The sequence below is a fragment of the Lonchura striata genome, chromosome Z, assembly GCF_046129695.1.
Source record: "Lonchura striata isolate bLonStr1 chromosome Z, bLonStr1.mat, whole genome shotgun sequence".
NCBI lineage: Eukaryota > Metazoa > Chordata > Aves > Passeriformes > Estrildidae > Lonchura > Lonchura striata.
This window is the reverse complement of record NC_134642.1, coordinates 26,813,152-27,042,560: the sequence shown is the minus strand read 5'-3', so window position 1 is coordinate 27,042,560 and position 229,409 is coordinate 26,813,152. Positions and strand designations below refer to the sequence as shown.

Here is a 229,409-nt window from a genome sequence, read left to right as displayed (position 1 = left end):
GAGGAAGCAGGAACAGAGTTCAAAATTAAAGGATAAACTTATGTTGAAGATTTTTCTATCCAACAAAAAAAATCAGGCCAGATCCTGAAGATTTGTGAATAACTGAAGGTTTTGATTATAACTGTTATATAGATGTGGTGCAAAAACTACTTGCTCTTTGCTCTACCCAGTGAGATTTCTAGTCCTGAACTTATATCCTTAGACAACCAGTGAAATGTGGCACACTTTGTAATGCTGCAATGAAGAAGACTTCGGAAAACTTGTTTTGTAGCTGGCATGCATAGGATTACCATGGTTGGATGGGACTTCAATCACACACTCCTTGTCCAGCTCTACATTACACAGAGCCAAACTGCTGCATTGTCTCAGGACTGCATCTGAGCCTACATGAAGAGGTGTTGATCAGTGAGGTTATAGACATTTCAGCCTCTGTCCACCAACAGGTTATCACTTCTCTACCAGCACTGCCCTGGGTTCTGATTTGCAGTGAGCCTGTTGATTTAGTCCTCTCAGGGAAGAGATGCTGAGCACCTACTGATCCTTTTAACTTCTTGGGATTCAAAGACTTTTGTTACCACTAGGAATTACACAACATCTGGCAAGGTCTAAAAGAAGAAATGCTGAATATTTCTCTGTTACACCTCTGCTAAGAGCTGCACATAATGTTAGACCACGTACAGGTTTAATGTACAATTGGTGATTCAAAACCATGGCTAGTTTTCAGAAACCCTTCACTACACATTTGTCAGCTCTCTGCTCACTCACTGCACTCAGAAATTATCATCCTCAACACAGATGCTTCCACTTGACATTTCTTCTCAAAGAAGGAAAAACTTGTCTTTATTAGACACTTCAAAGCTGTAACTCCTTGAGGTTGTTTCCCATTATATCTAGAATAATGTGGACGAAGAAAGAGATTATGAAAGCTGCTTCTCTGTTATGACCAATCTATTCTACAGGCCTCATTAGGCCTTGGGTGTACTGATCCTCACTAAAACATCAAGCTTAAAATAATTTCTAACTGTAGACCATTACTCTGCAACTGTGCAGACAAGATTGTTTTGCACTCTCAGCTTTCTCTTGCCCCATCCAGACACCACCTTGACCCCATGGGAATAACAGTACATAGCTACACAGAAATGAAAGACCGAGAGACACTTCTAACAACTTTTTAATGCAAGATCTTAATTATTTTTTTTAATGGAAAAGAGCTGTAATCCTACTGTTCATTACATAATTTCCCTATCCCTTGGAAGTCTTAAACAATAGACAGACACTCGATAGCCTGCCTTATCTCCTGGAAATCTGGAGAGAACCAACACCTCCTCATGGACAGTTTGGAGATTATTAAATGCTTCTTCAGTAGAATAATAAAATAATAATTCTTCCCTTCATCTTCAGTTTCAGAAATGGCCTCAAAGGCAATAAGCAGTAAGCATTAATCCTTAAAATATCCTCTCAATGAAGGCAATAGTGTAAATATTGCTCTCTCCTATATTACCACCCTGCCTCCACTGATCCTCATCCAGTGAGGAAATCATCTGAAGGGCTGAGACGGGTACTGGGGCAACCAGCTCACTGAGGACATGATTTAGGCTCAAAGATTAGGAGCAGAAAAGCCTTCAGAAATGCTGAAGATTTTTTCTATGTACATTTTCACATGACTATACTTAGCTCATTTCCCACCTTCCAATGTTCTCTTTAACACACCCTGGCAACTTGTACACTTGATTTCTTTACTTTGTAGCTGTATCAGATCTGAAAGGCCTAGTTCCTTCAGGCAGGAAAAATCACTGGGTATCTCAGTGCCATTTCTGATCTGTACTCTTTATTTCAAGTTCCTTAAGACTTCAAGCCTTTCAAGCCTCTTAACTGCTCCTATAGAGGATACTTGACATTCCTAGGGAGCCTCTTGCTCTGTACTAGACATGGGACTAGGCTGCGCACTTGAAGGCTATGTACTTATGGCTTAACTTCTAATTGGTAATGGGACCACCAGAAATGGGACAAACCCAGAGCTCTTAGAAGCAACAGAAAAAATTTTAGCCTTCTGGCGTGTAAAATTTGTAAATGGGAAAGCTGGAATCTGCTAAGATTGAGCTAATGGAAAGTCAGAAAGATCATGTTTGATTTACTTAGAAAGACATATATACTTTAAACTAGGTCTTTCTATACTAATTTGTCTTCATTAATCTTCAGGAGTGTCCCACAACTCTGAGTTTTTAACTTTCTTGACCATATAAATCTGTGAGAAAGTAAAACAGGATGAAATACATTCAAAAATTAAAGTTCAGCTCTTAAAGACATTTTATGCATATGGGTTAACTAAGTGCAATGAACTCTCTTTTGAATACATGTAAATATTTGTCAAAATCAGATGTAGACTTGTAAGACTATGATCTCATTTCTCTACTGTAGTATAAACATGGTCACTACATCAGCAAATCTCCTTTATGTAGTTTCACCAGACTGCAATGTGACAGAATCTGGACTCCTTCTTAAAAGAACCAAGAGGGTTATAAATCTCTGAAATTGAGTTAGCTGCCAGTAGAACTGTCTATGCCATGTAGGATACTCTTCATGCTGGTGATCCTGATCATCTTTTCTCCTTTGATGTGGTGGTATCAATGTCTTAATTTGCTGTTTAGAGGAAAGATGGAAATTCACAGACCAGACTCCAGAATGAGACAGTCAGAACTGGAAAGTCAAACATTAAGTGAAACAGTAAACATTTGTAAGTACAGGGAGTCCACACACACCAGACATCCCAGTTCTGAAACACTCTCTTCCTGTTTAGATTGCATAGAAAGACAACTCAGTGCAAATTAACACTTCTTTTAGATAAGATAACCCTCCTCCGAGAGCAGAGATATTGTGTCAAGAGTTAGATGTTCAGAGTTCAAATGTTCATCCCAAAACTTACCACAGTTTTCAATCTCCAAATTTGTTTGCACCATATATATGGATTTCATTAGCCTTTGCTTACTCTGCTGAAAATAAAATGCTACTCAGAGAAAAGCTAGTTTTACCATCAGTTGAGATCATTACCTGGCACATCCCTGAGATTTGTTACTATCCAGTCCATGGGTTTCATCATTGTCAGGGGTTCTGTTATGGCTCATTCCTACACCACAGCACCACTTCAAACACTGATCTCACAACCATTAGTTAAAGCTGAAGTGTAGAGCCTGAAAAAGCCCCATACAGCCTGATAGGTGTTACACACAGAGATGTAAAAGAACAAGAACTCAGAGAAACCTGCATTTGTCCTGTCATGTGGATAGCAGCTGTGAGATATAACCTAGACCAGCCAAAAATTGTGATACTGGACATTACCTTGAACTCCAAGAAATTAAAATACTCCTTCTTATGTACCTCTCCTTTTTAGCTGAATGCTTTCATTCAGTACGTTTAGAAAACTTGCCTCAGAAATAACCTAACAAAACCTTTGTTTCTTGTTCTGCTGCTCAGTTAAAGTAGCAGCAAAATCTCCAAAGTCTTCAAGGTGAGGCTTTTTAGTCCCTACCTTTGCTGTCTAACTGCAATGTTTGTTGCAAACTTTCAGATGCAGGATGGGCTACAGTTGAAGGGCTTTGTCACCCATTTGGCCAAACAGCTTTTCTAATAACTGGTTTCACTTGGATAGTAAAAGCTAAGATAAAAAGTAGCATTTATAGCTCATTGCATCACCAACCACAGCAAGAGACCCCATTAACAGCCACCTAGCTCAAAGAGAGCTGCAGTCACAAATGTAAATCAGTTAAATGGCATCTAATGGTAGATAAAACTATTTGACACTGACAAGGTCACAATTGCCTGTCTGTTTTTAAAAGATATGAAATTTAGAAGATGTAAAAGGTCAAGTGTACCATTTTAGGAAATACAAGGTTAAGGGAAGAACCAGAGAAGAAGATTTAGCTGCATGATCCTTATATATTATTCTTCCATTAACTACAGATCAGATGAGAAAGGACACTTGTTTGGTTTTTTCTTGCAACTGTCTTTCTGTACTGCAAAGACTCCACAAGCTACAATCCAGATTCAAGTAGAGAAACTTGTCCTACTTTTGATGGGATCAGAATTATATAGACACAGTAAACTCCTGGTTACTGGGAGCAAAGTTTAGAGATTTCTCACTGTGGGTGGGTCAGCTGTGGAAATCTTTTTGCCTTGATACCTTGAAGTTTGGTTCGAACCATTATTAGACAACAATACCTGTGTCATATTTCAAGTGCAAAACTCCACTGGCCTCTTAACAGGGAATTAAAGCAGTTGCCAAAAACAGTCAAACTGGAGTGGGGCACCAGAAAATTATTCCCTTACATATTCCACTTTTCAGTGTGAAATGGGAAGCTTAAAATGTGTCTATAGATATATCTCCTTTGGATTAGATAAAAATTTAAGGTGTTTTTCATTGAGTCTCACAAATACGGTTTCCAACACAGGATTTAATTTGTGATCTTTTATTTTGTTTCATTGATATGAAGATTCAAAATTGTCCATGCAGTTCATGTTTGTTCTGTTCAAGTCATGAACAAGGAAACAATGTAGCTGTACCTGTGAATTAATTAGGCCATCAGTGGAAGAAAAACTGTTGCCTTTTCAGACATATGTTAGGGACAGTCTGATCACCTGATTAACAATCCTGTCCTAAGCATTTTTTCTTTTAGCTTGCTAGCATGTTGGATAGCTATCTGGCTGGGTCTCTGCTAAGAAACTGATGGGCTGAAGATGGAGACTGTTGTCTGCCTCAGCACTGTCCATTAGGGTCAGGCTGCTGGGCAATCAGACAGCTTCTGACAAACCTGTGAGCCCAGCCCAGTCCTCAATGGTGCCTTGAATCCATTCCCACTAGTGTTGGACATTAGGTCTTTATAAAATGGTAGCTGTTCTCAGAACAACGCTGGTTGCAGCCTGCATCAATTTGCTGGAGATGATTTGTATTTTCACAGTTGAGTGGGAACAAGCTGTCAGAGCACACTAAGCAAAATAATCAGCAGGACAGAGTTTAGACACTTTCAAAAGACCCTGTTCCAAAACATCTGGCCCTTCTTTTTAACTAGAATCCCTCAATCAAAACAGCTAAGTAAAAAATAATATTTAAAAAATCATGTTAAAACAGGTAAAAGAAAACTATTTCTAAAAATGCGGGGTCAGCCGGACTGCAGAGGCCGGGAGCCAGGTAGACTTACCTGAGGACAAAGAGGAGAGTTTGGCAGAGGCTCAATGGACTGAGCTCGAAGAGTGGCCTGTCAGGGGATGGCATTTGAATGGAGACCAGAGGCTGACAATGGCCAAACCCAGAGATTCAGGGGCGAGCTCAGGGTTAACGGGAACACCCAGGCTTCTGGGAGAGCCAAACAATGAAAGAATACGTCCTCAGTTCAGCACGATGTTCCACCGCCGAGGAGAGAGATAGAGATTTCACTGCCCGAGCCCGGAGGGTAAGTTGGGTCAGAGCAGGGTGGGACCCTGGCAGGTGGCTGAGCTACCTTTTTTTCTTTTGAGTTTTAACCACCGTCCGCATCCAGACGGGGGCTGTAGGCTTGCATGTCCCTGGCAGACGGGAGGCTTTTTCTTTTCCAAGGAGGATGCAACCTCGCTCGGTCTTTTCTGGGGTAACTCATACTGGAAAGCTCCTTCTCTTTCTCGGAAAGCTGCCTTTTCTACCCTCTCCTCCCTATTCTGGGCTATGGGGGCAGGGGGGGTCGAAAGGACACCAATGGGACAGAATTGTAAATGGCAACACGTCAGCTATGGGAGAATTGTTAACATCCTAAGAGAGGCCCTACACATCCATGCATTTTGTCGGCTTCCAGCCGCGTTGGGCTCCTCTCCTGTAGTATTCCCCTTCAGCTTCTGCGAAGCTTCCCATTCCCTTTTCCCCATGGACTTCCCTAAACCTTCTCCCTTGGGGATGGCAGCAGCCGAGCCGCCCCAAGCGCCCTGCCGGACACTGTTATCCTCCCTTAGGGGCGGCACTGGCCGTGCCTCCCCGGGTGAGATGCACCCAGCACCCCCTCCCAAGATGGCACTGGCCATGCTATAGGGATCCCATTTTCCTGCCTTGACCCTTCTCTTCCACCCCAAGTTTTCCTGCCAGCCCCACCCCTCCCCAAATGGCCTGCACCATCCTGCAGTGGGCCAGCCCCTATTGGGGGGAGGTGAGGTTGGATTAATCCCTCAGTTCTTCTTCTGGCCCCCCTCTGATGGGAGGGATCACCGGAGGGGTCCCTCTGTTAGAGGACTTCCCTTTGTAAGAGAGCTTGCCCCTTTGCTGTGGGAAAGGGGGGGGGGGGGGGGAGTTCAAAGGGAGTGGAGCTGGAAACCCGGACCAGAGCTCCACTGATTTTTTTCCCCTGAAACAGTGATGCCCAGGTTCTCCCCTCTATCCCTCTATCCCATATCCTAAATGTACCTTGCCCAAAGTTCCCTTATTATTTCAATACAAGTTTTCCCCATTGCTTGTAATAATTTGGAAATAACTTTTTGGATTGAGTTATAGAAGAAAAGATCATCCTCTCTAATTACTGCCCACAATGATATGCCCACTTCGCAATCAAATAATCAAATTGGAGAAACATCGCTCTTCACTGCCTGCCTCTGCTCTGCTAGAATTTGAAAAACCACAAGCATCACGTCATGAATCCTGCTTTTATCCTCGATACAGAATGTGTTTTTGATAATTTTGTACTCTTTGTCTTAAATTGTAATGTGGAAAAGATTTTTGCCCCATTCATTGTAACTATGATTGGTGTATGACTTTCTGATGTCTCTTTGTAACATTGCTAATTTGTTTTTACCTCAGAACTCCCTTTCCTTTATGTAAATTCAAAAGAGTGAGCTGCGGGGTTTGTAATTTTCTCTTCTTCCCCCCACCCCCTTTCCCCTCCCCACTTCTCACGCATTCCTCCTTTTGTCCTGCATTCCCTTGTCCTTCCCCCTCACCACGCGGTCTGTCCCTGCCCCCCGGCCTTTCCCATCGCTGTCCCCGTGGTTTCCCTGCCCCTTTCCTCTGTCCCCATTGGCCCCATTGGCCACAGCTCAGGTTCCCCCCCGCCCCAGCACGGGGTATAACCAACCCCCGGTCAATGTCCCGGGGTCTCGGGGACACGCTCCCACAATAAACACGTGTCTGCCCCCGAGCCCTGTGTCGTCCTTTCCTCTGTTCCCACACTAAAACTGAGCCTCACAGAGCCGAAGGGGAAAAAACAGCCGCCTCCTCTCCTCTCCTCCCGCCGGCGTCCGCCCGGAGCCAGTCTCGCACAGCAACATTAAAAATCTACACACAAAGTAGAAAGTAAATAGTTTTACCAATAAAAGAGAAATATATGTGAGTCTGCAGTGTAACACAATTGCCATTGATTTTACATGCAAGGTTTTCAGGAACTTTGCTAATGGTCATCTACAGAAAATCCTGAGACAAAGAGTTGTGGATGTATCTCTCAGTGGAAGAGTTGCTTTGTCTTGAAGTCTTGCATTGTCTCTGCATAAAAAAACCTGCAGAATATGAAATTACCAGACTTGTAGATATCTGTAGTCTCATAAAGTGGGCACAGCTTCTCTTAGGTACACTGCCTTGAACCAGAAATGTCTCCATGAAGTACAACAAGGAGACTCCTGTCTTGGATTTAACTTGATAACAGGAGAAAAATAATTTTTAATTAGGAAAAAACCCTTAGTATTTCATATTACTTCTAAATTAATCTAGGTAATAATTAAAATACTGTAAGACACCATTTTTTCTTTGGAATTTACTTAATCAGAATCTTGGTTTTGTAAACAAGTGTCTTTTCAGCTTATACAGTCTTCAGCAGTTCTTCACTGCAGAAGTGTAAATGTCTCTCCAGACCTTCCAAAAACCTGGTATGAGGGAGGAACTGTTCCACCTTTTTATCTCCTTAATGTCCAGAGATTACATTGTGCGGCTCAGGTCCTCACTTGTGCAGAATAACGTCTGCTTGAGCAACAGATCTGAACAGCTAGTGAAAATGGTGCAAATAAAAAGCAGGGGGACAGCAGGAGTCTTGTAGGTGTTGAGATGGGAGTGATCCGAGAACATTAAGGCTGCATGTTGAAAATCCAGAGGTCATCTTGATGTGGACAGTTGTACCCACATGCCTGTCACCAATTGCTGTAGATGTAGGATTGTACCTACATTTTGGTTCTTCTCTCTGCTCCTTTTCCCATGGCAAAGGAAAGAATAAAAATGAAGAAATAACATTTCATCTGCTTTATGTAGTGCTCAGGAACAGAAGGTCAGAATTACTTATAGTCTAATAGTAAATACTTGAATTTTGGTTACATATCCTCTTTTGATGTAAAGACACTATTTCCTTCAACAACAGACAACTGTTGCACACAGTTATTTTATATAGTGATTCAGGAATTAGTACTAATACACTGGTGAAGTGCTTCTGCAGTGATACAACTCTTTCACTCTTGCTAAACAAAAACATAGAGTTCATGTGACATTGTTGCATTACATCTAAAACTCCAAGCTAAGGGCATTTCTTCAGATTGCATTTCTCTGCCTCTTGCTAGAGATAAGACTTTGAATGTGGTAACACTGGTGGTTGCTAAGAATGCTGGTACTTACTCATTTAACTTGTTTTGGGGTGGAGAGTATGGGTTTGAGTTTTATTTTAGACCTACCTTGCATGTAATCCTTTTTGAGTGTTTGTGTATGCCTTGAATGAAAGTTTGCACTTTTGTACTCCCATGAAGTAATGATCTTGTCACCTTAGTAAGACAGCTAATGCACGGTGTGTTAAACTTCTGCTAAAGTGCTACTTACAATTGCATACAAACTGTATAGTTTTGTTGATTGGTCCATTATAATTTTGTGCAACAATGTATGTAGAGTCCTCAATTATAATAAATATAGCCTGTTGGCAACCATGAAATATTCCTATCTTGAATTATTTTTTTCAATTAAAAAAGCACTGGGGAAGAGAACAGGTATTTGTGATGGGGTTACAAAGTAGACGCAATGCTACTGCTACCCGACGTAGTATTTCCCCCAAATATTAAACATTTCAAGATATTAACACCATTGAAATGGCATAGAAACATATGGCAGAAAAATTAATTAACTATTTACATAAGACATTTATGCATCTGGGATAGTGTGCTGTTAATGCATAGCCTTTTATTAAAATTCATGACACACTATTCTCAAGGTAAAAATTCTAGAAGACAAGATGAATATATTTTGAAAGCTTTCACATACCAAAAATCATTATGGTATGTTTCAATGCAGGATAATGATTTTGATCAAAGTAACTGCTGAAATAAAAGGCTTTTGAAACTGGCTAGGGGTTTCCAGGATGAGAGTCAAAGGGAATTCATCATTCCATTTCAGTGCTGTATCATGGCACTCATATTCTATAGTGTATAATATCTGTGACACATTTAGGGTGTTCTCTTAGATACAGTCTCTGCACCTCTAAAGGTTCCTTTTGCTGTTAGATGAAGATTCTGAACAATAGAAAGTGAAGTAATGAATTCCGGAAAAATGTGAGAGGTTGTTGATACAACTGCATATTGATGATTCTACAGAAAGAGTTCTTACAGAACTTGTAAAAAACCCTTTGCTTGCTCAACCAGGTTGGTATCCCTGTTCAACCAAGTTTTATGGCTCTTTTTGGATGGCTCAAGAAGAGGAAAAAATTGACTAGCTCAATATGCAAGTCAACTGGACATGAGATGATAGAACAAAATTAATAGAAGCTACAAAATAAAAAAGATTCAGGGACTGACTTTTTCATGCAAAAGAAGCTTACCTTTTTTTTTGTTTTAACTTAATTCCTATATGCTGTATGTTGCTTCTATTGGTTTTGTTGAGAATTTTTTGTTGGTTATTTTTGTTGTTTTTGTACTTGGAATTAATTTTTGCCCTTTCTTTAAATGAGCACCTTCCCTGGTGCAAAAAATCTTTACCTATACCACTATTGTGCTTAACACTGGCTGCTTGGCTGTTCATGACACAAATTTTTATGATGCTAGCATTTTGCAGTTTCTTCTTACAGAAGAATTCCATAGTTGTCTGATGTGTCAGAGTGTGTGCCTCTGTCTTCAACCCAAAATAACCCTCAAAAGAGTGCTTAAATTTTAAAATAAAAGCATACTTTGAAATTACTTTTTCTCATGACCCATGCAGCTTTTTTCTGTGAAGTAATCTGCTAGACAGTGAGCAGTGTGGGCTGCTGTGTACGTTACTGCTACTTTTAACACCTAAGAAATGTCCTGCTTCAACATGTCAGGAAAGTGTACGTACTTAGTGCAATTCCACATGCATTTGGGCTTGAATAGCATTTGAATAGCAACATTTTTATGCAATGTCGCATTTTTCTTAAAGAGAGATACAGCAAGGGAAAGTTAACCACTCAGTTTTAGCAGAGTGTTTACTGTCACCTTTTATGATCCCTTTCAGTGGGCTACGCCTCAGTCTGCCTGTGCCTTAGCCAGCAGCTGTGCACCCCAAGTTCCTCACATGAGAACCCAGGGGTCCCAGACCCTGTCTGTCTAGGGACAGGGTGGAATTACATCGGCTAGTTCATGGGAAGAGATATTTACTGACACTGGGTGGCAGCAAGTTTCCAGTCCACACGTTTCAAAAGGCAAATCGCCTATTTCCTATGTTCCAAGTTTCCTACTGGATTTCCCAAATACCAGAGTACTTCTGCCTACACAGGTGGAAAACATTGCTCAGCTCTGCTGTTTGTCTTTCTCGCATTCTGTTCTTTGCTATATATCTGTTCCTGACACCTGGCAAATGATCACAGAAACCCAAATTGCCAAACCATTTCCAAGATGGAAAGAAAGCAGAGGAGCTTTCTGACAAGTTTTATCTTTTGAAGCATTGGGGTTTTTCACCCTTCATCCTCATTTTCACATCTTCCTACTAAGAGACAGGTTGGCATTGGCTGACTTTGGGTTCTGGACGTAAATTCAGCAGAAATATGCACACTGTTACAGCTTCCTAAAGCTCACTTGCTTCTTCTTAGTGATCTGTTTTATACATATACCATAACACACTGTTCCAGACAAACTACATTTTTAAGCTCCTTTTGAGCAATATTATTAACCAAGGCATAATGCAGAAAATGACAGAATTTTTTTTCACAGAGCTGTTGACATCTGCAGTCTATTACAAATATTTTAAGATATGCATATTACATATGAGTTAAAAGGAAATGTATTCATCATTATTGTGGACTGTTTGGGAACATAATTCTCTGTCTCTTCTGTGGTTTATTTTTATACTCAGCTGTGATTATTTTTTTATACTCTGTTTAGATTTTACATGTTTTTTTACAAAGATGATTTGTTTGCATTGTGTGATGATCAATTGCTACCGAACTGCAACTTTTATCAAAATTTCTATTCTTCAAAAAACTTAAGCAATAACAGAAAAATTCAGAGTTATACAAGTAAAATATTTTTACAGTCCTGCACAATAAGAATCCCACACAGTTCCATATCTGAAGATGTCAATCAGTTCTCTAAATCAAAGTCAAAAGTTCCTGTTGCTGGAGGACACAGAGAGATTGGTCTGTGAGCCATTGAAAAGCTTCTACTTCATTATGTGTTATTGCCAGTTTCTTTGATCCAAGACAAGTATTTCAGGGGGAGAGGGGAAAGAAATGTTGTGTAAAATAAAACACTTTAGGAAACAGAAAAGGCTCCAGTCAACATTCAAGACTTCATCCATGTCTACATTACACAATACTTATGGTGAGGAGTCTGTAGTGATAATTATTTGTAGATATTTCAGAGTACTACAAATCAAATTATTCAGGAACCACAGAATGAAAATTAAAAGAAGGAAAAGTCTGAATTTCAAGAGCCAGATTGTGGATATAGGAATTCAGACATTAGACTCTGAAACAATTTTTAAGTAATAGAAGGGGATATGAAAACAGATATTTGTCAAAGCAAAAGTAGTCTAACAATCTGCTACATTTATTTAAAGAAAACAAGATTTTTTCCACAAAATCATGACAAATATTAAAAACATACACAAGCCCTACAGGCATTTGGGAGCACTTTCAGATCCATGTGCATAGAGGTAGTTGATTCCTACAAAAAAAAGCTTGTTACAAGCTTGTTAGTTGCTCCTGATGTTGAATTCAGTGGGAAACTTGTCCTGGATTTTGGTAGGACCTGGATTAACCTACACAATTTTCTCCTTTTAAAATCATGACACAATACATCTAATCTGAAATGTATTTACAGGCTGTTTTTTTATGAATCTGCTATAGATAATGGCTTGAATATACTGTGACCATTTTGCGCAAAGAGGCGCATCTTTAGTTTCATTTGAACAACAAAGGGAGAATCTGAGCCAAAGCAATACTTTCCATGTAAATTCCCTCCTCTCCACCTTCATTACTACAAACTACTTCAGGGTTACATATGAATTTTTCATCTATTACCTTCTGTTTGGGTGTGTATGTATGTGTGCATGCACATCTAAGCAAAATACTATAGCTCTGTGTGGCCTTCCTGCATAGCTTGGGAAAAACTAAACCAAATACTTTAGCTCTTGGTTTCTCAGATACAGCACCAAATCTTCAAGGAATGATTCGGGGAGGTGTATATTTTCCACTGTTGCAATATGTTTGGGTAAGCGAGTCATCACCTGAAGACTGCCACAGCATCCACTTCCTCACATCTCCCAAGGAGCTGACAACTGCTCATGCAGCTGATTTCAGTTGGTTCTCACAGTGTCTCTGCCTAGATGCTCTTCAGCAACAAGAAGATTGCCAACAGCAACAAAATCAATACCTAGATGACAAATAAGGCTTTAACATAGGGACAGAATGAAACAAGCTGAAATAAGGTCTGTTTTTTGCTTCAAATGGCAGGTACAACATGGACAGTGTCACTTCAAACCTGTCTTATTGGACCTGCCAGCAACACATTCTTGTAAGAGTGTGCAGACGTCAAGTGCTGACATCTAGCCACTGGCTTAGTGACTGAGACTGGCAAAATGAGTGCCAAGCAGGGATCATATATGAATTATTTTACCTCATGGCTTTATGATCAGTAAAATAACTCTATTCATCCCAGAGAAGGCAGAAGTAGGACTGATTTTTCTTTTTTTCTGCTTTGTTTCTTTTTTCTTTGTTTTTTTTTTTCCTTCTAAGAAATAACAAAACAGACAATGTAGGCATTTATCAAGTGTAGATATCTCACTGAAAGTGTTGAATCCTAACCACTGGTTTAATTTACAATATACAGAGGACAGTGTTCTTTCTTGTTACAATGTAGTCCCATTTATTCTAGGGAAAATGTTGTATTATATGTATGTATTAAAATAATACATATTTTTTGCCAATGTCAGAAATACCTATGTGATCTTCCACAGTCTGAGGAGATTCAAAAATTTTTGCTGTTTATCCTTCATATCCTGTTCTGCATCATGAATTTAAATGGAAAATACTGCAGTTCAGCACAGAAAGCAAATAAAGCTGAAGTGCTGTAGGCAGTTTATAAAGTTACCATTATTTTTAGTTATTCTTCAGACTGTAGTAGTAGCTCGAAATTGAGTGGGAAGCATGACCTTCTCATGCTCTACAAACACCAGAATAATACGACTCTCCCAAGTGTTTTAGTGTTCCTCAATGTGGAGCAGCTGGAGGGAAATATAAACATTCAGAAAAACAATATGCTTATATTTCTTTGTCTCTGCTGGAACACAGTATAAATAAAATGTAGTTTGTCTTTTTCTGTTCAATGTAATTCCTAGTTTAGAGATACTAGCTCAGTTAACTGCTGCCTGAGATATCCCTGAGTCAGATGTGGTCCTGAGAGTAGGGATGTTCTACAATAACTAAGGCACTTAATTAACCAGGTTGTGCCCTGCCCTGCCCAGACTAAGGAACTCAAGTCTGCTGCCCTTCCTCTTCTCTTATCCTTTAGTTTCTCTCTCTCTCTCTCTCTCTCTCTCTTTTCGGTGGGTTTTTTTTTTTTTTTTTTTTTTTTTTTTTTTTTTTTTTTTTGTATTCAACTCTCTCTATGTATTCATCCATTGTCTTCTACCTTTTTTACAGACAATGTCTTAGTATTTTTTTGATCACTTTTCCTGTCAGTCTACTCTTACTGGTCATTAAGAAGTCCTTGCATCCAGTGCCCAGGAAACAGTCTTTCTCTTTTTTCAGGAGTACATATCCCAGTTGTATTCCTCCTTTCTCTTCAATTCTCCTTTAACTCATCAGACTCTCCTGTTTTATGACAGAATTCTCTCAGTCCTGATTACAAAGGAGGTCTCTTTGCCTGATTTACAATATGTCTCCAAGTGTTAGCAAGAACTTTTGATTTCCTGGTTGCCATGGATAACCAATTTATACAGTGGTGTTGCCTCAGCAGAGACTTTCTTCTTGCTAGGTACCCAGAAACAACTTTAGACTACTGGGAAGTTGATCAATTGCTGGGAGCTTCCTGGTAATTGTGCTCTTTATCTCTCTATACCATGCAAACAAATTATTCCTTGGAGATATATATGACTGTTCAGCACAGTGATGAAAACAGTTATTTCAGCAAGCATGTTCCTGCTGGTGTTTATGGAGATACCTGAGGAAAGAATGCTGAGCTGCCTTAGCTGCCATCACTAGCTATTCTCTCAGAAATCCCACTGAGTGAGAGCTGTGTAGGAACTTTTCCAGAGAATTGCTCTAAAGCTGTAAAGCATTCTTCTCAGATGTATAAGTGGTGCAGTACAAAGCAGAGTGAAAACCTCAGCCCGTTCTACTTTGCTTAGCTTTAATTGTATCCCCACACAGAGGCTGGCAGCTAGGTGGAGAAGTGTTGCTTTGAGATTTTACTTGGTTTAAGTTTTTTTTTTTTCTTTTTAATTATCAGATCTGAGACCCCCTCAAAGTTGATGAAAGCCCCCAAGCTTCAGTAAACTTTTGGATTATGATAATGAAGTGTGGAATTGATTCTGACCAAGGAAAGATAACTATTCAATGAGTATTCTGGCTGTTTTCTGTTAATAGCTGTTCTTGCTTTAGAATTATAGTTTGTAAAGACATATAGCTTGATTTCCAAGATATGTGTCCTCCCCAGACGCAAGAAGGAGCTTCCTGCAAAAAAATAAATGTACAAAAGAGTTCTAGCTTCAAGACAATTATATACATTTGCTGTAGAAAATACTTATTTTAAAGAAGGAGGTATTTTATTGGAGCCCAAAGGAAAGCCTTAGCTTTCCTTTGTCTGTGTCTTAGCTCCTGCAGACTTGCTTCTCTCCCTGATATTGGTGTAACACTGGAGAGTACTTCCCTTGCAAAGTGATCTAGTGAATATAAAGAAGAAAACTTCTGATTCCTTCTGTACATAAAGCCACACTCAAAACATGAATCTTACATCTCTTTAGATGGGTTCATATTACTGGACTGAAATATGTAACACAAATTAAAACCTATGTAAATCTTTGAGCAAATGCTTATAAAACAAAAGAAAACCAGTGCTTGTGTTTTGGTAGTAGCACTCTCACACTTCATCACAGTCTGTAATTTGTAGGAAAGACTTCCTAGTATAAAACAGAGATTGTGTAACTTCCAGGAGATCAGCTTAAACTGTCTTTATTAACTATGTTTAAAATTCACAGACCAGCTAAACCAAATAAAATTATTCTAGAGCCCTTGGAGAAGGCTCTTTTTTTTTTTCCTGGAGGGAAAAACACACTCTAACCTGTGTTTTTTATGAATGTTTTCATTCATGTTGTAGTTATTATAGTAAATAATTTAATACAAATTATTATAACATCTTTGCTGAAACGGCGTAACTAAAATTATGTAGGAGAAATACAGTGTATTTTTTCAATTTTTTCAATATCTATGACAGGAACAGTAAGCTACTCACCTCAGCTACCTTTGTTTCCAGACATGAGACTTCAACTTTCAGTGATGGCTGTGATGTTCAATGTCTAATTCTGAAGTGCTTTATTCCACACAGGGTGCTGGAGCTGGCTGACTGCACTCTGCCTGTTCACTGCAGGGGAAACCTTTCTGTCTAATGTGAGTCTGAATTCTGCTACGCAGCAAGATGATTAAAGATGGTATCTTAAACCTTTCCCCTCTGTTCCCTCTCCTCCCCCAGCTAGCTCCAGTCAGGTTTTCTTTAGCTCTACAATATTTTAGACTTATAAGTGTGGATTCTTGTGAAACAAATAGAATCCATAAAAAAAAGGTGGGGGTGGTTTCTGTCCTTTTATGTCTGCCACTATCTCTCCAACAATGCAGTCACACCAGCTTTATTTGCTTTGTGATCGGTACTGTAATAGCTTGAGTTACTAGAAATTGCTGGATTTCAGTGGGTTGTTTTTTCTCTCATCTGAAGCTCAGCTTTACTGCGCAATTACCATGAAGTGAACAGAAGAGGCTCTTTTGGGAATTATATATAAAACACGAAGAACCAGGGCTATTTCTTACATTGGAAAGAAGTGGTCTATCCCCATCAGGAGTTTATAATCCTCACTGATGTCTTTCTTTATCATTATGTTTTAAGAGTAAGGCGTAGCAATATGTGATGCAGCTGGAGTTTCATTCTACACAGAGCAGAGCAATGGATCTGGTGAAGGGTCTGAAGCACAAGTCTGATGAGGTGCAGGCAAGGGAACTGTGGTTGTTTAGCCTGGAAAAAAAGAAGGCTTAGGGATGACTTTATGACTTTTTATAACCACCTAAAGAGGGTGTAGCCAAGTGGGGATTGGCCTCTTCTTCCAAGCAGCAAGTGACAGGACATGAAGAAATAGCCTCAATCTGGACCAGGAGAGGTACAGGCTGAATATCAGGAGGAATTTCTTCATAAATGAGATTATTAAGCATTGGAATTGGCTGCTCAGGGAGGTCGTGGAGTCACCAACCCTGGAGATGTACAAGAAATGAGTGGACATTGCACTTAGTGCCATGGCCTAGTTGACAAGGTGCTGATCAAAGGTATGATAACCTCAGAGGCCTTTTCCAACTTAAAAGATTCTGCAATTCTATGGTTTTTAAGCAGTAGAATAATTACTTGCCCAGTACAGATTTACTACAATGTCTATCAAGTTACAGTATTCAACAATTTATCCTAACATGATAAATTTCTACTGTGGGTTAGTTTGTGTGCCTAGGTCTAAGGTAAGGCTTACTGTGGCAGTACCTGACAATGTTCCCATACATTCATGAATGGGTGAGTGGGTGGTTCATTGGCTATCCCAAGCTCTTGAAAAAAGACACTTGGTGACTCAAGCTGTGATCATAAAAAGGGCAGAGTAAGATAAAGTTTCAAAAAATTTTACAGGCTAATATTGTTTTGTTGTTGCTATTGTTGTTGTTGTCTTTATTTTCCCACTGTGAAAGTCAACATTCCTGTCCTGTTCATTTAAGCCTGTAAATATGCATTTTCTTCTATGATGTAGCTTGTTGTGTTATATGTTTGGTGAACATACACACACTGGACTGTGGGAATACCACGCTCCAGCACGGTGTTGATGAATGGAGGCAGAGATCTCTGAAGTTTGCTCTTGGGGAAAGAGGTTTATTGGGGGTGCAGGAGGGTCCTGCTTCGTGCTTCCAGGTGCAGCACGTGGCTGGGCCTGAGAGGGTGGGGAAGGGGAGAGACAAAAGGAGGGTTTAGGAGAGGGGAAGCTCCAAGGGAGGGGAGGAAGTTGCAGGAGGGGGGAAGAGGTTCCAAGAGACCACGTGGCCCCTCAAAGCCCCTTTATCAGGGGCTTCTAGGGGGGTTGGGATAAGGCATATCCAATGGGGTTACAGACACTAATATTTTAGGGGAGGGTACAGAGGTGTGGGACGAGCCATACATCTTTTGGGGGTGGGATGGAACAGCCCATTTCACCCCAGGACTCATCTGAAGGCAGGGGTGTCATCCGGCTAGCTGGGAGAACTGTTCTCATCCTAGCTGTATTATTTATGAACAATCATATTTATCTATCATCTGCAACACTGGACATCTACCAGTTTAAAAGGATTAGAGCCACTGTAAGGAACAAATACATGTATGGAAGCTCAAATATAGATACTGCTATCCTGAAGTCACATAGATGAATTAACAGAGCTAGAAATAATATTCAAGACCTATTACCTTTTAGTCTCTTTATTTGTGCCTTGTAAATAAATCATGCTTCCAAAGGAAGCACAAATTTTCCTTCTCTTGCATTCTTGATTTTGAAGTCCCTGTGCATTACCAAAGTAGCATGAGCAGAACTATATGTAAATGAATGTAAGATTTCACAGTAGTAAACCTTATGAAATGCAGGTGCAAGACCTTGACTGCCATTTCCAAAGCACTATAGAGAACAGACTGAGAGGGTGCAGCCTGTTGAAAAAAGTATGAAGAAAAAGTCAGGAGTTGGAGATGTGATATAAACCACAGCAGATACTGAGATGTGACGAAGCACAACTGTGGTAGTGTCTCTTTCTGTTGTAAATTTAATGTGTTTCTTATTGCAAATTTTAAGTGGTTTATTCCATGTAGCCTGTTCAGCTTTCCCTATGGTCTTGCCCGGAAGCTGTTTACTCCTATTTTCTGGCCAGTCCCTATGTCAATCCCCATGCCAATCTCCCTTTTACCTCCCTTGTTTCCAGACCCTTCCCTGCCAGTCCTGGAAGTACTGCCCCCTCCCTGGTCTATCATATATATCCTCACCTTTTTCCCCTTTGTCCATCTCCCTCTATTCAAAGGACCATTGATACATTAGTCTGATCTCCTCCCATGTGATTCCCCATTGGGAATAGAGGAAATCCCTGCCTTGTGCTTCTCCCCTGTTATCCTGTTATTGGTTGAGCTTTGTCTCCTCCCCTAGTACCATTCCCTATACTTAAAGTCGTTGTAAGGCTGTGTGCTTGTTGCTTGTTCCTGCACCCTCTTGGAGATTAAAGCCTCTTGAGAACCCATACAAGTGACCTCTCTTGTGTCCTTTATTCTGGATCCTTCGACTTGGAGTGACTTCTATCAGTTGTACAGAGCAGCCTGCTGCTGCTGAGAGCTAAGCAGCCCTGCTCACACCACCACCCAGAACAGCCCAAGGGGCAGACGGGGGGTGGCCTCCCTTGGCATGGGCCAGGGGATTGGGCTAACCAGCTCCACACAGCTGCCCATGTCACACAGATGCTAGGCAAGCGTTTCAAGTAGCTTCATGGGGTTTATATAGAGGGGACTGACTAGATTTGAATCAAAGCACTTCAAGACAGTCTGGATTTTCCTTTCTATATCAAATGGCAATCTCTCTTGTGATAGATGAGTAATGCAATGATTGACTCTCACAATTATCATGTATATAGGTTAAGAAAAGTTTTATAGATTTATAGTTATGTTTCACCCACTCACATTGTTATCAAGAGACAGCCAGGGCTGAGACATCTGGGAGGGTCAGCTTGTCACTTGGGCAACATCTGACTTCCAATCAGGATTTGAGGAAGTAAACTCTACCACTAGACAGCAAAGAAGGGGTCGATGGGCAGAACCTTGGGAGGGGTTAAAGGGTTAAAAGGTGAAACCTCCATTATGTGGTCAAGCACATGGGCAGGGGGGGGTGGGAGGGTGGGGGGGTGGAATCCATTGCTCCTGGCCTAATGTTTTCTCTATTCAGTCTTCTGTTATGGTTTAATAAACCTTCCTAAAATTATGAAAAATGAGTAGCCATTTCTCACACTCAGAAAGCAGACACAGAAAAATGTTATAGGTCTGCCTAGGAAATCCCTATTTTCTCTAAAGTTTGGGAGATTATTTTTTCCTGACAAGGTCTTTTTGTTACAAGAGAAGATTGTGCAAATTTTCTTCTTTCTGTGATGGCAGTGTAATATTGGCAGCGTGAATAGCACACAGATTAGGCTCAGCAGTAAGACTGAAGGCTTGGAGTACTGCTGAGCAGCCATTGTGGGGGGGGGGGGGGAAAAAATGAGAACCTGTTTGAGATCCCCCTTTGTTCCAGAGTATATTGGAATAGGCAAAGTTCTGTTGGCAGCAACAGCTTGGGAAATGGTTCTCAAATCTGTAATTGCTTTTACATGCAGCTGATACCAGGGTCTTAAAAACCAAATTCACACCACTAAGGAAGAGAAAAAATCAAGGCAATTAGTTCCTGCTTACTGTTCCTCAGGCAGCAAAAGAAACGGTCTGTACTGAGCTATGCTCCAGTGGGTTGTCACAGTCTTAGTTGAACTATATAATTCCAAACACACTATTTTTAGACCCTTCAAGTCTATAAAGACCTATGGATGTTGTCCCAGAGCCAAGTCTTTCTGCACTTCTAAAAGTGGTATCCACAAAGAGCTATTCAGGGTAGCACAGTAGGTGCAGGTCTGATGCCGATCTAGTCTATTTTGGGCCAGCTGTGCTTTTCTGTGCTGCAGAGCTGCTATCTCATGAAAAGTGCTTGTTTATTGCTGGACCTAAGGCAGTCCATGGCTGTGCAGAGGACTGTGAATTTGCTTCAGGAATTATGCCATAAACAGGCAAAAGTTTACAGATCTGGTACACATAATTATGTTTCAAAAGTTGCACAGATTCCTCTTCCAAGATACAGCAGCAGGATTGCATCACTGTGCCATAGGTGATAAATTTATGACTGCTGCTCCAGATAGTCTCTTGCTGTTTCCTATATAAATTCAATAATGGGATTAGCGCTGCTAACATTACACTTTGCACTACTGCTATTGTCTGTATAATTAGTCCCCATTAAATAATTGAATCTTCTAGAGACATGATGGAACATAATACTAAACAGTACCTCTTCTCAAGGAAAACTGCATCTACCAGTTAAGAGGACAGGTGCAGATACATGTTCATTTCTGTCATCACAAGGAAGGTGGTAGAAGCAGGAGCAAAGGATTATCTATAAAAAATTACATCTTTCCAGCTGTCACAAAACAACAAAGCAATCCAGACAGAACATTGTTTAATGTAGAAGCTTTAATGAGATCTTGTCATGCTGGATGCATACTTGCCCAACAGCTCTGCTGGCTGCCTCTAGAGTATCAAGGGAAGGGGTACAAAAAAGAGATCCAAAAAAGCATAAAGGCCAAAAAGAACTTTGAGACAGTAATTTTGCAACAATTTATCCATATATATAGAATCGCAACAGTTGTTTTCACATGTTTTAAAACCAAAGGCTCCAAAATCATATCCCGTGGTTCTGATACAAAGTTTTTTAGAGGCCTGAGACACCTGGAAAACAAAGTAGCATTAACATCCTTTGTCCGGAGATGGCAATGATATTGCGAGCTCTCCAAAAGCTGTCATCCTCTTTCCTGTCAATACCTAAATTCTTGAATCAGAGAGTTCTACAAACAAAATAGCAGTAATTTTTTCGTGGTGATGGCATAGACCAGAGTGCTGGCTTTTGGGATGAATTGGCGTTTTCCTGTTTGCTTTGTTTTTTGTTTGTTGGTTTGGATTTTTTGCTTTGGTTTTCTTGTGTGTTCACATCTGATGGTGATAACTCCTGCAGATATAAGCTATGGCACTTCCCCCAGAAACAAAGGGTAAAGGAAGCTCCCAGAAGGCCTGATGCAGTCTTCCTGATACATACACTCAGCTTTGGAAAGACTTGTTTCCTAAATGTTGTGTTGTTTTGATGTCTAGGTCTTTGATGGTCTTTGATGACCACAGATGTATCATGCAGTCCTTGTCACTGTGTCATTCAGGGTCAGCAGAAATGTAATGAACTACTGGTTTTGATTAGGAGGTCAGTGTTTATTTTTTCTATGAGAAAGGGTAAATTTTTATATTTGTCTAGAACAGTCTAGAGCTTAGAGTCTTACTGCTGCTTTGTTGAACAGATGGTATTAGCATAGAGTCATGTTTGAAGATCCTGAAAAGTTTTTTTTTCACTGTACATTATTCACTTCTACAATCTTTATGCAGAAGTTGTTAGGCAGTTTATTATGCACTGGAGTCTTCTTGACTTAGACTGAGGACAAAATTTGACAATTCAACAACCAGTTGTCTGAAGACTACTGTCAGTTATTGTGCTGAATTCTGCAATCTTTAATCTCACTTTCCTTTTGACAAAGTGTTCCTTTGTCAAAAGGAACACTAAGGATATTCTGCTAACAGTAGCAAAGTAACCAGTGAAGGATATAACTAAATGGTGGGGTTTGATGTAGAAAATTTAGAGCAGTTGCTCAAAATTTCATTAGTATTTTTATAGATCAGCTTGTTGAGCTCACATGTTTAAAAATATATGTGAGTGTTTTCTCTTTCAAGAAATCCAGTATAATTGAGAAAATCTGACAGACATGTACACTACGTGTTTGCTACCATCTGGTGGCTATCTCCACACACTGTATTATTATTTCAGTCTCTTCAGGTAACAGTGGTGCAAAATTTATTTTTAGTGTGCCTGTTGTACAGTAATACTTGCAGGTAGGGAGTTAATGTTGGCAGCAGTCTCAGCCCAAGAGCAAACAATTCGCTAGCAGCCCTAGTGGAAATATTTTACTTTGTCTTAATGCTATTACTGGTAAGGCTGTCACTCTGTAGTGTCACAATCTCCCTGTTGTGACCCATGAGGTGACAAATCTCTTTCACACAAAGACACTTGTGCCTCTCAGGCACCAGTCCCAGAAAATGCAGCACTACCTTCACATAAACAAATACCACTGTATGAAAATTATGCTTTGAGCCTCTGTAAAGTAAACAGAATATACTTTTCCCTTCGTCTTACTACTACTGAATTTATAGGTAGACTGCCTTGCTGGATACTTCTCAGTTTCCCACACGTACTTCTAGCAATTCCCACATAACCTTTATAATTGTTTTCCTTTCTGCCCTGTACCTGTGTATGTAGCACATGTGTTGTGTACAAGGTAGTGCAGAATTGATGTAAAGAGGTGTAAATCAGCCTGTGCTTTATAGACACACCTGTAGTGGTGCATTCCCCTTTTCCCCCCTTCCAGGCTGCACTGTGATCTAAGAAATGCTCATTACACCTCAGCCTAGGAAACAGCACCTGGCCTCAGCTCTTCCTGAGCTTACCAGAAACATGGTCTGCTCCCAGGAACTGTTGTCTAAGGAGCTCCTTTTGTTCTTATGAATAACCTTGGAAAGTATTTTTCTTGCCTCAATGGCACAACATCCCTGCTCTCGCACATTCAAAGAAAGAGCTGATCCAAACTGTGGCCAGGATGAAACAATGCGGTGGTGTGTTTTTCTTTCATTTTGCCGCACCACAACAAAACATTATGACTAAAGCCCACTGTCTTGAGACCCTATAAATAGCAATCCAAATGAGACCCTTTGAGCTTTTCTAGACCTCCGTGGGCTGTGAGCAGCACTCTCCCTCTGAGAGGGACACCCCTCTGAGACAGTAAACTCTCAAGTTTGCTATACTTGGAGGATCACCAAACAGCAACAAGTCTTGGTCTGATGCCCCCACTCCTTGAGGCCTGATCCTTCACCTGTCAGGAAATGCAAAAGCGTCCAAAGTTAGTTTTTCACTGACCTCTAAGGGGAATTTCTCACAGGTACCTTGCCTGCATTGACTCTTTTTGTCTGTGTTGCATGCATGTGCTATAGCACATCTGAGAGAAATGCTGCTTTCTGAGATGTTTAAGTGCCTTTTAAGTTATGCCTGTAAGTCAGCTTGTGACTTAACCTTACTTAAGTGCTGCTAAGTAAGATAAGTAGAAAATAATTTGTTCACTGTGATATACTCGTTTACCTTGGTTTGCATAAGAATGTACTAGTGTGTCTTTGAAATGCTTATTTGCTTACAAGGTGATAAGGAGGTTGAGATTAAAGTCCTGGGTGTGTATATCTGGTCTGCTTGCTGTATCTCAAAAAAAGAGACTTAGAAGCTATCACAACGACCAGACTCAAACTACATCTGGAGAGTCACGCCTGCAAAGAGAAGGGGGGGGGGATAAAAGGAAAGTTAGGACAGAACATTTTTGCGCGCCGTTAGTAGAGCAGGAGACTCCCTGGCCGCCCAGCGCTAGATTTTGCCTGCCTTACTCGCTTGCTAATTTTAAATAAAATTGCTTTATTAAATTAAAACACTTCAAATTGCCGTGTCACAATTTATAACACTAAGTGTTGTTCTTTCACTAAGTTGCTATGTGTAACTTTGAAGTTATAAATTAGGTTAAATGCTGCTAAGACTTATTCCTCTGTTAAATTGTTACTTTGTTAAATTATTAAGTTTAAGGTGTAAGTTAAGTTAAATTACTGTTAAGTATGAGTACTGTTAAGGTTTTTGGCTGTGTTCCTTTTTATCCTTGCCCTCACTGTCCTTTGTCACATAGATCTAAACACACTCACACACCCACCCACACTCCCCTGCCCACGTACACACCCTTAGACAGTTCTCTGACTCCGTGCCCTGATCTCCAGAGAAGGGGTGATCTTCCAGCTAGCTCGACCCCCTTGCTCAGGCAGGCATCGCAAATGGCTGCTCTCCGCCTCTCGCCACAAGCAGACAGAAGGGTAGCGGTTCGGCCACAAGCTGGGACCCCTTTTCGCCAGGAGGGACCGATAAGAACAGGCTCCACGCCGACTGGATTGAGGTAAAGAAAGGAGGGAAGAACTCCTGCTTGCTGTTCCGAGTGGTTTTATTCCTCCCCCGGGAGAGAGTGAGCAGATGTAACAAAGGAGCACTCACGAAGAAAAGAGTGAAGAGCAAGGGAGTGCAGCAATTTATAAAGGGTGGGCTGTCTCCGGGCAGGGGGGAGACAGCCTAACAACCAACGAGACAGCTTAAGGGGGGAACTGAGGTGGCACTGTATTAACATACAACTAATAAGGTACATGGGGGCAGGGGAGCATACATGTACAACTCAATGGAAGGCTATGGATTGCATAAATGATAGGGAACATTCTAGATAAAAAGCAGGTGTTACAATGATTGATGGATAGCAGGGGCAGGACTACATAGACTGACATAGAAGGGACTGGAAAAGGGGGCAGGTACAAGGATTGATGGAAGTGTTATAAGTAAAAATAAATAAAGCCAAAATAAAAACTAAAAATTGTTTTTATTTAATAATCAAATTCTATCTGAGACAGCCACAAAGAAAAGGACAGTGCTGAGCCCAGGATCAGTGCTGGGTGAGACATAGATATGACCTCTACAGAAGAGGGTCCCCTATGTTTCACACCAACCTTCCTGCTCAAGCAGTTTTTATACAGTGGATTTTGCTTGAGGCAGAGATGTTGGTGATTGGGCCTTTCTTTCATTCCAAGTCCCACATATTCATAGAGTCTCTTTTCTCTGTACTGAGTTGAACAAACCAGTGTCTGGGAAGCAATGTACATCCTTGGGAAATGACCCATCTCCTGACGAGCTACATGTATTAGCTTGTAAATAAAGTTTTATCAGTGATAGTTTCAACATAGGGGGTGAGACAACCCCCTAGCTCAGGCTCGTATGCTTTATGACAATATTTTGTAGTAATACAAAACATTACATATATATCACCCTATAGGTGCAAATTACCCATATTACACATAACAGAAGGGTGCAGGGGAAGGGCTTAACATAAGGCTAGACCACTTTAACAGAAGGTAGGGGTACATAGGAATAAACCATTATAAACCTTTGGAATAAAACATTAACAACTTAAACAGTTACAGCTGAAAAACACACTACCACAGTTCTCCATTCATTTCTGTTTTGATTTTGGATTTTGTATGGTTTTATTGTTGCTTGTTTCTCCTTGCTGTGCCTTAACTGTCCTGTAAGTAGTAGAGTGAATCTCACCAATGAACTTTGTCGTGGTCACTTAATATTAAATCTGGCTCTTTTGATTTATACCCTTGCCAATGATTTTTAAAGTGATCTCAAACATTTTTCAGTAACAACACCAGAGCCCTGTACCAAGGTACACCACTGGAATTGGAATACTGTGGTGCTCATGTAATTTCACATAGTCTATCTTTACATTACTACATCCTCTTACATAATGTGAACTATGGCCCTAAGAAGTGAAAAAAATGATCCTTGTATGTTTTATCTTCCTATAAGCTAAGTGAGGCAAGTTAGCGAAAACTGCATTCAGTTACCATGTCAGTTAACACTGCCCTTTGCTGCAGAATTGCAGTTTCATATCACTGACAGTTTTTAAAGAAAATACCACTGTTTCCTGGGTAGACATTCAAGACCCAGAGAGAATTTTTTCAGTCTTTTAGATGCTGTTTTATGTATTGGACTAGCCATGTGCTATCCCTAATAAGTTAAGCCTCTCAGTGCCCTCATTAGGTAAAAACAGCATTATTGTTCTGACTCACTGAAGAACAGAGAAGACTGATTTGCTCTGTAAGTGCACAGCAGAGCTCAGGCTATATCTTTCACCTTATGAATTCCAATCAAATAGTCCTAAGTTTTACAAATATCAACCCATGTTCTAGGGAAACCAGGTGCTGCCTGTAACCTGTGCATAGGACTATACACATATACACAATGTTGTAGCAAATGCTTGCAAATCTGGCATCCTTCATTGCAAACGCAACTGATATATATAGAAAGCTGTCCATCAATATGAAAACCAGAGAAAATAATGTGTTCCATTCCTCTTACTGGCTTACACATATGGAAGCCAAAAGAGGTTGAAGATAAGGGTCTTACTCTTTTATTTATCATTTTTTAAGAGAAAAGGATTACTTAATTATGACTCCTTAGGCATCCAAAGTGAACCAACGAGAGTGAATACAGCCGTTGCCTGCAGGTAATACTTCTCCCAAGAAAATGGCATCAACCAATACAGAAGATTAAAATCAGTCAATAAACCACCTAAAGCAACACTTAGAGGCATCTCATGAATAAAAGACCTACTTTCCAGAAGAGGACAAGTTAGCTGCCAAAATACCAAAGACACAGAGAAGAAAAAGAAGAAAAAGAAGTCAATCAGTGAAGCTGACAGGTCATCTGGTAAAGATCCAGCTCTCCAAGTCAACATGTTCTTTTCTAAGGAGGTGTTTTACTGCTCTTACAGTAGATGTTTATTTTGTCCTATTAAGACCAGCCTGCCTAACTATAATTCCTACAGCTCGTCTGAATTTTCCATGAAGCTTTTTGTTTGCATATCAGAGCACATTGGGCATTTTCTCTGAATAAGGCAGTGGAATTAAGACAACTGACACTTTGAGGCAACTTCTGCAGACCTGAAGGAGCCAGAAAAATTGTGCCATTTGCAAAAGTTAAGCCCAGGGGCACCATTCAGTATTGCTCAGAGAAAACACACAGAATTTGTGACAGGAAAAGAAAACCCCTTATCATTGTCTGTGCTTCAGTAATGCACAACTGCGATAAGATTCCATTTGACAGCTTTTTATTCAGTGTTTCAGCCTGCACTCATTTTACTTCAAGATTTTTTGAATATGTATTTTCAAGGCCAAATGACATCACTAAGGTGTACAACCTGAAAAATATAGGCCATTATTTGACTTCCAGTAGGTGGGTGGCCTATAAAGATTTTGATGATAGGTCAGTCCCTGAATGTGCACAGAAGTCATCACACACTTACTAAAAATATGTATGCACGCATGCTGTGCAGAAGAAAAATCCCACATACTACTTTTTGTCTGCTATTGAGAAAGCTGTTGCAGACATGATCTTTCAGATCTTGTAATATGCTCGGTACCTCTGAAGACTGTAACATGGATTTCAAAGTCCACCTTTGAAAGTAGAAGACAAGAGGCAGAGGGCATCATCTATCTTTCAGCTGTTCTCTTCAGCATCTCAGCCCACTTTGGTTTTGGCATTTAGCTCTGACTTAGTGAAATTTGAAAAAAAACCAAAACAACAAAAAAACTCCACTGTCATTCTTTCATGGCAATTCAAAGGCAGGATCCTCAAACTCTACAATGCAGAGATTGCATGAATAAAGCAGGTCAACAGTAGACAAAGACGTCTGGCAATTTAAGTTAATGGTATGTAGAAAAAAGAGAATGTGTTAAACACTGAACTTCATTTTACACTGTGGGAAGTTAGACTCCTCTTTCTTGGGATATTTAGAAGTAATAGAATAGTAAAGCACTTGACTTTACTATCACCAACACATGACTAATGTCTTTCTTGAATAATTTGAATTTTCGTTCCTCTGCTATCTGAAAATCATTTTCTGAAATTAACTTTTATATGGGTGTCCAGAGGGTAATCTCACAACTGAAGAAGGCAGAAGCAGAGGCATAGTGCAGATCAATGTCTGGCTTTATGGCTGGTGCCATGAAGGCTTTGGCTTTTTTAGCAATGGATCGCACTTCACTGACTGTAGCCTGTTAGGGAGAGATGGGATCCACTTGTCTAAAAAGGGAGAGAAAATCATTGGCAGCAGACTGGCCAATTTGGTGAGATGAGCTTTATACCGAATGGCTTGTGGGGTCCAAGGTGGCAATTCTCCTGCCTTTGCTTCTTCCTGGAGAGCAGGCCATGCCAACCAGTGCTATCTTGGCCTCCTCTCAAGATGAGAATCATAGGGTTATCCACATCAAGGGTGTGTATTGTTATGGGGAATCCTGTTACACCTCTTCTAAGGAACCTGGATAATGATTACCTTCCTGATGTGTCTGTACACAAATGCGGATAGCATGGGGAATAAGCAAGATCTAGAAATCTCTGGGCATGTGCCAATGTAGGGCCATTATATCATTATTGCATTTACAGAGATATGGTGGGATAGCTCATGTGACTGGAATGTTGCTTGGATGCCTGTGTACTTTTTAGAAAGGAGAGGTCAGCAAGATGAGGTAGTGGAGTTGTTCTTTGTGAGAGAGAGAAACTGGAATGTATTGAGCTCGACTCAGGGACATACAAACTATTTGAGAGCTTAAGGATAAGATTTAAGGGACTAAGGCTAAAATGGATGACACAAGTATTATCAGCAGCAAAATGAAGATTGGGAAAATGTGGAGGCACTGCTGAATCAGATGGGTGTCCTGGTGATGGAAGACACATAGAAGGCAGAACTACTGAATGCCTTCATTGTCTCAGTCTTTACTGGTGAGGCCAGCCCTGAGGAGTCCCAGGCCTCAGAGGTGGAAGAGGAAGGCTACAGAAAGGAAGACTTCACCCTGGTCACAGAGGGTTGGGTTAGAGATCAGCTAGAGAAACTTAACACCCATAAATCCATGGGTGTCGCTGTTGAGGCAGGACGGGAATAAGGAATGAGAAGACTCTGACTCAGAAGGCTGCTGAGAGTAAAACGCCGGTTTTATTCAAAATACCCTGCTCTTTTATAGAGCTTTGCGAGGACCAACTCCATTGGTCCTGAAGTGAAAACAACCCACACCATTGGTGCAAAGTGCTTGACGCACAGTGATAGAACTTGACTATAAACAATGTGAATAACAAGAAAGATAAAGAATTATTTACATTCTTCTCCAGCTCTTTCCCAGGCTTCTGCCTGGCTAGAAACTCTCCATTTCTCTCTTTGACAGAATCTGAGACCCACACATGGGCTCTGATGGGATCAGCACCATCAGGGAGCTGGCAGATGTTGATAAGCCAACCTCCATTATCGGTATAAAAGCATGGAGAACAGGAGAGGAGCCTGATGGCTGGAGGAAAGTCAACATTACTGCCATCTCCAAAAAGGACAAGAAGGAGGACCTGGGAAGATACGTCCTGTCAGCCTCACCTCCATACCTGAAAAGGGAATGGAACAGCCCATTCAGGAGATCATGCCCAGGCATGTAGAGGTCATAAGGTCATTGGGAGTAGTCTTACTTAATACCTTAAAGGTGGATGTCGAGGGGATGGTGCCAGACTCTTTTCAGTGGTGCCTAGAGACAGGAGTAGAAGTAATGGCCATAAACTAAAACACAAGAAGTTCCACCTTCCACGAGAAGTTGAGGAACTCCTTCTACACTGAGTGTGGCAGAGCACTGGAACAGGCTGCCCAGGGATGTAATGGATTCTCCCCCTCTGAACGCACACAAAACCCACTTGGATGAGCTCCTTTGTAACCTGCTCCAGGTGATCCTGTCTTGTGCAGAGTTTGGGTTCAACTGGATGATATCCAGAGCTCTCACGATTCTGTGGTTCTGTGAACTGTTTTGACAATTATATTCTACCAGAAAGACATTAGTAGTTTTGAGGGGGAAAAAAAAGAAGTACTGGATTTTCTAGTTAGATATACTTTTTCAGTAAAAGAATAACAAAAATTTGATTTGTTTAGCTTACCATTTAGCAAAAAACCCCAAAACAACAACAACAAAACAAACCAAAAAAACCACAACAAAAAAACCAGAATTCTATTAAATAAAATATAGTTCAAGGTAATCTTTTTTTTTTCACAAACTTTTGAGGGTTTCCCCTTCTCTTTTGGATATAAATTACTCAGGAGATACATCTCCAGAAGACTTCTGCAAATTGCTTTAGTTCTAGACTTTTCAGGCACAGTAGTACATAGCTTCTAGTACCGGTCCCAAGAGATCATGCTAAGATCCTTAATTTTTCTGCAGGGCAACATATGTACGTGTGCCCTTGTGTTTTTGTTAGTTCTTTGTTCAAATACATGGCTAATTATTTTTTAAGATATAATAATACCTTTTTTATTAATATTGCAGATCCCACTTGGAAATCAATTCCCTAACTAGTGGGAATGTGATCCATTGTGTACTTTTAAGAAAATTTTCTGATTCTGGTCTAGAAAAATCTATCGTATGAGTTGTTTTAAAAAATAAATATATAATAACAAAATCTATGTTCTCTCCCATGAAAAGATTAAAGTGCAGGTGTTACACTGATCAACTTTTAAACAGTCTTCAAAGATGGGAAAAAAACCTCATATTTAGCATTATGTTTTGACATGTAGAAGGTTGCTTTTGTTACGTTTATGGTCTTTGTTCAGGTAGAAATTTACATATATATATACACATATATACATATATATATATATATATATATGCAAATAAATTATTTTTTTTTTCAGCACCTACAATTGCTACTCCACTAGTTTTTCCATACTGTTTTGATTCTGTTTTTTCAACTTCCACTTGCAAAAGCTAAAATGAAGAAATGACATGCAGGCTGGGTTGAAAAAGTTGAGGCTGTTCAGCCTGCAAAAGAGAAGATTGTGTAGATGTCATAGCAGCCTTCCAGAATCTGAAGGAGGGCTACAGGGAAGCTGCAGAGGGTCTCTTCTTTAGAAACTACATTGATGTGACGAAGAAGAATGTTTTCAAACTGAAAGAGGGGATATTTAGAAAGGAAATCCTTACAAATCATAAAATTATGAAAAAAAAATACTTACTGCAAGAGTGCTGAGGCACTGGAACAGGCTGCCCAAAGAAGTTGTGGATGAACCCCTGTCAGTGTTCAAGGCAGGTTTGGAACATGGCTTCATGCAACCTGGCCTAATGAAAGACGTCTAGATCATCGTTAGGGCCCCTTCCAAACAAAACAATTTTATGATTCTATCTAGATTGTGGAAACTTCAGCTGAGTTAATGACAACCATGGAATAATCACGTTGGCAAACTTCTTTTAAAATGAAGAAAATACCAGTATCATGCATTTGGCTGTCAAAAATAGGTATTGAAACAGTCTTCCTGAGTTTTCTGTCGCTCCGTCTCTGATTTCGGACACTCAGCTTTGCCTGCGTGCCGCTTTCCAGAAAATGAAGCGCCTGCGGTCAAGACAGGAAATCTGCGACTGGGCAGAAGCGCTGGCGAAGGAAGGGCTGTGCCGGAGCCACTCGGGCGCCGGGGCACAGGCCAGGACACACTCAGCTCTGCCCAGCGCAGGGCCGCCGGCGGGCGAGGGGCTGGGTGGGGCGGGGTGGGACCGTGCTGCGCCCGCGCCGCCCGCCTCCTGCCGCCGCTCCGGCCGCGGGGGCCACGCCAGGCGGCGCGGCGTCCCTCGCCCTTCTGCTGGGGCGCTGCAGCCGGCGGCACGCCGAGGTGAGGCCGCCGGGCGGGGCGCGACGGTCGCCAGGCCGCGACTCTGCCGGCTGTGCCCCGCCGGGCGGGCCGGGCTGGGCTCGGCCGGCGGCGGTGGGGGACGAGCGGCGGCCCCGGCCCGGGGCGTGCGGGCGGCAGCCGGCCGGGGGGCGGTGAGGGGCGGTGAGGAGCATTGAGGAGCGGCAGCCGGCCGAGGGGCGGTGAGGAGCGGTGAGGAGCGGTGAGGAGCATTGAGGAGCAGTGAGGAGCGGCAGCCGGCCGCGGGGCGGTGAGGAGCATTGAGGAGCGGCAGCCGGCCGAGGGGCGGTGAGGAGCGGTGAGGAGCGGCAGCCGGCCGAGGGGCGGTGAGGAGCGGTGAGGAGCGGCAGCCGGCCGAGGGGCGGTGGGGAGCATTGAGGAGCAGTGAGGAGCGGCAGCCGGCCGAGGAGCATTGAGGAGCGGCAGCCGGCCGGGGGGCGGTGAGGAGCGGTGAGGAGCGGTGAGGAGCGGCAGCCGGCCGAGGGGCGGTGAGGGGCGGTGAGGAGCGGTGAGGAGCGGCAGCCGGCCGAGGAGCATTGAGGAGCGGCAGCCGGCCGGGGGACGGTGAGGAGCATTGAGGAGCGGTGAGGAGCGGCAGCCGGCCGAGGGGCGGTGAGGGGCGGTGAGGAGCGGTGAGGAGCGGCAGCCGGCCGAGGGGCGGTGAGGAGCAGTGAGGAGCGGCAGCCGGCCGAGGGGCGGTGAGGGGCGGTGAGGAGCGGTGAGGAGCGGCAGCCGGCCGAGGGGCGGTGAGGAGCAGTGAGGAGCGGCAGCCGGCCGGGGGGCGGTGAGGAGCATTGAGGAGCATTGAGGAGCGGCAGCCGGCCGAGGGGCGGTGAGGAGCAGTGAGGAGCGGCAGCCGGCCGAGGGGCGGTGAGGAGCAGTGAGGAGCGGCAGCCGGCCGAGGGGCGGTGAGGAGCAGTGAGGAGCGGCAGCCGGCCGAGGGGCGGCCCCGCGGGCTCCGTGCCGCGGGCACTTCCCGCTCGCCGCCGGCAGTGCTCGCAGAGGTACCGCGGCTTAGCTGGCGTGCTTGCCGGACGCTGATAGCGTTTTATTCTTTCTTCAGTTAGCCTTCCCTCTTAAGGGTCTTGAGCCGGAAACATTTGAATAATCGCAGCGGAGGTAGAAATAATAATATTAGAAATCAGTGCAGGTGTGAGATACCTCCTCCCGGCTACCTTTCGCGGGGAGGGCCGGACTCGGTGGCCTTCCGTGGTCTGTCGCAGCCAGGGCGGCGACCTGAGGTTGTTGAGTATCCTCCTCCCTCCCGAGCTAGCCCTGGCAGCCTGCTCCCTGCTGCTGCTCCCCGCGGGAAGGGCTCCCGCAGCTCAGGGCTCTGACTGACGGCTTTTGAACAGTTCCTGCCTCCAGAGGCCTTCCTGCCTCTGCCTGGAAAAGTGTTACCCCCGCCTCTTCAGAAATTTTGGTTCCGATGTTGGGTGCACAGTGGGCATTGTGTTTATCGCCCGCACGGGGAAAGTTTGCCTTATTTTACTCATTGATTCCCCTGTCAGCATGAAGATAGAAAAAGTTGATCAGGTTTTTAGAAAATCTTGTTCTTGAATTGACTTTTTTTTGAATGGCCTTCCATCTTACATCTTAAGAGCACTTTGCTTTTAGAGAACTATTTATATAGTTGAAATTTTTTTTCACTCCTAGTGGAAGGTCTGCATGTTTTGCAGTCAAACCATATGTGTAGTTCAGTAGTGGTAGGGAAATGGTAGCAACTTACTGAGTTTTTCATCACATATCTAAACTTACTGTACTCTGTTTCATAATCTTCATTAATGATAAGTGGGTGCCCTATTAATTGTGAACTTAAGCTAGTTTATGTTGTATGGGAAAAATACCAGCAACAAAATACATGCATAAAAACAAGCAAGTACTTTGACTAACTCTTGAGGTAGTTCAAGTGTATAAGCTTGCTTGTTTAATTTTGTTTTTGTACACATTATTTTCAGTGGTAATACTATTATCTGAAAGTACACCTAGGCAACATGTCCAGGTATTCTAGAACATTTTGTCAGGATTCTGTTGGAATAGATAACTGTTTTAAACCTTTAGCTTCTGTTTTGCCCCATACCTGTTTTGGGATTTTTTTTAATCAGATAAAGGGCATTAAGGGTATTTGGTTATTAGCTTCTTGTAAAGTAGTAATTTGAAAGATGAGAGACTTCTTGAGCTGAAATATGATTAGTGAACAAGTTGTAACAGTGACTGTATCCTTGGACAGATAGTGCATTTTCAGGATTTTCGTAGTTTTCTGATCTGTTACTTCTATTTTAAAATGTGTTAGAAAAGGAAGACCTGACACCTGAATTGACTGTCAAATGGTTATTCCTGAGCAGGATAAGAGTGGAGTTGCTGAATGTGTTGTGGTGAAAATGCCCTTCCCTTCCTGTAAAAAATGTAGCTTGATAATTTTGGTGAATAGTGACTCTGTGACATTCATCCAAAGTATAGAAATTTGAGTAGCAGCTGTTGCTGAATGTTTCAGAGTGTTTTTTCTTTTATTTTTTTCCTGCAGTTTGTAAATCCCTGTGTAAGGCATATAGGAAGTTTGTGGTCAGCAGGTTTGAGTTCAGTGCACAAACTTTAAATCTCCAATGGAAAAATGTTTGCTTGACCTTTTTTGACTTGCAAATTTGAAAGGAAAAACCACCCTCAGACCGTGTTGCTGCAGAGGATGATAGGAAATCTGTATGCTCTGTTTTGAGACAGTGTACAGTTCCTTGAGCCCTGTGTACAGTCTGTGCAAGCAGAAAGCATAAAAGTTGCTGCTGGCTATAGCTGGTTCTCACCCTGGGGCTGTGAATAGTGGTACTTGTAAGTAACATCCTGCTGTGAGTAAGAACCAGCTGGATTTATCTTTCAAAGATAATCACTACTGTGTATTAACCATTTATAAAATGAAAACTGAAAGGTTTTGACTCCTTTTTTTCTGCACTCCATTTCCACCCACACAAAAAAATATTTATTTTTGGAAGACCAGACACAGAAATGTTTGATCTCTGATTCACTATTTTAAGAATTACTTATTTTTCCAATTTCATTTAATTATTTTTTAAAATAAAACTCAAGTTCTAGTACCTTTTGGCATCTGATTTAGTTTGCTTTAGTTTTATCTGGGTATACCTAAGTAGCTTGTCAATGGAGGTAGTTTTGATTAACTTGGTTGGTTAATACAATATGCTTTAATTCAAGCAATCAGACATAGGAATTGAATGACAGTATCTGAAAAAAACGCCAGTGATTTCCTTCAGAAGCTCACTGGGAGGTTGGAAAGGAATTTGCAATAGGTGGGGAAAGCACCACTGTGGTAGGGACTCCCTTGACGGAGGAGGTCTCCCCATTCTGGTCCAGTCTGGCTGGGATGGGATTGTGATACCTCTGTGCTGTGCATTAGCCCTTAGGTCCTTGTTGAGGCTTTTTATTTTTCCTTTTTATGTCTCTTATCTCTGGTTTATGCAGGGGTTTTAGTGAGGCTTTGTACTTACTCAGAGTTGCAGGCACTCAGACCTCCAAGGAGCTGTGCCTTCACTTTTCAGTGGCTGCTTCAGCTGTGGCCTGTCTCTAGATGCGGCTCTGGCTTATACTGGCTTTGTACCATGCAGTATCTGGGTGATAGAGGAGGTGGTTGGTAGGCAGGTATGCTGGCAAGGGATAAGGGAACATTTTTCCTACACTGTATGCTGTGTGTCTATTGAATTTTTCACCTTTTCTAGGTATTTCTGCTCTTACAGAAGTACACAGAGCTGAATCCTGTGAGCAGAGAGACTTGGCTTTCTTTCTGGGAGTCTGAAATGCACCATTTTGTTTTGTCTTTACAACTAGAGTATTGGTCTTGAGGTTTGGTTGGCAACGTTGCTGCTTATCTGTAGTGGAAGATTGCTGGATACTAGATATCCTACTTCAGCTGAGTACAGTAAAAAGAAAGAATTGCTTACTGTGGGAAGTAAAAGTATGCTGTATGTTAATTTGCTTGAGTATCTCAGAGTCTAAAACATCTTCTCAATGAAGCTCCACTAGGCTGGAAAAACAGAAGGATGAAATCTTCTGTTCAGAAGCCAGGAATTTTACGAATATGCTTATTTTTACGTCTGCCATGGAGATGGTTGAATTTCATCTTCAGTAAAATTACTCTTTACCCATAAAATCAGAAACTTATTTTCAATCCAACTCGAATAACTGTGCCAGACCAGATGTTTCCTGGAAAACAGCACGTGCAAACAGATTTTCATGTAAATGTACTTATTGAGCTGATTTGCTTATCTGTCCTCCAAAATGCATGAGTATGCATATCCATGGCAGCAAGTTAAACAGTTTTTATTTTTTAAACTAATGAGAGAGGTAATATCAATATTGCAGGTGAGGTAAAGTTTTGGGTCTGCAGTACACGAACGGAAGATCCTTCTGTGTCTTTCATGCCTTTCCTCTTCCTTTTGCTTTTCCTTCTCTTGAGCATAAAAATATATTGCCAATTATATGAATGATTTAAGGATAAACAGCACTGCTCTTTTGTAGACAGAGCAGTGTACTGAAGTCACACATGCTTTAGTGAAATCAACAATTATTTGCATGTTTGTTTTTTAACAGCTCAAAACAGCAGAAAAGGTGCTGATGCTGCCAGATTTGTCTACTATCCAGGTGTATTAGCATTTTTAGCTTAGTTTAAAGCACATATCTGTGCTTTAAGCTGCATGGTGAACTAATAATTATTTCTTTGAACAATATAGTTGCTTTATGTCTGAAAATTTTTTAGCTAGACATCTAGTCCCATATACTTATCTAGTAGATTACAGTGCAAGCTGTTACTGCTGATAATGTGAACTGTTTTCTCTATTTCTGACAGCTATGAGGAAAATACCAGTTATTTTATTCAAGTCACACTTAGAATGAATCACTGCATCTTGCAGTGCTACGTTTGTGGCTTTTCCATGAATTAATCACTGCATCTTGCAGTGCTACGTTTGTGGTTTTTCCATGTGTCAGGTGTACCTGCTAATACTCTTACAGCAAAGAACACGATACAGATGACTTCATAACGGGTTCTGACAGATCTTTTTTGAAATACAGTATTGTATTCTGGTATGCAAAAGTAAAATATATTCTCTTGTTCTTTGCAGAGATGGCAGTGCTAATTGTGCCCTTTGTCCTCTAATTTTTGCTACTTTAGAGATCTGGGGTTATTGTTTTTCAGGGATCATGTGTAAGACATGGTGGCTCTGTACTTCTGAGGTGCTTCTTTTAGGATGACACAGGAGGAAAATAGTCTGTGCAAGATGTGTGTGTTTCTGCAACTCATAGCTTTCTATGGGAAATTTGTGCATGTCTGTGTGTGTGTTTTAATTTATTGCATGTTAATTTTTTGCATTATAAGGAAAAAAAAAAACAACTTGATTCCTTTATTTGCCTTTGCTTCTTAGTGTTGATCTAACTTATCTGTGGGTGTCCACTGGAGCAGTGCTGCATGTGTCCCTTTGTGCCTTAACTGAGGTTTCCTTTAGGCAAGAAACTCAAGTTTCAGATAGAAGACTTCTTTGGATTGTTTTGTGGTGTGTGTATGTGTTTATGAAGAGGCAACGTTTTCAGGAAGCTACATTTTACTCTTATATCCTCTGTATGTTCCAACCCCAAATACAAATTAGGAAACTTTTCAAATAAGGATTTGAAACCTTCGTGAATCTGGCAGTATTGTGCACTGTCTACTAAGAAATTAGAAGATATAATCTATCTTGACTGCAGAGAGGGAATTTTGCAGAGAATGCATGTGGACACTTGAGGTATAGGTGAGCTGTTGAAGGACTTAAGTGCTGGACATACAGTAGAATTTGTATTTCTGGTATCTGCGAAGTGTTGGCATCACATTCTGCCCCTGTGTTTACAGTGTATGTTCACATGTAAGTCCTTTGAGAGTTGCTAACATTTATTAATTTGTAAAACATTGCCACCTGTGCATTGCAACAGTAGGGAAGAGGTTGCTTTGCTTAAAAGCATGTTCCTTGAGAGCTTGTAAAATACATTGCTAGTAAATGTACCCATTTGAGATTTAACTAGTGTCTTGTGATGCATGTGTATTTGCTGTCTACCTGGCCTTCTGTGCTTATTTTTGCTGTCTTTTGTCTGCAGGAGTGCAGAAGGAAAAAAAGTTAATCTCAGTTTACAAGGGAGCAATCTTCTACAAACTGAAGCCAAGATTCCCTGGAGTTTGAGGATTCATGAAGCTAGGTGCCATTTGGCTTATTAAGACAGATTTCACCACATCATAAAATCAGTGTAGCCTATTTCAAAGAGAGTTGCAACTATCCTTTGCCCTGCCTATCTTTTAAGATGGTCTGTTTCAGAGAAATAACACAAATCTCAATAACAACTAGTAGTATTCCTGGTACTGCTAATTCATTATTTATTTTTTTGTAGGAGAAGAGAAAGCAGCTGAGGATCAAAATGGAGAACACCTAATGCAATGTAGCATTGAAATCATTTGAGTTTCTGCTCATGTTTGTATTAATTGTTATTTTTAGATTCTCCTTTAAATAATTTGGTTCAGTCTTATTTACATATTTATTTACAAGCTTGGGAACAAGAAGTTAGAATAGTGGTATCAGATGGAATAAGTTGAAACTGTCCAGTTTTAGAAAGTAAAGTGTGAGTTAGTCCTCAAACAGCAAGACTAAATTAATTTTCTTAGTAAATTAGTTTAAAAGCAGTCTATTCTCTAGCCCAGTGTTGTCTGTGTAGATTTTTGGGTAGATGTATGGTAAAAGGATGGCTGGTTTGGTTTATTGCAGATTTTCATTATATTGTTAGGAGAATTCAAGACATCCCCCTCAAGAGGATGAAGCTTTATGTACAAGCTAATAGTGTGCGATGACCTTTCCTTGTCTTTTCCTTCAGATGGAAATATCTAGACAGGTCAACACTAATAATTTACCTTCCTTGCTGAGTGTAAACCTGTCAGCTCACAGCTGTTGTATTACTGCAAAGGAAGTTTCATCATGTGTATAAAATAGCTGTAGTTGGGGATGCAGTATAATGTGCCCTTTTTAATTTGCAGGTTTCCATACTTGCTGTGGTTCTCCGGATTTGTTCTTTTCTTGAAATGATAGGACTAGGAAACACCTGTCGTGGGATGAAGTCTCCACCACTCCTCATGGCTGCACTTATGGCGTGCATAATTGTTTTGGGTTTCAATTACTGGGTTGCAAGTTCTCGCAGCATGGATCTGCAGGTAATGTTCCTTTTGCTCTGCATGTCACTTTGTACTTGTGCAAGTAGTAAACATAGTTCACAGAAGGATGATTCTCCCTCATGTGGCAAGTCAGGAACTTCAGCTTCTTGTTGGAATTCCACAGATTTTACAGTCGTTGCTTATCAGTAGTGGGGGAATAGATTGAATGCCTATTTGTACATGAGAGGAACCCAAAACTTGAATGCACCTGCATGTGTGACACTTGTTACTTCTGCTCTCACAAAACATTCAGGTATCTTGTGCTGTTTCACATTAAAGATGTGACAAATGCCGTCTTCTGTTTTTTGTCCCCTCTCAACCTCCCAAATACCTCCAACTTCCTTGCCATCATGGCAGTACTCAAAGCAGAAAAGGCCTTGGCTTTTGCAAGCCCTACTCAGCAATAACAAAAATATCTTTGCTATCAACCCTGTGTTCATCACAAATCCAAAACAGTGCTCCATATCAGTCACTGTGAAGAAAATTAATTCTATCCCAGTCAAAACTAACAGACGGATATTCCTAGATTTGTCTTTGTACATGACCTATAACATTGTATGCATAACGTACAAAGAAATCTGGGTTGTTCAGAAACAAAATCTGAATTTGTGTTTCTTAGTGACCTTTCTGAAGAAGGACATACAAGTCACATGTAATAATTACCTTATCTGATGATAATGATATTTTTCTGATGATAATTATATTTTTGTGGCCATTGAGCTTGGGTTTTAATCCTTTCTGTACCATTTGTTCTAATGTAGGGTATGTGAGTCAAGTTTCTGGTTTGTGACAATCTCTGCAGGACAGTCCTTTTTTTTTCACTCTTTTTTTTTTTTTTAGATTTTCTTTTGTTATTCTTTTAACAAACTGACCTAAAAACTAACATGTTTATTAAACGTGGCTCATGAGAGATCCTTTCCAGTTTATCTAGTGAATTTGCACGCTCTTCGTAACTGAGCCAAATTTTCATACCGAGTGGACAGCTGAAGGAGTGGAATTCCTGTTTCCCCCCAGAACAGGCACTGTTCAAACAGGGCACTTTTATCTGGCTGTGCAGTAAAGCATATGTCTTATGACTTCTGCGACCCTGGTCATCCCTTGCTTTCCCTTCAGTCAGTGGCCTTAGCATGGTGGCTACCAGTGTGTAGTAACTGTCAGCATTGGTGAAGTGTTGCTGCACAGCCATGAAGCAGCTGATAGTGAGAAAAATATGCCACCATCCCAGTTTTTCTTGGTCTCAGTAACCTAGAGACATGAGGTCCTATGCCATCTTATACATTTCTCCTAAAGTTAGCCTGAAAATTACTTCACTTTGGCATGGTCACACACTCTGAATGGATGAAAAGCATAGCTGAACATGGATGGAGCTTCTAAAGCACTTTGTAGGCCCATTTGTTTGTTGGCAAGACTTTGCAGCTGTTATAACTGAAATGGAAGGAGTGTTTTTCCTTGCTATTCCAGCTAAACTGCAAGTAATTTTCCTGGTTTTTTTTCCTCTGGCTCCTCTGCCTTTTCTTTCTTTCTGTGGCAGAGAGGCAGGGTGGGTGGGACATGGCATGCTACATACTGTGGTGTAAGAAGATTTGGTACATTTTCTTGGAGTCTTGGAAAATGCACAGTTTTTATTATATCTAATTTTTAGTCCACCTGGAATCACCAGATTTTTTTTCATGTAGGTGGATTCTGTTGATATCCCCAGTCCCCTGCGTGTTTTTGTATTCTTAGTTGCTGCTGAAGAACAATTTTAATCCAAAATGTTTAGAAACAATGTCCTGCAAAACTAAATTGGTACTTACAAAAAAGAAGTCGCGGTGGAGGAGAAAAGAATGTGGAAGCATCAGGCTTGATTCCTTAGCTTATGTCTCTGTCTATGTATGTACAGGATGTGATGGTGTTGAATTTTCTTCTGACTGTAGCTGCTCTTTGAACAGTCAAGAGGAATGATGATTTTCTGTTTATGAATGAATTTTTCTCATGTATGTCTTTGTATAATAGCCATATGTGAATTGTTCATGGAAAAGTTGGGCAGTGTTGTCCTCCCTCTATCTTTTCTAGCTCTTCCAGGAAATTAGATTGATTTGAGAGCTGAATTTTCACACTGAGTTAGTTTGGGGTCAACACTGAGAAGTGTAGAGCTGTCAGACTGGTTGGGCTAAATTGAAAAAATTGTTTGTCCTTGTACTTCAGAAAGATGGTAGTCTCTAATCTTTTTTATGTTTATGTTTTGGGGTTCTTTTTAAGCTCAAGTACTGAGCTTTTCATTTTTCTAATCTTTAACAGAAATTTTACAGTCTCTTCTGCACACTCCTGTTAATTTACGTAAAACTAGAGAGGTGTGTGTATGTATGTATGAGTAGTATCCCTGGCTGATGCAGGACTTCCATGATATCCGCATTGTTAGCGCTGTAAAATTTACTATTCCTTGAATATACTGGACAAGAGTCTGGCAAGGGGGAAGCATCTCTGCTTGCTTTGGCTAATCTGCTCTTTTTCAGGGTCGAGTCATGGATCTGGAAGTCAAAGTCCGCAGGGCGGCAGCAGAGAGGGGTGCTGTGGAGCAAAAAAAGAATGAATTCCAAGGGGAGCTAGAGAAGCAGCAACAGCAGATTGACAAAATCCAGTCCTTGCACAACTTTCAGATGGAAAATGCCAACAGAGTACATCAGGAAGAGAAGGTAGGGCTTTTCCGAGCCACGGTTTTCTGTGAGACTGTGGTTTACAAAGACACACTCTGCAATGGGAAGTGCTAATCACATGTTGCAGCTTATAGTCAATGCTGGTGTGGCAAAACATTTTATATTGTGTAATATTGAGTAAATGGACCTTGAATGGACATTTTAGCATTTGTTTTATATTTTTGAAATAATAGAAGCTGCAAGTTGCAAGTTTATTCAGAAGTTCTGAATAAAACTGTTATCTCTTATAAATCATTACCATACTTGAATTGTACCTTCACTTTTTTCCTGTATACTAATGTTTTAATAATTAAGAAAAAGAAGATGCACCAAGAGATATATTCCCAAGTATATTTGTAAGCATAAGTGTTTGGCGTTTATTTCTAAATGCATTACAAATTTTATGGCATCTTGGGTTTCTGCCTCCAAAACTCAATGGTATTGGGAAGATACGAGAATTTGAGACTTCCATGGCAGTGCTCCTGACAGTTCAACTTCACCAGGGGGATGATATTCCTTTGTGAAGAATGTGAACAAAGCTACTTAAAATAGCAGTGTGTATGATTTCTGCTGTGTAATATTTTGCAAAATGGTTTGCTGTGTATTTTCCTTGTGTTGCTGATACTGCTTTGATTGCAGTTGTTAGTAATATCACTTTTCTCCCTATTAGCAGAAGTATTTAGTTGAGACTATTCAAATGCTCCTCCCATAGTCTCTATACTGAAGTTTATAAATCAGCTTTCCGGCACTATTACATTCAACAGTCTGAACAGTCACGTCTTGATGGTAATATGTACTCTTCAGGTAGCAGGTTTGCTGTGCAGGAATGGTTTGCTCCTCAAAATGTGTTGCCTGAGAAAAATATCACCAGATTAATCTTTGAAGAACTTAGAGGAACAAAAATTGAGTAAAAATGGAAGGTAGTAGGTGCACATCAATGTCATATATCATTAGTTTATTTTGAAATAATCTTTACCCCTGGTCTTCAGGGAAATAGTAAATCAATTCTTTCTGTGTCTTTTGAGACAAACACGTATCCTTGATAATTTCTCTCTTTCTGTTCATTCTTTGCATATACTTTAAAAAATATGAGGTATGGTTTGTCTGTTTATTTTTTAATGTGTGCATTTTTTAAAAAGATATCTCAGAATATTCAGATAGGATTCAAGTGAGTAATCAATCCTGTCACTTCTGCCTTCTATTATTGGATGTTGCTACTGAATGCTGTTGCATTTTCTTGCTTTCTGCTTCAGTCCTACAGGGAGTGAAAATACATGCATGAGCAGAAAAAATAAAATTCAAAGGTAAGAAAAGGGCAAATGTAATGGAGTATTATGCTTCCTTTCTATAAATAGACATTGCCAGAGTTACTAAAAGGCACTGAAAGGGCTGGCCAGAGAGTTTTCAGCACAGGCTAGCAAGAGGGGCAGATGTTGAGAGATGGTGACAGGACCTCATCCAGGAGTTTTAAGGGAGCTTAATGAATTAAATATTGCTTCTGCCAAGCATGATATGCCATCTTTTCGATTCAAAAAGACATTAATTGAGTGGTAGGTGGCAGCACACAATCTACTTTCCTTGTGGTGTTTTTGAGTCTAGTGGACATATAGGAACTGTTCATAAAATGTGGCATCCATGCCCAGAGAAGTAGTGCTAAGTATTTTACAGAACTAGAACTGTTGGACATGGGGTGGAATATGGTGTCTGGGGAAGAGTCAGTGTGGCTTCTGAAAAAGAAAGTCTTTCTTCTGAAGTATCTTGAAGCTTTCTCCTGAAAGAGTTGGTGATAAAGATGAGGGAGACAAGTGAACACATTCAATACTCCTGAAGTTGAAGCGGCTTGTAGAGATATTATACAGCCATGTGGTAAGAGTGGTATTGCAAGGGTGAATGACAAGGCAAAAGTTACAAAGCAGCTTAGAAATACACTTGGTTAATTGTTGTACTGTGGGAGAATCACCAGTGGAGTTTTGAAGTGCTGCAAAAGATAACAGAGAAGAGAACAAAGGTCACCAAAGCTGTGCAGTAGTTTCTCTACAGGAATCCAGAGTGTGGTTTACAGGCTGGACAAGAGTCAGCAGAGGAGAGCCATCACAGTCATCTCCAGGATTCCAAATGGTACAGATAATGTTTGTGGCTGGGAGAGGGAAGGTAGGGTTGTCCTGCATTCACTGATGTGCTTCAAATGACATCATCAAGTTGTATTTCAGACTGAGCAGAAGGTAGTGCTCTTCAGGCAATAGGTGGTGAAGCTTCAAGTGCATGGCAACCATAATACCAATAATACTAGTTACAGTGGGTCTATGTAGGTTAAGGAGCAACTGAATGACCTTGGGCAAACGCCTAAGCCACTACCTAGGTGTTTTTCTATTTCCACATGTTCCTCAGACAGAAGAAGCTGCTGCTTGGAAAATACTGTGTTTTATGGCTGCCTTCGAATTCATTTGGCATTTCAGTGTTAGAGGTGGGATGCTGGGAAAGGTGGCTTTTGAGGCCAATGAATTTGAAATTCCTGCCTCCTTAATGCTCTTTCCTCTGTCACCCTAAAATAGAGTTGTTCAGTTTGTTTCAAAGCTTGCTTTGAAATCATGGGAAGTGATACCCTAGGGAAGTGGTGCATTGGACTAATTTCCTGAATTCTGCATTTTGTGGCTGAAGAAGAGCATGTGTCTCACTCAGGAGCCTGAAGTGGTAGGGTGAACATGTATGTGCCTGTGCACCATTTTGCATCAAATTCAAAATTTGATTTTCTTGTGACACACAAGCAAATACCCTGCAGAGATGCTGTTTGTTTTCCAGCTCTAGTTTAAGAGTAGGGAGAGCTGTTTTGCTGGAAAGCCATGCATTTGTCAAAAGAAGACATCAGCCAAACTGGTATGGATTCGTCCACTATAATGATGTGGTGGCAGGGAAGAGAGGGAAAGCTTAATTCTCCTCACTAATGACCTTTATTGGAAGAAGCTGTCTGGGATCAGAGGTTATTTTACAGAGGAATGTCAAATATAAGGTGTAACCATGTATAGATGTGTTTTGTATGATCATATCTTGTGTATACAAGTTATGAAGGTATATACAGGATAGATACATATAAATCCCGGGTGTCTGCAGGCTCTCTGTCTCTTTTCCCTCTAGGTTGGGGGCGGGGGGGACACAAAGACATCTCAGACATTCTCCACCCTTCCGTCCGCAGGAACTGGCCCAGCTTGGTTCCCGATCCTTCACCCCCTGGCCTACCTTCTCAGGCCACATGGCTTTTCCCCTCCCCCACCCAGCTCATGGCTGGGCAGGGGAGGTTTGCACTCTCCACTGACCGGAACCAAAAAAAAGTGAGATCTCCTGGGAATTCTGCTTTTAACCCCTCTGTGTTCTCAGAGACATGTCCACCTTCAATTGGTCACCCCAAGTGTCAGTATCCAAACCTGACCCCTGACTGGACTGACCCCTGACTGGACTGACCTCTTCCTTCTAAGAAAATTCTTTTCCTATGTCAAACCACGACAGTAGGAAGGAAAAAAAAAAAAAGGATGGTCTGAGGCTGGCTGAACTAGAGAGAAGGAATATAGAGTATAGTTTGAAGTTAATACCTCTTCACAGCTAAATGAATGTACGAAAAGTCAGAAGGTGCATTAGATACACCTGTGGAAGTTTTATATTAATATTCTCATATCATATGATTTTGCTTTGCTTACATTGGGTTACTGAAGGTGATAATCCTGAAACGACCTGACTAGATTGTCCTCACATTAGCTGTTTGGGTTTTAGTTAAATGTAAAGTGAAGGAAAGTGAGTAAAGTGAAGTGAAAGTCCTGTCATTTTACGGGGCTTTTTTTCTCCGGTCTACTTGCTGTTGCCTAGTACCTGTAAAAGTAATTTTGTGTTCATGTGTGTCAAATACCATCCTCTTGTGCTTAAACTTTAAGAAACTAACTTGGCAATTTTGGTGGTTTTGAAGACAGCGCTGCATCATGTGATATGTCCTTGTGTCCTCCGTGACAAAACAGAATCTAGATTGCTTTGAGCACAGGCTGTGAAGCAAGATCTTTGGCAGAACCACTCTGTAGAAACAGGTTGTTTTTTTTTGGTCTGAGTTTTATTGGATGCATGGGGTGTTCGTTTGTTTGGTTGGGTGGTTTTTGTTTGGGGGTTCCTTTGTTGTTTGGGTAGGTTTTTTATGTTTATTGAGGAAAAGTGCAGTTTCAGAATGGAATTCCATTTATTGAGAAATAGATTTCAATTAATAATATCTCCTCCATTTTGAGCTTGAAATTTGTTGTAAGGCTTAATTGATGTGCCTCCACTGAACTATACATGAGTGTGCAACACAATGATCAACCTTAAAGAGAAATACTTCCTTAAAAACCTTATTTATGAACTTTTCCCCTGCACACTATTATGTATTTTAGCTGTTAGTCTCTTGGCCTGGAAGCAAAAAACCTTTTTGTGGCAAGTTCTCATGTTTTAACACCAGCTGGTGTCTAAATATCATGCAGACTTTTAGTCACTTCCCACATCTTATGCTAGATTTTTGAAGAAAACTCTGTGTTGAGATAAGAACACTTTGATAACTGAGATGAATAAAACCCAAGAGAAACAAGACGTACACAATCCAATTGCTCAGCATCTGCTGTCTGATGCCCAACTGTTGTGATGCACTAAATAGCTTATTTAGTTGTTGTTTTGCACTGGGTGATCGGGAATTTGCACTGAGTAGTTTTTATATTGCACCATGGAGTTTATGTCACATTGGTCTATTCCACACACCTTTCCCCTCCCCGCTAAGCCTCAGGTGTGGTGGTCTCTCCCTGACCTGCTCTCCATCCCCCTCTCCTCACCTGTGTCCCATTGGATGTGGCTTCCTGGTTTTGCCCTACCCCTTTTCCCTGGGCTCAAAACCCCCCTGGACTTCGGTCTCTTTCTTTCTACCTGATGCCACCAAACACCTCGGTCTGTTACCCCCTGAGGCATCACCTGGATCCAAGGTGGCTTCTAATAATAAACAGGCTTTGAGTCCCAAAGAGGAGAGGATTCCTACAGTCCCCCAGCAGCTATTGATGCCTCCTGGCCAGCTCCCCGACTTTATGTCCCAGTGTTCTGTGGTAAGGAATGTCCCTTTGGCCAGTTTGGGATACCTGACAGAGCTTCCTTCAGATTTCTTGTGCACCTGCTGGCTGGCAGGGCATAGAAAATGGGCAAATCCTTGCCTTAGTGTAAGCACCACCGAGCAGTAACTAAAACATCAATGTGTTGCCAGCATTATTCTCATATTAATGCCAGAGTAGTGGTGGGGAGTTGCGGGAGCATGCAAGACAGAACCACTCTTTCTCTTTGCTGGAAGGACTTAAATCAGTTTGAATTAATAATGAAATGAGTGCCCTGCTTTTCCCTGATGGATTATAAAGTCTGTTTTTGCATGTATGAATCTTGCCTTCCCATCTTGCTTTATTCACAGTTTGTGGTATTCTTACCAGATGAGTTACTGATCCTGTGGCTTATCATTGTCTCCTTTGTGCTATATTTGTGTATGCAAAGCCCCTTTTTTCTTAAGTTTTAGTGTTTATGCTTATCAAACTATTTGCTTTCTTTCTTTTGTTGCAATTATGCTTTTATATACATGCTCATTATGCTTTTACATACACCACATACAGTGAGTGTTAGAAAGGATGTATGTCACTTCAGTGTGCTTGGGTTAGCTTGGTTCTTGATAGTAGCAAATGCTGGAGAAGTTATTGTAGTAATTCCTCCAGGGAATATGTGTATGGAAAATACTGTTTGACATTATTCAGATCAAATGCATTTACATAGTCCAAAGTATGTGCTCAAAACAAATACTTCAAATAATTTATCTCAAAGCTTCCTCATGCATATTTCTCCATTTTGTTTTATTATTTTTAAACAGTAACTTTATGTTTCATAAGTGGAATAATACTTATGTAGACATGTACTGTGGTGAATAATAAACAAGTCTTTGGCTGTATCATTTAAAAATTTGCTGAACAGCTGGAACAATTTGTTTCCCACACTACTGGTGAAAATGTGACTTCTGAGTTTTGATGTCTGAAGCATTGTCTGTCCACAGCATTGTCTCCAGTCAAAAGACTTGGTTTTTTCCTCTTTGGTAGTCATAAGGACTTCTGTGCAAACATGTTTACAAATAGAATAAGCTGGTTCAGTATTACAGATTTAATATATCACAGAATATCAGATTTTGATACAGTGACAGGTTGATTTTAAAAGTTGGTTTTTTTGCTCCTGGGGATTAAAGCTATTGTTTAGTGGGCTAAATGAAGTTTAAAATGTGAGTTTCTTTCTAGAACTGAATATTGGCATGTGTCTTTTGAGTACTTCCCAGCAGTTTTCATTCTTGATCTGCATAAAACCCCAAAAGTAAGTAATGTTTGCTTAATTTACAGCCACAAGGTGAAAATTAGTTAACACTTGAATGATAGGAGGAAGAATGGAAGACTTCATGTTATTGACTTAGTCAGATTGTAAGCTGGCAGTTGCAGTACTGTGCTGTAAATTATTAAAGAGTAGATCCTGCTCAAGTTAAACAGCTAACTAGGATTTAACAGGCTTTTTCCTGGACTGTTGCCCACACATTCAAGGAGATAGGTGTGGCATTGCCAAAAGACAGTTTTATATGCAAGCCATAAAGACCAAGGCAGATTTCTTTTTTTTCCCTGTTGTGATTCAAAGAGACTTTTTTTAATGTGGGAAGTATTTTTTTTTTACATCAGCTAATCACAATTATTATTGTCCTAATGTACAAAACATGTAACACTTTTATATTTTACTGTCACATAAATGACACCTGGCATTTAGGTGTCTCAGGATGCTCCCACCCCATTCTTTCCCACTCTTCCCCCTTCCCCCCCCCCAGTAAATAGAACCAAAACCAACAAAGCCCCACAAAAAACTGTAATAACATACAATTATAAATTGCTCTATCATACTGATTTTTCTAATCCACTGACAGTTTCTGATAATGGCCAATGCTGTGTTATCTTGAAGGTGACAATCCTGAAACAACCTGACTACATTGTCCACACATTAGTCTAACTTGGAGTTTCCAGTAAAACATTAATTTCCTTTCCCCAATAAATCAGTGAAAACAAATTAATTTCTTATTTACCTATTCTATGAGAAAGGGGAGGGAGAGATGTTAAACAATCTTACATATAAGTTGTTACTGTTTTTTGAGTTTCTTTTTACTTGAGCATGATGAGTTCTTTTCGCGAGGTTTCACAGTGGTGTTCAGAAAACAGCTGTACATATAGAATGGTGTAGAAAGACTTAGCAACAGCTGAACGACCACTTCTGTGAAGTATGACTCTTTTAAATGGTCATTCAAAGACAAATTACTACTTCGCCGGGTGCTATTCTGCTCAGATTTATTGAACACTACACTCACATAATCAGCTGGCCCTTATTACTGTAGTCTTGGGAACAACAACAACAATGCTGTCAGTGTTTCAGGGTGACTTGGGCAGACAGAGTGGATGCTGTTTCTTTTTTGGGTGTGGACATACACACACAACAGTACTAGAACATAAACTTTGGGAAACAGGGGAGTTGATTTTCTGGGACCCTTGAAGAACCCTGAAGTTTCCCAGGACAAGGATAATAAGGGAACTGACAATGAAACCTGAGAAATAGCTTCCTAAGATTGGACTGGATAATTTCTGAAGAGTCAGTGGATGTCTTTTTTGTATTCTTAAGAACTTTTCTGCATCAGACTTGCTAAATTTATGTCAGGAGTTATCCCGACATCTGTCTCAAAAGAATAATTTTACTTAGCTGTGACTTGATGCAGTTTTCAGGAGTTCTGAAAATGTGTGTATATGAAATGGTAGATGGAGATTGATTAAAGAATCGATAAAATGTGTTACATTCTTCTTTATTCTTATGGGATAACAAAGGAGTGGAAGAAGGCCACTCCAACATGAAAGCAATCAAGAAGATAGGTAGAAAAGGGATACAATGCAAGGTTTTCACATTGCCTTCATGGAGTTGCTTTATACTGAATGATTAATGCTTCTGTAGCTTATCTTTGCATGCCTGAATGCAGGTGCATTGATTCCTGAGTGAGAAGGTAGTTGATAGTGAGCTGTGATGTTGTATTCTTCCTTTAAGAGAGATAAATACAGCAAGTCTGACTCCAGTTGTGAGATGCAGTTAGAATAAAGTGACAGCCAATTTTAGTATCTATAAATTCCTTTAAATTCTTCATATTTTCATATCTTTCCCCACTCTCCTATACTGGAAAATCTGGGTTAAAATGAGTATTTGTTGTTGTCAATAGGAGATCTCTAAAGCAGCTAAAAGGTGTTGTTCAACTGTGACACTGTCACAACTGTGACACACAAAAAGTAGATCGTGTTACAAGTGCTTTGATAGGTGTTGTTTATAATGGTAATGCAGGTCCTTTGCAATTAAAACACTTTGTTCTGCTTCTTTCAGGCAATGCTGATGAGTAACATCACTGTAAATGATCGATTGATTCAGAGTTTACGAGGTATGTTTTGGTACCTCTGTGACTCTCTTGTATTGATTTTTAGGCCCCTGTTTTTATGACTTGAATTTTTCTGCCGCCTTTTGAGAATGCTGCCTTTCTTCAAGTCAGCAGTTACATGAGCTGCCATGACTTAGATACCTCATCTGCATAGCTCCAGTTAAGTGTCAGACTAATCTGCCTCAATAGTAGGAGGATTTGTCCATGTTGTGCTTGATGTAGTACTCTTGATATAATATGAATAGAACTAAGTTAATACATTTTTTCTTCATTTTACCTGGCGACATACTCTTGCATTCTTCCCTGAGGCGTGGGGTTATGCATTTTAGCACCAGAGTAGTTCACAAATCCTATATTAAATAAAAAAAGTAAGTCTAATTAATTACTATTCATGTTAGTGTTTCAAAATTGTTAGTAATGTATTCTGAAGGTACTTGGGAATGAATCCTATAAAGAAGTAAGTATGTCGTGGTATTGTCTTCTGGTGCCCTCCCACAGAGGTTTCTCTCAGAAATAAAACTAAATCATAAATGCCTCTGTTGCTAAGAAACGTGGGTATAAATTGCATATTATTCAGGGAAGTGTTCCAAGCTTGTCTGTATATGACTGATAAATGTGAATGCTATTTCATATTGTGTTCTGATTATGATTTCACAGACATAAAGATTTTCCAGACTGCAACCTAGCAGGGTTTGCAAATCAGTTCTGTGTATTCTATAGGAGGAAAAGTAGGTAAAAATATGTATTATACTGTTTTGCCAATATATTATGCTGAGAGGTTATTCTTACCAGATCCCATGCACCCTTGTTGAATAAATTCAACAATTATATATGCATTTGTGTATGAAATGCAGTTTGCATGACAGATGAATTAATTTAGCATTGTTGTTATAGATTTGTTTCTTGATGTTTCTGGTTTAGAATCTGTACATATATCTGTATTTTAATCCTGCTTTGACCAGAACACTTGAAAGAGTTACAGACGGAGTATGGAAAGCTACAGCTGGATGTTTACTGGTTTCAGAAGAATCAGACTAACCTTCAGAGGAAGTTCTCATATGATCTGTAAGTATGTTCTTTAGGAAAGATGATTTCCCAAATTATAGGTGACTTGGTTATAACCCTTGTGTTAGCTCTGTTAGTAAATACACATTTTTAAAGAGAAGGTAACATCTGACTCACCTAAAATTGCTCACAGTTGATCTTGGAGAGGAGCATTAACTTTCCAGCGTTTTTTATCTCTGTGCCCAGATACTTCTTGATGTTCCTTCTATTGCAAGAGGATAAAGGTAGCAATATTATCACATAAGAATTGTGTGGGGGAAATTGAAACATGAAGAGGGTAAACTGTGAAGTTTGAATTAAGATAGGGGAATACCTGATGAGAAGAATATGTACCTTATTGATCTGACAGAGGTCTTGGGAATTTCTTGTACCATCAGACTCATGTGTTCTGCTTTGCATGACATACCTAGTCATGGCTTTTTCTTGAGATTTCCCACTGAATTTTAAAGCATGGATAACTGAACAAAAGTACTTACAGTACTTTTAGTATCCTTACACTAAATACACATTTCTGGTATTTCTATTCTTCCCATTTCTTTCTGCTCAGTAATATTCTTGTTTCTTCTACCTCCCTTCACAATATGTAGTATCTTCCCCTTGTGCATAGGTATAAAAAAGCAATAGAATTTTCTGTTTGCATGTTCTCATAATTATGTTCCATCAAGAATGTAATTATTGTAGTGATAGGTATTCTTTCAGCAGCCTTTTTTTTCCCACCTTAGAATTAAAGATTAATGTTAGTGATACTTCCTGATTACAAGTTCGTTCTGACCTTTTGTTTTTGATTATTACTCATGTAATAAAAATGACCTAGATATATTATATTATTGGAGAATTTAGGATTTCTAATGGAAAAGTAGAAGGAAGTTGGAAACTTTAGTTTGTACCTGCCTTTCAATAAAAGAGTTTCTTGTGTGTTAAGTGGCCTTTTCCCCGTCTGTGTTTGTAGTGTACCATGGTTGTTAAGCAGTCTGTTGGCTGTTTAGTTAAATGACAGACCAGAGACTCTGTTGATAGTTCTGCACTAATGGGTGAATATGTTTTCCAGTGTCTTCTTCTAAGTGTGAGATCAGCAGGAACAAATAGACCTGTATATAGCACAAATATATCTATCTGCTGGACGGTAATGCTCCACATGAGAGGTGTACCTGTTAAGCAGTGGTTTGATATACACATGCAGGGAAGTGAAACATGACAAATGTATTTAGTCTGGCTTAGGAAAACTTAGAGGTTTATCAGCCATGTCTGGTGACGTGTTTACAAGCATGGTTCTGTTGAGGAAATCCCTGACAGAGCACCCCTGCTTGTGGTACCATAAAGAATCCCTCTTTGTTTAACAGAGGAAGGTTGTTGTCAGACAACAAAGTCTGTACTGGCTCAAGGTGAAGAGCTAAGCATGACACAGTGGTAAAGATGGGTTTACTTTTATAAGGCTAAGTGTAGAGATAGGTGTGGTAAATCAGCCACGTGGTAGTTGAACTGGGACTCAGCTGATCTCCTTGTGGTTGGTCTTGAGGCAGGTGCACCATTTCCTGCAGAGCCTCCATGTAAAGGCAGTTATCTCAGCCAAGGAGCAGCACTGTCTTCATTAGCTTTGCTGCAAAATATTTAAAGGTTCATTTTCTATTTCTAGACTCTTTTCCTAAGAGTACAAGTGAGGAAAACAAACTTGGACTTAAATTTTCATAAATTAATCTATAGCTTTGGTACTGTGCAGTGTTCACACAGTTCTAGCAGGAACATGTATTTTTAAAACATTGCTTCTTGTGTACCTTTAGGGAGGATCTTGGAATGTTAATATTTCTCTGCTAAACTAATTTACACAACTAACATTATATTGTGTTTAGGTAATTGCAGAAATGGATATTTGATGGTGCTTGGCTACATATATTCCTCTTTGCTATATGCTCACTTAATACTGTCACTTTAAATGCTTACAAACAGCCTTTCCCCAGTGTGATTGTGGACTTGGAAAAATAAGAATTATTAGAAAGACTCCAAATGTTATTTTTAATCTGTCTTCCTTCCTCCCCTCCCAAATAGGAATAAATTACTGTGTTGCCACTCTGTTCATCTGTCTTGCCAGGAAGGGGCATTAGACCTGATTATGTGCTTCTTCCTTTTACCTGGATTTGCATAGATGAAGGTTTTGCATCTTAGGTATCAAGTATACTATGCCCAGTGCAAAATAGACCATATAATTTGTATAAAATGAATTAAAATGTTATAAAAATATGACAGAAGTCAAAAGTCTTTTTCAAATGGCACATTGTAAATCACTCTTTTTAAACATTCTGTTACTATTCTGCAGAAGACAGTGGTAAAAGCAGTTGTGCATATGCAATGCATAAGAACAAAGTCTGTGATCTAGAAGAAAAAAAATATCATTGTTTCTTCTTGTACACGAGCCTTGAAGTTTCATCTTAGCATTGTTTTGGAATAAGCTTAGTGTTTTCCATGCAGAAGTCAGCAGGAGCTATCTGGCCTTACTGGTGTTGTGTGCAAAAGGAGTGTGCATTCCTCAGCAGTTGACTTCACAATGTAACCTTGGTGTACACTGTGCCCAGTGCTGTCTGGTCATGGTTAGAGCTTCTTCAGCAAAGGCTTACTGGCACACTGACCCTTCTCTTCTGCAGCAGCCAGAGGGAAACAGAAGCTTCTGGACTCATCTTTTGAAATTGTTATTGAATATATTCCAGTATTCGAATCCATTTTTGTTCCTAAGAGCTTTGTTTGTTACATAACTGCGTCTTTAGAAATCTCACTGTGTGTAAAAATCTGAAAATTAGTGTGGTATTTGCAGGTCTGACAAGTGCAATAGTAATCTCTTTTGGTAGAGTTGAAAGGAAGATGGTAGATGCTTCTGGAGAACAAAGGTACTCTGTTTTCCCATGCTGAGAATATGCAAATCCAGCAGCCTGGAGAGGGAGAGGCTGCACATCTGTTCCTGTGCATGTAGAGCACATCTGTACATGGCTGAGTATGCAGAACACAGAGCACATGAAGCATGAGCACACACAACATTCTCCTGAAAGTGAGTGTCTGCTAGTGCAAAACATGTTCTTGTGTTGGTCTAGATGGGCTGTCCCTCCTTACGAATTTGTAGTTTGGGCTTTTCTCCACCTTTGTGCCTCTGTGCTCCTTTAGGCTTTTGGAGATGATCCTTGGATGGGCTGGTGGCTCCCTTGATGAGCCTTGGAGCAGTTGGGGAGGGTGTTATTTGCACTCCTTGGTGTGTGCACAAGTGAGCTCTGTGTCATGGAATTAAGCTGTGTAGTGAAGGAGAAAATGTACCACAGAGACTGAATTTAAGAACATTAGTTTTGCACATTTGAAATGTCATGGTGATGGGATGAGGTGGAGAAACTAAGGCTGTCCCTGTACTCTAGAAGTTGTTGTAAACATGAGTAGAGTATTAAGCTTAAAATAAGCTTAAAATGGTGAGGGGTTGTCCTAGATGTTAAATGAACTTTATTTTCATGTGCATTATGGGATCAAAGTCTAAGCTTTCTCAAATGCTCTGTTTCTGACTTCAGGTTGTCTGTGTACTGCATCTTTTTGAAACTTGTAAACTGTTACACAATTAATATGTCCTTTTATTTCTTAGAAAATAGTGAATGTGAGTATAACTCAAGCCTGTGCTGTTTTACTGTCTCTGATGTTCACATGTTTAAAGCACGGCTTATTTTGGTGACTCTTCCATGTAGTAGCATTGTCAAATCAGACTTCAGAATAATGTCTGGTCTACAAGAAAACATAATAAAGGTAATAAGTCAGTTAGCAGACAGATAGGTATGAACTACAGAAGAGATTTTTTACTTTTGAAAGGCAGGACTGGAGAAGGGTGAAAGTGCAAAAAAAATGAGTCACTTGCTGTGGTAGAGTGCACGTAGCCTGGAAACTCCTTTGGATTATGTAGTAGTTTGTTTTCAGCTTGAGAAAATGTAGCATACCTGTCTGAAACAGCTGTTGTTGCATGGAAGGTATTGACAGAATAACACTTGGTCAGAGCCAGAATAAGGAGAAATTCAACCCCCTTCTTAGTCTTAGTGATGGGTATGATAAACTTGTAGTATGTTGTCTATGCAGTTGTACAGAGGTTGCTGGAAAAGATTTTGAATGCACAAGGATGTGTTTGCAAGGTCTGTAGCTGATTGGATATGTATAAACTGGAAGTTACCTTTGAGTGGAAAAACAAAGGAGAGAGAGAAAGGAGAAAAGGGTTAAAAAAGCCCATCAAACTTCTTTGTTGCTAGACCAGTGTGGAAAAGAAAATGTGTTCCCCAGCCAGGAACCTGCTCTTCCTTGGGCGGGCTCTCCAGGGTACTGACAATGATAGTGATTTTTCACTGTATTTTCCCCTAGTGTGAAAACACTTGTCATTGGCATCCACTCAAACTGTTCTTCATAGTGTGGTCAGAGCATACTTGGGGTCATATGATGACTAGTTTCTAAGATGTGTATATTATGGGGTAATGCTTATCTTGGTTTGCTATTCACTAGTCTTGTTCTTCCTCTGATATAAACTGAAAGCTGTAAAATAACTTATGAAGAGAGTGGCAGAGAAAAGATGATCTTGCCCTGACTGCACACTTACCCTGAGAAACAGATTGACAAAACTCCTGGGCTTTCCACAGGATCCCCAGCACATGCACAGAAGGGGAGAACGCTGCCCTGGCAGCTTTAGGAAAAACACTGCTGCAAACAGCAGACCTTACCTAGGAGTTAGGGAGCTGTGAGGAAAAGGCAGGCTGCACGGATGCAGATAGAACACTGCTGTCACAAAGGCTGAGATCCTAATGGTGCTGTGTAACTATTAAAAGTATGTAAAAGATCTACAGTGCATGTATCTTTAGGATATATTCCTTCCGGAACTTAGAGTATCTATTAGTGAACTCCATTTCTGTAACATATGTTTTGTTGCATCTTGCAGCATTGCACTTTGTTGAAATATTGAGGAAGTGCATTCTGTTTGCTAATGGTAGATTACATCTGTTTTCTATTTCAACTGGTACTTTTCTGTTTTCTGGCTAAAATCAAAATATGAATTTCTGGATCGTACTGAAAAAAACCCTGATTTTACCTTATCTGCACTTAACAGAATGACACAAAGACACAATGGAAAAATCACGTAGCTTGCTAAGCTGGTCAGACAAAAGTAGTTTAAATTAATTTCTTCCAATAGAACTTGCCTGCACTATGAATTTGTCCTTAGGACTTAGGTCAATGCCTCATTTTTTCCTAGTGACTTATCAAATATAAAACCAGGTAGTAGGATTAAGACAAAGAAAAAAATAGATATAATGAAGGAAAAAAAATTAGATAATTTTACAAAACTACATTATAGAAGAGTTTAGATGAGAGTTAATTGTCTTGTTCATGTTTTTTCCAGGTCACAGTGCATCAACCAGATGAAAGAATTAAAAGAACAATGTGAAGAAAGGATAGATGAGTTTAGAAAAAAGAGTAGTGATGTATCACAAATCAAAGAAAACAAAGACTTCACAGAAGATAGCCAGGTATGATTTGGATAATTTCTTGAAAATACTTTTTTTGTAATTCCTAGGTGTTTCTTCATCTTTCTGCTACCTCCTATTAGCATTACCCTATCTAATTAGATTTGTCACTACTTCAGTATTTGTTGAATGTTTCTGATCTCTGGGAAATGGGGTGATTTCAAGGACAGAACAAGGAGCTATCCTGCAGGAGATTTCAAATCACTGTGTCTCTGAGATGCACCAGATTTGAGAGGTGATGCCAAAAGTGGTGTGGGATCCATTGAGGAGTATTTACATGACTGAACTTTAACAAACTCAAAAGGTATTATTAATTAAAGTACTTAGTTGTTTTTTATGTTGAGGATGAGGATGAATTGTGAATTACTTGAGAGAAGCATCAAACCTTGAATATTGTAGTCCAACGTTCATCAGCTATGAATTTTCACAGAAGTCCTTTATGTCTGAATTTTACTATAGGAATGAAGGGATAATCAAATGTCTTAATAAAATGTCAGATATTCTGAGCCAAAGAATTACAAATTCATTGCTGAACCTATTGAATGCTCACTAGGGTGGGGCAGGCTTGGCAAATCTGTTGGATGTATGTCAGCTGGCTTTTTCTCCTGGGGTGCAGAGGGTAGCAGAAAATCCTGAGAAAAGGTAATTTCAGTTCATCCTATTGTCTTGGCATGTAATTTATTGATGCTCCTTCATTGATGCGAGATTTGGTCAGGAATGGGATTTGATTGTTTAAACTTGATATGAATGGCTCTGGAAAGAGGCAGTCAGGCTCTTGGGTGAGAAGGCACACAGTTTATTTCTGTACCAAAATAGCCCTTTCTTCAGGATTATTGAAGAAACAGAGGTTTCAGAAGTTAGATTTTTTACTGTGACTGCAGTGGAGCCTTTCCCTCTACCTGAGTGGCAGTGGAGGTTTAGTGGAATGTACCATTTTACAAAGGCAGTGGAGATTTAGTGGAATATACCCTTTTCTCTTTGGCTGGGACAAGGCTAAATTTGATGGCTTCAGAAGTGGAAAGGGTAAGGCACTGAGGAATGAATCTTAGTTTTACCAAAAGGTGAAAAAGCGTGTGAGAAAACAGCTAAAACAGTCTGTCCAGAGATTCCCATAGGTTTCAGTCTGTGTCCAGTCCTTTATGTAAAATAGGAGAGACAGAACTACTGAAGTGTAGTACTGAAGTTACCTTTTATCCTGGTAACACGCACTATGTGACAGCTGCAACATGAATGAAGCTTTACAAACAAGAAGTGCTATCCAGTTATGCTTTAAAATAAAAGTTATAGCACTTGTCAATAGTTTTTATCAACTGTATCAAATAAGTAGATAAAAAGTAAATAATAAATGCATCATTGTAAGTAAATAGAACCTGCAACATTTGGAGATGTTAGTTTGTCAAATATATCTTGTTTAAGAAAGTTGACCTAGGAAAGACCCTAATAAAGAAGTGGTCAACTTAATTTTAGTGTGGCCTTACAACAGGTTTTAACTACAGTTACTTGCACTAGATTCCTTTCCTTTGTTTATTTGCATGTATGTGATTGGTTTTTGCATTTTTGGGGTTTTTTTTACCATTTCCAGTTTGGAAGGTAAATTATCTGAGAAGGAACCTGAGGAGTTTGACTGAAGCCCTTCTGCAGGACAATTTCAGTCTCCTGCACAAAAGTGCATAGCTGGAGGCAATCTTCACTCAAAGCAGATTATCTGTAAGGCAGGGCAGGTTATCTCTTATCCTTTTATATATAAATGGGGTGATCTCAGAGGAGCTAACGGGTAATATAGCTACTGACTAAATAATTTCTGTCTATGTTCCCTAGTATCTGTGTCAGTGTTTCTTTGGCCAAGTTGTAACTTTCTCGGTTGTTTGCTTGCCCAAGAATTTCAGCCTTTTGCTTTTATAAAAGTATACTTAGTGCAAGATTACCCTGACAGATCTATGTATGTTTTTGTCCAGTGTTTTAAGCTGGAGTAATTCCTATTTTTAACATCTATGTGCTTATGTAATAGAAAAGTCTGTCTTAAAACTAAAAGAAAATGAAGTGTTGGTTGGTTAATAACTAAACAGCTTTACTTAGGACTCTGTAATTTGGAGAATACTGTATACTTCTTGGCTGAAGAAAATACGTTAAATTACTATATTTTTATCCAGCCACTTAATTATTTTTAAAAATCAGCATATCCCCTTTGAATCTATTTGACATTAAGAATTACTTAGCTAGAAATTTAAGGTAAATAAAAGGATTTTGCATGTATAATTAAGAGGTAACTTCTTGCTTTTAAGTCCAGGCTCAGTATTTTTGCAGAAGAATTCATGCCCAATAAAAAGTGAAAAATGGTCTTATGTTCAGTTTCTGATGATGTTCAGTTTCTTCTGCTGTGAGAGTAATCTTAAGGAGCTGAATTATTTATAGAACAGAACCATGTTTAAATACAGCATTTTTGTTTTATTGATTGAAGGAAGATGGAGTTCTTCTGAATGTCTTTACTGCAATAACCAAATATTCTGCAGTAACATTTGCTTATCAAGCGTTTGTAAGATTTAATGCTAGATTAGTTGCTGATACTGGGCTTCATGGTGCTGATATGAAAAGATGTTCTGTCTGGCTTTGATGGAAATTAAATGCTTTTCAATACAGCCAAGTAGTCATGCTGCAACTCCGGCTTCTTGATGACTTAGTTACTTCTTTCTGTAGTCATTTTTCCAAAAGACTGAATGAACATTTGACAACATAGTATTTTACTGCCCTCCTTAGATAAATGGGAAGCTAGAGTCTTGAGAGTACCAATGACAATTGGTAACAGATATCCAATCTACTGTTGCACTCTTCTGGTGCAACTTGGGGCCATTTCCCATTGTCCTGTCTGTTATTACCTGGGAGAAGCTGACCCCACCTTGATATAACTACCTCCTTTGGGGTGGTTCTGGAGAGCAGTGATGGTAATGCAGTGAGTTGATGATAACTGGGAGAGCATTCTGGTTTCCAGGGACCTTGGAAGTAAGCAGACATTTATTTGGAGCCAACAGCTTCTTTGTCCCATTGAAGTCCCTGATGCAGGGCTGCCAGGCAGGTAATCCCATATCTGAGCTTATTTTTTTGGGTTTTTTCCCCTTCTTTTTCCTCTCAAGTCTTTATCTTTGATCATTCTCATAAATTCATCCACAAACAGCTCAGCTCTGCTCTTTCCCCACTGGCCCTGGCTTTGCACCCTCATTTAGTGTTTCTAAGGTGACAGGAGGGAAAGAATAACTCCATCTATCAGGGCAAGCAGGGTCGTTACTGCTCGAGCAATGACCATGAAGAGAAGAGCCTGAGTGCTACAAGGCATACCATATGAACCATAGCGCCATGCTACGGGAAGCATGGCCACCTCATCTTTTCAAACCTCTTCTACCTCATCTCAACTCCAGAAACATGCTGTAGCTGGAGAATCACATTCTCTACAGGCAGCTCCAGATTCCCCTCCCTAGAATATGGGTTTCTTAATTTCACCTGTGTGAAAGCCCCTGGGTATATCCCTCAGTTCACTGACCATCTTTAATTTTCACCTAGAATTAATGGTGAATCATAAGGTGAGTCCTGTGTCTTGCAAGAGGTACGGTACAAACCTGCACACCCAAATACTCAATTCATATAGTCTGGGAGTAATTTATGGAGAGGTGGTGGCAGGTCATTCCTGAGCTCCCTGTTCCCCATGGTATAGATAAGGGGATTCACTGACCAGGACAGCACCAAGCACAGGACTGCCAGCCACTAGATACAGAGATGGGGAGGAGATGGAAGGGGACCTCAGGTAGGCAAACATGCCAACTCTGATATACAGGGAGACCATGGCCATGTGAGGGAGCCAATGCCAATGTAAGTAAAAGTCATATATAAAATTTTAATTGCCCAATTGGAAGATCTTCATGACAGTGTACATCTTAGGCTTAATATCTTAGTGGGTCAGATGCTTATAGCAGTCTAGCACCAGTATTTAGTATATTCTTAAATAAGCTCTGTCATGTTAAACAGGTATTATTTTCTAGAGTAGGTTGATTTACGCTTTTCTTAATCCTGCATTTAATACAGTTACAGACCAGTTCTATGCAAGCCTTACTCAGCTAAAGTCTAATGATGACCAGATTCAGTTTCCTTGACTAGTAAATGGCATCTGTTTATTTGCTCTACTCATCCTGACACAGTAGCACAACAGTGGATAAATGTGTGGTGTTATATGTGTGTTCTGTAACACTCTGAGAATAACCAAGGACCATAATCTCATCATTAGCTGCAGTTAAATAAGGTATGTTAAAAATCTCCTGATGTGCTATGCTGTTACACAGAAACATTACTACATATTCAGAATTGTACAGTACCATCTATCACAAATAAATATTTAGTCCAAATATTTCTGAGTGTTTTGGGATATTTTCCCATGCAGAATTCTTACCTAAATTCTACTTCCCTTTCCAAATCCAGGTGCAGTTATATAGACCAGTGTTTATCTACTACATTCACTTTATAGGTTGATACTCAACTACCAGCTTTGAAGCAAACAGGGTTCCAGCAGGCTGACTTGGAACAGCAGAAAACCAGTGAAGATGTTCCTAAAGCAGTACCTACAGTAAGAAAGACAGACCTGATGCAGGCTAAAGGTGAGATGGAAATCCTTATCTCACTAACAACTGGTTAAGAACAGTTGTTTTTTAATGGAACATTTAGAAACATTTTTGTACACCAGATAAGAATTAAAAAAGTGACACCAACAGTCTGAATATCAATCAGGTTTCCAACTGAAGGAAAACTTGCTTGGATTTGTTGGTTCAGTTTTGTTGTAGTAGGTATATTGCACACAAGAGAAAATAGAAATATTTACAATTCTGGAGTCAACTTCCTTATTTAATATGGAGAAAATACCCAACTTTTGGAAGGAATAATTTTCAAGCATACTTAAAATTTGCTTTCTTAGTAAGTTGGATATATTCAGCCTGGAACCCTTCCTCTGTGTGGAATAGCTGAAAGTTAGGCTTAGAAAAAACACACATCCATACTTCCCATGTGTTGTCATTGAGCAAAATACAAGTGTGAGAAATGATACACATGGGTTTAGGTAAGTTAGCCTAAGGGTTCTTTTTGGCACTAAACTTCAGAAACTATTAATTTGAATGGACTTATCCTTGTGTGTCTGTTTTGCACAGTGGTGTGTGTGATAGAAATTCTATTCTTAAATTTAATTACTGTTATATGCTATCTTTAATTACAATCTTGTAAACATGCAACTCATTTTAGAGAGCTAGCAGTTGAAGACAGTGTCTATATATAGCTTAATTGAGAAAATTCAATTTTAAATTTAAATTAATTTTTAAATTATGTTTTAAATTAAAAATGAAGTTATGTGAGGACAGATATATGTTAATACCAACTAAATATTATAGCACTTGTACTCTTAAACAAGTACAGGCTTGGATACTTGCAAATCTGCCAGTGTGATGCTTTGTCCTGGGCTACTTTTGAACACCAAATCAATTTTATTGTTCATAAAAAGATGTAACACACAGAACCCTGATGCTTATATAGGACACCACAATTTTTATTTAAACTGCTCTGGTTCACTTGCCCAATTTATTAACCACACATACCAAAATTTTAAGGATATAGAAGCATGAATCTGTTGACAGTAAATAAAATTCCCTTCTTTAGCTGTTTCTAGTAGGAAAAATACAATTTGTATTATTCTTATCTCTGGTACTGGTGTGATTGGAAGAAATTCTTTCAGAGGAAAACCAATACTTTAGCAAGAAATATAAAGCATTATTTATTAAAAGCTTTTAACTTGTGCCACACTGGAAGGCATTATTTTTTAAACTCAGAATCATTTTTGTTGTTTTCAGAAAGAACAGACAGCCTAACTGACATCAGAGACCAGGAGCCTAAGGCAGAAGAGGAGCAGCTTTCTAGTCAGTTGGAAAATCCTCAAGAGTCGCTCAAGGCTGCTGCAGGTCACAAGGAGATGCACCCTGTGTCAGAGAAGGAGCCAAATCCACCTGAGGATGAGAAACATGTAGCTGGGCAAGATATGTCAGAGCCAGCAGCAGAGCAGGCTGCCAGTGAGGAAGCTGAGAGGGAACAGTTCCTAAATTACAATGATAAGCAGGATGACTTGTCCCCTGGAAAGGCTGGTTTGTAGCATGTCATGTATTGTTCAAAACAGTAACAAAATGAAAAGTAAAGAAAGGAAAGGGTGGAATAGGGCATGACTTCTAGAACAGTGGTAGAAGCTGGCCAGACTTACTAAGTTCTTAAGGTCAGTGTGATGTGGAAGGTGTCCCAAGCAGTCACTTACAATCCATGAGTTAAAGATGGAGGCTTCTGATTGTGCAACATGAAGCTGCAAGGCTGTGTTCCTCTGCATCACCATAACAGTCCTACTGTCTTTTCATTGGCTCCAAAGTGTTTAGGGAAATTCACCCCAAAACATTTTGTTACTGGGGCTTTAAAAGAATATGGTGCATCTGAAAAGAATGAGATGTTCATCATTTTGTAGTTAGTCTTTTTACAATGTCAGTGTGTGAATACTAGTTATTCCTATTTCAAAATAAGCTGCCATGAGTAAAACTGGTAACTCAGACTTCAGGTATCTGAAGTTTACTGTTGTGAGTCTTGAAAAACATGGATCAGATGTTTAGATGGAAAACATGGTGGAAAACATGGATAGGTGCCATCAAGTGTCCCTGAGCTATACATCCGAACAGCACCAAGCAGCAGAGTATTGATGCTTTTGCTTGACCAATGTCTAAATGTTCCTCTGTCTTAAGGGATTTGGACTCAGTACCCAAAGTAATCAAAAAGAAGCCTTATGGCAGTCAGAGCAGGAAATGATGCCCACAAAAATGTTGTTTATACTTTTCTAGAAAACACATCCTTAGAATTTTAAGTTTCAGTGTTAATATTGTTGCTAACTTGACAGGGATAAATAATCTCATCTGCATTGCTAAAGCGATGTTTTTCTAACTGGTCCAAAAAGATGCTGGCCAGAGCAGGCTATACTCCAAAGGGATGTAATTACAAGTTATCTGAACTGTTTTCAATTTAATGGAAGTAAATAGCAGAAAGATTGAGATTGAAAAAAATCATCCAACAATTAGGGCAAGGAAAGATATCTGCCATGCAGCTCTTGAAATCTCAGTTTCAAAGGTCTGCATTTCTGTGAGCTAAAAAGGCTTGGGAGGATGTTCTTCAGGCTTTATTGTTCAACTTTACTGCACAGGTTCCTTGTAGCCAAAAGATCTTAAGGTAGACATACTTCTTTGGTAGTCTATGGGCATTCTCTTTCAAGAAGAACTGCTTCTGAAATTAGACCTTTAGGTCCATAACTAAAAAAAATCGATTGCATGTGGTGGTCTGAACATGAATGACATAAGGCTTGAAATTTTCGAGCCTCTTTCTTGGCCACTTATTAACTAGAAGGTTTGTATTAAGAACATTTAGAACAGAGAATGTGATCCATCTTAAGTGAGGTTTGCTTACACCTCTCTGCTGTTACCTTTTTTTCTGGTTGATTATTTGAAAAATGATGATACTAGTTTGGCAATCAGAAATGTTTCCATTTATGTCTGAGTCCTCTATCTAACGAAATCTGATAGTCAATAAATGTTGCTTGAGAGGAGTTAGTAACTGGGTAAAGAAAATCTTCTAGGAGAGAAGTACTTTTGTGACAACTTGGCATGTCATAAAATACTTTACGCTATAGGTATACCATTCCGCTTGCTGGAAAAGCTAAAACAAGAAGGGGTTTTCAGCAATTACTTCAGGTTTTGCCCTCCCTTAGGCTGTCCTTTAATGTATTCTGAAATTGTGTAATGCTCTTTATATTTATCAGAGTGCTAGCTGATTTTGCTGTGCTTTCCAAATCCCAGAAGATTGTCTTTTATCTAGTTCTGACACGATTTACAGCCAAAGTTGCTCTAAAAAGTAACACTTCAAAGGAAAAATAGTACAAAAACCTATTCAGAAAAGTAGTTCATTCAGCAGCAACATAATTCTGTGGAAGATGTTTACAGTCACTCTTCTTGTGTGCAGATGGTATAGCATAAAATGACTTAATCTTCCAGACAAACAGGAACGTGAAGCAGTGAACCAGGACAAGGATGTCGATTACAATTTAGATGTGAATGAAGCTGAATCAGAAACTGACAAGCAAGCAGCACTTGCTGGGATTGAAAATGGTAAAAAAGAAAAAAAGCCAGTTTTAACCTAAATATCACATGCTTAAAATGTTAAGATCATATTTTGTATGGTTCCTAGCTGATTTCTGTTTGTTTTTTGAACTTTCCTTCATGTTTATAGTGTGACCTATTTTCTGTTTAGCACCACTGAACCTACTCCTTAATGGGGGGTGTGGTATCTATAACTTTACTTGTACTACATAGTATTTAAGAATCCTTACAAAATTTCTTGTTGGTTTCTAGATAGAACATTATATATTAAGAACTTCTGCCTCTTAGAAGAGATTTCTATACCACTTCCTTTTTTTCCCCTCTTTAGTTCAAAACCATGAAGATATGCAGAACCACTTACCTGACAACAGTGAAGGACGACAGAAGTTGTGAACAAAGGAAGTTCATGATACAACTGAGTCACCTCTTCCTCCAAATGCAATAATGATCCAAGCAAAGTGATCTTAGAAGGTTTTGATTATCTTCTAAAGGCTTGACTAAGGGCACAAATTAAGTAGTATTTTCTTGTGAAGTTTTAGTACTGTTGCAGTGAGGAAAAGCGGTAAATCTCTGGAGGCCTGTTTCAAAGCAGTTTGGCCTCTGCAATGACTTTCTCCTTCCTATAAATTACAAAATTGCAGTCAGGTAGCAATGAAGTTAGTAACTTTGAAGTTGGCTACCTTGTATATCATACTGCAGTAAGCACATGTGTGGATTAGTGGCAGTCCTCTGCCAAGGATGGATCTCTGCTGAGCAATGCGTAGTAGAGAAATCCCCAGCTCAGTTTTAAGAATTTAAGAAGGGGCTGTGTTACTGTAACAAAACAAAGGATGAAAACCAGTCCATGCTGCAGTCTACCCTTGTGTCTGTTCTGGCACTTTTTTACTGCAGCACAGACTGAGAAAGCACAACTAGTCTCAGATACTATGCAGAATGATATATGTACCTGGGCCTCTAAATTAAACTCCTAGATTACACTGTTGAGATGTGTTCTTAGTTTCAAAGTTAAAAAAAAAACAAACCCAAAAAGGATTCTGACAATAGAAGCTTCTTGCTAAGAGATTAGCCAGGAAGATTTTTCTGAAAGCTTTGTTGGATTCCACAAGGTCAGTACTACAGTGTGTTTTGGTTACCACTACCTGGCACGAGTTTAGTGTAAAAATTCAAATTCATAAACTTCAGCAGATTTCTGAAATGCTGTACTACAACTATCCTTTATGTCACCCAGCTCCTGTCTTTTGCAAAAACAGAGGAATGCAAATGCTTGCCTTGTACAACAGCAGTCTCATCTGAAGAGGTAACCAGACTATGCATTTAGAAGACAAGGACGTGTCTTCTACAGGTGAAGCTGTGTTAATCACAATGTATCATCTTGCTAATCCATCTGCAGTCTTTCCCGTAACTTGTTAAATGTAAACTAAAAACTATTTTACTTCCTGTGAGCTAGAAATACCCTCTGATTACACAAAGGCACCCTTACCTGCAGTCCAGCCACCATGTATAGCCTGCTGTTTTGAAGAAATGTTTACATTTGTGTCTCTGGTCCCAAGACCCAACACCCATGTTTGGAGCATTGTTTGTGAGTATGAACCAACCTCTGTTGCAACAACATAGCAGTCAGACAGCTGTGATTAACTTGCCAACCAGCATTCCACTTAAGAAAACACAAATTTGTCTTTGCTTTCTGTTAAAGCACTTCACTTTGTAACTCCTTTTCTGGTGTGTTGTTCTTCAGTGTACTACTTAAGAGCTCCTGTACTGTAAGATAAGGCTGGCTCTTTTGCGTATGAAAAGGGTATTAGTTTTCATCAAGTGAAGGTCAGAGTTTAAGTCAAAAGATGTCTTTTAAGCCTAAACACAGAAACAGTTCACTAAGAGTTTTTCACCATTTAAGTAAGAACTAACTGGCCTGGGCTACTACAGTCAACACAGCAGGGAAAACATGCTTGTAAACAGGAGGGAAGAGGAATGAGCATCTGTTCTAACAAGTATTGGGAAACTCAGGTTATTGGGACTTTTTTTGCAAATAATGACATGTTTCAACATCAAAGTGTTTACCTATAATTTGGATAAAAATACTAAAAATACTTATCCATAATTTGGATTAAAATGCCCATCTTCTAAGCATTTTCCTAGGACTTAATTAGTAAACAATTATGCAGCTGAGATTTAAGTTGATTAGGAATTGAATATTGATTGCTAAAAAGCATGTATTCTAACAGTAAAAAACAGACGGTGAAACACTATATTCAGGTTGAATGAATAGCTTTACCAGTATCAAGTTAAAAATTCCAAAGAATCAAGCACTTAAGGGTAATTAATATATTTCCAGAGGATTATTTTAAAACTAATTGTTTTGGCTACACTTCTGTTTGCCAACTGGATGCTGTCCTCCATAGATATGACCACCTCTGTACAAAGCACACTTGTAAACCTCTGAGGGCAAAGGGTCCAAAAACATGCAAAAGAGCAATGTTCAAAATGAAGGACTACAGTTTTATTCCCAATGACTTCCAGTGCTTCAATCTAACTTGGGTGGTAGATTTCTAGTATACAAGAAGCCTGTACGTTTAGTGTACAGAATTTTAGAATGTAAAGACCTTTAGTTGAACAAGAGATTTATCTGGAACTGTGGCATACATAGTGTTGTCTCTCACTAATTTTTTTAGTTGTGTGAGGCATTACTAGTTTTCTCTAATTATCTTGGTGTTATATTAGCACTTTGGTTTGGTTTTCTTTACAACTAAACTTGATCCATTTTAGGTAAGCATTTAAAAGTAAAAGTATTTAGAAGAATCTCTAGTGTGCTGATGTTATTTTGTACAACTCATCCAGTTCTAATTGTAATGAAAAGGGGAAATAATAATATTTTCTTGGTTCTGCAAATCACATGTAATTTACTTTCTCTTTTACTTGCTGCTTGCTTTGAAGAAATAAAAAAGGCTGTCCTTGAGCTACTGTCATGTAGTTCAGGATTTTTAAGATGGGAAAGATTTTGTGACTTTACAGGAAGCCAGATGAATGCTCTGTGCCATTTTACCTCTACATATTCCAGGTTTTTTATTTCTTTGGCAGCTATATAGAAGCATTCAAGTATATTGATCATGATGATAAGCAAACATGTAATGTGATATGCCATCTCTTTAGCAGAAAATTTGGAAAAAACATGTCTTCAGGACAGTACTTCTGCTTATTTCAGGAAGCTGCAAATTGCTAGAAGACAAGTGAGTGTTCTACTTCAGGGGTTACCCATGGTTTTCAAGCTCTAGCTCGGGAGTGCTGCTGCTCAGGGGATGAAGCTGAAGTGATATTAATCCACAATAAAATCAGGTGATAGGACTAACACCAAAAAATGCCTTATAGTGAAACACAGAAGAAAAATCAAAACTCCACAATTCTAATATAAATTTGTAGGGGCAGTATGTTTATTGTAGTGCTGGACGCACACTGGGATTTCTCACGCAGCAGGGATTTTCTTTCAAAGCATATGTGCACCTCTGAGAACTCCCAATCCTTTTTTATTACTTTTACTAATTTCTGTATGCATAGAATTTCACAATAGGTCTATGCATATTCATTATGCTGATTTCATGTTACACTTACAGCTAGTTACACTTGTACTTAGTTTTTGTCAGAAAATACAGAAAGAAGTCTTGGGTTACTCTGCCCTGTCTGTTTCAAGGTCTGAGGAGTCTTTCTTAGCTCTTTTTAGTGTGGAAATTTGCATTTTTTCCTTAGCTGCGACAACTTTGTTAGTGCTAGAGTTACTAGACTAAACAACATATTTCACTTGTGTTAGTAAGCTTAAAGTGACACATTTTACTTAAATCTAAATGGATTTCTACCCTGTTAAATTTTGACTCCATCTCATTAGGTCAATATGGAGTTACAAGCTCATCCCTACAGTGGAAGTCACTGTACACCAAAATGAAGAATTGCCATGTCCAACAAAGGATTTGCTTGTATGGCCTAGGTATGACTTGGCCAGGGCAGGTCTGCTTTTTGTACATTTTTTCCTTGCTTGCTCTTTTGCTATAACACAACAGCTTACCTCTATTTCACATCTGAAAGCTTGGAAGGCATAACTGTTCCAGGAAGGCAGGGATAGGTTTGGAGCTTCTCCTGTTTTGGTAATCTACCTGAAAATTACTACAGAAGACAATAGGATGCAGCAGCCCCATTGCAGTAAAAAATGGAGACTAAAGATCATGCAAAAGTAGCAATTCCTTGTTTGCAGGAGCAAACATTTAAGATTGTTACCAAGTTGCAGAGTTGGTAAAATAGAGGCCTCAGTGTCTGGTGCTATTGCTAGTGACTATTGGGAGTGTCTGCTGTGCAGGTTCTCCAGCATTTGGAGAACAAAGACAAAGGAACAATTCCAACTAGGAATCACTCACTCAATAGTTCAATGACTAATTTTCATCTGCTCTTGATATCTATAAAGATCCTTTTAGCTTGGAGGATGTGGTGAGAAAAAAACCCCAGCATTTCTCTATTTACGAACTGAGCAACTCTGATGCAATTAAACAAAAATACAGAAATTCAAAATTTCTCCAAGTGACTTTGTTAAATGCAGAATTGCATCAGCTTAGCTGTGCACATCATCAGACATGAGGCTCTATTGCAATGATTTTTATTCAGTCCCCACTTAGTCAGAACACAGTAGTAAAAATTATTTGATTAAAATCTGTAATAATATGAACTAAGATACACCGTTTGTTAGTAATAGAATTGATTAAAATCAGCTTCACACATAAAATCCAATAAACTTTATACAAACCACTTAAAATCAGCAGTTGTCATTCAAATCACATAAAGGCAGCAGGATACAGATACTTCGTGTGACAGTACTTTTATCCTGAACGGCCCTCATAGTCCGAGTGCAGCACTAGTTATTCCCTCTCCTAGAGCTGGTATCTGCTACACAGATATTCTTCGAGTATCCTAAGAAAATCTCTTGTACTTCAAACAAGCTTCACAACTGGGAAGTATTTGTGAGGAGAGAAGTCAAATTCTGGAGGAACCTATGAAGAAAAGATTTAAGATCAGATATTAGATAGCAGTACTACTGCACTTAATACTCATTATGAAAACAACCTGCACACAGAAAAAAAACTAAACAGCAACAGGTTGAAAAAACATAGTCATTGTGGCAGCCAGCACTCTCATGACTTTGTTCACACAAGCTGCTGTTTCACTTGCTTGTTCTTGCTATTGAAGAATACCCTTATAGTCTATATTGTCCAATATGTATTTCCCAATTTTTTTTCTCAAAACATTTATTTATAGGTTAGACTTCTCTATATTTAGTTAACTACAACAAACTATTTCCAGGGGAAAAATAAATTGAGTTACTTGCCCTGTTCTTAGAGTAACTACAGCTTGAATATGCTCATTTGGCTCTTAAGAAATCTGTGGTGGCTTTACATAGAATTAGATGAACCATATACAACCTTAATGTATGTATTATTGCATTCTATGTTCAATTGAGCTAGCATTTCCTTACCTTAGAGTCTTTCTTGTGGCCTCCTGCCAGCAGTTTCATGACCACAATATTGGGTTTTGCAACTTTTAGAATTCGATTGACCTAAACATAAAACAGAAGTCTTCAAGTCAAAGCATTTGACCTCACAGTTATTTAAAAGATAATACTGTCATGTTGATATACTATTAGCAATACAGCAGTTCTCTTACAGGATCAGTGTAACAGACATCAGACTGTTTTCGATTTGGTTTTAAATACAACAGCTGAATGGTTTAAATTTAATGAAGGATGCATTTATTTTAATAGTTATTTTTTAAAAAAATTCAACAGGCCACAAAAACCACAGCTTTAATAATTCTTGAACAAAAACATGGGAACTTCGGCAAATTCTGTGGCACTCACACAAATAAGGGTATAGATAAACTCTAGGCATCTAATCTTCAACTTTACAACACAACGGTAAGAGGATCTCATGTATGAAACTGGTGGCTTTTTGTATGGAAGTGTTCTGAATGCGCTCAAAACTTAACTATCTTGGCCTCAAATAGATAGCTCTTATGTAGTACCACCATGATCCAGAGAGGAGAAAGTGAGTCCTAAATTCTCAGGAGGACCTAATCCTGAAACTATTCTTAATTGGCTTAATGTGACAAAAAAAGCATCCTCCTTGCTCCAAAATATAGTCAGAGACACTTAAGGATTTGGACTGTGGACAAAGAGGGAGAAATTCCTACCCATGTTTTCAGCTCAGCGCTGAGAAAATGGCTCCAGGGAACAAGTGCCAAACTGAATCCTCTTCATCCTAATGATACTCAAACCTACTTTCTCCACCTCTCAGGAGTCCATCTGAATTACTAGATGCCAACTAAGCGTGACAGGCATGTTATCACTGTCTGGTTAAAAGTGCTGTGCTTTTAGAAAGGGGCTAGAAGGCAACATGCAAGGAAATAAGCTGCTATCCAGCATCTCAGGTCCTCAGCAGAGAGAGCTTTTTTTTAACAGTGAGCACAACTTTATGCTAGCTGATATACTGAAACAGACGACTGTGCAAGATGCCACCACTCTCCACTGTCTCCTCCTTAATCAAAGCACTCTACTCAGCATTTTGATGAAGTACATTTTGGATCTCAAGGAGATCCAGCTAAAAAAAGACCACTATTTTGAGCAAATACTCATTTTCCTATTATTTCAGTCTTACCTCATTGTCTGGATTCGGAATATTCTCAAGAATCATTTTAGCTTGCTGGTAGTGCTTGCTAGCTGCCATGTAGAGATCTGATGACTGAGGAGGTGGGCTATACTTATTTAAATCAGACATTTCCTAGTTTGTTCAGAAATGCATAAATACATATTAAAATACATAAAATTGAAATTAAAAATTGCCAGGAGATTGTTTTTATCACATTGCTGTATTCAAGAAAAGAGTTATGTCAGCTAAATACCACTTTCAAAATTCAAACGGAAGTTGAAAATATTTACTTCAAATGGCAAATCCCAAGCAACAGCACAGTGCTCAACTATTACAGTGTCACACAACGTAATTAAGTTCTCATAATTTTTATAAAACAGTCTGTTTCTTGAACAAGTTGCCATTCATTTGCTTTAATAGTGGTATGCAACAGGGTATGAAATGACAGGAAAAAGATTTTTTTAAAAAGTATATTTTTTTAACCAAAGCTACAGCAATTCAAATGCTGAAACTGTACAAAACTTCATTTTATATAATTTTGCTTCTTGAATTTTTTTTGTTCTTGATTACAAATTTTAAAAAACTGTTCATTACAAGACCGTGATAATTTCTTAATTTCCACTACAGTGGAAATAACATTCAACAGTTAATAAAATTCAACTGGGGAGAGTAACTGAAATATAAAATACCACTGTTTCAGTTCAGACTAACCCCACAGGCAAGACTAATTGTTGGGTGAGCAGCCAGGGGTACTGCAAACACCTAGCTGAATATGAGCCAACAAACATGCTCTTACTATTAATCAGACAAGCCTCATATGGGATTACACAAGCAGGAGTATGGTCAGCATATCAATAAGATTATCATCCTGAACTCAGTATTCTTGTTCTGTTATCTAAAATACTGCATACAGGGCTGGATCCACTCAGTTCTAGAAAGATGTTGAGATGTGGAGATGGTTGGGGGCCTAGTGAGTATATAAGCCACAAGGAGAAGTCAGTGGAGCTGGACTTTTTCAGTTTCATGGGAAGGATGCTAATGGGTAATTTTAATAGCAGCCTACAACTACTTGAAAGACAGTTACAAAACTGTCAGAAGATAAAGCATCCAAACAATGTAACATGAGAGGCCACAGGTTGTGGCTTGGTAATTCAGTCTGGACATTAGGAAAAAAAAAGTAATACAGCCCTCAATCAGTTATCCTATGATTTAAAGGACCAGAAGAAAGTAACTGAATCAGGTTTAACCAAAGATGTTGGGAAATCTCCAACCTTGACTTTTTTCAGATTTGGCTAGATAAAGACAGAGGTAATGTGATTTTATAATGCTACTTCAAGGAGGAGGCTGGACAAGACAAGCCTTCAGTGGTCCCTTCTAAATATCACTCAATTTTTTTGTTTACTTTGTTTGCCTGCTGCACTAATAAAAAACATGCTGCTATAATTAACCACAGCCAAGAAGTCTGTTAATAGACTTCCAAGAGATTTTATTTTCATGCATATAAACAGAAACATCTTAAACTGCCGTATCAGACCAATTCTTAAACATCTAACTTTACAAAGACTTCAGTCCAATATATCTTGCACAAAACTGAAGCCAGAAGTCCTTGCCATTGTGACATAGCTTCAATGTGAACTTTGAGGTTCTTTTTACTATGACAGTGATATTTAAAGCAGGTGAGTAAATGACTTCTATAAAAGCATGGGCAGCAGCACGTTTGAAGATTACTCACTTTAAATTGCAGGTAGTGCACTGGAGGTGGTGTTATAACACTGTTGAATGGAGCAAATCTGTGCTCATATCGAACTTGTTCACTATCCAGTTCAAACTTAGGTTTTCTTACTTTGCCATCCATGTCAAAGGCAATCATTGTCTAAAAGAAAATGATAAATATGAAGTACTAGCTTTATGTCATATTTTGCTGTGAGGGAGATCAGAATTATGGTATAGGTATAACTGGAAGGATAGAAAAACTGTAGAGAATTTACCATAGAAAATTATAAATTTGAACTTAAATTTCCAGCACCACTACAAAAAAAGAAGGTATGCAAGGTATGCAGGATCCCTATTACAAAAAGATTTGAAACAAATAGAACATAAATTAAGTTACCTTGTACATCCCAGCACACATATTTTGGTATGCTTGACTCATGGTGATCTCTCTGCTGAGAGGGCGAACTGCAAATTTTACATAAAAATACATTTTCTTACTTCAGTGTAAGTACATGCATTAATTTCAGATCAGAGGAGTTCTTCCAAATTTCCACAGAGTCACATAACTCTAAATTATAGTTTAAAATAACTAAAGTACAAAGCCTAGACATGCATTTCAGTTCACCTGACTCCTGGTTACATAAAATACCTCAGGACACACCTACCAGTCACATAACACAATTCTACTCTCAATGGAATAAATTGGTCAGTGGTATTGCTATGACGTTATAAACCACTGAACAACAGCCTCAAACACTCAGTCTGTACATAAGAGACCTAGTTCAGGGATCTTTTTGACTTCTAGGGCTAAGAAGTTGAAACACTTTTTATCCTAATAATCCTGACAGCATTCTTTCAAGTTTCCCTTTAGTTTCCAGTGTTTAATTAATGCCAAACTGCCCAACACTTGGCATCTCAAGTATTTTAGTAATTTTCTGAACTTCTAGATGATTTATTAAAAAAATATGGATATTGATCTAGTACTGATATCCAACTGTGATGGATAGAAACTCTCTAACAGTATAAAGTTAGAAACTGTATGTTTATTCGATGTTGGGCAGCGTGCGGGATAGCTCCCAAATACCGCAGCTTCCAAGTGATTACAGAGTCCTTTTATCCATACAAGTATTGAACACCCAAAATACAAATACATAATTTTGGTACATCCCATTCCTTGCTTCATATGCTAATAATTTCAAAGCTATTAAGCATGCATAGTTTGTTCCTTGAAATGGGTCAGTGGTTCCTTTCATGGGGAGGGGTCCCAAAATGAGGAAGTAAATGAAGTCTTCCTCATTCTGATCTTTCTGCCTTTTCAATGCAAATATGACAAATGAACTCTCCCATTCCTTGTCTTCAGTTGGTTTCAGAACAGAGGAGGCCCACAATTGTCTTACATTCCCAAAAGCTATTTGTCAGTTTCTATATTCTTCATTATAAACCCAGCTAACTAAACATTATGCTGACAAGCAATCATTAGTTAACTACTAACTCGTAACTTCATCAAGGCCTACTCATTTATTTTAATCAACTCTAGTAAAGCTTATCTTTAACTAAAATCTTAGCTCCTCTAAAATCTCTAAATTCCTTAAAATTTATGTTTCATAGAGACAAGGGAATTTAGTTGATATGATCCTGAGCTGTTCATATCCAATTGTTTGTTCTCCTTGAAAAGTTGGCAAGGAAAAGAAAGGGAAACTCACCATTGTATAATTAAGAAACATGCTTTAAGAAACCTCTAAAGCCAAATAGAAATCACAGAAATATGCTGAAAGTCTAGTGTTTGAATCTAGTTAATCACTAAAAGCATAATTCTGCAGGAATTATGAACTCTTGAGGAGGTCCAACACATAACACAACTGATGAAACTCTATACGGTGACTATAAATGAGTTTGTGTTTTTCTGAAAGATCTATTTGAAAGTAAAAAAACTAACTAAATAGGGAACTTTACATTCACCCTTCATAAATATTAGGATATTTTTCCTACCCATATCAGTGTTGCCTATTTAAATTTTGAATTTTAGTTCTATATGGCTGCATAAAAGGGGGAAAAAAATGTGTTAACACTCTACATCTAGGTACCTTTCTTCTTTTTCTTTGTTTTTTTACTACTACGGCCTTTCTGTTGTTCTTCCATTATCCTCTCCTCTGCCATTTGAGAGCTGTCGGCACGGCTCAGTGTTGACATCAGCCAGGCATAGAGGAACTCTGAGAGGTACCTGCACAGAAGCCATACAGAACTGTTACGGGCTGTGGTGCTCCATGCACTCGTCCTGCACATGTCCCACCCAGTACCAAGGCATGTGCTCCAAGAGGTAAAGGATGTGTCCTAGCAAAGGACCATGCTTATGGCCCATGAAAACACTTTGTTTTGTATGGCTGGAATCAACTCCTTGGTCTACGTTCATGTTCTGGTTCAGATTCAACCACAAACAGCTCAAAGTGTGCAAGCTTCTTACACATTTACTAAATGAAGTCTAAGCTTATTTCAAAACTCCTCTATGACCAAATTTTTCTAGAACTCTTCCCCCACCAAATCAAGTGTTTTTTTTTAAAGATACTATGTTAATACCTTTTCTACTTTTGTTTCTTATGACTTGTTATTCTGAGAAACAAGATAACTTTATACTGCCTTTCTAAAGCATTAAAAAGCTGTGAATTACTACATAAAGGGGCCAAGCCCATAGACACACAACATACATATGCAGTTCTTTCAGAGTTAAAGAGACAACTTTAAGAACATTTTTTAGAAGGTGGAAGTGAGTCCAATAAATATCTTACTTGACTTGAAATCAAAAGTAATAGGGAAAAAAGAATAGAAAAACATTACAGATTTGAAGTACAATAAAAATGTAGTAATAGTTACAAAAATGTTGTAATCAGAAGAAAAATTACTGAGAAATTTGAGTTTCATTTGCACATCACCTCTCAGAAACTGTTTTTCCTTTTTTTTTCCCTTGAGTAAAAAAGCAGTTAACATGACAATTCCAACAAAGAGTGGTTTTAATAAAATGGTAGAGGGAAATATGGGCAGGTAGAAAAGGTACTGTCTTCTACAAAAGTTGGTGTTACTGATTGAGTTACTAATTGAAAAAGACTGCCATCTTCTGGTAACTTATGAAATATTAATTTTCTCACTTAATCCACTGCTGAAACAACGAAGAAATGCAATACATTGAAGTTTGTATCATTTGCACTGTTTTAACCTTTCAGTAAGAAGGCTTATGGCTGACATAGGAATCTCTTGGTAGTTTAAAAAAAAAATTCAAAATTCTCTTTTGGCACAAGCCAGTAACTATGAAAAATAATTAATGTGAATGGAAGTGGAAAAATAGAAGTATTCTCTTTCCAAATAATGTGATAATTTTCACTAAAGGTGGAGGATGTCTCTTCAAATATACCCCAGATAAGAAGTTAATTTTAGCTAGTCAACTTTCAGATTACACATATGACTTAAAACTGGGCAGAACTTTTCCAGAATACTAGAGATCAATAAGACTAGTTGATCCTGACTACAAAGGCAGGAAAGAATAAAGGAAATTGCTTTTCTCCTGCATGCTCTTGCCTACCAAAATCAGCACACATTTCATTCACTGAATGAAAAGACCCTCTGCCAAAAAGCTAAACAGAGTGAGAATTATTATTTCAGGAAAAAAAAGGTGTATTATATTTAGTAAGCTTAAAAACCTAGAGACCAACAGATTTTTTTCTCCACTTGCAATAATATAAATATTGCTCAACACAGTGTTCATCAAGCTTGAGATCACAAAATTGTATTTGAAGTCCCTTCTTCAAATATGTGTAATTATAGCTCTCTGGGAGCATCCCCCCTCAAAGAGCTGTCAATAAAGCATCTTCTTACCAATAGATGTAGTAATATTCATGCATACTGTAAAGTTCTAACTCAAAGCCACTGAGAAGATACTGTATCATAATACGAAGGTTGTGATATAGGACCCAGGTGCCCAAGCATGCCAAATGTTGCCTTTGTGGTTCTTGCTTCAGTAACATGCTATGAAGCGCTGCATCTACTTTCTCTGCCTGTTGAAAAAAAACAAAGGACCTCGAAGTAATAGACAAAGGAGGAAAAATATTTGACTGAAACAGCATCCTAAGCCAGAAATAAAATCTTAACAAATTGGGTTGGTAAACACATGCTCCAGATTAAAAGATGGAAATAAGTCTAGAACTGTCAGAAAACTGCAGTGACACTCACCTAAGTAAATTCTGCTGCATAGAACAAAAATATTGTACACAGTAATGTAGCAAGAACATTAAATAGGTAAAAGTTGTAATTTTTAAATGTATTTGTATATAGATCATTAGCAGTCACATGAGCACAAACTCAGAACCCATTACATGCTGTTGTTCATTGTTCTATATTGGCAATAATTATTTCTCTTCAAAAAAAAAAAAAAAACCAAAAAAACAACCTAGCTGCACTGAAAAGTAAATTTATAAGCTTTATATGCAAGAAACACATTGTGTTCCACCAGAGTAACTAAAATATTGCCAAGACCAATTTTGTCTTAAGAAGCAAGTTGCATGGAAGACAAAGTCTCTCACAGCAGGAATATCATCAGTAAGCCTAAACAGAACTATCCATATAACCTGCTACTAAATGAACTAAACAGCTCAGCTACAATACTGCAACAAACTCAAATCATCTTGAAGAAGATGGAGCACACAAAATCACCCTCCAAGTTCCTCAATTGTTCTCCTTGCCACATACATCTTGGGAAATATTTTATTATTATATGGCTCTCACTGCTGAGGAAACTTATTTCCTGCAAGAAAGAATTTTTTTTTTCTCATCTCTCCCCATTCTTAAGAGATGTCCAAAATTAGTCAGAGCACATATTTTAAAGTGGTTTTTTTTATAAACTTATATCTACATCATATGTAGGTCTAAGGCTGAATTTTCCAAGGTGTCTTGTAAGCACACCTTATCTTACCTGGTTACATCCTGCAGACTGATAATCACAAGCAGGATAGAGACAAAAAGCTGTGCAATTACCATTAGATTATATTGCAACAGGTCTTTCTGAAGTTTATTTACTAGACAAAGCTAATCTTAAAAAATGTAGTATGTTTTTGTTCAGCACATCTAGCATGAAGTTTTTGGATGCATCCTAACAATTTCTTATGCTGAATTTTAGGTGCCCTTGCGTCAAGGATTTTCCATCATTCATTTAGAATTTAGTACCATGCTTCACTCTGGCAATAATATACCTGGAAAGAAACTTTGTTGGCCTGCTGCCTAGGACATTACCTCATCTTGTAGTGTGGCAAATTCCTCAAGGATGTGGCCTAGTTTATCTCTCTGACGAGCTCTGTTGTGTCCATGGATTTGAATCAGACTACAGAATGGCTGAAAGAAGCAAAGTGAAATTTTAAATTACCAATACAACTTTGAAACTACAGAAGTACTATGATGTCTATCTAGGCACCTGATTCATACATCTACATTAAGAGGTGGGTTCCTTACCACTCCCTACAAAGTGCAAGTCAGCAGGAAAGTAAACTCTACGGAGTGATGCAAGAGCCAATTTCTCCGTACAAAAGTCAATGTGAGATTGAGTCAGCATCCTTTAGGAAGGTCACCAGGGGCTAAAGAGGTATTTCTTATGCCTAAATCCATGTGTCCAGGTGGTTAAGGTAGCCAAGCCCGACCTGTATCAGAAACACTATGTCCAACAGGACCAAGGCAGTGGTGGTCCCTCTGTACTCAGTACTGGTGTATGAGGTCTTGCCTCAAATCTCATTTATTTCTGGGCCTCTCACAAGACAGACACTGAGGGAGCAGAGCCACAGCAGAGCAATGGAGCTGGTGAAAGGTCGGGAGCAGAAGTCCTGTGAGGAGCAGCTGAGGGAGCTGAGGGTGTTTTTATTTTACCCTACAGAAAAGGAGGCTCAGGGGAGGCCTTATCAATCTCTACAACCGCTTGGAAGGAGGGTGCAGCCACGTGGAGCTCATCTCTTCTGTCAAGTGACAGGACAAGAGGAAATGGCCTCAAGTTGTGCCAGGGGAGGTTTATACTGAATATTAAGAAAAATTTCTTCACAAAGAAGTTTGTCAATCATTGGAACCAGCTTCTCAGAAAAGTGGTTCAGTCACCATCTCTGGAAGTATTTAAAAGATGTGTAGTTATGGTACTTAGGGACATGATTTAGTGATGGACTTGGCAGTACTGGTTTAGACTCAATGAGCTTGGAGGTCTTTTCCAACCTAAGTAATTCTGATTTTGTTATGATTTTTATCATGCCAGTTCAATAACAGAATCTTAGAAAACTGAAACTGGACGAAATGTAAAATTATTAGTGATATGGATATGGATTTGTGGCATCTGTGGCATCTGTAAAGAGTAGATGCAGATTCCTTGTAAAGTGAAATGCTAAATAAAAATCTGGAAGCAGAGGAAAACTAGCAATAATTACACTGGATATTTAAAAGTCATTACCAATTTAAGATGGCCAACTTCTTCAACTTTGCCTTCATGTCAGGTGTGTAAAATAACTTGTCTCATTTTCAAATGTATGCAAATCTGCCAAGTGCTCACACACACATACATGTTGTAATTGGAAAGAACACTTACCCGAACACAGTGTGTGACAAAGGAATCAATATAGTCTTTTGCCTGGTGGTTATTATAAAGACAACACCTAAAAAAGAAATATCCATGTACCTACATATTTTTTATAGATGCCACCAGTCTATGTAGCACAAAACAAGAAAGAAACATGAGTGCAGCAACAGCAACTGACTCCTTCATATGCAAGCACTACAAAAAAAATGCATCCTTTTTGTACATTTGTCATTGCTCTTGTAAGCAGAAATACTTTTTCATCAGACATGTAAACACATACAAGTACACTCAAGATCCACTTACTTTGGAGAAAGTACTGGAGGACTGACGAAAGATCTTAAGGCATCTTTTACCATGTCTTGCATGAGATGAGTACCAAACACCTTCTTGTTATCTACTAGAAAAGTTGTCTAAAAGATGTGTTTTTAGAAATACATTTTAAGTTAATAGTAATGCTCTAGAATTACTAATAGAAAGCTCTGGCAATACCTATTATATATAATAAAATTGTAAGATCACTTTAAGAATTAAAATGGTTCAACAAGGTCCAAGGTTAAAGACTCAGAAATACTGAGATCTGACATTTCTGTGGTATTCCCAGGACACCAAATACAGCTCTGTTACTTGCATAATAGAGTTCATGCAAAATTGTTTAATTTCTTGGATGATAAATCAGGTATTTCTGAAGATTTGCGTAAAATATGTGCCTTCTCTGGACACAGATGACATATCTCCAGACTACTGCTGGCGTTTTTCAATCCCTCTGGATGCTACTACTTACATCAGTCATGTCTGATACTCATATAACTTCCCTCCATGAGTTCTGTGTCCCTTTCTTACACGGTTCTCCAACAGTTGAAGAAAAAACTCTGCTGTCAGGCACCCACAGGGATTACAGAAATACATGCAGTGGAAGGTGAGAACACACACACTAAGAACACATTTTGCTTGCCCATAGTTATAGTCCATTGGTTCTACCCATGGTTTAATAGGGACCAAATGTAAAGAAGTTCTGGCATCTTAGGGGCACCCTATTATTCTGCACCAACCATCAGTTTTACTGTAGTGGCAATAGAAGCAGTCTGTACATTAAGTTCTGTCCAAAAAGTGAGATGAATATAAATATCAGCCCCAAAATGGCAAAGCACATGGAGAGCAGCATAAAAATGTGTGTACAGGCACAGCTTTATGGCGGAGAAAAAAAAATTAAAATGCTGTTTTAATTAGCATGTACTAAAATGACCAAAGCAACAGTGTTTAAAAAATATTTTAAAAATTAGATCAAAACATAAGCCTCCATATATAGAATCACAGAATGGTTTGTGTTGGAATGGACCCTATAGATCATCTAGTTCCAAACCCCCAGCCATGGGCAGGGACACTTCCTGGCCTTGAACACTTGGTGGAGCACCCACAACTTCTCTGGGGAGCCTGTTCCAATGCCTCATCATCCTCATAGAAAAGCATTTCTTCCATAATACTCAATACATAAATATCACCAGAACATTTTTTACCACTTAACTATTACTAACTTACATGCACATTACTGAAATACTTAATAAGAGGAATCTATAATGAATACAGAAGTATTTTATTAATAGACATAATTAAAACTTGCCTGTAACAGGGATCTTGAAAGAACACATGGTGATTGCTCACTAAACTCGCAGAAAAAGTCCTAATGTATACACAGGAAAAGAAAAAAAAAAGACAAATCAGGTTAATATACCAATTTATATATGTATAAATATAAAATAAATCATTTTTACACACAGACATGCATCCTTTTTAAAGAAATATACACACCTGTGTAAATACACCAATATTTTGTTTAAAAGCATACAAAGAGCATAGCTTACACAGATTGTAAGAAACAGACCATGAATAACTTAAACATAACAAAATTTATTATGAAGATTTTGTGCAATTACTTTTGCCTAACAAAAAGGTTTCTGAATTTTCAAATGCAACAACTAGAAAGATGATAGTACAGGAAAAGATACTGAGATTGTTAAGATCATGATCTAACTACAGCAAGTATTGAACAAAACTGAGAATTGATTTTAAAAAATTGATTGAAACCCAGGAAAGGTTTAACTGGTACCAGACGCTTCATGCAAACACTCCTTTCTTTAATTAAGAGGAAATAGAAAGCCAAGAGGTTTGCTGTAACTTTATCTCTTTTATCAGTCAGTGAATGCATGGATACCAAAAAATATTTCAAGCATTTAAGTGTCTTCTAATAAATGTAGGTAGTAACTAAGAGTAACATTAGTTATTCAGGAAAGAACATAAGCAGTTGCTTAGCTTTATGCCTATTTAGGAAACTGCATGCTTAAACACCTAATTAGTGCTCTCTTGTGTTATAGGCACATGTGCAGAATACTGCTTAACGAATTTGAAAAAAATCAGGTATATAGCAAAGAATTATGTTATGCTGCTGTAGACACAGATCTTCAACCAAAGAAACCTGCTTGGGCTTTGCCAATAAGACATAGTTACTTAATGAATTACGGGAAAAATTTGATGTTTGAGAGGAGAAAAGGTCTTTGTCAAAAGAAGAAAAGTATAACTATCAGGAAGGATAGTAAACTTTGAAACTGACCCTAACAGTTAAAAACACCAAATACATGCACAGTGCTCAGTTTTCTCTACAGTCAGCAAGTGCATGCACACATGGAATGATTTTTTTGCAAATCATTTTCAGATCTTTTTGGCAATAAATAAGAAATATTCATGCTTACCAGTATACAGTGCAAGTTACTTAAGTTGACTACTTCACATACAGTTTTTATTCTGTCTATTAGTTTGGAAAAATAATTGACCATTTCTTCCCTTTTAATAATTTTTGCGTATCGAGGGAAAGTTGGTGGCAGCAGTCTCTGATTAACAAGTGGCTCAAACCCCATCATAATAGGATGATCTAAAGAAGGAGGGGAGAGAGACAGAAAAGCTGCATGTATGTTGTGTTTTCAAAACCCCCTTCAATAATACAAATTATTTAATTAGCCAAAATGAATTCTTTAAAGTGACAGTTAACTTCCTTAGACTCCAACAACCCAACTAAGACAATGATTACTCTTTATAAAACCTGCATCCTCCTGTAAAAACAGTGAAGTACTGTTCCCTATTTTAAAATGGCATATACACTAATTCTAAGTGCAATGCACTTAATCAAAAGTTCACATTAATTCTGGCTTTGAAATGACATCATTGCTTCCAGGAGAACCACCACCTGGTAAAATAAAATTAAAATCAAACAATGCAAATCTGTAACAACTTGCATATAAGTGTTTTAATTCAAAGTAAATAGTGATTTCAACTTTTTAAAAATACACAGATATTTATGTTTATGAAGGGATCATATCGAGAAAAGGAAAAAATGGTGTAATTTGATACATACCTCCTTTAGTGGTATCATTCTGTGCCTGCATACCATGATGCAGTGAATTGTGTATGGCAGAGAGCAAGTCAGCTGCCTGAGTCATTAGTTTCTGAGCTTCTGCAACTGCACTCGTCTGAAAGGCAGGAAACAATTATTATCATTACAAACCAATAAATTTTGACTATCTAATTAATGTTAGTATATGAAAAAAGAAAGGGCATTAAGATTCTGATATTCTTACATAACTAGTTCTGAAAAAAACCCAAACAATCCAATACTTTTGTGTGGTAGTGTTCTTTGTATTTTATGTAACTCTACATAAATTCAATGCTGTGTATTTTGCTGTGTAAGACTTTACAATAGTACAACTGAAAGTCTTGTAAACAATGCATGAGAATCTGCTTAGGGGGGCATGTAGCTCTTCCCCTCTCAACAATTAGGAAATCTTATATTCAAAAAACAGGCAGATTGTATGGAATGCTATTAAATTCCTCTTCTCAGACCAAAGATATCTACATATGAATTTGGTATCACATGTAAGGAAAAGCATACAGTTCTTCTGATATGGACAAAATACTGCACAGCATCAAGTAACTCCACAGGAGGGAATTGAACTCAAACAAGAAGTTTTGTTCATGTGTGAAAAGATTAATTAGAAATCTATAAATATTTTAAATGTTTTATAATGAATATTCTGTCTTTCTGCAAGGCCATAATAATGCCAGCTATTAGCCTTCCCTGTGTTTCCCACTTTGAACAAAAATTAAGTTTTTGCCACTGTAAGGCTTTATTCAAAGCTTTACCTCCATCCACATCAATTCAAATCTCCAGGATCTACACAGTAATTGCCTGATCTTAAAAGAATGAAAAATGGGTACTTCATAGGATCCAAATTCAAACACAAAAATGCCAAATGAACATACCTCTTTTTTCGTAAAAGCTATTAGTACAGTGAGTAAGATGCGTGTGAACTTGACTCTGCTGAAGACAGCTAAACATTGTTGATGCTGTAATAAAATAATACTGCTAATTACCAAGCAGTAGGTATTAGATCATAGAATCACAGACTATCCTTTGTTGGAAGGGACCCAGAAGGATCATCCAGCCCAACTCCTGGCCCACTCCAAGTGCCACATCATGTGTTTGAGTGTGGTCCAAATTTTCCTGGACTCAGAGTTTTAGTGCTGTGACCACCACCCTGGGGAACCTGTTCCAGTGCCCAACCACTCTCTGGCTGAAAACTCTGTTTCCAATATCCAACATACAACCTCACCTGACACAACTTCAGACCTTTCCCTGAAGTCCTGCCACTGGTCACCACCAAAGAAGATGTCAGGGCCTGCCCCTCCTCTTCTCCTCACAAGGAAGACGTAACTGCAATGAAGTCTCCCCTGAGAGTCTCCTCATCTCCAGGCTGAACAGAGCAAGTGATCTCAGCTTCTCCTCATACAGCTCCCCCTCAAGGCCATTCATCATTTTCATGGTCCTTTTTTGGACACTCTCTAATACTTAATGGCTTTCTTGTATTGTGCTGTACAGAACTCCCACAGGACTCCTGCCCTCCCTGCACAAACTGCCACACAAAAAGCCTGAGCATGCCCTGCTTTTTGACAGCTCTTCCCCATGCTCCTGGTGGTCACACTTCCTGGCTGCTTCTTATATGCAGGGGTGTGATTATGCCATATTTAAATCTCCCATTTACATCCATGAAATCCAGGGAAAAAAGCAAACAATTACTTCAAGTTCAACTTCAGGATCTCTCTCTTCTCCTTGTCGACTTCGGGTGCTCTGCAAGGTAAAGAAATGTCAAATAATTTACTAAAAATTGCAAAGGGAAGCTACTGATAAAATCCCTTTGCCTTCTCTAAAACATCCACCTGTTAAATAACCTGCAAAATCAGTTTTCAAATTCAAAGTTTCTTAATATATAATCTAGATACTTGAATGACTCTCCTATAGTAATATGATCTATCTCAGTAAATTCTACAAATAAGCAAGGAAAGTGCATGAACGCTTTACCTTATAAGCTGTGGTATAGGAAAATTAGTTAACTTCTTTAACATCACATAGTATATCTGCCTTTAACCTGAAAGTTAAACACCTACTTTCTGTGTCCCAGCTCAGTGTATCCTCTACATCATGATTCCAGCTACTACTAGTGAAGCAACTACTAAGGAGTGTACAAATGAAGTCTGAAGATTTAGCTAAAAGGCAAACTAAAAGCATACTACAGAAACCATTATGGCAGTACTTCAAAAACCCCACCATAATGACACAAACCTCCTTCATTCCTCATAATCCAACTCCCTGCCCCAAACCTATGTTAAGTACACCTGAAATATAATTGACAAGACAAACATTAAAACAATACCTTCACTCGTCTTTGCATGTCATCTTCTACATCCTTCAGCATACCTGGAAAAAAACACAGCATGATTAAAAGCAGAGAAGCATTCCTAGGAACACCTTCACCACTCAGGGAAAAAGAAGTTTTATGGAGAAAGTCTAACTCAGAAGAGCTTTACATTTCCATTAGCCAAAGACTACACAAAAAATAATCTTGTGAGGAATGGTGGGGATGTTTCGGAACAACCAAAAATCAGAATATAGACCAACTGATGCAAAGCTAAAGAGTGCACAAACTTTTCAAAAATACATCAGTGGAAAGCTCAAATACATATACAAAAAATTCGTGCATCAAAAGATTAACATACGTACTTATGGATGTACCTAATAACATATGTATTCATAGCTGTAGAGCTACTAGATTGCTATTTTTTGTAATGCAACCTGTTTAGAGGACAACAAATTATGAAGCAAAAAAGAATTCAAGTAACGCACTTTCCTGTATCTTTACTGTGATGAGCTCATGCCTAACCACTTCACTGGCACATCTAAAAGCACTTCTTCTGTTTCTCAAGGATTTAACAAGACAACTGAACCTTTTTTCCAAGGAAAAATAATTTAATCTCTTTTTTATCAAGTCAGCAATTTCCACAAGACAAATAAAAGACTTAACAGCTAAGACTCCTAGCAATTAATCAGATGTGTCTGAAAGCAATCACATGCTCAAAAGAGAGGCTGCTGGACAGATACAAAGAAACCATAAACTGTACCTGTAACTCTAAGATCTGTCACACTGTTGGCCATTTTAAATCCATATGTCATTGACTGAAAATCTTCCTAAAAAAGAAAGATCAAGGAAGCAATATGTAGTGAAATATAAAATCTGTAGTTACATTTTCAGGTTGGGGTTTGAGATTTTTTTTTTGTTTGGGTTTTTTGGGAGTGGTTTTCTTATAGGTTTTATGTCTTTTTGATACTTTTTCTCTTTTGGATGAATGGTGGGGGTGTGCTTTTGTTTCATTTCATCAAGTACAGAAGTCCAGATTTATTCTACACAGCTGAATACACTCAATGAATACACTGAATGACTTGCCCACCCAAATCCAGCTTGAGGTAATTATTTTCTGCAAAAATTCTTAATAACAATATGCCCTTCATATTTTCATCAAGTGACACCCTTCCAATATGTTACAAAAACTATAGCTGCAAAATAGTATTTGATCCATTTTAGATACAGTCAGCAAGAGTGACTTGTCCAAGCTCAGAAGAAACAGATTGCTCTGAGCACAGAAAACAGGACTCTGATCTCATTGCCAGATAGACGTTTTAGACAAAATGCAATAATGACTAACATGAAAAAATAAAAAAAATTAAACTGGAAGATAACCACAACTGAAACGTTATTTCAAATGGTTAAACACAAGACTTGCACTGCTTCTTGATTAAGATATTTATGTGGCTCCAATATTCAAGGAAAATACGGAAGAGCATGAAACACCTTCATTGTGGAAAACTGTACTTTAAAGGTATCCAGTCTAATACTTTTAGGATGATGAACTGCTATTCCTACAGTATACTTGAATTAAACACTAACAAATGCCACTAACACATTGTTTTACTTGCACTATGGATGGTATAATGTCACATATTTAACCCCACAGGAGATGGGAAACACATACCTCCTCAAAAACAGCTGCTTTATTAACCTTTTCTCTGGCAATATCACAGATTTTTAGGATTCCGAGAGCAAAAGCCTTCATAGCAGGATCTTCTATGAAGTCTGGGTTATGAATATAAAGGCAAGTGAATACTGTCTGTGCCAAGGAATGTCCTTCTAACCATGTTATCTAGAGAAAAGGAAAATAAATATTTAACTCATGACAGCCAAGTCCTCATTTTTATAGATCCATTCTTTTTCCATTTTACTGTGCTTCAAAAACTCATTAAGAAACTAAGCCTTAAAAATTAAGGTTACCTTATCAAGTACCAAAAAAGGGCAAGTGAAGGTGTTTCAAGCCTAGAATTCTGGTGTTGGATAAAACTCATCTATGAGTTCTAACTCCTGTGATTTAGACATGACATTATGTTAAGAGAGCTTCACACTTACAAACTTTCTCTGCATAAAAAGTGAATGGGAAAATGCAAATGACTATGTTCTTCATGGTCTCTCTCTTTTACATCATAAAAGCCTCTGGTCACAAACCCCTCTCTCTACCACTTCCATGTTTCTTTAAGCTACAGGGAAAGATTCAGTAACTTAAATTTCTATCTTGAAATAGCAAAAAATTAAGTAGAATTGTATTTTTAATATCACTACTGTGCCTTCTGGGGACCAGATGTAGAAAACAAATGATATTACACTGTATCAGATCTACTATGATCTCTACATGTCATTCTGACTAAACTGATTAGAAATGTTTTTGAAAATAATATTATTTATGTAAGAATAACTGAAAATAATGAGTATCATTCACTGAGAAAATTAGAGCACATACACAAAAAATTGCAATTAATAAGTAAATGATATTCAACTTATTTTTTATAAATAGATTTATTTTCTTTGTTCAAAATGCTTCTGTAAGCTCAGTTAATTCTGGCTGTGCAGAAAGAAGCAACAGAGTGCTACCAGTTACTGCACACTCAGCTTCCAACACAGTCAAACATCAATACACAGCAGGCAATCAGATAACACACATTTAGAAATCTAGAAACTATAAAAGCTTTTAAAGTTTTTATGGTGTTACCAGCTATCCATTATTTCTTATTGTAAAAAAATTAAAAATCAAAATTAAGCCATAATAAATAAGGCAAGCAACTAAAAAGTATACGTATGTATTTTCTGCTTGGTCAACCTTTTTTTGTGTTCTGCTGGTTGTTTTTTTTCGGTTTTTTTTTATGATGGATAAAAGGATTGTATTTTGAAAGCAAAACCATCTAACCCTAAAGAACAGGAAACTGCTTACCAAACAACAAAAACACGTGTCCATTATTCCTACCAGCTCAGGTGAAGTGAGATCCTTTATTTTAATGGTACCATCCTTAGAAAACAAACAAACAAAAAACCATAACCAAAAACCTAAGTACTATGGAATTATACAGGCAAAATACAGTTTATTCGTACCAAAGCCAACAAAGGAATTAGAATTTGTTTAAGACTTCAGAGTAATTGCATACCTCTAGCTTTGTAACACATCTCAAATTCTTAAAAACTTTTCATTCTCATCAGTTAACACTGACCAAACATAAAACTACCCAAAGAGAATGGTAAAGTAACAATTCTTACTTATTACTAGCCAAGAACAGTTTAAAACCAGTTAACTGCTAACACTAAAATCACAAAAACTGTACAATCATAATAAAGATTGAACAAAGAATAATATGCAGGACCAATTCTTTGAAGACTGCTTCTTAAACTGGAAATACTTGTAGTCTTTTATCATCTTAAAGGTGAACACCAAAACAGCTGCAACTTTGATCATTTAATTTGCCTGATGTATGCAATCCTGCATACATTCTACATGACTTAGGTAGTGTTTTACAGAGTTCTCTGACTCCATTCCAGATGTTCACCACAAAAAAATATTTTTCCCTCTGAGTGTATTACATTTTCTGAAATAAGAACAAGTCTTTCGACCTCGGTCCTCCAATTTACCTTGATCATAAATCAAAAATTAATCATTACTGTCAATATTGGTAAATTATCCAGTTTCTGTTCAATGCTGATAAACTCAAATAATAATATAGTGTTAATTTCCAGCTTTTTTAAGGAAGCTGGTTTCCATTCAGGTTAAACAGAAGCTAACCAATATATCATCATATAAAAGGCATATTTTAGAGACGCACAGAGTGATTTGCAAGAAACAATGTTGGAAATATAGTTACTTGAGGTATCAATACCCAATAATTTCATATTGCTTTTTACTGGAAGGGTTAGCATGATTGTGATAATGCAGGTAACAAGAAAGGTAAACATCACAAGTTATTTTTTACTTAATTATCCAAAAGAAAAAATCATCGATTTCAATAGGAGATTGAAAACATTATGCTGTCTTGTGCTTAGTGGTAATGTGATAAAAATGTGTATTTCTACAGACAGTGTAGGCAAACCCAGGAAATTCACACAAACCTTAATAGCTTGCTCAAAGTTAAGAACCTTTCTGTTAACTTGGTTTCCAATCATACCAGCATCCATCTTGGGATCCATCATTTCAATGGCAGACATGGCTTCAAAAAGACCAAAACTAAGAACACAAAATAAATGTGCTGAATGCAATTATTTTATACAAAATAGTCTTTGCAAACTAACGATAAAGAACATAGGATGACAAACCAAGTACACTATATTCTGACCACAGACAGTAAGGTATGTGAACATTAGTACTGATCTTCAGAGATCATAGTTTTCAGGAAGTTAAGGATCTCTCAACAAATTCATAAGAAAAGAGATGGCTAAAAGTAAAAGAAAATTACTGGCCTTTCTCTAAAGATGAAGAACACTCCTGAGTGAAATATCCCATCACTTTATCTTTGCACACCTGTTTCTATAAACTTCATAGCAACTTCTTAAACATCATGTAAAATCATAAACTGATATTAACTGAACAAACTGTTCCTTAGTACACCATATCCAAAAAAACATGTAAGGTATGTCTCCCACACACTAATGACAATACACATAACATAGACTAATATATATTGAATATACCAGCTTTGTTTAAAATGGGCATGTTAAGACAAAGGATGCAAAAAAAATCCTCTCAGCATGTGACATATCACTTGTATTCAGGGCAGAAGAAAAAAAGCTTGCAGAAGAGCCACACCAAAAGACTTGCCTACATATGAAGAGATACAGTGCTTCACGTTATCACAACATTTGTTAGAACTGCAATGGGCTTTATAATAGAAAAAGTTTATTGCATGTGGCACATTCAAATTCTGATAAGTGTATTTGCTCTGAAATGCTCTTATGTATAAAACTATACATGAAAATTTGCTTTGATTCAACTTGGTAACTAGCTGGTGACATCCTTGCACACAGTTTTAAGACGGCTTTCATTTAATAGCATGCTTCTGTTTTCTGAGCTATTAGTTTCAAACATAACCTTTTTCTTTACTGAACACCTTCACTAAGAAGAAGAGTGTAATCTTTAAAATAAATTATTTAAATTCATCATTCTTTAATAAATTCAGCAAATCTTTATCACATGCTTTTCTTTGAAATATACTTTCAATGTGTAGAGTTCTCACTTTCTGCTTTAGCATGAAGTGCTTTACATTGCATTAAAGCATACAGATTGTTTATCAAATACTTGATAGTGAAATTTAGGGCAACCAGGTTTAAAGTCTTTTTGGCCTTTTTTCATAAGAGCATGCCCCATAAGATAGTGCAGTAATATAATCACCACAGATGATAAGATGTGCTATCAACTTCTGAAATAAAATTTCAATTCCATTGAAAAATGTTATGTTATACTTAGAGGATCAGATATGTTCAGCATTCATACAGGTGCAGCACATACACACTGCTAAGAATGTATAATATTCTATATACTTTATTTAAAGTAACAGTCTAAAAAAGCTTAGTTATTAGGTAACATCAACATGTTTGCAGTAATCGTATCTAAAAGCCAGAACCATCCCACACACATACTTACAGCTTGTCATGAAGCAATTCTCCTAACTTCAGTTCTACAAAGGAACAGGACAAAACAAACAATTACAATCATCCTACTAGCACAGCTTTTCCAGGGTAGTCTTGTCACACACCAAACTGCCTTATGCCAAGAGTGAACAAGCTGCAGAAAGCAGATCAGGAATTTCTACTTGCATTGGGTTTGCATGGCCTGGGCTTGGTAGCTTGTGGGGGGAGATGACTACAGGGATAGCTTTTATGAGAAACTGCCAGAAGCTTCTTCCATGTCCATCCATCAAAGCCAATCCCTGGTGGCTCCAGAGAGCCACTGGGCATATTAGAAACAATAATACCTTGTGGTAACAGATTTAAGAAGAAAAACAAAAAGCAAATTGCACAGTTTCAACTGCAGACGGAGAACAGCCAAATGAGAACATGGGAGAAGAAGAGCACTGCAGACATCAAGGTCACTGAAGAAGGAGAGGAGGTGCTCCAGGTGCCAGAGCTAAGGTTCCCCTGCAGCTTGTGGTGCAGGCCATGGTGAAGCAGCTGTGCCTCTGCAGCCCATGGAGATCCATGGGGACGTGGAGATCCACCTGCAGCCCATGGAGGAGACCCACACCTGAGCAGGTGGATACAGCTCTCCTATGGGAGACCTGTAGAGAGAGAGGCCCTGCTCCCATGCTGGAGAAGCCTGTTCTTGAAGGACTTGTACCCTGTAAAAGAGTGACCCACACTGCAGCCGTGGACTGCTGCCCATGGGATGGACTCACACTGCAGCAGTTCACTGACAGCTGCTGCTCATGAGATGAACTCATGTGGAAGAAGTTCATGGAGAACTGTCTCCCATGGGTGGGACCCCAGGGTGCAGCAGGAGAAGCCTCGGGTGATGAACTGCCAAAATCCCCATTCCCTGCCTCCCTGCACTGCTGGGGTGGGAGGCAGAGCTGGAAGGAAGGAGAGGTGGCAGGAAGCTGTTTTTAATGGGTTATTTTACTTCTCACTACCCTGCTCTGATTTTGTCAGTAATAAATTCACTTCATATCTCTAAGTTGAACCTGTTTTGCCCATGGTGATATCTGGTCATCTCTCCCAGTCCTTATCTCAAACCATGCACCTTCATTAAGTTTTCTCTCCTCCGTCCAGCTGCAGAGGGAGAGGAGTGAGTGGCTTTGCTGGGTGCCTGGCATCTGGTCCAGGTCAACCCATGACACTACTGCTTTTACTTAGAAAGCACTTTCAAGACTGAAAGACTAAAAAAAAATCCAGTGGTTAACAGTGTGCTCTCATCCCTCTGTTATTCTAGGAATTAAAGAAGTTTTAGAATTACTATGCACACAGTCCACAGAGCAAAAAGCATATCCTGGCTGTGGGACAAGGGAGAGGATTCTACCCCTCTGCTCTCATGAGACCCCATCTGGAACACTGCATCCAGGTCTGGGGTTCCAGCACAGGAAGGACATGGATCTGTTGGTACAAGTTGATTAGAGGCTACGGAAGATGAATGGATGGCTAAAGCACTTTTCCTATGAAGTCAGGTTGAAAGAGTTGGGGCTGTTCGGCCTGGAGAAGAAAAGGGTCTATGGAGACCATCTAGCATCCTTCCAGTTCATAAAGGAAGGGTAGAAAAGAATGGAGAGACACTTTTTACATGGCATGTACTGACAGGACAAGGGGAAATGCTATTAAACTAAAAGAGAGTTTTAGATTAGATACTGGGAGAAATTCCTTACTGGGAGGGTGGTGAGTCACTGGAACAGGTTGCCCACAGAAGTTATGAATCCCCCATCCCTGGCACTGTTCAAGGCCAGACTGGATGGGGCTTTGGGCAACAGAGTCTGGTGAAAGGTGTCCCTGTCCATGTCAGGGGAGTTGAAATGAGACGGTATTTAAGGTCCCTTCCAACACAAATCATTCAGTGATGATCATTCTGTGAAATAGTAGCATCTGAATAGCCTGGAATACAGCTGTTTCCTCTGCTCCTTTATTCAGGCGCCCTGGTCTTTACCAGGGGAGACTACTGAAAGGCTTCCCTTTCCTCATAACTTTTAAAGGAGCCTTTAGATATATTTGATGGGTACACAGATATAAACAATATAGAGAAATAATTATTTATAAGTAGTTTAGAGTCATATACAGAAATAATATACAGAAATAGTGTTTATCATAATGTCATATTCTGTGTGGTAAGATGCAGTTTTTATATTTATTTTTCTCTAGTGTAATCATAAAATCAGTTGGAAAAACTGTAAACTAGCAGTAGCACCTACCAGTACTAAAGGCACTGTTTAAATGGAAGCAACTGCATTACTGAGATACACGGCATCAGTTCAAAAATGCAGACTTGTTTCAAAGATGAAAAATTATGCACTGATGAAATAAATGAATTACTGGACCCTGGAGATCCAAAATTATGCAAGAAAGAAACAGAGTGTTGATTCTGCATGCAGGGATGACATTTCCACTTGGCAGAAGAGACAGTAAGAAATCTTTGTAAAAGATAAAAAAGCAGATGTGAAAATGTGTAAGATGAAAAAACTTTAATTAAAGAGGTATTTATGTAATCTGGAAGAGGAAACAAAGTGAGGTGGTTCATGATAATTCCAACTTCAGAGTTAACACAGAATCAATGTAGCTTATTCATCTAAAGCTTGAACCTGGGTCAAACTAGTGCTCAGAAGAGCTCAAAGAATTATGCTTAGGCCTCCAAAGGATTCCAAGTCTTCTCAGAATGAAAGGACTACAACTCACCTTTACAAGCTTCTTCAAAATCTTGAGTTATATCTATCCAGCTGGTATTACTCTTTTCCATCTTGTCAGGCATACCGAGTTCCCATCCTGAATCATCATCTTCTAGTGTAGCTTTCATAACCATGATGCTGCACCTTTAAATTCCTATCAGAGACACCATATATTTGCACAAATTAGAGAAGGTGCTTTGTGGGAATAATTTTTTTTCTTTTCAATAATCAGGTAAGAATGGGAAATGAACTAACTTTTTATTTAAACATTTACTGTTACACAAGACCAACAGAAAAACCCTTATTAATAAAAACTCTTTAAGAAAAAACTTTTCTTATGTGCAATTTCTTTACAGGTAGCTTGTAGGCTGTGAAATCTCAAAAACTAAGGACATCAGGACATCAACTGTACAAACCTATACTAAAGTGTCTGTTGTCAAAAATAAAATCGGAAAGATAATAACAGATGCAGACATCACAATTTTCTATTTGTTCTTTTATACTGTTAGACTACACGTCCTCCTACTGCTCTGCAATAGGAATTAAAAAGAGGGTACTGTAAAAGTGAAAAAAGATATTTCCTACGATTTCTTCAGCAGAAAAGATTGCACCACTGAAGCAAGAAGTGCAGCCTGGAATGTAAGTTTTAAACTCCACCGACCAGATATTTCGAACGGGTTTTGTTCTTTCGCAACCTCCCGACACGCGGGCACCCCTGAGGAGTTCCACGCTTTCCCGGCCAGCCTGCGTGCGAGGTGTCAGCAACGCTGAACTCCCCAGGAGACGGCTGCGAGCTCGGCAAGCTCTCAGCAGCTTAGCCACAGCCGCCACGGGAGCTTCCAACAAAGGCCCCAGTGGCAGAAGACTTCCAGGGCATCGGGAATTAATAAAAACAAAGGGGATGATAAAAGGGCTTTTGAACAGCAGCCCAGGGGTCCTCTCGGCCCAGCCAGGCCCACTCCCCATCGGGGGCCGCCAGGTTGTCACCAGTTCTTAAGCGAACGCAGGCTGCCAGGCTCAGCGGGCTGTGGTGAGGAAATACGTGGGAAATCAGTTGAAATAAATTTAATTCCCCCTTGCATTCCAAGACAATCGGGCCCTCGGGGCTCTCCTCTTCCTACAGGTCACCCCAGCTCCGCCGCTGCCGGAGCCGCGGCCGCCGTGAGCGCGGCGGGCCCCGCGCAGGCTCCCGGGGACGCCGGGCTCCGCCGCCCGCCCGCCCGCCCGCCCGCCCGCCGGGCTCCGCCGCCCGCCCCCGGGCTCCGCCGCCCGCCCGCCCCCGGGCTCCGCCGCCCGCCCCCGGGCTCCGCCGCCCCGCCGCAGAGGAGGGGCCTGCGCGCCGCCCGCCCCGCCGCGGGCCCGCAGCGCCGCTGCCGCGGGCTCCCCCTTCCTCCGCCCTGCCTCGCTGCCCCTGCGGCTCCGCCGCGCCCCTCGCCCCGCGCCCTTCCCGGGCCTCACCCGCAGAGCCCCACGCCGCCGCCCGCCCGCCGCTCCGGCTGGGCCGCCGCTGCACACGCGCAGACGCGCTGCTGCCGCCGCCAGCCCGCGGCCCCGGCGCAGCCGCACACTGCAGGCGCTGCCGCCACACCCGCCGCGGCCGCCGCTTACCGAGAGCGGCGAGGCGGGGCGAGAGCGGCCGGGGCAGCGCTCGGCGCCCGCTGCACCGCCAGCAACGCGGGCGGCGCTGCGGCTGCGCCCCGCCGCCATGAGGCCGCCTTGGGGGCGTGGCGCTGGGCTGGGGAGCGGCTGCGGCAGCTGAGGGCGGCGGGGCGCTGCCGCATAGCGGGAGCAAAGTCTGTGTCCTGGTCTGTTGGAAAAGGCTTGTGTCGACAGGACGGAGCCAGGTTTTTCTCAGTGCCGCCGAGAAATAGGACGAAGGGCAATGTGCACAAACTGATGCACAGGAAGTTCCACCTGAAGAACTTCCACGAGGAAGAACTTCTTTACCGTGCAGGTGACCGAGCACTGGATGAGATTTCCCAGAGAGATTGTGTCTCTCGCGGGAGATGCTCAAGAACTGTATAGACACAAACCTGTGCCACCAGGCTTGAATCTGGTTGGGCAGACAGGTCGGACCAAATGACCTGGTGTCTCCTAGCCTGGCCCGGGGCGCGCTGCGGGGCGGCTGAGCGGGCGGCGGCTGAACTGAAAAGCAGACTCGAAGGAGGTTTATTTCCTCTTCTGTCAGACGTTCCCTCCCCTTCCTTTCGCACTCCGTTTTAATGAACGTCATGTGCAGAGTGTACGTAACTCTGTGTTCTGTACAGGGTCTACGGAGATGTGCTGATTATCTCTGTTGAGAGGGAAGCCAGGTGACGTGAGATGACGTCTTAGGGAGCTACTGAATGCTTGCAGTTTCAGGCTAAGATCACCAACGTAGAAGACAGTGGCTAATGTGCTTTACTGACCTGGTAGAGGCTATCTTCAGTAGATTTTATGTCCAAGGTATTGGGAAAAAAAATTTGAAGATTAAACTAAAAGCATTAAACTAACTTTACCCATTGTCCTTTCTATTCAGCATTCAAAGTATAGAGCATTTGTGCTTGGTGGGAAGCAAGAGGAGACATTTCAGCTTGGTGGGAAGCAAGAGGAGACATTTCAGTCAGAGCTCCTTTTAAACCAATGATAGCAACCTACTTTATCTAAAAGAATAAGTTATCTTTGGTTTAATGACTGCTGAAATGTCTGATGGCTCACAGCTGCACTGTGCTTATATGGAGTTCCAGGGGTGATATACAACAGTGTAGCAGACATCTTGTAATGATCCCAGTGTTATGGTAGAAAGGACAGATCATTATTATTGAACCTGATGCTGGTTAAAACATCTGTATGTGAAACCTGCCTGTCTTTAAAACAGGAGATAGTGATAGCTTGACCACTACTCTCTTCTGTAGTTGCTTTTCAAGGAAATTCTACTTTTAGTTTCAGGACAAAAGGGATGTAGTCCATGTAATAATAATTTCACTATGAAATTATGTTTCTTTAAAACCTCAGTATTTAACAGAAATTCCTTTCTGAAAAGGTTTGAAGTTTGTCAGAGAGTATTCCATTAAACTATCTGTTTGTGGTTCTGTGCAGACTTTATGGTAGGAATTATAAGCTGACTTTTGTTGAAGTAATCATGGCAATGGATGAATCCTAAATAAAGGTAAGGAATTATCACTTCCCTTGAATAAAATACCAAGCATCAAAAATGAACACCAGGTTGGTTATGTAGTGTGTGAAATGACCATAGCAGTTAAAAAAGGTAATACATGTTCACTGCCATAACCTCCAAGCAAAGAATTGAGAACATTAAAGCACCTCAGTCTGAAATAATACAACGAAGTGCCTTGACAAAAATGCTTTGAAGGGCTGATCTAACTTCTGGTACATGTGATATGCACATGAGAAAATCCAGAGAAATAAAATCAGTTTTTATTTATATTACACACAATTATTATTATTTTTCTGGGGATAGTTTACCAAAACTACTAGTATTTAAAATACCTTGCATTTATTACAACAGTATCTCTTTTTTTCCTTAGTTTACTACACCACAAAGTAATCCACAGTGTTAAGCAAGACAGAAGAGCAACCTTCATGTAATTCTTGCTTGTTATGTCCAACGCATGTTTTGTGCTTCTGTCTTGGTGAAGTGGGAGTAGATCAAGGATTATGAGAAACTTGCTTCAGTATTAATTATGGAGTACCTTTGTTCCTATAATACAGTTGGTACGTGTCATCATGACTTAAATAGGCTGGTTTATTTACGAAAACTTCAGCTAACCATGTGACAGTTTAGGGTGCAGTCATTTGACTGATTGCTATTTTTGTCTTTCCAAAATGATGTTATATTAATTTTGAAAGTACTGATGTATTTTGTATGAGTTTGTAACACAGGGTGTCTATTTTTACACTGCAGAAACTCATACTAAAGCATTATGAATTTTTTAGAGATTCTTAAGAGGAGAAGTGAGCAAACTTGCCCTGTATTATTTGGCTTTAAAAAAAATCCTGTAAAAGAAATTTTGACTGGCATAAGCAAAAAGGCATTTCCAGTCTTTCAAGTACTGTGTGAAATGAAAATCAGGTTTAAGTCTGTTTTGTTTGCTCTAAAGCATTTGAAGTGTGTAGAATTATGTATTGACCTCTTTGTAAAAAATTGCAATTGTTTATCATTTTCTAAATAGCAGAGATCTGTCCTCTCCCTCAAGAGATGTCGTAAGTCCGTTGTGGAAATGGTCATCTGCTGCAGGATATCTTCGTAGCCTTGCCCCAGGAAGGAGGTATCTCATACTTGCTTCTGAAGATTATTCTTTACCTTTTACTTAAAATACTGCTGATTTTTCAGGAACTTACCATTGTTTTAGTTGTCCTTCTTAATGGAAGCAATTGGTGCAGGGAAAAAAGGGAAAGTAAGAGATCTCAAAGTATGCAAATACTGTCATAAATAGAAAGAAGGTGACCTTCAGGTAGGCTGAAAATGATACACATTTAATTTTTTTTTTTTACACCATGAGTATGGAGGTTCTTGATAGACTGAAACAGATGAGATTCACTTTTGATTTTGGTTGGGTCATGGAGGGGGCAGTATTTTAAAATTCTGCATGTATAAATTAAATATGATTGTCAGTAGGCATATGGAAAAAAAGTGGCTGACTTGGTATGAACCTGTGAAACAGTGCATCACTTTGGAAACTGTCTGCTTCCTGCTCTGAAAAACAGTGCCCACTCCTTCCCACCCCCAGTCCCTAGAAACTTAGATGAAAATATCCACCAAATCTATACATTCTGAATTCTCTTTGAAGAATATTGACGTGTTATTGCATTTGCAGTATTGCAAAGGCTAAAGTAGCTGAATGAAGCACAGATGTGAAGTTGAACAAAAATGCTTTTTATGCACTAAAATACATGCATAACAGAGCTCAAAAGATCATCTCAAAGAAAAACTGTTCTAACTGATAAGACACATTAAAGAGTCAAAAACAAATTCTCCAATGTGCATGTAGGCAAGCATTGGCTTCCAAATGAAGGAGTGATTGTTTCCAAGAGTGATGGAGAGTTCTTAGCTTTATTATCTGGAACTGACTGGATCTGTTCAGTAATATGTGTATAGCAACAGGCAAGGCAGATTTAATTAGTAGAGGTTAAGATTTAGTAGGAAATTATAATCTAGTTGATAATTACAGGGAACAGGATAGGATCTAGAGATGTTTATATGTTGCTACCCACAAAGTTATTTTGAAGAGCTTTTTCTTATTCTCCTTGCTCTTATCATAGAATCAGAGAATTTTTACCTTTGGAATAGTCCTTCGAGTCCAGCCATCAACTCAGCACCACCACCATGTTCATCATTATACCACCTCCTCAAGTGGCATATCCACACACCTTCTGTACACTTCCAGAGTGGGTGACTCCACCACTTTCTTGGGCAGTCTGTTTTAATGCTTTACAGCCCTTTCCTGCTTCCAGAGGGGCTAACGATTATATTTTAAAATATTTTGTTTTAGTTGTATGGTCTGATCCTGGAAGTCATGCTGTACAGCTTATTTAGTAGTAAATATTTTTTTAGTAGCCTGTAAAAATGCAGGACTGAGGAGCCAATCTTTGTCTGAAAACTTGTCTCTGCATAAATGTGAGTAATCTGTGACTCAATTTGTTGCTTGTATTGCCTTGCCAACAATACTAAATGAACAAAATTTATGTAAACTTATAAGCTCCTTTTTTTAGCTTATGACACCTCTGATGTCCTTGCCTTTCCACTTAGTGTGTAGATGGGTATATATTTGTTCTAAGTCCATGGATTTTCCCATTAAAAGGTATATTCCTAAGACTGAATTTCCTACAAATCATAAAGTTATTAAAGTTGGAAAAGACCTCTAAGTCCAGCCTTTGACTAATCACCCCATGTCAATTAAACCATAGCCCTAAATTGCATGTTTGGTCATGTACTGAACACTTCCTGGGATGGTGATACCACCACCTCCCTAGTTAGCTTATTTCAATGCTTAACCAATCTTTCAGTGACAAAATTCTTTCTCATGTCCAACCTGAGCCTGCCCTATCCCATCTTGAGGCTATGTGTTGTTCTCCAGTTGCTAATTGCCTGGGAGAAGAGGCCAACCCTTGCCTGTTACACTCTCAGGTAGTTTTAAGAGAGGGATGAGGTCACTCCTGAATGTCCTTTTCTCCTTTATCTTCAGGCTAGACACCTCCAGCTCCCTCAGCTGCTCCTCATAAGAGTTGTGCTCCAGATCCTTCATCAGCTCCATTGCCTTTCTCTCATCACTCCACACTCCTCAGTGTCCCAGGTCAGGATCTGCTTTTGACCCCTAGGTCTTTTTTGGCTGAACAGCTTTCCAGTCTTTCTGCCCCAAGCCTGTAGCAGTGAATGGGGTTGTTGTGACCCATGGCTGGGACTCAGTACCTGACCATATTGAATCTCATACCACTGGCCTCAGTTCATTGATCCAGCCTGTCCAGATCCCTCTGCAGAGCCTTCCTGCCCTCCAGCAGATCAACATTCCTTCCCAATTTAGTGTTGTCTGCTAAAACTGAGGTGGTACTCCAAATAATTGATAAAAGACATTGAACAGGACCAGCCCCAGCAGTGAGCCCTAGCAGACTCCAGTAGTGACTGTCAGCCAGATACCTCATCCCAGCCATCCATCCAGTTTTCAACCAGTAAACTGCACCTAAGTCATGAGCAGCCAATTTCTCCAGGAAGAAGCTGTGAGAGAGAGAGTATCAAAGGGTTATTGAAGTTCAGGTGTACAACATCCACAGCCTTTCTCTCATCTGCTAGGTGGGTCACTTAGTCAAACCCAGTTTTGGTGGAACCCATTCTGCTCCACAGTCTAGTGTCACTGTTGCTGCAGTTTTCAGAGATGCATTCTTGGCTCCCCATCAAGCTTTTACTTGATGGCTCTATAATTTGCCATCACCTTATTTTCAAATTTATTATTTGCTCTGGTTAAATTAAATGTAAATAATTTGAAATAGCTTTGTATGCTTGTTAAAGATTCCACTTTAAGTGTTAAAAATTTTGTGAAACCAAAGAATAATAATTATATTAACTTTTTATAAAAAATTCAATGCATAAACAATTCACTTTTGCACACAGTATTGTGTTTGAAAACAAATAAAGCTAGGGCATATTCCTGCTGTCTCATATAAGAAAAATGCATCTGAATTGGTGAGAATTGTTATGTAAATAAGATCAGCAATGGCCTGCTACACCATTTTTACACTCTGTGTTTTCTAAAGGTAAGGTTGTTCTCCTTAGAAATAAATCCTAAACTTGGAACCAGTTTACCTGCCAAAAAAACCAATTCTAGGTTCAATTGTTCAGTGACCTTTAACTTTAGCTAGTAAAAATAGGAGTTCTGCATAGAATGGTCTTTTGGTTGAAATAATCAAGATGAATGCAGCACTTATATTCAATTATGTTCTACATTTTTGTTTACATGGAGTGAAAAAAGTTAATAGATTTCAGTAACTGATATGGAAATGAGTAATTTGATTAGGCCCATTACTATCATTCATTTTTTTCTTAAATGACATCACACTTTTGCCAGTGTTAAATTAATGGAGCAGCTGCTGGGCCCCCTTTTTGTAGTGGAAAATTCTCATATTTTTAACTGATTTATTTTTGTCATGTGCCAGGACACATACACAGAGCTGTTTTAAAACATTCTTTTCATAACTAGCTTAAATAAACTGCCTCTGATTTCACCTTCAAAATATTTGAGAGATTTTTAACTACACCCCCTTTATTTGTCCTTTACTTGCCAGAGTCTGCCCGATACTATTTTTGTATTTGCCTGAGTCATACTTGAGTACTTCCATGTCTTCTGCTTTGCTTTAGACAGAACTATGCATTTAAAATAATTCCATTAATAGAATTCACAGAAAACTTGTAGCTGTACTGAATTCTGTTTTAAGTATTCTCTTACCCATTTCCCAATGTGACCAGTGTTATGGAACAAGCGAGACTGTTCCTATCTGTTGCCAATGCACTGGCAAAGTTCTGATAATGTGCTCTTTCGTTCATGCTAGATACCTGGAGAAACTTTTAAAAGGGGGAGGAAGGTCCTTCCCAATACACATATATTTTCTGATTATAGCCCATGGGTTTACAAGTTCTAGGAAGTATAATTAATATTGTATTATTTGCTGGAGAAAAACCATGTGAATAACTGAATAAATGAATGTCTGGCTATCTATTTTTGTTAGTATGACAGGATGAGGACTTAAAATGTATATAAGCAGTTATGCATAAATAGGAGGTAGGAGGACCAGGATCTCCCATCTGTCATACCTTGACAAAATTAGTTCACTGCTCCTCACTTGTGTTGGTTTCTGCTAACTTGCCAGCAAAGCAGCTTTGTTCTGTATCCATAAGGTATGGATATGTATGCATGCTGTGCAGATCATCTGTATACTGTTGCATGGATGATAAGCAGAATTCACCTTTCTAACACTGTAACCCAAGTTAAAGAACTAACAAACAGTAACTATAAACCATACTTCTGGTGAATCAGCCGTATGGAAGAGTTGCAGACTGCACACAAAATGCACAGCTACCTCCTAGACAGTAGAAAAGGCTATCTTTACTCTTGCCTTTGTTGGTATTGAATGATGTGTATAGGACAGGAGTTGCAAGTGCTGTGTCCAGGTATCTGTCCTTTGAAAGGGAAGATGAATAAAAGTGTAAATTTAAAGGATTTGAAATCTACTTTTTACTGAGCAAGAATTAGAATAGGTAACTCTATACACATTGTTACTGGGAAATTAACTTTGCATCATTCTAGTAGGGATTGTGCCTTTATAATGGGTGTAAGTGGGATTTGAACTTGATTTCAGTTTGCTGGCCTTTTACTAAAGGGTTGCTTTTCCCATGTCAGATTTGTAAAATCAGTATAAAAATTTGGCCACAGATTCTTAGTAGTTTCTTCATTTGAGGACCTTAATGAGAAAGGAAACACCTAGTTGTTCCAGTTTGACAAGTGTCAGGGAGATTAAATTACCCATTTCTAGAAGTCATCAATGATACTAGTGCATGGTTCATAGCACCTCCAGGTGCTAGACACATGGAGCTTAATTTGCCATAAAATGTTTTGTGAAGCGTATGACGTATTACTTTTCTTTTGCAAAGATTCTCAGGGGAAAGGGGTGGGGGGGGTGGGCGGGGGGGCTGTGTGAGGAGGCATACAAAGTCTTTGACTAATGAATCACTATGAATTTGCTGTGGTACCTCAGTGCCCAGGGCAGTAGGATTCTTTGGGTTCAGGTACTTAGGTGCCACAACAAACTGTGTATAAAAGTTGGGCTGGGGGGGAAGCACCCCACGAAGGTATTGCAGGATCACATAATCGGTCAGGTTGGAAGGGACAACAGTGGGTTATGTGGTCCAACATCCCTGCTCGAGCAGGGTCATCCTACAGCATACCACACAGGATGATGCCCAGAGGGTTCTTAAGTATCTCCAGTGCAGGAGACTCCACAACCTCTCTGGACAATCTGTGCCACTGCATAGCCATCCGCACAACAAAGAAGTTGTCCTCGTGTTCAGGTGGAACTTCCTGGGCATCAGTTTGTGCCCGTTGCCTCTTTTCGTACTGCTCCCGAACCACCGAGAAAAACCCGCTGCCATGCTCTTGCTCCCCGCCGGACCCCCATTACACACTTGTGTATCTCACAGAAGATGCACTGCTAGGCGTGAGCGGCTGGTGCGGGGCGGCCAGCCAGGGGGACTCACACGGCTTAAGCGGCGCCGCTCCCTCCGTGCGCTCCGGACGGGCCGGGCACCGCGCTCCTGGCGGCGGCGGCGCTTGCGCGCGGGCGGGGCGCGGCGGGGCCGGTGACGCGCTGCGGTGCGGGCAGGTCCTGCCGCCGCCGCAGGAGCACGGCGGGGGCGCAGCGCGGAGCCGCCGCCCCCGCCCGAGCGCCGCGGGGTGAGTGGGGCTCCCGCCCGCCGCCAAAGCCAAGCCCCGCCGGCGGGCATCGCCTTGGGCGAGGCGGAGCGGGCCGCAGCGGGGCAGGGCCGGGGCCGGGAGCGGGGCTGGGGCGGGGCTCGGCTCCTCTGTGCCGGGCTCCCCGGGGCTGCCGGGCGCGCTCCCGCGGGCGCCGGGGGATGCGTGCGGGGCCGCTCGGGCGCGGCGGGTCTCTGCGGGAGCCGCGCCCTGCGCGCTCTCGCCCGCAGGCCCCGCGGCGGGAGCGGTCCTCGTTTCCGGCCCGGCCGCGGTTGGGTCTGCCCAGCCGGGGTGGGGCCGGCGGCGCGCGGAGCCCCGCGCCGGGCGCGGACGGCCGTGTGCCCGCGCCCCGTGCGGTGCGCAGCCGGCCCGTGCCGCTGCCTGCTCCGCCCGGCGGCCCTGCAGCGGCCGGGGCTGCGCTCAGCCTGCCCGTGCCGGCCCCCGCCGCTGCGGCTCTGCCCCCGCTGCCCCGCCGGAGGGGTAGCCCAAGCATGGGCTTTGGGTGCAAAATACGGCCTTTGGAATAACATTTGCCTTATGTTGTGCCGTACGACTTGGCCTGCCCAACGTCTGTTTCACTTAACGCTCCGTGAGTAGGAGTTTGTCAACATTTGTGGCTTGGTTTTTCTTTTTCTTTCTTCTTTTTTTCCTTTTCCTGCTTTTTTTGCTTTTTTTTTTTTTTTAAGGAGTGGAAATCTAGCACAGCAAGTGTTTCTTTGTAGATACCGGTTCAAATGCTCGACAGAGGTTTGAGAAATAGGTTGCACATCAGGGTGGGGTGGTGTTTTTCTTCATTGTAAACTGCTTTCAGCCACCGAGAGCTTTGTGTGAGATGTTTAGAAATCCTCAGCGGGATGAACTGTGATGGCTACTTAGAGCAATAATGTTTCAATGATATGTATAGGCAAAAAGTAAATTCCTTTGTACCTGTGAGATGTATAAACATCGTGAAGCTTCTATATAACCTTGTGGTGTGAAGGTTGATTTTTGTGTACTAATTTTTCCAGCATTAGAAAATTAGCTCTACAATAAGTGTATTCCCACGAATTATGTTTCTTCAAAGAAATACGTGTCTGTACTACCTTTTTGGGTTACATTTCATGAAAAGGCTTATCTTTTTTTTTTGCAGGAAGCTTTCAGTGTGTAGTTTGTGTAACCCTGAGTGACTAGATGTTGCTCATGGGATAGCCCCATTTTTTGCTTAATCCTTCACTGAAATTATACTTATGACCAAAGGATTTTTCTGGAAATTATACCTTATGCTGTGTGTTGTGAATGCAAGTCTGTGTTGGAATATCTTTTAATGTCTTCGGCTGGGGAGTGACAAGATAATGTCCCTTCCTGAAGACTTTTTTTTTAATGTCAAGATAATTTTAACACATAGTTTCTGATGTTTCAGTTCACTATTGTGATTTTTTTTATGCCACTATAAATTAAGCAAAGTAACTTTTTTTTTTAAAGTTTAATTTAAAGAAAGGATTCATTCTGTATTTTTTTTTTTTCAAAAAGGGTGGAAATTATCTTAAACCAAGGAGCAGTCTTGGTATGTGAAGTGATACCCAATATATGTTTGTGTAAAGCAATACCTGATCTCAGGCTTAACTTTCAGTTCAGGTGTTGGAGGTGGCAGTGCTCATATTTTAGTTTTCATGTTCAAGAACTTCGCAGGTTATTTTCCAAATTTAAGCTTTTGAGCTTGAAGAATATTCAGTTGTTTTGGCAGAAGATTTGTGTTAGTTATCTTACTGCTGCTAGGAGCAACTTCCCTGAAATTACATGTAAGAAGCTACATGTAAAGAGAAAAAGGTGAGAGGCTCTGTAAAGTCCTTTTAGTTTACAGAAGGAGTTTGCTATTTCACCTTGTGTTTAGGTTTTAGTTTAGTTCAGCTTCTCACTCAACAGCTTGTCAGCAGTGTGTCACATGATTAGAAACTTTGCAGTCTTTAAAATTCATGGTGATACTCTGCTAGGCACAGTTGGGGATCACCTGTTTTTTGGCTCTCAGTATGTTATTTGAAACGTCTCATTGAATTCCAGTATCTGTGAGCTGCGTGCTCTTAGGAGATAGCTCCCGTGGTACGAATTGCTAATGTTCAAAACCACTGAGTGCTAATCAAGTCACCCTGGCTCTGGAGTATAACTGCAGTAATTGAAGTGTTGAAACTCCTTAAAGAACTTAGGGGGGATGTCAGGTTTCTTGAAGTGAGTGTGAGAGTGCTGAACAAGGCAACTGCTTGTGTGAGTGCTTAGGAGAGATTTATAACAGCGGTGTATTGATGGGTATGTTTTCAGGCCCTGCCACTATCCACAGCTTAATTTTCCAATATCCTGTGCTAAGCATCAAGAAGATTATGAACTATCCAGTGTGTGTCCTGGGAACATGGGTGATTCAGCATGGTTTCAATTTGGAAATGCAGTAACCATAGGAAGACTGGAACTAGCAGAGAGGCGGGAGCCCCCAAACATCCTTCCTTTCTTTTGCAACAGGTGCAGAGGCAACAGTCCTGAAAGTGTCACCCCAAAACATTTAGTATATTACAAGGCACATTAAAACTTCCACTACATCCTTTATAAAACTTAAAATTACTGAGAAACAGGGTGCTCAGGGGTTGCATACTAGAGGTAGGTAATACTGTTGTAATTGTTCCAAGGTTAATTCGTAAGATAAATAGTACAAATCAAGATTTTTGAAAGGGATAACAGTTGCTGGGAGTATTATGTGTTGTGCTGACTGTGTTTCTGCACATCAATGAGGTTTGAAGGGTTTGATGTATATTTAAGTAGATAAATCTGCAACATGAAGTCATGGATTTTTTTCCTTTTTTATTTTTTAATCTAGATTAAAACCAGGATTGCAGGTTTGCTTTTTCAAGTTTGTGAACTAGGAAGTTTAGATCTTTGAGTTGATTTTTTTAGACTGATCTTAACCATCAAGACAGTGTAACCCAAAGGAGCAATTACTGGGTTAGAAAGCACCTCTGACATTTACCACTGTATTAAGCTTTTCCAAGAGCTGGCAAAAGTTCCTAGATTTCCAGATCTTATTCAGTTCATGGTGTAGGGAAATACTTAGTTTCTGCTGTGGTTGTCCTTTTCCGTCTGGCTATTTTTATTGCTTCCTCCTCCCTCTCGGTGCCATCCACTTCCTGCCTGATGAAAGGGTTATGCCGACTGGGTAAGAAGTAGCTGACTTTTGCAGTATTTCTGTCAGATTAAATCACATAAACTTTGAACATGATACTATGTGACCCTGATGACAGCAAGTTTGTCTCATCTTGAAGTAACCTTATGCCTGCAATGCTAGTAACTTTCTAAGAGCTTCTTTCCAGGCAAGAAATAAAGTACTGGTTGTGTTTTAGTCTGCTCCTTTCCCAGCAAATGCTTTTCTTGATTGCTTGCTTAGCTTTTTTGGCTACTTTTGTCAGACTTTGTTTTTGCAGTCAAGTGGACTAGTGCTAATGGCTGCATGACATAGTTGGCAGCCTTCTGTAAAGGACTTCGGTGCTTCAGTTGCCTGTGAAGTTTTATGTATGTAATTTTGAATGTCTGATTATATGCTGCAGTTTACCTAGTCACGTCAAAAAGTCATTGTTTTGCTATAATGCAGCAATGGGTAAGCGAATCAGCTGACTTTTTTTGTTCCCTACTATAAATATTCATAGCAAATGGCATAAGGGAAAAGCAGTAACTGATTTTCAGAAGTATTTTTTCTTTGACTAGTGAAGGTTGTTAGCCTTTTCATTTTGATTTAGATTTATGAATTAGGCTCTCTTCCACCAAAAACTTATTTTTTTCTGCTTAGAGGTCTTGAGTAGTCATTAAGTAAGGGATTATTTTCTGCCATTTCCACATAAAGTCTTAAAATTACATCTGGAAGAAACAGTTTTTCTACTATCTTGAACAAATCTTTTCTCATGGAAAAAAAACACTTCTAAGGTGCTTTTCGGTATGTTATAATACTTTGATGGCACTAAAACTTTTTGTACTGCTATATATTAATAGGAAGAGATAGCTGTTCAGTGTGTACTCAGTGCCATTCCATCCTGTTTTACAATTCTGTTACAAAACCAGCCAGTCCTGTTAATTGACTCTCTCTGGGCTATTGATTAGGACTTTAATTGCTATGAAATACAGTTTAATGTTTGGCATGGGGGAAAGTCTGTTTTTGTTTTCCAGTGCTTGTAAAGGTTCAGGAACTGGGCTAGGAATAGTCAACTTCAGGAAACAGATTGTCACTACTACATTAGTTATCATTCTTTATATATATGGTTCTGTTTAATGCATTGTGATTGAGTACAATGTAGTGTTTGCCAACTTGTAACTTAATTGTGAAGCTTGAAGGATTTCCCCAGATTTTTAGTATGGTTTATAGGTAACCAAAGCTTCTATGGATTGTTCTGCGCATTGAGATTTTAGGATACAAAGCAGTTTGTACAAATAACTCTGGCATCTCCAATAGCTTGTGAGATTTTTTACCTAACAATAAGTATCACGTTTTTATTAAGGAAATTGTTCACATGCAGTAACTTTGCTACTTTGTATAACATTAAAATAGAACTGCATTCTTGAAAAAAAAAAAACCCAAAAAACAACCCACAACCAACCATTTTTTTCAAAAAGAGAGTTGTGTAAGTTATCATTTGAGACTCTGAACATGAAAACAATATGCTAAGTATGAAAGAGTAAAGGATTAAAATGACAAAAGAGCTACTTAGGTACAGTTGCTGGAACACCTGCAAATGGGCAGTCTTCCTTATGGTGCAGGAGGATGAGATGGGGGAGACTGCATCACTGTATTAATAGCCGTGGCCATTTCTTACTGCTGTCGAAGCAAGCGTATTCTGTCCTGGTGAGTAATTCTTTTGTGTGATGCTAGGTAACATACTGCTCATTTCTGTATGGTGTGTTGTGTGGTTTTGCTATATTTAGAATGCTGGTTATCACAGTGTTTACCTGCTCTCTACAAGATTTTTGGGTAGGTTGCTGTTGCTACAGAGACCAGGACTCTTGCTGCCATGTGTTGCTGGTTATCCTAAATTTTTAACACAGAGTATATTCCTACAAATGTGAATTCACTTAGGTAAATAGTCTGTTCTCGCAAACAATTTGCTTCAATGTTTAAAAATTTAAACCACAAGTGGTATTTTGGAATTAAGATTGCCTAGAGCACAAAGAATGCAGAAGTCTTTTTATATGATTTTGTGTAAACAGACTTATAAGTACTTTAAAAAGAATATTTTGACCCATTAACAGCTTCTGAGACTTTGGGATGCATGAAATGAAATAATATGAAAAATGCATTTGCTTGGGATTTAGTCTGCATTGAACTGGGAGAACGCACCTGTACTTCTGTGAGAGGCAGAAGTGCTTTTGGAAGCCCAGAATGTAACCAGCTTCAGGGTTTCAATATAGGTTTTCTTCTGCCTAGCATTTGTGACCTCTTAAATAATTATGTGTTTTCTCAGTTCATACTCATAGTTTTTCTATTTAATTTTTAAAGCGTTGCGTTTTGACACTATTCTGTCACCTGAGATTTTGTACTCCTTCCTTTTTTGTGTACTAGTTTTCCTTTTTTCAGTGCTGTAGCATTTACCATAGATTTTGTTCAGCTACTTGCTTGCACTATCTGATAAGTAAGTACCCATCAAAGTAATGACTTCATTGCTGCAGTCTTATTAATTTTTTTCACCTTTCAAATCAATAGCTCCGTGATAATCAAAATTGAAGTCTGAGCTTTTCCTTTGAAAATATTTTGGGTTGCACCAAGCTTTGGATACAAAGAAAAATATGGGAATATATATATGTAGATGAACAGTCTTACAGGTTTTGTAGAGCTATTGTGGTAGATAGACATAAAAAACTTAAATTTTGGTGTTTCTCTTCATAAGTATAATTTGATATGTAATTTTAGCAACTCCTCCATTTATGATAATAAGATACTGTGTTTTAAAATATACTTAACAGACTCAAAAATACACCTTTCTATATAGTATTTATTAAGAGCATAAGTTTCTGGAAAATAAAAAATGTTATAGAATATAGTGCAAGTAGAACAGATTCGGTAGTATTGATAAACTTTGTATATCCATACTGGGTTTTGATTTTTCTGGTTTCTCTTGGAGAGAACTGTGTTTTTTGGGATGTAATTACAAAGCACTTTGCAGGAAGATCTTAGTATTAGCTGTAGAAAATTTCAGACATCTCTGGCTCTTTGAAGTAGTCTATTTTCTGGTTGTAGTTTTGGTTTTGTTTTTTTTTTTTTTTCTGGCTGTTGTTGGGATTTCGTGGAGATTTTTTAAAAATTATTTGGGTAGTTTTCTTGTGTGTGGTAGCTTGGTTTCTTGAGGGACAAGAGGTATTTAAGTAAAGAAAATGCAAAGGTTCTTTAAATTTTATTAAAATTACATTTATCCTTCCAAGGCAGGTATGTTCTGTGTTAAAGTATTTTGGTCAATGGAACATGTGAATCCTCTTTATGTAAACGGAGAATGTCCTTCAGTTTCAGGAACAGAGCAATTATCCCTGTTTTCTGTAAGAGAGAGTTTTAATAGCAGGATTTTAGCACGAAAATTCTCTGTGCTTTTAAGAGATAGGATTTCTGCCAGTTTCAGTGAGAAAGAGAAACCTAATGTGAAAGTAGAGGTTTCTTGGTTAAAATAAAAATTTTGAGCCTGAGATGTGACATTGTTGTATGTTTAATTTATGAGAATTTCTTTCTACTATGATGTTATTTAAATTACAACAGGAATGCTCAGTACTAATCTGTTGTAACTGATTATGTGTTTTTTCTTCCTAGTGTCTAACCTAAACCTTCCTCCTTTCAGTTTAAAGCAATTGTGTTGCCTCTCATCCTATCTCTGCCCACCCTTGTAAAAAGTTCCTATCCAACTTTCTGGTAGGCTCTCTCTAGGTGCTGGAAGGCTGCTCTGAGCTTTCCCCAGAGCCTTCTCATCTCCAGGGTGAAGAGTCCCAACTGTTTCAGCCTTTTGTTGTATAGGAGAATTGTTCCATCACTCCAGTCATTTTTATTGCCCCCTTCTGAACTTGCTTCAATAAGTTGACATCCTTGCTACACTGGGACCCCTAGAACTTGTGTCAGTAAAATCTCCTCTGAATCCTCTTATGACATCTGACCAGAGTTATTGCTGCCTTGTAGTGGCAGCATCTTGCTGTTCTTCTAGTACATATATATATAAACCTAATATTCAGGAGGATGGAGAGGATGGAGTTTGTACAAGTCCTCTGTAGGCACTCCCAGTAATGCCTAATAGACACATCTGAACATGAAGTGTGAATGAAACAGTGCAAGTTCATCTCTTTAGCCATTGTTTTCAGCAAAAGAAAATTGCTTTGTGATTGTCCTTGCCATTTGGTAGTTTTGTGGTTAGAGTATTTATCTAAGAACTAGGAGTTCCATGGGTTACATGTTGTTCTTAATTTTAGATTTTGGCAAATGCCAGAATTTCATAGGAAAGGTGAATACTGGAGGGGGTATCCTCTTTGCTTTTGCATGAACTTTGTCAGTGAGTGTCAAATTTTCAGGGTATTGAAAATCTGGATCAGCAGAGAAGGGGACTCAGTGACAAAGAATTCATCTAGGAGTGAGGCAAATATGTGCTTTTCTGAGAAGAAAGGAAAATGTGAAAATCATGTGTAACTTCATGCAGGCCATTTAATTTATTGTAGTGTTGATAGCATTATTACAGCAATTATTACAGTGTCGCTTTCTGATCTTGTGGAGACTGCCTGTTTTCCCTGTCTAGATGGGAGGATGAACAAGATAACATTTCACAGGCAAGGGGGAAAGGGAGATTGCAGACAATCCAGCATTTATTGGTTTGGAGTTCTACTTAGTCAACACTTCTTGCTCTCCTTTGCTTCCCTCCAAATTGAAGTGCTTTCATTCAGTTGTTGTTGGTCCTTTGCAAGCAGAACTAATGCTAATTTTTCATCTGCTCTGCCACCACTGAAAGGCAGGTGGCATTGTTTAAAATATGTGTAAATTCATTCACTTTCTGCCTTTAGTTTTCTATTAAATGTTTATTCAAAATAAGGATAATATTAAAAGTTTTAAATTAATTTGGAAGTTTTTTCTGCATTATCTAGTCAAATGTTAAAGAGATTTTTTTTCTTTAGTATGCATAGATGTCCCACCACATCTCTCTGGATTGCTGCTGTGTGCATTTCTCTTTTCATTTTTTCCTTTCTCCTTCTCATCTTTTGTTAGTTTTGTTGGAGTTTTTTTGTTTTGTTCTTGTGCTTTTTCTTTTTTACTTGACTTCTCCCCTTGACCTGGAGCATCAGTAGGTACTTTAATGCTTACTGACATACTTTGTGGTGAATTTAGACAAACAAAGACCTTGCAGTTCAAGATGGTTCAGCTCAGTAGCTGGCTCCACTTGTACAGCAGTTCAGTACACAATAATATATAGGCACTATTGGCTCTGGCAGACTGTTCATCATCTGCATGACAGCGGGTCCTGCTTTTGCTGGAAGCAAAACAGCTCTTGGTTACTTGAATCCAAGGGTCTGATTTCCACCCAGTAAGACCTGCAACCTGGTTGGAATAATCCAGACTTTGTAATTAATGAAATTGTCAGTAATGTGGTGGACAAAACTTTTCTCTTGTTATTTTTATTTTGTTTAAAGGATTTCAAGATAGTGTACACCTGAAGAGTGCTTGGACAAAGCTAAGACACCTGTTAACTTGAGTCAAGGTGGAATTCTTGTGAAAAGTTAAGCATTTTCTTCCTGGATGCTGGGAAAATATTCTGCTTTCATGTAAGTTTGGAAATAAGCCTGTTTCATACTTCATCTCCTTTAGGCTTTTAGCAGTGGAGTGGAATTTACCAGTAATAAAAAACCTGATTATTTTTATGTGCTGAACAATAAGGACTTCTGAGAGTGTTTACAGATTTCTTTGGGGAGCAGGGGATTGAGGGAGGGGGTGGACAGCTGTATGTGTATAGGTGGCTGAATTTCTTGTCTGCATTTCCCAAGAGAAGAGTGCTTTATCATACTCATTCGCAGCACCCATGTCTTTGAACATCCATTTTCCCCTTTTCTGTCTTCTACCTTTAAATTAACCACTGAACTCTTGGAGGACATTTTTTTTTCATAGTGGGAGTATTTGTCTGTCATTCATAGTACATCTCAGATGGAAGTATTGGTGCTCAGTTAATGGTCCTGTAGTCTGCAACCTTAATTGCTTGGAGGCACCATTTGAGGAAGCGGTGTGCCCTGAGGACACTATGTCCTTAGATGGATAGGAAAATTGAGTCCTTGGCACGATATGGTTTCTGTCCAGGGAATGTATTGAGGTCTTGCTTAAATAAGAACACAAAATACTCCATGTTTCTCACTGCGCCTCTAGCTTTTGTCATTCTATAGATACAAAAAATCGGAGTCAGAAATCAGTATGCTGGGGCATATCATAGTATTGTCAAGTAAGTTTAAGAAAAGTATTTACTGGCTTCTTTAAAAACTTGATAAAATTCTGTCACTGACAGGAAAATAATGTCTAGTAAATGAGTGATATAAGTCTCTGTTTTATTGTAATCAGACTTTCTGAACTTTGGTAGGCCTGAATTATAGTGCAGAATTGTACTCCATACTTAAAAAAGCAATAGTTTATTTTAAAAGCTGGATCAAATAGTGTGAAGGGAGAAGAGCTTGTGACAGGGTGGAGAAATGCAGTCACTGTGAATTAATTTAGCTTTTCTAGTGAAGGGACATTCAGGATGGTGTCAGCATTTCTTCTCTAAAGAACAAAAGATGTCAATAATATGCAGTTGTTTAATATCTTACAGGTTGTCAGAGATGGTGATTTGAAGAATCATATTTCCGATATGAGCAAAGCAAAAGCATCATCTGAAAAAAGGTAAATTTAAAACTACAGTCACCTCTTAACATCAATCTCTTTGAGATTTGTGAAAAAAACAGTTTTTATCTTAGTAAGAATCTTCTTAGTACAAAGATAAATAAAATATACATTGTGGGTCTCTAGTAGGGAAGTGCAGGTTGTCCTGAAACACTGAGGGAGTCAATGTTGATTAACACAAAGTATTTTCCTATTTAATAAATAACTTTTTAGATCTAAATTTTCAATTAATTATATACATGTTCAATTAGAAAACATATATTACATTTAACTGAAAATTTAATTAATTTCATAATTTTATGCAATATTGGCAAAATAAAAATTATTTTTACTGAAGGAAGTAAAGAAGTTTATAATACTGTATAAGAAGCCATGGATTTGGCATAAAATGTATGTCATCCTGCAACAATCTTGCAGTCCAACACATAGCTAGGATAAACCAGAGTGGGATGCAGATGATGTCAGGTTTGTTATTTTCTTCTTAGCTAGAATTTGAGAAATTTGTGAGATTCTCTGGAAGGCCTTTTGGCATCAAAAAACTATTTAAAGGCTTTCAATCTTACCTTTTTCTCAAGGTAGCAGAGATTAAACCACCTTGTTAAATCAAACCATCTAATCAGATTTAAAAAAAAAAAGTAAAGTCGGTGAAATTAGGAATTCTGGCTTGAGCCTTAGTTTTCTGAAGTACCAGTTGCTTTCTGTGTGAGGAGGTGAATTTTCATGAAGAACATGCTCTACTGTGAATTATGTTTGTATGTTGGGATCTATTTTAAATTTCACTTTAAATTCTTGTATGTAGAATCATCCTTACTTTTGCTGACTTTGGCTGGAACAGGGTTAGGGTTTATATCAGGCCAGTTTTTGAGGAGTAGATCAAAAGAAATGGTTAAAAATTCTTATGTTTTATTCCTGTGGTAGACTAGCCCCTTAGGCATTATAATAAGCAAAGCAAGCTCTCTGCCAGCAATGAGTATTCTTGAAAATTATAATGCATAAAATATACTATCACAAAGAATATTAGATGTTTGCACAGTTGCTACTTAAGTGCCATTTATTTTTCTTTACTTAGAGGTAAAATGAAGTTTTCCATCCCTGCAATTCAAAACAGTTTCTCCTAGGTTGTGAATAAGTTCTGTTGACTCTGTGTACAGAGATAGCTATGAAACAGTCAGAAGTATCAGCTCTCTAACGATTACTTAGTAACTGTGGAAATGGTTGAGAAAAAAAAACAAAACCATAGTTTGAAATTATCTGTGTTAGTATAAAACCTGAACAAACTCATGAGAAACTTGCCTGTTTTAAAGGTTCATGGTAATGTGCCAAAATGCAGATCTGCTTGTGGGGGAAAAAGGAACTCCCTTATACATCTGTGTGCTGGCTAATTGCAAACAGCAGTTTCAGGGGAAGTAGTTTCTCAATTATATTGAGAAACAGATGACATCCCACATTTGACTATTATATTTTGTAAGGCTTCTTGCAAGGTCAATAGCCAAAAACCATTTTAAGATAATAGAATTTTTATGAGCAGCCGTGGCTTAGAGTTCTCTTTCTCATTGTGGGTGGACATGTAGAAAGCTACAATGATGTGTTTTAGCATTTGCGTAGAGAAAGTGGCATACAGTGAGTAATGGAGGATTGTGAATCTAGCACTTCTTCATTTTTAGAGTTCAAATGCTTCAATCTTTTGGGAGTGAAAGAAGTGTCCCTGTAATGAGGAATCTCTCTTTGAGAAGATGTTTTCTTGTTGTAAGTTCTCTTTCAAATGTGAACCCCTTGTTGAGGTAGTTCTCTTTCAAGTGTGAAGCCCTGAAGTCCTCTGTTCTTAATTTTGTGGGAATGCTTCCTTATTATCTACTTGTGGCTTTCCTGACAGAGAAAGAGGAAATCCACAAAGCTCCCTGGTTAGCTAGAGTCAAGTTCTAATTTTTGGTAATACTTGACATAAGGACAGGGGTGCTTCCTTTGTGCAGGCAAAGTGTGGGTATGAGGGGCATTTTGAACTGTAGCATTTGAATGTGGGATGAAGAGTTTCCTGCCTGCAGAGACACGAACTGTAGTGGATCAACTAAGCCTGGTAAACTTCACCTCAAGATTCTTAAAGAAAGTGTAAGTTTATCTGAGAATAATAATTGTTGGTTGTCTTTGGTCAGAGTAGAACACTGACTGGTTACAAGATCAGTGATAGTTGATGGCTGTCAGAAAGAAATGGTGCACAATTTACTTCTGGATGTGCTCTCTCTCTCTTTCTGTTTACAGCTAATGGTGAGAAATATTCTGTTTTTTTACTAATAATCTGTAAGAGAGGGAAGTTGTTAAAATTATGGACAACTTGAAACTCGAAAGATCTGCAAAACTACTGGAGGGCCAAATTATTTGAAAATACTCTTGTAAAATGCAGAAAATGGCTACTAATATTTGATGGAAGTATATGCAAGAGACTGTGCTTTGAGAGGTACGTCACTAGAACAGATGCTCTTGCATTTATAGTAAGAAATGCCTGAAATGACAATAAACTTCAGGGAGAAAGCCTTTCAAATGAAGGGATACAAAGAATGATATTGCCTTTGGTTATTCAATCATTTTTGCAGGTCATCAGGGACTGGTTTGGCATATATGTGTCGTGAAGAGCAGCTCTGGTGTTTATCCAGATCAGAAGAGAATAGTTTTTATGGTGTGGTGAACTTTCTTCTGGTTCTCTTTAGTCAGGTTTTTTAGGAACTGAAGATGATAGAGACTCTATGTAACTCTCAGTGACAGAGTGCTCTTATGAAAAGGCTTTAGAATGGATGGGGGAAAAATGTCACTCCTAATAGCATGAAGGGTTCTTCACCTTGTGGGAAAACTAGTCTCATATTGTTTCTGCAGCCCTCCAGCATCAGTGACAAGCTCAGGTACTCACTGGAGAGCTACATGTTGGTGTGTCAGGTCAGTCTGAGTCATCCCATTTTTTCTGACAATGACTTTTGACTGAGTAGAAACTGTAGTTAGTCTTCTAGTTTGATGGGTGATGATTCAAATTCATGTTGAATACTCCAGTCAGAATTCTTGAGACTGGTCTGCATAGTGTTTGTACCAGTTTGACCCCAGGTTTCCCTTAGCAAGGTCTCCTTTACAGTCTCATTCTACAAACCATTTGACTCACAGTGCAGTAACACAGCTGGTGCCTCTTAGGAGTGACCACCAATAAAGCAACCCCTGGACTTATATGCCTTCACAGTCCAAGCACAGGAAAGTCGCAGCTCTTCTTCCTGAGTCTTTGGCTGCTGCTGTGTCTCTGTGTCTGGTCACCTCAAAACTCTGGCGAGAGTCTTCAGGGTATTTGAGGTTCTGCATTGTTGGCAGCTTGAGAGAAAACCTACCTTGGACAGTACAGAGTTCAATCTGGCTGTTTCTTATTGTGACATTGAAAATACTGAATTCCATGGTGCCTCTCCATTTTGGAGATCTGTCTTCTAGATTTGGATGCTGAATGGTTAATTGGTCAAAACATACATATTTACATTACAAATATAGAGAGTCTCATTACAACTTTTACTTTCATTTTGTTCTGAGGTCAAATGGGTGGCCACAGCAATACTGCTGACCCTGCTGCTATATGTCCGGCTGCTGTAATTCCTGTCCTATGGTGAACTTGATGAACTGTGAGGGCACTGAAAATTGTCAAATAATTTTATAACCACTGTGTAGATTAGTGTATAATATTAGTAAATAAGAGTGTAATTCTTGTTTTAGGAAGAAAACTCAGCCATAACTAAGAGGAAATCAAGACTTTGTTTGCATTTCAGTGTTGGCTGATGTTAATTTTTAGGGATGGTTTGTTGTGTATGATGAAGACATGAAATGTAGATAGCTCTATTTATGTTGGAAGACTTTATGCACGATGAATAGGCTAAAACCATTTTAAAAATATCTTTGCTGTAATAAGTAGTTATTGCTGTTGATAGCAACTCTATCCCCAGGAGGAGATTATAACTCTAAATCTTAGAACTTTAGTTGTTTTACTGCCAAGTACTGAGAATTATTTACCCTACCTAAACCTTTTAAAGCTTTTATTAACTATGGAAGAATTTTGTAGGATGCCAGCTTCTTGTATATGGTAAATTGCTTCCATGTGTTCAGTGTTGCTTGAGTTTTCTAGGCTGCAGCAGTCAAAAATCAGGTTTCCTCCGACATTTTAATGCCTATAAGTGAATCTTTGCAAAAACTTTTTAGAAAATGGTTGTTATTATTATTATTGTTGTTATGCTATTATTATTATTATCATCATCATCATCATTATTAATCAATTAATTAATGCTTTATTATTCCTGAGCATCAGCTTTGCTTTCTTGGATTGTTTTCATCTTTCAAACTACATTAATTTCATTGTGGTACCAATGGTGTACCACAATGGAAGTGATATGCACACACACACACACGAGTTGAAGCAGCAGTTCTCTTACACATCAGCTTACATGTGGATTGACTGGGCTCCTACTTCTTTTGCTTTCGGAGTTGGTGAAGATAACATCTTATATAATTTGGTCAGTTTGTGTATTGGATCAACAGAGCTTGTGGACTTCATTACAATCTTGTGTCAATTTTGGAGCATTTCAAGTTCAATGGATAAATGGAGAAGCAGAGATAAAAAAAAACAAAGCCATATAATGGCTTTATATCCTTCATCGTGGTCTTAGTTGATGAGAAAGGATTGTAGTGATTATGCTTTACTTACACAAGAAAATTCATGTTTCAGCACCCAAGACAGATTTAATGTAGATTAAAACTAATTACATTTTAATAATTAAAAATTGTAATGATTAAATATTTTTTAAAAATTTAAATTAAAGTCTAGCAAATAACTAAGAAGGTGGTAGGCTTACTTCAGAATATAAAATTACTCCTATTTAAGAGCTATAATTAATGTAACCATTTCTTATTCTTTTTCTTACCAGCCTGTAAGTATCATCTGTAATCTGAAATTGATTTTTTGCTATGCTTCTCATTTAGACGTCTGTGTAGAACAGTGAGAGTGGTGGAAGCAGTTTCCTGTGCAGTTCTCACATCAATTTGCCTTCCTGGCAGTATAACTTTCGCCCTCAACGAACTTTTCCACATAATTTTAGCATTTTAGTAGAATTAACTGTAAGTGTGAATCTTTACACAGATGTACATATAAATCAACAAGTAATAATTCCTCATTATTATAAACAAAACTGTCTGTAATAAAGCTAGTGTTGTAGACCTTACTTTTATTGTAGAAAAAGCAGTGTGTGTGTGCGTAAAATGAATTATTGTTGATTATTGTAGGACTCTAATGTTATGAATGAAAAGCCAAGGTAGTTAATGCACGGAAGTAATAGTTTCCTGTAGTTAATTGCATGATTACAATTAAAATGTTAAACATCTGTTTAAAAATTACTATCATGTAGGAATGTGAATCTCAAAACTATTCTGAATCATTTTTGTGATCAAAAAGTACAGAACAAATAAAATAGTTTCTAGACTGACTCTGTTTAGAATAAACACTTAGAGCAATTATTTCTTTCTACTTATCTGTATAAATGCCTAGACTGAAGTGATGTCACTACAATATATTTTCAAGGCAAATTTTTGTTGGCAGGACTATTTGGTTTGCTGGTTTTGATAGCAGCAGGGAGGCTGCAGGGGTGGTTTTTGAGAAGCTGCTGTAAGCTTCCTCCATGTCCAGCAGAGATAATCCCTGTGACTCCAATATGGACATGCCGCTGGCCAAGACTGGGCCAGTCAGAAATGCTGGTAATACTGCTGAGATAACAGATTTAAGATGAAAGAAAAAAAAGTTAATATGCAGATGTAATTGTGGCCAGAGAAGAATAGGGTGAGAATACGTGAGAGGAACAACTCTGCAGACACCAATGTCAGAAGGAGGAGGAGGAGGAGGTGCTCGAGATACCAGAGCTGAGGTTCTCCTGCAGCCCATGGGGCAGGCCATGGCAAGGCAGCTAAACCCTGTAAAAGAGTGACCCACACTGCAGCCGTTTTGGGAGGACTGCTGCCCATGGGATGGACTCACACTGCAGCAGTTCACTGACAGCTGCTGCTCATGAGATGAACTCATGTGGAAGAAGTTTGTGGAGAACTGTCTCCCATGGGTGGGACCCCAGGGTGCAGCAGGAGAAGCCTCAGGTGATGAACTGCCATAGTCCCCATTCCCTGCCTCCCTGCACTGCTGGGGTGGGAGGCAGAGCTGGAAGGAAGGAGAAGTGGCAGGAAGCTGTTTTTAATGGGTTATTTTACTTCTCACTACCCTGCTCTGATTTTGTCAGTAATAAATTCACTTCATATCTTTAAGTTGAACCTGTTTTGCCCATGGTGATATCTGGTCATCTCTCCCAGTCCTTATCTCAAACCATGCACCTTCATTAAGTTTTCTCTCCTCTGTCCAGCTGCAGAGGGAGAGGAGTGAGTGGCTTTGCTGGGTGCCTGGCCGGTGGCCAGCATAAATCCATGACAGCAGGCCAAAATGTCCTTGTAGTCACAGTGAGTGCAAATTTAGATGATAATTCTACAAACCTTCCAAAGTTTTCTTCTTCAAAATGGTGTTATTTTTCTTCAGCTGATGTGCACTACTTTGCTCACTTCATGAATGGCATTATTTTTTTCCTTTTCTGAAATGCCATCCTGTGAGACAAGCAGTCTTTTGGTCTGTTTGTAGCCATTTTTGCCTTGAATGGCAGGTTTGATACTGTATCTTGTCCCTTAACATAAATTAATAAATATAAGTCACTCTAGATGGCATAGATTAAGAACATTTATAGCTGCATTATACTTGCTGCAACTGATTTCCCTGTTTACAGTTGCTCTTGAAGATGCTGTTACATACTATTAGTCTGTTGCAGGCTTTGCAAAATCTGTAAATTTGCAAGAATTGAGAATTAAGACTGTTTTCCAATTCAGATAAAATATGGAATTAGCCACACCTATTACTGTAGAATCTAGTTTCTGTTTTTAGGAGCTTTTTTCTCTGATTAAGATGGAAAAATATCTTTTTTGTAGTGCTTCTGCCAGTTCTCGGACTATATCCCTGCTGTCACAGCTGGAGAAGATCAATTTGGACTCTGTATTAGGAGAATCAGACAATGCCAGATATATTACCTCAAAGATCCTTCATCTGGTCCAGAGTCAAGGTAATTATCTAAGCTTTGTGGTTTTAGTTGTTTCCCTTTTGACCCTTGCTTCTTGTATCTCCCTTGTTGGACTTAAGTTTTGATTTAGTGAACTTGGTTATCCATATAATTTTGTCACTGATTGTTGAAACCGTCTGTTTAAGACTATGTTTAATGTATCTAGTATAATACTGGTAGTGCCGAGTCCATTTTGTGTTGTCAAACAGCTATAATTTAAGTAATAATTCTCTTCATATGTATATATGTCTGTGTGTTATATATATATGAAAGTATAGAAGTATTCTTCTATATATATATATATAAGTATCTGGAAGGCAGCTTTCTTACAGATATTTTTCTTCACTTTTTTTTCTAGGCCATCACAAGATTGTTGAACAATTGAAAACAGAAATTAATTTTAACATTGCTTTAGTCTTTTACTTAGTTCTTAGTATACACATATGTGCATTTTTTAATAAGTTTTATTGTTTGCTGTGTAAATTTTCTTGCCAATTTGTAGATTTACTGGCTTGCAGTACATCTTGCAAGCCAGTATTGGTCTTTTTCTCTGGCAGAAAAAACCAGGAAGGAGATGACTTCTAAGGGCTCCACTGGAATAGAAGTTATCCTGTCAACCCTCGAGGTAAATTTTAAAGTTTTCTTTTGTTATGGGTTCATAGCAGTTTTTCATTTTATCATTATGATATGTATGTGTTTCCTGTTATATTTGTATTATGAAATACGTTGTTATGCTATGGAGTCTTTAAAACTTGTATTGGTCTGTTATGAATAGATACCATCTTTAAGTAATCTACTTGTGAATTTATCTCCCTTATATTTTAGATATTTTAAGAAATTGCTTGTCATCTATTAGTTCTAATTGATGTACCATACTACAAAGTCTGTTTTTATTGGTTTTGTGGTTAATTTGGACTGGTTAGTAGGGTGGTTGCTATGTTCTGAAGTTCTATTTTATTTTGTGGTGGCAAGTCCTCCTATCTTTAAGTATCCAAAATGTTATTAGCCTGCTATGTTAAACACAGATCTCTTTTTTATTGCAGAATACAAGAGATCCTCAAACTATTCTAAATATATTGAATATTCTCATTGAGATAGTCTCAGTTGGTAAGTTTTTATTAAGGAGTAATATATATTTATGCTTGCTTTTTCAGATTTTTTTTGTTTTCTATAGTTAATTTTTATTGTTGTTGGGCTTTTCATAAAGGATCAGTATTTTGGTTTTTGTTGTTGATTACTGAAGCATATGCAGAATTAAAAGAATGTAAAGCCTGAAGTTACCTTTTTAATAATCCTACACAATAATTTGTTGCTGTTAGTGTAAGTCTAGCATGCTCTTGCATAGTGCAGTCATATATAAAGAAAATACTGCTGTTCTAAAGACTTCATTATAACTGTATCTTAGAAATTTAATTATTCTTTGGCCTTAGATGCATCAGTTCAGTTTTAATTTCTAGGTGGTGGTCGGAGAGCGAGTGTCTTAGTCACCAAAGGCGGGACACAGATCTTGTTACAGCTGCTTTTGACTTCCAGCAAAGCCTCTCCACCAAATGAAGAACTAATGGTGCTTCTTCATACTCTTCTTGCAAAAATTGGTCCAAAAGGTGATATTATGGCTTAATAACTACAGTTTTATGATTGAAACTTAATAATTTTTTTCTGTTATGGTGTAAGCATCCACATACTCAGAATTGGTAGAGTAGAAAAAAAATAAAGTGAAGCAATCAGAGGGGAGGAAAGATTGGTGGGAAGTAGATAAGCAGAGTTGACATCAGTAGAAAGAGTTCAGTAATTTAACTTCTATTTTTTTAACAATTTCAAAGTCAGTGTGATTTGTCTTGTATTTCTTTGATGTCAGACAAGAAGATTGGCATGAAAGCAAGAATAAATGGTGTCCTAAACATATCATTGAATTTAGTGAAGCATAATTTGCAGAACCACAGGCTAGTATTGCCATGTCTTCAAGTATTAAGAGTTTATTCAACCAACTGTAAGTATTGCAGAAAATTATTTTCTTTCCTATGTGAATAAAGCTTTTTATCTAGATAAGGTTAAAATATCAACTCTGAGTGCATTTTTAATATTAGTTATTGAAACTATTTTTTTCTGAGGATTTTCTTCTTATATCCTGAAAATGCTTAAATTCTAGAAAAAATTTATTTTTGATCAGTGCTATTGAGTGTGTGGAATTTTGAGCCATCTAATTTGCATAAATGCTGATGTTTAAAGCTCTAAATTAGAAATGCTAACATTTTGCTTGCAGAAGCACTTAGAAATAAATAATTACTCTGTTATTCATTCTCATGTTTTTTATTTCTGATGTTATATTAATTTCTTTATTACCAATTTAAAACTTGATTAACACAGAAAATATATAAATTTCACCTAATTATTTCTTAATTAAACCCTTTCCTTATTCCTTTTATTCAAGAGCTCCATTCTCCACTATTGGAATAATATTCTTCCACAACAGCCTAGTTGTTAGGGCAGGCAGTAGGAAGTTGATGAAGATAGTGAGGTTTTTTCTGTATCTCAACTGTCAGTTAGAAGCTCTTATTTTTTTTCATTTGAGCTTGAAATGGTTGTTAATCTTCTTATTTATGTGCAAGAAATTTAAAACATGGCCATGATCCCCCTCAGAGAATTGATTTGATAGATTGTAAGATTGTTTTCAGGTCATTCACATGAGGAACAATAATTCATAAAGCCCTAGTAGTTTCAAAACATGGAAGCTTTATTTCTTTTGAGCTGTCTGATAAGGAGGTGAAATACTCCTAAAATGAAAAGTCTAATACAGATAGTTACATTGCTTATCTGAAAACTTACTTCATTTTCAAAATGGACTCAGTCTCTAATTTGACTTCTTAGATCAGTTCTGGTTTTCTGTATTTCTCACTCTATATAAAAAGAAAGTAGTAGTTTATAATTTTCTGATGAGTAGTAGTTTTCCAAGTTTGTATAAAGTTACTATTAGAGTAAGTCCTAACTTGACTTAGATTCTGGTATGATGTTACTGCTAATGATGATGAAACTGCCGCTTGTGTTCACGTGCTAAATTCTACAGTGATGACAGCATTTATTATATTGAAGTAATTCTTAGTTGCTCTCTTCCTAGTTTGCTAGGAGAATATATTGCTAAACTTAGTCAGGAATGGAATTGCTGTGTCTGTGTCAGCAGTTTGTATTTTCAGTTGGCTGTTGAACTTCAAACATATACTTTAAGCACATATTTCTCCAAAATTTGTCTTAGCATAATTTCCTTTCATTTGCTCCCATTCAAATAGATTACTTTTATAATTTTTTTTCTGAGAACATATATTCAGAACATGCAGTTCAGGAAAGCTATATCAATTGGCATTTTTTAATTTAATAGCATTCTTGGATTTCAAATCATGGTGAATATACCTGTTCGTCCAAATCACAGTCATGTTCTATGACAGCAAGTCATAAAACCTGAAATTTTAGAAAACCTGCAGTTTCAATAAACTGAATTTCTGTAAAGAAAATTTGTTTTGTCCCGTATCTTAATACCAAAGATAGCAGAAACCTGCATTGGAAGTAGTATGTGGTTTTATTTGTAAAGTAATAATTAAGTTTTCTTCTTCTCCAAGTTTTATCAGGATTGGGTTATCATGCTATTTATGTGTAGAGTAGTGTCTGCTTGTCACTGTATGTCTTAAAGGACTAAAATGTCTAGCATTTGTTGTACTTCGAAATTAACTTGTGTGAATTTTAGTTTTGAGTATATGGATCATTTTCTTCTGCCTTTCTTACTGCATTGTATTAAAATGGATTGCTTTTAACTTCCAGCTGTAAATGCAGTATCTCTGGGAAAGAATGGAGTAGTAGAACTGATGTTTAAGATTATTGGCCCTTTTAGTAAAAGGAATACTAGCCTTATGAAGTAAGTAAGATTTCATTGATATACTATATGGTAAAACCTTGTATGTTTTTTCAAAACTTACTTGTAAAAGAAAAACCGTATTGGAGAAATCAAATGCAATTAATATTTGAAGATTAAAGTGAAGGGTGATGGGAAGGAGTATCACAAATATGAGAGAATTTATTTTTTCCCAGTAGAGTAAGACAAAACACTTGAATGTGTATTTGCAGTACTCGTAAAATAATATACATTATTTTTTATCTCTAATATTCCTGCATGGAAACTGTACAGTGGTTAACTCCAAATCATAACAAGCAGATCAAGACAATCCCATCATTTTTCAGTTTGTTTCTACAACACCAAGCCTGACATAGTTCAAGAGCATTTAGACAATGCTCTCAGGCACAGGATGTGACTCTTGGGAGTGGTGCTGTGCAAGGCCATGAGTTGGACTTGATGATCCTTGTGTGCCTCTTCCAGTTCACCTTATTCAATTATCTGCTTTGTGCTTTTAATGTGACACTGTCTCTTTTGCTTGATAATAGAATTTTTTTTCCATTTTTCTGCAAAACAAATAGACATCTGGAGGAAGAACATAAAACAGAATAGAAAGCCTTAGCAATTACTGTCTTGTAGGCTATTATGTTAAAAAAATTAAAATTCAACGTGTAAGTGAAAATGTTGACTTTAGATTCCCACTCTGGTGGTGTTTGTACATTTCAGGCTTTTTTGTTTGGTTTGTTTTTTTTTTATTTGGATTGGGTTTTTTGGGTGAATGTATGGTTAAAAAATACCCAAGTGGATGTAACTGAATAATCCTTTCTTTATATACTCCACCTTTTTGAAGTACATACCAGTGGAAAACTAAAGTTTTCATCTGATTAGCAAAGTATTAATCTCATATTGTGCATATTCTAACTTTGTTAAAAAAGAAATAGTGTTATGTGATCACAGGAGTAGTGTTCAAAAAACAGATCCTGTTCCTTTAATGCTCAGCTAAAATTCCACATATGAACGTGCTATTCTATGATGTGACTAATCATTATATCCTTGTTTATGGTTTAAGATCTTCACAAAGATGTGAAAAATAAGTATATACATTTTGCAGTTGCATAGTTGAATTGAGGGAAGATCTTTGGGTACAAGAAAAATCTCATGCTGGCCATCTTGTGTTGTAGTACAGATTGATGGGCATTTCTTCTTAATATATTCATATACTGCCTGCTGTTATTGACTTACAGTTTTCTTTAATAATGTCCTTTACTTTGTGGAAGTACTTGTTCTACTGCTAACAAAGACATGAATTTCACAATATCACAACCAGTGAGTGTCAGTCATAAACATTACATTGTCACAGTGGAAAGTGGGAAGTTTGTATAGATGTTGCATTGATATTTTTAAGTTTTGTCATCAGACTTCAAATACATGATCTTTTAGCAATATGAAAGTGAAGTCTGTGCTACAGTGCAACCAGGAAATCATGCAGTTAGACTCTTTATAAGTCTGTAAGCAGTAAATAATTTGTATAGTTTTACAGTGTTGTAGATTAAGCTTACTGGTTGGTTGCTCTTTTGACTTTTCTTGTTATGTTGACAGGGTTGCTTTAGACACACTTGCTGCATTGCTAAAATCAAGTAAGTGTTTGATTACAAGAAAATGTCTACTTGAGCTATAATGGGGGGGTGTGTATGTATGGACAGAGTAAAACTAAACATTAAGTTGGTGGCCAAAACAAAAATAAGGCTAGGAAATCTAGAAATAAGTTTCATCTGCAGTTTCTGATGCTTTATTTATGTTGTATATACATGAATGTTTAATACTTGGTTAGTGTTTCACCAGCAGAAAGGCTGGACTACTTCTGCAGAACTGATCTAGGTCCAAGGTGGACAAATACCTTTTTACCTTCACTCACCTCAGCCATTCAGTAATAGATGTCTATAGCTTAACTCCTGTTCATCTTTTTTACACATACATCTGAAAATATCTGTTGGATGCCTAGGGAACATACAGGTATTCCTCAGTACCTTCCTGAATAATTAGGACTTGGGTCCCAATAACAAATCTGTCAGTGATGCTCATTAAGTGGAATTAAAGGTAATAAAACCAATGGTGTGTTTCCAGATATGGACTGTCTCAGCCAGCAGCAATTGATCTTCGCAATGTCATCTTTTCAGATTTTGAATCAACATTGTAACTAGCAAGGAATTAAAAAATCATTTTCTCTAAAGAGTTGTGTTAAAGCAATAGCAGTCATAGTGGTTTTAGTGGGGCTGTAAAAGAATCGAGATGTGATGAGATTTGCAGAAAACCATTTCAAACAAATGGTGAGAAATTTCTGTACTGACTTATCACAGGATGCTGAATTTATTCATGTTTATTCAGTGTGTTACCTTGGTCTTACAGGTTTGTGTATTTATGAATTTTGCAATTTCTTCTTGGGAAGTTTAGGGAAAGAAATATTTCCAAATTATTGTCAGTATTCCATTTTATAAATTGGCAGTTAAACTTTAACACTGGGGAGGAAAATGAGGTATTTAAAAGGTATGTCTTTAAAGCAGGAGGTCTTGTTCATTTATTTAGGGATGTCTTCTCCATAGTGGTTTTAACTTGTACCTTCATATACTTTATATAATTAAAGTATTTTCATAATAACATTAGTCTAGTATATATGTATGTCAGCTGTCGTACTGATTCCCCAGTATTTGGGGTAGAAATACTTTTAGCTTATGAAATTTGAGTGATATTTGTAAAACTATATGGATTGAAGTGAAGTTTGTTTCAAATCTTGTATCTGGACAGTGTGTGTAGATAGTGATAGATATGCTTTGTAGAAATATTTTTGGTTTTTAATTTACTGGGTGACAGCATCTTAAAATTGCCTTTTAAGTGTAATGCATGCTATTCTTCTAATAAACCATGAAAATTACATTAAATGTTCCAAGAATGAGGTTTAAGCTACTGGTCTTAGTTTTCCAGTCATTTCTGTTTAGGTTGATGTAAAACACTGCTAAGGGTGGCTAAAATACTACTGAAACTGAAACAATTCTGTTACTTGGATAAAAAGAATAATCTAAATATTGAAAGTAAAATTTGAAAATAATATTGAAGTCACTGGGCAATTTTAATTTTCTTTTTTTATAACTTTTTTTGCAAAGAAACAAATGCCAGGAGAGCAGTAGACAGAGGATATGTGCAGGTGCTTATAACGATTTATGTTGATTGGCACCGTCATGATAGTCGACACAGATACATGCTGATACGTAAAGGAGTGTTACAGTGCATTAAAAGTGTTACAAATATCAAACTGGGAAGAAAAGCATTTCTTGATGCTAATGGGATGAAAATTCTTTACAACACTTCACAGGTAAGTATCCTGATAGGGTTTTTTTATGTTGTTGTTTTTGCCTTTTTAGCTATGACCTCAAGTTTGTCATATTTCTTTTATGAGATCCATGGTCATTCCTGATTATGGGAATAAGGATGATATTCTGTACCCCATTGAAACATTGAAAGAGCATAGAATTAAATTTGTATTGGCTGTTATTTTGATATGGCTATCTCTGTGAGGGGTGGTTGAACTTAGTTTTTAAAAAGAGGGGGTGAAAATGTCTTTCTATGGGGAAGTTTGGATTTTTAAATAAGGTGAATTTGAGTTGCTAGAAGTTTTTCTGTCCTTCAAAGAAGACATGAACAAATTTTTTTGTAAATATTATATAAATGTAGTTTGACTTTCAATTTGAGAAATACTTTTCTTTATTTTCCTGTTAACAGGAGTGCCTTGCAGTAAGAACTCTTGATCCTCTCGTCAATATATCCAGCCTGATAATGAGAAAATGTTTTCCCAAAAATCGTCTTCCTTTACCAACTATTAAAAGTGCTTTCCATTTCCAACTCCCAGTTATTCCTGCCAGTGGTCCTGTGGCTCAGCTGTACAATTTGCCTCCTGATGGTATGTGATTTTGTAGTACTTTGAGTATGTCTTAATTTTGTCTTGAAGAAAGTGGAATCAATTGCACTTTCCTGATAGAAATTTTGTCCAGACATATGTGGTTAGAAAATAAAAGAGGAACAAGGTCTAAAAGATGATGTTCACAAAACTGAAGTGTAAAGAACAGGCTGTATTCAAACTTAAATGGTATCTCCTTTCAACTCATATAGCATATACATTCTCCTATGTGGAATGTGTTGTAGTGTACGTCCTGTCTAACAGGAGCTTGTATCCCTTCCTTTCTTTTTGTTACTTTGATAAATTAGGATGTGATGAGTTTAGATTAATGTTTGCCATTTGAAGAACTGGCTTTTATATGTTATTGTGGTTATTCCTTCATTAGCATGATAAGAAAGTAGAGCTGCTTTCTTGGACTGTTGCAGTTTCTTAGAAAACACTGTACTGCAAAGCATTTATATGGTTCTTTGTAGAAAATTGATTCATCCCATTGTGAACACCTTTCATTATTTTCAGGTGATTAATACATATTCCAATAAAGTGAAACAGCTTCAGACCTGGTAAGCAACTAATGAAGTTGCTCTCAGAAAGTTAATCTGAAATGAAGGGTCAAAGTCATCTTATTAATATCTTTTATTCATGATATCTCCTGAAACAAAATGTGATCTATAGTCTGAAAGTAAGCTATCCTTTTGGGGTTCATGTGGGTCAGACTCCAGTAATTCAAAGATTGTTTATGTTTTGTTTTCAAAGTAGAAATAGATTTAGAAGTGTGTTTCAAAACCCAGAGAAACTAAGTCTCTGCTTAATACAGTAAATTGGTACTGTATAGTACCTGTTTAGAAATGTCTTAGTTTACTAAAGTGAACTAATGATATGATTTTTTAATAGTTTTGTTACCTGTTATAAAAAGGAGTGAAAAACCTAAAGGAAATAGGATACATAGTGCTTTAAAAGGAAGAAGTTCTATATTAAAAGACATATAGAATGTTAGGGGGTGGGTAGAGGTCTGGGTTTATTAAAAGTACAATCTTGTATAGATAGTATTGTAAAAGCAGTACATGTAGTCATTCTGAGTACACTAGAAAATCAGCATAATTTGTAAACCACTAAATGAGCCTTTTAATGACAATCAGCAAATTTTCTGCATGGAAAACAGAGAAAACTTAACAAAACCCTCCAGCACTAGTTTACTAGTTGGTTTTCACATTTTTTTCAAGGAGTACGTGAAAAAGAAAAACATGAAGCATCGAAAATCTTTGAGCATGTATAACTGGATTAAATGTATAATCTGCCTTACAAAACCTTTTTGTATCGTAGTGGATGATGTCGTAGATGAAAGTGATGATAACGATGATGCTGAAACAGAATCAGAAATTGAAACTGAAATTGATGATGACAAGGACCAATGTTTTAAGGTTGGTAGAGACAAAATTAATTGGCAAAGTCACATATAGCATTTTTTTATTAAAGTTGCTTGAATCTGGTATATAAGCACAATTTTAAGTGTTAGAAGCAGTTTGAGGAGGTTTTCAGGGCAATTTCTAAAATTAAAAAATCTTCAGAAACTTAAAGAAGGTGGGTGCTACTTGAAAATGTCAACCATTCTTGTTCAGATTGCTTCAGAATTTTTGTCAATATTTGATGGCTTCACATGTGATGTATCTGGAGTGCAGTGGAACAGAACCACAGAACAGAACCACTCCTTTAGCAGTGTTCTTTTCCCAGCTTGTACTTTTCTCAGCCTTCTTTTCTCACATAAACTGGTCCATATGTAGGAGCTGCTCTAACATTTTTCCAGCATTCTGGATTGGGATTGACTAGATCAGTATTTCAGGAAGGTAGCTGAAGTTCAGCCAGCTATAGAGGTAGACATCATACCTTAAACTGTTGTCCCACTTAGGAAAGGTATTCTCCTTTCTCTAGCTGCCAGCTGGGACATGGATGGGTATTTAGTCAGAGCTGCCTTATTCTATATTTTTGTATTATGTGTATTTAGGAGTTAATAGAATTGTCTATCCATGAACTGGAAAAACATATTATATTCAAGGATCTCATGAGCCCTGATGGAGGAAGTATCTTCTATAGAAGCAGTATTGCTTTGTCACTTCAATCAGGTGAAGTCTTCACATTCCAAGTTCTGTGCTGGGAATAGGCACGGATTTCATGTAAAATCTGATATCTGTGTATAATAAGATTGGATGAAAGCAAGAAAATTGAGATGTTTGTAATATTGCTGTTGTAATGGAGATGTAGGCCTACTAAGAATACTGAGCAGTCTAAATCTTCATGGTGAAGGCTGCAGTTCAGCTACTTTTGAAATAGTGGTATTTTATCTTTTAAAGCATGGCTGTATCAGGAGTAAAGGTGAATGTTTCAGATTAATGTGCAGGAGTTCATTAATTTTGGATGCAAGATTAATTTGTTCTGGTGATCTTTCAGAATGAAGATATTGAGACTGATATCAATAAACTGAAACCTAGACAGGAATTGGGAAGACCCATAGAAGAACTGAAAATGTATGAGCAATTTTTCCCAGAACTTTCAGAAAACTTTCAGGTAAAGTATATTGTTCTCAGGACATTTCTGGCCATGTCAGGTTGACTCTGGAATATACTTTGATGTTCTTTTTTGGGTGGATAGTTCCTCTAGCCAAGAATCGGGGGTCTGCAGTTCTGGACCTACATATGGGACTACTTTATCATAAATTATTTGGTTAGGTGTAATGGTTGCTTCACTCTTACTGAGAAAGGGGTACACTGGGTAGATATAAAGGAAAACTGTTTTCTGATGTCTGATTAATTGTATACAGCAGCAAGTAAAATAGTGAAGAAGAATATGAGATTTCTGAGAACGCTTAATTGTATTAGGCATCTTCTTTAATGCTGTGCACCTACTTAAAATAGGTAGTTAAAATAGGTAGGTAATTACATTGACTTTATACTTTGTTTTTAATTAACTGCTTGTTATTGCTTTAAGGCCTTCTTGTAAAAGACAAACTCGTTGTTCTGATGCAAAAGACAAACTTCATTGCTCTGATGCCTTATAGCAGCTGTCACCTTTTAAATTTCATTTAAAACAAGGAAAGACAAGTGTGTCATATACATGAAACTTGGGAACTGTTTTTTTGTTGTTGTTTTTGGGGTTTTTTGTTTTGTGTTTTTTTGGGTTTTTTTGTTTGTTTGTTTTTTGTTAATAATATTTTAAATTCTTTTTTCACCTTTGTTTTTTAAGGAATGGGACTTAGTTTCCAAGGAACCAAAGTTTTTTGTACCTGATGCAAATTTGAGTGGACCTATTGTTGTTCCTACAGCCAGTGAGGAGCACTCTACTGAAATAAGCACATCAGCAAAAGGAGTTGCTTTAAAGGAGTGCAATCCTTTATTGACAGAGGAATACAATAGAAGGCCAGTGTTTCTGGAACTACCAAAGAAAGAGAACATGAAAGGCAGTAATTTACATCAGCAAAATGATCAAAGAAACATGCTTCCATCGTGCCAATGTCTAAGCCAAGAAATTGTGAAAGGCTTGGACAGAATCAGTCTCCAGAATAGTGCAAAAAATGATCAATATTATGGTACAGGGTGTGTAGTAAAGAAGGAAAGTAAAGCTAACAATAGCACACTTGCTTGTAGTAAACCCTGTGAGCATGTTTCACCCTGTGGAGGTAGTCTTTTTGAAGGATCATCTGTCCAGCTGGGAAAACTCTGCTGCACTGGAGTGGATTCAGAGGAGGAGGAAGATTCTAGATCTAGTTCATCAGGAGAGCATACCATGCTTCAAGTTTCTGATGTATCACCAGTTCATGACTGTGATCTTTATCTTGAAATGGTGAAGAACACAAAGTCTATTCCGGAATACTCAGAAGTGGCCTATCCAGATTATTTTGGCCATATTCCACCCCCATTTAAGGAACCTATTCTGGAAAGGAGATATGGGGTGCAGAGGTGAGTTACCATACTCCTTTTTTTGTTGTTGTTTTCATTCCTTTGAGAAACAGTGTTTAGGATGAGATTAACCTGATGATCTCCAGAGGTCCCACCCAACATTAACTATGGCTGTGATTAACAAGCAATTGTTAATCACAATAGCTGCTTACTTGGGCATCTATAATGGTTGCCAGTGACATGCAGTATGAAGGTAGGTGAGTATACATTGATCAGTACTGAGTCGTAAAGAGGAACACAGTCTGATTCTGTAATTGCTAATTCTGGAATTCAATTTCTAAAAATGAAATTTAGTTTATATTCTCCCTTTCTGTCTCCCCATCATTTTCCCAGTAAATCCTGTAGTTTGCAAAATAACAAACCAACCTACAAAACCCACCACCAACCAAACTAAAAAATCCTTATCTGAATGTTCCTTTCAGGTCTTAGCAAAGATAGGACAGTTAATTATTAAAAGATTCTTTACCTCTTTTCTCTGCTGAACTAAAAATCTGTCTTTCAGGGAAACATAGTGGAAAAAGTTAAAAAATTATTACACTGAAGTGTTTGGCTTTAGTGTTCACAGTATAAGAGAATTTATAGTTAACAAATGCGTAGGATGCACTTTATGTTAGGTCCTGCAAAATGATATATTACAAAAACATTAACACACTCTTTTATGTCTTCATTGAGAGATAATAGAAGATGACGAAGAATGATGAGATTCTTCAGAATAATTTACAGAAGTGGTATAAGAACTGGCTAATATTACATAGTGAGTTACTGTAAAGACAATATGTGAGCACATTAACAGAACATGTAGAGCTATGAGACCTCACCACTTGCCTAATTATGAGACCAAATACCTTCACCTTTATATTGATAACTATAACCAACTTAATGAGTTTCTTTGTATTTATATTTAGATATTAAAATTATTAATAGATTAAGTGTCTTTAGGTTGAATGAAAATCCTTCAGCTGTTTGACACAAGTAATGAAAAAGTGATCTTTGTAGCGAAATGACAAGTGCTGGAACACTCTAATGACATAATGAACATATTGTTCAGTATTGAAAGAGGAGAATCTATCCTAGCAGGTTATTTCTTAGACATATTCAGCTGATTTAGAAGGGAGATAGTCTTGAGTCAGGAATCAAGAACTGCATTTAACCAAATCTTGCAAATCCTTATGTATGTTTTCATAGTAATTAATAATTCTGAATTTCTCTGAATAAAAAAATTGAGTGAAGTCAGATACAATTTGTCTTTCCAGTGCTCGTTGTTAGATATAAAGCATTGGAAAAATAAATCTTGTACGATTTATACATAAGGCTGACCATGAAGATAATTTTAGGGTATAATCTAGCTTGAAATGTTCTGTTTTTATTGTATTGTTTATGTTGAAAGTAACTTTTTGAGGTTTTTTGGGAACAAGAATGAAATACCAGAAACTTGAATCAAAAATCCAGCATCGCATTTTAAAGGAACACTGTTTTAAGAATTCCATTTCCTACAAACGACTTGGTCTTGTTACTGCAATATAAAAATCTTCTCAGAAATTTTTTAAAAATGGGATAATATTTTCATGATTTCATACTTATAGTGGATTGTAAAAATTGTTTGGATGGGGGCATGGAACAGCTTTAAAGTCTTTTGCAAAGCTGTGTCCTAACTCTTGACATTCAGTGTGATTTATGTTCTCTGTCATGTAAGCACTTAGTTACTGCTTATTGGGTAAGTTTTACTTAGAAAATAAATAGTTGCTTTAATCCATCCATGTAATGTGAGAAAATATTGTGTGGGGTATTTGTGTGGATTTTCTTCTTATTTTTATTAGAACAATGTAGGATTTGGGGGTTTCTTTAGTCTTGCAATGTGCCAGATTAAACATTTTTAAATTTGTGCTTTGGAGCACTTTTTCTTTCTCTTTTAAATTTAGTAGCATGTAATTAATTATCACCAAATATCTCACCAATATATTATTGCTAGGATAAATTAAATTTATCATAGCTGAAGTATTTTATACTACTCTATCTTTTTAGGAATAAAATTATTATATAATAAAACACCCTATAAATTTGGATATTTCTATTCCTTTAAAATTTAGTTGGGTTGGGGTTTTTTTCCTGTACACTTTAGTGTTTTCTAATCATCAGGATCCACAAAGGAGTAATCTCTAAGCACAGGGCTTATATCAAGAGTGTTGGTCCTAGATTTCTTTTTCCTTTAATTTTCTTTAAATATTTTATCTCTATGTTTTGGAACGTGAAAACGTGAAAATGACTGCTACTGCTTCACATGAGCATCTATTTTTCCTTTGCTTTCATCTACACTGGTTATTATAATGGTATTTAAATGATGTTATTATTTATAAAATACTTATTATAGATTTTCATTGGTGGATTTTTTCTTGGCAAAACTCCTGTGATATTAGGAAGTGCTATGGCATTTTAGAGCTGAGACATGCCAAGATTGAATGAGTTTTCTAAGATCAAGTATAAGGTCAAAAATATGTGATTCTGTCCTGAGCTGAACTAATTCAGATTCATTCTGGTGAGTCAGCCTTGTCACAATATTGTAAATTGAATTCGAACTTGTGACTTCTTTTCTCTTTCAGTTAATTTCAATTTAATACAATGTGCTAGAGTTGTGCACTTACCTTCTTCTTCTCATTTGTTGAGAGTATTTATTTTAATTCAATTGAGAATTTCCAGTAAATGTACTTTACCATTGTGTTTCTGTATTCTTCATTGTTAATCTACCTCCTTTTCTTCTTATTGCAGGTGCTGTGCAAGCTTTTCCACACAGCTCTGCCACTATATTTCATTCTTGAACTGCAACACATTCTTACTTTTCCAAGCCAGGACCTAGATACTGCCAGTTGTGCAATGGTTTTATGATCTGGATAAGCACACACCTGACATTTGGCTGACATCACATAATTCTTTCTTATTTGTTACATAGTCAATAAATGAACCTAGATCTCCAGAGGTGAAGAGCTAGTTCACTAACACACTCACTGTACAACCTACTCCCTAAAACTCTTTAATTTTGGTTATGGTAGGATTAATTTAAGTTACTAATATTATCAAGTGTTGTCATGTATTAAAGCATTAACATAAGTAATGTTTGAGTAATTTCTGCTTCTGTTATAAAGTATGAAACTGCATATTTTTCCTTCAGATAAAACCCAGTGAGTTGTGTGCATGAAAACTCAGTTCCCTCACATACAAATATTGGATTCAGGAAGCTGTGAATGCAGGTGTTTAAACTTAAATACACCTTGACTTTGCTCACATAAGTGGGGGTGAAGCTGAGGTCTGTCTGAACTGTACCACTGTCTTTATGTCAACTTCATTAGTTTTCCTGTATGAGGCAATTCCTATTTTGTGATTGGAAACAGTAAGTGACAATTTAAGTGAGAACTCTGCTTTTCTTTTTCAGGACAAAAATCTGTCAAGATATTGAAAGGCTGATTTATCAAAATGACATTATAGATAGAGTTGTGTATGACCTTGATAATTTGAGGTAAGTTTTTACCTTTCTGTAAACAATATTCAAGTAATACTCTAAGCCAGTTATACTTTTTCTGTGATGTGACTCATAATATTTACAGCAGATTTCATACTCAGTTTGATTTGACATAGCAGTGCTTCTACTATATAGGCTATCTAGTATTTGGAGGAAGGAAAAAACTAGTTTCTGAATTGGTAAAGGAGGACTAAAATAAAGCTGTTTGGTTTAGCTAAGTTTGTCTTATTAATTTTGGTCCCTTTTTCTGCTCATAGTTGTTCTGTACCAGAGGAGGCAGATGTTTTGAAGTTTAATTCCAAATTTGAATCTGGAAACCTGCGCAAAGTTATTCAGATCAGAAAGTAAGATATTTTAACTCTCCTTTTCATGGTTTAGGCTTTTTATTTCTGCTTCTTACAATCATTGATATGTTTTGGTTAATTTTCAGAAATGAGTATGATCTAATTCTGAACTCAGATATAAATAGCAATCATTATCATCAATGGTTCTACTTTGAAGTCAGTGGAATGAAAACTGGCACTAGTTACCGGTTTAACATCATCAACTGTGAAAAGTCAAACAGTCAGTTCAACTACGGTAAGATATGTTTCCCTTCCTTTGAGAAGAAATATGTAAAAAATACCTGTGATAGTCAACTCAGCTGTTCCCTTCCCTCCTCCACAGGATTAGCAGTATTTGTATTGTCAGTTTAAATTTTTTATTTTAATAGTATTGCTAGAAAATATTTTGGTAGCCATAGTTAAAAAGAAGAAATGCGTCTTAAACCAAGGGCTGTCAATTTTTAAACTGAAGTTTTGTGAGGCCAAAGCAGAAGAAATTTACTGGTAACTGCAATTACAGTTGTCTTAGGACCATTGGGCAGGGGAAGACAACAACAAAACCTGTTGATTCACTCAGATCAAGAAGAGCAACTGTTGTCATCATTAATCCATTTCTACGTAGGGGTAGATGTGAATGTAAGTGGAGACATTCCAAAACAGTTTTGTCTTATTGATGGTAAGGAAAAATAAGTCTACTTTGAAATACTGGGGTTCATAAGTGAACATCTCTGTCTCTAGTAAGTAGTGTTTGCAGTGTGTGCCTCACTCAAACGTTTACAAATGGCTGAAAATACCTTTCTTCCTTTTGTCTGGGAGTGTGTATGTCACTCAACTTAAAACTGTTTTTTTCCTGCTGTATATTCTAAAATTTGTCCTTTAAGAAGGAAAAAATTCCTCCTCCCACCTTTAGCTTCAAACTTTTGTTACTGAATAATATTGTATTCTCCTTTGTTATATACTTTCATTCACATTGATAAAATTACAGAATATTAGGTAGTTTGACCAGTAATAAGATGCTTTTAAGTTACATAGTAATCTTCATCAGTGAGTTCAGATTTTTTTTAATGTTGTGCATACTTAATAATTTCTTTTTATTTTTTTAATGCACTGATTGAATCAGTCAATGTGGTTGGTTAAAAATCTAATAAATAAATTATACTCAATTACTATGTATTTTTTCTCCTCTGACTTCATATCAAATATTCAATGTAAGTATACTATCAAAAAAACCCAGACTTTAAAGAGTTACTGAAACATCAGTTATTTTTCAGTTATTTACATGAATGGATGATAGTATCAACTTTTTGTGTACTCTGTGAAGCCTTTTTGTAGTGTGAGTTGGATGGAGTGGAACTGAGGACTGCTTGTAATCAACCATTCATGCAAACCTCAGCTTTCATTTAAACATTCCATTTTGGTCTTCCATAAGTCCTACTCTTTTCTTTATTTGTTATTTTCTGAAAATCAACAATCTTTTGTCATCTGGTTTAAAAAGCACACAGTACAATACCCAGACATTCATGAAAAATGCACTCTGATAGTGAGTGATTAAGTAGAGGTAATTTGTAGACTTGTATGTAAGTGTTGATGTGGTCCATTATTGCTGATATGTTTGTGTTTAATGGTAAACATTAAAGTGACATGCATTTCTTCTTTCAGGTATGCAGCCCCTCATGTATTCTGTTCAGGAAGCACTACGTTCTCAACCGTGTTGGATTCGTGTTGGGACAGATATTTGTTACTACAAGTAAGTATATGCACAAACCAAACGTACAGAAAATCTTACACTGAAGGTTAATGAGAGGTACAGTCTTTGAGCAGAAGTTCTTTTGTCTGCATTTGATAGTTCTATGTTACTCTGTTGTGAAAAGTTTTTTTTCTGAGTTACTACAGAGAGTAATATATGTGATACAAATATACAGGATTTCATTTTGTAAGCTGACTACTGCTATTTGAGCTGTTAATATTTTATACTTTTCTTAGAAATTGGACACTGTTTCTGGGAAGCTTTTAAGAGAATATATACATGCATGCTTACTTGAAATCCTGTTAGTAACTTCCAGTAATACTGGTCTCATGGTCCTTGTGATGAACCTTCTGTAATCTGTGGTGGAATTATTGTAGAGGAATTCTAAAACACAGGATCAGATGGTGCAGCATATCGATATATAATCCTTCTTGGTTGGTAACTCTGCTTTGTTTTTGTTTGTTTTATTTTGTTGCTTGTTTCTGTTTGCTCACCTTTTATCAATGCAAATGAATGTGTGTATCACTGTTACAATAAAGTATCTTTAAAGCTGGTGGGAACCTGTATTTAACCTGTATGTATATTGAAGAGAAATACAATCACTAAAAATCCTTCCGGCCATTAGAATGGGTGTTAGAAATAATCAACAATATAGAAATAATCTAATATGTGTATTACCTTAATTTTTTGATTTAGGAATCACTTTTCAAGAAGTTCAATTGCTGCTGGGGGCCAGAAAGGGAAATCCTATTACACAATTACATTCACAGTGACTTTCCAGCACAAAGATGACGTATGCTACTTTGCTTATCATTATCCATATACTTACTCAACTTTAAAGGTGAGAAGCTGTATCTGTTATATAAATGACTATTTATAATATTAGTATAATATATTGCATTTGTGACTGAATAAATTTTGTTTCTTTTTATGAAGTTCAAAATGCTCCTTTCAAGGGAGACTTTTCATAAAATTAGTATTCAGATTGACAAAATGTATGGGTTGTTCTAATGAACAGTCCTGGGAAAAATAAAATTGATGGGTTTCTTGGGTATCACAAAAATGATTATGTGACTGGAGCATCTCTCTTATGAGGAAAGATCTCAAGCAGACATGACTGAGAGGGGACCTCATCAATATCTGGAAGTATTAAAGGAGGTGTGTCGAGAGGATGGAGCCAGGCTCTGTTTGGTGGTGTTAAGAACTAGGACAAGAGGGAACTGGCACAAACTGATGCACAGGAATTTCCACATGAACGTGTGAAGAAGCTTCTTTCCATGCAGATGACCAAGCCCTGGAACAGATTGCAAAGAGAGTTTGGGAATCTCCATCCCTGCGGAATTCAAGCATTGCCTGGACAGAATCCTGTGCAATGTACTATAAGATGGCCCTGCTTCTTATGAGGGGTTGGACCAGATGGCCCACTTTTGTGCTGTTCAACTTTATGCATTCTGTGATTCTGTAATAATTGACTGGAAGCAGTGCTAATTTGATGGAGTGTTTGTGTTTGAGTTAAATTACTTGTATCCTGTTCTACATATACTTTCTGATAACTAAAGCTGGTGTAACTAAGATAATTAGAGATCTTTTTAGGTTTATGAATTGTCTAAAGAAGTCTTCTGAAACTTTTAATACTAACCAAAATTCATTTGGCTAGAATGTCTCTTGTATGCCTCTATCACAGCAATAAAAACAAAGCAGAGGACTCAGTGCCCAGTGTATAGCAGCTTTAAATGCAGCTTTTCATTAAACTATGCCAGCTTTTGCAAGAAGTACCTGTTAAGGGATGTTATAAGCAACTGCTGCTTCCAGCAGCTCCTGGTCCTGGAGGTTCCTCCTGCCCAGCTGTTGGAGGCCAATCAATGTACCTGGGGGTCTCTGTCCCAGGCTGATTGACTTAGCTCCTGCTTTCCTGTTTGCTTATATATTCACTAGCAAGTCTGAGTATATATCCCAGAGAGAGAGACTTATGCACACATGTGTGCCCACTCCTGCCTGGCAGGGTTGGCTACATGGACTGGCACAGACAAGGCTACACAGACAAGGCACACCCCTGTGTAACACTACTTGCATAACAGGTACAGATACCCCATCCTTCTCTGCAGTTGGTGTGAATTGCTGTTCAATAGTAAGAGTACAAGCCAGCCCACTCTCTAGAATCAGAAGTATGTTTGTGGAACACTGGCATGGCCCATCTGTGCCATAGCCCTGCCTCAATCCCAGGTCTCTCTTACCTGCTGTGCAGGCGTCCAGTTTGCAGTCTAGTCCAGCCTGATGCTCACTAGCCAACAGATGTGTGTGCTTGCACACTTATCTCAGAGGCACTCTGCAGTTGTGCCTCTGCCCAGATGCCAGCATGTCTGCCTGCTAGATACCCCTCCCTTGACCTGGGGCCCATAATGTCTGGGTAGCTTACCATGAAGTTTAGTAGTAAGTTTCACATGTGCCCCCCCATACACCACTGCAGGGAAGATGCATATGCTTGCCCACTCCCTCCCCACCCCAATCCCTAGCAGCTGTTACCAGGCACATGGTCTTGTTCCTGCTTCAGGTGTTGTCACTGAGAAGCTCAACCCTTATTGTCCCACCAGATATGTTTTGATGGACACACTGTCCTTGCCTCAGTGGTTGTATACCAGCACCTTTACCCATTGCAGTCACTGGCAGTGAGACGTCCCCTTGCTTCTTTGCTGACACCACTGTTTAGTTCTTTGCTGGCACCCCTGTTTAGGAGTGAAGAGTGCTTACAACTCCAGCTGCTGGAGTCTGCTTTAATTCCATCAGTAGCTGAGACTTGGGACACAGCCTGTGGTACCCATAGAGATGGTCCCAATAGGTTGGCTTTTCCAACTACTTATGCTGAGACCCTTGTGCATTCCAGACTGTTGACCCCAAATTGACTTAGACCTGTCCTTTTAGTTGTACTAGTCCACACAGCACTTGGATGCACAGGGTAGAGAGTAAGGCTGTGCAGAGATGGCTAAGGGCATACTGTAGGAATCGGGTGCTTGAGTTTTGTATGGTACCACACCCCCCTCTTGAATGTCCCAAATTATCCTGTTCTGTTTGTTTACCAGGTGACTCTCAGGCTCCTCCTTGTTTATCAGGTGACTCTCTCTCAGTCTTTGTCTGTAGGTTCTTAATGGCCTGTTCAAAGAGAGACTGGTGACTTTTTAGTCTTTGCTATGGTTGCCGTTGTTACATCTCGGCTCTCTGTTCCCATGTATTGATTCGTTCTTTACTTATTACCTCTTCTTGCAAAAAGGTCCCTGATCAGATAACCTTAATGAAGCAGAGGTTCTTACCTTCTACATACCCCTATAGTACCATCTGTGTACAATAATTTATCCTCTTTTCCTTCCTCTTTCTCAAAGCAGTTAGAAAACCAGTCTCTGTAAAGAGAATTATTCAGTTGGTCAGAGATGTAGAAGATGGTATTTCATGGTCACAATTATCCTGGAAATTTGAACATTATTTAGAACATCTAAAAGAAAGATATGTTAAATAGTACATTTGAAATATGCTGTCATATGTTACTGCAAAGAATTTGAAGCATTTTTTCATTATTTTTGGTATGAAGATGCATCTTAGGAAGCTGGAATCTATGCACAATCCTCAACAGATATATTTTCGGCAAGATGTTCTCTGTGAGACGCTAGCTGGCAACAGCTGTCCATTAGTCACTATTACAGCCATGCCAGAGTCCAATTACTATGAACATATCTGTCAGTTCAGTAAGTATAACTCTTCTTTCTCATCAACTGAAAATAATGTAAAACTAGGTATTTGTGGAAAAAATTTAGTCTTAACCACTGTGCAGTGTAAAAATAGCAATGTAAAATAAGGTTAATTAATGAATTTTGTGACACTTAGAGGCATCAGTATTCAGGACTTGTTTTGTATTTAATACTTATTTGGTAGTGAAACAAAGATATTTATATCTTTATATATTAATTAATATATTAATGTATATTAATGTAATATACATTAATCTATTAATGTATTTTAAATTTTTGCTCCTAGGTTTGTACATTACATTTTGCAGACAGCACTTCTTGGAAAAGAATACTGGATGACTTTTTTCTTAAAATGCTGAGGTTATTAGCTTGTCAAAAAATCTTTCATAAAGCTAACATCTAGCTACTGTGATTTGAAGTGAATTTTTGAAGTGAACTTTTGCCATTTCCTGGTTTGTTTGTCCACCTCAGTTTGTTCGCCTACTGGGGAAAAAGTCATGAAAGTTGAATCATAACTGCCAGCTCAAATTGTGTAATTGTCTGATTAAATTTAAAGCTCCATTGTTATAGTTCTGTAATTAGCAGTCCTTTCAAAAATGTTGTGGCCAGCTCTATCAATAATACCAATACTCAGTAATACTCAACTTATGTTTTTTGCATAGATATAAATGCAGTGGACTATTGGCTCTTTTTCCAATCAATGAACTGTTTATTTAGCTTAAATCATGTTTTGCAATTTCTATGGGTATCTCTTTTAGGGAATCGTCCTTATATATTCCTCTCTGCTCGTGTGCATCCTGGAGAGACTAATGCAAGCTGGGTTATGAAGGGAACACTGGAATACCTTATGAGCAATAATCCAAATGCGCAGAGTTTACGGGAATCTTACATTTTCAAAATTATTCCCATGCTCAATCCAGATGGTGTCATCAATGGAAAGTAAGCATATATTTATTCACAAATATTTAACCTGTACTCTAATTCTTTGCATCAATATTTAAAAATAAATAATCTAAACTAATCGGGCAATGGTACAAATGCAATACGTAATGTGATAAAAAAGCAATTGACACTTGAAATATTGCTAGAATTTTTGTCTTCTTAAAAGGCAATTACATTCCTTCACAAATTTAAGTTTTACAAAAATATTTCCAGCTTTTCATGGGTGATAATCATCCCTATGTGATTTGACATGAAATTTTAATTGTCTCTCTGTCTTGGATTTGTGTAAGAGTGTTATATGAGACCACACCTGCATTTAGGAATAACTAAACAAGTTCATGATCTACATGAAAAAAGAAAGTGCCGTATATTTGAGAATGCCTTTTACATAATTTTTTTAAATTGTGGAAGTTGATAGGTGTGCAAGAGAAAGGGTAATAGTGTATCCTGGTTTGACTGAAGTTATTAATAGTAGTTATTTCAATTGCTACACTTTTCTTAATAAGTTTAAGGGGTATTTCAGAACTTGTTGGAACTGTTATAAGTAAACATTGAGCACTCTACATTTACTTGGTTGCAGGGAATTCATGTGAAATGGAAATTTTGCTATGGTGAAGCTACAGTTTCTATTCATCTACTATAGGTACTATTTTAAAAGGTTTTGTGAACAAAATAACAAAAGTAAAACTAACTACAGATTTCAGTAGAACCTTGTCTTTATATATGCAAAAAAATGTGTATACTAGAATACATGTAATTAAATAATTCAGGGTACAGGGACCATTAAGAAGGCTGTCCCAGCAGACACAGTCTAAAGACAAATGTGAAGATGACTGCATGATCATGAAATCCTGCAAGTTTAAAAGTTCTTGCTGATAGCTGACTGAATACAGAGATGATCTGTTTGTTTCCTCAGTTGTTTCAGGTTTTCTTGTCCTTGTGTTTCTCACAGCTCCTTGTCTCCTAACAACTTCACATTTCAAGCATTAGATTTCTAGTTGACATTAGTCTCTAAATTACAGAACACACCAAAATTGTAAAGATACCATATGTATGAAATTACTGATTTTGAGCTAGAATTTGGATAGAATTGCAAGTCTTCAGTTTCAACAGCAAATAAGTAATATTACAGTTGGCTTCACCTAAGAGGCTACTTCTAATTTATTTTTAGATTTTCTGTAGCATAGCTTAAAACATCCCAAGCATTTCTATTATTTGGCATGTTAGAAAATTGAAGTTTGTTTCTTGCCAGACTCCTTCCAAAGAAGCAATGTTGATGAGGAAAACTTGAGGTGGGGGGGAGGCTTATTTAAAAGTATGATAATACAGACTACATCATGCGTTTTTCCACCCCCCCACAATAGCCACCGTTGCTCTTTAAGTGGAGAAGATTTAAACAGACAGTGGCAAAATCCAAATCCAGATCTGCATCCCACTATTTACCATGCTAAAGGGTTACTGCAATATCTGGCTGCTATAAAACGTTTGCCTTTGGTAAGTATGTGTGTGTAAGCAATTCTGAATAATTTTAACTTTGTCTATGTAGCTAGTTTATAAATTAAACATTTTGATATGGTCTTGTAAACCATGTCACACTTGAATTTGACTTGGACAACTGGTCTTCTGCAAACCTGTAGCTGTAAATCTGTTACATTAGTTAGGCTAGAAAGTTAAACCTTCCTTAGATGAATCACACACTTTTTGTCTTAATGCGAGTTAATTATACAAAGGATTGTGTTGCCTAGTTCTTTGGAACATTTAACAGTACAAATAAAAAAAAGGGTCTTTCTATTACTTTCTTAAATTTTTAATTCCATATGCCTTGAGTTTATTTTGCCAAATGATTTATTATAGGTCTACTGTGATTATCATGGTCATTCTCGTAAAAAGAATGTATTTATGTATGGCTGCAGCATCAAAGAGACAATGTGGCATACAAATGTTAATGCTGCCTCTTGTGACCTGATGGAAGACCCTGCTTACAGGGTGAGTTTGACATTTATACCTTTTATTTGGCATGGCTTTGGAACATCCTTTTCAAATAGTTTCCTGATCCTGTCCTATGCAAATAATGACTCTATAGCATAAAGAGATTTATTTAAAATCACCTCTTTTTAGTTTGTGAGTGTATTTCAAAGTACATGAAACTTTAAACATTATAGTGCTTTATTTTTTTGTTCTTTACATCAACTTTTATGGGGTTTTTTTTGTAATTAATGATACTTTTATAGAAAATAGATGGAAAATATGCTTCTGTGCATTTGTAATTACCAGATTAAAAAAAAAGTTATTGAGTCACGGCAAACAATATTCTAGCAACACGGCAAAAGAGAAACTGACTTGTTCTGAGAAATACTTATTTTTAGATATGGAAATACGCAAGATTCCTTTTTATTTATTCCTTCATATATAGTGTAGTTAAGACATGTGCCCCTAATTAGGTATATATAATAAACTTGCACAAACACATCCTCTGCACTGTATAAGCTTTCAAAAATGTAAAAAATTTAGAGAATTACATGTTTCTTGGAGTGTTAGCTATTTCTTCTGTGTGTCTACCTCCAATGCTGCCTCATGGGAACTGCAAACATGTGTGACCTATATGAGTGCAGGCCCTGTGTTTTTTTCAAAAGATTCAGAGTTAAACTTCAAAAGCATGTGAATGCATGTTAAAACACTTGTTATGCATCCTTGAGTACAGGTGCTTTCTTACTTTTTTTTCCTCTTTAAATGTCCCTCACCAAAAAAAACATCATCTGTGGCTTCTTGATTATCTTGTGTGATTGCCTGGATGTTGAGCCAGATGCCAATCATGTCTGCTGGTCTAACACATTTATGTGGGTTTTTGTCACTTCAGCATGCACTGCTATTGTGCACAAAAGACAGTAGTCAATAAGGGCTGTTGGAAAAAGCCTTTCATTTTCAAAAAGGTGGAATTAAATATTTCGGCAAGCTTGCAGTAATGGGTTATGTATTACTACTGAAATAATAAATTTCAAGCAGTCATGTGTTTTGTCTTAACTGACACAAATAAAAACTGGAAAGAACAGTCATTTAGCAATAGTCAAATATATATTTGCATGACCTTTTCACTGAAACTGTCATGTAAACAGAACTGAACTTTGATTCACATGCTTGAAGTGAAATATGCACCTAGTGCTTTGCTGAATACAAATTGATTTTATGTGTTACTAAAATACTGCTTTTGTTATGTTTGTTAATGAGTTTTCTGAAACAGTCTTCAGTTTAATTAAATACTGTGGAGTATGTGGTACACTTAATTTGAGCAAACTTAGCTTGGTGAGTTAGGAGGGATGGTGATCAGCTGAAGAAGAATTCTCTTGTATCCTGATCCTTATTCACATGACTAACAATTTTATTGACTGAACCTGTAAAAGGGATTTTAAAAACTAGGAAAAGGCCTGAAGACACTATTACTTGAACACACTGAGTTTTGAAAACTCAAGATGGTGAATTGTTTGTTTCTTCTTTTTTTAATGCAAACTGCACCAAATTTTCTGATAATGGTTTGTGGTTACTTGGTCCCTTTTCACCTCCATCCATATGAGAAATAAAAGAATCACTGTTTTTTTCAAATTGCTGTCCTGCAGGCACTCCCCAAGATCCTGAGTCACACTGCCCCCGCATTCTGTATGGGCAGCTGCAGCTTTGTAGTGGAAAAGTCCAAGGAATCTACAGCACGAGTTGTTGTCTGGAGAGAGATAGGAGTACAAAGAAGCTACACAATGGAAAGCACATTATGTGGATGTGACCAGGGCAAGTATAAAGTAAGAGGATACATCAGTTAATATTTCTTACTTTTTATTTTCTTCCCTTTGCATTGGTATCTTCTTCTGTAACCCTGCTTGCTCAATTCTTGCTTGCTTTAAGCTTTTGAAACCTTTTAAGGTCTGGATAGGCTAGTGTTAGGATGAAGTGATAAAATTTTTAACCTTGTAGGTTGCATAGCAGTTATGCATATGGGCTGTTTTAACAAGATTAGTATTAATCATTGCTTGTATCACATGCGTATGCATGCAGTTAAAAAAACTCAGAAGTGTTCTGTCCAACAGATTATTAGGATTGTGTAGTAGTATAGGCCAATACTATAATAAAAAATTCTGTTACATATGGCAATTTCGGACTTCACCATGGCAGATCATGGTTCTTCAACAGATATTTAGCAATGTCCCTTACAGAAGTTTCCCATATAGCTGGGGAAACAGGCTTACAAATCAAAACACTTTCATACCCACTTACTGGCACTACAAATTACACATCACCTCTGAACTCACGTGGTTGTGTGGCTTCTATGACTTACAATTTGTTTTCATTTTCTCTCCTTGAAAAGTGTTGACAGGGCTGTGTATCTGAAAACAAAATGTGACTGTGTTGGTAGTGTCCCACTACTAGACAGTATGCATGGAAGGATTGGATTTCCTCTGCTTGAAAGTTGAGTTTAGGCATGCTAATCAAGAAAATGATAATAAGCCTCAAATAAGGTGCTTGACAGAAAGAGGTTTAGAAGGCTGGGTAGGACAGAAACAACAAAAAAAAAGAGTTGAAACAAGATATATTTAGTATATTAATGGATGCTCCAACATCTGTGCTTATATCCCTATAGAGTAGAAAGACAGATATTTTGTTGAGAATTTCAGTAGGCCTGTAAGTACTACATTTTGTCAATTAACAACAGATACATTCCTGCTGTTGTCAGAGTATTACTCAGATGATAAAGGTTATTATAGAGCTTTAAAAAAAGATATATCATCCAGTTTGCTTATTTTGAAATTTTGAAAATATTCTTAGAAAAGTGAATTGAAGATGCTTTGTGGACAAACTTTAAAGATTTGAAAACCTCCAAAGATATTCTTCAGTAAGGAAATATAAAAATGGCTGAATTTTGTGGAAGAATCATTTACTCAAGGGAAGAGCATTCTAAGAGCATTCTTTTATGCCATATAAACTAACTGATGAAACTAAATTACTCTTCTGTCATTCATTTTATTGAGTAAAGCAATTTGTGAGCTCTTAGTCATCCTCTGAAGATACAGGAAGATTCTTAATTTTTTCTTCTCTATGATAATGCTCAGACTTATTAAGAAAATATATCTAAAAAGTCAAGGTGACTGGACTTTCAAAGAGCTGTATTTCTGCAGTGAGAAGATGAAAGAGAAGAAAAGGCTTAAGCTCAGGGTATTTTGGAGGCTTTTGTTGTGTTGTTTGGTTTATTTTGTGGAATGAGTAGGGCCAGTAAGTCTGTCAAGAAACTTACTGTATAAATTAGATTACATATGTCATAATATGTTATTTCAAAACAGAGAGAAGTTGAACTACAGAAATTCCCTTCCCTCCTACTTCCCACCCTAAGGGACATGAGAGTTCAGATCTGAGCGATGGAAACATAAAAGTCTGAAGCACTTCACTAGTCTTATGGTTTGGCATCCTTGATGAATTTTGTTCAAAGCATGGAGAGGATTACTTAACAATTTGGTTCTTTTTGGAAGAAAAACGAGTCTTTGCCAAAGTGGAACATAATTTTTCTTTTTGTTCTAATTTATTTTATTTGGACAATGATGAATCTAGACTATTACCCGCCATAAAGCTGTTGAGCTGAAGGTAGCTAGTCTTACCTCTATTTAGGATCTCTGATGACTGAGTTGTCTCTAGAAGCAAATTTTTTGAGCTGGTCACGTGGAATCTTTGTAGTCTCTTGACAGTAAGTGCTGTAAATGTAGGTCAGTCATCTGTGATTCAGGATATGGAAAACAGACTTTCAGGTGAAAGGATTCTCCAGGATCTACTATGGAGCATAATTAAGATGCCAGACAAAAGAACAATGTCTTCAATGATTCATGCCGCCTAAAACAGAAATCAATGTCTTTGCTGATTGAAGATTAATACATTTGGAAGTATTGCTTGATTTTTAAGTTAATTGAAAAGATTTTGTTACCTGCCAATCTTACGATGCACATAAAGAGAAGACTTCAGGAAATAAAGATTTGGTTAACAAATTTCTCAGTAACCATGATTTTTCAGTCTCTAGGATTCGAGTTCTCAGAAATGAGTATGTCTTTGTGACCTCTGCTGAATAAGAAATCAGAAGATATGCATGGTATTTTACTGACCAGTTGATTTCTCTGAATCTTTATATGGCTATTTTCCTTTTATTAAGTATGTATTACAGGAATATTCATCTCCACTTGAGGTCATAGCCTGCTGTGCCTTTGTTTTTGTATCTTTGCTTTCAAGTGGCAAATTTAATCACTGAGATATTCTATTGATATGAAGATACCTTCATGACATGCTTAGTAAGGAAGACTTCAGCTCTTCACCTCAAATTTACTGTCTAAAAGAAAGATAGTTGTATAAGATGTAGAGAAAAATAAATTTAGTTTAAAAAAAGAAGCTACATTGAGGTGGCTTGAGCTTAAATGCAATGCCTGTGGCATGTAAGTAACTTTAATAGGCCTCAGTTAAAGGTACTAGAACAACAGTTGAAGATCATTAGAAGATAAAGAAAAGGAGTGAAATCAAGGCTTCGGTGAAAATGAGTTTGACCTCAGGTCCCTTAGTAAGGGCAACTGATGATGGTAATGATGACTTCCTGAACCAGACTTCAGATCTTGTTTCATGGCAATGAAGAGGTTTGGCTGATGGAAGAATCAATTAAGAAATTTGGTATTTGGCATTTGTATGATACTACATTCTCCCTTATGATTAACAGAAAGAAGGAAATCAAGATTTGGCATGAGGCTTTTACCACAGTTATGTATACCCTTCAGTGTAGTAAGTTCAAAATTTATCATTCAGGTGTTTCCCAGTTACCCACCTCCAGTCTGCTTCATTTAGGTTTCTCTTTAGTTACATCCTCATTCTGCTGTGCTAAAAATAGCAGCCACAGAACATGCGCACGCTATTTATCTTTATAACAATTGTCTTTGCACTTTCCTTCATGCTGTACTCTTGTTCTTTTTCAACTTAGAAACACTCTGTTAGACATATATTGCCTATAAGGAACCTGCCAACTAACGATAAATTCTTCAGCAACAAATGCAGATGATAACTGGAAAAGTTTCTGAACCGTCAAGTTGTGCACATTAGTAAGCTGTGTAACAGTGAGATTACTGTTACCTTTCTCCTTCCTCTTCTACATACTTTGTTGCCTCTTGACCTTAATGTTATTTTAATCTCTTTGGGGCAGGGACTGTGTCTTCCTGTGATTAGCATAGTGGAGCCCCAGGTATGATTGGGGTCTTCGAAAGTTAATGATGTGCAAACAAATACAAAACAAAGCCAAACAAATTGGCCTCTGTTCGATAAGGTACTACACTGAGTGAGGAGAACTGATTTCTGTTCCCAGCGGGGTCAGTGACATGCTGTGAGACACTGTGCAAATCGCTTCAACCCTCTCTGCCTCCATTTCTCCATCAGTACAGTGAGGATAATTCTTCCTTTATTAATAAGTGCTTTGAAACCTACAGCACAAAAGCATTATAAAAGAGGTAAGTAGTATTACTATTAAGAATAATACTCAAATATTCAACTCTTGTTCACTGCTAACAGGTTTCAGTACCATTTGGCCGGAGGATGGCACTGTTCAGAATCATGGATATAGATTTGTCTTTCTTGTTACCAAAAAGCACCTTGCTTATGAGTACTACTAAGGCAAAAAAGAACTCAGAAGAAAATCAAACATTTCTTCTATAAAATATGTTCAAAAGAGCACATGGAGAATGTGTTGGTGTGGGCTGTACCATTTCTAGAGCAACATACTTACTTTTAAACCTTGCATTTCAAAATGCAGTGTCAGTGTGGCAACATGTACAAAGCTTGTGTGCTTTTCCCTAGGTTTGGTAAAAAAATTCCCACTTCATTCTTTGTTGCTTCTTGTGTAGTTGATGACTTACCTGACCACCAATTCCTGGCTCTTCTGTTTCCATGTTTGTTTTGTCAAAGCTTCTTTTTAACTAATCTGTATGTTAAGGGGTTGAGAAGATCCAAGCTAAAGTCCTTTAAAATTCTCCAGAGATACAGAAATTGCATAAAGAGAAATTGAGTGAAGCTGTGCCACTGAATTTGCTAGAATATATACAGTTAGTACTAGCTAATTATGTAACCATTGAGGCTCAGTCTAGGTTATGGTCTTTTTATAAAGTAGTTGAGTCAGAGGTTATATCCCTTTATATATTGCCCTTATGGCTAAATTAAAAATATAGAATTATCTGATGGGAGGATTTATCAGATATGTAAACTTGGAGAGTATTACATAAGTTCTACATTCTAAATAGTCTTTGCAGAGGAAAATGCCTGGCTATGTAGCTCAAGTTAGAAAAGAGCTATAGCTTTTGAGAATTTGTTTGTTGGTTTTAATTACTAAATACATGAATAAATGTTTTCAGAATTAACACATGTAGCCTCTAACTTATAGGTGGGGAAGAGACATCTGTCTCATGGAGGTAGTCTTACTTATGTGTCAAAACATAGTAATAAATTTGATCACAGCTATGATATTCTCTCCTTTTTAAAATTCTATTTGATGGAATTTATACTGAGGAATCTAATATTTTAAATTCTTGGTTTAAAATAATTTACATTTATGAACCTAGACATAATCCCTGTCTCTCTTCCAATACTACTGGGAAAAGATTTGTTAATATTGGGGTGCTAGAAGTGTAGGCTAGGAAGCTCCAAAAACAACTGGAAGTTTCTGTTCAGCCTTGAAGGAATCATGTAGGTATTCCCGAGTCTTCTCTGATACTCTAAGTGTTTGTTCTACAAATCTGATTTTAAATCTGATTTTTTTGTTTATTCTACAAATCTGTCTTTAAAGCAAGAGAATGTATTAAATAAAGTAAGAAAATATTAACCTAAAGAGCTATTTTGCAGTATATGTGGGTCCATCTGCCTGTACCTATTCTGTATTTTTAAATCTTATTTTCAAAATAGGGATTGCAGATAGGTACAAGAGAACTGGAGGAGATGGGAGCAAAGTTCTGTGCTGGCTTGCTACGTTTAAAAAGAATGTCCTCACCTTTGGAATACAACCTGCCTTCCAGTGTGTTGGATATTGAAAATGAGCTGATTGAGTCAAGCTGTAAAGTGACAAGGTAGTACACTTTTATTATATTCACTTTTTCTTTTGGGGGAAAAAAATTGCCATTTCTCAAGTGATGTAAAGATTCTTTCAAAAATGTTCTTCCACTCATCAAAAATAATGTTGATGTGTTGTGATGTTACTGTAAAAATAATCTGAATATATTGGAGACCTATTGTGTTAATTCAGCTGCTTCAAAATTTGAAAGAAACCAACACAGACAGTTAAACTATATGTCACATATGCTGCTGGAATAAACAGTAGCAATTTTAATGTCATTGGAGAATTATTACAGGCCATAAAATTCAGTATTAGGTCTTAGTTCTCAATTGTCTCTTTCAAAGTGGGTTTTTTTTTTGGTTTTGGTTTTTTTTGGGGGGTTTTGGGTTTTTTTTTGGTTTTTTTTTTTTTTTTTTTTTTTACTTGCTGTGGTATTAAAATTTTGTTTAAACAGACTTAAAGTATGTGAGGTAAAGCAGTATGTGAGGTAAACTGTAAGTATTTTTTCCTAACTTTCTTTTTCTTATTTCTCCTCTGGTGGAGATATATAATAGTACTTGAAGAATTTTAAATATATGAAATAGTTTAGGTCACAAAAGAAATTTATATGCTCAGTAGCCAGGCCACTAAGTTGCCGGTTCTTAAAGCTGTAGATAGGCTTGCAAATGTATGCATATTTTGCATTTTGCCATTCATGTAATTCATCACTGAAGCATCCACATGTACGTGGTAAATATGGATGGACAGCAAATAAGTGATTTTGAATATACAAACATATTTTTCTGAAGATATGGTTGACAGACTAATAAAGCTGAGTTCCAGACTTGAAAAAAAACAAACAAACAAATCATTGTAAAGATGTAAGATTTACATGGTATAATATTACTACTAATGTTGTCTGTAGCTTCAGTTTACCTAAGGCAATGGAATGGAAATTTGGGGAAAAAATTGAATTTGGTGCTGCTTTTGGACAGCTGAAACAAGGAAGTACTTGACAGTAAGACTTACATTGGATGTAAGCTTAATAAGCAATTTGTCTTTAGACCATGGAAACCTAGCAGAGCTATGGGAGGCCATCTATAACACCCTATGACAGGAAAATATTTATTTTCCTCACCAGTGTTCTAGAATGTCAAGTATTGAGAGAAACTGGAGCTTGCTCATGCTTACCATTTACAGATAATGAAAAGCGAAGCATAAGCTAGAAGATGATAAAAACAATAGTACTAGCAGTAGGAGGATGTGGGAGGATGTCTTAGGAAAGTGGTTAAAAGTGTATGAATAGTAGTGGTGATTTGCTGGCTCCAGTGATGGTTGCTGGCTCCAGTATCATTTGCTCACTAGTTGAACATTAGATGTTTGTAATGACTAAAATTTTACTTCCAGAATAAGTTTCATGCTTGGTTAAAGCTGAGTTAGTGATTACTGGAAAAGATAGTGTCAGAAAGTGGATTTGAGGTAATCACACTTCTGTAAGTGTGTAAGTAGTAAAAGAAATTTTAGGGGAAATATGGGCCCACTGGTGAATGGGGCAGGAGCCCTGGTGACACAGGAATTGTAAAAGGCTGAGGTACTGGCTGCCTTCTTCATCTTCGTGTTTACTAGAAAGATCAGATCTTTGTGTGCTAAGGACCCAGACACTGGAGGACTGGAGTAAGGAAGGCCAGCCCACGGTGGGAGAGGAATGGGCTGGAGAATACTTCAGCAAGCTAGTCTTACCTAGGTCCAGAGGTCCTGATAAGATGCACCCATATGTACCAAGGGAGCTCAGTGATGTCACTGTGAGGCCACTCAATAATTTTTTAAGGATCATAGTGATTGGGACAGGTGCTTTCGAAGGAAATGAGATGTCCTGCCTGTCTTCAGGAAGAACAAGGAGGATCCAAGGAATTACAGGCTGGTCAGTCTCACTGTGATCCCTGATAAGGTGATCAAACAACTAATCCTGGAAAGTATTTGCAGCTATTTGAATAGGGGTTGTTCAACAACCTCTCCTCAGCACTGGCAAGGCCTGCACACCTGCAGGACTGTGTTGTGCAGTGCAAGAGTGTCATGCACCTACCAGAGAGAGTCCAGTGAGGAGCTCCTGAATGTTGAAGGGACTGATGTTCCTCCCACAGGAGGTAATGCTGGAAGAGGAGGCTCAAAAGGCCTACATTATCAATGGATACAAATACCTGAAGGGAGGCTGTAAAGAAGGTAGAGCCAGGCTCTCTCCAGTGGCTAAGAGCATAAACTATAGAGGAAATTGCATTAACCATTTTATACATAGAAGGGTGCCCTAGGTTTGGCCAGAACAATTTTAATTTTTTACCATAAAGAGAAAGAGGCCTGACCAGACCCTACCTTTATTTGATACCATCTCATCACTTGTCAGGGACTGGAGTAAGAGATTGCCTCATTTCTGGTCAGGTTGGGGGGAGAAAAACTGTGGCAGGTGAAGAGTCTGGTATTGTTGCACTTTCTATGTAAATTTTTCCATTGTGTTTTACCTTTTGTTATTAATGTTGTTGCTTCCTTTCTTCTCTCATTGCTGCTTCCAGTAAATTGTTGTTATCTCATCTTGCAATTTTTACCTTTGCTCCAACTCCATGCCCAGAGAGGGGAAGGAGAAGGGGGTGGAGCAAGCTTTCGTTGTGAGGATGCTCAAACAGTGGAAGAAGCTTTCCATGGAGGATATAGAGTCTTATCCCAGGGGATATTTGAAAGCTGTCTTGATGTGATCCTCAGCAAACTACTGTAGGTGGCCCACTAGAGCAGGGATGTTGAACAAAATGAACTCCTGAGGTTTCTTCCAAGCTCAGCCATTCTTTGAAAAGGGGGAAAAATCTTCAAGTCTTTTCTCAAAACTGAATGCTGGTGTTTTGGGCACTTCAAATTTGAGTGCTAGTGTAGGTAATTAGAATATAGGGTTCTAAAAATCACAGAATAGTTACATTTGTCTCTCTCAGAACTTAAGCAGCCATGATCCTGTTCCCTTGGCATTTCTGTCACATATGCCATCCTGGTTCCATCCAGACTGAGTTTAATTTTTGCAGTAGCTAGGAAGGATATCTCTATGCTACTTAACATCATTGTCAGGCACGGGGGAAGGGACTGTCTTCATGGAATAAGGGGTTCCTTACAGTGGAGAACACACGGCAGACAGAGCAGTCTGGTATTCTGGTGTTCTTTTCTTATATCTTTTGTTATTAATATTGTTGCTGTCATTTCTTATCCCATTGCTGTTCCCAGTAAATTGTTCTGATCTCAATCTTTTTGTGATCTCTGCCTTTTGGCCCTCCAGCTGGCAGGGAGGGGAAGCGGCACGTGGTTTTGCAGGAGTACTGAACTGGAGAATACTGTTCTTAGACCACAACATACACTTTAATAATTTTTTTAAATAGTAATTCTTCCATAAATACAGGCTGGCTGTTTAGTAGTTTTACTTGACAGCTATTGTGGGTGGCCCGTAAATGATAGCCTTTGAGCCAGCACACATTTTTTTTGAGTTCCTCTGTGCCTACACTTATTTATTATACTTTTTTTTCATTTGCAGCTACAATTATATGTTAATAAGACTATTATAGTTTTCCCATTTGTGTTATATCATATCATATCATTGTCAGTTTTATTAGAACTAAAGCTTCAGCAATATGTCTCTTTGAAATATTAAGCTTCAGTTACAGCATTTTGAATCAAGATGTGGTTGTGAGCAATTAATCCATGAGAGTGGCATTGCAAAACAGCCCCAGATTCCCATGTAACTTTATAATACTGGCTGTCTCAGGGATCTCAGTTTTCTATTGTGTCTTGGGTTTAAGTTAGCATCCTAGTTCACAGATAGCTGGTGGCTATTATTTGAAAAAAAGTTCTGCGCTGGATTTCTGTTTGTTAATGTTACTTATGGTGGATTTTTCATATGATAGCTTCTATTGAATTAAGGAATGTCATATCATACACAAGTCACCCCCCCCTTAGTATCTGCTAGGAAGCTAAAGACACATAAAAAACACTTTAGTATCACAATGGGATAAAAAAGGGTGAGCAGAAAGCATGTTTGCTTTCTGTTTGATAGCAAACTTCAGTAACGCTAGATGAGAAGAGAAGGAAATGGAAACACATAGCTTGTTTTAAAGTTATGAAATACAGCAAATTGTGGTATATTAATAGATGCACATAGTTTGAACTTCCTTTACCAGCTAAAATACTTAATTAAGCCAGCTATCTCTAAAAAATTATTATATATGAAAGCTAATTGCATGTGAAGTACAACCATGCTGGGGGCAGAGGAAAACTGCCTCTGACTTGGTTTACATTTCGTTGCTGGGAAATGAGTGGCACAAGGGACTGTTTTAACCTGGATTTTCAGAAAGCAGTGATAAAAGACTTGGTCCTGCATTATGTTGTTGGCTACATATGAGCACAGGTGAAATGTAACATTAGGCTTATAATAAGCTTACTCTTAGTGAGACTCTATGTGGAAATATTTATAATCCTGATTTGTGAAGAAAGTAACTAAGTAATCTGGAAATTAAAAACAAACCCAGCAGGCTCAGTTCCATGCAAAAGACTAGATCATGAAAATCACAAAAACAATTGTACTGTAAGATGAAATTTTAAATTGGAGAAAGATGATTAAATAACTTAATTCACTGTATTAAAATTGAATTTATACCTGGATTTTTTTTTTTTTTAATGGTTTCCCCTAACACGACTTTTGGGTGTTACACAGCTACAGATGGTGAAAGGTGATAGCCAAGTGCTCCTGCAGTAAAGAAATTGGGAGAGTGGGGAAAAAAAATCAGATTCTGTGTATGTAAGAGTTAATATTTTTAATCTGTAAGGAATATTGACCTAAGAAATCTTGAAGTTTATTGGAGGAATCTGTTAACATCTGCTTAATTTTTAAGTCCTGATGGCTTTATTTCTTAAAGTCATTAAATGTAAATCTGAGAACACTGAAACATAAAACAGAAAAATACACAGCATGAAGTGAGAAAATAGGTACTTGGCTCTCAGTGTTCACTTAGCAATACTGTATAATTATGTGAGAATCTGTGATGGAAAAACTGAATGTGTGAATTCAAATGAATTCATTTAAAATATGTTATTAAGACTGAAATGTGTTGTGTATTTGTACCTGGATTTCTGAGCAATCTGATGTCCCTGCCCACAGCAGGGGGGTTGGGACTAGATGATTGTTAAGGTCCATTCCAACCCAAGACATTCTATGATTCTATGATAAATAAGAAACTACAATTTTGTTCGTAGAACCTCCAATATTAGCAATAGAAGTGTCATATATTGTTTAAGTTGCACATTATCTTCTTTTATTCTTTGCCAAAAGGGATCACTATTGGCATAGTTGAAGTTAAGAGGTGGCTCATTCTTTTGTAGCCAGAGGCTCAGAAGCAGACTTTTTATGTATATCTTAGGCCATATTTTAAAAAAATCTTTTCAGCCAAAATTTATTTAAGTGTATGTATTATTCACTTGAGTGGTAGAAATATACAAAGAACCTCTGTCAAGCAAAATTTAAAAAGCTTTTTCTCAATTCCTCTTCAGAGAAAGTCATGGGTCAGAATATAGTCACACACCTTGTTTTATATGCCCAAACTTCAGGTCTCACTTTTCTATTACAACAAAAGAAATGCTTATATTTTCTTTATACTCACATGATTTGCTGTTTTTTACTTGCCATTAGAGACAAATGAGAAGCTACCTACAGAAAAAGCAGGTAAAAAGTTCATCAATAGGAAGTATAAACCAGAATATTTTTACACAGTAGCATTCCTGTAGGGTTAGAGTAGAGCAATTATTAAGATTGTGGTTATTTCCTTTATTTTTGGATATTCCTGGTATTATTTTTTGCCAAATCACAGTTTAATGCTTCCAAGACTAAGCAGGCAAGTTTAAACACAGAAGCACTGATTTCATTTTTTTGCAAATGATTTTGAGGGTTTCTCAAATTCTTTTTGGTTTTCCGGGTTATAATTGTAATGACCAAGTGCATGTTAATATTTTAGAATATGCTGCCAGTATTTCAGTACACATAGGCTGAGTTTGCATGAGTTCATTTTGAACCATGTCTGAAACAAGAAAAATAAAGCAATAAGTAGATTTTCTTCCCTCTGGCAGTGAACTTTAACCTTTTATGTGATGAATAAAACAATTTTTCTTTAATTATTTCCAACCCATTTGACAGTGTTTTCATCCCAGTTCCAAATTGAAAATTTAATAGACTAAATGTAATATCGGTCTTGTATTGGGAATTATAGTTCTGCTGACAGGTTTGATAGGGTCTATATGCAGTGAAACAAAAACATATGACCACATTCATTACTGCTACAACTTACTAGACTTATCCTCTGCTCAAAAACTTGACCACTTTTTGGAAATTCTAGTTCATTTCAATGATTCTTTTGAGGCTCATTGGTGTGTTCTAGAACATGGTTTGGTTGTGTTTGTTAATTTGATTTAATTATAGTGGAGAAGCAGATTAAGCTTTGGGACCCAGCACGTCCAGAAAATGTAGAAAAAGCAGACAGCCAAAAGGAGCTGTGGGAAGGGAAAAACTTGATGAAAAATCCATTTCCTGCTTTTAATTTTACACTTGAGAAAAAACATCAGACTGGTGAGGCAAGAAGTGAGGCGTATATGCAGTGGGAGTGTGTACAAAGTGTACAGAGTCTTACAAGGGATTTCTGTCTAGGCTGCCAGATAGAAACTGGTACTGTTTTATTTCCCTCCCTCTTAATAACTCTTAAACTTTGCCCAGACATTCATATATTCCTAATATTCTTTGCCTGGGACTAAAGGATTTTTTCTTCTTACTTTCCTGCATTGTTGAAGCTTTGCTTGGCCTTTCTTCTAGTACTTTAGGAGTACAGCTTTGTTAAAAAGAAGGTATCTTATACTGCAGCTTTTGTCCAGTCTGTCCCATGCCAAATATTGGAAGAAAAAGCTATTAAAAATCAGATTCAGAATTCCAATTTTGGGTCTGGTAGCAGCACCAGGCCCCTGCTCTGGCCTCAGTGAAAGTGATTGCTTTTAACTCTGCGTAGACTGTAGTATTCAGAGTACTGTTCATCTTCTCTAGGGCAAAATAAGGAAACTAGTAATCAAGGAAAAAAGCCATGAACAAACAAAAAAAAACCATAAGTGTGATGAACTGCTTATATGTTCTTCACTCCGTTCTTTAAGTTTTCTTCTACTCTTGATGTTATGATCCAAATAATACTATGGGCCACAGTAAATGATTGATGAATCCCAGCTGATTTGATTCAGTTTTGATAAAATGTGTTTCAGGGTGAGAACACATAGAACGTGTTGATGTAACTTGTGATTAAGCTCTGGAGTAAAATTTTGTAACTCTAAATGTGAAATTTAGAAAAAAATAATTAAAGAGGATTTGAATGACTTTGAAAAGAATTGGATACATTCCATTGAGCCATGGAAATTCCCTTGAGAAAATATCCTTATTACTTCCAAAAACTACATAGGTTAAGAGCAACTAAACTGGACAGCACTTGTAGTTGCATGTGTGATGTTCCTTCCTGCAGCAGGATTGCTAATCTCCAGAAAAATTGTAGACACTAAAAAGAAATTAGAAGGGAAAGTATGGAGAAACAATTCCTTTGTGATACTTTGTAACTGCCTTTCTCATCTAAGATTCTTTTTTCTGCCTCCAATGACAAAGCGGTTTTAAGAGAAATCATTAGTAATTCAGAATTCTCTCCTTTCTTTCCCAGCTGCAACTCTCCATACTTTGACAGGGAATATTTCTTAATTTTTCATTATGAAGTTGTAAAATGCATACACATCCCCTGGGGTGTTAAAAAACTGCTGAGTTTCATGGGGTTCAAATTGGTAATGGTTACATCTACCTTGTGGATTAATTTTTCTATAATTGTGTCTTGTGGATAATTAAAAATCCCAAGTATATATTTTATGGGACAATTAAAATATTATTTTGAAAAAAATATGCCATATTTATGAAAATGTTTATTACATTTTAATATGTTTGGAGCATTAACATAAATGAAAAACACATAGTAAATTACTATCAGTTTAAAAAATAATAGTCATAGCATGGCTTGGATGGGAAGGGACATTAAAGATCATCTAGTTCCAACCTTCCCTGGCATGGACAAGGATGCAACCCACTAGATTAGGCTTCTCACAGCCCCATCCAACCTGGCCTTGAACACTTCCAGGGATGGGGCATCCACAAGTTCTTTGGTCACCCTGTTCCAGTGCCGAACCACCCTCACAATAAATAATTTCTTTCTTGTATCTCATCTAAATGTCTTCTCTTTTAGTTTAATAGCATTACTTTTTGTAATATCCCTTTCTGCCTCTGTAGAAAGTCATCCTTCCTCTGTCTTTTAAGTCCTGTTTAGGTAGTGGAAAACCACAATGAGGTATCTTTGGAGCCTTCTCAAGACTGAATAATTCTAGCTCTCAGCCTATCTTCATAGGAGAAATGCTCCAGCCCTCTGAGCAGTTTAGTGGCCTCCTCAAAACTCACTCCAATAGGTCTATATAATTCTTGTGCTGGGGACCTCAGAGCTGGATGCAGCACTCCAGTTGGGATCTCACCAGAATAGGGCAGAGGGGCAGAATCCTCTCCCTCACATTGCTGACCATGCTGCTTTGGATGCAGGTCAGGTCATAGCTGGCTTTCTGGGCTGCAAGCTCCCACTAGTGACTCATGTCCAGCTTTTCATCCACAGAGCTCTGCAGGGGTGCTCTCAATGACTTATTTTCCCAGTCTGTGCTTATATTGCCTTGATCCAGTTACAGAGCCTTGCACTTGAACTTTTTGGACTTCATGTGGTTCTCTTGGGTCCAGTTCTTAAGCTTATTTGTTTGGATGGCATCCTGTCCTTCTGTTTGTCAGCTGCACTGCTCACCTTTGTGGCATCTGCAAACTTGCTGCAGGAGCACTTGACTGTCAGTGTCATTGAGGAATGTCTTAAAGTGCCCTGATCCCAAAACAGAGCCTTAAGGAGCCCCACTTGTCACCAGCCTCCATGTGAACATGGGGCCTTTGACCAAAACTCTCTGGCTGCATCCATCTGGGCAATCCTTGCCTATCAAACACTCCACTCATCAAAACCATGTCACTCCAATTTGGAGATAAGCATGTCATGTGGGACATTGAAGACCTTACAGAAGTCTAGGTTGATGACATAAGCTGATCTTCCCATGTTGACTGTTGTAGTCATCCCATCATAGAAGGCCATCAGATGGGTAAAGCATGATTTGCTCATAGTCTCGAGGTACGGAGAGAACACTGTGTTCCTGTTCCCTTCAACATCTTTCCAAGGGACATGAAAATCCTTTTGATATTTCAGTCTCATAGTTGCAGCCTCATTCAACCCTATATGAAAGAGTAGGAGTTGTTGATAATCCTCTGGTTTTACCAGTCCTAGTAACCTCTTTGTGACATGATGAATGTGGCCCTCATAGACAGCAAATCTTGCTAGAGAGGCTGCAGGGTAAATAGCTGCTTCCATGTGTCTCAGTGAAGATTCTCCAGTAATTATCATGCTTCATGCACTTTTGGTGGCACTCATATGAATGGTTGATTGTACCAGTTTCGTAGCATTCTCCTTTTCTTGTTCTTGACTACTTATTGTGGAGTTTCCTGCCCCGAGTCTCATAGTGTCAGATATGTTATGTAGAGGCAATTTGGTAGCAGGGGTAGACTCTTTCTTTTGCTCCAAGCAGAGATGAGAATCCAGTCTCCCTTGCCTTACAAATCAATCAGGCCTATCTCAGGGTTGGATGCTAATGTACCTTCTGTTCCCAAGGTCTTAAAGCAGCAACTCTTTGCCTGTGTCAGTGCATAATCCCATACCTCAGTCACCTGCTTGGATTCCCAGATTGTATGCTGCCTGATGAGCTTCTCACACAACATGGCAACCTGCACAAAAGGCAGGTTATCTATCTGGGCACACTTGCACCCACGACACCTACCTCTGCCTTCAGGGCCTGGGGGGACTTTCAGATTATGGAGTTTCCTGCAGCTGAGGGTCCAGCTGCTTCTTTTAGTCTTCAGCAACTCTGTTTGCGTCCAGACAAATACCCAAGGTGGCCATGGTCTCTCTTGGTTTTAGTCTGACAGCTGTGATGTGTTGATGCCATTTTTGTTACAGAAGAAGACTGCTTCCTCTTCCTCCCAAGTAGAATTAAGTGGCCTTTTCTGTGTGCCCTTCCTGGAGAACTGCTGCACCATGTCTTGACCATGGCACCACACCCTGGTCAGTCGCACTCTCTGTGGCCATTTAAATCTGCTGGCAATAATCACACCATGTCAGCCTTACTCAGGAGAGGTGATGATTCCTGGTGGGTCTCTCAGCTCTTACTCATGTTTCTCTGACTGTGGAGTCCCTGCCCAGCTTGTTCTAGTGCTCAGCTCCCAGAACCTGCTGTGGCTGCTGCTGCTGTTGCTGCTGTTGCTGTTGTGTGTGCCTGGCTGACCTTAATAATGAAAGTATATTTTAATTAATAATTAAAATACATTTTAGAAAACTATTCTTCAAGTTCTTCATAAACTTGAAGACCATAGTATTATATCAAGTGTATTAATCAGACATTTAGGAATTCATCTTTTTACCCATAAAATGTTAGGTAAGATATGCAGAACTTCAGAATTTCATATAATATTCTCTTTCAACAGCCATGGCTTCAAAGAAAATACACAGATCATGGCATCCTTTACATTACAATACTGTAGGTGTGGGATAAACAACCTCTGCTAACCTGAGAAAAATAATAGTTTCCTTTTAAAAGAAAAAGCAGGAGGTGTAGGAGTAGAGGAAGAAGGATTATTGAGCAAGTAAATTAGAAAAAGCCCAAGGGAAAAGTTAGGAAATTAAAACCCATAGAATCAGCATGACAGTAGCTAAAAATATATCGCTACAAGATCCACTGAGGGTGGGGAGCAGCAGGGAGGCAAATAAAGAATTTGATTAAACAGTAAGACATTTTTTCAGGCATTTGATTTCTATATTTCTTGTGATCCAGCCTCAGTAAAACAGTGGAATAATAACTACACTTCTCAGATTCATGCTAACCTTTGGAACAGAGATTACTGAAAAGTTAAATTTTCAAGGCTAACATTTGCTGCATCAAAAGACAACATCTCATCGGAAAGCAAATATATGAGTAATATGTGACACAGTTTGGATAGTTTTATGAGGAATGAAAACTTAGGAAAGGAAAAGTGGAAAAAATAGCCTTAGTAAATATTATAGTATTATTTGAGTAATACATAATTTGGAAGTCATGGTGTGTTGCTCTGGATTGTAGTAGAAAGCAAAGACTACCAGGCAGCAGATTTCAGAGACAGTCTTAATTTTTAAAGGTTTATGTAGCTTTTTAAGTAAGATCTGTTCTGTAAGATCTTTGATCTATTCTAATGATACTTCTCTTGAGTAGAGAAAATAACATATACTGTTGATTTTTGCTTTATTAAATGTGAACTATATCCCTCAATTCTGGATGTACATGTGCCAGAGCAAATGTCTAAAATGTGTTAGAGCAAACAGGTTGGCTTTTTATGGCTGTTCACACTGCCTGAATTTTCAGAAGTTAGGGGCATTCCTACATGTTTACACATACATGAGTAGGTAAAATAAATGTATACAACTATAAAAAAAGTATATTGAATAAGTATACTTGTGTGTTTTTCGAGACGATATAACACAGGACATATTATATGTAATGACAAGACACTTTGAAGAGCTGAACTATGTGGTTTCCTTGTGTGTCCAGTTCTGTGTTTTTTTCCATAAGGTATGCTTTGTTGGTTGCTTTCTCCTAACGGGATAGACTATGTTTGTTTAGTATCCAAATGACATTAACTAAAAAAAGTGTACAGAATTTTTCAGAGCTTTACTATAAGTAAGATGATATTTTAGAAGTGATTAATGCTTGAAACATCCCATTGTCACTGGTTGAATATTTCTCCTTGACATAGCTCATAGTAGTTTTCTGTCCGTGTTCAGAAATATTACATAATATTAGGTCAACATTCAGATTTAATGGCTCCATTTTCTGTGAATTACAGTCTATTCTGTGTGGATTCAACTTGTGTGGAAGTGTGTATTCCTGGCATACAAAAATTAATTAATCAGTACCTGTGTTAAGTGATTAGAAGCACAAACTGAAAAAAATCTGTAGATTTGTCAGAACAGAATACATCTGGTAAAGTCCCTTTCATTTGTTTCTTTAAATAAATAAAACATTTAAACTTTTTATTTTCCCGACTTCTTTCCTTAAAGGAATTGTTAGTAGGTGGTGACTTGCTAGGGCAGAAAGCATCACAGGATGAAAGAACAAAAAATTTGTATTCCTTTGATGGTTCTCCCACAGGTGCTTCATGCAAAACATGTATCCTTATTGTATGCTGGGTTTCCCACATGTGAAATGAAAGAGGCTTCTTAGCAAAGATCACGGATATCTTCTTCACTCTTTGTCTCTCCTAAATGAAAACCATTTTGTTTTTAACACCCAGTTCATTAACCAGTAGTGGGCTATTGCCCTAATTATAGCTTAAATAACTTTAAAAGTATTTTGTTTTGTGGAGCTCCTTCTGTTTCACATAGCTAATAGAGTATAGGCTTGTTTAGTGAACCATGATAGAGATAGTTTTGATTGTAAATATTTTTTCCCCCTAAGCTAGGGAACAGTTTTTCTCCCAGTATTTGAATTGACTGTCAACAGTACAAAATGTTACGGTATGGCTTGTCATTGAGGTTACAGGTAGAGGAAGAATACTGTGAAATTTATTTATATTGAATAGAGATAGTGTTTCAGATTTCAAGTGGTGCAGCTGAGCTCCTAAAAGGTCTTTAGAAAGAAGCAGTGATTAGTCCTTTTAATTATAAAGCCACAGCCAAGCTAGGTTTTGTGTATCTTCAGAGAAAATAAATTAAAATTAATATGCAAGTATTTCTACAAGTTCTTGATGATGTTTCTCAATAAGGACATTTTCACTGTTTTTTATGAGTTCTGTATTATTTGATTATTAGGTAAAATGCATTACAAAACCTTTTTCAGGCTTAAAATGAATGTAAAAATACTAACTAAATATTTAGGAGTACTTAGTGCTTTTAAGCAGATAGCTTTTTTAATGTCCCGAGTAAAACTGGGTCTGGAAAACACTTTTCTGCCTCCTCCGTCATCCCTTCCTCTATTTTAGGGAGGTGAGAGTATCAGAAAGTTGTATTTTAATCTTTTTCCAGTTAACACTAAAGGTGTTAATCCTCTTATTCTTCAGTGCTATTAGATAAGGGCATAGATCATTTTGTGGGCAGACCATCAGTTCATTAAGTGCATTGCCTCAGAGTTGCAGTGCTTGACAAATTTTAAAGGATACAAATGTGTGAGAATCTGATGGGAGTTAAGTAATTAGTGTGGGAAATTAATTGCAGGTGTAACCATGACCCCTCCATTCTGTCATCTCTGATATGCGTAAATTAATTGGTTACAGTGATTTTCAGTAAAGTGTGTGTTTCAATAAAATACAGTGGTTTGTTTATACCCTAAAGCAATGACTGTGTCCTGAGTTAGTCAGATTCTTCTTCAGACATTTCTGATACTGCAGTATTTACATTAAGTTCTTATGGGCCATTAGTGTAGCGGATTTGTCATGGCACATTTGGATAATGAGTTGTATATGACTAACTAATTAGTTAAAGGCATTACAAGCATGGGTTTGTCTCTCAGTTGTTTTACACGCAGCCCCATTTCAGATAATCTGCCCCTTTGCTGAGGTAATTTTTGGATTACTGTATGTCAGGAAAAGGACAGGGCACATGGTGTGAGTATGTTAATCCAAATGATACTTTTAATATGATTCATAGAGCTTCTTGTTTGTTTAGCCCCACTACGTATGTTTTGGATGAAGATGAGCCTCGCTTCCTTGAAGAAGTTGATTACAGCGCAGAGAGTAATGATGAAGATGTTGAATTAGCTGATAATGCAGGTGATTATGAGGCAACTAATCAAGATGATGGACTTTCAGACCCAGATTCAACAAGGGTACTCCTTTCTTGAACCAGCTTTGCTGCCAGTAACAGAAAATAAAGTATCCTGGATTTCCAATCACATACTTGCTGTTTTCTACAAAGGGGATAAGCTTCAGTTAACACAAATAACTGGGGCCTGCATAGCTCAAGGACAGTAAATATTTCTGATAAATTTGCATTTGTTTTATTTAAAGAGTTCTGTGTATTCTTTAAGCCCTAAATAGATAAATTTATTTACCAGTTCATTTTATTCTAAATAGTACTGCATGGCATTTTGTGTCCTTAAACCCTAACTTCAGAGAAATGGGTAATAATTTTTAGTGTCTCAGAGAAAAGAAAATAATTTTTTGTGGTACAGTTCTTTGAGTTGCATCCTGAAAAATACATATGTACAGATTTTCTAAATTAATTTGTGTATGTCTGTGTATATGTGCATGTGTATACTGAGGTGAAGAGGTTATTTTTCGACATTATTTCAATGATACTTGATTGTGTTTAAAAAAATGTAGTGCCTGCTCTGAAACAATTCAATAATTACTAAATTAAAAATAAGAACATGATGTATGAATTTTTGCACTTGTTTCTTGCTTCTTATGATCATGTGGTTTTGCCACAGTATTAAGTGAAAATTCTTACTCATATCTGTTCAGAGTTCAGGAATTTTACACAGTGACCAATGCAGCCTGTGTTTAGAAGAAGTAGACTCTTGTATAAATATAAAACTCACACATAAGATAGGCATGATTTAATTTGAAGAAATTTTCTTGTTAGATGTACTTGTCTACAGGAAGAGGTCAGGTATGTACACTCTATGTATATTCAGCTACACAGCTGCTCTGTTTTTCTTCTTGAATATGCCCATAGTTTAAAAATGTTCACTTTACCGGAGGCACATTAACTATATACCAAATTCAACTGCTTTAAGGGGGATAGTGCATTTCAGTTTAAACCTTTTTTGCCTGATTGCAACTTAGTGCTAACTCTGCTCTGATAAGGAGATTGGACTGTAACTTCCTGAGGTCTCTTCCAGGCTGAATAATTATTCTGTGTTTCTGTATTCTTCATGTTTTAAGTCAAGGTCTCAGGTATGGGATTTATGCTTCATCTTCTCCTACCATCTTCTAATTCTTATTGCCTCTTCCCTCTGCTTAAAATAAGATCTAACAGAGAAAATAAGAGAATTGTAGTCCGTGGTTTACAAAATTGACATGTTTTGCAATGAAAAATACTTATCAAAAATTATTTTTACTTGATGTGACCCAGTTGTGGCATTCATTTTCTTCTGCATGTGCAAGGGCTTTAAGAACATGAAGAATAACATTTCTAAGTTATACCAGGTTTTGAACTTATGAGGATTTTCTGTATGTTTGTTGTTCCAAATAAAACTGTATTTCAGAGGGGAAGGGTAGCTTCATTAAGGGGATTAAAAAAGAATAAAATTTATGAGAATTAACTGTATCAGTGTTTTTCAGCCAGGAGTTGGATTTGCACCAGGAGCTTTCAAATTCAGTATTTTCAAATACAGTACTTTCAAATTCAGCATTGTTTGGTAATGCCTGTCCATACTAAACTGGTTCTGAAACTGGGAAAGGGGTTTTGATCCCATGTTATATGCAACTGTATTTTTGTTTATAGGCTTAAATTTATATTAATAAACATGCGAAGAGAGGTAGGGATGGAAAATATGGAAAAGTTGGAAACATTAGAGTCTTGTTCCTTTATAAGTTTTTCTCTATAGTGAAAATTATCTTTCCTTGTGTTCTGTGAACTACATTCTGTAAATAAGAAAACTGATTTATTGCTCTGTTAAAGAGGAGCCCTCTGCATTGAAAGTAGAGGAATTTGGGAACCTGTCAAATAGAAGAATTAACCTTACCACAGAATTTGAATTATTTTTCTGTCCAATGATAGCAGTTCAGAATGCCCATATTGCCCTGTCAGTCTTACACTATTTATCTGCATAAATAGATGTTCATCCTTAAGGGCTCCTACTTCAGTGGGAGTAGTTTTCATAAATAAAACTATTCATAAACACTTTCATTTAAATTTCAGAGAATGCAGGATGCCACATGTTTGTTAACTATATTGTGCATGTCTTCTTAGGTTTCATTTGAATTTGTATTAATCTTGGAACACTATTTTTGTACTACTGGCAAGACTAGAAATATACTTCATCCATTTAGAAAGAATTGTGGCTTAGGAGTACAAAATTGTCTTTTTCTCCTGAGTATGTATGTATATTTGTTCTTCTCATGACTCCTACAGCTTTTAATCTGTGCAAAAATAGAGTTATCAGCTATATAATGTCTCAGAATAACATGTTTATACATTAGATTGTAATGGAGTTAAGCATTAGATGTCATTTAGGTGTTAGATGTCATGTTGGCAGCTGTTGGTCTGAGCTTCTGCCATTGGAATTCTAATGCAAGAGATGAAACTTTGTCCCTATCTTACATGTTGAAAATGCAAAGGTTGTTACCTCAAACATTTTCCAGTACTTGCCCTTTGAAATGTAAAGTCTCCATTTGTGCTCACAGGGATTCCAGTTCAGGGGAAGAACTGCTGCAGTGAGAATTGCTCCATACTGTTTATCTCTCTCCAGTACCTGCTGCCATTGTTGCAGAGGTGTTGGCAGACAGATGCTGGTGCCCCCATTTATGTGTTTTGGTGAGAAGTCTGGTGTTTAGCCGAAAAAGGAACAGCTAACACTTGAGCACACATTCCACTCTGTTACTGTGGCATTTGCCCTGAAGAAATGGGCAGAATGATAGCAAAGAATGGCAGCATCTTGGACTGTCACAAATCAGTCACAGAGCATGGTCTGTCCCAGACAATTGACTGTCTTTTTTCTATGCATTGGCATTTCAATGTGGCTTTGGTTTTAAATGATGGTGTTTGCTATAAGCATGACTGGTTCTGTATAGGCAAAGATGATCCCTAGATCTTCCTCCAGTAATAACAACAAATAAGATTATAAAAAATAATTACATCTGTATTGTTTACTGTCTTGCTTCTAAGTAATTGCTGGACAATGAATTACTCTATTCCCTTTCCAGAAATAATTCAAGTTGCATCACAAATTTTGTACTGTGTCTTCACTGGTGACATCCCCTTGGGTAATGTAACTTAAAGCAATTTGTGCCAAAATCTTGCATGGCCATTTTGCAAGGTTGGTGTCTTTATCAGCCTGAGTTACCAGGGAGTTTGATTTGAATCTCAAATAAGACTGCAGAAGCAGTAAACACTCTTCACAAAATGCAAAAATACAAGGTTTCCAATAATTTCTGTTGTAATGCTGTGATAGATATAATTGTTGCAGTGTTAGTGTGCATGCCCCAAATACCAATACTTACTAATAAAAATGCATAATAAAGGATTAATTGTAAGCTTTTGCTTCCCTATTATTTGTTAGTGACAATTAAGGATTCCTCATCCTAGCATTTGCACCAATGTTCTTACCTGTAAGGACAGCCGTGTGCATAGTGTTTTAAAAATCATATTTTCTTTTCTGTGAAATTAAACTCAGTGTGCTACAGGCTTCAAGTAGAATTTGCATACTAATTGATTGAATTATAACTATCTGAAAATTTTTGAGATTCAGCAGTATTTGTAAAAGTTAAGAAGACTGGATGAACCACAGTGAAGATTCTTGCAGAACTCACAGAAGAGCCTTCTGGTGAGACTCTTTCCCCCCCACACAGTTAACAGGATGAATCGGATCTAGGAAAGGAACAAGATTATTTGTCAATAAGTCATCCCTTTACAATTGAACTCAGACTGCAGTTGAGTTATTTTTAGCATATATGTTTTTGTAGCAGCAATTTTAAGATTTCAGCAATTTTTTGAGGGAAAGCTCAAGATAAAATGAGATAATCTAGTTTTATGCAGCTGTCTGAAAAGAGAAGTGACTACTAGAAATCATCAATGTAACTTTTGTAAATACATTTGCAGTTTATTTAACTATAGCTGTCATGTTTCTTTAAGTTGAACAGCTTCACAAGCTTTGTTGTCCAAATTATTTTAAGGATCTACATTTTAAAAGTACATTTTAAAAGTACATTTTAAAAGTACATTTTAAAAGTACATTGTGCTTGTGTACACTTTTACACCTGTTCTGTTTAATCCATGTCTGCTCTAGGTTACTTTCCTCTTCTGAAGCGTCCAGTCTAGTCAAGTAAGTCCTTTAGCTTAAGTGATGAGCCAGTGATGTCATCCTCTTCTTTTGAATCTGACCTCACTGTTGACAAAAGCTTTTTCTTATGAATCCCATCAGTCAGCATTGCTTGAAAATTCTGCTATTATCACATGTACACCTGTGTTCCAGAATGATAGGAGGCTCCCCAGATCATCTGTTTTAAGTACAGTAGCTCATTTGTCATTATGTCAGGTACTTGTTCCTTTTGTCCAAAGACAAAATGCTTAGAACATAAGTATTTTGGAAGAATAATTTTTCAGACCTATGAGTGAATTCAGAGACATATTAACTCTAAAAATTCCTTCATGCTAAGCACCTGACCCCAAAATCTAATAGAGAAATGGATCAAATCTGATGTAATCATGCATAGGGCCTCCTGGTCAGCTAATTCTATAAGGAAGACAAGTCATTCCTTCTCATTCAGCTTCCTGTGTGAGGAGAAAATGCTGTCTGTCACAGCAGAGGAAGAGGTCTTCATCTTGACATCGTTCACCTCGCTCTGTCTGCCTCACAAACTAGAGATTGGTGGACACATTCTCTTTTGCCTTTCAGCTGTGCTCTATGGTAGAGTGAGAGGGACAGAAAGATAAATTACAACTACTGATTGTTAAGGGTCACATTGACTAGTGCTTAGATCCATGCTCCTCCATGATTTGTCCAGCAGGGCAAGGTGGCTATGGGGTGAAGTCCCCTGTCAATGAAAGAAAATGTAATAAGATAAACACAGAACCTTTTGGTTTGTGGATGTGAACAGTGAAGGCAAATGGGTCCTGAGTAATAACTTGGCCACCTGTGAAACTCCTTTCCCACAATCTTTGGATAAGCTCCCACCATGCCGTAGCAAGAGGCCCTGATGGGATACTGCTTGCTGACCTGGGGCCTGGCTGCTGGCACAGCTGTGGGAACATCCCCACAGTGGTATGAAAGGTAATGCTGGAGGTGTGAGCAGGGGTGTCAAGATGGGATCATTCACCAATCAAGGATTCAAGAAAGAAAACACCAGCATCGAAATCTTAGGGAAAACCAGGGAGCAGCTGGATAGGAGCCACTGGCTGAGCCATTGGCACTGGTATGTGCCAGCGGGTGGGAGGTGTCTCTCTGTCAGGCTGAACATTGCATGGAAACCAGCACCCACTGGAGCCTTCTTGGAGTGATCAGCAGACTTGGACTTTGAATAGCAGATCACAGCATCCCAGCTGCCTTTTGTCCATGATAACCAGTGAGTAAAAACAGAATCATAGAATTGTTTCACTGGTAAAAGATATCTAAGGTCTTTGAGTCCAGCCATTAACCTAACTGTGCCAAGTATACCACTAGACCATGTCCCTAAGCTTCTGAACACTTTTTAAATTGCTCCAAGGATAGTGACTCGAACACCTTCCTGGGCAGATAGTTCCAATACTTGATAATACTCTTGGTGAAAAAAATCTTTCCTAGTATCCTATCTAAAAACTCCCCTGGTGCAACTTTAGGTAATTTCCTCTTGTCCTGTCACTTGTTACTTATAAAAATACATTAACCCCAACCTCCTTTCAGGTGTTTGAAACCAGGATCTTACTACAACATCATCCCTGTTAAATATAGTGATTCACATCCTAAGCATTTATGTTCACCCTCAGTAGGTGCCCATACAAATGGAATAACATAATTGGAGTCCAACAACAAAATTTTAGAATTTTTTTTTCCAATTTGAGGGTGGAAAGAATGTGTTTGAGATCCCAGCTTTATGTGTGGGAAGCCTTACGTGTTGATGGAGCTCAGGTTTGCAGGAAGAACATTTAAGCCAAATGTGTCTGCTGGAGACTGATTAAGTTTCAAGAAATTTGAAAAGACATTTTCATATTCCCAACAGAAAGGTTTGATATGTTTCTAAGTGCTAAGGATTTAAATTATTCCAAAGGAGGAAGAGAAGAGGTTATGATATGGCAAAGTAAGGATGTGGAAAAGGGATTTCCTTTTTCAGAAGCTTATATGTACTTATTTTTAATGCATAAAAACAAGAGGGAGATGGGGACATGACACAGTTCAGGTAAAACAAATTCAGTAAGATTTCTGCAATCACTAAAACTCTGTTTCTAAAATTCAGTTACTCAGAGAATTTTTAAGCTAATTAAATTTTGGTATTGTCTTGATTGGAATAAAGAAATTTCCTGGTATGCAGGGAGAAGAAGTAGTACAATACTGTTTCCTGCAAAAGACCACTTACCACTTCAAGGACAGCATGAACCCTAGCTTGTTTTGTTTTCTTCTTTTTAGTGACATCCTTGAAAGCTTATTTCATAATGTAGGTAAATGCGCTTTCCAGATCAAGGTTTATTAGATGGGATGGGCATTTATATTACATCATTTAAGGATACAAAATATTGATTGCTATAATAAAAGCTATGATGACTGGTAGTACAGTTAGAATGTGTTGACTGTAGTATTATATATGGAAAATATTCACATGTCCACATGATGCCAGTTATTAAAATAATCCCCTTAGGAATTATAAAACTGTGACAAATCAGCCCACATGGCATTCTGTGGAGTGTAGCATGTTTCAAAGCTGAAAGACTGTTCTGAGGAGAATCTGTGTCTTATTTTTATGCAGCATTCCTGTTTACGCAACTGAAATGTCATTATTTTTACCATATACCTGGCTGCCAGTAAATATGTTATAACAAAATAAACAGCAGAAGGTTGCACAGCAGTGCCATGGATGTGCTGGAGGAGAAAGCCATTTTTGTGACAAGATTCCAAGTAGCACTGAGTGGCAACTAAAGGTCATATTTATATTGTGTTTCCCTGGCGACTCTCCTTTTGAAAGAGTGGTTTAATGATGAGGCAAGCCTTGGCCTAACGGAGTGGTGAAGGAGGTGTCTTTCAACAAGTATTGAAAATGAAATGCCAGCAGAAATCATTAATACTTAACCTTCTTTCTCTCTGGTTTTAATTTACTCTGTTGCATTGAATAGCTAGCAATTGACCCATAAATCAGGTGATACCAGAGGTATCTATATGATAGCAAAAATATCCAGTGTGTTTCTTCATACTGACACAATTTCCATGTTAATATATTTCTTTTTTCACACCTGGAAAGGATGTAGGACCTGTGCTACTAAACCAGGGAGAGTTTGTAAACTCACTCTACCATTAGCAAGTGTCGACAGATCTAGGAAAGATACGAGGAGCCATTTAACCTAGCCACAATATAAATACCCCTAGCAGAAAGAGATGGTTTAAAACCTGCAGCAAAGGAAGCTTGTTTTGTTTTCCTTCATTAAATGACCATATTTACTAAGTGTATGCAGATGCAGCTGTTTTCAGTATTGTTTAATATCTTCACTTAAATTAAGTGTTGTGGCAATTTTATCCCAGTGAAATTCCTGTGCTAGTTTTTCTGTCCTATTAAATGTTCTGTTTGCTGTGTCTGAGACTATAGGTGGCCACAATCCTCTTGTATTTTTAGGTGGAAAGGGTACAGACACAAGCCAGTGAAAAACCATGGTGCCTGTTAAGACTTAATCAGTGTGCTAGTGATGCATTACAACATATCATTGTGAGGTCAACATCAACAGGTTGCAATCTAAACAAAGAAAAGGCAGGACAGAAGCCCTCCATTAGTTTGACCTTGTTAAATAAAAATACAGTGGTGAATGTCACTGTATTAAAAAAAAAAGTTTCCAAGAGTCCTGCAAGGAATTGGAGGATTTTGGTTTCAGAATAACTTGAATAGTGTGAAGTTAAGAAGGCAGGAGATCCTGCACTGAACAATAGGTACAAAACAGCATACCAAATACACTCATTAAGTATACAGAGTCTCTTTCATGCAGTGAACAAGGTACAGATGTAAGGGGAAAAAGTTTATACCTAAAAATTGCATCATACTTTATAAGAATATGAGGCCTGAAGAGAGTCTGTACAATTTTCAAGTTGTTAAATGCAGCTTTACACTAATGCAATTTTTTTTATGGAGCACACAGTCCAGTCTTTCACTGCACTCTTAAGAACCAGTAAATGCTGTTTCAGTCTCACTATCTTCAAATGATTTCATCAAGTTATGCGTGTTGAAGAAAGAAGAAAAAAATCTGAGAAGAGCTTTTTCATCTCTGTACTAATATATGTAGATCACACTGACATTTTGACAGGATAACTGTAAAAATCTATTAATTTATTTACATAATAAGAAAACTCAACATTCCCTAAAATTTCCTCATACAAGAATTCAAACTCCTTTTTTTTATCTTGTGCTTATTTTGAAATGAAAGAATGCAAAATAATCATGTTTATAGCAGAATGAGAAATAGTAACATGAAAAAACAAACTTACCTCCAGTGTTAGATCCTCCACTTCTTCAGAATATAAATTTCTTTTATTTTAAGTTTTTTTAAATGGCTGATATTCATGCTTTTGTTTGCTCTTTATGTCAAGGCAAAAAGGGATAATTTATCTTCTGTTCTACAGACCTTGGGAGACACAAAATTCCAAAAAGAAGAAAGAGGATTGCAAATTTGAAGTCTGTGATGCTTGGGATCATAACAGAAATTATGAAGGCAAGTCTCTTTAATGTCACAAAGAGATTGAAAAAAGATATCGTTCACGTCCTCATTAGCCTAGAAATGGACCAAAGAAAGAAATAATTTTGGAATGTTTGTAATGTAAACAGGCAAAATAAAATTTCTGTCTGCCATTTATTTTTTTCCTACAGCAATTGCTAAAAATTGCCAGAGAAATGCAGAAGATATATGAGTATGAAATATATACATATAGCATTTTGGTGATTCAGCAAAAAAAAAAAAGGAATAATTAGTAGCTTTATAAGAAAAATCTACAATAATTCTGTCCTCAACTTTCCTCAGTGTTGCAGGGGGTAAAACATCCTGTTAAATGTGTTCTGAGTGGAAACAGAATAAACTGCTTGCCCTAAGTTTAGGTCCTGGCCAGAACATTAAAAATTCTGTTTTAAAAAACTGCTCCTCCTTTACTTATGCTGTCTTCCAAGACCTAATGAATTTTAATATGGGGATTAAACTAAAAGAGAGGAAGATTTAGAATAGATGATAGTAAGAAAATCTTTATTGTGAGGGTAGTGAGGCACTGGAACAGGATGCTGAGAGAGGTTGTGGACTCCCCATCCTTTGAAGTGTTTGAGGCTAGGCTGGATGAAGCTTTGAGCAACCTCATCTCCCCATGGCGGGGAGTTTGGAACTTCATCATCTTTTCCAACCCAAACCATGCAATGATAATACCAACAACCGAATATAAAAGGTGGGAATTGAAATAATGGAATTTGTGAAATTATCAGCCTGTGTTTCAGATGGTAGATGTTCACTAGATCAAGTTTCCACCTTTAAGATATTTCATTTACTTTATATATTGAAAAAAAAAAAAGAAAAAAAATGAAAAAACAAAGGAGATTGCCTTGTTTGAAAGATGGCAGTCATGCTATGAGCTTGTTTTCACAGCCTTGCTCTCCTCTGCAGACCTTGAACACACACTGTACCATGCCATCCCTCCTGGGAGAGGACACAGCAGCTGTGCTCTGTGATGTGCAGGGGCACAGCTCAGCAGGCAAGTGCTGTCTGCCCACAGACAGGTCCAGTGCACAGCAGTCTGGATGTGTGGAGAGAGAGAAGTATTGGGAAAGCATATTCTGGGGGCTGGGACAGGATAGGAACCTTGAGATGGCAAGGTTCCTATGCCAAGGCCTAAGGTGGTCACAGGCGGCACCAGGTGTGCAGCTGGAATGGGTGGGAGAGTGGAATGGGGTGAGTCTCTGTGGGCAGTCAAAAGCTACAAGGGCAGGCCAGGCACCACCACTCTGGGGCTGCAGAGAGGAACTGGAGAAGAGTTCACAAGGCACAGGATCTTTCTGGAGACCCCACAATGCATGACAACAGCCTTACTCTGGGGAATCTCATAAGTTCATGTCACACGCCTCAGGCTAAGGAAGAATTCATATTCACTCTCATGCAATCTGCTTCAGCATTCTGACACAAAAATTACCTGTCTGGGTGGATCAGTGTGTCTTCTCTTTCCTTTATGCTTGTGTAATATGAGAAGACAATATTCTCTGACACTTGCACACCTTTACAAAAGTACTGAACTCTTGAGACCTTGTTGTAGAGAAGAATGAGGAGAAGAGAGAAGCAGACTGAGGCATATTCTAGGCCTGAAACAACTGTTTTAAAACTTGGTTCTCACTTTGTTTGCTCTGTTCTCATCTGGCTTACTACCACAGGGGAAGATTTAAAGTTCACATGATGTTTAGCTCTGTTTCTTTTTTTGTTTCCTCTAGATTGGAGGATTCTCATTAAACAAATTAACTCATTTTCATCTGAGAGAAGTCAAGAATGATGCTGTTGTTTAGGAGCATAACCCAACTGATGATTCTGTTTTGCCACAAGAAACTTTCCCTCAAAGGGGCAAGGTCTGAACTTTTAAATTTTTGCCTGTAGTAGTCTAGCAGATATTGCTGTTCTCAAAAAAGAACAATGTTGTGTTTCAATTTTGTGCTTATGTTTCAAAACCATAAGCTGAACTAAGGGATTGCACGACTGGCTGTGCAATTGCAGTGTTGATTACCATCTGACATTTAGGCAAATCACTACCCCTTTTGATGTTTCTCTATCAGCTCATTAACTGAACAAAATGATTCATTCTCTTAGCTATGCAAATCCAGCTGGAAAAGCTGCAAGACTGAGGAACAGGTTCAAATTTGTGTGATGATAACTATAGCCTGTGAGTCAAAATTTATCCCTTGAACTATTTTGTTTATTTTACAGCAAATAAAAGGCAAACATTCTCTCAAATCCTTAGGGGAAAAGTGCCTATGGCTTGCATATGTGCAATGATTAACTACCTCTTCAGAGACCAACAGAAGCTGTTTCCTCTCCCCATGTTCACAAAGACAAGTCAAGAGTCTCCAGCCTTTAAACTTTCCTGAAAGCAGTTTCTTGATCTGTCTATGGCATATGCTTGTCTGCCTGAGGCCAGACAATGTCTGTTATGAGTTCCTGTCTTTCGGTTGGGCTTTTATGAAAACCATAGAATGAACAGCAGTAGTCAAATGCTCATTGATATTTTGCTATGGATATGATTCTGACACTGTTCCCCAAACCAAAGAATCATTAGTGTTGGTTATTGTTGTGTTAAAACGCCAGTATTAACTTTGTTCTGACTCAGGACTGTTGATCTTGGCAACCAAGAAAACTTGAAAAATGTGTGCAGCCTCTGTTTTTGTGCAGGTGAATTTGGACATGCACAGAGGTGAGGAGAGACAATAAAAAGAGCATCTGGCCAATAAAACAAATTTGGAAGTTTGAGATCCCAGGTGCAGCTGGCTATCAATCTACCTGACACAATCACCAGCACAATACCATGAGCTCTTGTCACATAACCTTTTCTGTCAGATGTTCCTCCATTTTTCTCTCTTTTTAGTTATCATGCATTAACCACTGCCTATTTTAAATAAATAGAAGCAAGTAGTGGAGCATGTACTTACTTAGGAAAGCAAATACAAATAGTTTTAAGACTTACAACTGTATATACAAGAGAAAGCAGAAAGAAAATTAAGTCATAACTGCAAAGAGAAGCTGACATCCCTTTAACTGCAGCTGTGTGACTTTCTTCACCATGTTCTTCTGAGATGATTTAGTCTGTTTTACCAAATCAATGGACAAAAAAAAAAATCCCTCTGTGCAAGTACTCTGTTTTAAAATGTTGCTGAGAAGTATCTTAAGATATGGCAAGCAGTACATTTTTTTGACTCCACAATTTTTATAGATACCAAGTTTCACTGCAGGCTCCTATTACTCTGTGCTTCAAGCATATTCACAGAAGCAGCATTTTAAGTCACTGGGATGGCTCACAGGCCTAGACTAACATGCAAATTTGATTTGATGAGATACAGTCACAAATAACATCTTTGCAGAAATATAAATAAAGCAGAAAAATTTAAAATCACAGGTGTTTGCATCTAACATAAAAATAATCCTCTTATCACATTAACACAGTGTTTCTAGGATATTTATGTTCCTTTATCTGTGTGTTTCCAGCCATAGATTGAAATCCACTTCAGTCCTTCTCAGGACAGATACCTTGTACAGCAGAAAATGGACTTTCTAATTGGCAGCAAATGTTACAAATTTAACAGCAAATGTTGAAAATAATTGTCATGAAAAAAAATTTTGTGGTAATCAAAATGAGATGCCAACAATCTGGAAAAAATTTTTTAAAGTAAGGCAGAAACTAAATGACTCATCCTTGACTTGTTCAACAGGTTAATGGAATTTCCCCCCCTTTTTTCATGAGAACTGGTGTCAATACTGAATATTTCTGTAAAATGTTGTTTTAACAATTGACAACTTTGGGGTGGGGAAACACAGTAAATTTCTGATCATTTCTGAACAGTTGGATCTGCACATGAGAAGTAGAAGCTTGTGGGATGCCATGTAAATCTATATCAGCTAAAAGAAGAATTTTGATTCAGGTGTGGTTTGAAGAGAATATTTGGTCCAGCTTTTATTTTACTAATTATTTTACTTAATTGCTAGTTAATTCATGTTGATTTTCTACTCAGTCTTCTCAATTGTAATACCGAGTAGCTTTTTAGGCCAAGGAAAGTTTGTTTGCCAATGCTGTAAAACAGCTACAATTTTTCCTATGCAAGTGAGTTGTATCTGTGCAGGAAAGCATACAACATCCTTCACTACAAATCAATAATGTTGTATTGTTGAGTGAGCTGTCACCTTTCCACAAGCTGCAGCAAACCAGAAGAAGCTATATGGGTAGTTCAAGGATTTGTTAATGGACTAAGCCCCTTTTTATATAGCTCATTTGTCTGGACAGCTGGCTCCAGGAATTATATATAAGTTGATATGACACATTGGCTTGCTTGTAATCCCCTTCTGGGGAGCAAATAGGTGGTCTCAAGTCAAAAGCCAGTTTGAAGGGCTGCAGTAACAAAATCCACCAGACAAACAGCAATACCCTGGCACCTGCATCTAAGAGAGTTGCAAGCAGGCCAGAGGACCCACCATTTGAATGAGGGGGCCCCAGTTTCCTGATGAGCTGCTGCTAATGAGGCTGTCTTGGGAGATGCACTGGCTGCACGGCAGCACTGCCATAACAAGGATGACTGTAGGAAAGGAAAGCAAAGTCCAAGTGTCCTCCAAGAAGGTGCTGTGGCAGCTGTCCCCCAGGAGATTGAGGGAGAGCCAGGTAAAGTACCCCTGGGGTCATCTTGGATGGTGTGGGAAGCTGAAAGGTTTGGGAACTGCTCTGCCTTGCTCTCACAAAAATTGATAGGAGAAGCAGAGAAACATTCCATGCCTGAAATGTAGGGCTCTAGGGGAAGTTTGAGGGTTTGTTTTTCCATAAAACTAAACTGATGTTCACCCAGACATGGCACAATTTATTTAACTTCCTCCCTGCTAAATGTTGACTTTTGCCCTTTTAAACTATTTTGATTGTTGGGTAGTTTTTTTGTTTGTTTGTTTGCTTGTTTTTTGGTTTTTTAACCTTCTCAGTTAGAAGTTGTGCAAAATGAATCTATGACTGCTGCATGGCATTGAGGCAAATAGTTTTCTTCTTCCTTCTTGTTCTAAAGCATGTAGGAAGATTTTTTGTATTCCTGTCCTCCAACAATCTAAGTATGTAGTACTAATCCAGAAGGCTAGCTTGGAAAATTTCTTACTGAAAGGTAAAAACTTTAGAATGCCCTGTATAGCTGAAAGCAAATGTTTATAACAAAAATAGTTCAATAAACTTAATTCTCTGTGTCGTGGTCCTTGGAGATCAGCAGCAATGCAGTCCTCATATAATACTCCATCCTGTTCCTGGGCAACTTGGAGAAGAAATCATAGATACAATATTACAGTTGTCTGCATATCTCACTTCAAACAGCCACAAATTAATCCCTAGGATTATGCCTGGGAATTAAACAAGGTAATTAGTTCTCATCTCCATCTCTGTTGGAAGTTGCATGTTCTTAAGCACTTAGTTTATCCTCCTGTTTATCATGCACTGCAGTCTGAGTGCTGTGAGGATTTTATCTTCACATGGCAGAAGGAGAATGGGGTCTTTATGTCTGCCACAGAAACCTGTGCATGATCGCTCTTATTTATGGGCTAGGTATATAGAAGACAAGTTGCAGCCTGAAGACAAGTTCAGACGCCTTAAGGGAAAAAACAGGGATCTGACTCTAAAGGAGGCATTCAAGAAAAAAAGTGTTTTAAGGACCTTGTTGCCAGGCAAAACTATTTGATCCAGAAATTGGAGCTTTAATGAGGTTTGCAACAGTGTAGTCAGTGAACTGGCCTTCATAAAATAGGCAATACACTTCTGTTATCTGTAATGTATTTATTGTGAACCTATGGCTGCAACACTTATTCCACTCTTTATTAACCTAGAGGTGAGTGAGAAGTTTTTGGTGGGTTCTGTGTGTGCTTTTCCCCAAAATACAGATAAAATTACTTTTGTTTTTGTCCTGAATGAGATACACCACAGTTTTCCAAATTTTTTACATATTTCTTCTGTCAAAAAACCATCATTTAAGTTGTTCCAGCCATGAATAGAAATATTGACAATAAAACACTTTTCACTGAAAACTGTCCATCAAAGTGAACCCAAAATCCTTATCCATATATCTTGTAGTTTGTATTGATTAATGGAGCATAATTGGACCCAAATTCCCTAATGCAACCCATATATTTTTAGGTTTTTTGAAAAAGTTGTTATTTGCAAACTAACACTTCAAGCTATATTTCTATAGTGCCATGCATGAGAACTTCCTATTTAATTTGCTCTGTTAATTGTGTGGCTAATTTTCTACATGAAATATGACAGTAACTGTAGTATGTGATTGACTTTTGTATTCCTGCTAGTGATACTGGAGTAAAAATCCCTGTGTACCTCTTGGAAGAAGGTATGTGAGGAAGCTGTGCTTGCTTTTCAACCTGTTGATTTGCAATGACTTGGTATTTCTAGAAGGCCAGATAAAAAAGCTGTACTCACTTTAGGAGAAATTGAGGTTTTCTTTGTTTTCTTGCCCCCCAAATTAAAAAAGATATAGAAAATAATAATGGAAAAATCTACTTGTATGTGTTTTGCCAAATGATTCCTTGAAGAGAGGGTTTCTTAGGCCACTGTGATCTCAAAACCACCTACAGAAACAGAACCTTTATGAAAGAAAGCAGTGTATCAGTGCTGATTTAAAGAGAAAGGTCTTAAAAAGAAAAGATAATTTAAAAACTTATTGCAAATGCCACTAGTTCATTTGCCTTCAAATGAAAATAACTAGCAAAATCAAGATGTTTCCTTTGCTTTCTGCTTACAGAAAACTACTTAAAAGGCAAAGAAAAACAAAAGAAGCTAAATTAGCAAATCACACAAAAGGTATTCCAAGACACAAAGAACAAAGTTTCATCCCTTTTTTATAGACTGATTGATTTAGCTTCTGATGATTTGTATGAAACACAATTGGAAACATGACTTTCATTACTGCCTTGTGCCTTTGATTTCTCTACTCAACTGTTAGTTGTTTATTTGTTCAAGCTATTATGACTCTGAGTCACTTGTGATGTGTGGAGCAACACAGCTGAGCTGACTGGAAATAGCTCCTAAGAGGTTTCCCCTAGATGAAATCAGAATATGTTTCTCTTGACCATAGTGTTCCTTGTGTGCGATCAGCAGAAAACCCACGTTTTAGGGGATATGGTTTTTATACAATGTCAATTCCCACAAAGAGCTAGCTGAACAGAAAGATCAGATTACTCCTCATGAAATACTAGTTTCTATTGGTTTAGCTCTGTGGGATTTTCTGCCTAGCAAGGATTGTGATTTCCCTCCTTCCCTCCTCCCTCTGTATCATAATGTATCTTTCTCCTTTTCCCACTACAGCTTCTCCCATTGTAGGACTTGGCTTTTCTCTTCAAGTAGGAACATGTCCTCTGCATGCCTCACTTCCAAAATCACACCATGGCAAGCCAAGTGTTGTCTTTGATATTCTGTGTTGTGGGTAAGGGGTGTCTGAACTTTTTAATAACTACTTAATAAAACAACTGATTATGCACGCTTAATATAGAAAGGACACCAAATATTATAGTATCAGGCAACTTTTCTGTTGGAAAAAAAAAATTATAGCTGGCAACCCCTCAGATTATTTCTTCCAGCAGGTAGGAGGATGATGGTTTATATGGTACCAGGTCTGTTTTTTCCTCTCATTGCAGAAAACTGAAGTACTCCTTCCTACCTAATGTTTATTGATCCCTCCAAAGGTTGGATGCTGGCATCAGAGTTGTGGTTGTTACTAACAGCAATCTCAGAAGGAGAAGATAGGGCAATTTCAGATTTTAAATCTGTAAATCAGCAAAATATTTAAAGTTATGGTGGTAGTTAAAAACTAAGGGGATTGAGGCAAACTGGTAATTACTGGAAAAGGAAAGTAGGTTTCTGGCTGCTAGTGTGTGTAGGGTGTAAGAAATTTCCTTCTCTGCTCCTTCCTTGGTTTTTTGGAGGTGATTTCTAGATTGGAAGATATCTAGAAAGATACCTAGATTGGAAAGACTGGAGATGAGGGAAAAAAGATGTTCTTCTGGGTGCTCTGGAAATAGCAGAGGTCTGACATCTGCTGGTTAGAGTTCTGTATTAACTTCTGGCTTTCTGCTCTGAATTTTTGGTGTTTTAAAGAAATTTTAGGTTGTTTAAAGTCTGAATATTATTTTGGTTTCACAAATCCTACAGAATAAGTGGTGAGAGGTTTCTCACTTATTAAAAGCTATGAATGCCTGGTATCTAAAGAAGTGTAATTCTCCGAGAAAGACCATTCCTGTGGTGGTGTGTTTTTATAGCTTTACAGGTTTTTTCATTATAAAAGTTAGTTATTTGATGTTAGTTAGTTCCAGTGTACCCCCCATTCCTTCCCCTCACAATGGTTGGTCCCAAGTTGTTTACTCCTTAGTTTTCCTGGCACTTGGCTGTCTCTCAAGTTGTCAAACTCCCTGTTCCACCCCTTCTACCCTTACATGTTCATGTCAATCTAAATTGTGCTGCCCTGTCCATCAACCCAGTTCCACCCATTTTCTTCGAGAATGTTCTATGTCAATCACCCCTTATTCAGTAAAGGCTTTGCCTGTGAGGCTTCTTCCCTCCCCCATGTTATCACCATTGGATGTGCTAAGCTCTGTACTTGGCATCTTCCTTGGCATCTTCCCATTGGTTGTGTAATGTTTCCACCCCTTACACCCCACTCCCTTTATATACCCTAGCCGGACCCCATTTCTTTGGCAATTGTTCTTGACCCACCCTGGAGTAGAGCTTCTTTGGACCCCATACAAGTGTTCTCTCCTTCATGCCTTTGCTCTCATGCAAGTGCTACCCATGCCACTGCATACATGGCGGCCTGAAAGTCTCCGCAGAGACCCAGGGCAGCCCCTCTCATGGTGCCCTCTGGCCACACAGGGAGACAGCAGCCAGTGCCTTAGCACTCCCTTGGGGCCACACATTCCCTTGTGGAAAATACCCCATATTTTTCCACCTAGAGCTGTCATCTTTCTGACTGAGAAGCAGCTGGAGGTATACTTCCTGACAGCCTCTTTGACATGTCCTTTGGGAGAAAGAGACAGTGCATTTCCTGGATAACTGCTTCCTAAGAGCTACACAGAAGGGGAATTCTGCTTGGCTACATGTGGCTTGACTAGAGTGGAGGAAAAGTCTCCCTCTTTCACTTTAAAGTCTGAGGGACAGTCATGTTCCAGGAAAATGAGACGCATGTTCTTGTGGGGATAGCAGAGCCGACCCCTTTCACTGGATGTGTGATTCTTGCAATGACCTCTTAAAACAGATGTGACATTTAATAGCAAGGGTTAGTAATGCACACTTAGGTCATGTAAGTGTAGCTATTTGAGATAGCTTAAAAAATATCTTCATATTTATTGGTGTCCCTATATGCAAAAAGAGAAAATATCTACTCCAAACAAGAAAATAAGGATACTCTGTTTGCTACAGGATTCCTTGGCACCAACAAATAGCTTCAGTTGAAATTCTGGAGCCAGACCCCTTCATAATTTAACTTAAATTGCTATCCGTTTGAATGATGACAGATACAAGTTTATTTTGTATTATTTTATGATAGCATTGTTAGCAGCAAGTGCAGAGACATATAATTTTCCCAAAGATTTTTAACAATTTCCTGCTTTTTGGGACAAGTGCTTTATTACTGCATATATTAAAACATCAGAGGGCCTAGCATCCGAGAACAGATGTTTAATAGAAACAAAACCAACACTATGATAATTTCTTCTTTTCACTCTCTGAAAATCAGTGACAGACAAATAGAGATAAAAAATTTAAATTATGAAATATGTTTTTCTGCATTTGGAAATATGGATGTCAACACATTGCTGGATGTCTGTGAGTAATGACATAAAGTGGAATACAACCTGCCTATCTAAAAGGAAAAGTTGACAATGAAAATAAGGTAAAAATAAGTGTGATTATTCTCTTTTCAAAATTGCTTTAACAGTAAGATTACTTTTTGTAATAAATGCATGATTATTCACTTCTTTGCTTAAGAAGATAAAACTGGTTCTTAAAATTTTAACTGTGATTTTATCTTTTGGCTTGTAGAGAAAAACAATTATCTTAAAATGATTAAACTTAAAAAGTCATAAGTTGAATATGTTCAAATCAGTGGGAAGTTTTCTTGATTTTAGTTGTGTACCAATTTCTTTAATGTGATCCTCTTTTTTGTTTTTTCTCTTTTTCTTTCATTCTATTTTCAATATACTCGTAGGTATAGAAGGAGAAATAGGAGGAAGTCTTAGGAGGTATGGTATGGCTACCACATGTTTTCCCATGCTCTACCTTCCTTCTGAAATATCAATTTCTGTTCAGATGCCTCACAGAAAAAGTAATATTGGGTTATAATACTTCTGACTTTGCATCCAAACAATAACATACAGATATTTACGCCCTTCAGATAACAATATATTGTCTCTAATAACAGAGAGAGTTGGTTACAACACTTAAAAAAACAGTATACTGGTTTTGTACAGGGTTTTGCTTCTCATAACAGTTTAAAAATAGCTGATTCTCTGTATACGGACAGGGAAACATAAACACAGGAGACTGAAGGATTTGTCAGAGGGATTTTTATCCACAGCAGACTGGAAAACAAAATGCTTTCTAAGTACTCTGTTATAATCAAAATGTACAACTTCTCCCATTTTTTCAGTGCTGATGTTTCTGAACTGATATGCCAAAACCACGATCAGAGAACACTGCAATACAGGGATCAGGGTCAGTGGTGAAGGCCATGCTCTTCTGAAAAATAGATTCACCAAATGAAAGTAATTGGAATGAATTTTGGCTTCTAATGCAGTATTTGGGAATGCATCTGAGCAGTATTTCTCACAAAATAACATTATTTGTCTCCTGTCTCCTCTTCACCCAAACAATAACTTCTCAGACCAATGGGAGCAGTGTTCCACATATATATATATCAGATTTAGTTATTCATTAATAAAATAAATGCAGATATTATCTCTCTTGGTAGCATGTGCTCTCTGCTTAGTGGTTTTTTCTGACGGCTGGGCTTTTTCTTTTATTATGTCTGTTTCCTCAACTTTTATTTTTCATAATCCCAAGAATAGCTGTTCTGTTTTCTCAGCTGAGAAGCAGACTTGCTTGTCTCAACTGCAAAAAAGCAAACTGGGAGTAGGACATTTCTTGCAGACTTAACATGGTCACTGCATTGAATGTGATTTCCTGTTGGCTGATCTCCTCCCCAGGCATGGGAATCTCTATGGGTTAGTTGCAAAGACAGAATGCTGATGAGTGGCAGGGGTCTGAGTGCTGGGTCAGTGGTGGGGAACAACAGACCTTCACAACCAGCCCCACAGCACCAGCAGTCACAAACAGGAAGGAAGCCCATTTTGGAAAGACACCTGCAGTAACAGAAAATCCATCTATTTGGAAAGCCATTTTACAGAAGGTTTCCCACAAAAAGCAGAAGAGACAAAGAGAATTGCTGATCCTTTCCCAGGTAGTGACTGGCAAGACACAAAATGCATCCCAGCTGTCTTTATCCCCCATTCCACATCCTCGACTGCAGACCTGAGTGTGTGTCTGTGCTTGTGGGGAGAGATGAGGCACCAAGGCACATGCACCTGCCTCATGTGCATGCAGCCAGTGCAACATAAGTGTTGCTTATAAATCCAGATTTGCTTGTACCATGGCAAGACCAAAACAAAAAACTAAGATGTAAGGCAGAAGTGGCAGGCCATTGGAAGACAAGAAAATCACCCAGTGGGACCTGGTTTTGTAGATGGACTTTAAGATGCCCAAACATGCGTGGGCTGTCTGCCTGGGTGCCTAGTTTTTGTGCCTTGCATGCAGGTAGTGGTGCTTATAAACCATGTGTAAAACAAGCCCTACTTTTTACTGATATATTTTTTTTAACTTAGAATATTAGATTAATTAGAAGAAAATATTCTTCCTTAAGTACTCAAAATAAATCAGTTAAATATAAGACAGAAACAAGTTTATTTTCCCTTTTGTCAGTACATGTGCACCCCTACTCTTTTGTTCTCTCTCTTCCTCTTTCTCTTTTATGTTTACATCCTCCCAGACAGTTCTTGTGCTCACAGCTTGCTTTAACAGGACTGTTTTATTCTTTGGAAAATTGAGACTTATAAAAGAAATAAATCTTGCTATTGTTCTCTTGGGGTGCAGCTGTGCTAAACTGCAATCATGGGAGTTGAAACAGGTTTCCTCTAACAATAACACTTACTTGTTTCCTGACACTCTTTCTTAATAACATGAGTGTCTTCAGCTGACCAAGGGGAACAAGAGTCCTCTACTCAGCACTTCTGAAGCTAAACTAACACTTATGTAGCACAGAACTGCTACTTTTATATTACAGTATTTAAATTTTTTTTTCTCATTGGATAAAGATCCACTAGATCTCCAATTTCTGAGTCAATACTTCCATTTCCCCGTGTTCCTTCTCTGTCTGAAGTTTTTCCTACTACTGAGACATATTTTTGTTTGGAGAACTAATTAATCTAGGCGTTACCACTTACCTCACCGGTTTCTCTTTGTCTTTTTCCTCAAAGATGAAGGCAAAAAACTAGATCAAAACATCTGAGAGAGATGTAAAATAGAGTTTGTCAAGTCTCATGAGAATGGAAAAACATGACACTTCCAGCATACTGAGACATTTCCTCTGACTTCTGCAAGAGTGAAATGGATATCTTTGCATTTCAGATTTTTCACTTGTAAAAGTTACTGGAGTAGAAGAATGGTGTTAACCATATCTCCTCTCTGTGTCCAGACCTGTGGGACTCAGATTCAGTCAAAGGAAGAAACTGAGAGTTTTTACTCTCACAGCCTTCTGAATCAAAGTCTTCTTCATTCCCGTCCTGCCTCAACAACAATACAGACCTTTAGAAAAAACATGTGGATAGATATAAGTCTGATTTTTATCATTGATATATACATAAATGTGATACTCTCACTTTGGAGGACAGATCCTAGTGATTGATACCTTAGTGACTAACAAAACGATGTCTTTTCCTCTTTTGCTTTTCCTGACGTGAATAAATGATGTTTACAGAGCAGACAAAGTATTACAAATGTTGTTGAAAACAGGAAGGAGTGATTCTTCTCACTTTTATTTCAGAAGATGTTGCTATGGAAAGCAATATCTGCTATAGATAAATGTGAAAAGCTGTACAGGAAATGAATCTTTTTTATGTTAATAGTTCTAACCAATAAATTGTCTTTCTTGTATATAACAAGGACTTTCAAGCCCTTTCAAGCCCTTCAGGAAAACCTGCTTTATAAACACTAAACTGGCTCATGTTGTGCTTGCATCTTCCATGTCTGCCCTGCAGCTGACACATTCCCCTGTATCTTTTAATGAAGATGAAAAGCACTGCAAGATCTTATTAATATAACCTTCCTTTTAACACGGGGTAGAGCCTGGATCTGGTGCTAAGAAAGAAAACATGAAAAGACACTTTTTTTTTTTTTTTTTTTTTTTTCTTTTTCCAGAGCAACAATGTCATGAAAATGCAATGCCTGGGTAAACTGCTGGTATGAGAGGAGCTGCCAATAGGAAAAACACCTGTAAAGGGCTCTGTACTATCTCATCCTCACTGTCTTTCTTACTATACACAAAGAGCACATTTTGTAGAGTGCTGTCACGGACCTTTACTGCATGTAATTCTTAAGGGCAACATAACAGATCCAAGCAGAGAGAGTTGGAATACTGTTTCACTGATGTCCATGACAACATTTGCCTGCTCTAGAGTATTCATAAGTGTTGCTATTTATTTATGTATAGCATTACATGGATTTCAGAACCTGACTGCAGGAGACTTGGATGTTGCACTCTGTCACTATTGGATATGAAATGAGTACACAGAAGCTTGGTGAGTTCAAGAGAGAAAAAGACCCAATTTTATTTCTGACCTCACAATATATAGAATTCCGAAAGTGACAGTGGATTGGAGGATGAAATGACCACCTCTCCAAGCACACTGGTCATACCAACAACAGTCCATCAATTCTCTCCTCCCACAAAGAAGGATGCAGAACAATCATTATTTACATGAACAGCACATGAGAATTCCAGTAGAAATATGTAAACATCAGAAGGCATATAAAACTTTTAAAATAACTATAAGAGAAAACTTAACACTTTTAAAAATCAGGGAAAAAGCACTCCTCAATACACAAAAGTTTTCCTGCTCAAAAACAATAATCAAGAGTGTTTTGAAGGGCTATGACATACTGGAGAAAAATGTTTGGCACTGGAACTCATATGGCCTGACTTCAACTCTTTGTAAAGCTTACTATGAGGTCTTGAGAAAGACATCTAATGTACATTTAATGTGTGTCAAGTTCTTCAGCATGAATAATTGCTTTTAACATCTGTGAACTTCTGTGAGATCTACAGTGGAAAAGCACTAGGGAAGCTTGATCTATAACCCTATTCAGAGCCCTCTCTCCAGACATCCACATGTTTCTGGCATGACTCATGCCTAACATTGTCCTTCTTCTACCAGCCTTAAGCAAAGCTGTGTGCATGAGTTTTGCCTGAGGATGAATTGTTTTCGAAGGGTTGAGGAGAAAAAAGTATAGCTACCCTGTCATGAAATGTGAGATGAGAGGAAGGAGGAAGAGCCCTAAACAAACAAAAATGAGCAAATGAGTCCTGAGGTTTTTCTTTGAACATCTGGTAGTACCAAAGCCACATAAGGCCAAAGGCTGAATTTCTGATTCTAAGAAAGGACTTAATGAATGTAATAAGCAGTACTGATACTTTCAATGAAAGATTGCTGGGATTTAGCAAAAATGAACATTTGAAAGCCATCATTTTAGTAGTTCCGACCATAGCAATGTTTTCAATCATAATTTGCCAACTTTCCAGCAGTTCTTATACTTTGTTCTTGTCTGGATGGCTGATTAGTCTCCTTATTAAAAATACACAAAGCTAAAACTTCTGCCAGTGGTTCCACAAAGCCTCTTGCTGCTATTTTAACTTTGTCCCTGAACTTTACCAAAACATAAGGACAAGGTCACTTATATTACAATTACCTGAATAAGGGTAAGAAGGTGTTTGTAGGTTTACAGGAAGGTTTGAATCTTCACTTGGTTATTCAATTACTTACTAATTACTGATTACTTAATGACAGAGAGTTCACTCTCTACCTATAATATACAAAGGAAATGTCTCATTTTAGCATAAAAGTGATGTAATACTTTCTCTCCTTTCAAACACAGAAAAACAGTTTATCTGATTTGGAATTAAAATGAAATAAAAAAGTTGTCTAAACGTGCCTTGGATGCAAGCACAACTCCCAAAGTCATATGGAGTCATACAGTCATATGCCTGTATCTAAAATAGAATATAGCCCTCAGTTTGGGTTAAAATTCAGCATGCTTTGCTGCATACTAAGATGCTCTCACAGGTTAAACTAGTGATGATCTCTTTCCTCAGCACTGATTTAAAAGGCTGAAACCACCCTCACCACCCCCCCCCCCCCCCCAAAATTTGTACGGAAAACTCTGTATTCTGAGCAGTACAGTAGATTTGGACTTAGTAAATCTAACTTGAAAGAAGGTATTTTTTGTGCTAGTTACAGCATATTTAATAGGAAATACTTCTCTGGTTAGAGAAGTACAGAGAAAGTTATCACATTACTACAAATACAAATAGATTGCCTGAACACGCTAAAATCTGTATCTGTGTGGTTTTTCCCTGTCTATGCACTCATCCTGCAAAATGTCAATATAAATTGTGCCTCCTTAATTTGAACCTATCTGGATTGATACCTGACATCAGCTCTTTTGATGATTATCCATTTTGTGTCTGGACATTTTCCAAAAAAAAGAACAAATAAGCCCAAACAAAATATTTTAAAGTACCTTTATTTTTAGTGCTTATGCTGAAAAAAGATGGGCAACAGTTAAATATTTCCAGAGAATTCTGCTGAGTATGTTGCCAACATTTTTCTGAACTTAAAATGTACACTCTAGTGTTGTTTCCTTCTTAAAACATCTTCTGCCTTCTACAGCTTTTCTATGACTGCAAAATAGAGCTGCAAGGATAGAAAATACTCAGTCTGCTTTTTTTTTTTTCTTTTAGCTTTACAACAATACAGTTAAAAACACTCATGGGGTAAGATATAGGTAATCTGATATATGAGTAAGTAAGTAGCTTCACTGATTGAATTCGTCAGTGGATTTATACTGGTTTAATAAAAGGTGAAAGTTTCTTTCTCAAGTATTGAATGTATATTTGAGGCATGTTTATTTGATATGATGTGGTAAGCATGGCTGTCTTGGAAACAATTTGGACAGAATTACAGGGTTTCTTAGTAAATGGTGTCAGAAGGCCACATTTTTGTTCAGAATGAATAATTTGTGGGGAAAATTATGGTACAGAGAAGTTAACTTTTGTCAATGTGCTTCTCTAGTACCTGTCCTAACTCCCAAGTATTTATAGGGTATAATTTTATGTGATGTGTTGAATTTATTTCATATTCAGCAGCTTAAGATCAAGATAATACACAGGAAAAAATACAACAAAAAAACAACCAACTCAAAAAACCAACAACCCAATCCAAAATCTCCAAAAATCAAGGCCCCAAAAAGTCAACATAAAAATGTTCTTTCAACACTAGTTTTCAGGAGTTTTGTTAGTGGCAGAAAAGCACTGCACATCAGCAGTTTCCACTCTCTGCAATAATGCTTCTAATCATACTACTTCTAGGCATTATGGGTATATAAACTGATTAAATTATTGGGATTTTACATGACACTTGTGTTCTTTGCAGCTGTTCAGTGGTATGTACACAGAGAAAAAAGATACAGACACAGACACTTTGATATTATTGACAGCTGAAGAGGGGCTGTCCACAGCCAGTTAACCCCCCACTACCTAAATGAATGCAATCTTTAAGTTTATATCAAGTTTTCTTCCAATTACACAAAAATAGAGATTGAAGGATGTTTATTTGTCTATTGATTGTTTTTATTGAGACAAAACATAGAACACAAGAAGATGATGAGGAATAGCCTGTGGGAGTCGGAGTTGAAGGCAACAGAATAGGAATGCCTTGGGAAGATTCCTATGTTTAGCACAGGGAGAGAAAGTGTAACTTCTTCCCAAAATCCTCCACTCCCAAATTTAAATCAATACATATCAATCACCCAGAGCTTACTCCCTTGTTCTGGAAAGATCTGTATCCTCCGCCTCCTCATTCATCTGCTCGCTGCAGATGTTCTTTTCTTTATTGTTCTTTATTGTTTCGTATGTCATAGCACCCCAGCTCCTCCCTCAACCCTCATCCCCAGTGGCCCTCATTGGCCCAGTGTACCCTGCCCCCTCTTACCTTCTCCCAGTTGCTACACCCTGAACTTGCCCCCATTCAGGGCTTTTTGCCACTTGCTCTCTGTCCCTAGCCCCACTTCAGCAGAGGTTGTATCCCTGCCTGCCCTACCTACTACCCAACCCAGCCTTCCCACCTTCCTCATTCCTCTCTGGACCCTCATCTCGGCCTTCAATAAACCCTGTTGGACTGCTATATGGAGTGCACTCCAGTCATTCCTGATAAGGTGGAAGATTACAACATCCAGGCTTTGGTGTCTGGTTGGCTGTGGGAGCTGCTCACAGCGCCTGGGGCAGACACACTCTTGGGTCAGCAGGCACACTGACAGGACCTGCCCAGGGCGGCCCACAGTAGCCAGCATGGATTCACTAAATATAAAATATGCTAGAATAACCTGATTGTCTTGTATAATGAAACAACAATCAGTACAGTTGAAGAGACAGCAGTGGATATTATTTACCTTGACTACAGCCATGCTTTAGATGGTGTCTCTCCAACATTCTCATAGACCAACTCAGGAAGTGTGAGTTAAATGACTGGACAAAGAGATGGATTGAGAACAGTCTCAACAGTAGATCCCAGAAGGTTGTAATGAGTGACACAGAGTCTGGTTGGAGGCCTGTCATGCTTCCAACCAGACTCTTGTGTCACTCATTACAACCCAAGGGTCAGTACTGGGCTCCATATTGTTTAACTTGTTCATCAGTGATTTGGACAAAGAGACAGATGCTTCCTCAGCAGGTCACTGATACACAAAGTTTGGAGCAGTGGCCAATACCTCAGAATGCTGTGCAGCCCTTCAGAAGGGCCTTAACAGGGTGGAGAGATGGGCAATGAGGAACCTTCTGAAATTAGGTAAAGCCAACTGGCGGCTCCTGAACTGGGGAGGAATCACCCCAATCACTAGCACAGGCTGAGACTGATCTGTTAGAAAGCAGCTCTGTGGAGAAGGACCTTTGGGTCCTAGTGGACAACAAGCTGTCCATAAGCCAGAAGTGTGTCCTGGTGACCAAGAAAGCCAGTGGTGTTTTGGGGTGCATTTGGAAGAGCATTGCCAGCAGCTTGAGGAAGGTGATCCTGCCCCCCTACTCAGCCCAGGTGAGGCACATCTGGAGTGCTGTGTCCAGTTCTGGGCTCCTCAGGACAAGAGAGAGATAAAGCTCCTGGAGGGAGATCTGTGAACAAAGATGATTGAGGGACTGGAACAACTCTCCTGTAAGGAAAGGCTGACAGAGCTGGGCCTATTTGAGATGGCTGACCTTATCAATATCTGGAAGTATCTGAAGGGAGGGTGTCAAGAGGATGGAGCCAGGCTCTCCTTTGTGGTGCTGAGCAATAGGACATGAGGCAATAAGCAGAAACTGATGCACAGGAAGTTCCACTTGAATACAAGGAAGAACTTTACTATGTGAGTGATGGAGCACTGGAATAGATTGTTCAGAGAGTTTGGGGAGTCTCCTTCACCAGAGAAATTCAAGAATTGTGTGGACACAATTTTGTGCCACACCTCATATGACCCTGGCTTGAGTAGGGAGGTTGGACCAGTGATTCTCTGAAACCTTCTGAGAAATGAAATTAGATTTGTCCTTCCTAAGAAGCATATGATACACAGAAGCAAGACAGAGAAGAAAGCAAGGCAGAAAAAATGTGAAGCAAGCAATTTCATTTCTCCTGTGTTTATAGAATAATGATTCATTTAATGTGGCCACATAACACTCAAGCAATTCTAAGATGTTTAACTTGGATTTCTTGAAATATCATAACAGAGATCAGTCTGATTCTGTTTTCTTGAGCTGGAGATTTTGTTTTCTGTCAAAGTAGTTTTACCATCCAACTTGCAGTTTTGGTTTCCTACCCAAATTCATCTCTGCTTATGTGACCATGAAAACATTTGACCTTACAAGATGCTGGACTCTTTACCAGCCACTGAAACTGAAACTGAATTCAGCAGTGGTATGAACATTAATGAATAGGGGAAAGGCTCTTAACTGTCTCACAGAATCAGAGTGACTAAAACCAAATAACTAATTAATAATAAAATCAAGTAACTTTGAGATCTTAATTTTTCATTCCTTCCACTGCAATTGTTTTAGCTGAATTTGGACATTAAATAAATTATTCATGTGAAGTGGTAATTTCTGTGTCAGGAGATGAAGAATAACCAGGAGACCAACAGTAGCTGAAGAATTAGAGCTTGAATCTGGAAACCATAAAATGTGGTGTTTGTATAAATCTGATGGGAACAGATCCTTTAATTGGAAGTAGAGCATGAAGAATTCTGTTGGAAGCAGACACAAGGAAGCTATGTTTAAAACTATGTTTGAATGCTCCTGAAAATTTTCCCCTGAAGCAGACTTGAAAAGGAAAAGCAGAGAATGACAAGTGATTCCATATGACTTTCGTTTGGAAATTACTTTTTTTCCCAAGATCATCTGTGCTAAAATCAATTTCCCTTAATGGAGCTGACTCAACTACTGTTCTATATTAAGAAGCCAGGTGTTCTGCTTGGTCTGTTTTGAATAAATGGCACAGTGTATCTGAAAGACAATTTTTCATTTCTACTTTGTCATATTTATGTGGCTTGTTCCTGTTTTAAATTGATGACTTGGCTAATCTAGAATAAAAAGGCCTACTCTAAGCATTCTCAGCTCTTGTTTGCTTTAATTAGAATTTTAATGTGCTGTTATCTTCCAAGTAAAAGTTGATGTTTATAGCATTTAAAATATAGTCAAGAACAAAAAAACCCAGATTCTTTGTGGTGAAAGAAGCTAGTCAGCTAGTCAGGATTTTAAAAACTGTTTTAAAATATGAAGTGTAGTTTCTAAAAAATTGCATTGCATCATGAAGTTTTCAGTTTTTCTCAGATAAGACTTGTTAATATTTCATGGAAGGTCAGCCCAATTGGCTTTAAAGTTTTTTGTTTTGTTCAAACAACCCTAAATATTTCTGGTCCTATTAAGTAAATTAGGATGAATCCACCCTTGTGGCAAGCTACTGCTAGGGAATATTGCTCTGTTCAGCTCTCCCGGCGCAGTGTCATCCCTCCCCCATCTAACAGCCCACTGCTGTATAACTGCAGACTTCATGGGAAATGCAATCTGGCCCATAAGGACCTTTGGGAGAATCTAATAAGCCACAACTCATGTGTCAGTGATACAACACATCTACCCCATGAGCATCAAGTCTCTGAGAGTGTAAGTGTCCAAATAAGAACAGATCAGGTAAATATACTTGGCATTAGCAGGACTTCTGCATTTCTACAGCAACATGTGCACTAAATACACTGTGGGCTTGTGGAATATACTGGAAACAGAGGGCTAGTGTCTGAACTAATTGTGTCACATTGCCTGATGCTGATTAGGTGGAGCTGTATTCTTACTGAGACAACTGCTATAGTAATTTCAGTGCAACAGAAATTGAGCAGATGAGTAGAAAAACAGAAGAATTTGACTTTGATCACCATATAACATAAAATCCAAACTCTTTCAATGTAATATGGTCCTAGATTCTTGCTGTGACAAAAGAAGTAGGAAGTTAATCTAGGTGAGAAATTACATAGGAAAAAGTAGGAAATTACTCTAGATGGTTCCTTGTATAATAACAAGTCTAGAGGCTAGTACAGGGCATTGTAGGTTTAGCCAAGTTAGAATCTTTCCAAGCTGCCACTTTTGCAAGATATTTCCCAAAGATAGTTGGGAGATGTCCAAGGACTTCCCTGAACAAAGAAAACAGGTGATTTACCTGCCCTATATCTCTAAACACCAACAGTATTTTTCTGGTGGTTCAGGCAAGGAGTAAATATTTGCTGTGATGAGTTGACATCTGCTTCTCCATGGTCTTCACCCTGCTCCACTATCTGGATCACTCCCTCCCTCAATTTTTGTACTGACCTTGGTGCCTGCAGGGCTGTTGCTGTCACATATTTCTCACTTTCCTCTCTCAAAATTAGTACGAGATGCTTTTTACTCTTTCTTATATATATTTTTCCAAAGGCACTACTACCTGGACTGACGGACTGCTCACCTCTGGACAATGAGGTTGCCATTTTAGTATTGGCTGGAACAATCCATGTTGGGCATGGGATAGTCCCTGAACTCTCCTCATGGAAACCACCCCTGAATTCCCTGCTGCCAACTCCTGGAAACACCTTAGCATAGCTCATTTTGTGGAGAGGGTCCTCTTTTGTTTGTGTTGGCTGTAGTGGTGAAGACTCATAATCCTCCTTGAGTGCAAAATCCCTTGAGCTCACATGAGAATTTCTCTTTAGATCCTAAGGATGCTAGACTCCTACACCTCAGCTCATATCTTTGCTCCCCATGTGAAACTGCTGGAGCTCTTACTAGGACTCCCTGGTTCTCCATGTCATGACCCACACTGTGTGTCCAAGCCCTACAGATGTGACTAGCACTGTGCATTGTTTTGTCTCAAGTGGCAATAGTGACAAGGTGTGTGAGCTGTGGCATGCACAGGTTAGATGGCTTGGCTCTGAGATATTGTAAGCATGAAGGAATTCAGTGAGTGCTAAGCTTTTTGAGGTAGAGGAGACAGATGCAGAAACAGTGTGAGAGGCATTGCAACAGTCTGACAACGAGCTCTCTCATCTTGAAATAAGAACATTTTCTCCTGTTCCTGTGGTTCACACTTTTTAGAAAACTGTCATTTTCTGTGCAAGTTTTGTGTAAGAAAGAAGACTTTGTGCAGTGGGATGACATGGATAAGTGGCTCACTTGCTACCATTCCCACAGCACTAGAAATCTGACAGCTCTGCACTGGGCTGCAGAGCACTGGCTTTAGGCAACTGAAAGGGAAACTTCCTTGTGGAGAACAAACCTATTATGGAGTAACTACATCAGTGGGCAAGGGAAAAGCCATGAGTATCATCCATATGGAATTCTGTATGGCCTTTGACATGATTTTCATAATACCCTTCTCTCTAAATTGAGGAAATATGGATTTGATGGGTAGCCTGTTCAGTGAATGAGGAACAGGTTGGATGGTTGCATCTAGAGGTCAGTGGCTCAATGGATGGAGATCAGTGATAAGTGGGGTCCCTCAGGGATTTGTATTGGGAATAGTGTTGCTTAATGTCTTCATCAATGACACAGACAAAGGGATCAAGTGCACTTGTAGCAAATTTGCAGATGATATCAAGCACAGTAGTACAGCTGACATTCCTGGGGACAGGATGCCATCCAGAGGGACTTGACCAACCTCAAGAAGTGAGCCCACAAAACTCTCTTGAGATTTGTCAGGGCCAAGTGTAAGACACTGCACCTGGGTTGGGGTGACACCACACAAAAATATAAACTGGGAGAAGAACTCCATGAGAGCGGCCCTACAAAAAAAGAAATGGGCATGCTGGTGAGTGAAAAGCTGGACATGACCTGATAATGTACACCTTCAGCCCAGAAATCTAAGTGTATCCTGGGCTTCATTGAAGGAGGAGTGGCTAGCAGGTTGAGTTATTCTGTCTTTCTGATCCACTGTGATGAGACCCATTCTGAGTACTGCGGTGGTGTGTTTTTGCCTCAGATTGATATTTCTTCAATGTTTCTTCATTTCCCTCCTCCCTAATCTCCTTCCCTCCTCAGCTGTCAATCTTCCCGAGCTCTTCCCTAACCTTCTCCCCCTCCAAGTTGTCAATTCTCCCTTTCCCTGCCCCTTTCCCTAGAACATCCCCTGTCACTCCTTCTAGCCCGCTCCCCTTCTTCCAGAGTGTTCCCTGTCCATTTAGTTACACTCAACACCCTATTGGTTACTTTGTGTTATGCCACTCCCCTATTTCCCCTGATAGGTTTATGATATTTTAGTCTCACCTTAGACCCCTCCCCAGTTCTGCCCTCATTAGCTATTGTTTCGACACCTGTCCTCCTGAGTTTCTGTATAAAACCTTCTGTTTGCCCTCCTGAGCTGGTCTTGGGGCTCCATTTTCTCCACTTAATAAACCCACTCTGGAACACCCCAAACTCTGTTGTTCGCCTCCATCTGTCCTCACGCCAAATCATCAGATAACTGGGATCACAGAGCTCACAGGGGGACGGTTACACCTCTCTTCCCTTGCTGCCTAGCATGCAACCACTTGGAGCGTCATGAGATGCAAGAGTACTTTTCCAGCTCTGGTGTCCTCAGCACAGGAAAGACATGAACCTGTTGAAACAGGTTCATAGCAGAGCTACTAAGAGGTTTGAGGGCTGGAGCACCTCTCCTGTGAAGACAGACTGAGAGAGCTCGGGTTGTTCAGCCACGGGAAGAGACAGCTCCAGGGAGATCTTGTTGCAGCCTGTCTATAACTAAAAGATGCCTACAGGTAATATGGGGATGAAACTTCTAGTAGAATCTCTTGTGATAGGATAAGGGCTGATAGTTTTAAATGTAAAGAAGGCCAACTTACATTATGCTATAGATGAGTAATGAGATGGTTAGCTCTCACAATTAAGGGGTGAACATTTATGTATGTTAAGAGAAGTTTTATAAATACATACTTGTGCTACTGCAATGTGTTGCCCCCCAGTATTGTTACTACAGGATGGTCTTGGTAATCCAAGCATTTAGGAAGGTCAGCTTGTTACTGTGGTAACACCTGACCAATCAGAATGTAAGAAAGGGACCTCCACCACTGGACTGCAGGGAAGGAGTTGACTGACAAAGCTCTAGGAGAGGCTAGAGATATAAAAGGTGAAGCATCCATCTTGAAGAGGAGCCAAATGGCTGACATCCAAGAGTGGGGCTCCCAGGGCTGTTGTTTTTCCTTATTTAGTCCTTTTGTTGTATTTTTTTGTTAAGGTTTAATAACCATTTAAAATTTTATAAAGTGAGTTGTCATTTCTCACAATTAGATATAATAAGTTCTTACAATGAGGATGATAAAACACTGGTACAGGTTGTCCAGAGAGCTAGGAGATACCCCATGCCTGGTAATATTCAAAGTAAGACCCCTGACCAACCTGATCTAGTTGAAAATATCCCTGCTAACTGTAAAAGTGTTGGACTTGGTGGTCTCTGGATGTTCAACACAAACAACTGTGATTCTGTGATTTATCTGTCTACCTATAGATACATGCAGACAGTCCACTGGTAAAATCAAGGGTATATTAAATCAGGTTATTGTCAAGTAATATGTTTTCTTGATGCTATGCCATATTAAATGTTATGTATTTTGGATAATTTGTGCTTATGAGAAATAGATGTATGAAATATGTTATGTTGGTAAGAAATATTCTTATAAGGTTTCTTAAGCACACAAGCTGGAGCTGGGGAGATTGCTTCACAGTATTTCAAAACCACAGCTGGCAGCAGAAAGAAGGACCTAATTTGCAAGTGAATGAATATGGCTCACTCAGAGATGGGTTGTTCTCCAAGGTGATCAGGGGAACACCCAAGTGATGAATACTCAATAATTATCTAAGATTGAGATAGCCAGAGCCATGAGGAAGACACATCTCAATGCCAAGTTCCAGTAACTGGATGATTGGCATACATCACTTCCCAGACACGGTTTTGTTCAGTTCCACAAAGAGAAAAGAAACTACATGAATATGTGAACCTCTGAAAAAAAGAAAAGAAACCCTGCCTCAGGCAGAATAGATGGTATAAGAACTGCTTGGACAGAGCAGTTGGGGTGAACAGAGGAGATCCGATACTGTAGAGGTAGGACCTGTGTTTCACCCGTGCCAGTCCCGGGCTCGGCATTGCCTTTTGATTATGGCTATCTACAACCAAGTCTTGGTTTGTGAAATAAAAACCTGTTTGATTAATTATTAATTTGGCTTGATTTTTACCTATAACAGTAAATCACAGCACCTAGATTTCTTGAGATCATATCCATGGATGCCAGCATGCATTAAAAAAGATTGGTCATCACCAGATTATATCCTCAAAGCCTATTTAGCATTTCTAAAAGATGGGAGGGTTTTGGGGTCTAGAATTTTTCCTTTTGTTTCTTTCTGTCATGGAATATTGTCCCATCTGTCACTAAGAGACCTTAATGATTGGTACTTAGGAGAGGCAAGAGAAGCTGTCAAGCCCAGGGGGGGAGGGCACTCGGCTGCACTTCTCTTATCTGAGGTTTTCTCTTGGAGCAGCAGAGGTACCTGGAAGTTTGGGCTGGGGGAAGGGGTTGGGTGCAGCTCCTAGCTCTCTTCCCTGTCGGCTTTGGAGGGGGACGCAGGCTGCATTTGCTGTGGGGAGAGCACAGCACCACTGCTGTGGTGTCTGCTGTGGGCTTCCGTCTCCTTTCTCCTACCGTGAGCGGAGCTCTGCTTGCGAGGGCTGCCATTATACTGGGACCTTATTAATACACTACCTCACTAAAAAAGGAACTGTCACCATCTGCTCGGGTGCCCCAGGGAAAGCCCCAGGACCCTGAGCCCCTTCCCACTCCGAAGGAGCCTCCCTGGCTGTGTCCGGGAGCTCTCCCAACCTCGCAGTTCCTCTGCCGCAGCTCCGGGCTCTTGCCACTCCATAGCTCCACATGCCCTGCCTGCTGGGACATCCCAGCTCCAGCTGCAGCTGCAGAGTTTCCGCTCCTCTTGCCTGCTGTCCCGGGCGAGCCTGCCCCGGCGCTCCAGCCGCTGCTCCCAGGTTCCCGCTGGGGCCGGATTTTCCAGCCCGGCCCGCCCGGAGCCAGCAGCGCCCCCTGCCGGCGGCGGCCGGAACCGCCCCAGGAGTGCCGAGGGAGCGGGAAGAGGCTCGGCCGGGATTTCGGCTCCCGGCTGCTGCACCAGCACTGCCGCTGGTTGCCTGCCTCTTACACAGACACACACCTGCAAATAACTGCTATTCCTTGTCCCGTGTCTTTGCCTGAAAGCCCCTTAATTTCAAAGCTATAATAATTTGGAGGAAAGTGGGTCATATTTTCCATTCCAAGGGAGGCTCCTGCTTTCTTTAAATGACATCTGTCTTTCAGACCAAGGCAGAAGGCATCAACACTCTCAGTAAGGAAAACACTGGGAAATGAGAGGTGATTTCTTAACCTTGGCTTACTCAGTTGATATCTCTGGTGAATTCAGGTCATACCATTTACTTTATTGTGTTTATCACTTCCCTGATTTCCCATCTGTTTGTGTTTCTTTATAGCACTTATTTCAGTCATTGTTTGTGCTACGCTGGAGACTGAACTTCAAAACAGAAAAAATATTTGTAAGGAATGGGCAAATGCTATATTTGTAAAAAAGTGTATTTAATAATTCCTATTTATCAGTTCAGAGCTGTTCACTTTCACATACTGTCTTAGAAGCTAGTTGCCATGAATTAGCTATCATAAAGCAGAAATCCACTTGGCACTGCCATTATACAAAACTGTAGGTTATCATTTATTAAGAGAAAATAAATTAAAAATTATATGGGTGAAACCCATCTCAGTAGCCTTTGGATCCCTATAGCAGAAACATAGGACACACAGAGAGCTTTCATGTCTCCATTACCAGAAGTCAAATAATGACCATTTAGTGGGATTCTATCATATTACAGGAAAATACCCACAGTAACTTGAACCCCCCACAGTCATTAAAACAAAATTCCTTGAAATATTAGTCCATTTTTATTGTTTATGTGTTGACTTAACTCAGCTTAGAAGGTCACACTGCCCAGATTGCTTTTTACTTCTGTCTTAGTGAAAGATAAATAGTTTCATTTTCTCACTAATATTTTCAGTTGCATGACCTGATGGAATAGCAGCAGGCTGTCCAGCTCTCTCCTTAGCACTGCCTCTATGTTATATTAATTTCCTGGTCATTTCCTGGTGACCATTTACTTTGTCACTTAACTCTCTGTCCTTCGAGTTTCTCAGGCATGGTCTTTTTTAAATGCAGGATGATCGTAACTTTTTTGGCTAAATGGTGGGTAATAGTGTTTTTTTCCCCATCCCCCAGTTACAGCAGGGATACCGGGAATGCTAGGTTGTGTTCAGGGACTGTAATTTCAGCTGTAAATATCTTCTCCAAGCCAAGCAGTTCAAAGATCACTGAAATAAATAAAAAGAGCTTGGATTTCTAAATCACTGTAGCCAAAAACCTTTGGGTTTTTTTGTATCTATCTGAGGGCTTTCTGTAGTGCTTCTTTCTTCTATGTACAAGATACATGTCACAGAGAAACTGCATGTACTAATATTACAGAGGCAGGCCTTTTAGTTATACACAGACATAAAACACACACATAGTTGCAGGGATTTAATTTCTGATATAAATAACACATATTAGAGAGTTTGGCTAAAAACTTGTTAATTTCTCAGCAATAACAATCCCCTTGAAAATATGACCATGGCAGAAAATGTAAGGTAAAAAGCCTGACACATGTCTTTACACTTACTAGAGTACAACAAAGCCTTTTCCTTTTTTTCATCTTTTGTGTGCAGTGTTTTTCTTTGAGGCTTGCTAGGTTCTTTGGACAAAGACCAGTTTTCCTAGCACATACTACTCCAACTGCACACCAGTGTTTTCTGGGGCTACCTACAGTGAGCACAGTGAATGTTTGGGATTAACAAGGCTTTCTGTTTGTGTTAAATTGCATTGCATATTTCAAGGTATCTCTTCTCCTGTATGCTTCTTAGATGGCAAAGAATGAGTTTAAAAAGGAACAACTGAAAAGTGAAAGAATCAAATACAAAAACCATCTTTTCTCACCTAGAGAAATGTTTGCAAGAAAGAAGAGATTTATTTCTAGGCTAAAATGATATTCACACCATGTTTGCTTGGAAACATCTTGCTCTTTCAGTGGCATGCTTTTTGGTTGGTAAACAACCATTAAAATTCTGAGCAGATCTGCATAGCTTGCAGGAAAACCTCTCAAAACAGCTGCAGCCTCCTTTCAACAGATGGGAATTAATAATAGCCTTTGTTCTCCGAGCTCTTCCATTTTTACCTACAAAATGGGGTGAAAGTTGCTTTTCCTAGACTGTTGGTGGCCACTCCTAGAGTGGGAGCTGTGGATTGTGGATGAGTATGGGAGGGTGTGCATGGTATCAACCTGTCTTCCCCTTCCCCCTTTCTGGCCCCTGCAGATAAACTGCTGAATCCAGCTGATACAGTGAAATATAGATCTGGTCTCACACCTCACTTCCTCAGTCTTTCCTCTGGGTGTGGTGAACCTATTAAGGATGCTTTTGGTGCCTGCTGTGTCTCCAGGAGATGTGTGTTATTGTCTGAGAATACAGCTTGATGTGGCAGAAGTGCCACAACAGGCGTGGGATTCCCAGCAGTGATGATGGTGCTTCACTAGGATGGATGAAAGGCTCATGTCTGCTAGCAGAAAGAAGCTGATAAGTAGTGTGAGGCATTCCTGAATCCTGGGCATTGAGGAAACCTTTGGCCTGTGTAGGTGCCTGTATTGATGAGTGGTGTTGGCCTATGGGTGGATGTCAGTTTCTCTTTATTGACCCAGAATGTATTGTTTTGACCTCCAGTTACCAATTTTTTGCTAAAATGTCTGGACGGGCTCTAGCCTATGCTTCATAGTTCTGCACTGAAACTTTTGTCTCTTATTGTGGAGGAATTGCCAGGTATGTCTCTTAAGTCGATTTCATAAGGCCTAGAGGCTGACCTGGGCCAAGGTCTCAAGCATCTGGAGTGGCCCTCATCCTTCCCTGCTGCTGTACCCTCGTGCCCTGGACTTTTGTCCTTACACTCGCTCTGGGTTGTGACCTGAGCTCCGTAGAAGCTGCCAGCCCCTCTGAGATGTCTCCAGGCAGTGCTGCCCCTCGAGACTGCACAGCATCGAAGGCAAGAGAGAAGTATGCGAGATGCAGAGACAAAATGTTCTTGGCTCCCCAAGAAAATGAGAACCTGCCAAAAATCCCTGGGAGACCACAGCACGCTGCAAAATCTTTCCATTCAGTGGCACTTTCCCACCCTCCCTCCCTGTATGAGAGGATAAACAAGCATGGCTTGGAAAAGGCTGGGGCGGGAGAAGGCCTCGAGGGGTCTCCTGCCGGCGGGGTGGGGGCAGAGAAAAGCAGGGAGTGTCCCTCAGCAGCAGGGCAGTGTCCCTCACTGGCAGCAGTGTCCCTCAGCGGCAGGGCAGTGTCCCTCACTGGAAGGCAGTGTCCCTCAGCGGCAGGGCAGTGTCCCTCACTGGCAGCAGTGTCCCTCACTGGAAGGCAGTGTCCCTCAGCAGCAGGGCAGTGTCCCTCAGCAGCAGGCAGTGTCCCTCACTGGCAGCAGTGTCCCTCAGCAGCACACAGTGTCCCTCAGCAGCAGGGCAGTGTCCCTCACTGGCAGCAGTGTCCCTCAGCAGCAGGGCAGTGTCCCTCAGCAGCAGGCAGTGTCCCTCAGCAGCAGGCAGTGTCCCTCACTGGCAGCAGTGTCCCTCACTGGCAGCAGTGTCCCTCAGCAGCAGGGCAGTGTCCCTCAGCGGCAGGCAGTGTCCCTCAGCAGCAGGGCAGTGTCCCTCACTGGCACGCAGTGTCCCTCACTGGAAGGCAGTGTCCCTCAGCAGCAGGGCAGTGTCCCTCACTGGCAGCAGTGTCCCTCAGCAGCAGGGCAGTGTCCCTCAGCAGCAGGCAGTGTCCCTCACTGGCAGCAGTGTCCCTCACTGGCAGCAGTGTCCCTCAGCAGCAGGGCAGTGTCCCTCAGCGGCAGGCAGTGTCCCTCAGCAGCAGGGCAGTGTCCCTCACTGGCACGCAGTGTCCCTCACTGGAAGGCAGTGTCCCTCAGCAGCAGGGCAGTGTCCCTCAGCAGCAGGCAGTGTCCCTCACTGGCAGCAGTGTCCCTCAGCAGCACGCAGTGTCCCTCAGCAGCACGCAGTGTCCCTCACTGGCAGGCAGTGTCCCTCACTGGCAGCAGTGTCCCTCACTGGCAGCAGTGTCCCTCAGCAGCACACAGTGTCCCTCACTGGCAGCGGTGTCCCTCAGCAGCAGGGCAGTGTCCCTCAGCAGCAGGCAGTGTCCCTCACTGGCAGCAGTGTCCCTCAGCAGCACACAGTGTCCCTCACTGGCAGGGCAGTGTCCCTCACTGGAAGGCAGTGTCCCTCAGCAGCAGGGCAGTGTCCCTCAGCGGCAGGGCAGTGTCCCTCACTGGAAGGCAGTGTCCCTCAGCGGCAGGGCAGTGTCCCTCACTGGTAGGCAGTGTCCCTCAGCGGCAGGGCAGTGTCCCTCACTGGCAGCAGTGTCCCTCACTGGCAGCAGTGTCCCTCAGCAGCAGGGCAGTGTCCCTCACTGGCAGCAGTGTCCCTCACTGGCAGCAGTGTCCCTCAGCAGCACACAGTGTCCCTCAGCAGCACGCAGTGTCCCTCAGCAGCACACAGTGTCCCTCAGCAGCAGGCAGTGTCCCTCAGCAGCAGGGCAGTGTCCCTCAGCAGCACGCAGTGTCCCTCAGCAGCACGCAGTGTCCCTCACTGGCAGCAGTGTCCCTCAGCAGCAGGCAGTGTCCCTCAGCAGCAGGGCAGTGTCCCTCACAGCAGCCCCCGCAGGGCCCGCAGCCCGTGCCGCAGCCCCCGCCGCGCCGCCGCTCGCCGTTAGAGGGCGCTCCGCCGCCGCCGGTGGCTCCCGCGCCCGGCCGGGCCCGGCCCGCAGCGCCCGTGCGGCTGCGCCCGGCCGGGCTGCAGGCTCAGCCAATTGCTCTGCTACGACTTGTTAGGTGCGTTAAATATTGTTAATTTGCCTCTACTGCTGTGTTTAATTTCCGTTTGGGAACCTGAAAGAGGTGCTTCAGTATTGTGATTCCCCCTCGTCTCTGTTTTAATACAGAACAAACGAATCTTTATAGCTGACTAGTAGAATCTGCAGAGCACATCCGTGAATGACAATCTTTCTGTAGTATAATCTGCAGAGGTCTGCTGAATTTCTTTTGCATTGACTTTTGATTCAAGAAGGAGAACGTATTTTTCAATCCTTTTTTAATTTCAGTAATTTTCTTGCATTGTTTGGAATTGTTTAAGCCTTGTAACTTTTTATGTGCATGTTGATGATGTGTGCCTCAAAATGTTTTTACTCCAGCTATTGTCAGATGTCCAACTGCATAAAGATGTGAGGTTCTAAATCAGACGGCAGTATTAGAAGTGGTGCAGAAAAACAAGAAGAGATTTTCTGCATGGTAAAATCTCAAAGAGACTGAATCTTCTTTTCTTGTTCTCTTTGCCTACTGCTGCTCTGATAGTATGCCATTCTTCATAAAAAAAAAAAAAGCCACGGGATGTAATAATTACTGCCATGTATATCTGCTCTTTTTTCCCTTTCATAGCGAGATGAAAGCAGAAAGGCTACTTTTACTGTTTGATGGCAAGTGGATTGAACGATCAATTTAAGGACAATAGGAAACATTTTTATGTGGCAGCATGACATCCCTTGACATCTAGCAAAATTAAGTGCATTCTGGACTAGCTAGGGATGTATCCTGCATTATACTTTGAAGGCAGCCATCTCCACTTTTTGTTACTTTGATGTTTTGCAGTCAGCTAAGGAAAGTCTGCAGAACTAGACTTGTAATGCTTTGGGAATGCAAACATAGATCTCAGGTAAAACTGGTTTTGCTTATGGTCTTATGAGCAGCAAGGCAACAAGTTACCCAAACAAGTAAATCCAAGGTATCCTCCAAATGCCAAAGTTTCCAAGAGACTGGCAGGGGGGCAGTTAGCAATTCAAACTGATCACCATCAACAACCAAGTAGGACTGCTGCTGCTCTTTTCTGATGACTCACATAATAGCATTGTTTGGTTCCATTATTTAGAGAGAACAAACATTGCCTCAGTGAAAGGAAAAAGGAAACAGAAGCAAACTGATAATGATTGTACTTTCTAAAGAAAAAAAAAAGTCAAGATGTCTTTCAAGGCTGACTCCTCTTTGGGTACATTGGTTGAGATGCAATCAGTTAGTGCATCTGAAGTGCACTCAAGAGAAATTCAATATAAGTTCATATCAGACCTCAGTTTTTTTCCAAATTTGTAAGCATTTACTCAGAGTTTAGATACATCATGTCACACCTGAGTCAGACATAAATTAGGCTTCAAGTCAAAGAAATACAACGAAAATATTTACAAATTCTATCACAAATTCACATCACTGTAAGTATGTATATGGTTTTCTTGAAATCAGTTTATCAAGGGGAGAAATATATATATGGAAATACAAAGAGAAGTTCATTTCATTAACATGAAGATACTTTACTGGGGTGCATATTAATATTGATTTTATTACGACTTGTTATATATATGGTTGCTGCACAGGATATATCTACAATATATAGCTTGTCAGGGACTTACAGTTGTGAAAATTGTTGCAAAACATCTGCTTTGCTTTACTGGAAAAGTCTGTTCACATTTCAGGGAAAAGTCCCATAAGAAATGGTGAAAAATAATGAAAAAGTGTATTTTTTTGTGTTTTCCATTCTGCCTTAAAAAAGAGAATAGTAAAACTAAAGAGAATAGTAAAACATATCCAGAAAGTTACAATAGAAAGGATTTTGTCATAAAATGGAAAGTCTTGAGTCTTGTGTTTCAGGATCAAGAATAATAAAATCAAATACCCTGAACCAGTGAATGGTCTGGGGCAGTACAAGAATCCATGTGAATGGGGCAATTGTGCAGTTGATGATTTCAGAGAAAAGAGGGCAGTTAGGGCAAAATGGATTGCCTCTCTCAGATACATGAGAACAAATAGAAAGCATTTTATCAGTGTGCTGGGGAAAGACAACTATTGGTAGGAATTCCACCTGTTAATAAACCAGGAGGGAGATTATAGTAAAAAGGACTTAGCATGGTTGAAACACTGAACTTCCTTTGTTTTCATCTGAAAAAAATATACAAAGTGGATGGAAAAAAAATCTAGACATATAAAGGTCACCTGGATTATGCACGTCCTTAGGTGTTAAAGATACTGTTTCCTGAATAATTTTCTTCCACTTATGTCTATTTGAAAACAGTGGGCAACTGTGGAAGTGCTGAAAGATGGACGGAAAGGAAATATCACATTTCTTTTCTAAAACAAGAAGCAGACCAGTTCCAGAATTTTACCCAGATCGACAAGACCCAGCTCTCCTCAAAAGTCAGAGCCCACAGGAACACCACCCCCCCCCCCCCCACCTTTATTCAGTTATATCCCTCAGCTCAAGGATGCACCTCAGCTCCTCAAGCCCAAATTTATCTTAAATTATATATAAATTTAGGTGTAAATGTTTACTTGGATCTGCACCACTGAGAAGCAAATTTCTGAATATTTCTGGATATTCAGACTGTTGGCAATGGAAAATGAGCATGCAGATACACAGGAGATGCTGGAGAAAGAGATGAATAGGATATAAATACTATTTTCCTTGATATTAAACATCCAGGATTAGCACAGCAAAATGCAGATGATCCAAAAACTCATAGAGTGAAAATATATTGGTGCAACGCATAACAGTTTCATGAGTAAAGCCAAAAATCTGCAGCAGTATTAAAAAAATACAAAAATAACCCTATTCCTCAGGCAGGAGGCTATTGATTTTGTCTTTTGTATGCTGAATAAACTGGGGAGGTACAAAAGAAATAATGAGATTCATTTGCTATTTTTAATATGCAGCAATCAATTTTAGTCCCTAAAGTGCCCCAGTGGTGTAGATGTGATTGTGGAATAAAGAGATGCATGGAAATTCAAAATGATGAATAGCTCAACAAAAACTTGCAATCTACTGGCATTATGAAGAATATCAGGATATTATTAATTGTGTTTTTTTTTCATTTTGAGAGAGAGCTCTTCTCTTTTGGGAATGTAAATATACTCACTGCAGCTTTATTAAAGGGTTTTCATAAACTAAGTTTCATTAAAGGGAAGATCTGCAGCATTTCATCATGCCTCTAATGTCTGATTTGGACAGATCAGCTCCTTGATCTAAGCTTCTGATACTTGTGTAGCCCTGATTCAGGGAAGCATTTATATTCAGGAGCAGCCCTTACTATCAAACACAGACACAAGTGATTTTCTAAATGGGAAAGGCCTCAAAGATGTATTTAAATTCTTGCTTGGCTCAGGAGTTGCTTGCTGTCTTTTATGATGCTGTGAAATAGAAACAAATGTGACGATTACTGAAGTATGAGCTGTGAACAGCAGCAGCTCCAGCTGGAGAGCCCTCCTCTGTGACTCCAAGCTTCTGACTGCCCTTGCATAGCCTGATCCTAAAGTAACTGGGACCATGATTTTATTAGGTTCATTTCTTTTTCTTCCTTCAGGATCTAGCTGTACAAAAAAAAAAAAACAAACAACAAGATCAAACCAAAACCAAACAAAAAACTCACGACCAAAACCAAGGCTACATATATACAAATTTTGAGTTCTTGGGTAGAAAGGAGTATCTGCATGTCTGGCCTGGGAGAAATGATGTCTTATGGGAATAACACTGTTTTGTGTGAGGAGGCTTTTATTTGTTTGTGCTTTACTCACATGGAATGTTTGCTGAGCAATATTTTCCTGCCTGGACATTGAATACTCCCTTCCTTCACTGCAGATCAGGGTGAGACAAACAGGGCCCTTTCTGGTGGATTAGGCTGGAGTCTGCCAAGGAGCACCCCAAAGCAAGGAGGTTTGAATAGTTTTAGGACATAGGGCAGTAACAGGGACATCCATGTGCTGTGCACGGAGCTGCCCCACTGCTGAAGGCCCACAGGGGAGTGGTGCAGGGAAGGGAAGCACTTCAGCTTCTGCCTCTCCATTTTCCCTTATCTTGTCATCTTCTTCTCTCCTCAGAGTGTTTCTCCCTCAGCCCCCACAGCGCCACAGGAAACCTCACCCACTCTACTTATTTTTGCCTATTGGCATGTGGGCAGGTATACCTGCCCTGTGTGCTTTAGCTCAGCACTGCATCATGGAGCAAGCACTTTTGTTCAGAGCTCTTTTTAAAGCTATTAAAATTAAAAAAAAAATAAAAGAAAGAAAAAGAAAAGAAAGAAAAAAAGAGAAACACGTACCCTGAAGCCTGAATAGCAGCATTTCTATCATCTGTTGTCATGACACACAGCTGACGTGGGAACACGGCAATAAGGCTGACTGCTATATGGGTTTAATTTTGGTGCAGAAATTTGCTAGAAGAAGCTTTCAAAAATATCTCTGGGTGGGAGGAAAACAGGTGGGTGCTGGTTATGTGTATGAAGCAGGAGGAAATAGTTGTCAATCTTACCTAAGCATTACTCTGCATCCATCAGCCCTTTGGTACCCTCACTACTCAACAGGGGAAATAAATGATAAATGATAAATTACAGGGGAAATTAACTGTCTCTCTCTGTTCCTCTCTCCTGTTACTTCTGGAGAAGGTGCTGGTGTGCCATAGAGTGCAGGGAAAATGAACATGGAATGACTAAATAGAACCATGGTGGTTATGGGAAAGATATCTATGCAGGAAGGGGATCACATATCAACCACTGAAGGCAAGCAACAGAGAGATTCACTCGGGACACACTTTTGGGCCAGTATAATCTAAAATGACAACTGACATTGGAGATGGATGGTGAGTAGTGTATAGCCTGTAGGGGCTCCTAGGCTAAACCTGTTTTCTCTGGTTGTCCATGTAGGTGAGTGAGGAGTCAGTTCAGCCTGTTGTTCAAGAGGTACATTCAGCACTGTGTTCCTATGCCACATACACACTTTCGTTTCAGGAGTGTTTCTTCTGTCCATGTCAGTGTACCTAGGTAAATCAGACCTAGTCTGGGTTTTAGACACTTCTGAACTATCACAGCTTCTGCTGGATATGAAAGTGTAGGTGTTCAGAACTATTCTCTAAAAATCACTCTTCTAACCTGTTTCTAGCTAATTTTCTTTTACTGCAATTACCCTTTATTAGTACATTTCTCATCTGTTAGTCATCTTGACTAATGATTTTATTAATCTATACTAGTTTACTCACTCATTTCAATACTTTCCTAGATCACAGGAACATTTTGTGATTTAATTAAATAATCAATTAGAAGCTCAGAAGTCTTTGAATGAAAAGCATTATGTTTTAAAAGAGCAAAATACCATGATTGGATGACTGAAAAACATAACTCGATGTAGGTACTTTTCTTCTCCACATTTTGTGTTTAGACATCCATTTTAACTATGGTGGCAAAAGTGGAACCCTCAGCAATGGGAAGTTTGAAAGAGGACATCCACACTGTCAAAAGTTGGTGGTCTTCACTGAGATTGAAGCAGAGGAAGAAAAGGAAGAGAGAAGGTGCACTGGAGTGGAAGGACATTTAAGCCTGTATGAGCAGAGTAATTCAGAGTACCTCTTGCAGAGAAAGGCTTGCACCTATTGTAGTCATAAAGCCAAGGAAACCATAGCATTTTATTTTATCCTCTTTTCATTGTATTTCAGCACAGTTTGAAAACCTGCCTTTTCCCATACCAGTGCCTCTGTTGACCCATGTGGGAATCCAGAACATTCCTCTGGCTGCCCTGGCTGTCTCAAGACCCTGGCAGGGTGCTTGGAGACCTTGGCACGAAGTCAGAAACAGCTGTGGCTTTGATTTTAGCCATGGAAAAAACTGCCAACTTTGTATAAGGAATTTCAAGCCACAAGAGTATGTGTAGTGTGATAGTTGACTTAACACAGGGGAAAAAGTAGAATTTTGGGGTGTTTTAGAATGGGGTTCAAGGGGACAAGATGGAGGGATTTGTGCATGTCCTGACCCTCTTCTCCTTCTTCCTGTCCTCCATGTCTTGGTGTGATGGTGACACTTTTCTGTCGGTTTAAGGTAGAGACACACTGTCTTAACATTAATGATAGATAGTGGCACAATATTGTAAATGTAGTACACATAGTTTTTAGTATGAAATGTAAACATCACCCAAGAGGGCAGACAGAATGTCATGGCCTCCTTGCTAGATGGAGCTCAGCAGGTCAGAGAAAGAATGTTATAGAAAAGGAAAAATAAACAACCTTGAGAAGCTGATCCTATGTATTCCAGACTCCTTCTTTGGCTACACGGGCTGGGAAACAAGGACTTTTACATTCTCAGGGTCAAACTTGACACAGACCCTGAGAGACCCAATGTATGAAATTCTCTCTTCTGCAGTTCAAAAGGAGAAGCTTTGTTGAGTTGAAAATTTGATAGAAACTTATCCTTTGCATCTTTACTTAGCTTTTTGGGCTTGATTCTATCTCTTTGTACTCTGATTCTCCTGCAGCTTTTAGAGTTTCCAGCCTCTACACCAAATATCTCATAATGTGCACAATAAAATTGAATGGTTTTCACTTAGAATTCTAAAAATGGTTTGCCATTTCCAGAAAGTGACAGTATCAATATTATTGTCAGTCTCTTATGCAAATTGCCACCCTGTTGCTACTCACCAAAGTTTCTCATCTATTTGTAAAACTAGGCTCTACATTAATCCACTCAGATTCTCTGGAACTCCTGACCTTTCTTCTGGAGATGCCCATACCACTGGCTGTCAGGTTGCTGCTGGCTAGAGTAGATCTTAATAATTTAAATGGTATGAACAGTCATCAGCTGGGAAACTATTCTTGATGCTGTCCCTTTGCTCATGAAGAGAAACAAAGAGAATCTAAGTGGCTTGTCTGAATTCTTACATTGTCCCTTTCCCTTTCCCTTTCCCTTTCCCTTTCCCTTTCTCTTTCCCCTTTCCCCTTTCCCCTTTCCCTAAATTCTAGAGGCCTGGAAAAAAATAAATCAATGCTGAGTTTGCCTTTGGGGAAACAACCATCTGGGAAAAATATAAGCTCTTGCTGTAAAATGGATCTAGCTTCCCATGCTAAACAAAGACATTGATTTTTCACTTCTTTTTAGTTATTGCATTTCACATCATTTTTTCAAGCCACCTTGAAAAGACAGCCTGGAATAGCATTCTTCCTATATGAACAACTCTGGTTTTTGTAGAAATGTTGTTTTCCTTTACATGAGTAGCAGCCATGTGCTCTCAGTCAGAATACCCTAAGTGAGAGAGGACTCAATTACATTTTTAAGTAACACATTTTCTTTGTAGACTCTCCACTGCCTGCTCAAGTCTGAAGACAAAATAACTGCTTCTTTGAAGACAGCAGATGTCTCAGAGATGCAAATGCTGACCAACCCTTAATCAAAGCCCCAGCATAGCTGAATATCCCACTGTATAGGGACAATATTGTCTGTCTTTGTGTTTGTTTGCTTTTTGTGTAGGGGGCTACAAATGCTAGTGATGTTTAAACACCTCTTTAGAGTCATTACAAGATATTGTGCAAATGCAGTTATTTTTCCCTGGTAAGCAGGCACGAGATGCATATTTGCTTATCAGAATGAAACAGTTCCTGGGGAGGCCCTGATGTCTGTCAGGTGAATAATCTAATCTCCAGATTTAGTGTATTAAACAGGGTAAATAAGTCACTTTTTGTAGATGTCTAAATATATATTTCCCTCAGAGCTTTTTGAATCTCTAGGGTAAAGAAGTCATTCTTATATAAACGCTGAGGTTTTGTTTAGAAGGTAAATACCTGAAAAAAAAAAAAAGTGATATAACCATGTAGTGCATACACTAAACAGACTTATTTTCAGCATTCATCCCCATAAAAGGGCTTATTGCCAAGCTGCATCAGCCACTTAGGATTTAATAACCTGTCACAAAATATTTCCCCCTCCTACTTAGGAGAAAAGGAAAAGCAAAACAGATACAAATTTTACAGTCAAGAAAATTGCCATACCTCTTAAGAATGTTTAACTTATAATATAAACTGACAAAAGTAATGAAATTAAAATGCAAAACCAACCATCTGTCCTTAATTCACCTCTTTATGCTTTTCCTTATTATCATGCAGAAGAGCTGTGCCATTTCTGCTGTGAATCTTTGCGACACTAAGCTTCCTTGCTGCATTTTCAAGATGACTTATTCTGGCTGTTAGCTACCTCCAGAACTGTTACAGTAAGTCATCTAGTCCATATCTGCTGTAGTGCAATTAATCCCTATTGCACATTTGCAAGGGCTTATCCCACCTAATCTAAATGTCCTATATGACCTGGCTTTCTCTTTATCTTTGCTTTACTACTGCATTATTTTTCAGCCTCAGAATATTTTTAAAAATATATTTAATCAGGATCTTTTCCCTGACTTCATTAATTTTGTACTAAAACAAGTGCTTTTTCCTTCCCAAAAGCTGACGTCTGAAAGTATTGTCCTTGAAGGACTGCCCAGCCTTTGACCTCACATTTGGGAGGGATCCTTTACCCCCACTTTCCCATTGCATTGCTGTGTTTTGCCACCTGTTTGAGAATACCATGTCTTCAGTTTGTCAGCCTGGTTGGGTTCCTTCACTTCACAGCATCAAAAGGTTTTGTGTTAAAATCCAGCCAAGGTTTATTCTGAAAGTGGTTGAAGGTCAGTCACTGTCCATCTCTTCCTGTTTTTATTTACAGCTAGAAGATCCTGGCTGGATTTGAAAGCCCTTTGGATGACTTGACCTGAAAGCATGTGCCTTAGGTGAGTGTGTTTGCTCTGGAAAAAACATTCATATATATATATAGGAATGTTATGGATATATAATATTTTACCTTTGCAATCTCTCTCTGGGAAAGGGCATTCTAAAGACCTAAACCAACCTTCTCCACTGTGCCTCCTCAGCCCCAGCAGCATTGACCCTGCCTGACCTTGGTTCTTCCCATGAAGCACACCAGACAGAACTTGGTTGTGATTAATGCTGGCAGGATCTCCACAACAGGCTGGTGCCATGGTTTACAGGCTCTGAGTGAGGCACAGATGCTCAGCAAAGATCAAGCATGGCAGATTCACATGTGGCCTTGTCAGAGCAAGACTATAAGATCCTGCCTTGCCCATTTTGGTGTGCTACCACTTGTCCAGGCCACTTGTTTTTCAGTAAGCAAGGGATTTGTCAGCCGGCTCTTGGTGTTCTCAGTGATTTTTCCAGCCTGCATTTAATTTTCCCCAAGGTTGGGCAGGAAAATAGAAGGAAGAAGCAGAGAAAGTCTTTTCAGAACTTTTATTTTCACTGATGTATGATATGTAAATGATAAATAATGCTAGTGGGAATATAGTTATTAAAAGTAAGTAGTAATATGACTTAATACAGCCAGTCATCAAGGAAGAGGTGATAGGGCATCACTAGTAGAGTCCACTCTACTACTGCTATTAAGCTGAGAATAAAATGCAATATTTAGTAACAGCATTTAACATTTCCTTTATTTTCTTTCCTTAACCTTTAACTGAGCCAGAAAGGAACTATCTATTAGCCTTGCTAAGTGTATTGTTTGTGGCAATTGTGAAAAATTTTGTTGGCATTCAGAGGACAGAACAAGGCACAAGCTGGTTTTGAAGACTGTGATGGAGCAGAGTTGAGCTGAAGTTCCTAATATTGCCTTATTCTGAAAACAAGTTTCTGAAGCTCAAATTTTCCATTGTTTATATTTATAGGGAATTTTGCTCAATTTCATTGATGGTATAAATATTTAAATGCTAATCAGAAATGTTTATATTGTTATTAACTGTATAATGAGGAAAGGAAAATGAAAGAACTGGCCTGTCTGCCCTTACTTAGACAATTGAGTATGGGTTTTTTTCTGTTTATTCTTGTAATTTTTAGTGCCAAACAGACAAGAGTCATAAATATTTTCTTCATCATTTACCCTTTCAAAATAAAAGTAGCTTCCCCATTCTTCAGGTGGCTGAACCAGAGACAAAGTCATTGCATATTTGCCTAGCATTCAGACAATGGAAACAGAAGCCATGCTGCTTTCTCTGACACTGATGTGGAGGAGAAAAAAAATTAATTTCAGAAAACCAGTGCCAGAGAGCATGACAGAATGGAATATCACAGTTTTAAAAAATTAAAATAGGCCTTAATTCTGTTGCTTTTAGTTATCTTTGTAATATAATGTGGTTTGCCTGATCCAATTTAAATCTACACCTTAAATTAGCTCAGCTTACCTTTCCTCAGCATCCCCATATAGCCAGGACCTAATTTTGTTTTCTAAGTCTTGAAGCTGTATTCTTGATGTAGGAAGGACCTAATCTTGTCTTCTAATTCTTGAAGCCAAGTTCTACCATCTCTTCTCAGTGCAGCTGGGAGATTTCTTATTTCTGCACTTCGCAGATTGCTCCCTGCCCTGCCATCACATAGTTAATATAACCAGCTCTTTAAAAGGTTAATGATATTAACAGTGTTTGTTGATACAGAGTTACTTAAAAAAACCTGATGATTAAAAAGAAGGTGTGAAAGAACAGACTGAGATAATAGTTCACAGAGTAAAAATGATGAAATTATGGACTTATTACAGCCTGCAAAATCAAAATCCCAATATGACCAGCTGTGGGACTTGTGACATTTTTATTAAGGGAAGGGACTGAAGAGAGGGTGTGAACAGGAGCTTTTAAAAACAATTTTCCTAGCACAAGGATGTGGAGGACTTGGGTTTGCACTTGGTGGCAGTGCTCTCCTGCCCTGTCAGCAGCCCTGCTGCTCGTGCTGTGCTGCTTCCTGCAGAAGACACGGAGCAAGAGTGATGTCTCTGCACAAGCCAGGGCTCATAACCTGCCTAGTATTGTTTTCTTAATTAATTCTAAATACTATTCCTTTACTCTGATAGAGCTCTCGTGCTTTAGAACTTTTATTGCTGTCTAAAGAACTCCCTAAAGAGAAAGAGAGGAAAGAAATTTTTGGAAATGGGTGAAAATACTTGTAAATGTTGTATGAAGAGTTATCTCTGTTATCAAGAATCCCTTAAGAATAAGGATAGATGGCAGAAGGAAGACAGTTGTTAGCTCTAGGGCCATACTAGGTATTTAACTTTTACCTGGGAAAGCACCTTCATGGATTGGCCCTATTTTTTGCTCTCCTTCCTTCCCTTTCTTTCTCATTCCTTTTTCTTTCTTTCCCTTCCTTTCTTCTTCCTTCTTCCCAGGCAGGCTGTAAAGGAAATGCTGTACTTTCCCGACTCATAGCTGGGATGTGTTGAAAGTATGGAAACAGACTAGCCTACAGCAAACACCCATTGCCAACACATTTATTTACTGTCCTTCATCTCTCCAAGAGGACAGCAGAATTGGTGCTCAAAGTCAGGTTAATTGCAAGGTTAGCTGTCAGTGACAGCAAAAGAAACCACAGATTGCTCTCAAATGAAGCTCTGGTCCTCCTGGGATTCACAAAATAATGAGGATTGTACTAGACCTGAGCTATTGCCTCTCCGTCAACAAGACATCCATAGCACCACAGGTGTTGAGTGGGAAATAAAATGTCCTTCAAATGTCCTGTGCCTGTGTAATGGGAATTCATGTAGTGTCCTGACTGACTCTGCTGGTTACAGATGGGAGTCCTCTAGAACCTCTTTAGGGTGGGCTCACTGATGATCTTGCAGCCCATGATGACACAAGCCAACTGACCATTCTGATCAAATAACACAGAATTAAAGTGGTGTGGTCAAGTCTCACAATTTTATTATGAATTTCTCAGGATTAGATGTTCTCAGTGCTTCAGTCTTCATTCACCTGACATGCAGAGAAGATAATTTCTCTTCTTTTAAAGGGAATGTGTGTTTTTCCTCTTTGTGTGGAACAGATCGAAAATGTGAAAAGCAGTTTGTAGGAAGTAAACTCCTACCATTTGCCCAGGAAAATGCAAGACACTTTAGTGTCATGATTTTTGCAAGCCTTAGATGACCAGTAGTCAAGATTAGTGGCGTGGTCTCTGCTACAGCTTTACAGACCCATTTTGCATAACAAAGTGAAATATCTGAGACTCTGCAGCTGTTTCCTCAAGGTACATTTGTTAGTAACGCACTGTGGTGGAAAGAACTATGTAGTCAGAGAGTAATATCGCTGGAATCAAATAAAGAAAAGGTGAGCTAAATCTGACCATACAGGACAGAATAGGAAGCTTTTTAAAAATTACAGAGAATCTGCAAATATCCTTATTGAAGCAGCAGGAGAGGGAAATCAAATGGATTTTTAAATGAACTTGTCCCTGAGAAGAAGGTGAAGTTCACCAGACCAGACACAGTGACACAGGAGACCTCTTTATTTACTCAAATTCAGAGGTTGTATTCATTCATGTAAGTTCATAGACCATTGTAGGTGCAGAGGTTAAATACTCTATGCTCAAATGGGCCCAAAGCACAGGAATCATCTCTACCATGACACACAGTGAAAGGTGAGGCTAATGTGGTTTCTGTGGCTGCCTGGGGCAGGTTATCAGACAACAAATATTGTTCATGGATTTATCTATCAGCAGAGATGAGCCTCATTGCTTTTAAAATTCAGTGGAGCTCCTGATCAGCCCAATCTTGGTAACGAACAAAGGCTGTGAAATAATTTGTATCCTCTATTAGAGACAAACAAGCAAGAACACCACTTAAGGAACCAATATAAATAATGAATGAGTAGAGAAATATGGCCCTTTCTGACAGAAATGATGCTGGTTTTAATTTGTGTTTATGGCACCTAAAGTAATGGGCACATGAAATATGCATGGAGAGAAAGAACCAGGAAAAAAATCCCTGCAGAACCTGACCGCAATGCCCTGGACTCTGACCAAAACTTGCAATGGGAAAAATGTAATGAGGCAAAAAGAAAGCTCCACTAGGAAGAGAAAATAATAAACACAGGAAAAATACAGTGCATATATTTTTCTGGTGCCTGCTACATTACTAGGAAATCAAAACAATTTTTAGGAAATTAGCTCAAAGTGTAAGATTGCCTAGTGAGACAGTCTTTAACATTTGGTATAATGAAGTCAAACCTTTATGGATAGAAAGTGTTTCTGTGTTGCTTGAGTATAGAAAGTCTATTTAAAATATATGAATCTCTCTTTCAGGAATTATTGAGAATGGTTTTCCCTCTAAATTTAAGAAAAATATGCCATGACACAATGGAGAAGAGCAAATCCCTGTTCTCTCCAAAGACATGTTTTGTCATCCAAGGCTGGACCAATTAGAAATGGTGGTAATGCTTCTATGATAACAGATTTAAGAAGAAAGAAAAAAAAAGTTATTGTGCAGATGTAATCCTGGCCAAAGAAGAGTGGGGTGAGAACATGTGAGAGAAACAACTTTGCAGATGCCAAGGTCAGTAGAGAAGGAGGGACAGGAGGTGCACTAGGTGCCAGAGCTGAGATTCCCCTGCAGCCCGTGGTGCTGCCCATGCTGAAGCAGATGCGCCCCTGCACCCATGGAGGTCCATGGGGACACAGAGATCCACCCACATACTGGAGCAGGTGGGTGCCTAGAGAAGGCTGTGAGCCTATGAAAGACCTGTGGAGAGAGGAGCCCTGCTCCCATGCTGGAGCAGTCTGTCCTTAGAGGACTGCACCATGTGGAAGAGTGACCCATACTGCAGCAGTTTTGGGAGGACCATTTTCTGGGGGATGGACTCACGTTGCAGCAGTTGACTGAGAGCTGTTGCTCTCAGTGTTGAGATAGACTCATGCTGGAGAAGTTCATGAAGAACTGTCTCCCATGGGAGGGACCCCTTGGTACCGCAGGGAATGACTCCACTCCCGGAGCAGCAGGAGAAGCCTTGGGTAATGAACTGGCCATAACCCCCATTCCCTGTCTCTCTGCACTGCTGGGGTAGAAGATACAGCTGTGAAGGAGGTGGGGAGGAGGAAGGTGTTTTTAAGAGCTTATTTTACTTCTCATTGTCCTGCTCTGATTTTGTCAGTAATAAATTCACTTTGTATCTCTATGTTGTGCCTGTTTTGCCCCTGATCACATTTGATGCATGATCTCGCCCAGGCCTACTCCAACCCATGAACTCTTAGTTATTTTTTTTATTTATCCCCAGTCCAGCTTTGGAGGGGTGTAAGAGAGTGGCTTTGGTAGGTACCTGGCATCTAGCCAGTGTCAACACACTACCATGTTATAGTTATCCTGGAGAGGATGTACTGAAAACTGTTAGTCCCATACAAAATGAAAGATAATAGTCCCTAGAAAGATGAAAGTTTACAAGAAAGAGAATAGAATCCCAGTCCATAACAAGAACAAAGTCAGAGACAAAACTTTCTAAGGCTTAGGACAGCAAAGGTGTAGATGCTGATTGTTGAGTATCCATCTCTGACATGCTAGAAAAATGTCAGAGTGCAATTTCTGTCCAACATGACTTTGTCACTGTTAATTCTTCAGGATCATGGCATTAACAGGCATGTGGGCAGAAGATGAAGAAGGAAGTTGCATAAGGTCTTTTTCAGTTCCACTGGTTCAGTAAGCTAATGAAATGATCCTATTGTTTGAGAGTTCATGGAAGTATTTCAGTTGTGGTATTGCTCTAGCAATATTAATCAGAATTAATAATACTCAGTTAGAAGGGTAGTGTGATGTGCAAGGTCCAACTTCCAGAGTATATAGGGGTCTTTGTACAAATCCTTGGTAAGTTTTCTTCCTCCTTGGTTGAAAGATTTTATCCATGACAAAAATAATCAGTCAAGGGTGAGCAGAACTGTGCTGGAAGTGAAAGAGCACAGATGAGAGAAGGGTTCAAACCTGGGCTTCACTGGGAACTTCATACTGGCAGGTGAAAGTGGAACAGTTCCTTTATGTTTTGTGTGTCTAAAAATGCATTTGAGAATGCATCTATCCTTTATTTTTTTTCCCCTCAAAGAGGTACCTTAAGTAGTCACAAACTATTGTGTCTTTTTTTTCAGCTGAGAGTCCTCTGCAAGTCCCATCTGAATCCACTGAGAAGTCTGGCCACTCAAAACATGAATTTTCCAGAGAATTAACTGAAAAGAAAAAAAAAAGGAAGAATGCTCATGACTCTAATGACGGAATGACAGAATAATTTTTCTACAAGAAATTCACACAGATGACACAAGTATTTGCTGTTAATGTCTTTGGGTCAGATCATTGCATGATACAAATTGCAATATACCTTTATGTAACTCAGTCTTTCTCTTTCAATTGATTCTTCAGAGATTTTCTATGAAGTGTCTCCATCTGCACAAAAAACCTAATGAGGCTATGGTCATGCCAAAATGTACTAACAGGATACAGGCTGGGATCTTCAGTGGGTGGAAGTCAGTCTATCTCCATTATTTAAATGGTTTATATAGGCATGAACTGCATATGCATTTCAGCAAGGACTTCCAGCCAGGTAATTCTCATTCTTACCTGTTCCTTTCTCCAAAACAGCCCAAAAAACTCAATCTGTGGCATTCAGCAATTGCTAGATGACAAGTGCAAGACCAGAAACGCCTCAGCAAGCCTAAGATTCACTGGGTAGGTAAAGGAGGCTGTACAGAAGTGCCCTTTCCAGGATTTTGATGGGAAGCATGAAGAGGCCAAATTCTTCTTTGCTCGCATGCTGACTTTTCACTCTAGGTTTCCTACTCAAAGGTCTTCTGAGCACAAGGCAGCATAAATGAAAATATACCAAACTACTGGTAGAAATATATACACCCCTTAGCTGTTATTAAGAAAGGTCTGTACAATGAGCAGGGATCAGACCTCGCTATAGGAAATACATATTTCATGTGCAAGTATGCCAGTTAATATCTTTTGGTCTGAAAAGCAAAACAAATATGTTACATTCTATTGTCCAGAAAACCAAACACGGTCCCCCAGTAGGTAGGACCATAACTTTTGTTATGGTTGGAATCCTGAGCTTCAAGCAAACCATGGATATTGTTTCTCAGCAAGTCCCAGGTTTACAGTAAAAGAAACAAAGTGACGGAAAGAAAAAGCGCAACAGTCATGGCAAGATGGACATTGTTTTCAAAATATAAGTAGCTTTCTCTGTTTCAGGGCTTTTGCTTTATTTTCATCTGTGCTGTACTGCAAGATGGTAGACTCAAGATAAAAGGCAGCATTCAGTGCCATAAGAAGTCCTTTACCTTTGTTAGCAGCCAGTGATGAATTTGCAGAAATATTCCAGAGCCTTTCCAAACAGGACCAGGTTTGTGCTAGATCTACTTTGAAAATTATTGCGGTGCTACCTTGGTCCCTTTTATGTTCATTAAAAAAAAAGGTAATCTGGAATTCATACTGCTGGTCGTAGTTTGGGAAGTAAGACATGCTTAAGAAGCCCTCCTATTAGACCTCTAGGTTTTCAAGTTGAACAATGTCCTCAGTAGCAATAAATGCCCACTTTCTCACCCAACCCTGTGATGGACCATGGTTTACTGGAGATCTCTCTGTTTTGTGGTGCTGGAGTAATGCTGCTATGGAAGAGAATAATTCTGGAGGGGCAAGACTTGTGAGCATCACAAAATGTCTTACAATATCTGGAGTAGATTCCATTTTCTTGTGCAAGATGAACAGGCAGCATAGTAGATTTTGTACTATTAATAAAAGTCAGCTTTGGTAGGAGGGTCTGATTTCTGCAAATTCTTAAATATTAACAGAGCCACTATATTTGCATTTAAAAAAATACCAAACCAAACCAAACCAAAACACCCCACACATTTTGCAAATATATTTATTGGAAGTGCTGCTTAAGTAACTTTGAACTGTGCTTCAGATGAAAACATTTCAGAAAAAGCAAAGCAGTAAAGCATAAAGCACGCTTGTAAAGCAACACTACAATCTCAATTATATCGTGCACAGCAGATAAGCACATTTTTCTTTGATAAATGACTTAGATTGCTTGAATATTGACCAGGAAACTGAGTCTTCATAGAAAAAATTACTTTTTCTATGCATTGCAAAGAAAAAATTTCCTAGAACATGGGCAGGGCAAGAATGGAAATCCCCGATGATTGTTATTTGTTATGAAATATAATGCTTTGTCGTTCATTGGAGGAGGGATTTTCTTCCACAAAGACTGTACTATTTCAGCAGTTATTTTAATAAAAACATGTCCAAATGCATTTGTTTAGCTGTTTTCTCTCCTCTTTTATGGAGCAGGAAGTTTCATAATATATGGTTTTTGAAAAGCCTATGTGGAAATTGAACCAAAAAGACCTCCTTTGAAGTAATGGCATTCCTATATTTTATCATACTGAAATGCTGAAATAACACAAAGTTTACTTCCATATGTTGATTCAACACATTTTTTTTCTTAAACATTTTGTCTACATCACAATAATCAGAATATCAGTAACCTCAGAAAATACCAGCACTGTACCCCAAAATACAAAATGTCTGTGTGATCCTATTATCACTAGGAAACTGCTCCAGTGGAAAATACTATCAACTGTCAGAGTTCATTAAAAAATTCTCCCCATTGGCTTCAACTCTTTATTAGTTGCCAGGAGAGGAAATTTTTCTATATTATGTAATTTTTTCATCATGGAGTAGAGACATCACAGTTCTTGCTTCAGTTGTGTGCATAGAAAATTGAAAATGGAAAAACATCCAGTATCTTCTGAGGTTCTGGAATCTAATGGGGAAGGCTGACCTTTTGCATGTGGGCTGGATATATCACACAGAAGTTTCATATTGGTGCTAACCCCAGAACTGATTTTTTTCAATTCATCTGCTGGTTGGCCTTGAGCTACACCAAAGCTGCCAAATTCATTTCTCAAACAGGCCCAGTGGATTGGCCCTGACTTCATGCCACTGCAAAGATGTGAGGTGTGTGCACAGCTGATTTGACCATGTCTCCTCCCTAGAAACTTGCCTGGCATTAGGCAGCTTATGACTATAAAATATTTATTATATTGTCAGAGGACAAAGCAGAGCTAATGGATGTTTTCTATAGCAAAACCCATCACTGTTGGCTGTTTGATAAGCAGTGAGAGTTTCCTCAGCACTTCAAGGAATGGAGCTTCTCAGCCATGTCTTCTTCTTAGCCATGTCTTCTTCTTTTGCAAAATTCCCATTCATCTACAAAGGTTGCCAAGCCATGACAAGATATTTGCTATGTGTTCTACAAATTGGAAAGAGAGGCAGGAAAGCCACCATCATTGGCCAGAGAGTGCAGGGACAACCAGGTCTGGGAACAGGCACCAGAGATGCTCTGGACGGCCTCTGTCAGTGCAGCCAGAATAGAAGGAGAAGGGACACTGTTAGGACCCAAAACATTCTGAGCCAAGGTAAAAAGCCACTTCAACCTCTGGAGAAAACCATAAACCCTGGCTTAGGGCTGGGAAGAAAAGTGTTTTCATGTGGTTGTCATGGTGTGATAGTGCTTTTGATACTGGGCAAGTCAGAGATCACAGAGAAAGAAAAAAAGCCCACAACAACCCAGAAACCTGAAACAAACAAACCAAATTCCACCTCAATATTAAATTAAGGATCAGCTTGTTCTTATTTTATCTCTGTTGATTCATCCAGCCAGATTCTTCCAAGAAGATTCCTGCACAAAGAGCATGGAACATCTAAAGAACTAAGGGCATTGGGTCTGGAAATGCTTAGTTAAAATTTTGGCTTTTTCACTACCTTGTGTGATTTCCAGCTGGTTAATTCATGTTTCAGTGCCTCGGATGGTTCATCAGCAAGTCAGAGCAACAGCAGCGTCCCCATAGCAGTAGAGGACTAAAACCATGTCCCTAAATATGTAGATTATTAACAATGAAAAAGAGTAAACACAAAGGAGAAAAATATGCTTATTTTAATGATGTAGTAGCTATGTAAAGTATTGTGATTTTGACTAACTAGGAAATATAGCTCCTAGTGACTTTGTGAGGTAAGGTTTTAAATTAGTTGCAAATTAATTTAATTTAAATTAGTTGGTTATAGTCATCTGGGTATGTATTTGTATATCTGAAGATTATGGTAAATAACAAATATTATTTGATGCCTGTATTAAATGGTCTTTAAGGAGTGGGTTGACTGTAATGTGCAACAAAGAGAGTAGTGTTTGTCGTGTCCATGGAGATGTAATTCCAAATCTGTGGCCAGCTATTCCAAGGGGCTTTACAAAGCCATAAACAAAACTGCTGTTGAAGAGTTATTATTCTTGGTCATTGCTGTGTGAAAGTTCATTGAAGGGTTGTGAGCACTATCCCTTACTCCTCAAGAAAGACCCCTGCTGTACTCATAGACATAAATCTTGTCTAATCTTAACAACATTTTGGGATGGATTGTGCCTTTGAGCCAGACATTTGCATACAAAGTTTCTGGTTTTGTTTTTGCATTGACCTCTAATGATGCTACATATGGCTTTGTTTCTGTGTACAATGTTTCTCACAATGTAAAAAATTACCTTAAAAAAGAAAAATTGTTTTGTTTTGTCATGGAAATAGGTATGAATATTAAAACAATAAACATTCAAAATTGAACTTTGAATTATTCTTTATTTCAGAATACATTTTTCCAGCATGTGTGTATTCAGAGATATAAGACTTTCCCTTGGGACTGAAAACCAGGAGGATTTTCACAAGTCATCTGACCACATGGCATGGCGTATGCTGTTCAAATGCTTGCCCACAGTATGCTCTCTGAAAAGGTTTCCCTCTCTCTCTGACACAGACTTCAGTTGTTTTAGAAGAGCTAAGATCTGTAATTCCTGGGATGATTTCTGTTGCAAAGAAGTGATGGGCTGACTGACCCCTGAGCACAGGGTCATGATTTAACAGACTTGCAGGTGTGTCCCACTTTGAGGAAATGTCAGGAAAGCACATTGTCAGGGCTTGTGTGTGTGTGTGTGTGTGTGTGTGTGTGTGCATTTGTTTGTCCTGAATTGCTGTTGTGATGAGTCTGGCTCTGTTAAGCAAATCTTATCCTGATACTGAGCTTCTATTTCAAAGCCTTTTCTTGGGGTTTGCATGGGGAAGTTTTGACAGGTAGCCATTGTGCTACTTGCCAGAACCTCTTCAGAAGGAATGCCTCTGGTTTTCCTTTCCTGTGGCATGACCTGCAACAGAACTCTTAGTGTTCAAATATGGCTTAAGGGCCAGCCATTCTGGGGGGAAGTACCTGGTTTTAAGACCAAGTACCTGTAGCACAAGCGTAAAATGCCAGTTTTATAGCTTTCTTAAACATAAATGTTTTAATTTGGACTTGGAAGAACTACCTATATTTCTCAGTGTTGTCATGAAATTGAAGGTACATCAGTGTCTACCAATATATAGATGCTACCCAGTAGCCTAGATGGAGTAAATTGGTATAACCTCTTTACAAACAGTTGCATTTTTCTTTTTCCAGACAGAGATGAAGACAAAAGAAATTGACAAAAGAAATTAACAAAAGGTTCTTATGTTACATTGTAGATTATTCCACTCCTTATACTTTTAAGAAGAGGTGATTCCTGAGGAGAAAAAAAATGTATTCTTATGGTATATCTAGCAGGACTGATTTTGACATCATGAGTGGTGTTATTTAAAAATATACTTCCCACTCACCTCTGCAAGTATTTATTTATTTACTATAATTCCTCACACACAAAAGTATTAAGTCTGTTCCAGTATCCACTCCACATGCTGAGTCCATTCTAAGCCAGTCTTTGCTTTTGTTTTACACACAAGTTTGCAAGAGAGAAAAAGGTAGGAACACTTCGCAATTTTGCTGGCCAAGAAAAGTCTCCTATAATTTCCATAATTAGTCTCCAAACTTTGTTAACCTAAGAAAACTGCTTTATTTTCCAAACTGTGTGAAGCAGATGCCCTGAGTGTCATGGCTTAGTAATGCTTTTCCTCAGTTTGGTGTCTTCTCCTGCCACGCTGAGACTCTAAAACCACTTTACTGCTCACTGGCTTCCCCTTCCCTCACTTCAGATGACAAGAGACGAGAATTGTAGGCACAAAAGCAAAAACCACAGCCTAAGACAAGAATGATTTACAGGAAACTGCAATAAGATAAGAAAACAGTTACAGCAACAATATTAATACTAAAGGCAAAAAAAAAAAAAAAGGCGGAGAGCTCAAGCCAACAGCAGCCACACCACCCAAACTGATCCCTCTGGTCAGGACCAGTGTTACCTCACCACTCTGTCTGCCAGTCTTGCTCTGCTGGAAAATGAACACCCTTTGTTCTCTGATGTGAAAGAGGGTCCCTTTCCCCGGCTCCTAGCAATAATGTAAAATGCTACTCAATATCATTAGCATCATAGTCACTCCCAGACAGCTCCAGGCTCTGCTCCCTCACAGCTGATCTGGTCCAAAACTGGTACACTAAATCAACAAAATTTTTTACATACCTTTTGAGAGAAAACCACTGCAAAAGTACACATGAAGATTCACTGGATAATAAGAAATTCTTATTGTATGTCTGCTTAGCTTTAACAAGGAACTGTGTTTTCAGGTTAAACAGTAGACAGGAATGAAGATACTATCTGTTGCAGTTTAAGGTCTGTTATAAGATTCCACTGTAACTTTTGGGAAGTTAGCTCTATTCTTCACCTTAAAATGTAGAAAACTTGACAGTAAGACACCTTTTCCTCTTATATGGAATGCAGGGAAACGTTTGCCCATAAATGCCTTTCAGGACACAAGAGAAGACTTCTGTATTTGCTGTTTCTGAGCTCCTTTAAATAAATTTCTAGTTTGCCTGAAAACATCATTGCGGTCACTAGGTAGGCAGCACATGCTAAAATTTTTTAAGAGCGGCTATATTTTAGAGCATACATTTATATACTCTAAATTTATATGCATGTAATATATTTTATATTTACATTTTAGGTTGTTTTGGGATTTGACAGCATTAGACTACTAGACTTTAATAACTTATAATTAGATAACCTGTGAATTAGGAAGGGATCCAGAGGTTTTCAGACTCTGTGGATGAATTTAATTACAATTTAAAATCTTTGTCAGATGAGTACAAAAGGGACTGTGCTGTGTAACACCCTTCTGCCCACTCAGTACACTCACTCTGTGTTCAAGTATTGTACCTGAATCAGCAGTTCAAAACACTTGAACTTTCCTGTTCCACCTAAAACCAACCCCAGTTTGTTGATGATCCAAAGGACCCCTCCTGGCAAGATACTAGACTAGTGAAAGAGGGAAAAAAACTAAAGAGAAGAAAAGAAAGAGCAAAAGGCTTTTAACTTGTGCCGCACATGATAATGATAGAGTGCCTTCAAAGAGCACTGGGGTTTTTGAAAATCACAGGAGTGCAAAGAGGTCACCCATAGATATTTGAATTATTAACATATGTTTAACCATTAAAGAAAGATGTATTGATAGAATATCAATGTGATTAATTATTTAGTTACACAAAGTACAGCTTAGAAAACAAATTAAGTATTCCCCACAGTTTGGGAAAGACAAACCTTGAATAAATGCATCATAAAAGGATTTGTTACCACAAGGCCTGGTAATAACAGATGATCTTACTGTATCATAGAAAATATGTTTATATTGGTTGTATTTATTTTGGTTACAAGATGAGCCTTCATCAGTTGATGTGGGGTGAGATGGAATGGAGAAAACTGCAAAGAAACAACTTTGTGCTTGAAGGAAAATGTGGCAGCCTTTCAACTTGTGGTTTTCAAACAACAGGTTTTTGACAGAAGTGTGTACAGATGTTTGAGGAAGAAAATCCACCTAACAAATACCTTGCAGATTCTGTTTTCTGTGTCTCTAGTAAGAACTTCTGACTGTATTGCTAATGCAGACCCTGTGATAAGATCAGGACACCTCTCTCCTAGTCTTTGTTAACAGGAGAAAAATACTATGCTCTTGGAACCTGTTGCTCACTTTTTTTTTTGTCAGCTGTGGCAAATAAAATCTTGAGTCCTTGCATATCTACTTTGTAATACACTTGTGGCTGAAATTCCTTCAGATTTTGGGTCCAGTGTATGATTATTGCATCATTTCTTCAGTCATCCATCAGCTATTCAAACAATCCAATATTAAGTCTGCAGGAGAACAAGAGAAGTACTTTTCTTCTATGTATGTGATACTAGAAACATTTAATTATTAATAATAGTTTTAGGGGAACCTCCTAAGACTTGCCTTTATTTTATTTATATATAGTTTGTGAACATTTGGCTGAGTTAAGTGCCCAATACTCAGTAGTGTTTTTAATCAAGAGTCAGGCTGCATGCACTTTTCTACCTTCAGTATTGCAGAATTTGCCACAGCAGGCAAGGTTTGTGTTGTTGTTTTCCATGCTTAGAGACGGACATGATAATGACTGCCAACATATGCATATCCTTCTCTCCCTTGGCTGAGACAAACTGAAATAGTATATTCTCTTCCCAAGGGATGAGAGAAAGGAAAGAGTCTGAAGCCAACTAGAGTGTCTATGGCACAAGTGACAATCAGAAAATATACTTCTGTTTTAGTGTATACGTATTATGAGATACTACTAAACATAGTCAACTTGAAAATTCAAGAGGAAAGTTGGTATGCATGTGGAAT

At 38.7% G+C, this 229,409-nt stretch overlaps 3 protein-coding genes and 1 long non-coding RNA gene across 15 annotated transcripts; 3 read left to right on the top strand and 1 right to left on the bottom strand.

Moving 5' to 3' along the window:
- Positions 1-31,778: 31,778 nt before the first annotated feature.
- Positions 31,779-68,012, top strand: GOLM1 (golgi membrane protein 1). Of its 2 annotated transcripts, none has more exons than XM_077790052.1 (10): positions 31,779-31,850; positions 38,920-39,093; positions 41,589-41,768; positions 50,229-50,283; positions 51,243-51,345; positions 56,738-56,864; positions 61,369-61,498; positions 62,735-63,022; positions 64,955-65,068; positions 65,388-68,012. In XM_077790052.1, the coding sequence occupies exons 2-10, from the start codon at positions 38,965-38,967 to the stop codon at positions 65,450-65,452; spliced, it is 1,191 nt and encodes a 396-aa protein (XP_077646178.1). In that variant the 5' UTR covers positions 31,779-31,850; positions 38,920-38,964; the 3' UTR covers positions 65,453-68,012. The 2 variants fall into 2 exon arrangements, with proteins under 2 accessions (XP_077646178.1, XP_077646179.1); XM_077790053.1 differs by lacking the exon at positions 31,779-31,850 and adding an exon at positions 32,106-32,118.
- Positions 68,013-69,676: 1,664 nt separating this feature from the next.
- NAA35 (N-alpha-acetyltransferase 35, NatC auxiliary subunit) lies at positions 69,677-95,844 on the bottom strand. 2 transcript variants are annotated; one of them, XM_021534429.3, is made up of 23 exons: positions 95,748-95,844; positions 94,150-94,293; positions 91,421-91,454; positions 89,893-90,007; positions 88,730-88,804; positions 87,446-87,613; positions 86,537-86,603; positions 85,792-85,835; positions 85,158-85,208; positions 84,344-84,427; positions 83,439-83,553; positions 82,780-82,958; positions 81,654-81,713; positions 80,339-80,445; positions 80,045-80,111; positions 78,721-78,819; positions 77,311-77,489; positions 75,531-75,667; positions 73,844-73,911; positions 73,466-73,606; positions 71,743-71,865; positions 70,566-70,646; positions 69,677-70,083 (listed from the first exon to the last, which is right to left on the bottom strand). In XM_021534429.3, exons 2-23 carry the CDS (start codon positions 94,271-94,273, stop codon positions 70,024-70,026), a joined length of 2,178 nt encoding a protein of 725 aa, XP_021390104.1. In that variant the 5' UTR covers positions 94,274-94,293; positions 95,748-95,844; the 3' UTR covers positions 69,677-70,023. The 2 variants fall into 2 exon arrangements, with proteins under 2 accessions (XP_021390104.1, XP_021390102.1); XM_021534427.2 differs by lacking the exon at positions 95,748-95,844 and adding an exon at positions 95,598-95,712.
- A 42-nt stretch (positions 95,845-95,886) lies between these two features.
- AGTPBP1 (ATP/GTP binding carboxypeptidase 1) lies at positions 95,887-166,845 on the top strand. Of its 9 annotated transcripts, XM_077790049.1 has the most exons (29): positions 95,887-96,093; positions 97,667-97,723; positions 98,312-98,407; positions 112,745-112,876; positions 113,905-113,975; positions 120,993-121,123; positions 121,678-121,745; positions 122,164-122,227; positions 122,578-122,724; positions 122,979-123,110; positions 124,931-125,024; positions 126,600-126,637; positions 128,159-128,367; positions 128,775-128,952; positions 130,270-130,367; positions 131,392-131,508; positions 132,184-132,896; positions 136,321-136,404; positions 136,665-136,751; positions 136,838-136,986; positions 138,390-138,477; positions 139,174-139,318; positions 142,058-142,211; positions 142,973-143,153; positions 144,521-144,650; positions 145,011-145,142; positions 146,768-146,944; positions 152,106-152,266; positions 166,131-166,845. In XM_077790049.1, the coding sequence occupies exons 5-29, from the start codon at positions 113,944-113,946 to the stop codon at positions 166,303-166,305; spliced, it is 3,684 nt and encodes a 1,227-aa protein (XP_077646175.1). In that variant the 5' UTR covers positions 95,887-96,093; positions 97,667-97,723; positions 98,312-98,407; positions 112,745-112,876; positions 113,905-113,943; the 3' UTR covers positions 166,306-166,845. The 9 variants fall into 9 exon arrangements, 8 of the variants coding, with proteins under 8 accessions (XP_077646175.1, XP_021390097.2, XP_077646174.1 ...); XM_021534422.3 differs by lacking the exons at positions 97,667-97,723; positions 98,312-98,407 and having other exon boundaries at positions 96,073-96,093; XM_077790048.1 differs by lacking the exon at positions 95,887-96,093 and having other exon boundaries at positions 96,963-98,407.
- A 39,023-nt stretch (positions 166,846-205,868) lies between these two features.
- LOC110472624 (uncharacterized) lies at positions 205,869-221,348 on the top strand. Of its 2 annotated transcripts, XR_004149334.2 has the most exons (4): positions 205,870-205,924; positions 214,044-214,147; positions 214,639-214,702; positions 220,869-221,348. It is a non-coding gene; the product is annotated as an uncharacterized LOC110472624 (long non-coding RNA). The 2 variants fall into 2 exon arrangements; XR_002465742.2 differs by lacking the exon at positions 214,044-214,147 and having other exon boundaries at positions 205,869-205,924.
- Positions 221,349-229,409: the final 8,061 nt, after the last annotated feature.

What these genes read in the sequence shown, in the direction of transcription:
- GOLM1 (XM_077790052.1), top strand. Translation starts at nt 38,965, where the DNA reads ATGATAGGACTAGGAAACACCTGTCGTGGGATGAAGTCTCCACCACTC. An exon ending in ACTTCACAGAAGATAGCCAG is followed by an intron (nt 56,865 to 61,368) that starts GTATGATTTGGA and finishes TTCACTTTATAG; the next exon opens with GTTGATACTCAACTACCAGC. An exon ending in ACTTGCTGGGATTGAAAATG is followed by an intron (nt 65,069 to 65,387) that starts GTAAAAAAGAAA and finishes TCCCCTCTTTAG; the next exon opens with TTCAAAACCATGAAGATATG.
- NAA35 (XM_021534429.3), bottom strand. Translation starts at nt 94,273, where the DNA reads ATGGTTATGAAAGCTACACTAGAAGATGATGATTCAGGATGGGAACTC. An exon ending in GAATTGCTTCATGACAAGCT is followed by an intron (nt 90,008 to 91,420) that starts GTAAGTATGTGT and finishes TTGTGTTCTTAG; the next exon opens with TTTTGGTCTTTTTGAAGCCA. An exon ending in TTTCAAGATCCCTGTTACAG is followed by an intron (nt 80,446 to 81,653) that starts GCAAGTTTTAAT and finishes CACATCTTTTAG; the next exon opens with ACAACTTTTCTAGTAGATAA.
- AGTPBP1 (XM_077790049.1), top strand. Translation starts at nt 113,944, where the DNA reads ATGAGCAAAGCAAAAGCATCATCTGAAAAAAG. An exon ending in AAGAGTTTATTCAACCAACT is followed by an intron (nt 123,111 to 124,930) that starts GTAAGTATTGCA and finishes TTTAACTTCCAG; the next exon opens with CTGTAAATGCAGTATCTCTG. An exon ending in AACTTTCAGAAAACTTTCAG is followed by an intron (nt 131,509 to 132,183) that starts GTAAAGTATATT and finishes TTGTTTTTTAAG; the next exon opens with GAATGGGACTTAGTTTCCAA.